The sequence below is a fragment of the Meles meles genome, chromosome 12 (genome assembly GCF_922984935.1).
Source record: "Meles meles chromosome 12, mMelMel3.1 paternal haplotype, whole genome shotgun sequence".
NCBI lineage: Eukaryota > Metazoa > Chordata > Mammalia > Carnivora > Mustelidae > Meles > Meles meles.
In genome coordinates, this window is record NC_060077.1 from 50,613,385 (window position 1) to 50,831,906 (window position 218,522).

The following is a 218,522-nucleotide window of genomic DNA, read 5'->3' on the forward strand; positions in this document are numbered from 1 at the left end:
GGTGGCTCAGTGGGTTAAAGCCTCTGCCTTCAGCTCAGGTCATGATCCCGGGGTTCTGGGATCGAGCCCCGCGTCGGGCTCTCTGCTTTGCGGACAGCCTGCTTCCTCCTCTCTCTCTCTCTGCCTGCCTCTCTACCTACTTGTGATCTCTGTCTGTCAAATAAATAAAATCTTAAAAAAAAAAAAAAATCTTGATTTCAAGGGGCGCTTGAGTGGCTCAGTGGGTTAAAGCCTCTGCCTTCAGCTCAGGTCATGATCCCAGGGTCCTGGGATTGAGCCCCGCGTCGGGCTCTCTGCTCAGCGGAGAGCCTGCTTCTTCCTCTCTCTCTGCCTGCCTCTCTGCCTACCTGTGATATCTCTCTGTCAAAGAAATAAATAAATCTTAAAAAAAAAAAAGATCTTGATTTCAAAAGGCATATATCAGAAACAGCATGAAGAAATAAAAGCGTGTAATAATTTCCTTGAAAGGACTTTTATATTATTACTTTGAATAAATAATACATTCACATAGTACATAATTTTTTAAATTGTTATCATCAAATATTCCATCTCATTTTTGCCCACCAGTGACTAAGTTCTTCTTGGAAGCAACCATGTTATCAGTATGTTTCCACTAAGGTTTTCAATATACTCCTATGGATATATTATACTCATAGAAAAATACATCTTTTTTTAAAAGATTTTATTTATTTGACAGATAGAGATCACAAGTAGGCAGAGAGGCAGAGGGAGAGAGAGGAGGAAGCAGGCTCCCTGCTGAGCAGAGAGCCCGATGCGGGACTCGATCCCAGGATCCTGAGATCATGACCTGAGCCAAAGGCAGAGGCTTTAACCCACTGAGCCACCCAGGTGCCCCAGAAAAAATACATCTTTTCATGCAAATGGTACCATACTATATATTGTTCTGTATCTTGCTTTTTTCACTTTATGTTTGAGGATTTTCTCCAGTGAGGATCATTCTTTCCAATGTAGAGATGTCATAATAAATTATGAACCAACCAGTCCTCCATTGATGAACATGTTCATCAATGAACATGATGTTCATAGCAATAGTGTTGCTACTGCAGATGCTGCAATGAATATACTTCTGTTTGTCATTTCCCATATGTGGATATGTATTTACAGGATAAATCACTAGAACTGGAACTGCAGGGTCAAAGATATGCTACACAATTTTACAGTTTTATCTTTCTCTTAACAGGGAGAATCTCTCCTTTTCTACCCCTTCCCACTGTAGTTGTGCTGGATTTACATGGCGTCAACTCAGCTAACCTGGAATTGTTTCCCAGAATTCTCTTTCCTTTCTGGTTCCCAGCTTGAGTTGGCCACAAAAGAAATTTGTACAAGATCTGAAAGGCAGAAGGGAAGCAGCTCAGTGTAGGGCACCAGGCACTGCAGCCTCTCACAAAGAATGCTGGTTTACTGGCTCACTTTGTTAGTGTGGGAAGGCATCCAGGACCATAGCTACTCAAGTTCCTCCAAATCCTGCTGGTTCTTTTCCTTCCAACTTTTTGGGAACTGAGCAAGGCATGCATGCAGCTTCATGGCAAAGGTCACCAGCTTTTCCTGCAGGTCACAAGCATCCAAAGGTGCAGGCAGTGAAAGATACCCGTGGGTACTATTTGTCTTCATGGTTACAGTTTATTCTCACCCTCCCTTCTTCACATCTCATTTTCCTGACTACCAGGCTGAGCAGATCAGAGTGCCTTCAGCCCCAAAGACAACAACAGCCTTCCTTGCGCAGACTTCTCCTTCAACTCCCACAATTGCATGGGATCTAATTTATACAGAAAACTGCCAATTACACAGGATCTAATTTATACAGAAAATTGCCAATTCTGTTCATAGTGGTTCTGCTTCCTTAACTGAACCTAAACTGATATAATAGTGCTTCAAACATTTTTTGCCAATAAATAGGTGAAACTGCAACACTTTTTGCATTTTCATTTTTAAAAAAAAATCCCAATATTCTATTTGCGTTTTTCTTATTATGATGTCAAACATCTTCATGTTTATTTAAAGGCCTTTGAATTTTCCTTCCGCTGATTGTTCATTCCTTCCACTGATTGTTCATATCCGTTGCCTAATTTTTTCCCATGGATTTTGGGGGTTTTTTTCTCACAGTTTTAGTACCAGCTTTCTATATATTTGGGAAATTAGCCATTTGCTCATGTGTTAGAGCAGTGCTGGCTGCTATAATGGAGGAACCCACACAGTAGAAGTTTATTCCTTAATGATGAATCCCATTGCTTGGGCGCCTGCTGGCTCAGCTGGCAGAACATGCAACTCTTGATCTCAAGGTTTTAAGTCTGAGCCCCATGCTGGGGGTAGAGATTATTCAAAAATAAAATCTCAAAAAAAAAAAAAAAATCCCAGGTTTCTGGGTGGCTCAGTTGGTTAAGTGACTGCCTTTGGCTCAGGTCATGACCCTGGAGTCCTGGGATTGAGTCCAACATTGGGCTCCCTGCTCAGCGGGGAGTCTGCTTCTCCCTCTACCCCTCCCCATGTTCATTCTCTCCCTCTCCCTCTCTCTCTCAAAAATAAATAAAATCTTTAAAACCAAAAAAAGGTTTTTTTTTTTGTTTATTCATTTATGTAACCTCTAAGCCCAACATAGGGCTCGAACTCATGACCCTGAGATCAAGAGTCATATATTCTTCCAACTAAGTTAGCCAAGTGCCCCAACATGCCATTTTCAAACATTCCTGAGATTTCTGTGTGTCCATCTGCATTAAACTACCAAATAGGTAAAGTCTGAGGAATCATCTCTGATTAAAAACAAAACATGCGGGGCGTCTGGGTGGCTCAGTGGATTAAGCCGCTGCCTTTGGCTCAGGTCATGATCTCAGGGTCCTGGGATCGAGCCCCGCATCGGGCTCTCTGCTCCGCAGGGAGCCTGCTTCTCTCTCTCTCTCTCTCTGCCTACCTCTCTACTTGTGATCGCTCTCTCTGTCAAATGAATAAATAAAATTTAAAAAAAAAAAAGATAAAATAAAATAAAAAAACATGCAAAAATTAATAAAAAAAAAACCAACACTCAGTACACTAGAAATAGAAGGGAACTTCCTCAACACAATGAAGGGCATTTTTTTTTTTAAAGATTTTATTTGTTATTTGACAGAGAGATCACAAGTAGGCAGAGAAGCAGGCAGAGAGAGGAGGAAGCCAGCTCCCTGCTGAGCAGACAGCCCAATGTGAGGCTCAATCCCAGGACTTTGAGATCACAACCTGAGCCGAAGGCAGAGGCTTTAACCCACTGAGCCACCCAGGCGCCTGAAGAAGGGCATTTTTGAATAATCCAAAGCTAACATCATAGTCAGTGGCAAAAACCTGGAAGCTTTCCCCTGAGATGAGGAAAAAGACAAGGATGCCACTTTTACCACTTGGATTTAGCATAGTATTGAGTACTGGAGTCTTAGCCAAAGCAATTAGGCAAAAGAAAAAACAGATATAAAAGGCATCCAAATTGGAAAGAAAGAAGTAAAATTATCTCTGTTTGCACATATTTCTTTCTTCTAACAGTTTTGGTCTTTTCTTATGGAATCTTTAGAGTACCAAAGTTGTAGGATAAAAAAATCAACACACAAATTTAGTTGAGCTTTATATACAAAAACTAAATAATCCAGAAGGAAAATTAAGAAATTCCATTTACAATAGCATCAAAAAGAATAAAATTCTTAGGAATAAATTTAACCAAGGAGGCAAAAGGCTTACACACTGAGAACTATAAAACATTGCTGAAAAAAATTAAAGAAGACACAAATGGAAAGTCACCAGTGTTCATAGACTGGAAGACTTAATATTGATAAGATGTCAATACTACCCAAAGATAGCTACAGATTCAATGTGATCTCTATCAAAATCCCAATGATATTTTTTGCAGTAATAAAAAAATTTATCCTTATCTGAAAATTATAAAGAAGTGCTAATTGTGGTTTCTTATTTCTTCTTATGTAGGACAGTTAACTTTCGTAAACTGAACAAGTGTTTCTCATACTTTAACATTTATATGTATGTTATATGTATATGCACTATTGTGTGTTATATATACACACGTGTATGTATATATACATATGTGATACATTCATGTTGTGTGTCGCATGTATGTTATGCACACACACAGGCTCTGATTCAATAGGCCTGGGGTGGAGCCCAAGAGACTTTTCTGTCATACTCCTAGGTGATGCCTTGGATACACATCATCTAGGAACTCGTTAGGTCTTGCCAGCTAAATATTTAGGAAAAACATTTAGGAAAAAATCTACATGTAGCCTATGATCTCCCTCCTAATAGCCCCCCCGCCCACACACACACCTCTCTGCTTCATCTCTTGCCGTTTGGGCCACTGCTGCCTCCCTCCTTCAGCGATAGTCATACCGGTCCCACTGCTATTCCTCATATGCTCTAAGCAGGCTTCTGACTCAGGGCCTTGGCACTCACTGGGTCCCCCATGTGGATCACTCTACCCCCCCCCACCATATGGACATGACCCGCTCTGTACTTCCTTCCACTTGTTCAGCAAATGTTACCTTTTCAGAGAGGCATTTTCTGACCACCACACATAAAATAGAACACCCATGCTCCAACACCCAACACATGAAATATGTGTTTGTGTATGTTTACTGACAGCCCCTCCCCATTAAAATTGTAAGCTCCACATCTGCTTTATTATTGGTAAATAGGGCCTAGAACAGTGCTGGCCATATCGTTAGTACTTAATAAATACTTAGTGAATAGTACAGAGCCATTCATTTAAATTAAAACTTAAAAATCCCAAGTCAAATGGGATGCCTGGATGGCACAGTGAGTTGAGCAATCGACTCTTGGTTTTGGCTCAGGTCGAGATCTCAGGGTCATGGGATCAAGCCCTGCATCAGGCTCTGAGCTCAGCAGTAGAGTCTGTTTGGGTTTCTCTCTCCCTCTCCTTTTGCCCCTCCCATCTCCCGCATGCATACACTTGTGCACACTGTCTCTCTAAAATAAATTTAAAAGTCTTTAAAAAAAATCCCAAGTCAAATACTAGTTGTCTCCATGCTTTTTACTTAAAAGGTATATGAAACTACTGGCTAAGATGGTATATTTTAAAAATTATCTTCTTCTAGCATAAAGTTATATTTATTGATAATGGAGAAAACAACAGGAATGAGATTTTGGAAAAGTTCTCCAAATGATGTGTTTGTTTTTAAATTACAATTCTGTCTTTGAAATGCATATAACACGTGAGTATCATTTCTTTCAGGCTGGCCTGGCTGCACTGAAATTCAGGGACAATTCAAGGACACTTTATTCAAACATGATACTTGGATTTTGCCAGTTGTGCCATGATTTGTCTATGCCCATTTTAGCTGAGATCTTTTGGTTAAAAGAAACAAAGATTCACTCCAGAAGGATACAAGGAAATAAGGGCTTTCAGCGGGAAGTACCAAACTCAGAACAATAGCATCACTTTGCTTCCTAGGAATGGCAGCATTAAAAATGTCCACATCAAGAACATTTGGGTCTTAACTCTAATGTTGAAGTAGTAAGGTTCAGTTCCTTTCTGCACAACTGTTCTGTTCTTCTCCCTCTACTGTCTGTCAGCCTCATTTTATTTCTTTAGCTCATTACTTATGTTAACTCATGGCTCCTTTTCCCTTATAAGCTTCTAGCTTATACATGTGCATTATGGCTGCTCTAGCATCTGCTTCAATTATGATCTCTTCTAGCTTTAACTTCCATAGTTAATTTCCCTTCCTTTTCCAAGGTTCCCAATTTCAGTTCTGCAAAGAGTAAATGTGTACAGACCACTGGCCACCATAATAGTCAAGACTGGCTTAGGTAGCGCACACATGCTTTGCTCACTGAAAAGACTTTTGTCCTCCTCCTTTTCACTGATTGAGCTGACACTGGAAATTTCTTCCTCCAAGAAACCTTTCCTAAGGTTTGATCAGAGACCTGACCTCTGTGTTTCCATAGCTTTTTATTGCAACCTGTCTCATACTGTCCAGTAATTGTTTCATACTTGTATCTCCTACTAGAGTGTGAGTATCTCTGGCTTAAGAATTGTAACTTTACAGTTTGGGGCCTCAATTTAATAATCACTAAATAAAGTCTCTAAAAAGATTTTAACCTGATGGAAGTAGTAGGCAAAATCTATTATTCAATCCCCGAAAAAGAAGAGGGAGTAGAAGATATTCTCTTTGATGGAAAAGTTAAGCCCATCATTGGTTAGAGGAGTTACTCTCCTTAAACACTGGCTCTGGTGGGAGCATATGTTGTATTCGGCAGAGGAACCTCAGCACAGTTTCCCAAAACTTATTCCACATAAGCTTCCTTTGTGCCATGTTAATGGGAGTCAGGTGATCAAAGCGTCCCTGCTTGGGGAAACTTGTGAAATGATGGCTTAACAGAATAGAACAGTCTTCTTTACTGTAATAATTATCGAAATTTGTTCTGTCTACCTCTGGGTATCTGAAACCATTTCAGAAGGCACATGGGGATCTTAATTATTTTCATATAATACTAAAATGATTGCTTTTTTCACAGTGTGGACATTTCTGCTGATAGTGGAAAAGCAGTGGTGGGTAAACCCGCTAGAGCATTTACAAATCAGGGCAGTGAACCAAAACTGCACCTTGTCATCGTATTCTTTACTGCTATACACTTATACTTTGTTTTTTTTCCCAAGGAGTTTCCCTTAAGAATGTTCTCGATGAGGGGTGGCTGGGTGGCTCAGTCAGTTACGCGTCTGCCTTCAGCTCAGGTCATGATCCCACAGTTCTGGGATGGAGTCCTGCATGGGGCTCCATGCTCAGCCCCAAGTCCGCTTCTCCCTCTTCTCTCCTGCTGGCTTGTGTGCGCGCTCTCTCTCTCTAATAAATAAATAAATAATATTTTCTTGAAATAATAATATGTTCTTGAAGAAGCAATAAAAATTTCATGTTTTTATCTATAAAGAACTTAGCAAACTTAACACCCAAAGAACAAATAATCCAATCAAGAAATGGGCAGAGGACATGAACAGACATTTCTGCAAAGAAGACATCCAGATGGCCAACAGACACATGAAAAAGTGCTCCACATCACTTGGCATCAGGGAAATACAAATCAAAACCACAATGAGATATTACCTCACACCAGTCAGAATGGCTAAAATTAACAAGTCAGGAAATGACAAATGCTGGCAAGGATGCGGAGAAAGGGGAACCCTCCTACACTGTTGGTGGGAATGCAAGCTGGTGCAACCACTCTGGAAAACAGCATGGAGGTTCCTCAAAAAGTTGAAAATAGAACTACCCTATGAACCAGCAATTGCACTACTGGGTATTTACCCTAAAGATACAAATGTAGTGATCCGAAGGGGCACGTGCACCCAAATGTTTATAGCAACAATGTCTATAATAGCCAAACTATGGAAAGAACCTAGATGTCCATCAACAGATGAATGGATAAAGAAGATGTGGTATATATACACAATGGAATACAATGCAGCCATCAAAAGAAATGAAATCTTGCCATTTTCAATGACGTGGATGGAACTAGAGGGTATCATGCTTAGTGAAATAATTCAATTGGAGAAAGCCAACTATCATATGATCTCCCTGATATGAGGAAGTGGATATGCAACATGGGGGGTTTGGGGGGCAGGAAAAGAATAAATGAAACAAGATCGGATTGGGAGGGAGACAAACCATAAGTGACTCTTAATCTCACAAAACAAACTGAGGGTTGCTGGGCAGAGGAGGGCCGGGAGAGGTGGGTGGGATTATGGACATTGGGGAGGATATGTGCTATGGTGAGTGCTGTGAAGTGTGTAAACCTGGCGATTCACAGACCTGTACCCTGGGGATAAAAATACATTATATGTTTATTAAAAAATTAAAAAGAAATAAAAATTAAAAAATACATTATATGTTTATTTAAAAATTAAAAATAAATAAAAATTTAAAAAATACATTATATGTTTATAAAAAATAAAAATAATTTTTTAAAATTGCATGTTTTAAAAATATTCTGTGTAATAAAGTAAGAATTACACATAAAGTACCTCTGCTATTTACCAAAGTAAGATGACTAATTTGAGAAAAAGCACTTGTGCAATTGTTTGAATTGCCAGCTGAACTAACCACTTTTTTTTTTCATGGACTGTCATTTCTTCTGAGGAAGAAACTATGTTTTACAAACAAATGGTGTTTTGTCTGAAATGTACTGACAAACTATTTTGTTTCCAGACTTGGGTATTTAGCAAATATTTTCTCAAAAATGAAAATAGTAAATCCGCCACTTCAAGACAAACAACTGACAGTGTTTATTGCCAAGGACAAAATTCAACTTTCAAGAAAAAATTAGAATTGAAAGAACTGTATAGGGGCGCCTGAGTGGCTCAGGGGGTTAAAACCTCTGCCTTCAACTTGGGTCATTGTCCTAGGGTCTTGGGATCAAGTCCCACATTGGGCTCTCTGCTCAGCAGGGAGCCTGCTTCCTCCTCCTCCTCTCTTTCTCTACCTGCTTGTGATTTCTATCTGTCAAATAAATAAATAAAATCTTAAAAAAAAAGAACTGTATACAATACTATGAGATTGACAGCTTCCCAATACATAAAGCTGAAAAGATTGGTGGTGTTATCGAGAAATAAAAGACTTTCTGATATTGTATAATGAAATATGTCAACATTCAAAAGATCTGAGTAACTCAATGAACCAATATTCCCCAAAGACAGGCACAATATAGCAACATGGTACACAGGTAAAAGATCCATTCAAAGAGGCCCAATGCAACCAAGGGAATTGAATGTAAGAGAGAATGAAAGGTTAATTGATATGATTTTGATTTCCACATTGCAACTGAACTTTAAAAACTGCTACTTGTAAAGTTTGGTGCAGCATCAAAAAAGAATGTCCCCAACAATCTGAAAAGGCTATTAAAATACTCTTCCCTTTTCCAACTCCGTATCTATATGAGACCAGATTTTCTTCATAGATTTGAACCAAAATAACATATTGCTGCAAACTAAATGCAAAGTAGATATAAAATCCAGCTGTTTTCTCTTAAGCCAGACCTTAAAGATATTTGCAAACATATAAAAGAATGTTATACATTCAGTATGTTTTTAATAGTTTTTTTTTCATTTAAAGTATTTATATTAATACATGTGTTAGTCTTCTATCTTTCAGCTACAGATCCACCTTTCTTTGCCCTCTTTTGTGATAACAGAATTGGACTCTGAAAACATTTCTTCTTTTCCAGCTGGTGACATTATACACGTCGTCAATAGTGGGCACTGAAGAGATACTGCTGAGCCATAGAAGAGCAATGGCAGCCTGACCTAGGGCTGGATCCCAGAGTCCTGAGATCATGACCTGAGTTGAAGTCAGGCACTTAACAGACTATGCCACTTAGGCACTCCAGAGACTCTTAATCATAGGAAACAAACTAAGGGCTGTTGGAGAGATGGGGGTGGGAGGAGGGGGGAACCGGGTGATGGGCATTAAGGGCACATGAGGTAATGAACATTGGCTGTTATATAAGACTTATGAATCACTGACCTCTACCTTTGAAGGTAAAAATACATTATATGTTAATTGACATTAAATAAATATAAACAAAACAAAACTGGAAATCCTTTTTTTCTCATATAGAAGTTCCTTTAAAAATAAAAAGAAGAGGAGATCACACCTTATTGACTAACAATGAAATGAAATATAGAGGCTCCTGGGTGGTTCATTCAGTTGAGTGTCCAACTCTTGGTTTCAGCTCACGTCATGATCTCAGGGTCATGAGATCAAGCCGAACACTAGGCACCATGCTCCACAACTCCGTGCTTAGCAAAAAGTCTGAGTGAGATTGTGTCCTTCTCTCTCTGCCCCTACCCCTAACTCATACGCTCACTCTCTCTCTCAAAATAAATAAATCTTAAAAAAAAAAAGATGAAATGTATGAACTGGTATTTCTTGACAGTACAGTGAAGATACATGGCAAAACTTGGTGAAACAGAAGATAGAGAAGTGTCTCTGGAAGGAATATGTGGAAACAAACAGAGGTGATAGTAGGTGGGAGGTTTCAGCTCAGTTTTGCCTGGAACCTTGACCTTCTACCTTCCTACCATTAAACCTCATAATACTGTTCCCCCACACTGCAGCTTAAACAGCAAAATAACACAGGCCCTTCTTTTTTTTTTTTTTAAAGACTTTATTTTTAAGTAATCTCTTCACCTAATGTGGGGCTCAAACCTACAACCCCAAGATCAAAAGTCTCATGCTCCACTGACTGAGCCAGCCAGGTGCCCCCACAGGCCCTTCTGAAAGGAACCCAGAGTCTACTGGGACTTAGGAAAGTAAGGAATATACCAAGAGGATCTACCAGGAGGAAAGGAGAAACACATTGGAGGGTATTTGATTGGGAGAGGGTTGAAGAAGACTTCCTTGGGAAAAGCTCTTCTATCTCTTTGCCTGACAAGAGGAGCACAGAATCATAAGAAGGCAAGTTTGAGAAAAGGGAGATCACCAGAAGTGATGTCAACCAGGGATCACAACACGATAGGATTTCTATTCTGCCTTTGGGTTTTATTCTGGAGGCACTGCTGGAAGGAAGGGCAGTGATAGCGAGAGAGGCCATGCAAAGTTTTTAAGTATGGAAGAAACCTCAAATTTTTGCCTTAGAGAGGCAAACATCAAACAACTAAACCACCTGAGGAAATATTATATTAAGAGGAAGACTAGGAAGCATACCATTGTAATTATTCCATATTTTTCTGGAGATTGTATCTAATCAATGCAACAATATTATGAAAATACATGATCTACAAATTTATTCAGTCAGTCAACAAATATTTATGAAACACCCATTATGGGCCAGCCACTGTTCTAGGCTACAGGGCCATAGCAGCAAACAACAGTAAAAGATCCCTGCCTTCATTAAGCATCACTCCAAAAGAGACAGACTGAAGTCTCGCTACCTCTCACCATTTCATCTAGTGAAACACCTTTATCTTGGCTTCTTGACTTAACTATTTTGGGTTGTCTTCCCTAACTCTCCAGTCTTTCTTCTTCCCTCCTTCTCTCTTCTTCTATTGACTCCACTGACTTCAGAGGTTTAAAGGCGGTTCTTCTCTCTTTACTGTCCCTTCTCTCCCTCAGTGATAACATTCAGTCCCATTACTTCACGTACAATCTATACTGTGTCAGGAAGTACAAGCAGACAGGTAATTTAACATCTACCTTGTGTGTCCCTTTCAAATTCCATTGGATCTTTCTTGAACTTGAACTCTCAATTTTTTCCATCAGAGCTGCTCCATCTCCAATCTTCCCCATCACTGTGAATGAAATCACCAACCAATCAGTTTCTCAAGCTAGAAATGTGAGAGTGCTTCTTAACACTTTTCAGTCCTGGGGTGCCTGGGTGGCTCAGTTGGTTAGTGTCTGTCTCTTGATCTCAGCTCGGGTCTTAATCTCAGGGTCAAGAGTTCAAGCCCCACATGGAGGCTACTTTAAAAAAAAAAAAAGGCAACATAACGTTTCTCAGTCCTTAGGCTACCTTGTCCAATTTACCACAAAAATCCATAATTTTTTACCTTCAAATATGTCCACTGCTAACACCCTATTTCTATATCCACTACCATCATCCCATTTCAAACCACCCTCATCTCTCATGTGGCCTACTGCAAAAGCTATCTAACTAGTTTGTTTTTCTTATGCCCTCCCCAAGTCCACTCTCTGTATAATAACTAGAATGATCTTTTAAGAATATAAGTTACTCAGAAATTGATGGGAATTCATGAAAAGGATACAGGAGATAATTTAAGAGGAGATCCTACTGTCCAAATCTGGGATAATATAAGAATCAAAATAATCATGGTAATAACTGGTCATAACACACTGGCTAAAAAAGAACACATAAATCCGTACTGATATATACATAAGAGAAATGCGAAAACTACTTCTTCCAATAAAATCTCAAACGACAATGTACAAGAAATGAAAATTTGTTTTAAAATATCACCACTGTGCATCCATCCTAGTAATAACTGACTCAGCCAAGAGTCAGTAAAGAATGCTAAATAGGGCGCCTGGGTGGCTCAGTGGTTTAAGCCGCTGCCTTCGGCTCGGGTCATGATCTCAGGGTCCTGGGATCGAGTCCCGCATCGGGCTCTTTGCTCAGCAGGGAGCCTGCTTCCCTCTCACTCTCTCTGCCTGCCTCTCTGCCTACTTGTGATCTCTGTCTGTCAAATAAATAAATAAAATCTAAAAAAAAAAAAAAGAATGCTAAATAGGTCAAAGTTTGATGAAGAACAAGATATTTATATAGTCTCAAAGTATGTTCCAAAAACTTACTAATCACAAAGAGGAAAAACAGTAACTTTACAGTGAGAAAACCCAAACATACCAACATAAACAAACGGTCAAATTTAAGGTAAATAGTAAAACTTACAAACTTGTACCATGTGTCTCCTACTGTGATATAAAGAATATAGCCTTACTCATGTACTATTTCTGCCAAAACGTTAAACTGAATATGATCGGAGAAAACAAAAAAGAGACAAGCCTAAACTGAGGACATTCTACAAAACAAATGGCCTATTCTTTTCAAAATTGGCAGTATCACCAAAAATAAAGAAAGGCAGAGGAACTGTTCTAGATTAAAGGAGACTAAAGATAAAACTATATGCAATGAATGATTTTGGATTGGATCCTGGACTAGGAAAAAAAAATCAAGGACATTATTGGGACAGTTGCCAAAAGTGAAAAGACCTGTTGATTAAAGGTCTGTTAACTAAATAATTGTATCAATGTTAAGTCCTAATGTTGTTCATTGTACTTTGGTGACGTAAGTGCATGTCCTGTTTTTAGGAAATATACAATGAAGTATTTGAAAGAAGAGGGCAGGTCTGCAAATTCCTTTGAGGTAGTTCAGAAAAAAAGTATATATAGAGTCAATTCTCATGATTTATGGTAGTTATGTTCTATTAAAGTTACAAAACACGAAATTAGCTAATAGTCAACCAAGACTCCTACGTGAAGTACAGGGTTAGGTTCCTGTAAGCCTTTGGTCTTAATATTTTCCTCTACCCATCAATACATAACCTTGTTTTATGTGTGTTTTTGTTTAAAGACACCTTATTTAAAGTATGTTGTTGATTCAGTAACACTGAACTCACAACCACGAGACTATAACTTAAGCCAGAACTACACTTATCTAACGTATATATTTTCCTCCGTCCAGCAGGTCACCGCCTTTCTGTGCTTAGGGAAAGCAGGCAGCACTTCAACACTACGTCAGCACTATGTCTGTCACTAAGCAGTGACATCACCAACAGAAAACACAAAAATAAGAAAACCATGGCACTAAGTAGGCAGCAAAAGGACAACTGGTTACAGTAGGGGAGCTGAAATAAGAAAGCAGAGCACCTCCTTTTTTGACCTCACCTGGGAACATGCACATTTGGCAACTCCAATTTTCTGTTGTTCTCCACATGCCTATAAAAGGCTTCGAAAGTCCTAGTAAGTATTGATTCAGAGAGCATCACTGATGTAAGTTTTATGAAGTAGGTGAATTTGCAAACATGGAATCTGTGGGTATAAGGATGAGTGTGTGTGTGTGTGTGTGTGTGTGTGTGTGTGTGTATGCATACACACACACACAGCGAATGATAAAAGAAATCAAAATGCTAAAATTGGTAAATTTGGATGAAGGGGATATCGGAGTTATAAATGCTCTTTCTTGCAACTCTTCTCTAAGTTTGAAATTATTTCCAAATGAAAAGTTTAAAACAATAAATTCATTTTTCTCCTCTGCTTAAAATATTTGTTTCTTTCATTTGTACATCATATGACCGCTCTCTGGCTCTCCAACCTCATTCAGGCAACTGTTCCTCTGGTTCACTCTCTGCCAGTCTCACGGGCTTCTTTTAATTCCTGGAACATTTTCCTAACTCCCTAGCTAAATTAGACACTGTCCATTATCCTCTTTCAAAGTACCTTCTTTTCTTTTGTAGTATTTATCATAATTCATAATTATAAATGCAAACACTTATGTGTTCTTGTTTAATAAATATTATGTATAAAATGATCATTATAAAGACATTTTAGAAGCATGAAATTATGCACATGACCTGATTTAAATGTTTAGTTTAGGCATGGAAAATTATTTAGATACAATTGGCTCTAAATTATAGGGAAAACCATATGTATACTTCACGTAATAGCAAGCATATAATAGACAAGGAATAGAAAGTAATATACAAAAATGAGAACGCAACTGAAATGATAAAATTGTAAATATTTAAGAATAGGAATTGTTTTCTTTTTTTAGGTTCCTTTCAGTAAGAAAGAAAAATAGTCCTAAATCAATGAATGATGATAATAATTATAATGTTAATCTTTAAAGGAACATTTTGGAAGGCAGCTATGCTCACCACCATACCACCAATGCAGACTAAAGGAACATTTTTTTTTTTAAGATTTTATTTATTTATTTGAGAGATGGAGATCACAAGTAGGCAGAGAGACAGGCAGAGAGAGGGGAGGAAGCAGGCTCCCTGCAGAGCAGAGAGTCCCACGTGGGACTTGATCCCAGGACCCTGGGATCATGACCTGAGCCGAAGGCAGAGGCTTTAACCCACTAGCCACCCAGGCGCCCCTAAAGGAACATTTTTAAATAAAAATCTGACTGCATACCACAGATTAGAACAAAGCAGGAGGGTCTGGAGTTATACAGAGAGTGCAGTCAGCATAATTAAAGTGAGCGTAGGTGGGCTTGAACTAAAAGCGACAGTGGGAATGAGAGGAGTCAATGGATTCCAGAGATATATTATTATAGATATGATGTCAGGATTGCCAGGATCTAATGAAACAGGTGAAAAGAGAGGGGAAACAGGTGAAAGGAAGGGAAAAGTCAAGGTCAATTCCTAATTTTACATCCTAGGCAACTGGAAGGAGATTATCTCACTGAGCTAGGGATTACAGGAGAAAAAGCAGGCTTGAAGGTAGGATTGTAAATTTAGTTTTATTTTCTTTGTGTGTGTGTGTGTGTGTGTGTGTGTGTAAGTTTAGTTGGAGTCTGTGAGACATCCAGGTGGATATCGTAGGTGGCTCTCTATGTAAGACTGGAGGACAGAAGAGAAATCTGGGCCAAAGATAGATAAATCCAAAAGTCATAAATATATAGATGGAAATTAAGCCATGGAAGTAAAGTTATCACCCAAGGCAAATACAGACTGAAAACAAAAAGCTGAAATATGAACTTCCTATTACTGTATGGAGAATTGTATTACATACAGTACAATGTGCACCAGCAATGTACAAATGAGACAAAATCCTGTCCCTACATGCCAGTCTAGAAGTTGGGAGTGGGATAGGAGTCAGAAAAGTACTCTCTTTGTCAAGTATCTGCTTATGTATTAGGTTCTCTCTTCTGGTTCTGAGATGAACATGACCTCAACTATGAAGAAAATACGCAATATAGTGAGACAGGATAGGCAAGAAAAACAACTGAAATGACCATAATATAATAAATATCATGGGAAAGGAGAGGCAATGAATTCATCCAGTGTAGGTTATAGCCTTTTGAAGGCCAAGTAAGAATTGGCAAGGTAGAACATGAGTTTCAAGTGTGTAAAGTCTTTGAAGGGAGGTAAAGCAATGTATGAAAAGGCATGACACTAGCAGAGAGTTTGGGACATTTAGGATATTTCTGTAGTCATCTATGGTGCCATTGGAAGGTGTCCACAGGAACACAGCAGAGGTCACTTGGGAAGTTCAGCAAGTGCCAGGTTGTAATGAATTTTGTATGCCATCCTAGCTATTTGACACTCTAGCCTGTAATGGGAGGATGTGAAAAGTTGTTAAGTGGGAGCTACGTAAGTAGATTTGCATTTTAGGAAGATTGTTCTAGAAGCAATAAAGGGGACATGGATGGGGATGGAGGAAGGGAGAAAGATTAGAAGAGAATTTCCACAAGTTCCCACCATCACAAGTATCTATCTACCAGCGTCTGTGGCCAAGAATTCTAACGTTGGCTTCTGTTGCCACAGATGAATGGTCCACTGCTTACAAAAGCTAAAGCTCTCCACTTGTGCACTAGATTCCATCTCTTTTGACTTTCAAGGACATGGCTCTAGCAAGTCTCCCCTCTTTACTCTTATCAGTAATTTCCCTCCCTCCTGGATCATGGCCATCAACATATACGTATGATGTTATCATAAAGAAAACCTTTCTTCACCTCATCCCCTCCATCTACAGCCCCATTTTCCTGTGCACTCTGCATCAAAACTTCACAGTCTTCAAACCCTTTCCATTCTTTCTTGAAAATACTCCAGTCAGGTTTTTACCTCCACCTTCCACAGAGACTTGTCTCTTAGCAAGGCTACCAATGACCCTGCATTGTGTTGCTGTATCTACTGGGCAATCATCAGTCCTCATTTTACTCAACCCATCAGTGGCATTTGACACAGTTGATTCTTCTCTTCATCTGAAACTTGGCCATTTCTTGGCTTTCAGGACTCCTTACCCTCCTACTCTTCCTCTTATCAATAGAGATTCATTCTCCACCACTGGTTGCTGGGTCCTCTTCATCATCCCAACCTTTAACATTAGAGTACCCAGGACTCTGACCTCGCCTCTTCTTCTCTATACTCTCTCCCTCCTTGGTCATACTGAGTCCAGTGGTATGAAAAATACCATTTGTACACTGGTGAATATATATTTATTCAGCTTGGACCTCTTCCTTGAACTCTAGGTTTGTAAATCAGCTGCCTACCCCAAACCCTCTTTGGATATATAATAAGCATTTCAAATTAAAATATCCCAGGGGCACCTGGGTGGCTCATTTGGTTAAGCATCCAAGTCTTGATTTTAGCTTGGGTTATGATCTCAGAGTAGTAAGACTGAACCCTGCATAATACTCTCTCTCTCCCTCTGCCTCATTCCCTCTCTGCCCTCTTTTCCCCCTCTCAAAATAAAATAAAATAAAATATCCTTCATTGGGCACCTAATTTCCCAACTACCATTGCAGTCATCCCTATTCCAGTCAATAGCTTCCAGTTTGCCTTGACTAGAAACCTTTAAACCATCCTGAACTCCTTTCTCATACTTCACACTCAATGCATCAGGAAAACCTGTTGGACCTAACATCAAAATATTGCCAGAATTTGACCACTTTTTACCACTTACCCCAGTATCACCTTAGTCTAAGCCACCATCATCTCTCGCTTGGGTTTTCCAGTAGCCTCCTTAAATAGTCTCTCTAAAATTATCTCTATATTATTATCCTGGTATATCATCCTATTATTATCCTACCCATTTAGCCCTCTGGGACTATACATAGAGCAGTCAGAGTGAAGTTTTGAAATATAAGTCAGATAATGTTCCTTTGCTGCTCAAAATCTCCCCATGCCTTTCCATCTCTCAGGGTAAAAAGCAAAATCCTACTCAGGCCTACACAAGGCCTGGTGTGATTTGGCTGCCTTCTCTTTCTTTCTTCTTCTTCCATGTACCAACAATACTTCTCATTCACTTGTTTGACTTCCTTTTGCAGGACATGCATCACCATCTAAAATACCATATAATTTACCTTTTCATTTTTTATTTACATTTTTATAATTTACTTTTTTTTTCATTTTGTCTGTTTCCACTGGAATGTATTGTTCATAGGACAGGGATTTCTGTCTTTTCTTTTTTTTAACTGATATATTCTCCACTGCCAAGCACACAGTAAGCATACAATGAACACTGGTTATATGAATGAATGATTATATTCATTATATATGAATTATATGAATATGGTTATATGAAAGAATGACTGAAGGGATGGGGGAGGAAGATCTTCTAAGAAGACATAATTCCAGAAAATGAGAGCAAAAACAGACAATACAAGTAAAGTTCTGTGAGTGCAAAATCTTCTAGAAAAATAAGATTATTTCTGAGATTATGGCTTCTTAAGTAGTCATTGCTTTTTCTACACTTACTATGAATGAAAAGGAGGGAGTACTCCCACTTTTAGAACACACCCACCTTGCTGGGTTAAGGCAGTGATTGTAATTAGCTTAAGCAGGTTAACATAGTTGCTCAGCTTCATGACGTTCAGTGGTTTCCTGAGTGCTACGGGAAGGAGACCAGGGAGTACTTAGCTGTACTTAAAAGATTACAGTTGTCACTAAGATTATATATCTTAAGAAAAAGCTTGTATTAATTTTTGATTATGCAAGTAAATTAGAATATACACAAATATAAACAGGAAATGATCACTTAGAATGTTTCCAAACAGATGTTCTCTTAAGAGTTTGGTGTATGATCCAGATTTTCTTCTGAGCATATATCTACCTGCTTTTTGGTTTATTTATTTATATTTTAGCTTACAAAAAAAAAATGGAATCATTCTGTCTAACCTCCTTTTTACATTTAACAATATACCATGATCATTTTTCCAATAATGTACCTCTACAAGTATAAATCTGAGTGGCTGATTACTAGTCCCTAGTGCAATGCATCTCTTATGCTAGGATCTTTCTGTCATATCCACTTTTTGTAGGAGCATGAAAAGTGTCTCAGACTTCATTAAACCTTTAGTGAAGGCATAAAAAATGGAAGTCACTAATGAAGTCAAACTTCGTAAGACTTTAAGCTGCATTCCTTTAAGAGGACAGAAATGACAGACTGGTGTTGTAGGAATGTGTTGTACTGCAGAAAAGTATTTAACTGTTCTGGGGTAAAAGCCCAGATACTGGCCTAGGTCGAGGTATAGAGCTTGAGGCTATTTGTTTCTGACTCAATTTGAAGCTGAGGCCATAACCATCTTAGCCAAATAGTTAGGTTTTCTCAGGCAGATTTTCAGCTGATTTCATTTCACGGATTAAGAAAGCTTCCTGTTTAAATTCTACAGTTAGTAAACTTTTATTCATTTTCTGAGGAGACCATAGACTTATGGAAAATCAAAAGGATAGTAATGATAATTTGCATTATCCACTGAGTAATCGTATCCTTAGCCTTTGGTTTTGCCCAAATTAAAGTGTGTTCATGTATGTGTGTAAAATACTGAAATTTGGAAATATAAATTGTGTTTGTTCACAGTTTTATTTCATTACCTGAGTTGATGAGCAGAGTCTGTGGTAATTAATGACTTAATGAATTAATGTCCCTCATTTAGAAGGTCCTGTCTGGTCTGAATGTTTGTTTCTCCCCAAAATTCATTATGTTGAAATCCCAACTCCCAAATGTGATGGTATTTAGTAGGTGGGGCCTTTGGGAAGTGGTTAAATCATGAGGTGGGACCCTCATGAATGGGATTTGTACCTTTTGAAAGATCCCCAGAGATATTCTTTATTCCTTCTGCCATTTGAAGACAGGGGAAGTCTGTGATCCAGAAGAGAGCCCTCACCTGACCTTCCGGGCACCATGATCTCAGATTTCCAATTTCCAGAACCGTGAGCAGTTTATAAGCTGTTATAAGCTACCTCTCACCTAATCCCCAGAGGTATAAACATCCAGTTACAAAATAAATCATAAGTCATGAGGATGTAATATACAGCAGCATAGGGAATAGTCAGTAATATAATGACTTTTTGTGGCAGTAGCTAGTTCTATCAAGATGACCATTTCCTTATGTATAAAAATACTGAATCGCTGTCATACACCTGAAACTAATATTGTATATCAGTTATAATTCAATTAAAACAGTCTGTGGCATTTTGTTACAGCAGCCTGGATAGACTAAGACAGAAGATAAATGAGTAAGTATTTCTCAACATCTTTAATTTTACAAATATTTTAACAGATAAACATAATAAAAATCAAGGTATAATCCTCTCCTGCATTTTTTTTCTCACATGGAGAGATAAAATGCATTTTGTTTACTGTTTTAGCGTAAGTTTCTGTAGAAGGAAAATGTAGCAAACATGATTATTACTAAACTCCAAATTCAGGAGAGTAGTTACTTGTGCCAGGTAAGACTTATATTCTTTACAACTAGAAAACTAAAGTTTCCATCAATGAGACAAATAACAGAGCAAATTATAACAAAATGTTCAAGGTCATTTTAAAGAGAAAGTGTATTTCCTCAGCCAAGCCTCTTTGTAATTTGATTGAGGTTATTTGCATATCTAAACAAAGTATGTGAGTTGGGGGTGGGGTTTAATTAAAGTTCAGAGAGGGAGAGTCCTCAGAGCAAACTCTGAGCCTTCTTTCTACAAGGGTTTATTGGCTTACATTCCGTGGAGAAAAAAAAAAAAACAAGGCTAAACAATTGGCCCAGCTACTAAAAAGCAGATCTAAGATTCCAAGCCTCTAGACCATATAAGCTTCACTGAAAATGTTGCATAGATCTATTTAATTCATTTAGCAAATATTTATTAGACACCTTTTATGTGCAAGGCATTTTGTCAGGGACATAATGGGATAGATGATGAATTAGGCATTTGTGGAGATATGGAAAGAGATGCACTTTGGTTTCATACAGACTGTTTTGGATCCCAGTTCCTTGGAAAATTACTCTTTTAACCGCAGTTTTTAAGTCAATACAATGAAATGGCTGTTAAAAACAAAATAAAACAAGAAAATGTTCCTCTTAGTGACCAGCACACAAGGGGCCCTCAATAAATTTGTCCTTTCCCCAGCTCCACGGTATTTTCTAGAGGCCACGTGATCAGTAAGCCTTCATGAGTGGGGAAGGTTGTAAATGACTGGAATCATAGATGGGCTGATTTGGACTGGTTGAGATGGGAAAGACAGCAAATATAGTGAAGCGTGAGGGCTGTGAAGATTCTATCCACTGGCGTTTACAGGAAGGGAGAAAACCAGCCGCTGTAAAGATCGCCTTGCCTGCCTACTTGCAAAATCTCCTTCAGTTATAGTGTCGGTTCCTATAAACATAATCTTCCGAGAAAAGCCTGAAATCAAGGCATCCTCTCTAACTAGATCCCTAAGGAACAAGTTTTTCCGCTTATTACTGATTCCTTTAACAAACACTTTCCACTTTTTCAAATAATATTTAGGACTGCAGTTGAAATCTAATTGCTGGAATCTGAAGAGGCAGGAATCAAAAGACACTGTCCCAGTTTTCAAGGAGACAAAACGTAAACAATTTACGTTTAGAGGTGATAAGAGATACCTATAGCCGCCCAAAGGAAGAAAACGATATTCCCTTGGGGCAGCTCTAAAGTCATATGAAAACAGACATATTTTGCCGACTATAAAAATATACGCCATTCTTAAACATTCAAAAGGAAGAAACTGACAATTTTTTTTCCAGTGTCAATTTTAACGCTCATTTTGCGACGCTTTAAGGCAAAGCTCGCAGAAAAACAGAGGAAGCGTGGTTTAGTCTTGAGTTGCCGTTCTCTGAAGCCAGTCCCCATTTTTTCCTCAAAGTAGAAGCGTGTGGCAAACACACTCCTGGATTTTAAAGGAACATACCATTGGGGATACAAGGAGAGGAACCCGAATGTCGCAGTTTTCCAAGTGCAGTCGGCCCCTCCCACATGGTAGGTTTTTGGCAACTTGACCCTCCTTCCTCCTGATGCGGGGGAAGATTCTAACGCCCTCTGGAGCCGTCCCTAGTGACGTCACGAGCGCGATTCCAGTCTGTGGCCAATCACAGAGCCGGATTCCGGGGGAAGCCCGGGGTGGCGGCGGCGGCCTGTGCGCGTGCGCGAGGTCTCCGCGTGGCTATATAAACATGGCTGGCGTGGTCGCGCGGTGGGGCCACGCCGAGTGTGTGTAGGGGGCTTTGGGGCGCTCGGGTTTGTAGTTTTGAAGTTTCTGGCGGGGGAACTGGGGCGCAGAGCTTTGCTGGATGGTGGGAGCCGAAGTGACGCCCTCGGGGCTCCGCTGCTGCAGGACCCGATGCTGAGGCGCCGGGCTGAGCCGGCGCACGTGTGAGCGCTGCTGAGGAAGCGGCGAGCGGCCAAGCAGGTGTCGCTGCGGCCGGGGCCGCACGGACCAGAGTGAGGTGCGGGACGCGTGGGTCTCGGTGTCCAGCCGGCGCCCGTCACCGACTTCTGTGTCGCGGCCCCTGCGCCTCTCCTAGCGATGCTGTGGAGCCGGAACTGCTCTGGAGTCGGCTGCCGCTTGTCAAGCCTACCCTAGCCTCTGTTCCCGGAACGGCAGCGTCGTAGCTGCCGCTGATCCACCTGGGGATGCCCGCGGGCCTCACGGAACCGGCCGGCGCAGCTCCCCCGGCTGGTGTGAGCGCCTCCGGGACCGTGACGATGGCCCCCTCTGGGACTCTGCCTGTCCGGGTGGAGAGCACCCCGGTGGCCTTGGGCGCCGTGACTAAGGCTCCTGTTAGTGTCTGCGTTGAGTCCACGGTGTCCCAGCCCCTGCGGTCCCCCGTGGGTACCCTGGTGACCAAAGTGGCTCCTGTCAGTGCTCTTCCTAAACTCAGCAGCGGCCCCCCGCTGCCTGCTCCTCAGATAGTCGCTGTGAAAGCCCCCAACACCACAACAATCCAGTTGCCTGCTAATTTGCAGCTTCCTCCAGGTATGTCGATCACCTTTTCCAGCTTACCTATAGGTCCAGCCAGCGGCGACACGGGAAACGTCGCAGCTCTGGATTGTGCCTTCTTGCTGGTAGCTCTAAAATAAAACAAAATAAACAAACAAACAAAAAAAACAAAATAACTCAGCTAAGAAAACCTTTCATAATCGACTTTGCAGGGCAGTGGTTTGGCTTTACAATTAATATAGCCTCTTTGAATCATTACTGCATAGGTCTTTCTATATTTAAGGAAAGAATTTCTTCACCCAAGTGACACAGTAAACGCTGGAGCAGTATATTCAGGAGGGCCTTTGAGGCTAGACTAGCTCGTAGGTGCGAGAAGGTAGAATATAGCTAAAGTTTTTATTTTTACGTGGAGAAGAGACCAGTTTATATAACCACACACTTGGATAGCCATATTTTTCAAAAAAGTTTAAGAAGTTCTTGTGTGTTAAGGCCGAAGGAGGATTTTTAATTTAAGCAAGCTAAAATAATTTCACTGCTTTTCTAGTACCAGAAATGAATAATGCTGCTTTCTGCACAGTCTTTAGATGTGTGATGATTGTAATTTTCAGTTAGAAGAATACCTGTCTTAAGGGAGCAGTGCCAAAGTTGATAGATCAGAGGCATGGGGTTATATTTGAAGTGGGTGTGTGATGCTACAGTTAATGAGTCTGTGACTACGTTTTATCCGAGGGTTTACATGTTTGGGCTGTTTTTCATGATTTATGCAAAGATTTTGCTTTGTGATTATTCAGAATTTGTAAATTTGAGTGTTCTACCTTCTTTCTTAACTCAGCTGAAAGTGCCTTGGAATTTCAGTGGGGAAAAAAGGCACAAATCACATTCTTTGGAGTGAACTCTACTCTTGATTATATCATCTCCTATTTATTTTGCTTAGCTGTAATTGGAACTCAGACCCGCAAAGATGGTAAAGAAGTGAAACATTGGATTCAAGATTTTAGTATCCCCCAGCAAAATGATAGGGGCTTTTTTGTAGCTAATGTTCTGATTGATCATGAACATTGTGGAAAGATTATGTTCCTTACTTTTGATGAAATTCTGTTTCAGTTTTTTTTTTGGTACAGGAGGTACACACACTTGAGTCTGTGATGTATATGCCACTAAATACATTTTCTGGCAGTTCTGAATTGTCAGCCTGCCTATACTTATAAAGTAGTTATGAATGTGTTTGAATGAAATCATCTTCTAATTTGGTAAAAATTAAATTCCTGTCTAGTCACTGAAGATTGTTTAGAAACAATCAAAAAAGCATTAAAATAGAAAAATTACCAAGAGTAAAAACTTGGGGGGCGCCTGGGTGGCTCAGTGGGTTAAAACCTCTGCTTTCGGTTCAGGTCATGATCTCAGGGTCCTGGGATTGAACCCCCTCATCAGGCTCTCTGCTCAGTGGGGAACCTGCTTCCCTTCCTCTCTCTCTGCCTGCCTCTCTGCCTACTTGTGATCTCTGTGTCAAATAAATAAATAAAATCTTAACAACAAAAAAAAAGACTAAAAACTTGGTAAGTGGGAACTGATCACTAATCGAAGGCATACTGTGCTATACACTTTTTATATATTATTTATATCCTTTTGTTGGTTATAATAGGTAACAAATTGAGAAAGGTCTTTCAGGGTAAATAACTTGCCCAGTGCTAGACACCTCATAGGTGACAGAGGTAATTTGAATCCAGGTCTGTATATTCTTTATACAATGCTGTGCTTACCACTTGGTGTGTGAGTGGTATCAGGGCTAAATGGCGACATAGAATTTTAAAGCCTAATCTTTTGTATGCAAAGAAACCAAAACTGAAACTTGCCAGAGCTATACAGCTGCAAACCAGGACCACAATCTAGGTGTGCACTACACTAAAACATTTTAGATAATTGACCATGGAAAAATTTATAGGAGCAAGGAGATAAATTGCTTTTAGGAATTGTTACAGAGGAGGTGGGGAGGTGTTTTGAAGAGCAGCTTTTGGGAATATTTCAACTGACGTATGGGAGAAGACCATACTAACTTTTGTGCTTTCATTGGTGCACAATAAAATAACGAGTAGTTGAAGAATAAAATGGAAACACTGATTAACTTTTTAAAAAATTGTAAGTCTTGTACTGTCTATTTTATATCCTGAGGATTAGTAATTGATTACTCAGGGATGCTTAAATCACGTAGAAGTCAGCTTTGCTTTTTCAAGATAATGAATACTTAAAAGTATTTGATTTCTATTTACTTCAGAATTTCCTCAATGAAAAAAAAAGTGGTTTTCAAAAATATAGATATGCAGCACAAGTTTTTTCTAGGGAGCAGGGACTGGAAATAAAAAGGGGCGTCATTGTGAAGAAATGAAAGAAGCTATGGCAAAGCTCTGAAAATTATTACTCTGTCGAATGTTTTTGGTAATCTCTTTCATCTTCTCTGTCTTCTCTTTTATGAACATGTGGGATTTGGGGCAAGACTGCGGTTCTTTCTGTTTGTGGTATTCTGTGTTTCTTCTATCAGTTGTTTGAGAAAGATGATCAAAGTTGGGTTGCTTCTGCTAAATCATAAACTGGTAGCTTCTGCTTGATGGTCATACTGTACAGAAGTCTGTGAAAGTTACTTGTAAAATGGTTCAGGTCTTTTTTGTCAACTCTTTCATGCTGAGGCATGGCATAGGATTTGGATCTTTCTCAAATTCCTGAACCAGTTCCTGGATAAGTTAGCAGTTCTTGTTTTCACCCTGGCTTTATCAAAAGGATATTGTGTGAGGATAGGGACTCTGTCGCTGACTTTATTACCCAGGGTTTAATAAGTTCCTTGCTCAGAGAGGGCACCTGAGTATTTGAATGCACACATTAGTGTATGTGGAGAAAGAAGAGGACAATAGGGCTGCAGCCCCCAAGGAATTCCAAGGGCTGTTACACATATCAGTGCATTTTATTTTTAATTTCTTCGCTCATTCTGCTTACAAAAGCAGCATATGTTCATGTAAAAGAAAAAAAGCATTACTGAAATATAATATAACCCTTCATCAAATTATTACTATTAACAATATTGTCCTTTTCATATTAGTACTATAAATCTTCCTCATTTTTTTTTTTAAAGATTTTATTTATTTATTTGACACAGAGAGAGAGCACAAGTAGGCAGAGAGGCAGGCAGAGAGAGAGGGGTAAGCAGGCTCCCTGCTGAGCAGAGAGCCTGATGTGGGGCTTGATCCCAGGACCCTGAGACCATGACCTGAGCCGAAGGCAGAGGCTTAACCCACTGAGCCACCGAGGCGCCCCTTCCTCATTTTTTAAGTCGCTTAGTTGTCCACTGTATCAATGTACCATCATGTTTTGACTGCCTTGCTATTCTTAGATATTGATACTATTTGTACTACTTTCTGTTATATGCTATAATAAACATCTTTATGTATTTTTGTGCTGTTTTATAAATGTATTTTCTATAGGATGAATTGCTGGAAGTGGTATTACTGTTTCAAAAGGTAATCTTTTCATAGGATTACCAAATTCTGTTCCCAAATGATCATTTAAATGCATAATCAACGATGTTCATGCTTGATTTTAATAAGCTACCTGTGGGGTTGCCTGGGTGGCTCAGTTAGGTCATGATCCCAGGATCCTTTCTGCTCAGTGTGGAGCCTCCTTCTTCTCCCTTTGCCTGTTGCTCCTCCTGCTTGTGCTCTCTCTCTGTCAAATATATAAATGAAATCTTTTAAAAAAAAAGATTAAGAAGATAAAAAGCTATCTGTAGAATCTAATGTGTGATTTTCCAGACTTGACATTCATTAACAGTAAGAGGAGAGGAGTCCTATAATCGAGTGGAGAGAGAGAGACTTCAAATGTAGAGAAATGTGGGTGGATGATAATGTTATACAGATTTGTTACTTACTGAATAATTATGCCTAAGAGGGCTCTTGTTAGTTTGTGAAGTAAAGTAAGTATGTAATATACAGTAGCTGGGAAGGTTTAGTTCAGGGCAGGTGTAATTCAGAGTGGGGACTAGGTGTGCTAATCAAAGGGACTTGGGGGGTTAGCCTTTTGTGGAAAGTAGTGAAGTATAGCAATAAAGGGCAGAATATTGGCCAACAGACCTGGAGATGAATCCAAGCTCTACCACTTAATAAGTTTGTGATTTGGGTCAAGTTTATTAAACTCATCCTCAATGTCAGTTTTATTATGTCTAAAATGGGATCACACCTTCTTCATAAAAGTATCATATGGGTTAACTAAGAATATAAGTCTGCATGTCATAGAACTCTAAAGAACACCATTTGTGTGGAATACAGAGTTGGGTAGCAGGCATGTCTGAATATTTAAGGTACCTGTATAACATTGGCTAGCTATAGGTACTCTGGTTGCTATTTATCCAATGTGTATTGGCATCCACCAAATTCACTATAATTTATTTTTTAAAAGATTTTATTATAATTTAAAAGGATGTATTTTGAAATAACCTCAATGTCTATATGCCTCCACTTTTTTATGTCTATTATACAAAATTTGGAAAGTATAGAAAAATTGCCCCAAATATTTGGAGTATATCTTTTAGTTTCCTTTTTTATATAAACTTTATGGAGCTATAATTTTTTACTAGTATACTTATTTTAAAAAAGAAACCATTTACAGTAAGTTTCGAAAACTGACAAAGGTATAGCCACCACTCCAAGATAAGGAGAACATTTCACTACCCCAAAGTTTAGTTTCTTTGGGAAAAAAAAAAAATGTATGGATGCTTCCTTTATTTATTTATTTATTTTTACATAACTGGGATTCTATTATTTAATTTCTGTATCCTTGTTTTTCACTTGCCATTATACAGTGACAGTTTTGTGTGTTCTAACCTCAAAAGCTTAATTTTAAGGGGTACATAATCCATTATTGAATATTTTCTCTATTCATTTAGGTTGCTTATGCCTTTTTGTTTAAAAAATACTTATGGGGCGCCTGGGTGGCTCAGTGGATTGGGCCGCTGCCTTTGGCTCGGGTCATGGTCTCGGGGTCCTGGGATCGAGCCCCGCGTCGGGCTCTCTGCTCCGCAGGGAGCCTGCTTCCTCCTCTCTCTCTGCCTGCCTCTCTGCCTACTTGTAATCTCTCTCTCTCTGTCAAATAAATAAAATAAAATCTTTAAAAAAAAATACTTATAAATATAAGCAGACGTTTTTGTATTTAGATTGTGGTGTGTATCTTGATTATTTTCTTGGGACAGATAACAAATTCCAAGAATTTTGGAATTTCTGTATCAAGGAAATATTGAGTGTTTTAAAGTTATATATTTTTTAAACTAATACATTTCAGTGCTAACTGTATACTAGGTTCTACGTTCAGTTCCATGGATACGGTGGAAAATAAGGTAGACACAGTACCTCCTGGAAATTAGAGATTTTGAGAATTTCCTTAGGTTGTTCTGGGCTTAATTTTTCTCCAACAACATTATTTTTGTAAACTGAGGCATACATATGTAAAAACAAATTTGGAAAGTTAAAAAGAAGGTAAAAATCACCTGAAAACATGTGATTGATCCTACTTTTAAAAGATGAAATTTAATAAAGTTAATAGAAGTTCTGTTTTGACAAATCCACTGTGTAAATGGAGAATAGAGAAGATGTGCCATAAGGGATAGTAGAATCTGGGATAAAAACTTTCTGATTGATTTTAAGTTTTTCTTTTTTTTAAAAAATAAGGATTTTATTTATTTATTTGACAGGGAGAGAGAGATAGCAAGAGAGAGCAAAAGCGGAGGGAGCGGCAGGCGGACAGAGAGGAAGAAGCAGGCTCCCCGCTGAGCAGAGAGCACAATTTGGGGCTCCATCCCAGGATTCTGGGATCATGACCGTGCAGACTGCAGACGCTTAACCAACTGAGCCTCTTAAGTTTTTCTTTTATTCACTCAAAGAATTATTGGAATGAGAGAAAAAGAAATTTAAGTGACTTTAAGCTCAGTAAGGGGAACTATGATATAAAAAATTAAAGGAATCGGGGCCTAGGTGCCTGATCAAGAAAACAACTTTGAGTATGTTTGTCTGCCTTTAAGTGTTTGAAGGACTGCCTGTGGAGATGAAAGTAGGCTTATTTTGTGTGCTTGCACAAGGGACCTATCTGTGAATATTATGGGAAGAATATTTTTGGTTCTGTATTAAGTAATAACTTTGTATTTCTGCTCTACTTGTGAGGGGGTGACATTTGTACATCTCCACCGACTTAACCGTAGACTTCAGTAGAGACTAGAAGGTTACCATTCAGGCAATTGTGTGTAGGTATTAAATTATAATAGGTGAATTCTGAAAGTTTTTTTGGCTCTTAGATTTGTGTGATCCTTTCAGGGTCAGTATTTACCAATGCTAGGAAGTTGGACAAATCAGAACCACCATCCAGATCAACTTGTAGCCAAGACAAAATAGGAAAGTCATCTTGGGACGACGTAGCAGTTCACTGGGCAGATGAGTAGAGTAGTATGTTAAATTATGTACCAAATAGAGAGTGAGCACTGGACCACTTTACACTTTAACATCTTAATATTTTTGAGGAAACATGCTCTGTAACCTAATGTATGATTACTTTCTTTCAACATGTCTGTAGGATAAGTAGGCAAACTGATTTTTCTTTTATGATTGGAAAATGAGTCAAATTTATCAGGATTTGAGGGGTGCCTGGGTGGCTCATTGGATTAAGCCGCTGCCTTCGGCTCAGGTCATGATCTCAGGGTCCTGGGATCGAGTCCCGCATCGGGCTCTCTGCTCTGCAGGGAGCCTGCTTCCTCCTCTCTCTCTGCCTGCCTCTCTGCCTACTTATGATCTCTCTCTGTCAAATAAATAAATAAAATCTTTTAAAAAAAATTTATCAGGATTTGATTCAGAGAGATGTAGTAGCTTGTTTTCAGAAGAGAGACTACTGTTCAGTTTCCTTTATATGTTTATGAGTGCTTTTCACTAAGTTGCTCTTTAGAACTGGGCCTTTGGGATAGATGATAAACACTTAAGTTAAAACAGCATTGACTAGGGCGCCTGGGTGGCTCAGTGGATTAAGCCGCTGCCTTCGGCTCAGGTCATGATCTCAGGGTCCTGGGATTGAGCCCCACATCGGGCTCCCTGCTCCGCGGGGAGCCTGCTTCCTCCTCTCTCTTTGCCTGCCTCTCTGCCTACTTGTGATCTCTCTCTCTGTCAAATAAATAAATAAAATCTTAAAAAAAAAAAAAAGAGCATTGACTAGATGAGCTCTTGTTATTTTATTCTCAGTATTGTCTTCAACTATTCTAGTATTACTTCCTACTGAAGTTCTGAGTATTTAGTTGAAGAAAAGGTTGGATTGTGGACCTTTTGGTATTAATAACAGTTATTACTACTATTGATAACTTTAAAATTCAAAAGCCTGCTTGGAAGTATTGTATCATTTAATCCTGTTAATGATCTTGGAAGGTAGGAAGTTTCTCCATCCACTACTATGGGGTGTCTTTTTTTTTTTTTTAAAGATTTTATTTATTTGACAGAGATCATAAGTAGGCAGAGAAGCAGGCAGAGAGAGAGGAGGAAGCGGGCTCCCCGCTGAGCAGAGAGCCTGATGCGGGGCTCTATCCCAGGACCCTGAGATCTGACCTGAGCTGAAGGCAGAGGCTTTAACCCACTGAGCCACCCAGGCGTCCCTAATATGGAGTGTCTTAACATTTATTTAGATCTTCTTTAATTTCTTTCAGCAGCATTTTGTAGTTGCCAGAGTATTGGTATAGTACTTGTTTTGTTAAATTTATCAGTGTATTATTTTTTTGGGTGCTATTGTAAATGAAATTGTTTTCTTTGTTCCATTTAGTCATTCATTGCAAATGTATAAAAATACAGCAGATTTTTTACATTGATTCTGTATCTTGTCACCTAACTGAACTTAATAGTTTTAATAGTTTTTTTGTGGGTTTGTTAGGATTTCAACATAGAAGATCATATAATATTTGAATAGGTAGTTTTTCTTCTCTCTTTGGATGCCTTTTATTTCATTTTCTTCCTGAATTGCCCTGGTTAGAACTCTCAGAACAATGTTGAATAGAAGTAGTGATTGCAGGCATTCTTGTCTCATTTCTCATCACAGGTATCTTGTCTTATTCCTCATCTTAAGGAGAAAGCATTTATTCACCATTACATGCAATGTTAAATGTGAGTTTTTTTCAAATCTCTTTTACCAAATTGAGGAAGTTTGCTTTTATTCCTATTTTGTTGAGTGTTTTCATCATGAAAAAAAGGGGTGTTAGATTTTGTCAAATGCTTTTTCTGCATCTGTTGAGATGATAAAGGGTTTTTGTCCTATATTGATATGCTGTTTTACAGTAATGTTTGTATGTTAGACCAGTCTTCCACACTGAGATAAATATTACTTGATGAAGTATAACACTTTTTTTGTGCTGCTGTATTCACTTTGCTAATACTTTGTTGAGACTTTCTGCACCTATAATTATAAGGCATATTGGTCTGTAGTTTTTTTGTGATGTCTTAGGTGGTTTTGGTGTCAGGTTACTACTGATCTTACAAAATGAGTTGATACATGTTTCCTTCTCTTCTATTTTGGAAGAGTTTATGAATGATTAGTATTAATTTTTCTTTGGATGTTTGGTAGAATTCACCAGTGAAGTCATCTGGACCTGGGCTTACCTTGTGGATACTTTTTTGATTAGTAATTCAAAACATTGGTTAGAGACCTCTTCAGGTTGCCTATTTTCTTTTCTTTTTTTAAAAGATTTTATTTATTAGAGAGCAAGAGAGCACAAGTGGTGGGGAGGGACAGAGGGAGTAGGAGAAGCGGGCTCCCTGCTTAGCAGGGAGCCTGATGCGGGGCTCCATCCCAGAATTCTGGGATCATGACTTGAGCCGAGGCAGATGCTTAACCGACTGAGCCATCCAGGCATGCCTAGACTGCCTATTTTCTTGAGTCAGTTATAGTAGTTTTTCGTTTTTAGGAATTTGTCCATTTCATGTAAGTCATCTAATTTATTGGTTTATAATTATTCATAGTATTATTCCCTATTAGAGTAATGTCCCTTCTTTCATTCCTGGTTTTTGTAGTTTGAGCCTTTTTTTTTCTTAGTCAGTCTGGAAAAGGTTTTTAAGTTTTGTTGGTCTTTTCCCAGAACCAGTTTTTGTTTTTATTTTTCTCAATTGTTTTTTATACTATTTACCTCTGCTCTAATCTTTATTAATTTCTTCATCTGCTTCCTTTAGTTTTTATTTTGCTCTTTCCTCCAGTATCTTAAGATGGAAGTTTAAGTTATTGATTTGAAGCTTCCTTTTTTTTTTTTTTTTTTAAGTAGGCTCCACACCTAGTGGAGCTTAAACTCATGACACTGAGATCAAGACTTGAGCTAAGATCAAAAGTAAGATGCCTAACTGATTGAGCTACTTAGGTGCCCCTTGAATGTTCCTTTTTAAGAGAGGGAGGGAGAAGTGTGGGGGGAGGGGCATAGGGAGTGGGGGAGAGAGAGAACCTTAAGCAGGATCCATGCCCAGCACAGAGCCCAGTGCAGGGCTTGATTGATCTTGTGACTCTGAGATCATGACCTAAGCCAAAATCAAGTGTTGGGATGCTTAACTTACTGAGTCACCTAGCACCCCCCTTTTAAATTCTGCCATTTGTAACTGTAAATGGCCCTCTAATCTCTGCTTTATCTGCATTCCATAAATTTTTATTATGTCTTCATTTTCACTCATTTCAAGGTATTTTCCAATTTCCCTTGTGATTTCTTCACTGACAAATGACTACTTAGGGAGTAATTAATTTCTAAGTATTAGTGAGTTCCCCTAATTTTTTTTTTAAAGATTTTATTTATTTATTTGACAGAGATCACAAGTAGGCAGAGAGGTAGACAGACAGAGAGGAGGAAGCAGGCTCCCTGCTGAGCAGAGAGCCCGATGCGGGGCTCCATCCCAGGACTCTGGGATCATGACCTGAGCTGAAGGCAGAGGCTTTAACCCACTGAGCCACCCAGGCACCCTGACCCCTAATTTCTTTTTGTTGCTGTTTTCAAATTTCATTCCCGTATAGTTGGAGACTATACATTGTATAATTTCAGTCTTTTAGAATTTACTGGGGCTTGTTTTATGTCCTAGCATGTGATCTATCCTGAGAATGTTCCATGTGCAGTTAAGGAGAATGTTGTTATTGGGTGGAGTATTCTATAGATGTGTTTTAGGTTTGTTTGGTTTATGTGTTATTCAAGTATTTGATTTCCTTGTTAATCTTTTGTATAGTTGTCTATCCTTTGTTGAAATGGGGCATTTAAGTATCTCAGTTATTATCATTGAATTTCTGTTTTTCCCTTCCTTTATGTCAGCTTTTGCTTCCTATATTTTGGGCTGTTTTTTGTTGCATATATGTTTATAATTGTTAATATTCCTGATCTATTGGGTGTTTTATCAATTATAAAATGCCAACTCTTTATCTCTAGTAACGCTTTTAGACTATTTTGTTTGATATTAGTATAGACATACTAGCTTTCTTATGGTTGCTGTTCTATGATAACGTCATTTACTTTCAACTTTGTTTTATATTTGAGTCTAAAGTGTGTATTCTGTAGGTAGCATATAGTTGGATCTTACTTTTTTTTGGTCTGGTTTGACACTTTTGCCTTTTTTTTTTTTTGACACTTTTGCCTTTTATTGGATTATTTAATCCATTAACATGTAATGTTACTTAATATAGTTAGGATTAGGTCCGCCATTTATTTTTGTTTCTAACATGTCCTCTCCTTTTTGTTCCTCTATTCCTTTTTTCCTGCTTTCCTTTGTATTAAGTGAATATTTTCTAGAGTGATGCTTTGTTTTCTTTATCATTTTTTGATATATATATTTTGTGGTTCTAGAGGTTACAAAATATATCTAATATACTGTATATATCTCTAATAAATTTATAATAACTTATTTGAGTGAAATATAGAAACATTTCTATTTAGCTTATTTTCCTCCCACTTTTTATTTATTTTTATTTATTTTAAGATTTTTATTATTTGACAGGAAGAGACTGTGAGAGAGGGAATACAAGCAGGGGAAATGGGAGAGAGAGAGAGAAGCGGGCTTCCCGTTGAGCAGGGACCCAGATGCTGGGCTTGATCCCAGGACCCTAAGATCATCACCTGAGCTGAAGGCAGATGCCTAAGAACTGAGCCACCCAGGCGCCCCCTTTCCACTTTTTAATTTTTGTGCTATTACTGCTCTATATATTGTTAGAAACCCAATACCTTGTTATAATTATTACCTTATGTAGCTTCATGTTTTTTAAAGAAACTGACAGAAGAAAGGAGCACAAAGACATATTTGTAGCATTTGTCGTATTACTTTCTTAGTTACCATTTCTGGTTTTCTTAATTTGTTTTCAACCAAAGTTATTTCCTTAGTGTGATACAACTTTAGTCCCTACTTCCTTTCTACTTTTATTCACAAATATATTACGTTTTGATGTTATGGGTCCAAATCCATAATTATATACATAGTTTTCTATATAATTTTTAAAAAGATTTTACTTATTCATCTGACAGAGAAAGAGAGAGAGACAGTGAGAGAGGGAAAATGAGCAGGAGGAGTGGAAAAGGGAGAAGCAGGCTTCCCACTGAGTAGGGAGCCCCATGTGGGGCTTGATCGCAGGACCCCGGGATCATGACTTTAGCCAAAGGCAGATGCCCAACGACTGAGCCACCCAGGTGCCCCTACAATTTTTTAAAAGAAATTAAGAGAAGAAAACAGAATAGGCATATATATATTGTCAAATTATATAATTACCTTTACCAGTGCCCTTCTCATTTTCATGTGAATTTGAATTACTTCCTAGGATCACTTCTTTTAAGCCTGGACAACTTTATTTAGTATTTCTTGTATAGTGTGTCTGCTGGCTAACCAATCCACTCAGTTTTTATCTGGGAATGTCTTCTTTTTGTTTTGTTTTGTTAAGATTTTACTTATTTATTTGACAGAGAAAGAAAAGGGGGGAGCGAGAGGGAGAAGGAGAAGCAGGCTCCCCGCTGAGCTGAGAGCCCAACGTAGAGGTTGATCCCAGGACCCTGGGATCATGACCCTAGCCAAAGGCAGACACTTAACTGACCGAGTCACCCAAATGCCCCTATCTGGGAATGTCCTTATTTTGCCTTCAATTTTGAGAGATATTTTTAATGAATATCTGATTGTTGGTTGATTTTTTTCTTATTTTTTACTTTTCAGCAAGTGGAATATGTGATTTCACTGCTTTCTGGCCTCCATTGTTTCTGATGAGAGGTCAGCTGTTAATCCTATTGGGGTTCTCTTGTAAATAGCAAGTCATTTTTGTCTTGCTCTTCTCAAGGTTTTCTTTTATTAGTCAAACATTTTTATTATGAAGTGTCTTGGTGTAGATCTCTTTGAATGTGTTAGAATTTGTTGAGCTATTTGGACATCTAGATTATTCTTTGTCAGATTTGGTGAGTTGTCAGCCATTAATTCTTTGAATATTTTTTTGTTTCTTTATCTTTCCCTTTCTGTTTCTCTTGTCCTCCCTATCTGGTACTCACATTATGCCTGTGTTGCTTTGCCTTTCAGTGGTACGCATTTTTCCGAGGCTGTGTTCATTTTGCTTTCTTTCTTTCTTTTTTTTAAAAGATTTTATTTATTTGATAGAGATCACAAATAGGCAGAGAGGCAGGCGGGGGGGGGGGGGAGCAGGCTCCCTGCTGAGCAGAGAGCCCAATGCGGGGCTCAGTCCTAGAACCCTGAGATCCTGACCTGAGCTGAAGGCAGTGGCTTAACCCACTGAGCCATTCAGGCACCCAATAATATCTATCTTTCTAGCAATACTCTCTGTTTGATGATATCATACCTTCCTTCACTTGTTTAAGCATAGTCTCCTTTAGTCTTTTAAACACATTTATAATGTTTACTTTGAAGTTTTGTTGTTAGATCAGACAGCCAGTCCTTCTCATAGGTCGTTTTTGTTGCCTGCCTATCCCCCTATGTGTCATACTTTTCTTTTTCTTTGCATGTTGTGTAACTTGTTTTTCAAAACTAATATATTGGGGCACCTGGGTGGCCCAGTTGGCTAAGTGTCTGCTGTGGCTCAGGTCATGATCTCAGGGTCCTGGGGTGGAGCATTGGACTCCCTGCTCAGTGGGGAGTCTGCTTCTCTTTCTCCTTCTGTCCACCTTCAAAAATGAACAGATAAAATCTTCTAAAACTTTAATATATTGCAGCAACTCTGGATACTGCCCCGTGTTCCCATGAGTGTATTATTGTTGTTTGCTTTTTTTTTTTTTAATGTCTCGCTGTTTTATTCTGGTGAAGTCTGTTTTTCCCCACAGTTTTTCCCTTTGATGTTGCTCCTCAGAGGGCACAACCTTGGGCATAAGCTCAACCACCCTGGGATAATAGGGCTCTCTTTTGACTTTCTCTGATTTCTCTGTTCAAAGTTGTGTGTCTCGCTTGGTATCACAGCCATGTGTTAGGCTCTACTTTTGCAATCCAATTACCCTATTGTTTTCAGCAGCCATAGGGCCCAACTTGCTCCATAGTCTGATCCAATTAAATTTAGGCTCCTTTACAGGGATAATTTTTGAGGTTATTGTTTGAGGTTTGCTCTGACATCAAGAGGGTCTTTCTTGTTCTTCTGGTTTTCTCTAATAAACTAGCATTGGGCCTCTGGCTTAGCTTGTATCTGTCATGAAGCTACCATCCTTATTTTAATTGTTTTGTTGTATTTGAGAGTTCTCTTACCTTTTGAGCTTCCCCACTGTGTTGAAATACAGTCAGCTTCCTTACAGAGATATTTGGAGCGGGCATCAGGACTGTGGAATGCTTCTTTATGGGCAATATCCTGCTTTAAGAGTGGGGTACTGGGCTACCACCTTCTTGTCTTTATCTACTTACTTCTTCCAACATGGAACCTCCATCCTACAAAAAAACTGAGGTGAGGGAGAGTGGGGTCCAGAAACTTTTAGTGTGCCATTTGTGAGGTAGAGCCTTCCCTTTATGAGTGGAGATGAGTAAAAGAAGCCTAGAAATCTTTGGATGCACTTGTCTCAAATTTGTCCTCTGCTGTATGTAGCTCAGTGTGGGGGAGATCAGAAATGCTGGTGGCCTGTTCCTCCCAGAGAGATACCATAGCCCTCAACTGGGAGCTTGGAGGAGAGGCTCTTTGCTTGCCACACTGTCTGAGCTGAGAAGGGAAAGGGAGTGAGTCATGGTTCAGATGCCACTGTCTCTGGCTGTGCTTACTTAGTTTTAGTAAATCCTCTTTAATAATGGCAGTCATTTTCTATATGCCTTCAGGCAATTTCCAATGACTTTAAATGGTTGTTTTTAAAAATAATTTTCAGCAGTTCTGCTTCCTTTGCTGGGGAGCAGGTTTGTTGAGCTCTTCATGCTCCCATTCTGGAAATGGAACTTCAGCTGTGGATATTCTTATTTGCGCCTCCTACTGACATGGACAAGAATTTCTTTAGATTAGAAATCACTGGGTTAAAGAGTGTGCAAATGGGAATCAGTTTGGCACCATCATGTAAAGTCAAACAAAGCAATTGTACCAAATTATATTACCATCATCAAGATGGTAGAGTTCCTGTTGCTTCACATCTAACACTTCATATTGTCATTGGACTAACTAATTTGTCTGTCCAGGTAGACACAAAGTGCTACCTCACTGTGGTCTTAATTTACTTTTCCTTGTCATTGCCATCTGTGTTTTGTTGGCCTTTTGGATGTTTGTCCTTTGAACATGAGTGAACTAAAATTTTCTCGCATTTTGTCTTCTGTTTTTTTTTTAACCTGATAATGTCTTTTGCTAAACAAAAATATTTTTTTAATATACTCGAATGCAACAGACTTATTTAAGAAATTCTTCCCTATCCCAAGTTCAGAAAGATAATTTTCTACCTATCTAAGAGTTTAAAAGGTTTTACTTTTTACCTTTGTATTCTTAATGCCCTTGGGGTTTTGTGTGTGGTTTGAAACTTTTAACCTTTTCCATATAGATAACTTACTGACACAGCGTTATATATCGAATAGTTGCTTTTTTTCTCACTAATCTGCAGTGCCTTCTAGGAGAAATTGATATGACATATCTGCATGAGTCTGTTTTGGAATTCTCCAGTTTATTCCATTGGTTACTTTGTGTAGTCTGGTTCTGTTACCATACCATCTTACTGTTTTATAGTTTGATATCATGAAGGAAAAGCGTTTGGCTTTTTTTAAGTAGCTTTGAGTGAAAACATTTTTTCCATATTACATAATAATTAGTATACATGGAGTTCAGTATGTATTAATCAGTTTTTCAGAGCATTTTACAGTGTTGAAAGAAATGATCAGAACACAAAATATATGACGATTGTTTCATTTATTAGCTTAGAAGTCCTGTTTTGTTTTCTTTTAACTCTAGGAACAGTTTTGATCAAAAGTAACAGTGGCCAGTTGATGTTGGTATCTCCTCAACAAGCTGTGACAAGAGCAGAGACCACTACTAACGTGACTTCCAGGCCAGCTGTACCAGTGAATACTCATACAGTCAAAATCTGTACAATGCCGGTAATATTCCTTAGGTTTTTTTATTCTCCTTAATTTTCCAGCTATTTTCTTCATATAAATGTGTATGTATTTGTCAAAAATAATAGAAGATTCTGCTCAACTTTTTGAATTAAGCCACTTTCTTTTTTTTTTTTTTTAAAGATTTTATTTATTTGTTTGACAGAGATCACAAGTAGGCAGAGAGGCAGCCTGGGTGGGCGGGGTGGGGAGGCAGGCTCCCTGCTGAGTAGAGAGCCCGATGTGGGGCTCCATCCCAGAAACCTGGGATCATGACCTGAGCCGAAGGCAGAGGCTTTAACCCACTGAGCCACCTAGGCACCCCGATTAAGCCACTTTCTTTTAAACATGTTAATTAAGGTATTTATTTTTGTCATTTGGTAATTGCTAAAATAATAATGATTCAGTCTTCATATTCAAAGATTTTATCAAGGGAATAATGAAGGGAATGTTCAATGGGCTATTTGTATCTCTAAATGGAAAGAAAATAATCATTCTGTTTCAATTTTAGTTCGGGGGTAAAATATTAACACTACAGTTTATGGTATTCATTTTTATACATATCTTACAGGACTGATTTTTTTAAGAAATTCAGAAATCTGTAATATTTCATTAGTTGGTGTTGTTAGTACATACATGATAATTTTTCCAGATAACTGAAATTTATCTTGTGTGTCAAAGGTTAAAAAAATATTTTTACACAAAAAAGGGAAAGAAAAAGAAAAAATACAATAAAAACAAAAAATACAATAAAAAATTTTTAATGGTCATCTTTCTCAGTAAAATAAAAAATGCTGAATGTAGTATAACATTTTCTTGATGAGTCAAGCTCATCCTAATGAAGGATTGCATAGTATTCTGTGGTAATATTCTTTGGTAGTCCTGTCCACTTCCCCTGCTAGCCCTCATTTTATGGTTTCCTAGTATTTGGTTCTAGGTTCCTGACTATTTTCTCTGTTACTGTTATCTTTCAGTGACAGCTGCTCCTTTCCTTTCTAATTTGCTTTATCAGCTGCTGTGAGTTGAGAATATAGGTAGCAGATTTTTGTTTATAATTAGATGTTAAATAAGAATACATTGATCTTCTCTATAAGCCAAAGAATAAAGTTCAAGATTTTTTTTTTTTTTTAAAGATTTTATTTATTTATTTGACAGAGAGAGATCACAAGTAGGCAGAGAGGCAGGCAGGGGCGGGGGGGGGGGGGGAGCAGGCTCCCTGCTGAGCAGAGAGCCCGATTCGGGGCTCGATCCCAGGACCATGACCTGAGCCGAAGGCAGAGGTTTAACCGACTGAGCCACCCAGGTGCCCCTAAAGTTCAAGATTTTAATGCTAAAATACTGTAATATTTATTTGTTAAATCCGTTGCCTCCTTAGGAATACGAAATGGGTGTCAGTTGGCCAGTTGACCAGTTAGGTTCATAGTGGTGAATGTGCTTAAAATCTATAAGGTTGTAAAGCCAATTATAACAAAGAAGTTTGCTATGGTGAGGGGTTTCAAGGTTTAATGTTTACTGCAGCATTGATTGATTTAAAATTATTAATGCTGATGACTATTATCTCTCCTCTCTCCCCCCTCCAGAATTCTAGTTCACAGTTAATTAAGAAAGTGGCAGTGGCACCTGTTAAAAAATTGGCACAAATAGGAACTACTGTGGTAACCACTGTTCCAAAGCCTTCCTCAGTACAAGTAAGTTGTGACTGACTTGTGTCCATGCATGCACTGGTTTTTCGTCTCACCTTCTTTCTCACTTAGCTGTTAACTTCCAGATGTATAAGTTGCCACAATGACCATGTGACCTTGAAGAAAGCAAGTCAGTGATATTTGGTGACACTTATCAAAGTGGGAACTGTTGGAGGTGTGGAAAACACAAGATAAAGATGGTGTATATTCTTAAAATATCAGTTTTATTTGAATGTATTAAATTAATACAAATGCATCTAATAACCATATGTCAGTGTGTCTAGAAGCAGTTGCTGGGATAGAATTTTGGCATAGGAGGTATTTATTAGTTATTAATACCTGTGGAAGGGAAGGAGAGTAAAACTTTGAATTAGATGCAGGCCCAGTAAAGCCTCTGCCAACTGGGTGGAGAACATTGGAGGAAATACGGCCTGTCAGAGTTGTTACACTGTGTACCAGCATTGGTCAGCTGGGCCTTAATTCACCCTCTGTGATAAGTCACTGGTTGTCAACTCCACAGGGAGATTTGTGCTGTTGGGCAAGGTAATTCTCTGTAGGTGAAACAAACTCTGAAAGAATTGGCATCTGACATAATAGCGTTCCCAACAGCTGAGACAACACAGATTTCCTTTTAATGGCATATCATGGTTTACTTCTTGTGTCCCTGGGATCTACTTCCTGAAACATGTTAGAGGCTGGATCTTTTGGGATTCCACTGGGTTTCTTCCTTGGGGAAACAAAGAAGAGGAGGTACTAGGATAAACTACAGTCCCCACCACTGTGGCTGATAGTCATCATGTCCTTCCTTCACTACCCTATTCTATTCATTCTAGATTCCCTTCAATCTCAATTAATAACTCTGCTGGTCTTGGTAACTTAACTGGTAGTGTGATCAGACCTTCATCCCTGAGAGATCTCAGGTCCTAATCCCCATGCTTTCTTGAAGCAAGAGTTACTGGACTTGTCCACTAGTCATACAATTGGGCAAGGAAATGCCAGCAGGTGCTTAACTGAATCACCTAGTTTCACCACACGTATTCTCAGTCTCCATTGTGTAATAGCAACCCTACCTATTCTAGATGTCAGGTCACTTACCCACAATAATGATTCTTTACTCTTGTTCCCTGGATGCTAGGAACCAGAAGTACCCAGGTGTCTAGTTATGGGAACTCTTGCTGTGTCCTCTTGTGAAAGTGTGTCCCATGTGGGCAGACATGGGAAGCACAGGGTCCCCCATTGTGTCTTTGGGAGTGATGATAAGTGATTCCATTCATCTCTCTGCTCCTCTATTGCTTGGATTTTGTCTCTTATTGGAGACAGTACCATAAAGAGTTTCTTGATACAGTTTACACTGAGTCTTGGAAGATGGAATTCCATCTTCCTTTAATACTGCCTCTGAGTTTGCACCTCACCTGTGCCCTCTACAGGCTGTTCTGATACTTTAGTAGGCTGCCAGCTTCTAGGTCACACCCCCCAGACATACATAATCAGTGCCAGTGTGGTCTTGCAAAGCATGGAAATAGAATGGGCTGGGCTATAATATCTAGAGTTATGTTTGAGTTTAAGATGGTCCACCCATTACTGCAGTGGGGTTATGTAGGTAGAGTAGACTGGGGTTGTGTGCCTCCCTGTGCCTCTTAAGAGGAAGAGTTGGCATGGAAGGTGCAGGTATCTGGTAAGGTACAGCTAATAGCTGTATTAGAAAGAGTTATGAAGGGGGCGCCTGGGTGGCTCAGTGGGTTAAGCCTCTGCCTTCAACTCAGGTCATGATCTCGGGGTCCTGGGTTCGAGCCTTGCATCAGGCTCTCTGCTTGGTGGGGAGCCTGCTTCCCCCTCTGTCTCTGCCTGCCTCTCTTCCTACTTGTGACCTCTCTCTCTGTCAAATAAAGAAAATCTTAAAAAAAAAGTTATGAAGGACAGATTTTGTACTAGAGACAGTAAAATATTAACAAGGAAAGTAGAAATGCCATAAATGCTTCCTCTCTTCACAAAAAATAGGATGCTTTTTCTGAGCTCACATTTCATTAACCCTTATTTTGCTTCATAAGGGAGAGGAACCTTGAGGTTCCCTGAGGAACGCTTCCCATTGGTCCAGAAAGGTAATCATAATCACTAGCTAAAGCTTTAGATTATGCTTTCTTTAATAGTAGTTTAAGGGGTTAATGGCAGAGAATAAATATAGACTCACTGAAGAAAGAGTATTTAATTACTGTAAAATTTATTTGACAGTCTCTAAAAGGATTCAGAGAAACTGCAGAGTAGTTGTCCTTGGAGAGCAAGACTAAGGCTAGGAATAGGAAGGTGACTCATTTTCATTGTTGCCTTGAGACCTACTTTAATAATAGTTTACTAATTTAGGTACAATTTTTAATTTTACCTTTATTGCTTAACATTTCATCATTCTAGTTTTTATTATTAATCAGTTTTTTTTTCTTCCCATTTTTACCCTTAAAGCATGCTTCGTCTAATATAGGCTCCAGTCTTTCTAAAGTGGGAAATTTTGGTGTACATTTGCACTTATTTTGGTATTAGCAAAGGAAATATTCTCAAAGGTGATCACAACCTGACCTTTTTGTGTTGTAGGCCTCTAATATACAAATATTTAAAATCATGGTGCAATTTCAGTTTTCTGGGTCAGTTGTAAATACCGTTGTCTCCCCCATTATCTTCAAACTTTACTCATGTTCTGTAATTTTCAGTGTTTGTTTTAAAATAAGAGTTTTGCTTTAACTGATAGAGTTGTCTAAATTATTGCCTGACTTGTGATTTCTTGTATTAAACTTTTTATCCTGCAGGTGGTGCTATAATCACACCTCATTTCAATAGAAGGTGGAAGACCTAACCAAAATTCTTGTCAGTGTGAATATAAGATATCAAAGTTTGTAATATTCATTACGCTTACTTTGATAGTCTACATAAAAGCAGCTTATCTGAATATAAGATGATCAGTAGATCTCTCTGCTTTATACTTAAGAAAAAGCAGAAAATTGTGGAATAGAATATTCTATATTTTCATATAAAGACTTATTATTTCAAATTCTTTTTAGAGAATTATTAATAATGTGTTTTGAGGACCATGCTCTTGGTACTGTTTTTCAGAAACAGCCCTAGGAGAATAGGGAGGTACCATTTCTATCCTTGTTTTTTTACAGATAGGAATCAGAGGATTAGCAAGATTAAGTAACTTGCTTGAGGTCAGCACTCAGTAGGTGTCAGGGAAAAGTAGGTAGGTAGATATGCTGGCTAATTGAACATAAAAGAAAAAGATAAAGTAGGTAGGTAGATGAGAATGAAACCCAGATCTACTGAAGTCCAGAGTTCTTACAACAGTATTCCGATGCCTTAGACTAGTAGGGTGTAACATGAAAGCGAAGATGTCAAGATCCATTTGTAGCCTGGTAAGTGTGAAGTGAGGCACCCGCTGTGGTACAGTTTGTAGTAATACATATCTAAATGTGCACTACTTTTAATTTCAGTCTGTAGCTGTGCCAACGAATGTTGTCACAGTTACTCCTGTAAAGCCGTTGAATTCTGTAACTACCCTGAAGCCTTCAACTTTGGGAGCATCAGCTGCCCCCTCAAATGAGCCCAGTCTCAAAGCAGAGAACTCAGCAGCTGCTCAGACAAGTCTTTCTCCGGTAAGCTCTCCCCTCCATCTTCCATGAATATGGCTCTTTACAAATTTTCTTGAATTCTGTTTTCCAGCTAATATTTGTGTTTTTATTTCTCTATTTAGGCGATGCTAGAAAATGTGAAGAAATGTAAGAACTTCCTTGCAATGTTAATAAAACTAGCATGTAGTGGGTCACAGTCCCCAGAAATGGGGCAGAATGTGAAGAAACTGGTGGAACAACTCTTGGTAAGTTAGTATTATGAAAGCTTAAATTCTGTAAGAATTTATAGAACATGTTTTAAATCGGACTTATCTTTAAATGAGGTTTATTATAAATGGATTTTTTTGGGGTAAGCTTTTGCTTTTTAATATGTAATGATAATAAGTCTGAAACAAGTAAATCTATTATATTACTTTTATATGCTGTAGCTTAAAAAGGGCCTTGGGGAAGGGTGCTTGGTTGGCTCAGTTGATTTGAGTGTCTGACTCTTGAATTTGGCTCAGATCATAATCTCGGGGCTCTGGGATCAAGCCCCATGTCAGGCTTCATGCTCATCAGGGAGTCTGCTTGAGGATTCTCTCTCTTTCTCTGCCACTCCACATTGTACTCTTTCTCTCTGAAACAAATTAAAAAAGCCTTGGACAGAAAGTTGACTCTTTGGTCACATAAAAAATTGTTAATAGAATTGCGAATGCCAGAAAGCCAGGCTATCAACAAATAATGAAATTCAGTTCTCTAAGTCCAAACAACATACTTTATAACCTGTGGAAGTAAGTTAACTTTCTTACATTTTTTAGTTTCCTTTTCTATAAGATGAGCGGAGTAATAAATATAATGATCTTTGTGTTCCCAAGTTCCAAGATGCTATGTTTCTTAGCTATTAAATTATACATCATTCACTTTTTATATCCTCTTTCAGGTAAATTGTTTAGGTACATTAAAGCAGATGAAGGTGGAAATTAACAAGTGTTGCATATTCTATGCTTAAGAAATATGCTGAGGATGTAATCGACAAACACACTTTTGGGTTTTTTTAAGTACTAAAATCTACACATTTCTCTGACCATATTATGAGAATTTTGTGTATTTTTTTGTATAAAAATGGTCACTTTTCCGAGCAGAAAATGTGTATATTTCAAATATTGCACTGGAAAACAAATATAATTTATAAATATTAAAACATCTTTACTACTGTTTTTCATACTACTTATAATTTGTTAGAAATAGAGCACATTTGAAATGGTTAGTTTTCCACTTGGGAAAACTATTTTAGATATTATAAATTATAAGTCCTATAAGTAAGTTTTTAACTTCCAAGCATTTTTTAAAATTTCAATTAACTTAAATTTTAAATTTTTGATTGAAGTATAGTTAACATAAATATTATATTACTTTCAGGTGTAGAACATGGTGATTTGGTAATTATAAACATTACAAAATATGGCATAAGCATAGTTACCATCTGTCACTGTAAAAAGTTAATACAATATTGTTGGCTATATTTCCTAAGCTGCCCTCTGATTTTCTTATTTTATAACTGGAATTTTGCCCTTCTTTAACCACTCACCTATTTTGCCAATCTCCCTACTCCCCTGCCCAGTTTGTTCTCTGTGTTGTATCTGTTTTTGTTTGTTTGTATTATTTTTTTAAAGTTCACATATATTTTTTAAAGTTCACATATATTTGAAATCTTACACTATTTATCTATGTCTAACTTATTTCACTTAGTGTAATACCCTCAAAGTCCATCCATGTTGTGAATGGCAAGATCTCATTCTATTTTATGGCTGAGTAATATTTCATTGTATGCATATACCAAATCTTCTTTGTCTAGTCATCTATTAATGGACACTTAGGTTGCTTTCATGTCTTGACTATTGTAAACAGTGCTGCTGTAAACATAGGAATGCATATATCTTTACAAATCAGTGTTTTTGTTTTCTTTGGGTAAATAACCCAGAAGTAGAATTACTGGATTGTGTGTTATTTCAATTTAAAAATTTTTGAGAAACCTTCATACTGTTTTCCATGGTGACTACACCAATTTATATTCCTACCAACAGTTTCTTTTCTTCGCAATCCTTGCCAACACTTGTTATTTCTTATCCTTTTGATATTAGCCATTTTGACTGGTGTGAGGTAATATAGCATTGTGGTTTTTATTTTCATTTCCCTGATGATTAGTGATGTTGAGCATCTTTTCATGTGTCTTTTGGCCATCCTACGTCTTCTTCGGAAATATGTCTGTTCGGGTCCTCAGTCTATTTTTAATCAGATTATTTTTGGTAATTGAGTTCTATGAATTTGTATATTTTGGATCTTAACCCTTTATCAGATATGTCATTTGCGAATATCTTCTCCCTATTCAGGAAGTTGCCTTTTTGTTTTGTTGATCATTTCCTTTTTCTGCAAAAGCTTTTCAGTTTGATGTAGTCTCAATGGTTTATTTTTGCTTTTATTTCCTTTGCCTAAGAAGGCATATCCAGAAAAATACTGCTAAGGCTAATGTCCAGGGGTTACCACCTGTGTTTTCTTCTAGAACGTTTATAGTTTCAGGCCTCACATTTAGGTCCTTACTCCATTTTGAGTTGATTTTTGGGTATGGTTTAAGGAAGTGGTCCGGTTTCATTCTTTTGCATACAGCTGTCCAATTTTCGTAACACCCTTTATTGAAGAGACTATCTTTTCCCCATTGTATATTCTCACCTTCTTTATTGTAGATTAATTGACCATATAATTGTGGGTTTATTTCTTAGCTCTCTATTCTGTTCCATTGATCTCTGTGTCTGTTTTGATTACTATAGCTTTGTCATAGAATTTGAAATCTGGAATTGTGATACCTCCAGCTTTGTTCAAGATTGCTTTGGCTATTCAGTCTTTTGTGGTTCCACACAAATTTTGGGATTATTTGTTCTAGCTCTGTGAAAAATGCTATTGGTATTTTGATAGGGATTGCATTGAAACTGTAGATTTCTTTGGGTAGTATGGACATCTTAATAGTATTAATTCTTTCAGTGCATGAACACAGTGTATGGTTCCATTTATTTGTGGTCTCTTCAGTTTCTTTCATTAGTGTCTTACAGTTTTCACAGTACAGGTAGTTCTTTTACCTGCTTACATCAATCATGAGATAATAAACATACTTTCCTCTGTTAAAATATTTGTAAACCTAAAAATATTTTTCTTTCTCCTGTTCCTCAGGATGCAAAAATTGAAGCAGAAGAATTTACTAGACAGCTGTATGTTGAACTCAAGTCTTCACCTCAGCCTCATCTAGTTCCTTTTCTTAAGGTAAAGTTATGTGTCACTTTGAAGAAATTATTTGAGTTAGATTTCCTTAAAATAAATTTTAAAAATAATTGGAATCCTTAATATTTCAATATGATAGCTATGTGAAAATAACAGTGTAGGAGAAAGCTCTCAAATGTTGCAGTCTGTTAAGAATGTTCGTAGTTCATATTCTTTGGATTGGAACACTTTGGGAAAACAAAACTAGCTTCTTATGAACATAATATAATGATTATATTGGTAAAGCTTACATCTTCAAAGGCTTGACTTTTCCTTTAAAATAGGGCTTCTCCTTTGTCCTAATCACTCATATTCTCCTAGAAATAATAAATCAAATAGTGCCAAATTTGGTGGAAAAGCTGTTATTCTTAAAAAATTGATTTATGGGGCGTCTGGGTGGCTCAGCGGGTTAGGCCTCTGCCTTTAGCTCGGGTCGTGGTCTCGGGGTCCTGGGATTGAGCCCTGCATCGGGCTCTCTGCTCGGTGGGGAGCCTGGTTCCCCCTCTCTTTCTGCGTGCCTCTCTACCTACTTGTGATCTCTGTCAAATAAATAAAATCTTTTAAAAAATTGACTTATATTGTTAGTAAGCATACTCTTTTCTGAGATTTGTTGAATTAAATAGAATTTTGACGTGGAACAGTAATTTGATAACAAGAGACTATAAAAAATATATATTTTTTGGATACTCATAAGCTGAAGAGAAATCAAGTTGAAATTTTAAAAGTCATTAAAGAACTGGGATTACAATGAACCACAGAATTGTCCCATAAATTTTGAAATAATGGAATGAGGAGTGACCATTAGAAATATTTGGTTTAGGGGCGCTTTGGTGGAGCTGTTGGTTAAACATCAGACTCTTGGTTTTGGCTCAGGTCATGATCTCCAGGGTTGTAAGATTGAGCCCTCGGTCGGGCTCAGTGTGGATTGCACTCAAGATTCTCTCTCCCTCTCCCTCTGCTGCTCCTGCTCATACTTGCTCTCTCGATCTCTCTCTGTCCCTCAAATAAATAAATATATCTTAAAAAAATTAAAGAGAACTATTTGGGTTGATTGTCTAGAGGAGATGAAAGAGGAGCTGTAGTGGAAGACTCCTTTTGGTTGCCTCATTAAAAAAAAAAAAGTGGGAAGGGAAATGGAGCACATTTTCAGAAGGATCTTAAAATAATGGAAATGTCAATAGGAGGGTGAGCACATTGATTAGGAGGGTGCCAATTATGTGATATAAAATGTGGCTAAAGAAACTGAGAATGTTTTAGCTAGAGGAGACTTGGTCTGGGGAAAGGGAGGTTGAAGGTTCAGCATAATATTTAATATCAAATGACTAGTACCCTGTTTTTGGATGATCCTCTTGATTGAGAAATTAGAGGCAGTTCTTCCTTGGGTTTCTTTCAGTGCAAAAGTTCTTTGGGTAATAGGTTGTCTACATTAACACTGACAACTCTTCCATTTATCTGTATTTCATACTCATTGGAGACACTGTGGAGGAGAAGGAAGGAGATCATGTATGTTCTTATTATGCATCCAATGCTATGCTAGATACTTTACTTTTAATTTGGGTTGTCTGCACTTATTTTTCATATCTGTCTTTTGAGTAGTAGATATTATTTTCCATTTTAGAGATTAAAACACTGTTTATATCGACTAATTTTTTGTCAAACTTAGAGGTCCAGAATTTATCCTATCTGACTCTACTTGCTAGGTAAAAATACCTTTAAGTTACCAAATAAAACTGAATTTTTTTGGTTTGTATGTATTTTCTAAGGACCTATTAAGCCTTGTGATTTGTTTCCTTAGGACCCCCCCCCCCCGGCATTTGGGGCATTGAATGTTGCATAGAGATGAGGGATTTAGCATTTAATCTCTGACCAGCTGATCAAGAGATAATTTAATATGCATTTTTTATAAAAATTTCTCCGAGTCTGATTATTTTAACATTTGTTCCAATTGTGTTTTCTCAGGACCCCTTCATATTAGATTTCTAGCTTAAATTTAATAGATCACTTCATTTTTTAATATATTTCCAAAGCAGCTTGTTTTCCACCATTTTTTAAGTTTGGAAAAAGATTATGAGACTCTCTGCTTCTTACTTTGTTACCATTTATATACATATTTGAAAACCTTCAGAGAAGAACTTCTCAATCCTTTTTAATAAAAAAGTAAAAGATGTAACTAAAGGGAAGGAAAAGGAATAACAGTGGTTCTCATATGCTTCTTAAATTCAGTCAGACTGCCTTTGTTTAAGTACCAGAACGGGAAAACTTCCACATAGCCCTTGAATTCACCAAAAGATAATCTGCTGTCTACCTCCTTTACCATTTTTTCCCCCTTACTCAAAAACAAAAGAAACAAAACCCCCAGGGATGAAAAGGCAGTGTTCTACTTTATAGTTCAAATTGCCTTTACTCTTTCAGAAAGATACCAGGAGAGATACCAACTTAAAATCTAGTCAGAAAATATTCTAGCTCCATTAAGGAAATTGCCCGTGTTTGTATTTGTTTTATTTTGTTTTTTTAAAAGCTTTTATTTTTTTATCACAGAGAGAACACAAGCAGGGGGAGCAGCAGGGCAGAGGGAGAAGCAGGTTCCTCACTGAGGAAGGAACCTGATGCACCGAGCTGAAGGCAGACAGTTAACTGACTGAGCCACCCAGGCATCCCGTGTATTCGTTTTATTTTGATTTAGAGACTGTTTTTATCCACAGTTTGAAAGTTACTTAACAAAAACTTTTTTTTTTTTTAGATTCTATTGTCATGTAAAGAAACTTACTGATAGAAAAATTATTAGTGATCTATTATGGGGTATAAGTAAATACAAACAAGTATGACACGGTGTTTTATTTTACCAAATTGATCTTGAGGGATATAAAATAAATTTAATACTGAGCAGTAATAATTTTGTATTGAAAAATAAAGCACTTGTGGGCTTTAAATTGGTTGTATCCTGGATATTGTTAGGATATGACTGCCAAGTGATATCAGGCTTCCTCAACTGAAATACCTGACATACTTTTGATTTATCTTAAGTTGCAAAGCTCTGAAATACTTTACTAGCAGCTAATTTGTTTAGTTATCAGGTTCTTTTTTCTCTCCTATTTCTAGAAAAGTGTGATTGCCTTACGACAACTCATGCCCAACCCCCAGAGCTTTATTCAGCAGTGTGTTCAGCAGACCTCTAACGAGGTAGTCATTGCTACCTGTACCACAACAGCAACAACTTCTCCTGTGGTGACAACAACAGTTTGCTCAATCCAGTCTGAAAAACCCATCATTGTTTCTGGAGCAGCAACACCCAGTACTATGTCAGTGTCGACTCTGAATCCACTTGCTGGTCCAGGGGGAACAAAAACTGGAGTTGTGACACTTCATTCTGTGGGTCCAGCTGCTGTACCAGGAGGAACAACAACTGGAACTGTTTTGCTTCAGACTCCAAAACCACTTGTGACATCTATTCAGAACACAGTTACAGCAGTCTCGCTTCAACCTGAGAAGCCAGTTGTCTCCGGGGCAGCAGTCACGTTGGCCCTTCCATCAGTAACTTTGGGAGAAACTTCAGCAGCAGCTATCTGTCTTCCGTCTGTGAAACCTATTGTTACTTCTGCTGGGACCACATCTGACAAGGCCGTCATTGCTCCAGTACAGATCAAACTTGCGCAGCCAGGCCCCATCCTTTCACAGCCAGCTGGGATTCCACAGGCAGTTAAAGTCAAACAACTAGTGAGTAACATTTCATATCTTCCTCAGTTTCTTCTTTTGAAAATTTCAAACATTCAGAAAACTGGCAATACTAGTAAAACGAGCCCCTGAGTATCCTCAAAGGAGTTTGAATAGTTGTTAACATTTTATCACATTTGCTGAGTCTCTCCCTCTCTCTATTCACGCACATAAGCACACACACACAACTTTTTCCTGAAACATTTTAGAGTTAATTGCAGAAGTTGTGACATTGTGCCTCTAAGTACTGTGTATCTCTTAAGGAAAATGATTTTTTTTTTTTAACATAACGGCCTTGCACTTATCACACTTGGAAATTTAATATTGGTATAATTTTTTTCCCAGCTGTCCCAACAGTGTCCTTTATAGCTAATAATGTCCTTTTTTTCTGATGTTTGTGATAGAGAACTGCGTATTGTATTTACCTGTCATTTCTCTTTAGGCTCCTTTAATCTAAAACAGCTCCCCAGCCCTTTTGTATTTGCTCATTCTGTTGTAACAGTTTTAAGTACCTAGACTAGTTTGCAGAATGTCCTTTGTTTTGTCTGATTGTTTCCTCAAGATTAGATTCAGACTAAATCTTTGGGGCAAGGTTATTATAGAGGTAGTGCTATGGTAACATTTCCCAAGAAAAATGTGCTAAGGGGAAAGGGAAACGGCAAATGAGTATGAAGTTGTGTTTTTTTTCCCTAAACTTGGTAGGTTGAGAGGTTCTTAGGTGAAAGAAAGAAATCTTAGCTATTTATCAATTAGTGTTGTTAACCTTAGAAATAAAACTTTCTGTTATTTTGCCAGCAAAAATGGGTTTATTTGGGAATAGCAAAGAATTAGAATTCAGGACAAGCAAGATATGGTAAAACCATAGGCAGATCTAGAGAACAAAGAATGGCCTTGTTTAAAAAAAAAAAAAAGAATGGCCTCGTACAGAGGTAAGGCAGAAGTTGGTAAAGGCTATTACAAACAGAAGTCCACTGGAGTAAACAGAAGTGCAGTGGCTTCTCATTGGCTGAGTTGTGACAGTCTCTCATTGGCTGGGCTGTTGCTGGGCAAGGTGAAAATCTTTCTTCCTCCTGCAGATGTAGTTAAGGATGGGCTTCTTCCTGTTGGGGATGCAAGGTACTGCTCTTTCTGTTGGGGTCTGCAGTTGGCGACTGGTTATAGGGTGTGAGAGGTTCCCCTTCTGGGGACTCCTGACTCATTTTAGTGAGGTTTCCCTTTATTTTCATAGTATTTATTTATTTATTTATTTATTTTAATTTTTTTTTTTATTTTCATAGTATTTAAAACATTCTAGTTTATTCAAGACAGACTGTGAGATTATTATTAACCTGTGGGAGATAGTACATAGTGAATTAATTAAAAATTACATTTCTTAATAAACTTGCTTACCTTATACCATAATAGCTAGCTGTTCTTTTAATTTTTGGTAATTGCCTTGTTTGCTTTTATAAATCTTTATGTTAAAGACTGTGTGTTGAATCTCTTTGTTTTAGTTTATTCTGCTTCTGGGGATAATAAAATCTAAGTAAACTTCCCAACCTTGTTGTCTGATCAGGAGAAGAGAAATATCTGTGGATGATTGTCTTTGAGGCAGAGGTCAGCTATGAGCATAAGATGAAAGGGGAAGGGGTACCTGGGTGGCTCAGTGGGTTAAGCCTCTGCCTTCGGCCCAGGTCATGATCTCAGGGTCCTGGGATTGAGCCCTGTATCAGGCTCTCTGTTCAGCAGGGAGCCTGCTTCTGCCTTTCTTTCTGCCTGCCTCTCTGCCTACTTGTGATCTCTCTCTCTTTCTCTGTCAAATAAATAAATAAAATCTTTAAAAAAAAAAAGATGAAAGGGAAAGATGAGTTTGGACAGCAGTCAGACTCTTGGGTAGATAGGAAGTAATGTCATTTCCTGGGTGCTTACCATTTTTTATCCCTTCCTACCCTGAGTCTGATTTTCAAATCAAGAAGTGTGTATGCCTTGCAGTTTCTCTTGGGTTGTCTGAATTTAATCTCAGAGATGTAACCTTTTTAGAAGCAGTGACTCTAAACATCAGTCTGAGCAGCCAGCTTTGGGAACCACTGAAAACAGAGTCATTGCCTCAAGGAAAGGCCTCTTTTTGGTAGCACTGAACAGAATTGAAATCCTTTTTATGGGTCATAAGCGATTCTTGAATCACTGCTAATCTTTATTGAACATCTGTACCGTATTAGTTCCTGAAGTGAAATAACACTTTATAGCTATGTAGAGTTTTTTTTTAAATTTTTTATTTATTTCTTATTTTTTTATAAGCTATGTAGAGTTTTAAAAGCATATATGTCATGTATTAACTGTAGGTTTTTAAATAATTTTATAATGAAGAAAAGGCAGGGAGAAAACCAAGAATCCGGAAACATTAAGTGACCCATCCACTGGCACTCAGAAAGTATTGAATCTTAGACTAAAACTCAGGGTCTTTCCCACTAGGATATGGTACTAATGCAAGAACATCTAGGTTTCTAGAGTGTCCTGAAACAGGAAAACTTTGGTAATACTTTGGTAATAGTATTTTGACAGCATTTATATTTTGTATGTTTGACTTGTTATACATTAGAAACAATTTCAATCAAGAAAAAATATAACAGATTTTTCAGTGGGGGAACCTGGTTGGCTGATTCCAGGGAGGATGGGACTTTTGATCTCAGGATTGTGAGTTTGAGTCCCGTGTTGGGTGTAGAGATTACTTAAAATTGAAAGAAAGAAAGAAAAGGAAAGGAAGGAAGGAAGAATGGACGGGAAAGAAAGGGAGGGAGGGACAGAAAGGAAGGAAGAAAAGAAAGAAAATCTAATGGTAAATTTTAGGGATTTTTTTACTTCCTACTTTCATTCTTAAAAAAATGTGGAATAATTTAATTTTTCTGGTGAATTTCTCCTTTCTTGTTTGGCTTTTAATTTTACTCAACAAATTTGATGTCAGTATTCATACCTTCCTATTTAAAATGTAAAATACCAGAGCACCTAGATACTGAAGATTCATTGTAATCCGTTTTATAACACATTTTTACCTAGGGCACAAAACAAGCCATTCTGTGTGGTAATGCCACAGAGAGGATTGAATTAGAACATTCTTTCAAATGAGCTAATTGAGGAAATTAATATTACTAAAGTTTAGTATTACTCAAGTGATTTAAGAATATCATCTGTGAGCCCATCATAAACCATAGTCCAATTTAATCCCAGATGAATGCGGAGGAAAATATTCAGGGTGCTAGAAACATAAGAAAGCATTTAATGCACTTATAAGAGATGTGGCAAATAATAATTTAAAATATGAAAATTGCCATACTGGTTCAAATCTGTGGTTTGGGCAACTCAGGATGTAGTCTCCAAAAATGAGCTGAAGAATATAAGTATGATTGTTCAATATTAAATTAATATTAAATTAAAATTTGTTTATTTCTGGGGTGCCTGGGTGGCTTAGTTGGTTAAGCGACCTTCTCTTGATTTTGGCTTGGGTCATGATCTCAGGGTCATGAGATTGAGACCCCCCACCCCCACCCCTTGGGTCAGGCTGTGTGCTGGATGTGGAGCCTGTTTGAGGTTCTTTCTCTCTCTCTCCCTTTGCCCCTCCCCCCATCCTGCTTGCTCACATCTACACACTCTCTAAAAAATTTTTTTGTTTGTTTATTTCCTTTAATGATTGCTCATGAGTTTTAAAACCTCTTCCAGGGGCACCTGGGTGGCTCAGTTGGTTAAGCAACTGCCTTCGGCTCAGGTCATGATTCCAGAGTCCCAGGATCTAGTCCCACATTGGGCTCCCTGCTTGGCAGGAGGTCTGCTTCTCCCTCTGACCTCTCCCCTCTCATGCCCTCTCCTCTCATTCTATCTCTCAAATAAATAAAATCTTAAAAAAAAAAAAATCCTCTTCCTAATGTTTTATTTATTTCTAGCATGTACTAGTTTTTATGGATAATTGTTGAGGTTTTTGCCTTCTAGATGTTTTAAATATCACACTTTCAGTTTATAAGGATCCTCTTAATCTCCCATTTCAGGGTTTAGATTTTATAGAATTAATATTTTATGAAATAATACATTTTTTTCCAGATTAAGAGGCACCACCCCATTTTTAAATTTGAATTTGTTACTATAATCTTTTCTACCTCAATGATTATTATATGTTATCCTCTGGGGATCTGCTAGAATTCTTATCAAATGAAATAACTAGAATTGGTCAGAGTTTCTTTAGATAAAAGTTTTTCATTTTGTGCCGGTAGTTCATTGCTTTGTATATTTTGGTCCTCAAATGCTTGAATTTTTGAAATATGGACCTAATCAGTAGTTCCTGTGATTTCATCTGACAATCTAGTTCTTATAAATGGTTAGTGTTACTGGTTACCTATCAGTTCTGGTATGGTAGGTGTTATGTGACATTACACACTCCAACTAAATGTTAAGCTTAATGTTTTTACCTTTCTTTAAAAGTTAATGAAAGAAAGTAGATGAATTGTACTATAGTCTGCTGATGATGGGAAGATAGTAAGTAGAAGCTTTCTGTTTTGATGCTTAAAAGTTTTTCTTAGGATATTTGTGAAAAACTGTTTTATTCATAGTTGAGCAAAAGCTAAATTTAATTTAAACTGAATATTATAATTTAAATTAAATTTAAACTCAATTAGCAAAAACTAATTTAATAGAGAAAAACTAAATTTTAATTTCAGTCTGATCATTTTTAGAATTAAATTGGATACATTTTAGTAACAAATTCTACCACATAAAAATTAAACAATAAGCCTCTCAAATCCACAATATGTATGAATAAAATTCATGAATGAGAAAGTTAATTCAAGATTCCTGGTCTGTATTTTTAGAAAAAAAAAGCTGAGAGGAAAAAAATTTAGAGAGTAAACTGAATGTTGTTACTCTTGCTAGTAATCTTTTTTTTTCTTTTCTTTTTTTTATTTTTGTTTTGTTTTGTTTTGTTTATTTGTTTATTTACAGCATAACAGTGTTCATTGTTTTGGCATCACACCCAGTGCTCCATGCAGTACGTGCCCTCCCTATTACCCACCACCTGGTTCCTCAACCTCCTCGCCCCCCGCCCCCCGCGGCCCCTTCAAAACCCTCTGGTTGTTTTTCAGAGTCCATAGTCTCTCATGGTTCATCTCCCCTTCCAGTTTCCCTCAACTCCCTCTCCTCTCCATTTCCCCATGTCCTCCATGTTATTTGTTATGCTCCACAAATAAGTGAGACCATATGATACTTGACTCTCTCTGCTTGACTTATTTCACTCTTGCTAGTAATCTTCTATTTATATATCACTTGAATATCTTTTAAAATATTTTATACCTATTTTTTTTTTAAAGATTTTATTTACTTATCTGAGAGGGAGAGAGGGAGAGATCACAGTTGACGAGGAGGGGTAGAGGGAGAAGCAGTCTCCCCTCTGAGCAGGGAGCCTGACTTAAGGCTCAATCCCAGGACCCTGGGATCATGACCTGAGCAAAGGCAGAGGCTTAACTGACTGAGCCACCCAGGCGCCCAGAAATACTTTATACTTAGAGATAGGGCAGAAAGTTTTAATATTATCATAGATATATTCCCTATTTCAGATATGTATTTCCCTGAGTGACTCTTTTACTTGCATTTCTTCCTTAACAGAATTGTTGACATTTGATAAATAAATGGTCAAGTATGTTCAACATTACTCTTTTGTAGATATAAGACAAAAAAAATTAGTGTATTATTAAATGTGGTCATTTTCCATTTCATTATATTGAAGTAAAGGTGATCTCCTAAAACAAACTAATCCAGAATATTAGGAAAAAATGTGTTTTTGTGCATCAAATTTTCTTCTACCTAATTATTTTAAAGTAAGGGAGAACATTAAAGAATTTTCAACAAATACATTTTTATACGAAATAGCCTATGAGACATAATTCTGACGGACTCTGACTTCAGTTTTCACTGAACAAGAAGTATTCTCAAGGTATAAATTTTAGTTTCTGAGTATACTGGTGGCCAGTATTTTTATTAGAGAACTTGAAGTAAAAATTGATCCTTGTGGGCGCCTGGGTGGCTCAGTGGGTTAAGCCGTTGCCTTCGGCTCAGGTCATGATCTCAGGGTCCTGGGATCGAGTCCCGCATCGGGCTCTCTGCTCAGTGGCGAGCCTGCTTCCCTCTCTCTCTCTCTGCCTGCCTCTCTGTCTACTTGTGATCTCTCTCTGTCAAATAAATAAATAAAATCTTTAAAAAAAAAATTGATCCTTGTTTCTTTTCTCCCTACTCATTAATTACTTCATTGGCTCAAATAGTTCACTCTCATTTTCATATTGAACTGACCTAAGGATCTAGATTTAAGCACTTTTTCTTTACTTTTTTTTTTTTTTTTGCATTCTCTTAAGAGAGGAAAGGTAGATAATTTTCTCCCACAGATTATTTTTGCTTGTTCTAGAATTTCATATAAATCAAATCACACAATAAGCACATTTAAATTTTTTTTAAAGATTTTATTTATTGATTTGACAGATATCACAAGTAGGCAGAGAGAGGCAGGCAGAGAGAGAGGAAGGGAAGCAGGCTCCCTGCTGAGCAGAGAGCCAGATGTGGGACTCGATCCCAGGACCCTGGGATCATGACCTGAGCTGAAGGCAGAGGCTTTAACCCACTGAACCACCCAGGCGCCCTGCACATTTAAATTTTTAACAGAAATTGATAGGTTCTCAATTTTAAGCAGCATTTATAAATTCCTATAAAAGCTGGTAATATAATTAAGAATTCATTTGAGCACATTTTTAAGTGTTTAGAGGCCCTTTAAATGAAAGAAACAGTGTATTCTGAAGTTTATCATGACTGAGTTTTAATATAGATTGTGTATGGCAAAGCAAGTTTTAACTTTCTTTTCTTTCTTTTTTTTTTTTTTTTTTAAGATTTCATTTATTTATTTGAGAGAGAGAGAGCAGAAGGTCAGAGGGAGAAACAGACTCACCATGGAGCTGGGAGCCCGATGCGGGACTTAATCCTGGGACTCCAGGATCATGACCTGAGCTGAAGGCAATAGCCTAACCAACTGAGCCACTCAGGCACCCAAGTTTCAGCTTTCTTTGTAGTATTTAACTGGAGCTCTATGTTAAGATTCTGAGACTGGATAAGGTATATAGAAGTGATGGCATTTAGTGATGTATGCCATTGTCCCAGAAGATAAGGAAATAGTGGTACAAGAACCACGTATTGGCTGTTCCTCAGAAATAGTTGGCAACTAACACGTATTTTCTGACTATAAAGCTGCAGCTTTTGTATAGTTAGGGTCCTCAGTTTTCTAGAACTCAGCCTACCAAGTGCATGCCAGTAATCACATATTGAATATTATGTAGAAATTAGAGGAGATAATATCTTGATTCCAATCACTGTGTATGTATGTACTACTTGATTAGAGGTAAGAATTTGATTGTTGTGTGTTTATGAACAGGGGAGTAGGTGAGGGTTGAAATACAGGGAAAGGAAAGGGTAAGGGATGGGATCACCTGGGTGGCTCAGTTGGTTAGGTGCTGGACTCTTAATTTTGGCTCGGGTCATAATCTCAGGGTTATGAGATCAATCTCTATCAGGCACCTCGTTTAATGAGGAGTCTGCTTGAGATTCTTTCCCTCTCCCCCTCCCCCGCTCACATGTGCTCTCTCTCTCTCTCAAATAAAATCTTAAAAAAAAAAAAAGTAAGGCATCCTTACCTATTTGTTTCATCCATACTTGTGTTTCTTTGCAACCTTTCCCTCTGAAATTTATGAATAGTTCCTTGTCTGATATCCCAGAGCATAATGTAAAAATCACAATTAATGTAAAAATCCTTAAGTAATGGGCACCTGGGTAGGTCAGTTGGTTGAGCAACTACCTTTGGCTCAGGTCATGATCATGGAGTCCCAAGATCAAGTCCTGCATCAGGCTCCCTGCTGAGTGGGGAGTCTGCTTCTCCCTCTGACCCTTTTCCCTCTGTCATTCTCTCTCTCCTTCTCTTACTCCCTCAATCTCTCTCTCTCAAATAAATAAGTACATAAATAAAATCTTTAAAAAAAAAAACCAAGTAATATTGTGAAGCACTGGACCTGTATTTCTGTAAATTACTAGAACATTATTTTATGTTAACATCCAAATAAAACATCAGAATTTGACGTGTCAAAAGAAAAGGCTAAGGTATGTACTATTTATTGATTTTCCTGTCTAGCGGCCTTTTGGAAGGAAATTAAGTAATGGACTTAAGTTTTTAAAAATATGATAGCTCTTTCTTTTGCTTGCCAAGTAGGAGTAAATACCTCTTTGGGGGAATTTAACTCTATGATAATTTCAGTCTCCATAAATGCTATTCTAACACTGTTGTTTTAAATGGTACTTCCTTGAAAGAATAATAATGAATTCACTTATACTTTCTCATTCATTGTATTTTATTTCGTTCAGCAAGTGTGCAGGAGTATTCTACACATATGCTGCTCCAAGTGTTATAGTCATTAAGATATGGAATGAGACGGATCCAGGATTGTTAAATCCCAGCTCAGAACTTCATGATATATATAAATATCACATATAATATATATTTCTATATTTAATATATATGTAATATATATAAATATAATTTGTAAAGTTAGGGTTATATATATATATGTGCATTTTTTTGAGGTTTTATTTAATCACTACACCAAGGTGGGGCTTGAGCTCACAACCCCAAGATCAAGAGTCGCTTGCTCCACCACTTAGCCATCCATGTGCCTCTATATTTTTAACTAGCATATTTGTCTTCCTCTGCATGTATGATCTTGACCCCAGTTGGGCTGTAGGCAGAGTGAGGCACACCCGGGATCCTACAGTGGGCACTGAGGCACTGAGGCTTGCTTTGCCCAGCTTGTTCTTGCCAGGACTGCACACTGGTGCTGAGGTCTCCGGCCCACCCCTTTTTGCCCCATCCCCCACTCTTTATAGCTGAGGGTGCACACAGCCAGGCTGTATCCACTTCCGGGGCAGACCTTTGGGCTATTATTTGAGTACCTATCAAAATGGTATGAAGATTAACTCATAAACACTTCACTAATATTTTATTACTGTTTTTCACAATTAAAATACTGGAAAAGAATACTTAATAAAGGATAGTAAGGAAGAAAATGTGAATAGGAAGATAAGCCGAATTGTTAGAGTGTTTCTGTTGAGTTTCAGTCTGAATGGATAAATGTGACTCTGAATGTATATTATTTTGTAGAATTTATTTTTTTCTAATAATATTCTCATCTTTAGTTATTTGAAAATTCAACCTTATTATTTTTCTAATTATAAATGTAGTTTATGTAATCATAAAAAAGCAAGTAATGTAGATACCTATAAAGTATGTAATAAATACATAAAGTAGAAAGCAAAATTACCCTGCAGTAGAATCCTAGAAAATAATCAGTTTGTTTAACTTACAGAACTTTCTTTATGCATACACATATAAAAAAATGTTTTTTGAAGTACAGTTGATACACAGTATTAGTTTTTTTTTTTTTTAAGATTTTATGTATTTATTTGACAGAGATCACAAGTAGGCAGAGAGGCGGCAGAGAGAGAGGAGGAAGCAGGCTTCTGCTGCAGAGAGCCCAATGTGGGGCTCGATCCCAGGACCCTGGGATCATGACCCGAGTCGAAGGCAGAGGCTTTAACCCACTGAACCACCCAGGTGCCCCCACAGTATTAGTTTCAACATACAACATAGTAATGTTCAACATTTAAATACATTAGGAAGTGATTACTACACTAAACATAGGTATCATCTGTCATCATACAAAGTTATTAAAATATTATTAACTGTATTCTATATACTATATATTATATTCATGTGTCTTATTTTATAACTGGAAGTTTGTGACTTTTTTCAGTTAGTGTATAATACTGTCTTAGGTCCATCCATGTTGTTGCAAATGGCAAGATTTTATTCTTTTTGTAGCTGAGTACTATTCGATTGTATGTATAGCATATCTTCTTTTAAGTGTCCATTATCAAAATGTTACTTAGTAGAGCATAAATCTGACCCCTAATACTTTACAATGCAACTCAATTTATAATCTCAATTTACTGAAATACATCATTGTTTTCAAGAGTTCTTTCTGTCCTTCAAGAGTTTCTTTTTATAGAATGATGGCAGTTAAATTATTCCGACTTGTATTTCTTCTATATGGGCTTTTGTTCCCATGGGATTCTTTACTGGGGCATTTTGAGTTTCTTGTGAGTTAGTTTTGTTTACTAATATACACTAAATTTTGTATTTTACTTACAAAAAATTAGAGAACAGAATAAATCCTATCCCCAAAATTCTGTTCAGAAATCGTTCTCCTGAATTACTTATATTAGCCATATCTGAGTTTAAGGACTTTTAAGTAGTTCACTATCAATAGTGGACTTTTTCTTTTTTGAAGTGAAAAAATGAAGCTCTGCTATTTTGACTTGACTTCTTTGTAGCTAAAAATAAGGCCCTACTATTATTTTAATTTCTCTTATTTTATCCCCACCCCTTGCCCTCTGGATTTCTTGAACTGTTCTCTTGGAGACTGCCCTAAAATTGTTTTTTTCCAGAGACTTGTAAGAAGCAACTCATTAAAAGTTCTTATCTTTTAGAAATATATTTTGAAATATTTAGGGATAAAAAGATACACTGGGGATTTTTAAAAAAATAATTGAAGGTAGTGAGAAAATGAGTGGGAATGGATAAAACAGGATTGGTAAGGAAATAAGCATTGTTGAAGCTGATTAATAATGGAATAGGTGGTTTCATTTTATTTTTCTCTCTACTTTTGTATATATTTGAAAATTTCCGTAAGTTAAAAAATGAAAATAGGACCCAAGTGGAGGTTTAAGTTGGGCAGTGTATAATGCAAACTTGAATTCCACTCTAAAAATAGAATATATTGTGTGATATTGAACAAGATAATTTTGTGACGTACAAATAAAAATTTTAAGTAGACTTTCATTATGCTGATGTAAAGGTATATTTACAGTTAAATGAGCACAGTCACTTCTACTGTTACAGCTGAAAGCTTGTTCTTTTCTAAAGCAGGTTTAGTTGAATGACTGTATTAATAGTTCTCATTGTTTCAGGTAGTCCAGCAGCCTTCAGGAAGTGTTGCAAAACAAGTGACCACATTTTCCCATTCCTCAGCATTGACGATTCAGAAATCTGGACCGAAGAAGATGCCAGTGAGCACTGCAATACCTACCTTACCTACCAGCCAGTTTCCTCCAGGTAGACCCCAATCCATCCCTGCCTCATCACACTGGGTTTGGAATATGATGGGATTTTGTATTCTCTTTTTTTATTGTTATATTAAGAGAAGATAGTCTTTTAAATAAGACCTAGGAAGGAGGGCTGAAAGATAAACATTTAGTACATTCTTTGTACATACATAGCCTACTTTTTAGGGATATGTGTTGCTTTAGAATAAAAGAAGCAGCTGCTCATGGTATTTTGGAATAAGAATAACCTGTTTGTAAGTAAAGCACTTTTTAACATAAAAATTGCTATAACTTTCTTTTTAGACTGTACGTTTTCTAAGTTTGAAATCATTCTTACACGTGAAAGAGATTTCATGTATTTTTTAAATCTACAAATATAAATGATATATTATTAACATTTATCACCTGTCACTTTTTCTGCATGTTTTTATAATACTAGTAATTCTGTAGACTGTTTGAAGACTATATAAAAAGAAATGGAGAGGTCTTGATTTTATAAGATGATTGCTTGTTCAGGGAAAAAATTCATTGTCATTTTTGAACTTAAACATAGTTCTAGAACAGCTTGTGTATAGTAAAATCTGTTATTCTGCATTTTTCCTAATATGGCATGATTTTTTTTTTTAATTCATTTTTCTTTCTTCCTTTGTTTGTGTAGCTTCCATTGTAAAGCAAATTACCCTGCCAGGAAATAAGATTCTGTCACTCCAAGCATCTCCTGCTCAGAACAATAAAGTAAAAGAAAATGGAACAACATCCTTCAGGTAAAGAAAATGAATAGTTAAAATTTGGTCTGGTTAAAGGAAATAGTTAAAATTTAATCTGGTTAAAAAAAGATGAAAGAATAATATGCAGTAAATATATTGATGCCTTAAAAAGCTGACAATACTTTATTGAGTATAATTTATAAACAAGTGCACAAATTTTAAGTATATATTTCAATGAATTTTGATAGGCATATATCCCTATATAATCAAGATACTGAATATATCCTTCACCTTCATGCTCCTTTCAAATCATTTACCTCTGACCCCTCCCTCCAGTAGCTGCTATTCTTACATCCATCACTAATAATCAATTTTGTCTATTCTTAAACTTCACATAAATGAAAAATTACATTAACCTTTTGCATCTTTTTCCCCTCTGCATGTTTTTGAGATTCATTCATATCATTTCGAATATTAGAAGAGTGTTCTTTTATATTGGTGAGAAGTAATCTTTGATTAAATGTAAATCTCTTTATCCTTTTTCCTGTTGATTGACATGGGTCGTTTCTGCTTTTTGATGATAATATGTAAAGCTGCTATAAACATTTATATACAGATTTTTATGTGAACATAGTTTTTCATTTCTCTGTAGTAAATATCTAGGAATATGACTGTTGGATCACTAGGAATGTGTTTAACTATTTAAGAAACTACCAAACTGTTTACCAAAGGAACTATAATTTTGCATTTCTACCAGTGATAAGAGTTCATTTGCTCTTCAACTTTGTCAGCTCTTGGTATTATCAGTTCTTTTGACTTTTAGCATTCTAATAAGTACATTGCAGTTATTTTTGTGATTTTAATTTGCATTTTCCTAATGATTAAAGACGTTGAGCATCTGTTCTTGTATTTATTTGCTATCCATATACCTTCTTCGATGAAGTGTGTGTTCAAATTTTTTGCCCAGTTTTTCTTACTGAGTTATTTGTTTTCATATGGTTGAGTTTTTAGCATTTTTATGTATCCAAGATCCATGTCTTTTGCCATGGAGTGATTTGGGAAAAATTTCTTTGTAGTGTGTTATATCATTGTCTCACGAGTGTCTTTCACAGAGCAAACATTTAATTTTGCTAAAGTTCAGTTCATTGTTTTTCTTTGTAAATTATGCTTTTCATGTTTTATCCAAGAAATGTTTGTGCAACATTAGCTTATAAAGATTATCTCCTATGCTTTATTCTAGAAGTATTACAGTTTTAAGTTTGTCCTTCTTGTATTGATAGTCTTTAATTTTTGTCTATTACCTTTACAAAAATCCACTTCCTTCTTCCTCAACCTTTTCCCAGTTTTAGTTGTGTCATTTCTTTGTCACAATATAAAAACATTTGTACTTTAGTCTTTATTCCTCATCTCCACTGGTTTTTAGTTGTTGGTCTACTTTTTATTTTTTTTTAAAGATTTTATTTATTTTTTTTGACACAGAGAGAGATCATGAGTAGGCAGAGAGGCAGGCAGAGAGAGAGAGAGAGGGAGGAAGGGAGGGAGAAGCAGGCTCCCTGCTGAGCAGAGAGCCAGATGTGGGGCTGGACCCTAGGACCCTGAGATCTTGACCTGAGCGGAAGGCAGAGACTTTAACCAACTGAGCCACCCAGGTGCCCCTGTAGGTCTACTTTTATATTAAAATGATCATCTTCAGTCCTTTCTCTGATTTTTTCTTAGTTATCTCTTGGTTGGATGAAGTTCATCTACTCAAGAAAGGCTCTTTTGGTATAGAATATTCTAAATTCTTGTATGTTAAAAACTGTTTCAGTGTCCTCCATACTTGAAGGACAGCTGGCTGGATTTGAAATTAACATTTTGTATTACATTTTTAAAAATGCTTCTCTACTATTGTCTTGATATTTATGTTTTATTTATTTATTTAGGCCTTGAGAATTTATTTCTTGATCTTTGAAATCTAATATTTTTGTATTAGGATGTACAGTGAGACATTGACCTTTCTGACTTTACTTTCCCAAGTTACCAGTTGGCCCTTTTAATATGTGGATTCTGGTCTCTTAAAATGTCTGTGAAGTTTGAAATATTAGTTCTAGTCCATTGTTTTCTGTTTTACTCTCCATGGAATGCAGTAGTATGGACTTTATTCTTTTTACCTTCCTTACTTCCTATTATTTTGCTTCTGATCTTGTTTTATTTATTTTATCTCCTTTTCATTTTCTTCATTGTTTTTACACCTTTCTTCAATGTGTCTTAATAGGGTTTTGGTTGCATCTATTGGCCTATGAAAAACCTCTTTGATTCTCTTGTCTGCAGCACTATATCAGTTTTTCCTTTCCCCATTTTTGTTCCTTACCCCTAACGTTACACATGTAAGTCTGTGAGGTTTAATTAAATATAGCTCATACTATGATCTACTAGGATATCTTTTTATTATTTTCTGATTTGGGATGTACTTAGTCTATCTTCTGATAGAATGTTTCATCCTTATGCCTGCCACTGCCACCAATTCTCTGGCCTCTTTATAGCAGTTTTTCTTAGTCTGATTTTTCCAGGCCTTAAGTCAGATGACATAGGTGGGTCAGGGAGTGAGTGGGTGGGGAGCTGATTGCCAGAGGACAAGAGAGCCTTCAGTGGAATTTGTTTTACTTTTTTTTTTTTTTTCCCATTTATACTTATTTTGAAGTTTGGATATTCTTTGAGTTATGCTGACATTGTGGTTTTCTTTATTTTGTGTTGTTTTGGGAGGAAATGTTAGAAGATGGACATCTAGGCAGACATCATTGTTTTCTAATGCATTGTGTTTAGTCTGTGGCAGTCAAGATACATAGACTATTTTCAACACCCCAAAAGCTTCCTGGTGCTCTTTCCTAACCAGTCCCCTTGTTACACTCCAGCCAGCCACTGACTAGTTTCCTGTCATTGTAGTTTAGATTTGTATTTTTTATTTTTTAAAGACATTTATTTTAAAGAAAGAGAGGGAGGAAGAGTGAGCTTGAGGGTAGTGGCAGAGAGAAAGAATCTCAAGCAGGCTCCCTGCTGAGTGGGGAGCCCAACACGGGGTTCAGTCCTGGGACCCCAAGATCATGATCTGAGCCAAAACCAAGAGATGGATGCTTAACTGACTGAGTCACCCAGGGGCTCATAGATTTATCTTTTTTATTTTTATTATTTTTTTAAAAATATTGTTATTTTAGAGAAGGAGAGGAGAATATTGTTATTTTAGAGAGGGAGAGTGTACTCACAAGCAGGGGGAGGGGCAGAGAGAGGGGGAGAAGAAGACCCCCTGCTGAGCAAGGAGCCCGATGCAGCCTTGATCCCAGGACACTGGGATCATGACCTGAGCAGAAAGCAGAAGCTTAATTGACTCAGCCACCTAGGCGCCCCAGATTTGTCTTTTTTAAATGGTTGCCTTTTAAAAGTTGCATGTTGATTTTGTAATTATTAATCAAGTTAACTCTGCCATTACCAGAAATCATAAGTTCCATTTCTTTTTTAAAATATTATTGCTATCTGATGGAAGTATCTTTTTTTCTGGGCAGGGAGTGAGGTAGCAGCAGCGGGGAGAGAGAGAAAATCTTTAGCAGGCTCCACACCCAGCACAGAGCCAAGGCAAGGGAGGGCTTGATCTCACAACCTTGAGATCATAATATGAGCCAAAATCCAGAGTCTCAGGAGTGGATGCTTAACCAACTGAGCTGGTAGAAGTATTTTATCTTCTGTGTTCTTACAATTAATCATACTTATTTTAAAGTCCATGCCTAATATTGCTAATATCCATGTTAACTGTAAGTCTCTCTTTTACCTGGCTTTTTTGTCCTGTTTCTTGGTCTCCACCTTGTAATTTTTTTTGAGTCAGTGTCAGATATGTTTAAAAAATAATTATAGGAGTTTTGGATTAGTTACCTCCAGAAAGAGAATTTACCCAATTTTCCATTTGGCAATAGAGGAGCAGATTGCCTCCATATAGTCAGTAATCGAGCTGGTTCAAAGCTAGGTTATAATCTTTCCAAGATTCTGTGTCCCTTTGGTTCTCCTAGCTCCAGGATGTAGTTCCTTAGGAGTTTTAACTAAGAGTTAGAGTGCTTTTCTCTTTGTTGGACTCTGAACCCCAATTTTTATTTCCTCCGTACTTCAAGAACACTTAAAATTCACCATGCTTTTGTTGTTGTTGTTGTGAACTGTCTTAATTCTTAATTTTTCCATTTTAAAAAAAAATTTTGGAAGGGCACCTGGGTGGTTCAGTGGGTTAAAGCCTCTGCCTTCAGCTCAGGTCATGATCCCAGGGTCCTGGGATCGAGCCCCGCATCGGGCTCTCTGCTCAGAGGGAAGCCTGCTTCCCTTCCTCTCTCTCTGCCTGCCTATCTGCCTACTTGTGATCTCTGTCTGTCAAATAAATAAATAATCTTTAAAAAAAATTTTTTTTTGGAAAATATACATAACAGAAAATTTACCATCTTAACCATTTTTAAGTGACAGTAAGTACATTCATGTTGTTATACAATCATCATCACTGTCTATCTCCAGAACTCTTTTCTTCTTATAAAATGAAACCACCTTTTAAATAATTAGTCCTCATTCTTCCCTTCCCCTCATCAGCCCCTGGCAACCAACATTCTACTTTTCTGTCTTTGTGATTTTTGACTACAACAGTCTCATGTAAATGGAATTACACAGTATTTGTCTTTTTGTGACTGGCTTATTCCACTTAGAATAATGTCCTCAAGGATTCATCCATGTTTAGCATAAGTCAGAATTTCCTTTGAATTACATTCTGTTGTTTATCCACTCATCTGTCAGTGGACAGTTGAGTGTCTTTCACATTTTTAATTATTGTGAATGATGCTACTGTGAACACGGACATACAAATATCTTGAAGTCTGTTTTCAATTCTTTTGGTTATATATCCAGAAATGGAGTTATGGGATCATATGGTATTTATTTTTAATTTTTTGAGGATCTCTTATACTGTTTTCCACAGCAGTTGTACCATTTTACATTCCCATCAACAGTGCACAGGAGTTCAGATTTCTCCACATTCTTGCCAACACTTGTTATTTTCTGGTTTTGTTTTCTTTGGTAATAGTCTTCATAATATATGTAAGGTGGTATTTCTTTGTGGTTTTGATTTGCATTTCCCTAATGATTAGTGATGTTGAGCATCTTGTGCTTATTGGCCATTTGTATATCTTCTCTGGATAACTTTCTAGTACTTTGCCCATTTTAAATCAGATTTTTTTTGTTATTGAGTTTTATATTCTGTATATTTCTCCCTTATTGGATGTATGGTTTGCTAATATTTTCCTCTGTGGATTGCCTTTTTACTCTAAAGTTAATGTCTTTTGAAGCACAAAATTTGTGAAATCCAGTTTGTCTAATATTCTTTTGTTGCTTGTGCCTTTGGTGTTATATCCAAGAAATTATTGCCAAATCCGATGTTGTAAAGCTTTTGTCCTGTTTTCTTCTAGGAGTTTTATAGTTTTAGGTCCTATATTTTTTTATCCTTTCTGGCTATTGATCCTTTTTCAGTTAATTTTTGTATATGGAATTAGGTAAAGGTCCAGCATCACCCATTTTAATGTAGATACCCAGTTTCTTCATCTCTATAGTATTGCTAAAAATAGTATCCTTACCCACTGAAAAGTCTTGGCACCCTTGTCAAAAATCATTTGACCATATATGTAAGGGTTTATTTATGTATTCTCTGTTCCATTTCATTTGGTTATTTTGTCAGTTTTTATGTTAGTACCACACTATCTTGATTTCTATAGCATAGTAGTAAATTTTGATATCAGGAAGTGGGTCTTCCATCTTTGTTCCTTTTCAAGATTGTTTGTCTATTCAGGGTCCGTTGAGTTCCATATGAATTCTAAGTTGGGTTTTTCTATTTCTGCAAAAAAAAGTCACTGGGATTTGATAGAGAATTGCATTACATCTGTAGATTGTTCTGGGTAACATGACATCTTAGTCATATTAAGCCTTGCAGTCCATGAATATGGGGCGTTTCTATTCATTTATGTCTTTAATTTCTTTCAACGTTTTATAGTTTTCATTGTGCAAGTCTTTTGGCTTCTTGGTTAAATTTATTACTATTTATTTTTGTTGATTCTATTGTAAATGTAATTTCTTTTTTTTTAATTAATTATTTATTTTTCAGCATTACAGTATTCATTGTTTTTGCACAACACCCAGTGCTCCATGCAATATGTGCCCTCCCTATTACCTACCACCTGGTTCCCCCAACCTCCCACCCCCACCCCTTCAAAACCCTCAGGTTGTTTTTCAGAGTCCATAGTCTCTTATGGTTTGCCTCCCCTTCCAATTTCCCTCAACTTCCTTCTCCTCTGCATCTCCCAATGTCCTCCATGGCATTTGTTATGTAATTTCTTATTTCCTTCACAAATTGTCCATTATTAATGTATAGAAATGTAACTGATTTTTAAAAAAATTTAAAAAAGATTTTATTTATTCGACAGAGAGAGACACAGCAAGAGAGGCAACACAAGCAGGGGGAGTTGGCAGGCAGAAGGAGAGGGAGAAGAGGCTTCCTGGTTGAGCAGGGATCCTGATGTGGGGCTTGATCCTAGAACCCTGGGATCATGACCTGAGCCGAAGGCAGATGCTTAATGACTGAGCCACCCAGGTGCTCCATGTAGCTGATTTTTTAGTGTGTTGACTTTGTATCCTGCTACTTTGTTCAGTGCATTTATTAATTCTAACTTTTTGTGGAATCTTTAGGGTTTTCTAATACATGGGATCATGCTGTCTATGGGAATGGAGGTAATTTTACTTCTTCCTTTCCAATTTGGATTCTCTTACTTCTTTTCTTGTATAATTGCTCTGACTAGATCTTCCACTACCAGGTTGAATAGAAGAGGCCAAAGTTAACATCTTTATCTTGTTCTTGATCTTAGAGGAAAGGTTTTCAGTCTTTCATCATTGAATATGGTTTTCACTGTGTGTTTTTCATACATTTTTTTAAAAAGAATTTATGTGTTTATTTGACAGAGATCACAGGTAGGCAGAGAGGCAGGCAGAGAGAGAGTGGGGGAAGCAGGCTTTCCGCTAAGCAGAGAGCCTGATGCGGGGCTCGATTCCAGGAGCCTGAGACCATGACCTGAGCCAAAGGCAGAGGCCCAACCCACTAAGCCACCCAGGTGCCCCAGTTTTTCACATATTGTTTTATTATGTTGAGATACTTTGCTTCCATTCCTTGTTTTTTAAATGTTTTTATCACGAAAAGGTGTTGAATTTTGTAAAACTATTTCTCAACATCACTTGAGATAATCAGTGGCCTTTCCCCGTCCTTTTTGTTAATCTGTATTAAATTGATCAGATTTGTATATTGAACCATCTTTGTACTCCAGGAATAAATCCCACTTAGTCTTGGTGTATGATCCTTTAATATGCTGTCGAATTCAGTTTGTTAGTACTTTGTTGAGGAATTTTGCATCATTGTTCATAAGGGATATTGGTCAATAGTTTTCTTTCAAATGGTTTTAATTTTTAAAAAAAATATTCATTTGAGAGACACAGAGAGAGCATGGGCAGGTGAAGGGCAGAGAGAGAAGAGATAGTTTTAAGCAGAGTCTATGCTGAGCACAGAGCCCAAGGCAGGGCTTGATCTCACTACTCTGACTTGAGCTGAAACCAAGAGTTGCACACTTAACTGACTGTGTCACCCAGGTCCCCCCCTTTTTTTTCTTTTATTAAACTAAGTCCTACGCCTAATGTGGAACTTGAACTCACAACTCTAAGATCAAGAGTCACATGCTGTACCAACAGAGTCTGACAGGCAAACCAATTTGTAGTTTCCTTATGGTATTTTTGTCTGGCTTTGGTATCATGGTAATGCTGGCCTCATAGAATAGGTTAGGAAGTATCTTCTCTTCAGTTTTTGGAAAAGTTTTAGAGGTTTTGATATTAGTTCTCCTTTAAATGTTTGGTATAATTCGCAGTGGAGCCAAAGCTTTTATTTGTCGGGAGATTTTTTGATTCCTAATTCAGTCTCCTTAGTAGTTATTGATCTATTTAGATTTTCTTTGTGATTAAGTTTTGGTAGGTTTTGTGTTTCTAGGAATTTGTCCATTTGATCTAGTTTATTCTTTTTTTGCATATAGTTTCCTTAGTATTCTCTAATTATTTTTATTTCTTCAGAATCAGTAGTGATGTCTCTATTTGCATTACAGTTTTTAGTTAATTTGAGTCTTTTTATTTATTAGTCTAGCTAAAGTTTTGTTCCTTTTTCTATCTTTTCAAATACCTTCTCTGGGGTTAATTTTCCTTATTGTTTTTCTATTCTCTTTTATTTCTGTTCTAATTTTTATTTTTCTTCCTTATGCTACTTTGGGTTTAGATTGTCCTTTATTTTTCTAATTCCTGAAATTGTAAAATTATTTTGTTGATAAGAGATCATTCTTGTGTTTTGTTTGTTTGTTTGTTTTAATTTGAGAGAGAGAGAGAGAGGAAGCACAGGCGGGGGGTGAGGGGCAGAGGGAGAGGGAGAAGCAGACTCCCAGCTGAGCAGGGAGCCCAATGCATGGTTCCACCCCAGGACCCTGAGATCTTCACCTGAACCAAGTCAGTGCTTAACCGTCTGAGACATGCAGGTGTCCCTTAGGTTTTCGCTTTATTGTTACTCCCATTTTTTTCATACATAATTTTCTTGACTCTCCTCATATCTTCCATTTGTTTTTTTTAACATCTTTATTTTTTTTTAAGATTTTATTTATTTATTTGACAGATAGATCACAAGTAGGCAGGCAGAGAGAGGGGGGGATGCAGGCTCCCTGCTAAGCCAAGAGCCTGATTCGGGGCTTGATCCCAAGACCCTGAGATCATGACCTGAGCCGAAGGCAAAGGCTTAACCCACTGAGCCACCCAGGTGCCCTGTTTTTTGAGCATCTTTAAAACAATTTTTTTGAAGTCTTTGTCTAGTATGTCCATCTTGGGGTCTTTTTCAGGGATAGTTTCTATGGATTATTTTTTCCTTTTAATTGGTCATACTTTCCTATTTCTTTGTATGTCTCACAATTTTCTGTTGAAATTGGACATTTGAATCTAATAATGTAGTAGATGTAGTAGAACTACATTCAAATGTAGACATTTGAATCTAATAATGTTTCTCCCTGGAAATTACCTTCTTCCCATTCCCTAGGGCTTGTTGCCTTTTGTCCTGTGTGTGTGTGTGTGTGTGTGTGTGTGTTTTGTTTTTGTTGTAGGATCAACTTGTAGTATAAACTTTAGATTTTACGTTGTTTTAGCTTTTGACTTTTCCCTGGGCATGTCTGGTGAATTTCTCATTTCCCCTATGTATGCAGTTGCCTTTGAATGTCCTAATCTTTCATATCTGGCTTTCAAAAGAAGAAAATGAGGGTATGGAGGAAAATGGGACTGGCCCTTTAAATGCCTTAGAAGTCACTTTGACTAGAGGATGAGGGCTTTGCAAACAGAGGGAGGAGTAGCAGCAACAATGGCCACCCACTTCATAGTCTGTTTCTTCTGATCTCAGAGATGCAATCTGTGATCTGAGTACACATTCCTGATATTTGGAGGACAGTTTATCCTCCCTGCCTCCGCCCTACCCTAGTTGCCACGAGCTGTGTGCAGACTGCTCTAATACATGGGCATTGCTGTTTGCACCAGGACTGGAGCCTGGGGGATGGGTAGCCCTTGCCAAGTAACAGCTGAAATTGACCAAAACCCCAATTTCTTACAAACCTTCCCCTGGAAGTTGGAAGCCTTCAAAAGATTCAAAAGTTCCAAAGTAGTTATACCAGACAGATTCCTGATGCTCTTCTGCCATCTCCCAGAATCCTTCTCAGAGTACTCTTCATAAGCTTTTTGCAGAGCCTCAGTGTTAAGTGCTTTGAATGAAAAAACATCACACAATGTCAAGTCTGCTTTTTTGTGCCTCAGTTCTTTTATAGGATCATGGCCTTCACCCTGAATATTGGCAGACTCAGAAACCTTGAACTCGAACTTTCTGTCTCTCCATCATCATGATATTGCCTAATGGTCTTTTGGCTTTTCTACTTCTTAGTGGCTACCCTCTCCGTGGCTTTTTTTTTTTCCTTTTTTTGTTTTTTAAGATTTTATTTACTTATTTATTTTCCAGAGAGAGAGAGAGAGAGAGAGCACAAGAAGGAGCACACACAAGCAGGGGGAGCAGCAGGCAGAGGGGGAAGCAGGCTCCCTGCTGAGCAAGGAGCCCAGTGTGGGACTTGATCCCAGGATTCTGGGATCATGACCTGAGCCAAAGGCCGACCCTTAACCAACTGAGCCACCCAGGTGTCCCCTCTTCATGGCTTCTTAGTGTCTTCTTCCACAGGAATTTGCACATACCCAAAGGAAAAACAACATAGAGAACATTGGGTTTCTGTTGGTGAGTTTCTCTTATCTTGGGACTGTGGCTCCTCAAGACCTGGTTTCCTTGACATGTCTCTGCCTTCAAACAGACTTAAAAAAAAAAATGTTCCGGCTTTGTTAGTTTTTGTTAATCAACAATTGTCTGATATAAGTGACAGTGTATCACTAAGTAGAAATCCTAGTGTAATTCTTTATACTTTTCTGTAATGCCAGTATTTATTGGAGTTAGTGTTTTCAGTACATTTTATGGTGTATTTTGTTGAACAGAAGTTCTTCATTTTAAAGTAGTTGTATTTTTTAAAAAAGTAGTTGAATTTAGCAATTTCTTTTATGGATTGCTTATATGAATATGCTCCTTGGTATCATAAAGAGAGCCTCCTTTACAGTGTTCTAAAAGTTTTGAAATTTTACTTCTTATATTTAAATCTTGGTCAACAGGGTTCAATTTTGGTTTTGTTTTTTCTTATAATGTATGATAGAGATCCTAATTCATTCTTTCCTATACGAATAATCATTTGTTCCAGCAGCATTAATGAAGACTCTGTCTTTCCTCAGTGATCTATAGCATCTCCTACGTCACATCTAAAGTCTTTTCTAGGCTGTTTATTATTTTTAGTTAATCTTTTCCATCCCTATTTTGTCTTATTGGTTAATTTGTTCATTTCCAGTAGCATGCTTCTCAGTTTACTATAGCTTCTTAATAAATTTTGAATCTGTTAAGGCATCTCCTTTACCTACTCCTTTATTTCTTCTCGTTTTTTAACTTACATACGCCACCCTTCCACTGTTGTTGGCTTTTCTTGAGTTTTTGCTGTTACATATAAATTTAAGTATTTAAATTCCATCAAAAATGTCTGCTGGAATTTGAATTGGCATGACATTGAGTCCATTTTCCTTAAGCTAATTTCTTTATAATTTTGAGCCTTCTATCTATAAATATAATTTATATCTTCATTTATGCATGCCTTCTTTAACATCTTTCAGTAAAGTGAAATAATTTTATCTACACAGGTTGTACAGAATTTGTTGTATTTACATGTTGGATTTATTTATTCTTAGGTACCTTTTTATTGCTATTATAAATATTTTTGGTAATTACCTATTCTGTTACTATGATACAGAAATGCACATTGCTTTTTTCTTTAATCCTATGCTAATTGGCTTATTAGGATCATATTTCTGATAATTTAAATTACCTTAGGTTATTTATATAGATGATGTTAGGAGTGATAGAATTATGGTAGAATTATGGGTTGACTTTTTTTTTTTTTGGCTTTCAGCACTTTAAAAATGTCATTCCATGGTTTTCTGGTATCCATGTATGTGTTCATCTTCAAAAGTGAAACATATAAGGAAAAGGCACCCTGAGAGTTAAACTACAATGAAACAGCAGCACATTTGAAACCTCAGTGACTTCAAACATTGGATGATCAAATATTCAATGTGAATTATTATAAAATGGTTAGAAATAAAATGTGGAATCACAAAACTGAGCAGGGAACAATTTTCTGTTTAAAAATGAATACAGTGATTTGAAAAAAGGACATTTAGAAGTGAAAAATGTAGGGCACCTGAGTGAGTTGAGCATCAGGCTCTTGATTTTGGTTCAGGTCATGATGTCAGGGTCTTGAGATCAAGCAAGCCCTGCATCAAGGTTCCATGCTGGGCATGGACCCTGCTTGGGATTCTCTCTTTCCCTCTCCTTTCGCCACCCCTACACCCACCTTGTGCACACCTGCTCTCTCAAAAAAAAAAAAAAAAAAAAAATTCTGAGTTTAAAACCTCATTGTATGGATAGATCAGATTAAACCTAAGGACCTAAACTGAGTTTGCTTTACTCTAGAGAGGATTTGTGACTTACTTTCTCATGGGAACCAGGGGTGATTATTGACTTGGGATCACTTTAGTACCTGTTATAGGGAACCTGACTTAACCCAGCAGTCTCAGATGCAATTTCTTTACTTCAACAGAGGTCCAGGCACTAGTGCCAGCCACAGGCATTTTGCCCCTAAGGCAGCTAGCTCTGCCTTTAGAGTGTGGTTATTGCTTATTTTTACTGACAACTTTTTTGACAACTTCTGTGCACCCAACACTGGAATGAAAATGTCTTAGGCTGATCTAGTTAGAATGTCATGTAATTTTTCCTCAGTAAATCTAGTCCACTTACTGCCTGAAGCAAAAATGCCACCACTAGTATTTTCCCTGCGAAATTTCTAGCATATTACTTTTGCTCATTTATCTGTTGAATGCTTATTGCTTCCTAGACATATATAGGAGAGTAATTATTTGTTGTATATGTTATAAATATCTTTTTCCCAATCTTTTAACTAATAACTTTGTTTTTAGAGTCTTTGTTTTAGAAGACTTTAAATCAGTATTAGATTTGTCGCTCTCATGCTTAGTGACTTTTGAATTTCACTGTATTCTAAAAAATCCTTCCTCATCCTGAGTCCATAATGATGTGCTTCCATATTTTCTTCCAAGATATCTATACACATACCTCTCACATATGTACATATACCTTTACATCTTCAGTAATTCTTTATTTTATTTTTGTAAATGTCTGTAGCAGAAATTACCTTTTTCCCAGTTTCCCAGTTGGAATGCTGGTCTCAACAGTAGTTACTGAAGAATTCATTATCCTTTTTCTGATATGCCACCTTTATCTTATAGTAAATTATTATTTATACAAGGGTACATTTCTAGAATTTCATTTTAGTGCTGTGTTTTTATTTCTGTGTTAATATTTTTGCACTTTCAATTATCATACCTTCATTATTTATTTTTATATCTGACAGAGCAAATCCTCTCTCTAATCCTTTTTTATCTAAAAGTGTCTCCACTTTACCTTTGTTGTTCTACTGAACATGAATTTTAAGAATGAGCAAGGCAGTTCTATGAAAATTTGGTCTTGAGGTTATGTGATTAGGTTAATTTGGGGGAGAATTAACTTTTTTTTTTTTTTTAAAGATTTTATTTATTTATTTTGACAGAGATCACAAGTAGGCAGAGAGGCAGTCAGAGAGAGAGGGAGGGAAGCAGGCTCCCTGCCGAGCAGAGAGCCCGATGTGGGACTCGATCCCAGGACCCTGAGATCATGACCTGAGCCGAAGGCAGCGGCTTAAACCACTGAGCCACCCAGGCGCCCGAGAATTAACTTTTTTATGATGTCAACCATCTTGAACCATAGTGTCTTTGTTAGAATTCAGTAAGGTTGTAGATAATAGAAATACTAAAAAAAACAATGGCATACACAAGACAGAAGATTCTTTTCACATTCAGGAAAATTAGAAGAGTAAGCAGATCCTTGCAGTAATAACATTCTGTGGTGTAAGGGACCCAGCCTCTTGCTTTCTTTTTGTTCCTCAGACACATACTCATGTTCTCACTGTACAGTTTTTACTCACTGGACTTTCTGTGCTCCAGTATCATCTTGCTTGGTCCTTCTTATTTTAGTTTAAAAGTGATCTCCCTAATTAGAGAGTCTCTGCTTAGGCAGTCAGTGTAAAGTAGCTTCTTCAGCCACACCTGCTGTCTTGAGGCACTCATATAAAAGTATCCTGACCATTCCTTGTATTTCCCACTCCTTTTAAAATCTCCGTGAGGGGCTCCTGGGTGGCTCAGTGGGTTAGGCCTCTGCCTTCAGCTCAGGTCATGATCTCAGCGTCCTGGGATCGAGCCCTGCATTGGGCTCTCTGCTCAGCAGGGAACCGCTTCCCCCTCTCCATCTGTCTACCTCTCTGCCTACTTGTGATATTTCTCTGTCAAATAAATAAATAAAATCTGTAAAATATATAAATAAATAAAATCTCCATGAGAGTTCACAATAACTTTTGTTTACCATGGTATGCCTAATGTTTAAACAAGGCCAGGTTCATAATAAACATTCAAATATTTGCTGAAATAATGAATTTTTAAAAAGAGAAATATCTAGGGACACCTGGGTGGCTCAGTGGGTTAAAGCCTCTGCCTTCAGCTCAGGTCATGATCCCAGGGTCCTGGGATCGAGCCCCGCATTGGGCTCTCTGCTCAGCAGGGAGCCTACTTCCTCCTCTCTCTCTCTGCCTGCCTCTCTGCCTACTTGTAATCGCTGTCTGTCAAATAAATAAAATATTAAAAAAAGAAATATCTATAATCATAGCTATTTTTAAAGATTTCTTTTTGCACTAAGTTACATTTTTCATTTTGTGTGCTATATAGTAATTTTGGTCATATGTTGTTTATGCATATCTTTTTTGAAGTGATGGCTTTTTAGCTTAAGTCTAGTTTTTTTTAGATACTTAATAAAAATCAATGTCACTTCAGTTGTCGTTAAGATGAACCTTAAAATAGACCCTTAATGTTGACTCTTTTGTTATAAATAAGAGGTAATAGTATATGCCATTAGATCTTAACTGGATGAGGTTTAATAACATAGAGTGATATTTGCCTATTTTTTTCAAAACTACTTAACTGAAAAAAAAATTTTTTGTTCATGACTTTTTCAACTAAGAGAATTATATTTTCTATTTGGCTTGTCAGTACTGGGATGAATAAGGGAAGCTATATAGTACTTAAACACCAGAGGGTGCCAGAGATTCATGTGTTATTCTTCATACGTCAGAATCAGAAATGACAAATATTACGGTACTTTTTCATGTTTGTATAGTTAACCTCATTTAAACTGACTGGCTATTTAATGATAATAAGGAATTGTTGATTTTTTGAAGATATGATAATGCTTAAAGATTAAGGTTTTTTTAAAGCATTCTTATAGTTTCGAGAAAAATAAAATATGGATGTATAATGCATATATATTACTTCTATTAGTGACAGTATTTTAACAGCTAGGGTTTAGGGTGGTATTTTTAACATTTTTCTTTAAAACACTCTCTTTGGGGCTCCTCGTGGCCCAGTTGTTTAAGCACCTGTCTTTGACTCAGGTCTTGTGAGCCCCACATCCCCTGCTTCTCCTGCTGCCTCTCCCCCTGCTCTCTCTCTCTTAAATAAATACATAAAATCTTTTTAAAAATTAAAAAAATAAAACATACTCTTAGAAGATAATATAGGACAAGATTACATGCTATTGTCATAGATGGTATTCTCCATAACTTTAATATCCTTTATTTTATATTGCAGGAATCACCTTGCTTCATATGTAATTGTTTCATCATGTACTTTTTATTAAAGAGTTTGCTTTTCCTTATATGTACAAGTATATCTATAATATATATTGTTATGTAATATATGACATAATATGTATGGTTAATTTTTCCAGAGCAGGAACTTAGAAAATAGCCTCTAGTAACAAAACAAAACAAAACAAAACAAAAAACCCAAACAAAAAAACCCTCTCATCTTGGAAAGATAAAGGAGACAGAGAAAAAGAAGCATCAGTGTAAGCTTTGCCTGGATTAGCTCTAAATCTAGGGTAAAAATTCAACAAAACAGTCTTCTTGGAGGAGTTGCCTTATGCTAGATCTTGAATTAAGTTCTTAAACATTCTTCATAGGGAAATTATATAAATGAACACTTGAGAGATGCGATTGTGAAGTCTTTCAAAGTTTTTAGCGAGATTTTGTTATAGTAAAATGCTGTTTAGGAAAAATTATGTTTGTACTTAGATGCAGAATGAACTGGAAAGAAAAGATACTAGATACTAGAGGTAGAGACACCATGAAGCAAAGGTTGAAATTACATGGGAGGAGATAGGGCATATGAGATTATTTATATGTCATAGGCATCTTCAAGAGGGATCAAAGCCAAGAGACAGTGATAATAGTAGAGGATCATAAAAATTTCTTAACAGTGTTAATGATTCAATTGAAAATATATAAATATAGGAAGGGGTGGTAGATACTTTGAAAATAATTTATAAGTAAATAATTGCTAATATAGTATAGATCAACAATTTGAAAACTACCCAAGGAACTTACTGAAATTGATTTGGTGGCTCATCAAGAGTGAAATCTCTGGAGACTGAACCTTGGCAGAAATCTCTATCTTTAAAATCCTCATAGTATTTCTGATGTTCATTATAAGCTTGGGACTATAAATATATGCCAGCAGGTCCCAAAATGTGATTTACAGAAAACAGTTTTGAAACTAAGACTTTTTCAGGGAGTCTGTGAGATTAAAACTGTTTTAGTAATGATGATGATGTTGATATTGTTATTTGCCCTTTTTGTTATATTTATTTGATTGATGGTTCAAAAGTCACAGTGGCAAAACTGCTGGCACCATAACATTAATCAAGGCAGGGGCACCAAACTGTGCTAGTAGTAGCCATTTATTCTTTACCCTCAGACACTCACAGTAAATGAAAAAAGAAGTCAGGTGTTTTTTTTTAATGTTTTTAATGAGGCAGCAAGCATTATTATTTTTATTGTCCCTCCCTTAAGTACATACCTTTTTAATATACTGTGTGACAGGGGCGCCTGGGTAGCTCAGTGGGTTAAAGCCTCTGCCTTCAGCTCGGGTCGTGATTCCAGGGTCCTGGGATCGAGCCCCACATCGGGCTCAACAGGGATCCTGCTTCCTCCTCTCTCTCTCTACCTGCCTCTCTGCCTACTTGTGATCTCTCTCTGTCAAATAAATAAAATCTTTAAAATATATATATATACTGTGTGACAAAATGGGAAGTTTTCATAAAGCTCGTCTGCATTCCAGAGTCTCATGGTTGTTTCAAGTAAGGACAAGTGCTTGTGCTTATATATTTTTTTAAGACTATTTATTTTGTGAGAGAGAGTCCGCACATGTGCGCTTATGGGGGGGCGGGGCGGAGCAGAGGAAGAGGGAGAGAAGCAGACTTCCCGTGAAGCACAGTGGGTGGAGAAGTTTCGATCCTGCCAACCCCTCTCCCGTCATGACCTGAGCTGAAATCAGGAGTTGGACACTTATCAAGAGTAGGGCACTTAACCAACTGACTGAGCCACCTACGCACTCTACTTATGTTTTAATTGTGAGCTAAACCACTTTTTTCTTGGAGCACCATTTTTATTTGGAAGAACAAAGAACAACTGAAAAGCAACTGTGATTATTTAGACTTGAGAATTTGACAGACATTTTTATGAAAATGAAAAAAGTGAGCCTGTCACTTCAGGGAAAACAACTGACAGTATTCTTTTGCCAGTGATAAAGTTTGAGCTTTTGAAGTAGAAATTAAAAATTTGGAAAACTTGTACCCACTGCCATGAACTTAACATCTTCCCGATACTTAGATTTTCTGATTAGATCGGTGCAGATATTAACATGTGATTTTGGATTATGTATAATGAGCCTAAGTTTGAAAGACCTGTATAGCTCAGTGAACCAGTATTTTTCAGATCACCAACATGTAATGTTATAAAATCATGCATCATTAAAAGATCCATTCAAAGTGGAAAGGATCAATGGATTTTAAAGAGGTTAGAAAAATAGAAAACAATGCCACCCTTTTAACTAATTTTTTATTTTTGGTATTGTTGGTTTTTGTTAGAATGTTTTCTGTTAATATGTAATGGTTTTATTAATTTTTAATGAATATTGATTTTTAAAGTGTTTATTTTTAAATTTTTATTTAAATTCAATTAATTGACATATGGTGTATTCTTAGTTTCAGAGGGAGAGTTCAGTGATTGACCAGTTGCATGTAACATGCTGTGCTCGTTACATCACATGCCTTCCTTAATGTCCATCAGCCAGTTACCTCACCTCCCTAAACACCCTCCCCTACAGCAATCCTCAGTTTGTTTCCTATAGTTAAGAGTCTCTTATGGTTTGTCTCCCTCTCAGATTTCATCTTATTTATTTTTCCCTTCCTTCCCCTATGATTCTCTGTTTTGTTTCTTAAATTCTGTATGTGAGTGAAGTCTTAAGATAATTGTCTCCGATTGACTTATTTTGCTCAGTATAATAACCTCTAGTTCCATCCACGTTGTTGCAGAAGGTAAGATTTTGGGTTTTATTGATGGCTGAGTAATATTCTACTGTATTAAAAAGATTTTATTTTTAAGTAATCTCTACACCCAACATGGGGTTTGAACTCTGACCCTAAGACCAAGAATCACACACTCCAGTCACATACTGAGCCAGCCAGGCTCATTTTATTTTATTTATTTGTTTGGTTTTTTAAAAAGATTTTATTTATTTACTTGAGAGAGAAGGAGAGAGAGAGCGCAAGCAGAGGGAGTGGCAGAGGGAGCAGGAGCCAGATGCAGGGCTCGATCCCAGGACCCCAGGACCATGACCTGAGCCAAAGGCAGACCGATTAAGCCACCCAGGCACCCCTCATTTTTTATTTCTAATACAGTTCTGGCTTCTAATACAGTTTTCATTCAAAATCATGTAACAGGTATAGGTTTTAACCCCATAGATAAGGGAATTGATAAGTAGAGATGTGAAGAAATTTGTTCAAGGTCATCCTTTTAATAATTGTCAGAGCTGGGGCTAACCTTCATCTCTAACTAGAGAATTGGTGCTTTTAATTTTTACAACTCAGTGTATTTCCAGGTGTGGTCCACAGAGTGTTTGCTTCGCAGTCACCTAAGTATGTTTGTTAAAAAAAAAAAAAAAAAAATTTCAGGTTTTATGTCTCCAGGCTAGACCTAGTGAATGCAAACCATGGGTGCTGTGCAGGTTTGTATTTGGTTGTGAGACATGTATTTTAAATATACTCCCAGGTGGTTCTTAAAATCATTAAGTTGAGTGCCTGGGTGGCGCAGTCTGTTGGGCATCTGCCTTTGGCTCTGGTCATGATCCTGGGATCCTGGGATCAAGCCCCATGTCAGCTCTCTGCTTGGCAGGGAGCCTGCTTCTCTCTCTCTCTCATGAATAAATAAATAAAAGCTTTAAAACAATCAAATCACTTAAGTTTGGGAAATCATGCATATGTTACTGCTACATTTGGGTTAAAAGAGGAAAGACAAAGAGGATTTCCCATGAGAAAAATAACAAAGGTATGGAAGGAGGAATAAACAGGGTGTTATGTGAGTTTATGTTCTGGCTGTAGTAAAGTTATATCTAAGGGTTTACCAAAAGAGTATTGAAGGCAAAGTTATTTTACCAGGGATTAATAATCTAAGGGAAGCACTTACTCTTCTTAAAATAAAATTTTTTGTGGAAAAATAAGGTTCTCCCTTGCTTCTTTTTCTCTCTGCTACCCAGGTTCCCATTCTCAAGCCAACCACTGTTAGCAATTTCTTGTGTGTCTTTCTAGATATAATCTTCTCAACACAAATGGTAGTATACAATACATAATGTTTTACATTTCATTTTTTTACAACTTAGTAGTGATAAATCTTAGCGATTTTTCTGTATCAATGTGTAATCATTGTGATTTAGATTTTTAACAAAGTTACATAATGGTGGATATTTAGGATATTTTCAATGTTTTTTTTACTAGAAAGCAAAGCCACAGTGGCTTTCATTTCACATAATATCTAGAAAGAAGAGCCTATTTTACTTATTATTTTTGAAAGAAGTCTTACATTTATTTATTTTTAAAAATATTTTATTTATTTATTTGACAGAGAGAGATCACAAGTAGGCAGAGAGACAGGTAGAGGGAGAAGGGGAAGCAGGCTCCCTGCTGAGCAGAGAGCCTGATGGGGGTCTCAATCCTAGAACCCTGAGACCATGAACTGAGCCCAAGGCAGAGGCTTAACCCACTGAGCCACCAGGTGTCCCTAGTTGTTTATTTTTAAGATTTAATTTATTGAGAGAGAGAGAAGGAGAAGAAAAAGCAGACTGACCACTGAGCAGGGAGACCAATGTGGAGCTCCATCCCAGACCCTGGGATCATGACCTGAGCCGAAGACAGACACTTAACCAACTGAGTTACCCAGGTACCCCAAGCTTATTTATTTTAAATTGTCAGATAATATCAAATGACTCTCCACGGAGATTAAATTTACAAATTACATTGAGCAGCAAAGCTTATGGTAGCACATTTTTACATGTTCTGGTGAACTTTAATAGTTTTTGCTAGTCTACTGGGTGAAAAATTGTATCTTATAGTTCTATTATGAGTAGAATAGAAGAATATTTTCTATTTTAGTAATTGAAAATTTTTTCTTAATGAAAATTCATGTGCTTTGTCCAATTTTCGATTGAATCATGAGTTTTTTTCCTTAATTATTTGTAGGAACTCTTTCTGTACTAAACTAATTCCTTTTCTCATGATCTGAATTACTTCCTTCAGTCTTCAGTCTAATATATAAGGACTTATTGCCTCCATTTTTACTGACAGTGCAGGCCTAGAAAGATTAATTTGCTTTACTTCACATAGATAATAACTAGCAGTCAGAATTGTGCTATAGTTTGACTTACCATTTTTACCCACTGTTCTACTTCTCAGTACATTGTAACATAAATAGCACCTGTTCTGAACACAGGGACATTCTTCAACTATTTACCATTTCTGCTGGGAATAATAGGCAATGAAGATAATATAATCTTTATTATATTTAATATATTTATTGAGCATAATCAATAAAATAAGTCTAATTGGCATTTAAGAGAAACACACTGATGTTTAGAATGGAAGACCACGTAAAACCTACCATAACAGATGCAGTGTGCTCTCAGAAGTTGAAAAGTTGTAGCAATTGGACAAATGCTTTAAAAATATAAAAACAAAGTTTAAAAAATGCACAAAGACAAAAGTATAAAAGCAAATTAAACCAGCATTTCTTTTTTTTTTAAATTAATTTATTTTTTCAGCGTAACAGTATTCATTGTTTTTGCACAACACCCAGTGCTCCATGCAATACGTGCCCTCCCTATTACCCACCACCTGGTTCCCCCAACCTCCCACCCCCGCCCCTTCAAAACCCTCAGGTTAAACCAGCATTTCTAAACTAGGCAATTGAAATAGGACTGGGGAATAGCTAAAGCTTTAACAGCTAAAAGATGCTAAAAGCAGGAGTTTGAAGATATGAACCATAAGTGGGGAATGGCCTGAACAAAGGCCAGAATCAGTAGGAGCTTTATGATAGTGAGTAATAGGAGGGAAGAGTGCTAAGTTAGGGGTTATTACCTGGAAGACGTTGAATATCAAGTTAAGTTCTTGGGAACATGAGAGGTTTTTGAACAGAAAAATAATATGATACTTTAGAAGAATCAGTCTGGGGCTATTCAGATCTTAAGATGATAGAACAGATTTAAGAAGTCAGGCTTAAGCAGTGAACAACTGTATCAAAAGCTAAAGAATTAGGTCATTTTTAGAAGCCAAAATGTAAGACATTAACGATAATTGGGTAGTCCTTTAATTTTTACACAGTAACTTATTACACCTCACAGAATCTTGAATTGGAAAGGTTTTTATACTAACATACTATTAAATCTCCTTTTTGTGGGCGCCTGAGTAGCTCAGTTGGTTAAGCGTCTTTCAGCTCAAGTCAGATCCCAGCCTCTGGGATCAAGTCCTGCATGGGGCTCCCTGCTCAGCAGTGAAGCTGCTTCTCCCTCTCATGCTGACCTTGCTTATGCACTCATTCTGTCTCTGTCAAATAAATAAATAAAATCTTTTGAAAAAATGAATGACCTTATTGTATATCTTTTGAAACAAAACAAATTGTTTTGCATAGTATCTTCATCAAAAGACACTGCATTAGACCAGAAGACTTGAAGATACAGTTTGGGGACTCTCATTTTCTTCTCCTTTGGAATTAAAACCAAACTAGAATCACAACTATGCTTCAACGTCAATGCCTTTAATACTGTCTGACCTATCTTAGCCTTATTGGTAATGATGCTACTACACTGTGATGACTTTTCTTTCCTTCAGTCTGCCTCCTTTCTTAGAGGAAGTTTTAAATGGCTTGGGTGCTATTTATTGTGGCACCTTTTCCTCTTCCCTCAGTGGGGATCTTCCTCTATTCCTGCTGCCCACTGTAACCATAGCAACTGACAGCTGTACTAGAGGGAGCTGTGTTCATCTTGGGGCCAAGTGGGAGGAAAGGCAGGCAAGAACAAATCTTACTGAGCAGTTAGCTACTTACTCATTTCAGAGAGGAGGTGCAAGGAGATTCTTAAAAATATGGGACTGTCTCCTCATTGGTGAATTCTGTTCAATTCTGGTACTGTGCTAAGTGCTGGTAGTACATGTGCTTGGTACTGGTCTCTCCAGCCTGTGTGTGAGATCTCAACAGGAGTTATGCAGGAACTCTCCTATGGAAACAATTCGCAGTTTATAGGGCCCATGACATTTGAGATTCTAAACATTCAGTGTTGTATGCATGTGTGTAAAGGCCATGTTTTGATCTCTTCAACAATTCTGATTTTTTCCTTTTTTTTAAAAAGATTTTATTTACTTGACAGACAGATCACAAGTAGGCAGAGAGGCAGGCAGAGAGAGAGAGGAGGAAGCAGGCTCCCTGCTGAGCAGAGAGCCCCATGCAGGGCTCGATCCCAGGACCCTGAGATCATGACCTGAGCCGAAGGCAGAGGCTTAACCCACTGAGCCACCCAGGTGCTCCCTGATTTTCTTTTCAAGGGTATATTGGGGTTATATGTCTAAATTTCATCATATTTTCTATTTCCAGTTTTCCTAAATATTTATTTACTATTTTTAAAATATCACTAATCATTTTGATTGGGTAATCATGTATATAGTACAACATAAAGGGGTAGAAAAGAGTATATATTCTGTGGTCTAAAATAAGTCTTTCTTATCCCCACTTCCCTTTTTCTCATGTATCTTTCCAGAGATATGTTATGCTCATATGTATTTGTATATATATCTTCTTTTTTCCCCCAAGGGGCAGTCCTTTTACCTCATTTTTTTTTCTCCACTTCATAGTACACCTTGGCAGTTGTTTTGTATCAGGTCAAAGAGAGCTGCCTCATTCTTTTAAGTGGCTAAGAGGGACTTTAGAAAGTACCAGTCTAAGTTACTCATTTTTTAAAGGAAAAATTTGAATCCTAAAGAGTTAAGTAACTGCTTGGGTTTCTGTTTTGTAATGAACTAGCTCTTCATTGATACCATTAATGTGTAGTAAACCTTTTTTTCTTTTTGATGGCTTTTGTTTATTAAAGCAGATTAAGTTTACAGCAACATTGATTGGAAGATCGAGAATTCCCCCTAATCCCACATATGCATAGCCTCCCTCATTATCAGCATTACCTACCATAGTTATCCATTTGTTATAGTTGACAAACCTGCACTGACAAGTCATTAACTCCCAAAGCCTATAGTTTACAGTTTTCTATGGGTGCAGTACGTTTTATGGGTTTTAACAAATGTATAGTGAGGGACACCTATGTGGCTCAGTCAGTTAAGCATCTAATTCTTGGTTTCAACTAAGGTCATGATCTCAGGGTCTTGAGATTGAGTCCTACTTTGGGCTCCACACTCAGCGGGGAACCTGCTTGCCCTCTCCCTCTCCCTCTCTGCCCCTCCCCCTTATTCCTCTCTCTCAAATAAATAAATTAGTCTTCAAAAAGCCCAAATGTATAATGATGTGTATGCAACATCATAGTATCATACTGAGTAGTTCCACTGCTATAAAAATTCTCTGTGTTCTGCCTCCATAGTTTGCCTTTTCAGAAACGTCATGTAGTTGGAAACATACAGTATGTAGCCTTTTCAAATTGCTTCTTTCACTTAATAATTTGCATTTAAGTTCCCCTCTGTGTCTTTTCATATTGTGACATCTCATTTCTTTTTAGTCCTTAATAATGCTCCATTGTCTGGATGTACCACAGTATATTTATACACTCAGCTACTGCGAAACATCTTGGCTATTTCCAAATTTTGTCAGTTATCTCTGAAACTACTCTAAATATCCATGTATAAGTTTTTGTGTGGATATAAATTTCTAACTCCTTTGAGTAAGTACCAAGGAATGTGATTGCTGGACTGTACAGTAAAAGTATGTTTAGTTCTATAATAAACTGCCAGATTGTCTTCCAAGGTGGCTGTACCATTTTGCATTACTATCAGCAGTGAATGAGAGTTCCTGTTGCTCCACATCTTCGTCAGCATTTGATGTTGTCATTGTTTAGGATTTTGGCCTTTCTAATAGATGTATAGTGGTATCTAATTTTAATTTGCATTTCTCTGATGACAGGGATGTGGAGCATCTTTTCATATGCTTATTTGCCATCTGTATATTTTCTTTGGTGAGGCCTCTATTAGGTATTTGGCCCATTTTTTTAATTGGTTTATTTGTTTTCTTTCAAGTTTTAAGAGTTCTTTATATATTTTGGGTAACAGTCCTTTATCTGACATCTTTTGCAAGTATTTTCTCCTTGTCTGTGGCTTTTCTTTTCATTCTGTTGACACATGGTGGGGGTTGTTTTTTGTTTTTTGTTTTTGTTTTTTAAAGTAATCTCTGCCCCCAACATGGGGCTCCAGCTCACAACCCCAAGATCAAGAGTCACATGCTCTACCAGCTCAGCTCACCAGGAGCCCATGAGATAAGTTTTATTAAAAATATTTTTTACTAGGGCACCTGGGTGGCTCAGTGGGTTAAAGACTCTGCCTTCGGCTCAGGTCATGATCCCAGGGTCCTGAGATTGAACCTCACATCAGGCTCTCTGCTCAGCAGGGAGTCTGCTTCCCACCCCCTCTCTCTGCCTGCCTCTCTGCCTACTTGTGATCTCTGTCTGTCAAATTTAAAAAAAAAATCTGTAAAAAAATTTTTTTGTAGGACCTTTTTTTTTTAAAATTTGGATCTTGGTCCATCTCTGGGTTTACGGTTTTTACCATTCTTACGCTCTAGATGTTTACATGGGTTTGTTTGTTCGTTTGTTTATTTTTAAAGATTTTATTTATTCATTTGAGAGAGAGAGAGAATGAGAGAGAGAGAGCACAAGATGGAGGGAGGGTCAGAGGGAGAAACAGACTCCCCAGGGAGCCTGATGCAGAACTCGATCCCAAGACTCCAGCATCATGTCCTGAGCTGAAGGCAGTTTGCTAATCAACTGAGCCACCCAGGTGCCCCAGATATTTACATCGTTTAGATGTTTCTGGAAATACTTTATTTACATAGGTGGCAGAATGATTCTTATAGCCATTTTCAGCATCCATTCTTCTGACAGTACCTCTGTGACATTTGATATGGTGGAGTCCAACCATTTTGGTATACTTTCTTTGTATTGCATGTTTTATTTGGTAGTTTGAGATACTAAATTTAAAAATTTTTCCCCTTCATAAAGACATACCTTTTAAACGTAGACATTTAAATCCATTCTTCAGATTATAACACCATTGTTCTATCTCTTCACTTCCTAACTGCTGTGTCTAGCTCTTTCTTTTACTTGGGTTTTTTTTTTTTTAAATCTCTTATATATGTTTGAGTGTGGACTCTTTCTCTTTCACCCCTAATGTGTTGCTTTTTAAAGTGGAACACCAGAGACCTTAATTTTTTGAGTGCTTGACAATTACAATTTATTTCCCTTTCTCATGCACAAATGCATTACCACAGGGAGTTTCATAATTTAAATCTATTGATGTGAGACCACATGATATACCATTTGGCTCATGCAATAAAGAGAAACAACATCTTTTTTTTTATATAATCATGTTTGTGTAAATCATGTTATGCATTGGTAGGTAAGTTATTATCAGTAACATACTTGTTATTACATATGGTGATAAGGATGCTATGAGGGAATTTTTGTATTTTCTTTCTTCCCTATCCTTAAACATATATACTGATCTTATCACTATAGCCATTAGCAGTCCTGTTAGATAAAAACAACTAATTTTGCTGGTGCAATGCAAGGAGCTCAAACATATTCTGTGATATATATATGTATATTTATGTATGTCATGTTAGTGTGTGTGCATGTGCATGTATGTTTGTGTGGTAATTTTATATGTAGATCCTTTGCAGGCGTTTGCTTGAGAGTGAGTTTAATGAATGCAATTGGTATAGGTGGAACACACCAAAAGTCTGAAGCAGAAAATCAAAACTAGTTTTAACTATTTGGTTTCAGAATAACTAGTCAAAAAAGCTTCTTCTCAAGGGTCTTCATGTGAGTACGGATCTTTCAGAACCAGTGGATTTTTCCTGATCTTTGATGGAACAGTAGAGTGCACTGGGGAAATCTGATGGGCTTTTAATCATCTTGGCTGAAAATAAAGAAGTCTGTTTTTGTTTCTTTGTCTTTCATTGCAGGGCATTTGTGGGTAACTTAGTTTAACCCCCACGTCCCTGTTGGTGTATCCATTTACTAAACTGAAAGATGGGGAGATGGGCACTAGAAGACAAAGTTGCTTCTGATTCATCTCTCTGATATTAAATGTACACTAGTGGTTAGACACACCAATTAATTTTTAAAGGCATCCAGGGAAAGATAGCTGTTCTTCAGTTCTCTTGATTGGATGAATTGAGTAAAATAATGTCTTTAGTTATAAGGAGAGATCTGTAATTCTTTGCTCTCCTAAATCATTCATATATACACATCACCAACCATCACCACCACCACCAAGAAGCTGTCTTTTTTTTCTCTTAGAGATGAAGATGACATCAATGATGTGACTTCCATGGCAGGGGTCAACCTAAGTGAAGAAAATGCCTGCATCTTAGCAACAAACTCTGAACTGGTTGGCACACTTGTGCAGTCATGTAAAGATGAACCATTTCTTTTCATCGGAGCTCTGCAAAAGAAAATTTTAGACATTGGTAAGTACAGACTTAAGATTATTATTATTATTTTTTAAGATTTTATTTATTTAACTGACAGAGATCACAAGTATGCAGAGAGACTGGCAGAGAGGGGGAACAGAGAGGGAAGCAGGCTCCTTGCCAAGCAGAGAGCATGATGCTGGGCTTGATCCCAGGACCCTGGAATCATGACCTGAGCCGAAGGCAGTCTTTAACCCACTAAGCCACCCAGGCGCCCTGGACTTAAGATTATTGACTTAAGAGGATTGTCTATTCTAGGGAAAGTGTTATCAAAAGAGATAACCTGGGTTGGTTTTCCTGGAACTTGGGCTTAAATAAGGCTCTGGAAAAAATCAATGTTTCATGAGTGTTACAGAAAGAAGTATTTTGTTTTAAAAACTATTAACATAAATTAAATCATATCCTGTAGTTTCTGGTTTAGATAATAGAAGTTAACATTTACTTACATTTCTTAGTAGGAGAAAGATACATACTTTTTAAGTGAATTTGTACTTAGGGGCCCACCACGCTTCCACTGAGCCACTCTGCTCCTTTGAATTTGTACATATGATGTACTGTTTTTTTTTCTGTCCTGTGCCTTTCTTGGTTGGACTTGGCACGTATGCATACCAATACATACATACACTCCAAGTTCATGTTTATGAAATCTAGAAACTGCCAAGTATTGTGAAACATAGAAATACAGAGTAAGTCCCTTTTTTCTTCTCTCAACCCTGAAATTCAAACTCATCCTTGCCGTAAAAGAACTAAATTAAAATACTGGGTTTCTCCCTAGGTCCACAAGTAGTTCCTAAGTGGCTGCAGTGTATAGAAGGAAATGGGAGAGAATGTTCCAGTTTTGTTCTGGAGCCACACAGCTTTTTTGTTGTTGTTTAATACCAAACCTTGCAGGAACATGAAATAATTCATTCTCCCCACATTGACTGAAAACCAAGACAGTTTGGAGAGAGATTATTGCATGTGAATTATCTCATTTCATGTGTCCTAACCCTGGGACTTCTTGGAGTACCTTCTTCATCACCTATATCAAATTGGGAGGTCAATACTAGTGACTTTTGAATATACTTCAGTAAGGATTTTTATATTTTATATTGAAGCCCTACCACAAAAATGTGAAGGTTTCTGATTTCTGATTTACACTCATAATATTTTAAAGACCTACAAAATACATTACTATTACATATTTTAAATCTATTTCACAGAATAATAAAGAAATGTTAGAGCTCTTGCTATGTACTATACAAATTACCATTTTTTAAATTTCTAACTTAACTTGGGTATCTGTTATCTTTCCTTTTTTTTTTTTTTAAGATTTATTTACTAGCGTGAGAAAGAGAGTATGTATGTGTGAGTGGGGTAAGGGGTAGAGAGGGAGAGAGAATCTCAAGCAGACTCTGCCCTGAGCCCAGCAGTGGGGCTCAAGATCATGACCTGAGCCAAAGTCAGTTGTCAGACACTCAACTGACTGAGCCACCCAGGAGCCCCTTTGTTATCTTTCTTTTATGACAAAAAGAGAATTTATAAGCAGTCCAAAAGGATAGGAATTCAGAAGAGCTGATAGTGAAATGTTTGCTGGTGTCTTGTTTGACTTTTCTCCCCACCCCCCTCCTCATTCCTTTTCCTTTGTCCTTCCCTCCCTTTCTTACTCCCTCTTTCTTTCTTTCTTTTTTTTTTTTTTAAAGATTTTATTTATTTATTTGACAGAGAGATCACAAGTAGGCAGAGAGGCAGGCAGAGAGAGAGGAGGAAGCAGGCTCCCCGCGGAGCAGAGAGCCCGATGCGGGGCTCGATCCCAGGACCCTGAGATCATAACCTGAGCCGAAGGCAGTGGCTTAATCCACTGAGCTACCCAGGTGCCCCTCTTACTCCCTCTTTCAATCTTTTCTTTGAATATGTATTGTGTACTGTACAGGAGCCAGTTCCATAATTTTGGAACAAGCATGATACTTTCCTGTGATACTAGCTTCCTTGGGAAGCTTATTGGTATTGACTCCGTGTAACCATATCGTGTAACCATATAATGATCTAGCACTTTCATAGAGTGGAAGTAAATACTTGGCTTTATCAGTTCCCACCACCACCCCTCCCCCGAGAACTTTTATTTCTAGCTTGACTTATACTTTGATTATATGATACAAAAGTTTTTAGCATTGAAAGAACAATTTAGGCATTAAGGACAGGGGTGGGCAATTTTTTTCTGCGAAAGGCCAGAGAGTAAATATTTGCCATTTTGTGAGTCATGTGGTTTGTGTCACTACTGATCAACTCTATTACATTGGAAGAGCAGCCATAGAGAATACTTAAACAAATAGGCCAGACTGTATTCCCATCAAACTTTATATACAAAAAGATATCAAATTTAGTTTGCCAACCTCTGCTTTCAAGGAGAATTCTGGGAGTAACTATTTGGTATTTTCAGTCCTTAATAATTGAGCACAAACTTGTTGTTTAATAAAATGGAAAATTGCAAAATTTTTTACTTCTGAAATACCTAAGCTTTTTAAAAAACAAAACTATAGAGTGAGTGTAGTTATGTATTTCTAGGAATGTTTTCATTTGTAGTAAAATTCCATCTTTAAACAATAGCTCAGAACCAGGACTGTTCTTTAATCACAGAAATTATAAATTAACCCAAAGAATTTTGGAGGGAAGATTTTTCTACTTGAATAATGCTGGGAGAGTAAACATGCCAATATTCTTCCTTTTTTGCTAATCACCTAAATTAAATTACACAGACATTCTATAAAATCACGTAACAAGCTTAAAAGTAGCAACTAGACTTTTTTCATCAGTTATGTTGACTTGGAGTGTTTTTATTTAGAAGTGGGGATTTTGGGGGCACCTGGGTGGCACAGTCAGTTAAGCATCTGACCCTTGATTTAATCTCAAGTCATGTTTTCAGGGTCGTGGAATCAAGCCCCGGTTGAGCTCCACACTCAGCAAGGTGTCTGCTTCAGATTCTCTCTCTCTCTCTCTCTCTCTCTCTCTCCTTCTCCCTCTGCCACTCCCCACGTCAAATAAATAAATAAAATCTTATTTTTTAAAAAAAGTGGGAATTTTTATTACAGTATTTTAACTTAGTAACTTTGTCATGCTTTATTAGCAGTGTAGTGAAGATATTAGAACATTTGATTGTTCACTAAACCCTGGAATTGTTTGCAAATCCTTACCCTTGTTTATTTCTAATATTTTTAAAAATACAAATTTTTCTTCTATATAGGATAAACTATTTTATAAATACATATGAAATTATTTTCAAAGTTTCCCTCCAAAACACTACATATTTTTAAATGTTCATTTTCTTTTCTTTAAGCATGAACTGACAGGTGAACTACCCTATGTTTAGTTGTGATTTTAATCATTGGATGGTATTGAAATTGCGTCCCTTATGTAGCAGGCCTTCACTATTTATGTATGCTAATAGTTGTAGTAGGGTAGATTTGACTTTGTAGTGTCTTTTCCCTGCTTGAATCTAAAATTGGTGATGAATTCAGTCTTGCTAGACATTAACAAATTGTATTTTGAAGGTTTGACTTAGAAGAAACTAAATAATTTTGTATTTTCATCCTGTCTGGTTTACCATAAGCTGCATTTTGGACCTTGAGAGCTGCTTTGGAGGTTCTAATAGGGGAACACTTACATACCCTTGACCAAAGAATGGCCTTCCTCTACCTAGGAAGGTCGTTCTTTTCAAGGGAGCACGCAGCATTGGAAGGGAGGCACAAGGAACAATGAGAGAAGAAGGGGACTGCGCCTTGGCAGCCAGATCAGTCAGATCCACCCTGGTGATCAGTGGTGTGACAGATGTCACAGCCAGATAGCCCTCATATCCTATAGTCTACACTTTGAGGTTTAACACTTATTATGGAATGAGGTCAAAGAATGTATTTAAGATTTGTTGGCTTTTAATTAAAACTTATTTTTGCTTACTGAGTCATAATTTGATGAGTATATGAGTATGTTTCAGACGAAAGTGCAGAAGCAAACTGTTGTATTTGTTAAAAGTAAACACAGTAACACTCTTAAAAGCTCATTTAAATTAAACTACACAATTGGCTATATCTTTAGGTTTAGGTCTCTGTTGATACAGGTTGGTTTCACTGAACTGAGGAATTACTATATAAATACTGATAAGGTTGCTTTATAAATGAGCTTCTGCCTTTGGGTATGTGATGCAAGTTGTTTTCCTGAATCTTCCTAGTTAGCCAAAAGAAGAATAGAAGTTTGGTTATTAATGGAAGGAAGTACATTAAAAGAGAAGTCATTCAAATGGATGGATGAAATGATGAGGCTTTGAACCCATTTCAATTTTAGAATTAATTACCAGGTCAATTTATCAGAACATGAGTTAGTACAAAATAAGCATGATTGGTAAAGGACAAAAGGAGTGTAGGTATGTATTGTAGACAAGGCAGTAAGAGAGACCCACAATCTGAATTCATTGAAATAAATGTCACAAATCGTTAACAGTGTCAAACAGGGCAAAATGTAATTTTCTATTTTTTTAATTACTAAAATTAACAGAATACAGCACTAATTTCTGCAGTTACCATTTTCCTCCCTGAACACTAGACTTGATTTGTGTTCTTATTAACTTTGTCCTATAAATGACCTTGCAAGGAGAATGATTCTAGAGGCTAAGTGAAACAATGTCTATATTTTCTGAGGCTTCAGGCTAGGTTTTATTAATGTAATGTCTAAGATCTTTGAAGTTGTGACTTCACCAGGAAAATCATAATCTCCAAACCTTTATTCATAATGGGTATGACTTCCAGGGGGAACAGAATACCTGCTGTGCTAATTATTTCAATTATCAGCCACTACTAAAACACGTAATGGATTTTCTCTGCTTCTACAGGTAAAAAGCATGACATTACAGAACTTAACTCTGATGCTGTGAACTTGATCTCCCATGCAACACAGGAGCGATTACGAGGCCTTCTAGAAAAACTGACTACAATTGCTCAGCATCGAATGACAACTTACAAGGTAAAGGAAATCGTTAAAGAAGTACAAACTCTTCTCTTTTCTCTTGGTCATGTTAAAGATAGTATTTTGGTATAGATTCATATTTTAAGTATATGTTTAAAGGAAATGGTCGAGACATAGTTCATATTGGTGGACTAAAGTTTCATTCCTAATTTGCCTGATTTAGATAGGCTTACATGACAAAATTAACACAGAATTTAATATTGTATCCGAGGCTTCTGTGTCAGTGTAGATTGAGATATGCATCTGTTCTGCCTGAGACATTTCCTACAGCTTTTGATTGGCAGGGAGAATATATTAGAATGGAATATTGGATAGCTGTGTTCTGTTCAGTGCTCTGTACTCTGTTAACACTGTTGTTCCTTTTAATAAGTTAAATAATTGTATTGAGTGCTAATGCTGGTGCTGCTCATTATGGTCATTGCCTGCTTTTTTAAACAAATTAAATGGAAGGATAGCCTGTCTTGTCTCTAGTGGTATGAACCAAATCACTTGCCATCATCATGATGAAGGGACTTGATTTATCTGTATATGGTTTTGGTGGAGAGCGAATTTATTGGGTAATGAGAGATGAGAAAGGAAGAAGATAACCTTTCCCTCCCATACCAAGAAATGTTGATAGCTGGATTTTGTGCAATGTGGTATGTGGGTAACCTTATGAGGTTTTGAGTTTCTGAGAATGGTCATTGTCACAATGTCCTACCCAAAGGAACTCAGGGAAATAACAGCTACCACATCACTGATAAGTTCCCTGGAAGAATCATTCTATTTTCTCTACTTTCTGCTTTATTTAGAACTTTGGAAGAACTATTTATAGTTGCTAAGGTCCTCACTTATATAAATCTTTGTGAGAATTTGCAGGACCGGCTTAAAAATAAGTGGTCATCAAGAGAAAAGGCTGTAGGGAAAAAAACAGTATCATTTATTTCTTTTTGTCTGTTTTCAGAATTAGTCCATTTCATCTAGGTCCTATTTTGTTAGTATACAATTGTTTATAGTATTTTCTTACAAACCTTTTTATTTCTCTAAGGTCAGTAGTAATGATCCCACTTATATTTTTTATTTTAGTTCTCTTGAGTATAAAGTAGGTTACTGATTTGAGATCTTACTTTTTTAATGTAGGCGTTTACTGCTATCAATTTCCCTCTGTGCACTGCTTTCGCTGCATTCTATAAGTTTAGGTACATTGTGTTTTTGTTTTCATTTACTTCTAAGTATTTTCTAATTTCCTTTGAGATATCCTTCATCCATTATTTTTGAAAGTATGTTGTTTAGTTTCCACATATTTGTGAAATTTCCAGTTTCTCTTTTATTGTTGATTTCTAGCTTCATTCCATATGGGCAGAGGAGATTCTTTATGTGATTCAATCAATTTACATTTCTGTAGGTTTGTTTTGTGGCTTAACGTATGATGTCTCTCAGAGAATGTTTGATGTGCACTTGAGCAGAACATGTATTCTGCTATGTTGGGTGGAATGTTAATAAAAGTCTGGTGGATCTAGTTGGGTTATAATGTTAAGTCCTTGGGGCATCTGGGTGGTTCAGTCAGTAAAGCATCTGCCTTCAGCTCAGGTCATGATCCCAGGGTCCTGGAATTGAGTCCCACATCAGGCTCCCCGCTCAGTGAGAAGCATGCTTCTCCCTCTTCCACTCCCCCTGCTTGTGTTCCCTCTCTCGCTGCCTCTGTCAAATAAATAAATAAATAAATATATTTTTTAAAAAGTCCTCTATTTTCTTCTTGATATTCTGTGTAGGTATTCTTATTGAAAAGGAGGTATTGAAGACTTCAGCTGTTATGGTAGAACTATATTTTTCTTTTTAGTTCTGTCAATGTTTGCTTCATATATTTGGGGGCTGTGTTGTCTGTTACGTATATCTTCTTGATGAATTGACTCTTTTGTCAATCCTTGTTTATCCCTTTTTTAAAAAAGATTTATTTATTTGTTAGAGAGAAAGAGAGGGTCACAGTGGGGTGGGGCAAGGCAGAGGGAGGAAGAGAAACAATCTCAAGCAGACTCCCCATTTAGCGCAGAGCCCACCACAGAGTCCTATCCCATGACCCTGAGCTAATGACCTGAGTGGAGATCAAGAGTCGGACACTCAACTGACTGAGCCACCCAGGCACCCCTTGTTTATCTCTATCTCTTTTAACAATTTTTGACTTAAAGTTTATTTTACCTGATATTAGTATAGCCACCTCTGCTTTTTTTGGTTATTATTTACATGAATTTTTTTTCCCCACCCTTTCACTTCTAGTCTGTTCATGTGCTTTCATCCAAAGTGAATCTTTTATAGACAGCTTGTAATTGATCATGTTTTTTATGCATTCTGTTAGTCTCTACCTTTTGATTGGGAAGTTTAGTCCATTTACATGTAAAATGATTATTGGTAAGGAAGAACTTACTTGTGCTATTTCACTATTTTTCTGTATGCTTAGTAGGGTTTTTTTTTTTTTTTTTTTTGGTCCCTCATTTCCATTATTACTGCCTTTTTGGTTTAATTTTTGTTGTTATGTACTATTTTGATCCCCTTCTTCCTCTTATGTATACTTTTCTAGATATTTTATTGGTGGTTACCTTGGGGATTACAGTTAGCATCCTGAATTTATAATAATCATCTAGTTTGACTCGATAATTAGTTTTCCTTCAGTATTGGGGTGTGGGGAAAATTTTGTTCCTTTTTAGCTTTTTACTGTAACTTTTTAAAAGTCTTAGAAATTTTTCAAACCTGGTTCTCCCCTATTGCCACTTCAGTTGTGTATTTTAAGAGATATGTGAGGGCACTTTTATTTATAATGGGCAGTTTCTATATAAAATGTAACTTTACAATTTAGTATGGAATAGAACTTTTCCAAGTAGGGTTTACTGTTCTAAGTGTCATCCAAATCTCTATCACCTGGTCCAGCTTTCAGATGGAATCCTCCTATTGTACATCAATAGCATATGTTCTAAAGATTTAGTTGTCCTAGGCAAAATGGATAATATCTTCCCCACCTGGAACCTCAGTCACCTAGCTTAAAGCTAACACTTCCTTAACCTTTTGTCTTATACACTGCCTATCCTGATTGATTTTCCCCAGCCTGCCTTTCCCCACATTCATTCCTTAATACAGTTAATGCCACTGTCTGAATTTGTAGCTACATTCTTCTTCTTTTTTTTTTTAAGATTTTATTTTATTTTATTTTTATTTATTTATTTGACAGAGAGAGAGATCACAAGTAGGCAGAGAGGCAGGCAGAGAGAGAGGAGGAAGCAGGCTCCCCGCGGAGCAGAGAGCCCGATGCGGGGCTCGATCCCAGGACCCTGAGATCATGACCTGAGCCGAAGGCAGCGGCTTAATCCACTGAGCCACCCAGGAGCCCCTATTATTCTTCTTTTAACAGAAGTAACAATCATTTAGTTGTAGTTGGATCTAGTTCAAAATTATACTTATTTTGTAGACTTTGATATTATAATAATCATTGTGTCACAGATTTAGCCCTGTCCTTACATTTCAGTTCATCCCTGATAGGATTTATTTTTATCTGTACAGTGTGGGAAATTTTAGCTCACGAATTTCACAAAAGCGAGCTTACTTTTATCAAAAGCAAAATTCCACCATCTCTTTGCATTTGACATCTATCTACTTTTGATAATCTTTCACATGTGTATGTGTATAATTATCTAATTAATCATAGTACATAAACAGACTTAAGAAATAGAAAGTGGCACATGCGATACAAAGCTTTTGATCTTGTTGCCAAGTGTTTTCCCATTAAAAGCATAGTATAGTCTTCTGCACACCAGTGGCTATGGAGGAGCTTCAGCATTTCTTTTTCTTTTTCTTTTCTTTTCTTTAAATTTATTTATTTTTGAGAGAGAGAGAGAACGCATGCAGAAGCTGTGGGGTGCAGGGATAAAGAGAGAGAGAATTCCTAAAGGAGACTTCCCACTGAGCACGGAACCTGTTGTGGGGCTCCATCCCAGGACCCTAAGATCATGACCTGACCTGAAATCAAGAGTTGAATGCTCAACCGACTAAGCCACCCAGGTGCCCCTTCAGTGTTTTCTAGTTGAAAGGGGCTGTAGTGCTTTCTTTAGATGGGATTTGCTTGATTTGCTCTGTTATCATTTTGTCTGAGTCCTTATATTTTTTTTTTTTTTTTTTTTTTTTTTTAAAGATTTTATTTATTTATTTGACAGAGAGAGATCATAAGTAGGCAGAGAGGCAGACAGAGAGAGAGTGAGAGGGAAGCAGGCTCTCCGCTGAGCAGAGAGCCCGATGTGGGACTTGATCCCAGGACCCTGAGATCATGACCTGAGCCGAAGGCAGCAGCTTAACCCACTGAGCCACCCAGGCGCCCCTGAGTCCTTATATTTTTAATGTTAAACCACCCTATTTAGGGGTATATAAAGACTTCAGTTAGACAGTTTGGTAGATGGGAAGCAGTGTTTTAAGATTGGGGTTACTGTTTAAATAAGGTTGGGGAATCAGTAGGACTAGGAGAGGCACTCATTTGTTTAGCATCCGTAAGAATAAAGGAAGGATGCATTAAGCCAGAGACAGTTGTATTCAAGTTGGGAGAAGGAGAAAGGGTCTTAGCACCGGGATGATATTGGGTTAAATTTTACAAAGTCTGTGCCCCTTTTTAATTTAGTGTTTGTTGTCCCTTTAAAATTAAATTCTGTCAATAAAATATCTCCAGAGTATCTGAGCACAAACATGGTAAAGATGAAGTATTTAAGAAACCACTGGTTAGGGGTGCCTGGGTGGCTCAGTGGGTTAAGCCGCTGCCTTCGGCTCAGGTCATGATCTCAGGGTCCTGGGATCGAGTCCCGTATCGGGCTCTCTGCTCAGCAGGGAGCCTGCTTCCCTTCCTCTCTCTGCCTGCCTCTCTGCCTACTTGTGATCTCTCTCTCTCTGTCAAATAAATGAATAAAATCTTAAAAAAAAACAAACAAACAAACCACTGGTTATTATGTTTATGCCTCATGGTTGGCCTATAATGTATTCCATATTCTATCTTGTATTATTTAACTTGGAAAACATTTGAGAATTCGTTTTGTATTAAACATGATCTAAAATAAGTAGCACTATACATCCTTGTTTGTTATACTACATAATACTCTTTTGATCTAGTTAAATACCAATAATAAAAATTTAATTTAGAAGGAATCTTGGGCATATGAAATCTTGTGGTCCCAGTTAATTGAATCAACCATAAGCATGGGATAAAACAAAGATAGAATTGGTGCTATACCTATGATTTCTAAGCCAGGCACTGACTGTTGGACTAGATGTTTAAAAACATTCAGCTTTCCTATTATACAGTCTCCCCCAGTCTCCATCCCATAGCTTAAATGTCTGAATTACTGAGGTGACTAGATGGCAGGATGTCTTAAATGCTGATTGGGAAGATTGCCCACCACTGCACCCACCCCCCACTGTCTTATGTGTATTAGAGAGGAGAGATAGGTGGTTTTATCAGATGAAGAAAATTACAAAATATTTAGATTGGAAAATAGTGTCTTATACTCTAGAATATCAGAATAAATGAAACTATAAATTTTATCATTTTATGGTGCAAATTAAGAAAAATTATATTTCTCTGTTATGGCTCTCATTTATAAATTATATACTTACTTTCTTTGACTATAATTTCTGCCCAAGTTCATAGCTTAAAAGAATCCTCAAAACAAGATTTAGGATTTTAAATGTTTGCCATTTTATCTCATGTTACATTTTGATTGAAGATGTACTCACTTGTCAAGGTTAGACCAATCCAACAATGGAAACAAGAGTGATAACTTTCATCTTTGGTGTATTTTTTTAGTGAAGTGATTGATTTTTTGTTTTTTGTTTTGTCTTTCACAAGCGCAAGATTTAATTAATTATACTAAGGTCTGCAGAGATGGACAATAATTAATTTAACTAAAAAGATTTAGATTATAAGTACATGTTACACTCTCTTGCTTTCTCCTTCCTATTTTTAGGATCTGCATGGCTTCCCTTTTTTCCCCTCTGAATGAGGCCTGCTAGGAAAGCTCTGAAATTTAAATGATTACTTACCTCTCAACTTTTAAGGTTGACTAAGGTTCTTTTTTGTTGTTTGTATTATCAGAAACATAAATATTACATTCTGAGAATTTAGCTTCCTATGTATGTTGGTATTGTCATTAGCTGATTCAGAAGATCTAATGTAGAATGTGTTGGCTAGGACAATCATAAGACTTTCTTTTTTCTTTTTTCCAGGCAAGTGAAAATTACATCCTGTCTAGTGATACCAGATCACAGCTCAAATTTCTCGAAAAGCTAGATCAATTGGAGAAGCAGAGAAAGGATTTAGAGGAAAGAGAAATGTTACTTAGGGTAGCCAAGGTAAGAGCCTACCTGATTTATGATTGAATATGACCTTGCAAGGTTAGAATTGGCTTTATTGTTGGGCAACTGTCTTGTTTTTATTAGGCTTTTAGATTCCTCTGAAGGATGTCTTTAAATGAAATTACTAATAAAATCTCTCATAGCCAGGATGGTGTGGTATAGTGACTTTCAGTTAATTAATGACATAAAATCTGTTTTGTCTCCTCATTCTAAATTCCTGTGTGCCTAGGATCATACCTATCAACTCCAAGTAAAAATTGTTTATTAGTTTAAAGAGTTAAAGGCGGGGGCGGTGAGGGAGCAGAGAAAGAAAGAGAGAGAGAATCTCAAGCAGACTCCCACTGAGCATGGATGCCCCCTCCCCTGCCCCAGGCGAGGCTTGATCCCAAGACCCTGAGATCTGATCTGAGCTGAAATCAAGAGTCCCGTCACTTAATCGACTAAGCCACCCAGGTACCCCCCACCCAAGGTAAAAATGTTTTTTAAAATATCCAAGGTCTTTTTAGGGATACAGTTTGATGTGTGCCAAGTTAAATTGGAGAGAGGAAAGTTTGGAAATTGATGGGTAAAATTAGGATTATATGGAATGAAATATAGGATGGTTAGAAAGGGTTAGAGAATAAAAGAACAGGTAAGAAGAAAAATATTTATCTTATAAATATGTATAAGTATATTTATTTTCTTTCTTCTTTATTGAAACATTGTCCTGGACTGTTAGTATCAGATGGAGTGAAAGCTGGTTTCACTGTAGTTTGCCTTTTGTTGCTTCACATTTTACCATAGGCATACGGCCTTTGCTAGGAGTCATGAAGGTTGGGCATTAGACTGATTTTTTTGTTTTAAACAAAAACACCTGTTTTAAACACCTTAGTTTTAATTTGTGCTGTTTTTGGCAGCCTCCCCTTTTAGAGTATTTCATATACTAATAACTCTTAAAAAACTCAATTTAATTTGAAGTACTTAGTATAGGAATGTTGTCAGAACGATATAAAGAATCATCTCCTTTTTCTCAGACGCCCCCATTTTTAACATGTTACTGCATTTTTTCCATCTCTACATTTACACACACACACACACACACATATACACACACACCCCTTATCATTATTATTCTCTTTCATCCCTTTGTTCTCCTTGTTTTTTTTCAATTCAGAGGGTTTTTTGTATATTTATAAGTTGTACAGCCATCATCTCTAATTAGCCTTTTTCTGAACCTTTTGAAAGTAAGCTTCAGCCCTGATGTCCCACCACTTCTAAACATCGTAGCATGTATTTGTGAAAACAGGACTTTCTGCTATATAATCCTACCAAGTCAGGGTGTGAACAATATAATATTGCCATGTAATCCACCGGCCCCATTCAGATTTTACCAACTGTCTCAGCCCAGTCTCCTTTTCCTTCTTGGTCTATTTTCCTATTCAGCAATGTGTGTTTCATTCAGTTTTCATCTCTTTTCAGACTCCTTTTGTCAGATTTTTTACTTCCACTTTCATGTCTTTGACACCTTTTAAGAGTACAGGCCTTACTATCTGTAGGGTGACTGATAATTCCTGGGTTCATCTGATATTTCCCCATGACTTAGGTAAGGAATTCATGGCAGGAATATATATTCTTCTCAACTTATCCTCTCAAAGGTCAGCCTTGATCACCCTGCTGTGTGGGTGTCTTCCAGTTCTCTCCATTTCAAATTTACCATTTTCCCTTTTGTAATCAATCCGTTTTTCACAGGAAGATATTTCAAGATTATACCAATATCCCTTCCTCACCAAACCTCCATGTATCAACTTTAGTGCCCATAGATGATAGCTACCTGAATCAGCCACCTCTATGATGGGTAAATATAAATGGTAATTTTTAAATTCTTATCATCTTCTGCATTTACTTGCATTGTATGTGGAAGAGCTATCCTTTCTCCTTCATTCATTCATTCATGTATTCATTGATGTCAAAATGGGCTTTGGATTTCTATTTGATTCAATAGGTTGTAATCCATTACTATCATTATTTGTTTTGATGCTCAAATTCCTCCTGAGTGGGAGACCCTTCCAGCTGGCACATCTGCCTGTTACTCATGTTTCCATCACTCACTGAGCTTATTCATCCTTCCTCCCTCCCTCCCTTCCTTTTAAGTTTTTATTTATTTGCTTATTTTATTTTATTTATTTGAGAGAGAGAGTACAAGCTGGGGAGAGAGGGAGAAGCAGACTCCCCATTAAGCAGGGAGCCCAAAGTGGGGCTCGATCCCAGGGCCCTGGGATCATGACCTGAGCCAAAGGCAGCCGCTTAACCAACTGAGCCACCCAGGCACCTTTACCCTTACTTTCTGGCACAATTTATGCCAGACCCAGCTTTTGCTTGTCCTTCCTCAGCCCTAGAATCAGCCATTTCCCCCCAAGGAATCCTGCATCTTTTTAGTTGAGGATGTTATTCAGAAACAGAAACCAAGAGTAGACCATACAGTGTGCTCATTGCTAATGGGGTTTCATTACATGTAGGCCTTCTCAAATGGATAGATCTACAAAATGTATGTATGGTATATGTGTATGTACGTGTATATACACATACATATATATTTGTAACTATTTCTCTGTGTATATATATTCTTAAACCATAGTTTATATGGATACCTCCAACTCTAGTATCTTAGGGCTTTTCTAGCCTAAACCTTTTCCTGTTTATAAATACTTTTTCCATAGTCTGAAACTTGACTGTCATTATCCTCGATATATTTACTTATGTCCTCAATTTACTTAATTGAGTAATTACTTAAAATTTACACTTTTTCTCAGTGTAACTAATCTCCAAAAGAGCCATGCTGGCTGCCTCCTCTGTCTGCTACCACTGTTTCCCCTGCCCTCATTTCATTGCCTATGTAATTAGAAGCCATGCCCACTGGCCCATGTCTTGGTCAGTCTTTCCAGCCCTTCATCACCCTCATTCTTGGCCACTGGTCTATACCTTCATGTGCCCCAAGCCCCAACAAGAATGTGGTGCACCACACCCTTGTCACTGTGCTGCTTCTCACTGGCCCACAGTCTCAGTCCCCATCCTGACCCCTCTTGTACTGGCAGGGACAGCTGGGATAGGAAGATGCTCTTAGCTTGAGCTGTCAAGTATTATAAACAAGTACATAGCCTATGTAATGAGGTGGTTTATTGGTATTTTATTTCCAATTACTAAGCTCTAAACAAGATCATAAACTATTAAATACTTGTTTAGTTATTATTGGATATATTGTACTCTTACTCTCTTGGCTTTTCTTCCTTTACCAGACTTCTAAATATTGGAGTGTCCGGGTTCAGTCCTAGGGCTTCTTCTCTGTCTCCCTCTTAAATTTGTATTTCCAAGTCTGTCTACCTTGTGGAACTCTGGAGTCATAGCTAACTGCCTACTTGAAGTCTCCATGCGGTTGGCCATTAGGCATTTCAGTTATCATATGTCCAAAACAATTTCTGATTTTCATCCACCCACAAAATATGTTTTAATAGGTTTTCCTAACTTAGTAAATGATACTATTTGCCCAGATGTTCAAGCCAGAAAACGTAGGAGTCTTCTGTCCTTACATGCAGTTCACTTGCTGTTATGTTTCCCAAATGTAGTCATCATCTTCTCTTCATCACCATTGTCACCACTTTGGTCTAAATCATCTTTCAGTGGACTTTTACCATGTCTCTTAACTGATCTCCTGTTCCTTCTACAATCCATTTTTTCATACTCTTGTCAGAATAATGTTTTCATTAACAAATCATGAGTGTCTCTCTTACTTGAAAACCTTCGGTAACATCCTCTTGCACTTAAAATAAAATCCAAACTTCCTACAAGATTTTTCTTTTAAGATTTTATTTATCCATTCGACAGAGAGAGAGAGATCACAAGTAGGCAGAGAAAGAGGAGAAAGCAGGCTCCCCGCCAAGCAGAGAGCCCGATGCGGGGCTCGATCCCAAGACCCCAAGACCATGACCCGAGCCGAAGACAGAGGCCCAACCCGCTGCACCACCCAGGCGGCCCCCCTACCAGATTTTAAAAGGTTATTGCCTACCTGTCATATCCCTCCCTTCTTTACTAGCTCTGCTCCAGTCACACTGACCTTCTTTAAGGGTGCCAGGTATGCATCACGGACTGCTAATTAGGCGTCTCAACCTGAAAGTTAAGGTCCTATGTCTTACACCTGCTTTGCTCTTCACTGTCTTAGAAAGTTGGCATTCTCATCTTTCCAGTTGCTTAGGCAAGAAACCTAGTATATGTGCTGCCGAAGTAAGCACTAGGCAAGAATCCTAGGAAGTCATCTTTGATTCTCCTCTTTACTTCATACCCTACATCCAGTCTATCAATAAATCCAGTTGGCTCTGCCTCCAAAATATATATTTCAACCTAATCTTACCTGCTATGACATTAGTCCAAGTTTCCCTTCTCTTTTCCTAAAACATAGTTGTTTTAGAGCAGTCTCCTGAGTTGTGCAGTAAGCCTGTACCTCTGATATCAGATCCCTATAGTGCTACATTCACTACATAGGAGCCAGAGTGATCTTTCTAAAGTGTCGGAGCAGTGCATCTCACTCCTGTTCTCCAAGCCCTTTAGTGGCTTTTTAAAAAAAATTAAAACTAGAATTAAACTTCAGCTCTGTATCTTGGCCTACATGGTCTCTAACCTTACCTCTTACAACTTTTCTCCATGGTCCAGCCACACGGGCCTTCCTCCTTTCCTCAGTTTTACCAAGCTTGTTCCCATTTTAAGCCTTTTGCAATGACTGTGCCTTTAGGTTAGAGTATTCTTCTCCCAGAATTTTGCATGGGTGCCTCCTTCTTGTCATTCAGAGCTCTACTTGAATGTCGCTTCTCAGATGTCTTCTGTCCTCACTAAAGTAGTACCCCCACACACACACGCTCCTTCTATCACAATGTCCAGTTTTCTTTATAGCACGTATCACTATCAGTAATTGTTTTTTATTTTTCCCCATAAATGTTTTATAGATCATAAATATTTAATTTTTATAAAATTTTTTGTTTTATTATTTTCTCTTCTTAAAATGTAAGTCACTCAAAAGCAGAGACTTTGTCTTGCTATTTCATTACTGTATTTCCAGACGCAGAGGCACATAGTATAGAATTTATCTATGAATAATCAATAAATATTGGTTAAGTAATAAAGATATTCAAATGTGTCCATTTCATAGTGGGGCAAAAATCATACAAATATATATACATACATACATATGTATACATACGTATACATACATACACCTTTTTAAAATAAGTACATATATATATGCTTATTGTCTCCTGATATTATAGGCGGAATAATAAAGGAGTTTATCTTAGTTTGGGTTAAGTTGTTTTAGTAGATAGGGGAAAAAATGAAGAAAAAAGTTACTAGCTTTTGGTAGCCTTATGTAGATAAACACTTCATGTGTTTAAAATTACAAGGCACTCTTGGGGCTCCTGGGTAGCTCAGTTGGTTAAGTGGCTCCCTTCGGCATAGGTCATGATCCCAGGGTTCTGAGATTGAGCCCTGTGTTATGCTCCCTGCTCAGTGGGGAGTCTGCTTGTACCTCTCCCACTCCTCCCCACCCCCATTTGTGCTCTCTCTCTCTCAAATAAATAGAATTGTAAAAAAATTACAAGGCACTCTTAAATCTAAACTGTTTCTTTCTTGAACTTCCCTTTAACAAAATCACTGATACATCAGTAAAACATAAGTAGAGCACCTGGGTGGCTCAGGGGGTTAGAACCTCTGCCTTTGGCTCAGGTCATGATCCCAGGATCCTAGGATCGAGCCCCACATTGGGCTTTCTACTCAGCATGGAGCTTGCTTCCTCTTCTCTCTCTGCCTGCCTCTCTGCCTACTTGTGATCTCTGTCTGTCAAATAAATAAATAAAATCTTAAAAAAAAAATATCAAGTAAACTTAGTAATAAGAAAGTACTTTTAGCTTTTATTTTACTAGCTGTATTTAGCTGATGTTGCCTTTTATAGAACAAATATTCAGACTTATAAGGAGTTAGATAACTTTGTGCTAGAATGAGAAAAAAGAATACTTCTGAGCATATTTTTTAGTGAATAAAAGTTCATAGTGTCAGAAATGAAGTTTCTTACCACTTATTTCATTATAGCATTGCATATAGAAGATAGCTCTCTCCTTATAGCAGTCCTGTAAGATTGTTCATTATTGAATGTTGAACTGAATCAGTATGGAAAACAGCATTGAATCAACAGTAATTGGACTTTTACTTGTGCACAGCATTCAATTAAATGCAATGGAGGACCCAAAGATGACGAGATACTCTAATGAAAACATTGGGATGTATTTCCTACTTAGTTTTTAAAGATTATACTTTTAAAGAGATTGATTTGGTTCAAAGTCAGGCTCCTGATTTTATTTTATTTATTTTTATTTTAATTCCAGTTAACATATGGTGTTAATAGTAGTTTCAAGTATACAATATAGTTTTTCAACAATTTCATACATCACTCTGTGAGGTTCTTGATTTTAATAGTCCTTGAAATACCATGTTTTTCCAAAATGGCTTTATCTGAAGATTAGCCAGTGTTGATTGCTTTCTTTCTTTGAGCCAACAATTATCCTTCTTTTCTTTTCCTTCATCTGTACCATCCGTTTTTTTTAGTTTTTAGTGTTCTAACAAGAACAACGTCATGCCTCAACTGGACCTGACTGACATTGTTAGCATCATTTTCAGTATAAGCTTCCTCCAGGCTAGAACTGCAACAGCAGGCCCAGATGATGAGAGGGAGGGGGCGTCAAGGAGGGAGTGCACCAGACTGGATTGAGGCATTTTCCCCTGGAGCTAAGGTTTTCAATCACAAGAGAAAATTGTCATTTATTAAATATTTAACGACAACTATGGTGTTTAGATGCTAGTAATTTCTATTAAAATTTTCTTTTCCTTTGATAGAGTCGTTCCAACAAAGAAGATCCAGAACAGCTGAGATTAAAGCAGAAAGCCAAAGAGGTAGGACTTTCAAGTTACCATGCTTGTCTTTGTGTTGGAGGGAAGGTTGGCAGCTCTCTCCTGGCAATTAGGTCAGGGTTTATTTTGCTGTTGCATACCATTTGCAGAAGCCTTGGGGAAGGACAGGAACTGCTGAAGGCAAGGGCAGTACTTCAAATGAGGTCAATGAGTTATGTGCTCTCTTTTTAAAATTTATTTTCAAAGCTTAGGCCTGTCTAGAAATGGCTCTTTGTAAACTACAGCAGTGTACTTGGAGGAATATAATGTGGGATTAAAAAAAAAAAGAAAGAAAAGAAACTTCTGAGATTTAGCATCTGGGACTGTACAATAGGCTACATTTTTCCGGGGTAATTGTTCGTTTTGTAAATCTGATACTGCTTATAATTCTTTGGCTGGGAGGTGGTACTGGGATTTAGTTTTAAATGGAAAACGCCTCTGGCTTTTAATTTTCTGGGCCCAGCAGTTTTCTGTTCTGGAATGGAGCCCTTGTTTCACACAGTTCATGTTTAGCTGCAGGGGTTTTAGTTTATAGCTTAGACTGGTTAAGCTTTTACTCCCAGAGGCCTCTGCATAGCAACTGTAGAAATCAACAAATAAGTTCATTTATGTCTGCAGCCTCCTCTCAGTAGCTGACTTTTTACATTTCCCAATATCCATTTCCTGACTTTTCTAGCCCCAGAGAAAAAAGCTCCACTAATTGGAGCTTATTTTAATTGAGCCTTAATATTGGATCTCACTGGAGTTGCCCCCAGAGCTGCTGAGAACAGAAGGAAATGAAAGTACCTAAGGTTGAAGATGTGATGTGTGTTTGGGTGTGTGTGTGAAATTTTTCACTTGACCTACAGATTCTTTTCCCTGCTGAATAAATCATCAAGCCTGTTCACATTTCTGATTAAGGATCTGACAGCAGACGATAATAAAGACAATTGAGGTGTGAGACGTGTGATATGGAGCTGAAGAAATTGGTTTCTATAGTTACTTGACTGATTTCATGCAATTTTTAAGGATCTTTGTGCTAAATAAGAGTGATTTCCTGAGCAACCTTTTTCCTTAACTGTGCCTCTTGAACTATGAAATTTGTTGTTGCTTAACACTGCAGCACTCGGCTCTTAGGTGCCAGCAGCAGCAGGTTATTTATGAATGTTTTAAAGGCCCTTATTGTTTGGATTAATGTAGGAGCTGAGGCAAAACAAATGGAAATCTAGTAAGATTCTTACAATCAATGTGGTATGTTTACACTAAAATAGAGAAGGAAAATGCATGAACTCTGGATGGAGAGGTTTCTGGATTGAGATGAGGAGAACTGGAAAGGGAGAACATTAGAAAGAATTGAAGCCAGAAACATTTCATTTCAACAACAGAACACTTCTCATACTCATTTCTTTTTCAGTGGAAAATGTATCTAAAGATATTATCTAAAAAATTAGTATGAGAACCTTACCAATTACCCTCTTTAAGCAAGCCTGGTTTCATAAGTTACTTGGGAATGGGCAACCTGTTATTGCTCTGAATCATGGGCATTCCTCTTTGTTTTAATTAAGGACTGAATAGATGCTTATCTTCTAATTCTGCCCACTTTTGGGAAAAGATATATCAGAAAGCCTGCTCTTTTATCTTTAAAAATTTTATCCCATCTGTTTCTCTTTCATAAATCTTCATAAACATCTGGATCAATTAATATTTCCTTGAGGTTTGTATAGGATGGTTTGTTTGTTTTCTTTTAATATTGTGCTCATTTATTCTCTAAGGGATGAATAGGTGGACAGTATTTTTCAAAGAAAATTGCAAAAGTAAATGTGGAGAAAATAATAACCTCAGTGAGAGCAGATGGTAGCAAACTTGGTTTGTCCCCCTTGTTGCACCTCCATTTATTTCTTTTTCCTAGCAAGATTCAAAGGATTGTGTAATTTCTTTCTAAAATATTTTAAAAGTTTGCTAGTTGGTTATTATCCTAAATCTTTGTTAAAAAAAAAAAAATCAAATACACTGACTTCATTCCAAGAATAGAGCCACTGTGTATTAGTTGCAAATGTTTGATGAAACTACAATATTGTCATTTGTATCATTCCTCTGTCCCCTAGAGCTTTTAATAACTTTAGTATTCTAAGGGGCTCTAATTTAGAATCAAACATACAGGGATATGGTTTTTTTTGTCTGGTTGCAAAAATCAATGACCTTATCTTAATATAAACTTGAACTGTTCTCTTATATGGTAATTTGTAAGTTTATCATTTGGGATATGCTAATTGTTATCACACTGGTGTAAACCATAAAGCTTTTGTTAGTGATTTTTGGGTATTTTTCTCTCTGGGAAGTTTTCTTTGTTAGTTGTGAAAATTAGCACAGATTCCTTTCAGTTGCTTGATTTGAAATTGGCTTGCTTTCCTTTTCCAGGTGACCACCTTCCTACCAAGCTGGTCATAGGAAATAGAGTAAAGACAGTACCTTAAATAAGTGCAGAACTCTGAGGAACTGTACAGAAGTCGTAGGCTTTATTGATTTGGGAAATGTTTTAACAATGATGTTTGTCATATAAATATTAAATCATAACTTGAACCCCCTAATACATAATTTTATAATCCATGGTGGTTTCAGTTGTTAGTGACTAGAGTTTTGATCTTGATCATTGCTCCTGTGCATTTTCTTCTCTCTAATACTATTTTAGAGTCTATTCATTTCTTCTTTGCATTCTAGGTATAATGACATACTGTGTTAAATCAAGCAGGTTTTTATAAAGGTGTCTAATAATTTATTTTCATCCTTCCTATATACATCTTACAATTTTGTCATTCTTATTTGGCACTTAAAAAAAGGCTGCCTGTGGGATTTGCCTCCAGTCTAGTCTCAGTCCACTGAAGTGGCTCCTGCTGCATACTGTTCTTATTGACCTGACAGGTTATCTGTCTATTTGAAAACCTTATTGTTGTCTGGCTAAAATGTCTATGGATATCTCTATAATTCAGACATTTTAGTTTCAACTTTGGGGCTGTTCCCCCCGCCCCTTTTTCTGTTTTTGCCCGGGGGAAAAAACCCCACAATATTATAAGCCTTTTCTCTCTGTTGTTAACTTTTATGTTTTAAATATTGCTATCTTTAAATTCTTTTTTTTTTTTAAAGATTTTATTTATTTATTTGACAGACAGAGATCACAAGTAGGCAGAGAGGCAAGGCAGAGAGAGAGGAGGAAGCAGGCTGTCCACAGAGCAGAGAACCCGATGCGGGGCTCAATCCCAGAACCCTGGGATCATGATCTGAGCCGAAGGCAGAGGCTTTAACCTACTGAGCCACCCAGGCGCCCCAATATCTTTAAATTCTTATTTTAAAAAATGTTCCTAGATACTTTTCCTAAAATGTAAGTACTGGCTTTCTTTCATTTTTACCACCTATTTTTGAAAGGTTTGTTAAAACCTTTTGTTTTGTTAATTTGTTAATTAATTTAATTTGTTAATTGTTAATTGCCAAATTCTAACTTCAAACAAGTAAGCACATCTTTGTTTAATGCAGCTGTAGACTTGTCGAAATATGTACTGTGTGTCCTAGATTATCATCTAGCCTTCAACGTTTTCCTTTCTTACCATATCATCCAGAATTCTGAGGAGCAAGCCACCTGACCTTATAGTTCATATATCCTGATTCCTTAAACATTTGTTATATATACTGTGACCCTTATTTCCTTTTGAATATCTTCTTTCTCCTTTGGGAAATGTGAATTCAGCACATCTGTGCAGAGTGAGACAAAGAATTCATTTACTTCCTTTTAACAATTCCTAGCATTCCCACTTACATTTGTTGTCAGACAGTAGAAGAAGGAAAAAGAAATGCAAGACCCGTACCTTTTGGCACATTAGCTCCACAGTGCAACCTGCAGAAACTGGGCAAAAGAATAAGTATTAAATGATTAAAATGCATGACAGATTAGAAAACTTGTACCCTCAAGTATTTAGGATTTTTGCTTATGGAAAACATGGGACATAAAAAATAGAATAATTCTCCACATACAAAGTATTATTGTATAAGAAATAAAATACTGTATTATAAGGCTTGTTACAAATCAGAAAATATTTCATTATGAGAAAGACAAGATTATTAAATGGAATTTTTATAGGTATGGAGTCAATGAAATGTGAGGCTAACTATTAAATTATAGCAGTTTATATTTAAAGGTTTATGCTTGTTGTGCATGAGCCAGAGTCATGGAACACTGGACAGGATGAAGTGAAACTTGTCATTAAAAATATATTCTAGCAGTTCAATTAATTTAGTACGGAGAAGCATTCTTAAAATGATGAATTGCGGAAAGCTTGTGTACATAGAGAAACAGAGGCAAATATTTCAAAGTGTTGACAGTCCAGGACCATGGTTTTCAAACTCTGGTATACATGAGAATTATCTGGAGGGTCTGTTAAAACACAGATTGCTGGGCTCCATTCCTAGAGTTTATGATACAGTAGGTCTTGGTGAGGCCTGAGAGTTTGCATTTTTAACAGATGTCCAGGTGCTTTGTTGTTGCTGCTGCTGTTCTGGAGATCATACTTGAAACCATTGGTCTAGGAGGCGAAGGAAGAGGACCTTTAAAATCCATCACTTTTTTTTTCCCTTTTGACTAAATGGTCATAAAAAGTCAAACAAAATACTGTGGTTTGAGAATCTGAGAGTTGGCATCTTGAGCTGGCATAGTCCTATTACCATTCAATAAGTTCTCTCTTGGAGCCAGAGAAGCTACACTCGTTTTTTCAGTGGATACTTTTCACAAGAGACATTTATTGGTTGTATCTCTTGATTGGTATACCTTGCATAGGAAAGATAATATTTTGGTTAGAGCTTCATCAGGAGGTTACATGCATTAATTTTGAAGTATTGGATTTGTATAGCTTGAGAGAAGTTCTGTCCTTTTGGTAGAAGAGGTATGTATTATAAATGAAATAGCGCTGGACTAGAAGTTAGGAGTCTTCTCTTCTACATTTAACCTGCAATTGTCTGCATCTCACTTTGGGAAAGTTACTTTACTCCTTCAGACTTACTACCATTTCCTTCTACAGTCAGTCCTTGAACAACACATGGGTTAGGGTCACTGACCCCCTGTGCAGTCAAAAATCCGCATAAAATTTTTTTTAAGGTTTTAAGATTTTTTTTAAAGATTTTATTTATTTGAGAAAGAGAGTGCACATGAGCAGGGGGAGGGGCAGAGGGACAAGCAGAGCTCATTCAGCAGGAGCCCAATGTGGGGCTCAGTCCCAGACCCCTGAGATCATGACCTGAGCAAAGTCAAACACTTAACCGACTGAGCCACCCAGGTGCCCCACACACAACTTTTGATTTTCCCCAAATGAATCTACTCACAATCCTCTGTTGATGGGAAACCTTACTGGTAACATAAATAGTTGATTAAAACATAGTTGTATAATCTGTATATTATGTACTGTATTTTCAGTCTAAAGTAAGCTAGAGAAAAGGGAAAGTTAAGAAAATCATAAGGAAGAAAAAATAGATTTACAGTAGTACATTGTGTTGACAAAAGTTACCTATAAGTGGACCCACACTGTTCAGCCCCATGTTGTTCAAGGAACAACTATATGAATATAACAGTCCATGTTCTGCTTATGTTACAGAGCTATCATAATTTAGGGAAAGGTCAGGTATAAAAGTAAAAAATAGTAGCTTAAGAACATAAACTATAGAAACATTTAAGATAGATACCATCTTACTCTTAAATAAGTAAGCTTGAGATTGATCCAGAAACATGTTAGTTGTGTGTGTGTGTGTTTTATTTCAAGAAGACTGGAAAAAAGGTTGAAAAGAAAAAAATATGTAAGGGGAAGATGTAGGGGGAAGGAAGTTCTGTAATCTAATACAAATTACATTTGTATTAAACAGTACGTAAATCAATTATAGTGTTTAAGTCTAAGGAAGAAAGTATCTAATTGAGATTATGTGGAACTTGCTATTTTCCTGAAAGGGATGGATTAGAAGGGCTGATTAGCAAGGCATTGGACTCTACATTCTAGATTCCAAGTATTTCAGGTGTTCTGGACAGTTTCTTGACATCATAAGAACTAGTGGTAGTTATTGGGAGAAAAAAAATAATCAGACCATGTATTGTTAGATTTGGTGGAATGCCTGCCTAATAATTTTCTTTGAAAGTTTGAAAGGGATCCTGTGTTTCTCTTGTGGTATCACTGAATTATAGATGAGGTGGGGGTAGTTATTTTTTTGTAACTTGCTTTGTTGGTTCCTTTGGTCTAGGATTCACCCAGTAATACTATTTAGTATGATATTATTTACTTCTTTTGTGGTATAATATTTTAGGAATTAGCCTTGTTTTCCCCCCAGTAACTTGCAGTAATTTAGAAGTGATTATAAGCATTTTTGAGAATTTTAGAGTTTGGTCAATTAATCTTTACAAAGCATATCTAAAAATTCTGTTTAAATTTTTACTATTTAAGCATTTTTTGTTTGGTGGTAAGGTTTTATTGTTATTTTTATATACACTTAAATTAATTGTGAATTCTAAGCAGGACATTATTATTAATTCTTTGCTGAACTCTAAACCAGGTAATGTACTTTATTTCTCTTATTTTTTTTTAGATTCTTTCACATATTACTATAGCATTAACTATTTTCATTGCTACTAATGTAGGTGTTGCTGGACAGCACACATAAGCTTTAGGAGACATTAACTTACCTCTAAATTTCCCCCTTGCCTTATACCTTACTATCACTTTCCAAAAGCTCATAGCAAGATCAGACTGAAGATGACAGCACTTCTTATTTTTGGATCATTTGTTACAAAGGACAGCTCTGCTTTTGTCTTTTGTGCTTGCAGTTCCTGCATTTTTTTTTTTTTAATGCCTTGCCTTCCTTAAGCACAAAAAAGAAACACATTTTTGAATTTCCCATAGTATCAGTATCACAATTATCTAAATAATTTAGTTCTTTCTGTTAATATGTCCCTGTATTTGTGGAGGGACTTGGCTGTAGAATACTTGATTTATTATTCATTCTTCAGCCCCTGCAATCCTGCCTAACGTTTTGGATTCTGTTTTAATTAATTTTTATTTTTCCTTATCTTTTGTCCTTCAAAATTATGTACTTAGCATCAAGAAGTACCTCTGTTGAACTTTACTCCGAGAGGTTGTATGATCTTTAAGGTAATCTATTAAGGTGTTTTGGACTTGATTAAAGTGACTATTATCATAGCTATACTTAAAAATGAACAGAGACAAGTACTAAATATCAGGAATAAAATAACCTTCAACTGTTAATTGTTCTATTGCTCTCTAAGACACTGACTTGAGTTTTAGGGGACCTCTGCTTGATATCAGAGAGACTGTGATAAGGGAAATGAAGGTTTCTGCCTTTTTCATTAGCCATAAGGAAGGAGTGAGGATACTCTTAAAAGAGAACCTGCCAAGCCTCTTAGGTCTTTTTGGACCAAAGTGTGTGCTGCTGGTGTAAGTGAACAAGCAGGCTTAAGTTTATGAAACAAAATGTAGTAGGAATATAGCTTAACTGAAACCTATTGTCAGAATTCTGGTTAAACCAGCTTTTAAAGGTTCCAGTTGATGGAGTAAAAACACTCCACACTGTCTCTCCCACTGAATACAGCTATAAAGTCTGAACAGAATGCACAGAGAAGCTATTTGAAGACTTTGAAAAGTGAATAGTTAAATAAATTGGGGAAGAAGATGAGAATCCAAAATACCACTAAACCAGTGTGGTTGCCATTTCTCTTTCACCTCCCCATTCCTATTCTTTCTGCTTACTGTAGACATGGATACAGTCACAGAAATGTGTGGCAAAGCAGAGTAACTAAAGTCCCAGCTTTCTGGCCAGAGGACAAAAAGAGGAGTGTAGGGAATAAAAAATTACTAGGAAGATTGTGGAATAGGGAGAGCTCAGGAAAGCAGCCATGTATTATATTTTAAACTTCTGGGCTCACTCTTGAGCTGCATATTTGTCATATGTGAATCTGATTCTAGTCAGCATACATAACAGCTTTAAGAATGGAACAAACAGAGCCCTGCTAGGTCCTAGACTGACCACTGAGTAGTACATATTTGGGGCAGATTCAAAGAGCACAACAGAGTTTTTGAAAATTGAACTGATGTTGGAGCCTAAGCCCACAGAAGACACACTGGGATTTGTGGCCTAAATCTGGTGGCCTGTTTTGCATGCTAAAACAAAAATATCGTACTCCAAAAGATTTAAAGAAGACCCAGAGGTTTTTATAACATAATATTTAAAATATTTAGGCTACTGTTTAAAATTATTTGGCTTGAAAACCCAGCCATAAAGTTCTAAAATGGAAATTTTAGAACTAAAGATGACAGTAATCAAAATAAAACACTTGTTGGGTGGGCTAGATACAGAAAAGAGGTGAAAGAGGAAAGAGTCAATGAACTTGAAGATGGATGAATAACATCTAATCTAAACTAACGGGAAATGGATCAAAAACAAAAATCAGAAAAACAGAGCCTCAGAGACCTGTGGGACAATGACGAAAGATCTGACATTAATGTTACCGAAGTTCTCAGAAGAGAAAGAGTAAAATGCTAAAAATTTATTTGAAAAAATGATGGCTAACAATCCTCCAAATTTAGGGAGGGACAAACCTAAAGATTCTAGAAGTTCAGTGAACTCCCAAACAGGATAATCACAGAAAAACTCAGGTTCGGTTACATCTAGTCTTAGAAAACAAAAGATATAGAAAAAATTCTTGAAACTAGCCAGAGAAATGTACACTTTTTCAATAAGGGAACAGCAATTCAAATGATAGTACATTTCTTATCAGAAACCATGGAGACCAAAAAGAAAGTAGCAACATATTTTTAAAGTGCAGTAAGAAAAGAACTGTCAACCAACCCAGAACGCTATATCCTGTGAAAATACCCTGTAGGAAGGAAAGTGAAATAAAGACATTGTCAGATGAAGGAACAAGAATAGAATCTGTTGCCAGCAGACCTGCTCTAAAAGAATTGTTTAAAGAGGTTGAAGTTCTTCAGAATGAAATGAAATGATACCAAGGGGTAACTTTGAACATCAGGAATGAAGAAAGAGCAATAGAAATGGTATAATAGACTCATTTTCTGCTTTTGAGCTTTTTAAAATATTGAAAGCAAAAATTATTACATTTTCAGTGTGTGTATATATCTATAAAGCAACTATCTATAACAAAGTATGTAGAGTAAGAGGACATCATAAGATGCCTGTATGTCACTTGACGTGGTAAAATATTGATTCTGAGTAGACTGAAAATTTAAGTAAGTGTATTGTAATCTCTAGAGCCACCACTAAAATAAAATTTTAAAAACTAGAGATATAATAAAAAAAGATAAATTGAAATATTTAAAATGTTTGAATAATGCAAAAGAAGTAGGGAAAGAGAAAAAAATGGAAAATGGAACAAACAGAAAACAAATAATAAAATGGTAGACCTAAATCGAAACATGGCTGAGTCATTATATTAAGTGTAAATGGTCAAAATATACCAATTAAAAGAGAGAGATTGTCAGAATGGATTTGAAAACTCTGACTGACCTGTATCTCTCTACAAGAAACTCACTTCAAATGTAATGATGTAGATAGGTTAAAGTAAAATGATAGAAAAAAAATGCTTATGTTAGAGAAGAAAGATCTCAAATCAATAATCCAAGCTTTTACCTTAAACTGGTTAAAGAATAGCAATATACAACCAAATCCAGCAGAAGAAAAGAAATAATAAAAATAAAAGCAAAAATCAATGACTTCAACCAGCAGAAGAAAAAAATAGAGAAAACCAATAGAACCAAAAGCTGATTCTTTGATCAACAAAACTGTTAAATTTCTAAAAAGACTGACAAAAAAAGAAGATGTAAGTCATCAATATCAGGAAAAAAGATGGATAATCATTGCAGACCCTGCAGATGTCGAAAGGATAAGTGAATACAATAAACAACTATGCAAGTAATTTGACAACTTAGATGAAATAACCAGTTTCAGGGTACATAGGTGGCTCAGTTGTTAAGCACCTGCCTTTGGCTCAGGTCATGATCCCAGGACCCTGGGATTGAGCCCCACATTGGGCTTCCTCCTCAGCCGGAAGCCTGCTTCTCTCTCTCCCACTCTCCTGCTTGTGTTCCCTCTCTCACTATCCCTCTCTGTCAAATAAATAAATAAAATCTTAAAAAAAAAAAAAAAAAAGAACCAGTTTCTTGAAAAGCACAAGCTATCAAAATTTAGCCAGTGAAGTAGCTAACTGCAGTAGTTCTATGATTATTAAATTAATTGAATTTATAGTTAAAACTTTTCACTAAAGAAATCTCCAGGCACAGATGATTTTACTTAGTGAATTCTCCCAAACATATACAGATGAATTAATACCACATCTACACAATTTCTCAGAACACAGAAGAGTTAAAAATTCTACCAGTTCATTTTATGAGACCAGCATTACCCTAATAACAAACCAGAAAAACATTACAAAATAAGAAAACTACATTTCTGTATCCTTTGTGAACATAGATGTGAACATGTTCAAAAAATATTAGTAAATCAAATCTAGTAATATATAAAAACAATATATCATGACCAAGTAGAGTTTACCCCAGGATTGCAAAGCTGGATTAATAATATTAAAAAATCAGTGGATATAATCTACCATATTGATAGTCTAAGAAAGATCATGTCAATTGATGCAGAAATACATTAGATTTCAACATTATTAATAAGAATAACTCTGAAGAATCAAGAAATAGAAGAGACCTCCTCAGTTTGATAAAGGACAGCTATTTAAAACCTACAATTAGTAGTATTCTTAATGGTGAAATGATCAAATGTTTTCTTCCAAAGACTAGGAAAAAGGTAAAGATGTATGCTTTCATCTCTGTTACTCTGTGTTATATTGCCTGTACAATAAAGAAAGAAAAAGAAAAGGCATATAGAGTTTGGAGACAGAGAAATAGTGTGGGGTTTCTGTTCTCTTAGCTGTGTCTTTTATAGTGCAGACTTTTCTAAAATTTTTAAAAAGATTTTATTTATTTATTTGACAGACGGAGATCACAAGTAGGCAAAGAAACAGGCAGAGAGAGGAAGAAGCAGGCTCCCCACTGAGCACAGAGCCCAATGAGGGGCTCGATCCCAGGACTCTGGGATCATGACCCAAGCCGAAGGCAGAGGCTTTATCCCACTGAGCCACCCAGGTGCCCCAAACTTTTCTAATTTATATGAAGTCTAATTTGTCAGGGTTTTTGGTTTTTTGTTTTTTAATGGACCTGCTTTGGGAGCCACGTCTTAACTCTTTGCTAGGTCCTAAGCCACAAAGATTTTTTTTTCTCTTATATTTTGAGTTAATTCTTGTATAAAGTGTGAGGTTTAATGCCAAAATTATTTTTTCACATGTGATGTCCTGTTGCTTCAACATTTGTTGAAAACACTATGCCTTATGCTTTCTGGATTGAGTTGTTTTCCACCCTGGTCAAAAATCAATTAGTCAAAAGACAGTCTCTTCAATAAATGGTGCTGGGAAAACTGGACAGCGATATGTAGAAGAATGAAACTCGACCATTCTCTTACACCGTACACAAAGATAAACTCGAAATGGATAAAAGACCTCAACGTGAGACAGGAATCCATCAGAATACAAGAGGAGAACATAGGCAGTAACCTCTTCGATATCAGCCACAGCAACTTCTTTCAAGATATGTCTCCAAAGGCAAAGGAAGCAAAAGCAAAAGTGGACTTTTGGGACTTCATCAAGATCAAAAGCTTCTGCACAGCAAAGGAAACAGTCAACAAAACAAAGAGGCAACCCACGGAATGGGAGAAGATATTTGCAAATGACAGTACAGACAAAAGGTTGATATCCAGGGTCTATAAAGAACTCCTCAAACTCAACACACACAAAACAGATAATCATATCAAAAAATGGGCAGAAGATATGAACAGACACTTCTCCAATGAAGACATACAAATGGCTATCAGACACATGAAAAAGTGTTCATCATCACTAGCCATCAGGGAGATTCAAATTAAAACTACATTGAGATACCACCTGACACCAGTTAGAATGGCCAAAATTAGCAAGACAGGAAACAACACGTGTTGGAGAGAATGTGGAGAAAGGGGAACCCTCCTACACTGTTGGTGGGAATGCAAGTTAGTGCAGCCACTTTGGAGAACAGTGTGGAGATTCCTCAAGAAATTAAGAATAGAGCTTCCCTATGACCCTGCAATTGCACTGCTGGGTATTTACCCCAAAGGTACAGATGTAGTGAAAAGAAGAGCCATCTGTACCCCAATGTTTATTGCAGCAATGGCCACGGTCGCCAAACTGTGGAAAGAACCAAGATGCCCTTCAACGGACGAATGGACAAGGAAGATGTGGTCCATATACACAATGGAGTATTATGCCTCCATCAGAAAGGATGAATACCCAACTTTTGTAGCAACATGGACAGGACTGGAAGAGATTATGCTGAGTGAAATAAGTCAAGCAGAGAGAGTCAAGTATCATATGGTCTCACTTATTTGTGGAGCATAACAAAGAACACGGTGGACATGGGGAGATGGAGAGGAGAGGAAGTTGAGGGAAACTGGAAGGGGAGATGAACCATGAGAGACTATGGACTCTGAAGAACAACCAGAGGGTTTTGGAGGGGCGGGGGGGGTGGGAGGTTGAGGAACCAGGTGGTGGGTAATAGGGAGGGCACGTACTGCATGGAGCACTGGGTGTGGTGCAAAAACAATGAACACTGTTACGCTGAAAATAAACGAATAAAAAAATAATTTTTAAAAAATCAATTAGTCATATATTGTGGATTTGTTTCTTGATTCTTTATTCTGTCTCATTATTTTGTGTGTCTGTTCCTTTATCAGTACCACATTATTTTGATAACTGTTGCCCTCTAGAAGTAATTCCTAAAATCACATGGTATAATTCTTTCAATTTTGTTCCTATTTTTTCAAAATTGATTTAGCTTTTCTGGTTCCTTTGCCTTTCTGTATAAATTTGACTTCATTCATTCAGGTTTACTTATTTATTTATTTAATTGAGAGAGAGTGAGAGAGAGCACAAGCAGGGTAGAGGGGTACAGGGAAAGGGAGAAGCAGGCTCCCCGCTGAGCAGGGAGCCCAAGGCAGGGCTTGATTCCAGGACCCCAGGATCATGACCTGAGCCAAAGGCAGATGCTTAACTGAGCCACCCAGTTGCCCCTTATTTATTTTTTGGTAAGTGGTCTCCACTCCAAAATGGGGCTTGAACTCAAAACCCTGAGATCAAGACCAGAGCTGAGATCAGAAGTGAGCTACTTATCCAATCAAGCCACCCAGGTGTCCCTCCATATAAATTTTAGAATCAGCTTGTGCCTATCTGTAAAAAAAAAAAAAAAAATATTGGAATTGTATTACATCTGCAAAAATTTTGGGGCACCTGGGTGGCTCAGTCAGTTACGCATCTGCCTTTGGCTCAGGTCATGACCTCAGGGTCCTGGGATCAAGCCCTGCATCGGGCTCCCTGCTCACCGGGGAGCCTACTTCTCCCCCTCCCACTACCCCGATTGTGTTCCCTCTCTCACCGTATCTCTCTCTGTCAAATAAATAAATAAAATGTTTTTTAAAAATCTATTAAAATCTTGAGAAAATTGAAATGTTTACAGTGTTGAGTCTTGTTGCAGTCCATGAACACATACATGTCTTTCGGTTTGTGTTTTCTTTCATATACCTTTTGTGATTTATCACATACAAATATCCATCAATTTTAGGTTTATACTCAAGTTTATAATTGTACCTTAATAGTATTTAAAAAAAATGATTATTGGGTGCATTCACCTTGCATCTTGCAACCTTGCTAAATACATTTATTAGTCCTGGGAGAAGTTTTGTTTTTTATTTTTGTAGCTGACTTGAGGTTTTCTGTGTAGATAATCATGTCACTTTCAATCCTGTTTCTACCCACAAGCCTCTAACTTGGTGCCTGGCTGTCTTTACCGAACTCGGCTTACATATCATCTTCCCCACTTGTGTATGCCAAATCTGCATTAATGCCTAGAATGTTCTTCTGGTTAAAAATGCCTAGGGGGGGGGCGCCTGGGTGGCTCAGTGGGTTAAGCCGCTGCCTTCGGCTCAGGTCATGATCTCAGGATTCTGGGATCGAGTCCCACATCGGGCTCTCTGCTCAGCGGAGAGCCTGCTTCCCTTCCTCTCTCTGCCTGCCTCTCTCGTGATTTCTGTCAAATAAATGGATAAAATCTTTTAAAAAAAAAATGCCTAGTTTTTCTCTGATGTACTGACCAAGATACTTTTTTTTTTTTAAAGATTCATTTATTTGACAGAGATCACAAGTAGGCAGAGAGGTAGGCAGAGAGAGAGAGAGGAGGAAGCAGGCTCCCCGCTAAGCAGAGAGCCCGATTTGGGGCTCGATCCCAGGACCCTGGGATCATGACCTGAGCTGAAGGCAGAGGCTTTAACCCGCTGAGCCACCCAGGTGCCCCCAAGATACATTATTTTTATGAAAGTTTGTTGGAACATAAGGCAAACCAAAACTATGGTCAGTTTTAATTTTTGTTAAAGCTTTGCAAAATTTTAAAATATTGTCTGTGAGATTTCAGAAAAACAAAGTATAATTTGCAGAGTGGGAGAAAGTGTTTTACTACATAGGTATGGAAAATTGATGACAGAGGTCAATTTAAAAACTTTCTATTTGTTGTAACTATCTTGCAGATGCCATTTTTCTCCAGGGAAAGATTTTAAAATATAGCTTGTTGTTTGATTTGTGCTGCTGGGTAGATTAACTAAAATTGTATTTTGTCATCTAGAAGTTCCAGACTGTGACAGCATCAGATTCTAACACTATATATTCTGTTTAAAAGGCCAGCATCAACAAAAGACGATTTTTAACTCCTGAGAAGTTTTCTAGCAGTTTATATATGAGTCCACAGTTTAAAGAGGAATTTCTGCCCTGTAATTTGTGAAGCAAGTGGAGAATTTTCTTTTTCTTTTTTTTTTTTTAAGTTGTGTTTTCTTCCTTACTAAAGACCTAGTTACATACGGCTTATTTTTTATCTTTCCTCTAATATTATAAGTAATCTGAAAGTGATGTTTATTTTATGTCCTTGAGACTGCCTATTTCACCACAAATTATTTCCTATTTTTATCCCGTTCTTGTTTTAATAGGTTCAAAATTTTGTCAGTGCTCTTTTTAAAAGAATATTTTCAGTATGTGTCTATGTGTGTGTGTCAAGTTCCTCAACAGGTTACTTTCAGTTGGCTATCTTGGAACCTGATCTTGTTTGAATATTTGTCTAGCAGCCAGTGCCAGGTTCTTCTCTAGCAATAAGATTTTGAAGGTAATTGAACTTTCTTCCTCTTCTGGAGAAGCTTAAGGATTCATGTAGTGATATTTCATTTCAACTTGGTTATTATTATTATTTTTTTAATGAATACCATTTGACACTCACCTGCCTTCATGAAATGATACTCTGTTTCATGCATTTATTTTCCAGTTTTAATGTCTTATCTGCCTTTCAATGGGGGATCTTTCATGTGTCTCACTATGTAGTTTAGTATCCACATATTAAATAATTATGCTTTGTAGATTTGGGTATTCTGGGTGAATTATGATAAAAACTACAGCAAAATAATTCTTTCAATTTTTAAATTTTCATTTGAAAACCTGAAGAGAGCAAATGCTGACCCTCTCCTTTTTTTTTTCTTCTGAATTTCAAGTTTTTGTTTAAATTCAGGTTAACATATATAGTAAAATTGGTTTCAGGTATAGAATTTAGTGATTCATCACTTACATATAACACCCAGTACTCATCAAAACAAACTCCTTAATAGCCATCATCCATTTAGCCTTTCCTCCCCATCCACCTCCCCTCCATCACCTCTCAGTTTGTTCTCTAGTTAAGAGTCTTTTATGGTTTGTTTCGTCTCTTTTTTTCTCTTCCCCTATATCCATCTGTTTTGTTTCTTAAATTCCACATATGAGTGAAATTATATTGTATTTGACTATCTCTGACTGATGTATTTTTCTTAGCATAATACATTCTAGCTCCACCCATGTCACTGCAAATGGCAAGATTTCATTCTTTTTTATGGCTGAGTAATACTCCATTACACACACACACACACACACACACACACATACACACTACACACATCCCTCCCATAGCGTCTTTATTCATCATCAATGAATGGACATTAGGGCTCTTTCCATAGGTTACCTGTTGTTGATAATGCTGCTATAAACATTGGGATCCATGCGCCCCTTTGAATCTATATTTTTGTATCCTTTGGGGAAATATGTAGCAGTGCAACTGCTAGATTGTAGGGTAGTCCTATTTTTAACATTTTTTAAAAAGAGATTTTATTATTTGAAAGAGAAAGAGAGAGAGCAAGTATGAGCAAGGGGGAGTGGGGAAAGAAAGAAGAAAACACCCTGCTAAGCAGGGAGCCCAATGCAGGACTCGATGCCAGGACCTTAAGATCATGACCTGAGCCAAAGGCAGACGTTTAACTGACTGAACCACCCAGGCAAGCCTCTGTTTTTAAGTTTTTAAAATAACCTCTATACTGTTTTCCAGAGTGGCTGTACCAGCTTATATTTGCACCAACAATGTAAGAGTGTTCCCCTTTTTCTGCATTCTCGCCAACATCTGTTGTTTCCTGTATTGTTAATTTTAGCCATTCTGACAGATACAAGGTAGTATTTCCTTGTGGTTTTGATTTGTATTTCCCTGATGATGGCTTATGCTGAACATCTTTTCATGTGTCTGTTAGCCATCTCTGTATCTTCTTAGGAAAAATGTCTGTTCATGTCTTCTGCCCATTTCTTAACTGGATTATTTATTTTTTTGGGTGTTGAATTTAAGTTCTTTATAGATTTTGGATACTAACCCTTTATCAGATATGTCATTTGCAAATATCTTCTCCCATTCTATCAGTTGCCTTTTAGTTTTATCGATTGTTTCCTTCATCGTACAGAAGCTTTTTTATCTTAATGAAGTCCTTATAGTTCATTTTTGCTTTTGTTTTCCTTGCTTCCAGAGGCATATCTAGTAAGAGGTTATTACAGCCAAGGTCAAAAAGGTTGCTACCTGTTTTCTCCTCTAGAATTTTGATGGCTTCCTTTAGATTCCCTTAGGAACCTTTAGGTTTTTCATCCATTTTTAATTTATTTTTGTGTATGGTGTAAGAAAGTGGTTCGCTTTCATTCTTCTGCATGTGGCTGTCCAGTTTCCCCAATACCAGTTGTTGAAGGGACCATCTTTTTTCCATTGGATGATGTTTCCTGCTTTGTTAAAGGTTAACTGACCATATGGTTGTGGGTCCATTTCTGGGTTCTCTATTCTGTTCCATTGATCTGTGTGTCTGTTTTTGTGCCAGTACCATACCGTCTTAGTGATTACAGCTTTGCAATAGAGCTTGACATCCAGAATTGTGATGCTACCAGCTTTCGTTTTCTTTTTCGAAGTTCCCTTGGCTATTCGGGCTCTTTTCTGGTTCCATACAAATTTTAGGATTGTTGTCCTCTGTGAGAAAAGTTGATGGTATTGATAGGGAGTGCATTGAATGTATAGATTGCTCTAGGTAACAGAGACATTTTAACAATATTTGCTCTTCCGATCCATGAGCATGGAATGTTTCTCCATTTCTTTGTGTCTTCCTCTGTTTCTTTCATGAGTGTTTTCTGAGTATAGATTCTTTGCCTCTTTGGTTAGGTTTATTCCTAGGTATCTTACAGTTTTTGGTGCAATTGTAGATGTGATTGACTCCTTAAGTTCTGTTTCTTCTGTCTCAGTGTATAGAAATAAAACTGATTTCTGTGCATTGATTCTATATTCTGCCACTTTGCTGAATTCCTGTATGAGTTGTAGCAATTTTGGGGCAGAGTCTTTTGGGTTTTTTACGTAGATTGTCATGTCATCTGTGAATAGTGAAAGTTTTACTTCTTTCTTGCCAATTTGGATGCATTTTATTTCTTTTTATTGATTGCTGAGGCTAGGACTTCCAGTGCTATGTTAAATAACAATGGTGACAGTAGACATCCCTGTCTTGTTCCTGACTCTAGAGGAAAAGCTCTCAGTTTTTCCCCATTGAGAATGATATTAGCTGTGAGTCTTTCTCGTATATGGCTTTTTGATATTGAGATATGTTCCCTTTATCCCTACTTTGCTGAGGAGTACTTTCAATTTTTGGCATGAAGATAAATATAGAATAAATCCATGTGAAAGTGTGATATGTAGAAAGGGTTTGTAACAAGAACACTTGGCTCTGAGTTCTGTTTCCACTACTTATTATTTATGTGACGTTATGAAGTTTTCCTAAGCTCTTAGAGCATGTCTTCCTTAGTTTAAAAAGGATGAATACATGTGTAATTTTCATATCCTATTATAGTAATTAATATATCCTTTTCAATGTGGTTGTGAGAGTTAAATGAGTTAATTTTTAACAAGGTGATTTGTAAATCATATAGCATAGAATTGTTGCCTATAACACACAAAAACTCTTTATTTTCAAGTAATTTTCTTTTAATCTGGAAAAGTTGACTATGGTTTGGTTAATATCAATTTGCTGTTCAATTTATTCTTCAGGCATTTCTTACCTGTGATTAAAGTAAGAAAAGATTAAGCTCTAGATGCCTTTCTTTTCTTGTTTTTCTCTAATTCTATACTTCTTTTTTACCTAAATTCTATCTCTTCTATTTATAGATTGAGGACTAAAGATTATGTTGGAGTAAAGGCATCAGGAAATGATGCGCTCTTGTTTATTAGGGGAATCTGATATTTATTTTGTACTATAACTTATTTGGTGAAGAACACAGAATTAGGCTTAGTGATCAGTTTCTTCCCTCCTCTTAGCATGACTGTGTGTAAACATTGTTTTTTTTCTTTTATTCCATCTTCTAGTTACAACAGTTGGAGCTTGCGCAGATACAGCATAGAGATGCTAACCTCACAGCTCTTGCAGCTATTGGACCAAGAAAGAAGAGACCACTAGAATCTGGGTCTGGAAGTGAGGTATGAAGTAATGTTTGTTATTTTATTTTTCATGTCAAGAAAGCAAGCCAAAAGGAAGCAAAGACATGTAGATAGTTTACCCTCTAGCATGCTCGTGCTGCCAAATGCTTGTTAAAACTCTCCTTTGCCTGTTTAACAAAATCTTAATTTTTCCTGGTTTTTAGGATATATATCACCTTGAACTTTACTCCTGCTGATCACTTATTTTATACTTCCTCCTGTCTCCCATCTCTAGTCCTACTGAGTTTTCACTGTCTCAATTTTTAATTTCTGTACATTCTTTCCAGTGACTTATGTAATCCTCTTTCTGCTATAAATCTAAATCTAGCTCACCTCTTAAGATCAGATCTGCTCTCTTTATTTCCTGCATGAACCACTATTCATTTCCTCATTGACTTCTTCTTGTCTTAGTGCATAATGTGTTTGCATGGCAAATTAGTCTCTGTTCCACATAGGATGCATATTTTTTCTTTGTAAGATTTTAAACATTTTGAGCAAGACTGTAATCCTATTCATTTTTATTCCCCCACAGAACCAGGCACTTATATACTCAATAAAAATTGTTAATTGTTTGACTCGCACCAAGGAAGGATCTTACTTACGTCTTTAGAACAAATATTTGATGTAATGGTACATTTATCGATCAATCATCAGGGTGAGATAGAGGTACAGTAAGGGCCCCGAGATAGGATCAGCAATAAGAGTGTCACGGCTCATCTGTTTTGCTTGAGACAAGCTCCTCCCTAGCATTGACCCTGAACACAGACAGTTCCTAAATGAATGACAATCATCTCGGTAGAAGAAGGATTTAAAAAATCAGTTATTTTTCATTATAAATGTAGTGAATGTAATGTGTTCACATGCCCCCCACCAAAAATCGCAGTATAAAAAAATGTTTGAAAATAAATGTTTCCTTCTCACAGATTTCTGGTCCTCCATCTCCTGCCCAACCAGACATACACATTATTAAGATTTTGAAATAGCCATCCAGAAATTTGTCATGAATATGGACATGTATCTCATGGGTTTTCATAAATCCACGTTTGATTTTGTTTACTTAAACATGTTTAAACTAGAGTTCTTGTTCTGCCCTTGAGGTTTTTCTTTTTTCCCGGATCTTTTTCCATAATCTCCCTCATTCACCTCCATAATTTTTAAAGATATAGGACATTACTATGTTTAGATAAAGACAGTTTATCAACCTATCCTTTAATGGAAATTTAGGCTTTTTTGCAGAACGTTCTTATACTGACGTTGTTATGTTTATCCAATGTAACTATACGCTAAATTCTAAAAATGGAATTCCTGGTTTAAAGGCTGTGCATGGTAGGAATAACTTTTTGGAAAAATCGAAACGCCCAATGATAGAGTAGTATAATGAATCTCCATATACCTACCACCCTGTTATACCTACTATCAATTTATTCCCAGTCTTTATTTATATCTGCACCACCTCCCTCAGGTAAGTTTTTTTTGTCTTTCAGGTTATTTTATTTTATCTTACTTTCTTTTATTTTTAAAGATTTTTTTTTTTAATTTATTTGAGAGAGAGAGCAAGCAAGAGAGAACACAAGCAGGGTGAAAGGCAGAGGGAGAAGCAGACTTCCTGCTGAGCAGGGAGCCTGATGGGGGACTCGATCCCAGGACTCCCCAGTCATCAGAGATTTTTAAGTTTCTTTTTCTTTCACTTTATGTTTGAATCTGAGAAAGGTCATACATAGGTTAAGGGTCAGGGGAAAATGTACTTTTGGTGTTCAAACAGATAAAACCAGTTTATATGATTTATTTATTGGCATTAAAATGTAAAATTATTAACTTTTAAATCTCAGATATATCCTAACTTAGATATAGATATATTGAATAATCTGTTTGCTTGGTGCTTGTTTAGTTTTGAGAATTTGAGTATGTATATTTTCCCCTGTATTTCTTGGACTTCAAGTTTAGATAGTTGTCAGATTTTACTGTAATATATAACAGCCAGTACTTAAAGTAATGCTAACCTAAATTGAAAATATCCATTTTAACGAGTTGATGATGTTTTAGTATTTATTTAGATCCTTATTTTGAAATTAGCTAAAGACTACTTTCTTTTTTGTTGATTTTTATTTGTAGTGTTTTTAACTTTAAAAGCAATTTTCTTTTAAAAATGTGAAACTGGAGAAGATCATATTGTATGTTTTTTTGATATTTATTGCTGATGTATTTGCCCTTCCAGTAACTTAAATAGCATTAATTGGGATTGTTTGTTTATTTGTTTGTTTTGAAGATTTTATTTGAGAAAGAGCATGGGGGAGAGCATGGGCAAGAGAGAGAGCACAAGCAAGGGAGAGAGGGAGAGGGAAAAGTGGACTCCTTGCAGTGCAGGAGCCAGACATAGGGCCCAATCCCAGGACCCTTGGAATATGACCCAAGCTGAAGGCAGATGCTTAACTGACTGAGCCACCAGGCTCCCTAATAGGGGTTATTTAAAACCCTTTATTCATTTGTTTTACTCCCTCACAAATAACACAAAAATGACACATTTTATTTATATAAATATAAATAAAACATTAAATATGATATTAAATTAATAAATATAATATATTTATATAAAATATTTAATATATATAAATATATAATATAAAAATATAAATGAAACATTTATATTTTTAATATTCCATACCTTGGAAGCTGAGGCTTTCCTTTTTGTCTTTCTTTATATATGGGAACCTGAAATCTTACCTGTTAGTTTTAAATTAATAAATAAAATAAATAAATCTTATTCTAATAAGAATAAGCATATAATTCCAGAGGGGAGTGAGATAGAGTCTGGTTCTTTGAAGAGCAACTTTAGTTCAAATGCGATTTTTTTGTCTACTAAAAATTCAGAAAATTAAGCTTACTACCTTTGTACTTATAGATTACCATTTTTTTCATAATAAATCAACAATAATAATAAATTTGGAGAAATTAGTTTTAGACTTTTGTCCTTTAGTATTTTTTCTTATGTAAAATAAAGGAAAAATGCCTCTTACCCTAAAAAGGTCTTTCTATTTATGCAACTTATATATTAAACTGGCCTTCAATAGATTTATATTTGATACTCTCAGAAGTCTTGAAAAAGTTGAATAGCATCAGCTGCTGTCTCCTTATATTACCATAGCAAAAAGCAACAAGTACCAAATACATTTTGGATCAAATATTTGTACCATAAACCTGTTCACATTAAGAAGAAAAGAAAATAGTTAAAATTTACTACTTGGGAGTATTTGAATTTGTCCTTAATTTACAACTCTGATTTGATTTACATATATATTAACTTTTAAATTAATATCAGGCTGTACAGATACTTATACAGTAAATTAGGACCTACTTTAAGATATAGAGTGTTTGCATATTTGTATTGTTTATGTACATTGTTTAGGTGATGTGTTTGTGGTCTTTGGGAATATTAAAACATTAATAACTTTATTTCCTGTGTTAATTTTAGGTACTTGGGCTAGAAAGGATCTTTTTTCCTACTAGCAATATTTTCAGATAGTTCATGTAGCTTATTAATGATCCAACATTCATAACCATATTTCTTAATTTTTAATATAAAGATAGGCGTTATTTTGACTTCATAACATATCTAAAAAATCGCATCTTTATACATAAAAGCAACTTTGGAGCTAGGAAAGTAACACCTAGTACTCATTACATCATGTGCCCTCCTCAATGTCCATCACCCATGCTGATACTTTTTTCAAATTAAGTGGTTACAGTACCAGGTCAGCTACCTGGTGCTTACAGTATTGATGTGTCTGGTATATGTTGCTTAAAATAGAGTTCATTTGCTAACCAGAATGAAAAAAATGATCAAGTGAATTACATATGCTCTTTCTGTCTAGAAGCAGGCTAGAGTCCTGCCCTATAAGATTTTAACTCTTGGGGTAAGAGGAGAAAGGACTTTTATGAAAATTTGGTTAGCAATAAATTAGAAAATTTGATTGAAATAAAAATTAAGGTTATTGAGGTGAAAGGGCACAGCTTTAATCTTTATGTTCTTGAGGGGCACAGATAGTGCTATTCTTTACCTCCTTTCTTTTTTGCAGGCTACAGGGGAACCATAACTTTCTGAAGTATGCTTTGTTACCTATTATAGCTGACTTTGTAGAGATTAATTGATTGATCGGTTTTAAAGATTTTATTTCTTCATTTGCTAGAGAGAGAGAGCGTGTGAGAGAGAGTGCAGGCATGGGGAGCAGCAGGCAGGGAGAGAGGAAGAAGCAGGGAGCCTGATGGCAGGGCTTGATACCAGGACCTGGGATCATGACCTGAGCTGAAGGCAGATGCTTACCTGACTGAGCCACCCTGGTGTCCCAGAGATTTAAACATACTTATTGTCATCTAACATTTCCTATAAATATCATGTAGATTCACTGGAATTTAGAGTATGTTATTACTTAAGATAAAGAAGCAACTCCTTATATTCTGAGATCTTTAGTTCACACTTCTATAAATAGATCCGACACTTTTTCATAAATAATTTAAACATAAATCTAAATTGTAGTCAAATCTTTTTTTTTTTTTTTATAGTCAAATCTTTTAAATTTTCCAGGGATTTAAAGTTTGACTCTTTGTCAGCTATGTTCAGGAACTTCCTATGAAATATGTTGAATTACACATTATGGTTTATCTTTCCTTCTTCCCAAATTCCCCTTAAATGTTAATAAAAGAGCGCAAACATCATAAATACACAAGACTATAGATGAGAGGAGAAAACAGCAGTAAGAGTATTTAGTAGTTGAAATTGACTACAGACTAGAGGCATTCTTTCTGAAAAAAAGTAACTAACCAAAAGAAGAGGCCTTAAATATTCATAGTTAAGTGCCTTTTAAATACGAACATGTTGGTAAGGATAACCAGATATGTAAGGGAAACCTCTTACATAAAAGATTAAAAGGAGAATGTGGAAGAAAAGGCACGAAGCAGTAGGATACTGGAAAAGAAAGGAACAAGAATAGAAAGCTGTTTTTAACAATCACTGGAAAAAAATAAGACCTTTGGAAATTGAAAATATGAGAGCAGAAATAAACAATGATAGAAGGGTTAGAATTTTAGAAAGACAAAGATGGTGTGGTGAATTTGTGTTATGTCAGATTTGCTAAGCTGAGCTACATTTCCCAGAATTCCTTTTCTTGCATAGCTCCCAGTTACCGTGAGCAATGAGGTGTTTTTATTTTGCAAGGTGGAAAGGAAACTGCAGCCATATTCTTATTCTCAGAAGGTCGGTGTGGGGACACTGGGAGCTACTGCAGCTCACAAATGTTCTTGGCATGGGAGAGCCTCAGGGCTCCCCATCTTCCCCCGTATCCTCTCTGTTGGCTTCTCTACACCCTGGGCCAGGCCTAGCACCAAAGTCAACACCTGGACATAAACTGATCAGGTTCATAATTACTTAGGGCCAGTTCTCCGTTATAAATGCCATATTCTGTATCATTCCTAGTGTTCTCTGTTCAAATGCTGACTGATACGGACATCTGTATCATATGTAGTTGTAGAGGAACAGTAATATAATGATGGGTTCCTAAATTTGCTCTAGGTTTTCCAGAATGGATTCTCCGGTCTAATTAGATTTAAAAGCATTAATGGCCCTGTTTCAAGTGACAAAGGAGACACCAGTGATCCATGCAAGCTGTAGCAAAACAGTTACTTTATCAGCTGTTTACACTAGTAATCAAGTGCCCATAGAAGGTAAGGCTTTGGGAGACCAAGTATTTACTGCCACAGAAAGTTTTAACATGAAAATAAGAATAATGGTCCCTTCAAAGTACACTGGGGAACTTAAGGGAAGGAAAAGGCTTTGGATTCTGAGCTCAAAATCCACATAAGGGAGTGAAAGCCTCTGTGATGGCTCTAAAAGAAACCCTTATCTCTTGTAGCCAAAGGCAGCGATTTCTGAAAACTAAACCCAAAGTCTAATCCTGCAGGTGGCTGAGTTACAATACAAATTGAGTTTCTAGTTTTGTGGTCTCTTGTGTTAATGTTACGTTGGGAAAGAATGGAAAACTGAAAAATGGGGTGGGGAATATGGACAGATTCCAGTGAAGCTGAGTACTTGGATTCCTTAATCTGCCTATCCACCTTTACCAGTCCTATCCCTGTTTGAGGGAGGTTGGTTTCCTGGGGAATCTGTAATGCCTTCTCTTAAGGTTGTTGCCTTTTATTATTTTTTTTTAATATTTTATTTATTTGACAGAGAGAAATCACAACCAGGCAGAGAGGCAGGCAGAGAGGCAGGCAGAGAGAGAGGAGGAAGCAGGCCCCCTGCGGAGCAGAGAGCCCGATGCGATGCGGGGCTCGATCCCAGGACCCTGGGATCATGACCTGAGCTGAAGGCAGAGGTTTTAACCCACTGAGCCACCCAGGCGCCCCAAAGTTGTTGCCTTTTAAAAGACTGCTGATCTTTAGGACCTAACTCTCACCACTTCTAATTGCTTTTATACCTCTGTAACCCCACTTAAATTCCAACAGCCCCCAGAGTATGAGGTACCTACCTACTAGGTGTTGCCCATTAGAAGTTTGAATGATTTTGCCTGCAATTACCTGGAGAATGGGAATGGAATAGAGGGAAAGGAATATAAAATTGTATCGGGCTGAATTTATTGATAAGGGCTCACTAAGCAAAGACTCCAGACTGCAAGTATTAAATCAGAGGGCTGTGAGTGGTTCTAACAGTTCGCTTGGTTGGTTGACTGAAAACTACACTAAAAGGTGGCCTAAACTAAGTAAAGTTGAGATAGATCCTAAAACTTTATTTATATACTGTAGAGGAAGTTATCTGAAGGTTTATGGAGATGAGAATGCTAGAGTGGATTTTTCTTTTCTTTTTAAGATTTTATTTATTTACTTATTTGAGAGAGAGAAAGGGTGAGAGTACAAGCAACAGGGAGGAGCAGAGGAAGAGGGAGAAGCAGACTCCCAGCTGACAGGGAGCCCAAAGTGGGGCTCAGTCCCAGGCCCTGGGATCATGACCTGAGTTGAAGGCAGACGCTTAACCTACTGAACCACCCAGGTGCCCCCATGGGTTTTGTTTTGTTTTGTTTTTCAGAAGAAGAGTTGCAAGGTCAAATGAGAAATTTATTATTCAAATTCCTTGTAAATATTTACTGTTACTTGCTGTCTGCCAAAATTGAACTAGTATATATTTCTACCAGCAGTATATGAAAGTGTGTATTTATTAGTATTTCAGTACTGGATATTGTTATTTTAAAACCTTTTTAAAAAAAGATTTTATTTATTTGAGAGAGAAGGGGCAGGGGAGGAATAGAGGGAAAACAGACTCCCCACTGAGCAGGGAGCCTAACGTGGGGTTTGATCCCAGCACTCGGGATCACAACCTGATTCGAAGGAAGCTGCTTAACCAACTGAGCTACCTAGGCAGCCCTGGTATTTTCAAAGCTTAATGCCATTTGTTATCTCCTTGCTTTTGGTTAATCAAAGGCCTTTCTATTCTCTCTTTGGAAGAAATGGCATTTGTATTCACTTACTCATTTATTCAGTCACCCAACTGTGCTAGGTACAGTGGTGAGAAGAATAGAACTAGGTCTCATCCTACTTGAAATTTATAGTCTGAAAAAGTTAGTTTTCTTTACGGCAGCTGTGCTGTATATATGCTGGTCTAGCCTATTCTGCCTTTTAACTGAGCACGGCAGGACACCAATGATGAACCTTGCTAACATGGTGGGCCTTTTAGCAGTTGGCCATGGATACTTGTGGTTAAACTGGAAATTAGTATAATGTATATAAAATAACAAGTTATCTGTGAAGAGTTGTTGGTGAACCTTTAAGATTCCCATGTCTTTTCCTCAAGTGTTTTTATTATTACATTCCTCTGTTCCATTAAGTATTTTGCTCACCATTCCTCCCCGGGGGCAAAAACAGTGTTTTCGTGATGTTTTATATGTGATATTTGAGGCTTTTAAGTGTTTTTTTTTTTTCCCTTCAAAGCACTTTAATTATAGTTAGCATAATAATGGGTTTATGCTAAGAAAGATTATTTTTTTAACTTATCAAGCCTTAAGATGATTCCTGTAAGTTGTCAGGCTTCTAAGAAGTTTTTGAAAGTGTGTCTATATGCATGCCACTTCTGTAATTTAGCCTAGTGGTTGTTCTCCTCAGATTTCTTAAATCGTAGTATTCTCACATGACCAGTTATACCGTTATGCTTATTCCCTAATGTACTAGTAGCTCTTTGTCTTAGCCTTGTATCAGCTGTTTGGCTCCAGTTTTAGTGACTGTGAAGAGCAAGAATCGCCTCTGTGATGGGCTGCCTGTAGTAAATACCAGGCCTTAGAGAGTTTTCCAAAGTGATAGATGAGTGCTAATTAACAACAAACTAATGTTTGTGGGAAAAGTGGTTGGTAATTCCTTTGCTAAGCTTATCTTTTCATAGTTTAAATGACAGTTAATTTCTCTGTGAAATTTTCCCAAAGTAGATGTTTAGATTGTCAATAAATGTCACAGTGAAAACCCAGGTTTACGTGGAAAGCAATATATCTGCCTTAGACACTGCAGCAGTACTTTCTGATAACATTTAGAGTACATTGTTGAATTCCTGTTTGTGCATTTTCTGTAAGAATTCCACAGAGTATTGAAAACAGTAAGTATAAAGTTGCTTTCAAAATGTTTATTCGAACTTGTTTGTTTGACTTATCAGACTTTGCCAGTCTTTCAGATATAATTCACATACCATAAAATTCAACATTTTAAAGTATACAGTTCAGCAATTTTTAGTTATTCCCATGGCTATGCAACTATCTCCATTATTTAATCCCAGAACATTTTCATCACTTCAAAAAGTATCTCCATAGCCAACAGCAGGCACTCCCTCCCAGCCCCTTGTAACCACTGATCTGCTTTCTGTCTTTATGGATTTACCTATTCTGGTCATTCATATAAATGGAATTATATAATATGTGGCCTTTTGTGTTTAACTTCTTTGACTTCACATGATTTGTGCAAGGTCCATCCAAGTTGTAGCATGTTATCAGTGCTTCATTCCTATATATGGCCGAGTAATATTCCATTATCCACAAATTGTGTGGATACGCCACATTTTATTTATCCACTCATCAGCTGATTGATTGTTTATATACTTGGTTATTATAAATAATGCTGTTATGAACATTCATATTCAAGTTTTATTTCTAGGAATGGAATTGCTGGGTCATATGGTAACTCTCTGACTTTTTGAGGAACTGTCAAACCACCTTGCATAGTGGCGGTACCATTTTACATTCCTACTTGCAATGCATAAAGGTTCCAATTTCTCCACATAATGGTCAACAGTTATTGTCTGGTTTTGGGGTTTTTTTAGTAGTCATTCCAGTGGGTGTGAAGTATCTCATTATGGTTTTATTTTGTATTTCTCTAATGACTAATAATGTTGTACATCTTTTCATGTCCCTGTTGGTCATTTGTATGTTTACTTTGTAGAAATGAAGTCCAGTCAGTCTTTTTCTTTTCTTGATTTTGCTTTAGGTGCCATATCCAAGAAAGCATCCAGTGCTACAAGATTTGTATCTAAGAGTGTCATAGTTTTAGCGCTTAGATTTATTTACATCTTTGATCCTTTCTGAGTTCATTTTTGTACATGGTATGAGATGGATTCAAATTCATTCTTTTGCATTAGATAGCCAGTTGTCCCTGGCATGGGTTTTTTGAAAAGACTAAAACTAGTCTTAGTACCCTTGTTGAAAATAAATTAATCATAGATGTACAGGCTTATTTCTGGACTCTATTCTGTTGGTCTGTGTGTCTGTTCTGTCCTTATACAAATACCACAGTGTCTTGATTACTATAGTTCTGCAGTAAGTTTTGAAATCAGAAGTGATTTTTCCAACTTGATTCTTTGTTTTCAAGATGTTCGGCTATTCTGGGTCCCTTACATTTACATGTGTATTTTAGGATCATTTTTTCAATGCTTGCAAAAAAGGTAGCTGGAATTTTGATACAGATAACATTAAATTTATAGATCATTTTGAGTAGTACTTCCATGGCGGAGGGGAGGAGCAGAGAGGGAAGGAGAGAGCGAATCTTAAGCAGGCTCCACATTTCAGTGCAGAGCCCATCATAGACCTTGATCTCACAAAACAGATTATGATCTGAGCCGAAATCAAGAGTTAGGCACTTAACTGACTGAGCCACCAGAGAGAATTTTAATCACTATTTCAGTCTCTTGTTATAGGACCATGTGGCATTTAATTCATCTTTCTCTTCTTAGTACTGGGCATGTAGGTGGCCTTATATCTGTTTTCTAGGTTTAGTCTTGTTCTCAGCATCCATTCTTGAATTCACATATGTCAGTAAAATGCTAGTATCCTAACAAACCTTTCTTGTCATTAAATGATTATGTTGTGTTTTGATTGCAACGTGAAAAGCAGGTTTGAATATTGAAACCATAAAGCAAATTAGTTAATATCTGCCTGACTTAGCTTAGAATGTTTGATAATTTTCTGCCACAAAGAATACCTTGGGAGTATCCTTATTTTTTTTTTCTAAGCCTGATGTTGCATATTCATGGGCCATTTGTAGGGTTCTGACCATGCCGAATCATCTTCTGGATTTATCAATCCATTTAGTAGTTTGGTTTCTAATGTTATTTCTTTGTCTTACAGTTTGTTACTATTGACAGTGTTGTCAGTGGTTGTGTTTGGTTTCCCTAATTAGAGATTTCAACAAAATCAGTTATTTTTTGTCCTCCCAAGTTGGTCTTATACATAGCACATAAAAGCATGAACTTTTTTTCTTTTGGAGATTAAGTAAAGGTAGTCATTAGTTAAACTATCAGCTTTGGAATTAAAATGGTATTGTAGATTAAGTCTATTAACTGGATGATTTTTTCATACTGCTTGCATATGCTTTTGGCCATTAGCTTGTAGACTAGTGATTCTCAGCTGAGGGCAGTACCTACTCCTTTGGAGTGCTTAGAGATGTGTGGAGTATTATTGTTCTGATAGTCACTCAAGAGTTAGAACTGTGCTACTAGCATTTGGTGGCAGGGTGCCAGTGATACTAAACATTATCCAATGTGAGAGGCAGATCTGCCCAGTCAGACTTACTCAGAATTCTGATAACACCCTCATTGAGAAATGCTGACACTTAAATTTTTCAAGCACTTCAATAATACTTAAAATTTCTTGAGGTGAATATATTCTATAGTCTTACAGGATCTTCTGGGTAATTTTCTTTTTTTTATTTACATACAAATTCCCACATAATGTTAGAATAAACATTTCTTTGTCTACATTCTCTGTACCTGTCTTGATATTTGTGAGCATAGAATTCTAACATCACAGTAGCTCTCAAACTTTTATTCCAAAGCACACCAGACAGTGGGGAAGAGTAACCCTATTCCTTTGGGGGAAGTCTGAAGGAGGGAATGACTTTTTAAACTTCCAAGGAACTTTGCACTTGGTTTAAGATCAAGGTGTAATTTACTTACAGTAAGATGTGCTGGCTTTAATTACAACCACCATCCCAAATCAAGATACAAAATATTTCTATGACTGCAGAAAGTTCTGTCAGACCTTTTCAGTCATTCCCACTGTCATCCAACCTTTTATTCACAGTTACTGCTCCAATTTCTGTTACCATAACTTAGTCTTGCCTGTTTTAGAATTTCGTGTAATTGGGAATCATATGGCAGTGTACTTTTTTGTTTTTGAGATTTATTCACATTGCACATGTCAACAGTACATTCCTTTTTAGTGTTGAGTAGTATTCATTGGATACTTGGGCTCTTTCTAATTTTTTGGCAAGTACAAATAAAGCAGCTATCAACATACCTGTAAAAGTCATTTTGTGGACATATGGTTTTATTTCTCTTAGATGAATACTTAGGAGTGCAACGGCTGAATCCTAAGATAGATGTAGGTTTAATTTTATAAGGAACTTTAAAGTTTTCAAGTGGTTGTGCCATTTCGCACTCCCTCTAGCAGTGTACTTTCATTTTCATGATGGTGTCTTTTGGAAGAACAGGAGGTTTTAACTTTGATGAAGTGTAATTTATCATTTTTTTCTTTTATAATTACTGCTTTGTATATCCTAAAAAATTTTGTGTACCCATGATTTTGAAGATTTTTTTCTTAGAATCTTTATATTTTACATTTTAAGTGTTTGATCTTCTAATTTTTATGTCTGATCTGAAGTTAGGGATTCAGGCCAATTAATTTTTATATACAGGTATCTTGTTACTCCATCCCATTTATTAAAAAGACTTACTCCATTTATCATGACTTCTATTTAAAATCAATTAACTGTGTATGTAGAAGTACATATTCATACTTTATTCTGTTGATCTGTTTTTCTATACTAATTTTGAAATCCGTTAGTCGAAATCCCCCAACTCTGTCCTTTTTCAAGAGTGTTTTTGACAATTTTAATTATACTCCTCTTTTATTTTTTTAATGGTTGCTGTATGTATCCATTAACAGGCATAGCAGATATCCTTAACTGACTACACTCAGCCTTGAATTAATACATCATATAAGATGTGAAAACCTTTTAACCTTATAATTCTGTTACATAAGTCCCTCCCATCCTTTGTGCTATTGTATCGCCTTTTTACTTCTACATTTTTTTTTTTTTTAAAGATTTTATTTATTTATTTATTTGACAGACAGAGGTCACAAGTAGGCAGAAACGCGGGCGGGGGTGGGGGAGCAGGCTTCCTGCTGAGCAGAGACCCGATTCGGGGCTCAATCCCAGGACTCTGGGATCATGACCTGAGCTGAAGGCAGAGGCTTGAACCCACTGAGGCACCCAGGTGCCCCTCTACATATGTTTTTAACTCTAGTACACTGTTGTTACTTGGTTATAGTCTTTTAAAGAGTTTATGAAAATAAAAATAGTTTTTATATTTACCACTTGTGCTTTTTTATTTTTCCTATAAATTCAGTTTCTTTGTAATATCATTTTCCATCAATCCTATGCAATTTACCAACTCTAGAATTACCAGGGTTTGTTTTATTGTTTTATTTATTTATTCATTTATAAAAGATTTTACTTATTTGTCAGAGAGAGGGGAAGAGAGCACAAGCAGGGAGAGTGGCGGGCAGAGGGAGAAGCAGGCTCCTGCTGAACAAGGATCCCAATGCAAGACTCGATCCCTGCACCCTGGGATCATGACCTGAGCCAAAGGCAGATGCTTAACCGACTGGGCCACCCAGGTGTCGCTAGAATTACCAGAGTTTTAAATAGAGCTACTATTCGTACTAAAATATATTGGTAAATTTACCTTAAGTTAATGAGGCACAACAACTTTTACTGATATTATTGTAGCTTTTCTTAACATTAAGGTTCTCCAAGGATAAAATCAAAGCTAGTTCTGAAAGAAGAAAAAAAAGCTAACTGGCAGTCCTTTGAAGTTTTCATAAAGTAATAGGTAAAATTTATCTTTGGACATGGTTTGAGTTTTCAGAGGACTTTGTAAATGTCTTAACTAAAGGTTAAAGAAAATAACTGTAGTGTTAAAAGGAGAGTTGCTACATTTTAGAGTTTAACTATTTATTTGGTAATCTTCTGTTCTTGTGTATTATATTATTTGGTGGACTGAAGCATTTTCTTTTTGGAAAGAGTGGCAAAAAACAGCTTTTTGAGCAAATTCATCTGGTGGCAGCTTTGTGGGGATGTGTGGGTGAGATAGGTTGTTAGAGGGCTGGATAATGTTTAGGAACAGGCCATCAAAGGACTTCACATTTTTTTCCCAGATTTATTTGGCTTAAAGCTAAGATTGACCACAGGATCTTGATTATAAAGGCATAATATGGCTCATTTTTATTGTTAATTCACATAAGTGATGTTATTGAGTGACACTAGACACATAATCATACTACAGCATTGAATGCATGCCAGCTAAGTGCTAAATGCTGTATTAAATATTCACAGCTCCAAAATCCTTCCCTTCTAGCAAGTGAGAAAATAGGTAGCTGCATTGTGCTGAATGCATGTGACAGTAAAATGAGATTCAGCGTACTACTGAAGTACACAGGACTTGCACCTGATCCTGACCCGGCGTAAGTTTGGATTTGTAGCACTGTGGAAACAGGTACCTGAACTGAGTTTTAAAGAACTTGGTAAGGTGATATGATACAAGGATGGGATAGAGAGACTGAGTTCAGGAGGAGAGTTACCTGTATTGGAGCAGAGGAAAAAAGTACTCTGTGGCATGCTCAGTAGTTTGGGACAGGAAGAAAGAAAAGAGAGATGACACTGGGGAGAGGCTTTGGTATGCTCGTGGATGACTGCATATGTCATGCTTGGATACTTGGACAGGGTCCTGTAGATTTTTAGCTATTGGAGCATCTTGAGCAGGAAAACAGTGTTATCTGATATTATTTTAGGAAGATCATTCCCACTTCAGTGTGAGCAATATTAATACTGGAGCTAAGGAAGTTGCTTAAGAAGGTTGTTGAGGTAACCTAGGCAAAAGATGATGACAGTGAAAATATAGAAAATACAGAAAGAAGCGATGATTTGGAAATTGTTAAGAGGTAGAACTGATAAGTGACAGATGGAATGTAGAGGAAAAGAGGGTTGAGGATGATATCCAATTTTCAGGCTTGGGCATTGGAGGTGAATGGTATTACCATTCTTTAAATAAGAAAGAAGAGGGGGCGCCTGGGTGGCTCAGTGGGTTAAGCCGCTGCCTTCGGCTCAGGTCATGATCTCAGGGTCCTGGGATCGAGCCCCGCATTGGGCTCTCTGCTCAGCGGGGAGCCTGCTTCCCTTCCTCTGCCTCTCTGCCTACTTGTGATCTCTGTCTGTCAAATAAATAAATAAAATCTTAAAAAAAAAAAAAAAGAAAGAAGAGGAGAAAAGAGGACTAACGGTTTGAAACATGAGGAATTTCAGATACATTAAGTTGGAGACTTTATTAGGAAATTAAACAGTGAGGTGTTGATTTTAAGAAAGGATTCTTTTGGAGAATACTTTCAGAGATAAAGGAGGGGGATTGTCATATTAGCACAGAAGAACCAGACTTATCTTTATATATTTCTTCTAATGACAGAGCTATTTTTTCTATAAAAGACTGTTGAAACGTAGATACATAGAAGTAACAAAATTCTAGGGCAGAAGAAAACATGTAGAGTTGTCAATATTCTGAAGTAAAAGGAGTAAAAACGAAGGTGATAAAAGCAGCTCTGTTGCTTCAAAAGTTCTTCTCATTGACCAGCAGAGGGCGCTCAATCCTGAAGCTCAGTATTTTTTGCTTTCTGCTGCCCTTAAGGCCTAGAAGCTCAGGTTCTTCGAATACAGATTTTTAGAGTTCTTCTTACACAAGACCACGCATCCAGGATCCTTTTATTTATCCTTGCTTCCAGGGCTTAGAAGATACTTGATTTTTTTCTTGGAGCCAGTTTTCATTGTACCCCTGTTGCCATGTATATTCCTTGTTTCCTCCCTGAAGTTTAAGACTTGAGTCCTCACGTTACAAGCTGCCATGGTACATGGCGTTAAGATAAAATCGGGTGCAGAGCCTGAAAGTGTAATGAATCTTTGTCTCTATTAAAAAGTTTTTTTGCTTCTTGTTAATTATTAAGATTCAGGGACACATTTGTGTTTTATTAGTCTTCTGATCCAGGGAATAGAATGGACGAAGTTGATGTTAGCTTCTAGAAACAATATTGATAAACTTGGTTGGGTCTGTAGAGCATCAGGCTCCTCCAGTATTTGATTGGAGGAGCCAATGAAAAGCTTCCTGTCCTGGGATATATCCTTTGTCCACCTGCCACACACCTGAAATGCCCATTAGTCTACTTTTTAGCTTTTGGCATTCATAGGTCCACTAAAACTCAAGGATTTCACAGGAAGGAACAAAGTAAATGTGGCAGGAGAAATTATTTAAGTTAGGACTTAAAAGAATAGGACATGGGCAGGAAGTTTATTAAAATTGGTTTTAACTAGGGGATGTCAGAAAAGTTCTGGAGCTAGAATTACACTATTTCCTGTTTATAAACCTTCAAACCTCCCAACTGACTAATAAATTAATTTATTATAAGAAGTGTTAACACTTACAGAATGTATAATTGTGTGCCAAGCATTGTTCTCATTTAATCCTCAAGACAACACTACAAGATAATTACTGTTACTGTCCCTGTTTTGCAGATTAGAAAACTGAGGCACAGAAAACTTAAGTAATTTGTGTGAGGTTGCTTATGGAGGAGACAACAGGTGCTCACCACTGTTCAGTCCTCCTGTATATCTTACGCTGCCTAGCACAGTTCCTTGCCCATAACAGATGGCCAGGAACCCAGGTAACTTTTAAATTGAACTAGCATGAAGTTAAGTTGCCATGAATGGCAGCTTTTAGAACCAGAAGCCCATACGGAGTCACTGAGAACTTTAGCAGGATTCATGAAGCCCCTGGGCTCATAAAGATGTTATATTTGCTTTTCAGTTAGTATAGCAGTAATAGAATTTAAGGAAATGTGGAAAAAGAAGTAGACAAACTTTTAAAGGCACAGCACCCACTCCATTAACTTGAGGGAATAAAAGTTTAGATAATGGGTTATTTTTAATTAGTGTTATTCTTAAAATGGTGTTATTTTTCTGAAATTGGTAACTTTATTATGTTCAGTTTTTTTTATTAGAAGAATTCCTCAAAATGCAGTTGAACAGTAGTGAAGGCCAACTTAATTGACCTAGCATTAGTAGAGTATATGAACATTTAGGTCTTATTATGATTTTTAAGAACATTTGTTGTATACTTGGTAAGTGATTTATTTCTTTCATCTTCTTTGACCTTTCTCTTCCTTTTTACCTGCTTTTCATCCACGTGAAGAATCCAAGTTAAAGAATATCCTCATGTAGAAAGATGATTGGGGAAACACCCTATTTCAGAAATAATACGTTGTCACAGGCTCTGGGTTTTTGGTTTTTTTTTTTGTTTTGTTTTGTTTTGTTTTAATGGCTTTAAGTAGGCATGCATTAGCCACTCTCTTAACCATGGATAATTGAGAGGTAGCTGATTATTCTGGCCAGGTCATTGTGAAACTGACAAGTCAGACTGTAGTCATCCCCAAACCATAATCATAGGAATTAAAAGGCTATATATATGTATCCATGTTCAAGAAAGATTGACTTTCTTAAGTGTGTCTCTGTTTGGGAGAAGAGGATGCTATCACCTTTGTAAAGTTGTGAATTATGAAAGACATTTCTGTTGGGTTACTGAATGTCCCTTGAGGTTTGTTTCATTTATAACATTGCCTCAGGCCTTCTGCTACATCCTGTTGGAATGACCTTCTTTTCAACTCCGTGCTGGCAGCTGTAATATGGCTCTTTCTCCTGAATCCTTTAGGCTTGTCACATGACAAACATGAACTGTGACCCTTTTGTTCTTTACCCAGATGATTTGGTTTCTTTAATTTTTTTCTGTTTAACATTTTTGCCTTATTTCCTTTCCTCTTTTTCCCTCTTTGCTCCCTTTTTTATTTCCTACGTAGACAAGGGTTATTGGGGTGTTTAGGGAGCATTTTAGCTTTTTTATTAAAGTATAATACTGATGCAGGAAAGCACACAAATCAGAGCTCACTGAATTTTCATGGCACAAGCACACTCACATAGACAATACTGCTGTCTAGACAGAGAACATCACCAGAACCTTAGATAACCCTCTCCTATCTCCTTCTGGGCACGGCTTCTCTCCCCCCAAGGGGAATCATTGTCCCAACTTCTATAGCTCTGAACTTTATAGAAACGGAATCAAACTGTATGTATTCCTTTACGTCTGGAACCTTTCATTTCAATTTTTGAGTTATTCATCCATGTTACTTGTTACATGTTACTGCTGTGTAGTATTCCATTTGAATAAGTAGTCCACAACTTACCTGTGCTAAATGGGCATCTGGATTGTGTCTTGTTTAGCTGTTATGAATAATAGTGCTAAATGTTCTCATATGTGTTTTTTGGTGAACATATGGTATAGTTCTGGGTACTTACATAGAAATGGAATTGCAAAGACATAGTGTATCCAGCTAGCCATTTAATTTCAAAATTCACATAAAACACTAAATGACTGATTTTAGGTAAACTCTTAGTACTTGAACATTTATAAACAACTGTCGATTCAGCTTTAGCATATTACATCTAATTTTTGGCTAAGAAAAGTGCCTCTACTTAAATGTACTATAGTTTAAAAATAAAATAAATGTACTATAGTTTTAAACAGATAATTCCTGTGTACAACAAAATTGCCACTCACTGCCCATGATGTGTTTTATTAACGCTCTTCCTAATATGTGTTTTTTAATCCAGTTTTCCAAAGCTGAATTATTGGTCCATTCCTGCAAAAATCTTTTTTTTTTTTTTTTTTTTTTAGATTTTATTTATTTGACAGAGATCACAAGTAGGCAGAGAAGCAGGCAGAGAGAGAGAGGAGGAAGCAGGCTCCCTGCTGAGCAGAGAGCCCGATGTGGGCTCGATCCCAGGACCCTGGGATCATGACCTGAGCCGAAGGCAGAGGTCTTAACCCACTGTGCCACCCAGGTGCCCCCAACAAAAATCTTTTTTTACTAAAGATTTTTGTTTATTTATTTGTGAGAAAGAGCGCATATAAGCAGGAGGGGTGTCAGGCAGAGGGAGAAGGAGGCTCCCTACTGAGGAAGGACCCTGATGCGGGACTTGATCCCAGGATCCCAGGTTCATTACCTGTGCTGAGGCATCCCCATTCTTAAAAATTTTATGAAAATATTGTGATATTTTTAGTTTACAGTAGTTAAGGTTACATCTATGTTATACCACCCCTAAGTGGTAACGTTAACAGGGAAGAGGAATGTGCTAGTGCTTGACTGCCATTCTTAGCTGAAGTTACAGAGGCTGATACTTATATTTCTACAAACTGCATTCATTACTAAGAACCTTGCAGAAGTGGTGAGAGACTGGCTCTATACTGTATGGACTCCTGGATAAGTAGCCAGGCAGAGTAGTGCAGCCGAGAGTAATGCTTTAGTCCTTTCTAAAAATGTGGACTTTCCAAAATTTGTTCCATGGACCCTTTTGAGCCAGTTTAACCTAATGAGTATAGAAATTTGATTGGGATATCATATTCCCCCCAAATTGCAAGGGATCTTTCAAGGAAATTTTATATGACCACAGATAAAGTGCCCCTCAATCATTTGTGGAACATGCATGGAATTAAGTTGACTTGGTTTGACCATGTTTCTCCTTTATCAAAACAAAGCAAAGCAAAACAGAAATGTAGAGGGAATAATTAAAATTTGATAGTTATAAAAGGATAGTTATGAAACCAGATTTGCTTCCTGTGTTAGGTAAATATCTCTTCTTATATATGTCTTTTGGAGGGTGAAAGGAGGGTTACCAACCCTATCAAGATGTTTTTGGAAACAAAGTATGGTTTTTAAAAAGTAGGAAAATAAAGGATTTCACCTTTATAAAATTATCCTTTGGGGGGCCTGGGTGGCTCAGTAGGTTAGGCTGCCTTCTGCTCAGGTCATGATCCTAGGGTCCTGGAACCAACCCCAGGTAGGGCCCCTTGCTCAGCAGGAAGCCTGCTTCTCTCTTTCCCTCTGCCTGCTGCTCCTCCTGCTTGTGCGCTCTCTCTCTCACTCACTCTCTGCCAAATAAATAAAATCTTTAAAAATTATCCTTTGTTTGAAAATTCTGTATTTTTCATTTCTCTTTCCAGTCTTTTTTCTTTGTTTGTTTTAATACTGTTGCGTAGACACTAATATTTAGAAAACTGTCTTAGTATAGGCGAATTGGGTTTCATTAATTTTTAAATGCCATTTAGAGCCCACATTGGTTAATAGTCCCTATCTTCAAAAAGCTTACGATCTAGTGGGTATGTAGCAGTGATGGTAGCATATACAAATTACTGTAATACTATATAAGGTAATTGCTACAGTGAGAATTCCTTTGGTGGGGGGAGGCAAGTAGACCCATTTGAAATGGGTCTTAAAAGATGAGTAGATTGGTCTGGAATGGCCTTTTGCTGATCTTTATCTATTGGCCAGAGTTAAGATGCTTTGTAAAGGAGCAGTGGGAAGTGAGCTGTAGGGATGCCAGGTGATGAGTTTGTACCTGATTTGGTAGATAATATAGTCCAGTGACTAAGAGCGCTCACTTCAGATCCAATTAGAAATTGAGTCACAGTTCAGTTCTGCTGTGTGACTTTAAACAGGTTGCGTGACCTATCTCAGCAGTTTTCTCATTTGATAAATGGAGACAGCACCCATGCAACGTGCTACAATGTTAAATGAAAGCAAAGGGATCGTGCGTAGGAGGTGAGTCTCGTAGTTGCCAGTATAACAAGTGCTCAGGTAACTGCTCTGGGTAGCGGTGAGCCGTCAGAGATTTCTGAACCACGGAATGGTGGGATGTGAGCCGCGTAGGGTGCTTTTGTTTTTATAATTGATACACAAGAGACTGCACACGGTCTGATAGGTTTCTTGACATACACCTATGAAATCATCACTGTAACTGAAATAATGACCACATCCATCACTCCCAAAAGTTTTGTCTAAGACCTTTAAAGAGGAAGGTCTGGCCTTCAGTACACAGCAAAGAATGGGGTGAAGTTAAGCCTAGAAGGGGAGAAATTAGTTAAGAGCCTGTTGCAATGGTCCAGGTGAGAGAGAGAGAATGAATGAGGTCATGAACTGGTGTGGTGGCAGTTGGCCCTCCCCCATGAGGTGGGGCTGCTGGGGGACAGGGTGGAGACTGCTGCATCACTGTATTCTCTCCAGCACCTAATGCAGTGGCCAGAAGCTAGTCAGCTCTTCATTCTGAAGACAGTTTTTCCCTTTATGAGAGATCGCTTACTTTAAACTTTTGTTTCTCTTTATTCTGTTTAGGGCTTGAAAGACAATCTTTTTGCTTCTGGGACATCCAGCCTGACAGCCACCAAACAGTTGCTTCGTCCAAGAATCACAAGAATCTGTCTCAGGGACTTGATATTCTGTATGGAACAGGAAAGAGAGATGAGGTATTCTCGAGCTCTATACCTTGCCCTTCTGAAGTGACCACTGCACTCTCCAACCAGATCCTTGCTGTTTACTGCCAAAGAAGACATAAAGAGCACTGTTGCAGTCTCCTAAAATTTCAGTTTCCAGAAAATAATCACCAATAGGGAAGACCATTGTTTACAGCTATAAACTTTTATTAAATCTTATTTATACATCCCATGGGGTTCTTAATGATTAGAATTCAACTTTGTCTTCTGGAAATTGGTTAATGAAACACAGTTTATACAGACGTAGGCTTCTGCCTACCTGTGCATTTAATTACAGCAAGTCAAGGCCCTGTTTGGTACCACCTGCTTCATTTGCCAAACTGTTAACAGGTGAGATGATTTCCCTAATACAGCCAGCATTAAGATGCAAGGGAAAGAAAGGAAGAGTAACTACTTACCAATAAACTGAATTCCATCCTCTACTAAACCTGTCTCAAGGTGTTAGGCTTTCTGGGCTGGGATCAGAAGTTGCATAGCTGATTGTGACAGTCACCTACTGTAGTTGCAGGTGACAAGCCACAGAATAGGGTCTATGGTGACTTTGATCAGCTGCATCCCAGTGTTGTCAAAACTGAGGCAAATGGGGATAGTTTGTGCCTGAGGTTGCGGTTCTCTGGCTCATCACCATATGCTGCTTCTGATACCAAGTGAGGGGACATCCTTGTCTGGGAAACTGTAAAACAGGAACTGCTGATATACCTCACTGGAAGCTGGGAAAGGTGGGAAGTATTGGAAGGAATGAAGGGGCATTGCATTTCGCCTGAGGAGGTTTCAGAAAGTGAAAATGGAATCCCAGAGTGGGAAGTGTGCCGCGGTGCCCCCTCCGTTCTGGGGGTGAGATTGGCACTCCCAACACAGCTGGTATAGGTTTTGTTGACAGGACAAAACCACAGTCCAACCAAAAAGGAAAATGTATCAAACATTTTCAAATTTGTAGTATTTCAAAAGGAAGAAGTTATTTTTTTGATTTGTGTATTGTTTTAAATCTCACAAAGGATTTTTTTGTAAAATCTTTTTCATTACTGCAAGTTTTAAGCATCTTGTTGCATTTAAAAAACGCTAATTGATGATTAGAAATTTTTAACAATAGGACTCAATTTTGGATTCAGTACTCAAAAGGTAATGTCAGGATTGCATTGTTGGAGCTCTTGTCTCTAAATGTATTAAGAGAAGCATGTTTTATATATATATATATGTAATATATATATATATTCATCTGAGAAGGAAGCTGATGTTTTGTAAAGCAAACCCTCTGTTTTTTTTTTTTTTTTTAATTCCACCTTTGTGGCATGTAGCTGTGAAAAGTAATAGCTATATTTAGAATCACGTAAGAAAGAACCAGTAAATCCTCCAGGAAGGTTTTAAAACAAAACAAAACAAAACAAGATAGCTGCTTTTTAGGAAAAGAATTCAGGGGAAAAAATACACCTCTAGTATGTTACTCCTCATCCTGTTCTTCCCATCGGGACTGTTACGGCCATGTTCTATACAGTAGTAAATGCTAAATTGGCCACATCTTTTTGTTTCAGCAAGTTATTGTGTAAAATGCTATAAATTATGTATATGTTAAAAGAATACTTTCAGAAGAGATCTATACCCAAAGTTGTTTTTGTATATTTAAATGCTTAGCTTTATTTTTTTGTAAAGTGCAGCATATTCCCTTATTTGTGTATAATCTTATTGATCAGATGTTTAAAATTATTTCAAATACTTCATTAAAATAATTATTTTATTATAAGAATAACTTTGCTCAGTCCCTGACTTTGAAAACCAGTATCTTTAGTAGTAAGCCCCCACAGCTGGGGGCCGGGCAATGGCTCTTCCTTGGCTCTGATTGTTACTTACTTTGGAGTATCAGCATTAGAAGCGGACTTCAAATCCAAGTTACTGTATCACTTTCTTTGGAATAGTTGTGGATTTGCATGCTATTTGAGTCACAAAGAAAGCTAAGCATAGTCATTATAAAAGCTTTTCTTGGCCCACCGGGGTTTTCTTATTAAAGTATTCTTTTTCAAAATTTATTTTTAATATATATTATTTAAACTTTGTGTTATGAAGTGTATCTTACCCACAAAAGAACAAATACGGTGTATCCAAAGTATTCTTCTGCTCAGTTTGCAAAATGGTGGCCTTGGGGTAGATTCGATCTATACATGCATTCTCTGTGACTTATACAGTGTTACCCATGTTTTAATTTACGAAAACCTATATTTCCACTTCTTTTGAAAACTCAGAAGGTTTGGAATCATTAGGTATATCCTTGTGTATGGTAATCCTCTGGAACCATCTAGTACCTACTAACTTTAGACATGGGGGCATAAGTTTACCTTCCCTTGTCTGAACTCTTTAAGTATTAAAGTTTGTGACCCTCTGCCTTCAATATTTATCTTGGGTGATGATCAGTAAGAGTAAAGTACTGGTAATTCTCTTACCTTTTTTTTTTTTAAACAACTTTATGGAGATATACTTTATATATAAATAGAAAATTCAGCTATATTCCATCCATTTACGTTTAATGTGACTGACCTTTTAAATTGTTTCCTCTTGAGTATCTTTAAGATCCAAGATCCTTCTAAAAGAGAGCAACGTTTAACATTCTTTTAAAGCCTGTATTTCTTAAAACCTGCATTTGAGGTAAATTTTGTTTTGTTAGAATTTTAGCAAAGTTTATTTAGAATTAATGCCATTTATACTAATTATGTCATAGTCACAGCAAAGAACACAAGTAATAATATTAGGGCATATTTAGAAAAATAGGAAATCAAGATCTCAGGCTGATTAAGTTGGACTTTATCTCTATACTTAGTTGTATAATGAACCAACTTGTGTTTTTAAAAGTCTGACCTCAACAGTACTCGGTGATTCTGCATGAAATAAAAGTACAATATGTCATATGTTTATATACAACCTGGTAGCTAGTTTTTATTTTATTGTTGTTAGCACTGTTATCTTTTCAGGTACTTTCATACTCCTCCCTGAACAGAGGACCTTCCCCCCACCCCACCCCACCCCCCGTCAACGTGGGCATGATTTACATATAATACGGTATCTTTTTCTCTTTTTAACCACTTCTGTGTATTTTCATAGGCGTTTCAGTTATATTGCACTGACGCATTTGCTTTCTTACTGAAGTTGTTTCACCAGTTGAAAATTGGTCCACAGTAGAATTTCTTTGCCATATTTTTCTTTTGGGAAACATTAAGACATTGCCGTACAGGCAAGGAACCTACAGTACACCACTGTATACTTGAACACTGACTGGTAGGTGAGAGGAACAGACCTGTAACAGTAAAAGGTTCAGAGTTCATGTAGACCTAGCACTTTGAATATTTGTGGGAAGAAAATACTCCCTAGGAACTCATTTTAAGATTTTGACTTTGTGGGTAGATTATGAGAGCAGTTTTAATGGCAGCTCTTATCCTTTAAAGTTACAATGCCAGGTTGACTCTTTTCTAAGTTTTCTTGTTGTCGGTGGTATTGAAGCAACACTGCCTTGGCTGCCTATCTCAGTCTTGCCTCTTACCAGTTGTGTGACCTTGGGCAAAATATTTAGCTTTTCTGTGCCTTCGTGTCCTCATCTGGAAAATAAAAGATCATAAGGAAAATGAAAAAACTGTTAATATTATTGGTGCATTTCTTCCTATTTAAAAAAAAACAAGAAGCACACACATGAGCGGGAGAAGGGACGGAGGGAGAGAATCCCTCAGCAGACTCCCCACTGAGCATGGAGCCCTACACCTCAGAAGGCTCTACCCAGGCCCTCAGGATCATGCCCTGAGCCAAAACCAAAAGCCAAGTTCCCGACCAACTGAGTTACCCAGGTGCCCCACTTCCTTTTTTTTTTTTAATACGGTATGCTTTTTTTTTTTTTTTTCCCCCTGTGTTAAATCTGTAGAAGTTTTAAGTAATACTATTGATCCAGCTTGGTATCCTTTCCTACATACCATTGGAGATCCTGGGAGAAAATGAGAAGAAAAACACAAGTAGGAGAATAAAACTTTGCTTTCAAAATCTGCCCTTCAAATCATTATCAAGGCCATGTTTCTCACTTCCTCATATAGCATTTGGATTTGTTTAAAATGATTTCAATTTGTTGTCCTTAGGGGTGAAGTGAAGTACCTTTTAATCTTACCACTGCTTGCTTTTACCCTCTGCACGATAAGGTAATGAGGAAGGAGAACTGCCATAATTCTACCTAAGCTGTTTATTAGCACATTGAAAACTAGTATGGAAACGTTACCCATGAGGTTTAGGCTATTGGACTGATAACTTCTGTTTGTAATTTTAGTGGAGGCTTTTGTCTGAAGATGAGGGAAAGGTTGGCTTCTTGATGAAATCTTCTATCTTAGGCCTTCACTTTCCTGAAGAAAAACATGCATTGTACTTAATTGTATTGAGTGGTCTCCGAAGAACCTTTAAACCTGCAGATGGCAGTATGAATATCTCACTGGGTACTCCTGAGCAATGTTAATTCCTATAGAAGTAGACAGTGGTCACCCCTAACGTGGAGGAGAGCAAGACAGTTGGATAAATGGTACGTTGTGTCATTTCCAGGGCTTCTGCCTTTATCAAAAAGTGGGTGGTGCTGGGCTAGACCCCAGTCAAAGAACAATTCAAGCATCGTTACTCATCTGTATTGAGCTGTAGAAGTTTCTTAACAAATTTCCACAAATGGGGTGGCTTCGAACAACAGAAACGTACTTTTTTTCACAGTTCTGGAGGCCAGAAGTCTGAAGTCCAGGTGTTGGAAGGGCCAGGTTCCCTCCATGGGCTCTAGGAGAGAGCTTTCCTTGCCTGTCCAACTACTGGTGGCTTTTGATGTTCCTTGGCCATGGTAGCAGAATGCCAATGTCTGCTTCCATCTTCACATTGCTTCTGTGTCTTCTGTGTCCTTTTTTTCTTATAAAGACACCTAGTCATTGGATTTAGGGCCTACTCTAATTCAGTATGATCTCATCGCCCTTAACCAACATCTGCAAAGACTATTTCCAAATAGGGTCCATTGTGAGATATCAAGTGGACATGAATTTGGGGTGAGGTTGGGTGGGGGAGAATGACACTATTCAGCCCACTGCAGGAGGATCCTGTATGTGATTAAGTATTCCCGATACTTCTGTTTTCAGCCTTTGACTTCAATAACAGTGAAAAGTTAATGGTTGTTAAAATGGAAAGGGCTGATTTTGTAACTCTTTACAGTGGAGACTTAGAATTTTGACTTCTGTCAAGATGTCTGTCCTTCTCCCCTCTTTTCTTCCCCTCAGGCAAAGCCTTTGGTGGCTTTGTTCTGAGAAATGTGTCTTTGATGTATTTTGATGTACTGTCCTACTGTTTAGAGTAGTGTATTCAAGTGAATCTGCCTCCTATGTTTTGGGGGGAAGGAAAGGAAAGAGCAAAGTCCAGAATTCCTGGGGAGAGACCCATCACCAAGGAGGGATTGGAAATTGGAGAAACATCAAGAATAGCTTCATTGACTAATCACAGACAGGGCATTAGCCTCTGGAACTGGGCGTTAGTACTGAGTTCTAAATCTTGGGTCATGGGGTGCCTGGGTGGCTCAGAGGGTCAAGCCTCTGCCTTCGGCTCAGGTCAAGATCTCAGGGTCCTGGGATCGAGCCCCACATCGGGCTCTCTGCTTGGCAGGGAGCCTGCTGCCTCTGCCTAGTTGTGATGTCTGTCTGTCAATAAATAAAAAATCTTTACATCATGAGTCACTATAAGCAGTTCAGGTTTTTATCAGATTTCTTCTGAGATAGAATATTTAAAAGATCCTAACTAATTTTTTTTTTTAATTTATTTGACAGAGAGAAATCACAACTAGGCAGAGAGGCAGGCAGAGAGAGAGGAGAAAGCAGGCTCCCTGCGGAGCAGAGAGCCCGATGTGGGGCTCGATCCCAGGACCCTGGGATCATGACCTGAGCCGAAGGCAGAGGCTTATAACCCACTGAGCCACCCAGGCGCCCCAAGATCCTAACCAATTTTAAAAGAATGTGTATTTTGCCTATTACAGCTTTAAGAAGCCATCCTCTCTTTTTTCTTACAGATTTACTAAATAACTAGTCAGACGGTTGGAGTGCTTTTGGGGAAAGGCCTTTAGAAGTCTGCATATACTCCAGGGAGAGCCCCACAGGAAAGTCTATTGAATGCAGTCTGTAAAGGTCAGAAAACAGCAGCCTTTGCCTAAAATATTAGCATAGGAGCAATCATTGAGCAGATTCTCAAAACTTGTTTTCATGGCACGGTGTCTTCAGTTATCTCAAGGGAAGACTTAAATTTCAGGTTTCTAAGATCGAGTTTTAATCCATCTTTTTGAAAGATGCAGAGGCAGGCATGGGGAGTAGGAGAGAAAGATACAAAATCAAGCAAGACAATAAGATGTTGCATCCTCTATCCAGTTAAAGCTATTGCAAGATTACCGAGTGACAGTTGCTAAGGCACAGACTAGGTTGCCAAGATGAACTTGTTTGTTGAACAAGATGTTTATGTGGTCTAGTCCACCACATTTAAGTATAAATCCACTTAAAATCAGACCATGTATTTGCAGCCCAAAGTTCTGGATATTTCTGAGGCTATTAAAGGTTATCTAATCCCATCTAATAAAAGAACTCCCTTCAGCATCCCTGAAACAGGTCCTCTACTTGAATAGTGCCCTTGGTGATGACCTCAGTATCTTACACAGCCATACTTGAATTATCCTGTTATTTCTATATTCTGCCTTGGTTTAATTTGAAATCTGCCTCCCTGTAATTTAGCATTTGGGGCCCACTTCTATACTGTTAAATTATGTAACAGTAGCAATTTCTCAAGTACTGATTTTGAGGTACGGAGCCATACTAAGCATTCCATCTGCGCTATCTAAACCCTGCTCCTCTGTCCCCCCCGACACACACAGCCTCATGAGAGAGTGGCAGGGACCCATTTCCTCCTGCACGCACAGCTAGACCATGAGCCTCCTTTAGTTAAATGTGGCCATGTGTCTGAAGTCTGACCAAAGACACATAGGGAGAAGTGATGTGCAACATTTCCAGTCTGGCTCAAGACAACCCGCCTGAAGAGAGCAGAGCCACCAGATACAAAGAACCTTGGCTCACTGAATTGTGGCTTGGAGCAAAACTGCCTATTGACCAAGAGCACCATTTTGGCCTACATGCAAGCGGGAAATAAACGGAAATAAAGCTCTCATGTGTAAACAACTAACAGTGTATCTATTTTCGCAGTTCATACAGCTGAATTAACACTGCAGATACCTGCTGCTTGTAGGATTTCTGCTTCACAGATAAGGACACTGGTGAGGCAAGAGAAGAAACGATTTAGCAGAAGTCACAGAGAAAAGAGTTGAGTTGGGATTTGAACCTAGGTCTATCCAACCCCAGAAACTCCACTCTTGATTCCTACACTCAGCCAGGGCAGGGTGCGGGGTGGGGTGGGGGCGTGGATTTGTTGTTGTTTTATTTGTTTATTAATGCTTCAGAGCTAATCTCTGATCCATGTGATAGAACTTCAACTCTGTGAGGATAATGCGCTTTCCTACATTTCATGTCTGCAACTGAAGGGATCCAGTCCAATTCTCACAACGGTCACCTAGATTTCTCAGTATTTTAATTGTTTCCTTGGCTGTATTCCACCACACGAAAGGCCACATTAAAATGCGGTTGCCACGCTACACGCAACACAGCCCATAGGGCTTGGAGAGTTGGGAGGGTGGCGAGCCCCTTCGCTATTTAGGGCAGAAGTCCATAGTGCTATTGGTGCAAAGTCAGATTGTGGAAGTATGAAGGTTGTGGCTAACGACTCACCCCAGAGCTTTTTCATGCTCATGATTCTGAGAGGAGCCAGGGGCCAGCAGCTTCTCCTTACCTAGGAATTAGTTAGAAACATGGGATGTCAAGGCCCATCCTGACCTACTGAATCAGAACCTGTATTTTAGCAAGATCCCCAGATGATTCCTGTGCTCCCTAAAGCTGGAGAAGCACTGCTCTGATTGATTGCCTTTATCAACCCGAAGAGAAAACCTTGTATGTTCTGCCATGCTTCCTTCTGTTTTGGCCTGTTGGTTCTAGCCGTCACAGTCATTTAAATTTTGATTCTGTGATGTATGGAGGACATTCGAGTTCAAGTTAATAAATCAACGATATCATTATCCCTCTCAGCCTGTGTCACCCACACGCTTCCTAAGCACACCTGTGTTCATTCAAGTTGCCTACAATGTGCTGACCAGGATAGGACCCACTATAAAACTGAAGCATGTTGCTTGCCTCCAACATCAGCCTATTAGCCGGCTCTGATAGCACTCCATGGCCAGCTGTGCCTGTATCGGACCGATCGCGCCACTGCAGAGTGCGCAACGTTTCCATGAGCAACTCCGGAGAATGCGCTCGGTGTTACTCACCACCTAGCCTGTGCTTAGCCAGCCCAGCCGCCTTCTCGGAAGAAAAGCATGATAATGGTTTGGCAGATCCACACAATGGGAGGCAAAAACAACAGAAATCTATTTTGGGGGTGTTCTCCCACCTAAAGTACTTCAGAATGTGGCTGTATTTGAATATAGGGTCTTTAAAGATGTAGTTAAACTAAAATGAAGTCTTTGGAGTGGCCCTAATCCAATATGACTGCTGTCCTTAGAGGAGGAGAGTAGGACCCTGTATGAGTACAGAAAGAAAACCATGTGAGGACACAGCAAGAAGGCGCCATCTACATCATCTACAAGCTAAGGAGAGGGCCTCAGAAGAACTCAGCCCTGCTGCCATCTTGATCTTGGACTCGGTCCCAGGATCATGAAAAAATACATTTCTGTTGCTTCAGCCCCCCCTTTTGTGGTACTTTGTTATGGCAGTCAGGGTAACTAGTACACCCTTCCCTTCCCTCTTCTGCCATTACTTTTTGGCAGAGTTGGTCATCTGGCTCTAGCAGGATGAGCTGAGGTGGAACCTTAACTGTCTGTATGAGAAATGTGGGCATACACGATACATTCATAATGCCTCGGGATGTTTGCTGCAGTAAAGTCCTAGGTGAAGTAAAGGATGGCTTTGAATGGAAGAATCAGTCGCCTGGGTGGCTCAATTAAGCATCTGCCTTCGGCTCCAGTCATGATCCTGGGGTCCTGAGATCGAGCCCCACATCAGGCTCCCTGCTCAGAGGAGAGCCTGCTTCTCCCTCTGCCTTGCCTGTTGCTCCTGCTGCTAGAGCCCTCTCTGTCTCTCTCTGTCAAATAAATAGATAAAAATCTTAAAAGAAGAATCACCGTGAGGGTCACAAGCTACAGAGGAGTGTTCAAGGTGTGTGCATTCATGAGATTTAATCCAAACTGACAAAAGTCAGTATACAGCACCTCTGAGCCAGGCTGCTAGGAGAACTGAAAAAATGATTCACCATTCAGCACAAACTCTGGCATCCCGGTCATCTTGTCTTCTTGATGTCAGAATCCCCTTCTCTCAACTCCAATGCTTCTGATGGGGCCGTGCCCCAGCCACGCCACCCCTGCTTCTCCTACTAATGTTTCTGCTACTGCTTTTGTTCTCTCTTTATAGTGCCTTCTTGGACATGTTTGCATCTGGGTACAATTCTCTGTGCATCACATTCAAACCTGAGAGAGGAAGTGGTTAGATCTATTAAATGTTCCTCCTCTTGGATATACATCCTTATTGGATGTGAATTTTGTGCTGAACTGCCTCAGAGGTTCTGGCCAGCCTGTAGGTGGCTGCTCCACTGTCAGGGGCTAACGCAGACAGCTGTGGCCGGCATGGCCAGTGTCACAGGTAGAAAATAAGACAAATCTCGTGCAAGGGAGTGCCCTTGGTGGTCTTGTTAGAGGGAGGCTTCGGCACTGCAGGTATGCTACACCCTTGCCACTCAGAGTGTGGTGGTGAACCAGCAGCAGCCTGGGCATCACCAGGAACTTGTTGGATGCAAAACCTTGGCTCCTCCCCCAGAGCTGCTGGGTCAGAATCTGCACTTTACCAGATGCCCGGGGGACTTGGGAGCGTACAATACATCACATCGCACGACACTACCAAACCTCTCATTGATTTTTTTAGTAAATCTGGTCTTTTTTGTCTATTAGGTTTGCTTAAAACTTCATACCCCTGTGGGTCAGAACAGATCCAGGCTTAGGAATTTTAAGGCTATACTGAACCTTAGCCATACAGTCAGATTTCAGAACGAGACAGGGAAGCCCAGAGAGATGGGGTGATTTGCCTGGAAACCATGACACTTGAATGCAATTAATTATGCAGCATTTTCTAGGGACACTGGTAATATAAAAATATATTTTCTTATGCCACCTGGTAGTGCTGTGTCAGTTTCTGAGCCAAATACCGGGTCTAAAGTTAAAGTAACGGGTGACTTAGCTAGCTACATCTATTAACTGTATTCAAAGGGGGTTGAACCCTCCATTCAAATGGAGGGTTGGAGAAAAGTTACAAGGATTGTCCGCCAAAGAGAAACACCACCACTCTTCTAGTGAGGGGGCCAACACTTGGCAGTTTTCTCTATCCGGCCTTCCTCTCTTAGGAGAGGGTAGTAAAGCTTGTTGCATTTCTAAGAAAATTCTCCCCCATCCTTGACATTTCAAATTTCCATTTTGACTTGCATCAGAATGCCTTGGGCCCCCCAAGTGTTTCACCCACGATGATCAAAGTAATTGTAGCACTGACAGCAATAACATGACTGCAGCACTCGAGGCTGACTACGCAGATGAGCTGTGTATGTGACATTGAGACTGTGGTTCTGAAAAAAGTGTACCATTACAATCTTGGGGGCTGACGCCCATGAATTTCCCATTTGATTCATAAATCCATCTTATATTTTAAAATATTTTTCTTGGGCTCTGTAAGGGTCGTCATTCATTCGAGCTTTACCTACAAAATATCCCCTTTACAGAGTTTTGAGGGGGTGGCATTAGACACGTGAATACTTGAAAGAACCTCAGAGAGCTTGAAATAAGCACATCATTTTACAGATGAGAAAAGTAATGCCCGTGAAAGGTCGGTGGCAAAGCAGGAACTGGAGCCTGGTGATGGGGGACAGTCCAAAGGCCAGTCGAGTGTCACCCTGCAGCTGTGAGTCTGCAGGAGGGAGTGGCCCGACAGTCTGACATCTGGGCGTTTGCTTGGGCACCCTGGCCAAATATTTGCACCCGTTCACCAGGGACAGGTCTTTCTTACCTTTGGCTCTTCCGTCCTGATAGGAAGGTTTCTGCTTTGTAGGTTGGATACACTTCAGTTCACTCTCCCATTGTCCCTCCGTGTGCGGTAGTGCAGCTCTGGTCTCTAAATTTCTTGTGTTCATTGGTTTTGCCATGCGCCCAACAGACATTTATTTGGTGCCTGCTGTTTACCAAGCAGTACATCTCCTACAGGGGTGTTCCCGGGTAGAGAGCGCGTGTGCCCTACCTCTAGCAGCTCCCTTGCGTAGCAGGTGAGACGTACGGGAAGCAGGTGATTGGAATACAGTGTGCCAAGGGTGAAGGGTGAACTGAGTGCGGTGGGAGGGTGTCAGTTGCTGTTAGCTTCCACCTGTTTTTCTCCCCTGCATTCAGTTTCCTTTTCTTTTTGAAAAAGGATAAATACCAGATAGCTTAAGGATAGAACTTTTATTTTATCACATGTCCATTATACTCCAAACACTGTGACAGGTAGACAGAAATGAGCCACGTGGGGGAGACAGACCTGTCACCAAATAACTGTGTGGTGTGTGCTGAGTGCTGGGACGGAAGACATGCGAGGCCCCGTGGGGTACACAGGAGGGCCTGCTCTGGACCAGATGGGGCCTGGGGACCCTTTTTGCTTCAAGGATAAAGGTTGTGCAGGCAGAAGGCAAAGGCACTGTGACGCGTCTTACTTGGGGGATACTTTGGTCACTAAGGCCGGAGCATGTCAAGTGCAAAGGACAGAATGACAGTGTTCATAAGCCACGCTGAAGGGGTCCGGGAGTTTGCTGGACTCTCTTGTCAGATTCCACTGGTGGTGGCATAGGGCGTGTATCCAGACTCAAAGCCCTGTAATTACAGTATGCTGATGGTACGCACACGGCACGCGAGAGGTAAGAGCCGCTTGAACGTAGGTGCTAGAGGTCCTCCGCTTTCACAGTCTCCGCTTTGGCCCGCAGGTCGCACACACCAGCCCACCTCCATTTGTTGGCGTTGGTCTTTCCTGTGTGGCAGGATTAATGACAGGACATCTCACCATGGCCCTACCTGCCTGCCAGGCACCATCACCGAGAGAATAGCCAGTGGCTGGGTCACTGTCCTGCTGCCTGAGCCAGCATTTGAAGGGGACCCCTGCTGAGCCCCTGCTCTGCAGGACCCTGAGGCCTCTTGTGGGACTGATGGGGGTGGGTTAAGGCTAAGGACACAGCTCCAGGTTGGGGTGGGTCCACTAAGGCCCCATTTGACTTGCCTTGTGCTAACAAGAGAAGTTCCCCATTCGCTGCAACCTTGCTTCAGGTAAAGCCCACATTAGGTTAGAGGTCTGAAGGTTGAGGGGGTGTTTGTGGACCCTGCTGGGAGTGGGGGCGATGCTCAGTGCCAGCAGGGGTCCCCTCCCCAGGCACTTGGCACCTGGGAAGCTTCTCAGCTGCGTGCCAGGTAGCTTGAGCCTGGGGGAGGAAGTGCCCACAGAAGCCGTAATTAGGGCTTTTATCATCTTTTTTAAGCTCCTCTGGAATGGAAATTCTGGAAGTCAGCAGGAGCCAAACCGGCTGGGCAGGGCCTGGTGGTTGTTCTCCTGACTGTTGGTGGCAGCACAGGCTGCCTCCCGGTCCCAGGCATGGTCCCGGGCTCTTCCCAGAGGGCTTACTTAGGTGGATCCTCCAAGTACAGAGCCCTTTGAAGGAGCCGGAGCCAGCAGCTCTGCTCATGCCATGTGAACCATGAGCTTGGCAAAGCCTTTTCAAACATGTTCTATAATAAAGACTCCTGTGGCTTCCTAGGCACCCGTGCATGGGTTCCGGAGCCTCACCAAAGCCATTCTTTCCCACGTGCAGCTCTGACCTGGAAAGCCACCTGTATGTACCTCCTGCCATAGCCCCCTCTCCTTCTAGCCTTGGGCTCCAGTGGGATCCAACCATTTCTCTGCCACAGGACTGGATGCTGTCTCACCACATCAACCAGAAAGCTGAAGGGAGAAGCTTGGCGATTGCCTTTCCCAATACCCTATTGTTCTGGGAGTGAAGCCCTGGGACCCACAAAGAGAGACCCTTCTACCCCTGACTGGAGCCCCGCCTCTTCCACTGCAGCACCATCCAAAGGCCTGTTAACCAATGGGCTTCCTAGTCATTTGGCTAGGGGAACTAGTTTACTGACTAGTAGCCTAGCCTGTCCATTATGGGAAGGGGTTTAAGAGAAGAAAGCCCTTCCAAGCTAACACCATAGGTCAGCCCCAAGGGGTTGTGCCTGGATTTATGGCTGCGAGGGAGATCAGACGGACAGTCCCACCCGTGTGGCTGTCCCCACCCAGGCTCAAAGGGAAGCCCCAAGTTACAACAGGGCCAGGGGATATTACTTGAGATTTGGGTAGAGGCTCCCCACCGCCCCCAGCTCACAAACCACATTGTCAGAGGCCTTATCACTGCACAGCGCAGAAATGTGGGGCTGGAGTTCGGGACGATCAAGACATTTGTTTTGCACCTCAGTGTGGGACAGGAGACCAACAGTGCCCCTGGGGCACTGAGGGATGCACCCTCAGGAAGAACTTCAAGGAGAGGGTATAGCTAAGGGCAGAGGGAGGGTCACCGTGGCCCTATAGTCAGGGCCAAGGCTTCCAACTCAAAATCCGAATGCGTGCTTTGACATCGAGGACCTCCAGCTGCTGTCTCTATACTACAGCTCTTGTCACACAGTCTGCCTCCAAGGCTGGGTTCATGGGGCATTTCAGGCTGCCCATGTTTCTCACGACTCACCCATCTGGATGGTGGAGGGAAGCCACGGGAGGAGAGCAGAAAGGGGGATGGTAGGAAAGAGTAAGCAGGGCACAGCGGGCAGCTCTGCCCCCCACGTGACCAAGGAGCCTGCCCTCCTGTGCACCTTCCTCTCTTCTCCCGCCTCTGTGAGTCATCTGTGCCAGGGGAGGGATGCCTGCCTTGTAGGATCATTGCATGACTCAGTATGCAAATGCCCAGGGCCCTGGCTGGGGCAGATGCGTTGCTTAGCAAACAAAAAGGTAAGCGAACAAACAGCCTTCCTACTAAATCCGACACTCTGTAGATATTGCCTTCCAACCCAGGACAACCTCTGCTTCAAGAATGGCAGATTTAATTTGACAAAGTATAATATCCATTTATGACAAAAATCCCCAACCAAGTAGGTTGAGAGGGAACACACTTCTACATAATAAAGGTCATATGTGAAAAACCCACAGCTAACATCCTCAATGGGGAAAAACTGAGAACTTTTCCTCTCTGGTCAGGAAAAAGACAGGGATGTCCACTTCATCAGTCTTATTCAACATAGTCCTGGGAGTCCTAGCCTTAGCAATCAGACAAGAAGAAATAAAAGGCATCCAAAACAGTAAGGAAAAAGTAAAACTTCCACTCTTTGCAGATGACATATTATGTCATAAGACCACCAAACAACTGCTAGAACTGATAAACGAATTCAGTAAAGTCACAGAATATAAAATCAATGTACAGAAATCTGTTACATTTCTGTACACCAATAAGGAAGTGGCAGAAAAGAGAACTTCAGGAATCAATCCATTTGTAATTGCACCAAAACCAGTAAGACTCCTAGGAGTAAACCCAACCATAGGTGAAAGACCTGTATTCTGAAAACCAAAAAGGCTCATGAAAGGAATTGAAGATGAGACAAAGAAATGGAAGGACAGTCCATGCTCATGGATTAGAAGAATAAATATTATTAAAATGTCTATTCTCTCTAAAGCGATCTTCACATTTAATGTAATCCCTATCAAAATACCATCAGCATTTTTCACAGAGCTAGAGCAAACAATCCTAAAATTTGGATGGAACCACAAAAGGCCCCGAATAGCCAAAGAACCTTGAAAAAGAAAAGCAAAGCTGGAGGCATCACATTTCTGGACTTCAAGCTCTATTACAAAGCTGTAGTCATCAAGACAGTACGGTACTGGCACTGAAACAGACACATAGGTCATTGGAACAGAATAGAAAATCCAGAAATGAACCTTCAGCTATATGGCCAATTATTCTTGATGAAACAGGAAAGAATATCAATAGGAAACAGACAGGCTCTTCAACAAATGGTGTTGGGAAATCTGGACAGCCACAGGCAGAAGAATGAAAGTGGACCACTTTCTTACACCACACACAAAAACAAATTCAAAATGGATTAAAGACCTAAAGGTGAGACCTAAAACCATACAAATCCCAGAGGAGAACACAGGCAGTAACTTCTCTGACATTGGCCAAAGCAATTTCTTTCTAGATATGTCTCCTGAGGCGAGGGAAACAAAAGCAAAAATAAACTATGGGGAGCGCCTGGCTGGCTCAGTCGGTACCGCATGAAACTCTTGATCTCAGGACCCTGAGTTCATGACCCAGGCTGGGTATGAAGCCTACTTTAAAAAAATAATAAGGGGCGCCTGGGTGGCTTAGTCATTAAACGTCTGTCTTCAACTCAGGTCATGATCCCAGAGTCCTGGGGTTGAGCCCTGCATCCGGCTCCCTGCTCAGTGGGAAGCCTGCTTGTCCCTCTCCCACTCCCCCTGCTTGTGTTGCCTCTCTCACTATCTCATTCTGTGTCCAATAAATAAAATCTTAAAATAATAATAATAAACTATTGGGACTACATCAAAGTAAAAAGCTTTGCACCATGAAGGAAACAATCCCACAAAACAAAAAGGCAACTTACCGAATGGGAGAAGATATTTGCAAATGACATATCTGATAAAAGGTTAGTATTCAAAATATATAAAGAACTTATGAAACTCAACATCCCCAAAATGAATAATCCGATTTAAAAATGGGCAGAAGACATGCATAGACATTTTTCCAAAGAGGACATCCAGATGGCCAACAGACATATGAAAAGATGCTCAACATCACTCATCATCAGGGAAATGCAAATCAAAACCACAATGAGCGATCACCTCACACCTGTCAGAATGGTTAAGATCAACAACGCAAGAAACAACAGGTGTTGGCGAGGATGTGGAGAAAGGGGAAGCCTCTTACACTGTCGGTGGGAATGCAAGCTGGTGCAGCCACTCTGGAAAACTGTATGGAGGTTCCTCAACAAGGTAAAAATAAAACTACCCTAGAGTCCAGCAATTGTACTACTAGGTATTGACCCCAATAATACAAATACACTAATTCAAAAGGCACACATGCACCCTGATATTTACAGCAACATTATCCACAATAGCCGAATTATGGATAATAGCCCAAGTGTCCATCGATTGATGAGTGGATAAAGAAGAGTGATATATATGCAATGGAATATTACTGAGTCATAAAAAGAATGAAATCTTGCCATTGCAATAACATGGATGGAGCTAGAGAGTATTATGCTAAAGGAAATAAGTCAGACAATAAGTCAGAGAAGGACAAACACTATATGATTCCACTCATGTGTGGAATTTAAGAAACCAAACACAGGGGAAAAAAGAGAGAGAGCCAAACCAAGAAACAGACTCTGAACTATAGAAGAAGGGAGGCGGGTAGAGGGATGCATTAGATAGGAGACGGGGATCAAGGAGAGTACTTGTACCCAGCACCGGGGGTCCTATGAAAGTGTCCAATCACTATAGTGAGTCCCCCTAAACTAACAGAACACTGTATGGTAACTAACTGAAATTTAAATTAAAAAAAAAAAAAAAAAAAAAAAAAGACTTGCAGCTTTAGGGAAGTTTGGTGGGAGAGGATTGTGAAATCCTCCCTGGCAGGGAGTCTGGAGTTTGGAAATTTGTCCTGAGAGGCCAGTCTGTGAGTCTGCGCAGGAAAGAGCAGAACGCGGGGGTTCGCTGCCTCCGCGCGGCCCCTCTGCAAGCTCCCGGTGCCTCCGGCCAAAACTCTTCAGGGTCTAAATAAACAAGAACGAATGCAATCTATGAAACAGAACCAGGGGAGTGTCTTTTCATCCTGGATTTAACAATTTCAAACTTTCATCTGATGTTTTTTTTCAAGGGAGTGGAAGGGGGAAAGTCTTAGCTCTTAATAAAAAAAAAAACAGACCTCGGCGTCTTCTATAGAGCCGAGGCCTCTGGTGCTGGACCTGGAGCCTTTGAGCTCTGAGAGTTTATTGTAAACATCAGTATCGCCAAAACCCACAACTGAGCGCTGTTATTGGGAAGTGGGTGGATGGGTGAAAAAAAAATTTTTTTTTTAAATTCAGCAAATAATGTGGCTTGTCTCTGTCTCTTGACTTCTCCTGGGTTCTGAATTTGCCAAGCTGGTCAATCTCTTTTATGGGTAAATATGTGCCCATTTTATTAAAACAAAAGTCTCTTAAAATGCAGATGGTATGCTTCCTGCTTGCGAACCCTCGCAAGATTCCTTGTTGCAACCGAAGCGGGCGTGTTACTTTGATAGTGGTATGAAATAACCTTAACTTTGCCTGGGGATATTTATAACAAAACATGCAGAATTATTGCACCATAAAGCCTGCTTCACTGATTCTTGCTGATTAAAAACTTTTTTTTAAGGCTAATGTAATAAAAACCAAAAAGACCCAACAGCTGGAGATCTGAAGACAGTCCAACTGGAGCCACGGAGACTCCCGGCCCTCCCCCGCACCGCCCCCCCCCCCACCTTTGATTCAAACCCTGAGCCTGGAGAAGCCAGACCAGCTCCACGGGTCCCCTTCCCAGTTAGCTTCCTGCATCACCTACCTTCCCGCCCCCAGCCGAGGCAAAGAATGAATGGCCTGGGAGGGATGGGCTTGTCTTTCTGCCATGCCGGAGGTCAGTGCCAAGTTCTGCTCCAGGAAAAACTAAGGCAGAGCAATCCCGGTATTAGGCGAGGCCAACCTATTCCACCCTGTCCCCTGAAAGACAGGCCAAACAGGACGGAGGCACTTTTAGTGGATGGGAGAACCGTACAAGGATAAGAAGTTGGCAGGGGCTGACCTAAGTCCTTCCCAGCTGCCCATTTACCAGGCACATCCTCAAGGGCACTGTGAAATCCGGCCCTGGTTTTTCCCGTTGGCTATTGGCCAGAATCAAACTGGTTTCATCAGGCCGTGAGAGTAGACGCAGTATTTATGAACCGGTGTTTTCAGTGTTAATCCTCATTTTCTTTGGGTGCTATGATGAGCGTTCCCATTAGCCTCTCCCACTTGGAGCCCTCCTTGTCTTTGGGGCCCTAAACCCTCCCACACACCCTGTTCCCTTTTCTCGCCTCCCCTGGCGCGCGCGGGCGTGCACGCACGCACACACACGCACCTTCACACATTCACAATCTTCAGTCCACCAGGGTCAGAGGTGTCCCTGCCTCTAGCTCAGCTGGAAAATCTGTTTTACAAATAAAAATAAAAACAAAAACATTTGCTTATTCCTGAGGGGTGACCAAAGAACATTGCTGTATGTTCTTTCCAAGGCCGGTGGGACTTAAGGCTTGGGCTTCGCTGTCCTGGGTATTGCTATCCTGGGTAACTCGCACTGACTTTTTAACAAGACTGAGCAGACTAAAAAGACTAATGATTCAGCACCTACTTTAAACACAAGATCATAGCTCTTAACCTCTGGGGTCCCCTGGGTGCCCTTCGTGTCCCACCTCCTCTCTCCTTTCAGATGTGATTAATCATCTTGGGTCGTGTGTTCACCATTCCCTTGCTTTTCTGAATATGTTCACGCATCCTGGTATCTCTAACGAGAAGATGCCGTTTGTATGTTTCAGGACCTTACATGATGTTCTTCTGCGACCCACTTCTTCCTGCCAACGTCAAGCCCCTGGTTTCCCAGACTTCTCTGCTCTGCTACATACATCCTAGACATGTCTCCTTAGTCAAGACTTTCTCTAGAAGTGAAACTACTGAGTTCCAGGCTATGTATATCTTCAATTTTCTAAAGTGGCTTGGTCAGTCCCCAGTCTGCCCTGAAGTGTACAGAGTAAAGAGTACTATTTGTTTCCTTACCAGCACTTGATACTGTTTTTAATGTCTGCCAATCTGGTGGGCAGGAAGTGATTGCTCACTGTGGTTTTGATTTGAATTCTCCTGTTGGCTAATGAAGATGGGTACCTTTTAATATGCAAATTAGCCTTGTGCCACACATCTGCAAATATTTTGCCCATTTTTTCTTAATGGGTTGATAGGTGTTCTTTATATATTTTAGAGATCAATCTTTAAGCAACTATGTATGTTGTAAATATATACTCTCATTTTTGGCTTATTATTTCACTCTATGGTGTGTTTTGATGAACAGAAGTTGTTAATTTTTAGAATGCAATTCTTAAATCTTGCCCTTTAGAAATTGTAAGATTGTGGGGAGCCTGGGTGGCTTGGTTGGTTAAGTGGCAGACTCTTGGTTTTGGCTCAGGTCATGATCTCAGGGTCTGGAGATGGAGCCCTGACTTGGGCTCTGTGCTCAGTGGGGAATCTGAGATTCTCTCTCTCCCTCTGCTCTCCCCACCCTGCTGGCATGTGTGATTTCAGAATCCTCCTTCTCTACTACATACAAGTTCATAAAGATAGTCTTCTATTTTGTCTTCTGAAAGTTTTATCATTTTATCTTTGCATTCAACTGCTTAGCCCACCTGAAATTGATTTTTTAAAGACATTATTTCTTTATTTGGGACAGAGAGAGAGAGCATGAGCAAGCGGGACTGGCAGAGAGAGAGAGAGAGAGAGAGGAGGAAGCAGGCTCCCTGCTGAGTAGAGAGCCCCATGCGGGCCTCCATCCCAGGACCCTGGGAACATGACCTGAGCTGAAGGCAGATGCTTAACCCACTGAGCCACCCAGGTGCCCATGAAATTGATTTTTTTAAAAATGGTGTGAGTTTATGGTCCAATTTTAATTTTTCCTCCATATGGATAAACTATTATTCTACCAATTTATTGAATAATTTGTCCTTTCCCATGATTGGTAATGCTACCAAGTTCAGATATGTATTGGTTTCTTAGAGGCTCTCAATTCTCGAGGTCTCTTTACCTGCTCTAGTACTGCACTGTTTCATTTACTATCGCTTAATTAAGATAGATAATTTTATTTATTTATTTATTTATTTGACAGGTAGAGATCACAAGTAGGCAGAGAGGCAGGCGGTGGGGGGGGGGGGGAAGCAGGCTCCCCGTTGAGCAGAGAGCCTGATGTGGGGCTCGATCCCAGTACCCTGAGATCGTGACCTGAACCGAAGGCAGAGGCTTTAACCCACTGAGCCACCCAGGCACCCCAAGATAGATAATTTTTAATGCAAGTTCTGCACCCCTCCTCACTGGTCTTCTGCACGAGTGTCTTGACCATTGGGGTACCTTGGTGGCTCAGTCAGTTAGGCATCTGCCTTTGGCTCAGGTCATGATCCCGGGGTCCTGGGATCAAGTCCTGAGTAGGATTCTCTGCTCGTAGGGAGTCTGCTTCTCCTCTCTCTGCCTGCTGCTCCCCTGCTTATGCTCTCTCTCTCAAATAAATAAATAAGACCTTAAAAAAAAGGAGTGTCTTGGCAATTAAGCTGTTCTTGTCCCTTTGTACTTCCATATAAACTTTAGAACCAGCTCATTAAGTTCCACAAAAACTCTGTCAGTATTTTGATTGGAATTGAATGGAATCTGTAGATGAATTTAGGAGAAATTGGTATCTTCACTGATTAAAATTTTTTGACACTACTTTAAATTATATTTTTAATTTTTTTAAAAGATTTTTATTTTATTTATTTGACACAGAGATCACAAGTAGGCAGAGAGGCAAGCGGGGGTGGGGGGGGGTGGGAGCAGGCTCCCTGCTGAGCAGAGAGCCTGATGGGGGGCCTGATCCCAGGACTCTGGGATCATGACCCAAGCCTAAGGCAGAGGCTTTAATCCACTGAGCCACCCAGGCGCCCCATTTAATTGTTGTTTTTTAAAAAGAATTTATTTATTTATTTGACAGAGAGAGATCACAAGTAGGCAGAGAGGCAGGCAGAGAGAGGGAGGAAGCAGGATCCCCACTGAGCAGAGAGCCCAATGCAGGACTCGATCCCAGGACCCTGAGATCATGACCTGAGCCAAAGGCAGAGGCTGTAACCCATGGAGCCACTCAGGTGCCCCATTTAATTGTATTTTTGAAATGAATTTTCTAGCATTTGTTTTTGACAGATGAAAATACAACTGAGCTTTATTTTATATGAACACCCTACTAGAATCCCATCAATACTAATACTACTTTCTGTAGGTTTTTTAGGATCGGGTTTGAAAACAATTGTATCATCTGCAAATAACAACAGCTTTATTTTTTTCTCTTGCAATCTTTGCACTTTTTCTTTCCTTCTTTTTTTTTCCCCTCTCCACTAGTGGTGTGAATCCTCAAAATGGATTGAAATAGTGAGAGTGGATGCTTTCACCCTATACCTGGTATTAAAGGGAATACATACTATGTTTCACCATTAATGATGATGTCTGTAGAATGGTGTCGAAGAAATTCCTTTATACCCTTAGGTTGTTGTGAGTTGTTTTGTTTGTTTTTATTTATTTATGCATTTTTAAAAATTTTATTTTATTTATTTTAGAGAGAGAGCAAATAAGTGAGCAGTGGGGGGAGTGGAGAGAGGGAGAGAGAAACCTAAGCAGATTCTGTGCTGAGCTGGGAGCCTGATGTGGGACTCGATCTCATGACCCTCAGGTCACTGCCTGAGCCTAAACCAAGAGTCAGATGCTTAACCAACTATGCCATCCAGTTGCCCCTATGTATTTATTTTCAAAAGACTTTTTAATTTATTTGAGAGAGAGACAGAGAGAGCATGAGTGAGGGGAGGGACAGAGGGAGAGAGACAAGCAGCCTCCTCCCTAAGTGGGGAGCTGAATGGAGCTCAATTCCAGGACCCTGAGATCATGACCTGAGCCAGAGTGAGACCAACTGACTGGGCCACCCAGGCACCCCTGTTTTGTTTGGTTTTAAATCATGAATGGAGGTAGTATTTTAACAGCTACTGTTTTTTGCTTTAATTGAGAGGATAATATGACTTTTCTCTATTACTCTCTTAATGGAGTAAATTGCATGAATTGATTTTCTCATGTTTATAACCAAGTAGTTCATAATGATTTTAAACAATGCTCGAGTTTGTTGGTGTTCTTGTTATCTCTCTTTTCAAAATTATTCATTCATTCATTCATTTAAGAGAGAGGGAGAGAAAGAGCACCTGGGTGCGCTTGGGGGGTACAGAGGCAGAGAGAGTCTCAAGCAGACTCTGCACTCAGCAGGAAGCCCAGTGTGGGGTTTGATCTCACCACCCTGTGATCATGGCCTGAACCAAAGCCAAGAGTCAGACACGTACAGTACCACCCAGGTGCCCCTTCTCTCTTAGTGCATAACCAGCTACACTCACAACTTGATTAAAACAACATCTATTTTATTTACCTATAATTTTTCAAATCAGGAATCTGGACAGAACTCAGCTCAGGGCTTTTCCTGCTCCTGAAGGGACTTTCCTTCCTCAAGGGACTTCTTGAAGTCATCTGGTGGAGCTAAGCTGGCTTGTGAGTTGGTCTTGCTGGTCTAACACAGACTCATACATATGCCCGTCACCTTGGTACAGATGGGTGAAAAAGTGGATTCTCCTGAGACTGTCCACTGCATTGCCTTCTTGTTGCCTCCACCCCGTCCCCCCCTGCCCAGGGTAGTCTTCCTTCTTACTTAGCAGCTGGGGCTCCTAGAGTGCTCTCAGAGTTTATGGAGGAAACTAGAAGCTTCTTCTCATTACCCTGGGAAGTCACGCTGTGACACCTCTACCACATTCTATTCTATTCTTTTTTTTTTTTTTAAAGATTTTATTTATTTATTTGACAGAGAGAAATCACAACAAGGCAGAGAGGCAGGCAGAGAGAGAGAGAGAGAGGGAAGCAGGCTCCCTGCTGAGCAGAGAGCCCGATGCGGGACTCGATCCCAGGACCCCGAGACCATGACCTGAGCCGAAGGCAGTGGCTTAACCCACTGAGCCACCCAGGCGCCCCTCTATTCTATTCTAAGAAGCACTTTGCTAGAGCCAACCTGGATTTGGGGGGAAGTGATTAGACTCTACCTGTCCGTGGGAGGAGTAGCAAAGAATGTGCAGTCAGTTTTCATCTGCCATTTGTTAGCCAGTAGTTTATGATTTCTGTATCTATATTTCCTAAACGAGACTGAGACTTTCCTTTCTGTCCTGATCTGGTCTTGATACCAAAGAGATGCTAGCCTCATTAAATAAGTTACTGCATCTTACCTATTTTTCTCTATTTTAAAATAATTTAAGTCTAGTTTTATTACTTGAATTTGGTAGAACTTGCTGGTAAAATCACCAATTCTAGTATATCCATGGTAGAATGATTTTAAACTATTATTTCAGTTGAATGGTAAAGACTATTCAAATTTTCTATTTTTTCTTGAGCTAGTAATAGAAAATTATATTTATCTATATTTCATCTACATTTTCAAACTTATTAGCAAAAGTTTGCTTATAATATGCTCTTACATCTTTGTAGTGTCAATAACATCTGTAATTATGTCTCTTTTTTCATTTCTGATATTGTTATTGGTGTCTTTTCTTTTCCTTAATTGATCTTTCCAGAAATTTATCAATTTCATTGATTTTGCCAAAGAAGTAACTTTTGGCTATATTGGTTGTATTTTATTTTTGTCCCGTATTTCATTAATTTCTCCTCTTTCTTTTTTCTTCCTTTGCATTTATTCTATTTTTTTCGATCTTGTGTTGTATGCTAAGCTCATTATTTCTAGTATAAGTTACATGCTTTCGTTTCCTGGCCCTTATGGTTATTAGCACATTTTAAAATTTCCAGTCTTTGGGAAATTATCCTTTTGTTACCGATTTCTTATTTAACTGTAGTGTAGCCAGATAATATAATCTGTCTCATACTGATACTTTAAAACTGTTCTGACTTTTTCTTTTTTTTTTCTTTTTTTTTGGCCCAGTGTGTTGTTGCTAAAAACAATTTATATTCTATAGTTGTTTGGTACAGTTTTCTCTAAAGATATATTAGATCAGTCTTATGCTGTTAAATCTACATTCATACTTTTTTGTATTTTGGTCTTTTTTTTTTATAAATTTATTTATTTTTTCAGTGTAACAGTATTCATTGTTTGCACAACACCCAGTGCTCCATGCAAAACGTGCCCTCCCTATTACTCACCACCTGTTCCCCCAACCTCCCACCCTTCCAATTTTTTTTTTATAAACATATAATGTATTTTTATCCCCAAGGGTACAGGTCTGTGAATCGCCAGGTTTACACACTCCACAGCACTCACGATAGCACATACCCTCCCCAATGTCCATAACCCCCTCCGCCTCTCCCAACCCCACCTCCCCCCAGCAACCCCCAGTTTGTTTTGTGAGATTAAGAGTCATTTATGGTTTGTCTCCCTCCCAATCCCATCTTGTTTCATTTATTCTTCTCCTATCCCCCTAACCCCCCATGTTGCTTCTCCATGTCCTCATATCAGGGAGATCATATGATAGTTGTCTTTCTCCGATTGACTTATTTCACTAAGCATGATACCCTCTAGTTCCATCCACGTCGTCGCAAATGGCAAGATTTCATTTCTTTTGATGGCTGCATAGTATTCCATTGTGTATATATACCACTTCTTCTTTATCCATTCATCTGTTGATGGACATCTAGGTTCTTTCCATAGTTTGGCTATTGTAGACATTGCTGCTATAAACATTCGTTATATATTCGTGCTATAAACACGTGCCCCTTCGGATCACTATGTTTGTATCTTTAGGGTAAATACCCAGTAGTGCAATTGCTGGGTCATAGGGTAGTTCTATTTTCAACATTTTGAGGAACCTCCATGCTGTTTTCCAGAGTGGATGCACCAGCTTGCATTCCCACCAACAGTGTAGGAGGGTTCCCCTTTCTCCACATCCTCTCCAACATCTGTCATTTCCTGACTTGTTAATTTTAGCCATTCTGACTGGTGTGAGGTGATATCTCATTGTGGTTTTGATTTGTATTTCCCTGATGCCGAGTGACGTGGAGCACTTTTTCATGTGTCTGTTGGCCATCTGGATGTCTTCTTTGCAGAAATGTCTGTTCATGTCCTCTGCCCATTTCTTGATTGGATTGTTTGTTCTTTGGGTGTTGAGTTTGCTAAGTTCCTTGTAGATTTGGGATACTAGCCCTTTATCTGATGTGTCGTTTGCAAATATCTTCTCCCATTCTGTCAGTTGTCTTTTGGTTTTGTTAACTGTTTCCTTTGCTGTGCAAAAGCTTTTGATCTTGATGAAATCCCAATAGTTCATTTTTGCCCTTGCTTCCCTTGCCTTTGCCATTGTTCCTAGGAAGATGTTGTTGCGGCTGAGGTCGAAGAGGTTGCTGCCTGCGTTCTCCTCAAGGATTTTGATGGATTCCTTTCTCACATTGAGGTCCTTCATCCATTTGGAGTCTATTTTCGTGTGTGGTGTAAGGAAGTGGTCCAATTTCATTTTTCTGCATGTGGCTGTCCAATTTTCCCAGCACCATTTATTGAAGAGGCTGTCTTTTTTCCATTGGACATTCTTTCCTGCTTTGTCGAAGATGAGTTGACCATAGAGTTGAGGGTCGATTTCTGGGCTCTCTATTCTGTTCCACTGATCTATGTGTCTGTTTTTGTGCCAGTACCATGCTGTCTTGATGACGACAGCTTTGTAATAGAGCTTGAAGTCCGGAATTGTGATGCCACCAACTTTGGCTTTCTTTTTCAATAGTCCTTTGGCTATTCGAGGTCTTTTCTGGTTCCATATAAATTTTAGGATTATTTGTTCCATTTCTTTGAAAAAAATGGATGGTATTTTGATAGGGATTGCATTAAATGTGTAGATTGCTTTAGGTAGCATAGACATTTTCACAATATTTATTCTTCCAATCCAGGAGCATGGAACATTTTTCCATTTCTTTGTGTCTTCCTCAATTTCTTTCATGAGTACTGTATAATTTTCTGCGTATAGATTCTTAGCCTCTTTGGTTAGGTTTATTCCTAGGTATCTTATAGTTTTGGGTGCAATTGTAAATGGGATTGACTCCTGAATTTCTCTTTCTTCTGTCTTGTTGTTGGTGTACAGAAATGCAACTGATTTCTGTGCATTGATTTTATATCCTGACACTTTACTGAATTCCTGTACAAGTTCTAGCAGTTTTGGAGTGGAGTCTTTTGGGTTTTCCACATATAGTATCATATCATCTGCGAAGAGTGATAGTTTGACTTCTTCTTTACCAATTTGGATGCCTTTAATTTCTTTTTGTTGTCTGATTGCTGAGGCTAGGACTTCTAGTACTATGTTGAATAGCAGTGGTGATAATGGACATCCCTGCCGTGTTCCTGACCTTAACGGAAAAGCTTTCAGTTTTTCTCCATTGAGAATGATATTTGCGGTGGGTTTTTCATAGATGGCTTTGATAATATTGAGGTATGTGCCCTCTATCCCTACACTTTGAAGAGTTTTGATCAGGAAGGGATGCTGTACTTTGTCAAATGCTTTTTCAGCATCTATGGAGAGTATCATATGGTTCTTGTTCTTTCTTTTATTAATGTGTTGTATCACATTGATTGATTTGCGGATGTTGAACCAACCCTGCAGCCCTGGAATAAATCCCACTTGATCGTGGTGAATAATCCTTTTAATGTACTGTTGAATCCTACTGGCTAGTATTTTGGCGAGAATTTTTGCGTCTGTGTTCATCAAGGATATTGGTCTATAGTTCTCTTTTTTGGTGGGATCCTTGTCTGGTTTTGGGATCAAGGTGATGCTGGCCTCATAAAATGAGTTTGGAAGTTTTCCTTGCATTTCTATTTTTTGGAACACTTTCAGGAGAATAGGAATTAGTTCTTCTTTAAATGTTTGGTAGAATTCCCCTGGGAAGCCGTCTGGCCCCGGGCTTTTGTTTGTTTGGAGATTTTTGATGACTCTTTCAATCTCCTTACTGGTTATGGGCCTGTTCAGGTTTTCTATTTCTTCCTGGTTCAGTTGTGGTAGTTTATATGTCTCTAGGAATGCATCCATTTCTTCCAGATTGTCAAATTTGTTGGCGTAGAGTTGCTCATAGTATGTTTTTATAATTGTCTGTATTTCTTTGGTGTTAGTTGTGATCTCTCCTCTTTCATTCATGATTTTATTTATTTGGGTCCTTTCTCTTTTCTTTTTCATGAGTCTGGCCAGGGGTTTTTCAATCTTATTGATTCTTTCAAAGAACCAACTCCTAGTTTCATTGATTTTTTCTATTGTTTTTTTTGGTTTCTATTTCATTGATTTCTGCTCTGATCTTTATGATTTCTCTTCTCCTGCTGGGTTTAGGGTTTCTTTCTTGTTCTTTCTCCAGCTCCTTTAGGTGTAGGGTTAGGTTGTGTACTTGAGACCTTTCTTGTTTCTTGAGAAAGGCTTGTACCGCTATATATTTTCCTCTCAGGACTGCCTTTGCTGTGTCCCACAGATTTTGAACCGTTGTGTTTTCATTATCATTTGTTTCCATGAATTTTTTCAATTCTTCTTTAATTTCCTGGTTGACCCATTCATTCTTTAGGAGGATGCTGTTTAGTCTCCATGTATTTGGGTTCTTTCCAGCTTTCCTCTTGTGATTGAGTTCTAGCTTCAGAGCATTATGGTCTGAAAATATGCAGGGAATGATCCTAATCTTTTGATACCGGTTGAGACCTGATTTGTGACCCAGGATGTGATCTATTCTGGAGAAGGTTCCATGTGCACTAGAGAAGAATATGTATTCTGTTGCTTTGGGATGAAATGTTCTGAAGATGTCTGTGATGTCCATCTGGTCCAGTGTGTCATTTAAGGCCTTTATTTCCTTGTTGATCTTTTGCTTGGATGATCTGTCCATTTCAGTGAGGGGAGTGTTCAAGTCCCCTACTATTATTGTATTATTATTGATGTGTTTCTTTGATTTTGTTATTAATTGGTTGATATAGTTGGCTGCTCCCACGTTAGGGGCATAGATATTTAAAATGGTTAGATCTTCTTGTTGGACAGACCCTTTGAGTAGGATATAGTGTCCTTCCTCATCTCTTATTATAGTCTTTGGCTTAAAATCTAATTGATCTGATATAAGGATTGCCACCCCAGCTTTCTTTTGATGCCCATTAGCATAGTAAATTGTTTTCCACCCCCTCACTTTAAATCTGGAGGTGTCTTCGCATCTAAAATGAGTTTCTTATAGGCAACATACTGATGGGTTTTGTTTTTTTATCCATTCTGATACCCTGTGTCTTTTGATTGGGGCATTTAGCCCATTAACATTCAGGGTAACTATTGAGAGATATGAATTTAGTGCCATTATTAGCCTATAAGATGACTGTTACTGTATATTGTCTCTGTACTTTTCTGATCTACTACTTTTAGGCTCTCTCTTTGCTTAGAGGACCCCTTTCAATATTTCCTGTAGAGCTGGTTTGGTGTTTGCAAATTCTTTCAGTTTTTGTTTGTCCTGGAAGCTTTTGATCTCTCCTTCTATTTTCAATGATAGCCTAGCTGGATAGAGTATTCTTGGCTGCATGTTTTTCTCGTTGAGTGCTCTGAATATATCATGCCAGCTCTTTCTGGCCTGCCAGGTCTCTGTGGATAAGTCTGCTGCCAATCTAATATTTTTACCATTGTATGTTATAGACTTCTTTACCGGGCTGCTTTCAGGATTTTCTCTTTGTCACTAAGACTTGTCAATTTTACTATTAGGTGACGGGGTGTGGACCTATTCTTGTTGACTTTGAGGGGGGTTCTCTGCATCTCCTGGATTTTGATGCTTGTTCCCTTTGCCATATTAGGGAAATTCTCTCCAATAATTCTCTCCAATAGACCTTCTGCTCCCCTCTCTGTTTCTTCTTCTTCTGGAATCCCAATTATTCTAATGTTGTTTCATCTTATGGTGTCACTTATCTCTCGAATTCTCCCCTCGTGGTCCAATAGCTGTTTGTCCCTCTTTTGCTCGGCTTCTTTATTCTCTGTCATTTGGTCTTCTATATCACTAATTCTTTCTTCTGCCTCATTGATCCTAGCAGTGAGAGCCTCCATTTTTTATTGCACCTCATTAATAGCTTTTTTGATTTCTACTTGGTTAGATTTTAGTTCTTTAATTTCTCCAGAAAGGGATTTTATATCTCCAGAGAGGGTTTCTCTAATATCTTCCATGCCTTTTTTGAGCCTGGCTAGAATGTTCAGAATCGTCATTCTGAAGTCTTGATCTGACATATTACCAATGTCAGTGTTGATTAAGTCCCTAGCCTTTGGTACTGTCTCTTGTTCTTTTGTTTGTGGTGATTTTTTCTGCCTTGTCATTTTGTCCAGGTAAGAGGATATGAAGGAGCAAATAAAATACTAAAAGGGTGGCAAAGACCCCCAGAAAAATGCGCTGTAACCAAATCAGAAGAGACCCCAAATTGTGGGGGGGGGGGAGAAAGGGGATTAAAAAGAGGTTCAGAAAAAAAAAAAGAAAAAAATTAAAAAAAAAACAAATAAAGAAAAAATATAAAAAAGAAAGAAAAAATATATATATTTCGATAAACTAGTCAAAAAACGTTAAAAAAGAAAAGGGTAAAAGTTTTAAAAAATTTAGCAGAAGAAGAAAAAAGGAAAAAAAAAGAAAAAAAATTGAAAAAAGAAAAAAAAATTGAATTAGCCGCAAGACTAAAGAATCATGGGGAGAAAGCCATGAGTTCTGTGCTTTGCTTTCTCCTCCTCTGGAATTGCTCTGCTGTCTTAGGAATTGAACCTGCTTTCCCTGATAGATGAACTTCGTCCTGGCTGGATATTTTGTTGATCTTCTGGGGGAGGGGCCTGTTGTAGTGACTCTCAAGTGTCTTTGCCCGAGGCGGGATTGCACCGCCCTTACCGGCGGCCGGACTAAGTAATCGGCTCGGGTTCGCTTTTGGGAGCTTCTGTTCCCTGAACGCTTTCCGTAGAGTTCCGGAGGACGGGAATGAAAATGGCGGCCTCCTAGTCTCTGGCCCGGAGGAGCCGAGAGCCCGGGGCCCCACTCCTCAGTGCGCCCCCAGAGGACAGCACCCAATCCCGTATCCCCAGTCTCCAGCCGGCTCCGAGCTCACCCAGCAGCGACCAGTTCAAGGTAACCCCGAGCTGAGAGTTCAGTCCTCGGCTCTGTCTCTGTAGCTGGCTTCTCTGTTCTAATACCTGCGAGCTCTGCGACACTCAGACACCCCCGATCCTTCTGTGACCCTGCGGGACCTGGGGCCACGCTGACCCTGCGTGGGCTTCACCCCGGTTTAGCCTCTGGAGCAATGTCCCTCAGTGGAACAGACTTTTAAAAGTCCTGATTTTGTGCTCCGTTCCTCCGCCGCTTGCCGGGAGCCGGCCCCTCCGCCCGCGGTCTATCTTCCCGTCGTTTTAGATTCATTTCTCCGCCAGTCCTACCTTTCAGAAAGTGGTTGATTTTCTGTTTCTAGAATTGCTGTTCTTCTTCTCTTCGATCTCCCATTGGATTTGTAGGTGTTTGCAATGTTTAGATAAGCTATCGAGCTGATCTCCTGCTACCTGATGTAGTCTCAGCCTGCTACTTCTCCGCCATCTTGACTCCTCTGTATTTTGGTCTTCTTGATATTTCATTTACTGGGACAGGTAGATACCGTAAGTGTATAAGAGTATATTTATTTATTTACCTTTGTAATTGTGTATATTTTTGCTCTATATATTTAGAGGCTAGACTATTGTTACACATGTTAAAACTAATATATTTTCCCAATGAACTCAAACTCTAAGTATTGTATAGTAGAGTATTTTTATTTATTTCTAATAGTACTTCTTGCCTCACAGTCTGTTTTGTCTGCTATTAATTTAGGGACATCAGCTTTTTTTTTCTTTTTTTAAATTAACATATAATGTATTATTAGCCCCAGGGGTATAGGTCTGTGAATCGTCAGGCTTACACACTTCACAGCACTCACTATAGCACATACCCTCCCCAGTGTCCATAACCCAATCACCCTCTCCCTACCCCCCTTCCCCCGGCAACTCTCAGTTTGTTTTGTGAGATTAAGAGTCTCTTATAGTTTGTCTCCCTCCAATCCCATCTTGTTTCATTTTTTCCTTCCCTGCCCCCCAAATCCCCCACTTTGCCTCTCAAATTTCTCATATCAGGGAGATCATACGATAATTGTCTTTCTCTGATTGACTTATTTCATTCAGCATAATACCCTGTAATTCCATCCACATCCTTGCAAATGGCAAGATTTCATTTTTGATGGCTGCATAGTATTCCATTGTATATATATGCCACATCTTCTTTATCCATTCCTCTGTTGATGGACATTCTTTCCAGAGTTTGGCTATTGTGGACATTGCTGCTATAAACATTTGGGTGCATGTGCCTCTTCGGATCACTACATTTTTATCTTTAGGGTAAATACCCAGTAGTGCAATTGCTGGGTCGTAGTGTAGCTCTATTTTCAACTTTTTGAGGAACCTCAATGGTGTTTTCCAGAGTGGTTGTACCAGCTTGCATTCCCACCATTGTAGGAGGGTTCCCCTTTCTCCACATCCTCTCCAACATCTGTCGTTTCCTGACTTGTTAATTTTAGCCATTGTGACAGGTGTGAGGTGGTATCTCATTGTGGTTTTGATGTGTATTTCCCTGATGCCGAGTGATGTGGAGCACTTTTTCATGTGTCTGTTGGCCATCTGGATGTCTTCTTTGCAGAAATGTCTGTTCATGTCCTCTGCCCATTTCTTGATTGGATTATTTGTTCTTTAGATGTTGAGTTTGTTAAGTTCTTTATTGATTTTGGATACTAGCCCTTTATCTCATATGTCGTTTGCAAATATCTTCTCCCATTCTGTCGGTAGTCTTTTGGTTTTGTTAACTATTTCCTTTGCTGTGCAAAAGCTTTTGATCTTGATGAAGTCCCAATAGTTCATTTTTACCCTTGCTTCCCTTGCCTTTGGCAGGGACATAAGCTTCTTTGACTAGCATCTGCCTGAAATATCATTTTCAGTTCTTTTTATATTCAACATTTTAAGTTCCTATGTTTTAAACTTGTTACCTATAAGTAGCATATAGATGGATTATTAATTTTTTCGAGATTTTTTATTTATTCATTTGAGACAGACACACAGAGAGAGAGGGAGCATAAGCAGGGGAGAGAGGCAGAGGGAGAGGGAGAGGCAGGCTCCTGCTGATCCAGGAGCCAGGCTCAGGACTCAATCCCAGGACCCTGGGATCATGCCCTGAGCAAAAGGCAGATGCTTAACTGGCTGAGCCACCCAGGCATACTCGAATGGACTTTTTAAACTGAAACATTCTCAATTTATATTGATGGTAATTACTGATATATTTGTCATTTTATTAAAAGCTTTCTATTTATCTTAGCTTCTCTGTTTCTTTTCCTTCCTTTCTTGTCTTTTATTTAACACTTATTTTCTTATTTTAATTTTCCATCACAGGAAATTTTAAACACATAAAAGTAAAGAAATCATTTCTCAGCTTCACCAAAAATCAAAAAAATTTATCTGCTCTTTACCGCAACTTATCTACTCTCTACCACAATTTATCTATCACAACCCAACACTCGATTGTTTTAAGGCAAAAACCAAGCCATCATCTAACTTCACTCATAAATTCTTCAGTGTGTATCTACAATTTTAAGAGGTCTTTTACAAAACAAATCAACATTATCATGATTACATCTTTAAAGAAAAAAAGTAAATGTTTCATATCATTAAATATCCAGTTAGTGTTCAAATTTTCTAATTGTCTCACATGCAAAAAATTCATTTTTACTGTTGATTTGTTTGAATTGTATCCAGCAAGGTGCACCTATTTCTTTCTTCTTTTAGAATAAACACTTTTTTTCTTATCTCATTTGTCCTTAACTAGCTTGGAAATTATGCCCTTTTTTGCTATTTTTCTCATTATTCTAGAAATTCTAACTTACCAAGTCTGAAGCTAATCAGTATTTTTTCCCCTCTTTTTGAACAACATATGACCTTTGGGACACTTTAATTCCTACCAACAAACCCCTCCTCTAATCTCAAATGTGGACTACTGTTGTCTTGTGTTTTGGTTCTAACTTTGAATACTATAAGGCATTATTACTATCTCATGCCATCAACATTTGTTCAGATTTACTCACATACTTATCATTCTTTTTGCTCACCATTCCTTGTTGCATCTTAGATCTTCCATATGAAATCACTTTTCTCCAGCCTAAAGTATAACCTTTAGATGTGTGTGTGTGTGTGTGTGTGTGCGCGCGCGCGCGTGTGTGTGTGTGTGTCTTTTGAAGGACAGTCACTCAATTTTTCTTTATCTGAAAATGTCTTAGTTTGCTCTCAACCTAGAAACATTTTTCAGTGGATATGCATTGTTAGGGAGATGATTATTTTCTCTCAGGATGTTAAAGGTATCATTCCAGTTTCCTGGGTTGCTGTCAGCTACGAGTCTAACTAGTCTAAATACTGTTCCTTTAGGGAATTTGTCTTTCCTCTTTTGCTGCTTTTAAGATCATTCCCCCACTTTTTTTGTCGGGGGAGGGGGTGTTAAAATAGTTTCATTGTGATGTATCTGGGTGGTGATGACAATAATGATGATGATGATGTTGATGATTTTAACTTTTATTTATACTGGTTGGGATTATTTTGGCTTCCTGAATCTATGAATTGGTGTCTTATATTAGTTCTGGGAATTTTTCATCTCTTCAAATATTACATTTTTTTCTTTCTCTTTCTGGAATGCCAACTAGAAATATATTAAACTTTCTCATACTCTCTTTCATGTCATTTAAACATTCCTTCATATTTGGTATTTCTTTGACTCTCTGTGATACATTATATCTAATTTCTTTAGAACTGTCTTCTAGGGGTGCCTAAGGTGGCTCAGTTGGTTGAGTGTCTGACCTTAGTTTTGGTTCATGTCCTAGTGATGGGATCAAGCCCCGAGTTGGGCTCTGCACTCAGCATGGAGTCTGCTTCAGATTTTCCTTCTCTTTCTCAAATAAATAAATATTTTTTTTTTTAAAAAGAGCTATCTTCTAGTTCACTAATTCTCTCTTCAACTATATCTCTAATCTGCTATTAAACTCAACTACTGAGTTTCAATATTATCATTTAACTTCATGACATTTTATTTGGTTCTTCTAAAAAAATATGTTCATGTATGTTCTCTTACTCATATTTAAAATTCCTTATTTTATCTTTTAAAATATATTATGCATTTGTTTTATATTTTGTATCTGATAATTCTATGAGTCTAATTCTTCTGTATGTGTTTTTCCTCCTGCTTTTTCTTACTCATGCATTGTTTCCTTGTGATTTCCTTTATGATTTCTTTACTGTGATCTTATATCTGTGGAAATTATTTGAGACTTTGTTGTTGAGTTTCTCTTGAGATTTATATTTGCCTCTTTCAGGCATCTGGAAGAACCCTCAGTTCTGGGCATTTTTGAACTAGATAATCAATTTGAAGGTTTTCCTTCCTCCTCAGTTCAAGGCTCAAGGAAGCAAATTCTTTGCACCACTTTCCCCCCGTCCTCAGAGGAGGGAATAGGCAGGTCTCTTTCTCAGTTCACTCTTACTTGGAAGATATAACCCATTGGGGTTCTAGCTTTATGTAAAGGACTCTTCTATTAGACTCCCCACCTTGACTAGGCCCTATTTCCTTCATCCAACAAGGCTATGAAAATAAAAATCCAAATTCACTGTTTCAGTGAATGTTATCAAGGTGTAAACCTGGCTTTGGAAGTCTGCTTATCTCTGGTTTTTTACTTTGACTTAGTTTTCAATCTCTTGCCATTTTTCTGGTCAAACTCAGCAATGCTTTTTATGTATATGTGTCCATATATATTTGTGTGTGTGTATAATTTTTAAAAATATTTGTTATATGTATTATAATAAATTATAATACAATTAAATAAAATTTAAAATATATTATATATGAATCTATATATATATAAAAAAATATATCCCACATATATATGTATCTCTCTCTCTATATCCCATCCTCCATAAAAGGATCGGCCAGGGCATCTTTCTCATCATACTTCCAGACAGAAAAGTCCTCCCAACAGTTCCAATTCCTATTTCCAGAGTGCTAATTTTTGTTATACAAAATTTTAGAAGTTTCTAACATCAATAAAGCAATCCCATCTGCCTGTTTTGCAGTTTCTGTCTCCATCTTTTTCAGAGTCACATTTTCCTCTCGTCCTTGAACCCTAACCCCTGCTTTCAGAGGCTCCTCTGCTTGTCTATATTACATACTACCATGAGACCATCAGGTATGAGTTCTCTCATACTCTGTTCTCTCTGCTGTACAGTACCTCTTTATCCTATTTACTCTTCCCTTAAGTACCACTTGCAGAACTGTCCCTTCCTTTCAAGCCCGACTCTACCCTTGCAGCTGGAATTCCTCCTTTTTCACACTCTTCCACTGTATCTTTTGCCAATCAATCTTCCAAGGCTGAGTTTAGTACTTCTCTTCTGTGATATATTTTTTAAGGATTTTATTTATTTATTTGTGAGAGAGAGAGAGACAAATCACAAGCAGGGGGGAAGGGTAGAGGGAGAACAGACTTCCTGCTGAGCAGGCAGTCTGATGTGGGGCTCCGTCCCAGGGCCCTGGGATCATGACCTGAGCAGATGCTTAATTGACTGAGCCACCCAGGTGCCCTGCAATATTTATTTAGATGTCCATTCCCCCTTAATCACAAAATTCCTCTCTAACTCCAATAGCACTTTATTGTTGACATGAACACAGGGCTTACACTGCTGTGCAACATTACTATTCACAAAACTCAATTCTCCTGCTAAGTTGTAAGCTACTTAGAGAAGGCACTGGTTTTTGTTTTCTCCTCCTATTTCTTATTGTGCTGAGCATGCTCTTTTGCATATAGTGGCTCACTGTAAATGCTGTTGAATTAACAACTGAATCCCTTCTTACCTTCTGTTGAAATCACTTTTTCAGTGATCTCTTTTCCATACTCAACCTTCATCTTCACTATCTTCACTAGATCTTTCCCTTCTATGGTCAGACACACTCGAGTATTTGACATGGAAAGGAAAGAAAAATATCTTTACTTGGTCCTGCTGTTCCCTTTTTTATCTTTTCTCTTCTAAATATCTTAAACATATGGCATATGACTTCTGTCTTCTCCCTTTGCCCTGAGTCTTTCTTTCGCCATCTGTAGTGTGACCTCCACACTTACAATCTGTTGAGATTACACTCTTAAAAATGAAAGCTTTCCTTCTATTAACAAGACCTCTCCTCTGCTTTTTGTACATGAATCTGAACATTCCTGCTGGGAAAGTGTTCTCTGCTCCAGGTTACTCTGCAGGGCCTATTCCCCCTGCCCTTTGACTATCTTTCCTGCCCAGCCCTCCATCCAAGCCTGTTCTCATGTCACAGCTTTCCTCTTTGTATGGGGTAAGCCCACTGCGTTTATGACTTCAGGTCTTGTTAACGTGGCTGCTTGTCACATCTTGATTTTCTGTTCTTTTTTTTTTAAAGATTTTATTTATTTGTTTGACAGAGAGAGATCACAAGTAGGCAGAGAGGCAGGCAGAGGGAGAGGGGGATGCAGGCTCCCCACCGAGTAGAGAGCTCGACGTGGGGCTTGATCCCAGGACCCTGAGACCATGACCTGAGCTGAAGGCAGAGGCTTAACCCACTGAGCCACCCAGGTGCCCCTGATTTTCTGTTCTTAATCTCTTTCCAATCTAAAATCCCACGTCCCTGTATTCCTCCCAGACATTTTCACTTAAGTATCCTGATGCTCAAAATGGCTCTCTTTCCTAAATTATTTTGCATCCACCTCTTCCAACACCTCTTGGGCCGTGTAGGTTCTAAAATCTGTTTAGTTTGGTCCCTCCTACTTTCTTATTCCTCTGTCTCTCAACGCCCATCAAGTGGGTTTTTTAGCCTTCACAGTATCTCTTTCCCTTCTGGTTGCCTTTTCTCTGGATGAGGACCCGATCCTCTGGATGGTTGTGCAGCTCCCAGCTAATGCCTCTGCTGTCAATCTCTTTCCTTCCTCAACCACTGTGCACATCATTGCCTAGTATTCCAAAAATTACCCTCTTCCCCCAGGTTATGGTGGAGGTCTATAGAAAAAGAGTAGTATGCATTTGTTTTGGTTTTCTTTTTTTAAGATTTTATTTTTAAGTAATCCCTACAGCCAACATGGGGCTCGAACTTGCAACCCTGAGATCAAGAGTCACATTCTCCACTGACTGAGTCAGTCACGTGCTCCAAAAAGAGTAATACAGGTTTTAGAATCAGACAAACTCAGGATTGGAATCCTAAGTCTACTCTCTACTGGCTGGGGAGTGTCAGTTCCTCAATTTCTGTGGGGGTAATATCACTCATTGCACAGGATTTTTGTGAGCATTGAGTGAGATGATACAACTAAGTTACATTTCCATATTTAAAAAAATTTTTTTTAAAGATTTTATTTATTTATTTGAGAGAGAGAGAGAGCACGAGAGGGGAGAAGATCAGAGGGAGAAGAGACTCTCCACAGAGCTGGGAGCCCGATGTGGGACTCAATCCTGGAACTCCGGGATCATGACCTGAGCCGAAGGCAGTGGCTTAGCCAACTGAGCCACCCAGGTGTCCTATTTTAAAAATTTTTAACAGAGAAATAAACAGTTTCAGAGCAATTAAGTACTCCACGTGCTCCAAAAAGAGCAATACAGGTTTTAGAATCAGACAAACTCAGGATTGGAATCCCAAGTCTACTCTCTACTGGTCATAGTCTATGAGGCAGGATGCAGTTTATAAAGAGATTTTTCACACATCTCACAGGTCAAGGTGAATATAAGCTTTTAATTGGTCTCTATGAATCAATGAGTTCATATTCCTAATGTCTGGAAACAAATTCTGGATTCACCGGGTTCTTCAGAATCTAAGAAGACACTGGCTCTGACAGGGCTGGAGCAGGTCCAGGTTGACATCGGAGGTTGAGGCCAGGGATGGAAGACTAGGCTAGGAGGGGTTAGCGTGGAGGCCAATGCATGTGGATGCTGGGAAGTAGACACGGTGAGGTGAGAGAAGGTCATGTCCGGAGAAGCCCTGCCCAGCGTGACTGTTGCTGGAAAATGAGAAAGGTCGTTGTGTATTTTTATGGTGCTGTATTTTTATGATGTAAATTCAATCCTTTTCTGCCTAGGGCAGTTCATTCTTCATAGGGGTCTTGGGGATTTGGCCAATTGTGAGAATGTCTGTGGTAATATTAAAGCTCATTTTATGAGGCTGGTGGCCATTTTATGAGGTTGGTGGCCATTACTTTCAAACCATACATTTCATCCTTTAAAACAATGAGAATGACTGCTTTGAAAATGCCATTTGATGATGGAAAGTACAGTCATAGAAAATACCAAAACAAGATGCAGAACTTCACTTCTGCCTCAGTCCTGGTTGTGGGCTGGGGTCAGGCATCTAACGCCATGTGAGGGCCTGGAGCCTCCTCCATGGGAGCTTCTCTGATGATACTGTGGTGGAGGAACAAAAGAAGGGAGGGGGAAAGGTAAAAGTAAGGGGAACGCACCTCAGTCCATGACAACTCACCCTTTACTTGTACTTTGGGTTGTGTCTCTTGTCTCTTCAATATGGCAGGAGCATGGCTTTGACTTGCTTGCCCTCTCCTTGTGCCTGGATGCTGTGTCTTCTCCCTTTGCCTCATTCCCCTAAATCAATGGCTTGAGGGAACTACTCATTCAGAACTCCTCCAATAAAAGTGTTTTGTGGTGAATTCTGTTTGAGAAATGCTTCATGTTATTTTCCTCTTCTGGAGAGCCACAGTGAACATCATCAGTAATAATTAAGACTGTTTTTTAGCTAATGGCCCTCAAAGCCAGGGTTATAGGTCTTGGGTTGTTCCCAGGGCCCGAGTCATGCCCTGTAAGAATGAAGCTTAAGGTATTACAGGAACTCATACCTCCAGAAATTTCCACTGCTTTCCTTATTTTTCGGCAGTGACTCACTAGCCCGCTGGTCAGAACACACTGTAGAAGGGCAAATGGAGTCTCACTTTCCAGCCTGTGCAAGACCAGGAGTTCCTTAAATAATAATTTAAGTCATTTTCTTCCCCATTCATTCCTCTCTCCAGTAGAAAGGGGGGAAATCCTCTTTTCTGTGCTAATAGGTATTCTGTTGCTAGTTTAAACATATACAAAGTATGATTTCGGGATGTGAAAACTTGAAGCAGTGTTTTTGAAGGGGAGTTTGCATTGTTATGGAACAAAAGCCATTTGCTGGTGTGCAGCGGTCTTGGAGTAGCGGGGGATGGTAGATAAACTCAGAGTGACCAAGAGTCACGTCCACGGCCATAACTAGAGGCCGAAGCCCATGGATAAAACCCAGGGCAGTGGGTTCGTAAGGGAAAACAAATGCTACTGGGCAGGCATTCCAGAGAGGTGATGGCGAGGGGGTGGAGGTTAGGTAAAGATAGTAATTTTATGAAAAATCAGCCTATCACCCAGTATTTCGAACCACCTGACTACTATGAACCTTCCAGATTGAGGTTATTTGCTTTAGGGAACTGGGCAGAAATCATAACCCCTAGACAACATTTATTAGACTCTCACTGTGTGCCAGACATAGGTTTCAAAACTGTTTCATGTCCATCTTCCCATTTCATGCTTATGGCATTGCTGTGATTCGTGGCAAAAGACTTTGATTGATTACACCCATTTTATAGATGAGGGAAGTGAGGTGTAGTGGGGCTAAGTGGCCCTCTGTGAAGATGGGTGGGCAGCCCAGGCTCCCCTCTCTGCACGTTTTTGCTTCAGGATAGTTTGGAGTCTGCTGTGGACACTGCCTCACATTCCAGGAAGGAATTTAAGCCCCAGAGAAATAAGAGCTTAAGAAGTTGCATCTAGGGGCATCTGGGTGGCTCAGCTGATCAAGTGACTGCCTTCAGCTCTGGTCAGGATCCTGGAGACCCAAGACTGAGTCCTGCATTGGGCTCCCAGTTCTGTGGGGAGTCTGCTTCTCCTTCTGACCCTCTCCCTTCTCACGCTCTCTCTCTCTCTCTCAAATAAATAAATAAAATCTTTTTAAAAAAGGAAAGAAATCTCATCTTCTAAATGCCGCCTCACACATTGCCCACCTGGAGAGGGCTGGGCTCAGGTCTTGTGGTGGGGCAGCAAGCAGAGCCTTCTCTCTGCAGCGTTCTCTGGGTGAGGAAGGGGAGACTGTCATGGCCTTGGCCCTCCTGTGGCTATGGAGTCTGACCTTGAATCCTGATGGAATTCTGCCAATCGCATGGGGCCCGCACAGAGCTAGACAGGCCCATGGCTCAGCGGGAAGGCGAGGAGTGAGTGCTTCCAAGAGGAGGCCTCACCTACTCTTTAAAATGCACTTTCTGTCTTTCTCTCCAATCTGCCTTCTCTTAGGGATGTAGGGAGAGAAATTCTTAGGGAATTTCAGGATGAATCTGGCTGGCTTATCTGTAAAATATGTAGAGGGCAGGTTTCAAAATTCCGCTGTGGCCTGAAGTTAAACCTCAGTTGTCACTACAGTTAATAAGGCTGCATTGGCTCTTGACCCTAGCAGGGACTTAGGGGCACACCAGTCGTAGGAGTGGGGGTGGGGGAGCACGTAATAATTGTCTTGGGCCTCCACAGTAGGTCTTACTGTTGGAGAAGAGATATTCTGGAAAAGTTGTCTCTGAAATAAGTTTCTACGATTAGAAGAATTTAAATATTTAATGGTATATAATAAAAACATCATCAACATCCCATGAAGGATTAAAATAATAGGTTTTTAAATCCTGTATTTGAAAGGAAAAGTGAAATAGCAACCATACAAAGAGAAAACAAGTAGAAAGCCTTTCCTGGCAGAGACTGGAAATCTCCTGGGGCTGGATTCCTCCCCCAAACCACACCCAGGGCCTGGTTCCCAGGTGTGTGGCCTGAGCGGTCACACAGCCACTCTCCCACCTCCCCTCTCCAAGACCAGACCCTGGTTTAATGCTCTCTTGCCCCTGTCTTGAAATTCTGAAGCCTCTTTGAACAGGAGGGGGGCCCACGTTTTCCTTTTGCACTAGGCCCCATGAACTATGCAGCCAGTCCTGCCTCACTGGTTCCCCATCCCTGCAGAATGAAGTTGGGGCCTGTTAGAGCCCTCTGGGCCCAGCCCTGGCAGGCAGCCCCTCCCTCCTCTCCTCAAGGGTCTGAAGCAGCAGGGCTCCAGGACTCTCCCCTGTGCAGCGCTTCAGCGCATTCTGGCCTCTGGCTTTGCTGCTGCTGTCCCTGGCCTAGGAGCTGCTCTCCTTCTCCTCTTCCTCCTCCTCCTTCCTGGCAGCCTCCTCCCTACCACTGGCCGGGCTTCAGCACTCACATCCTTGGGCAACCTCACAGCTCACGGATGGTGCTGCACCAACATTCTCGTGTCTGCTCCGCCACCACTCGGGAAGCCCCTCCAGGCCAGAGCTGCTGCTGGGACCGGCCGTCGGTCCCCAGCCCAGGGTCAGACACTGGGCCTGGTACATAGCGGGAGTCCGCCAGCATGGACAGGACAGACTAAGGAAGCTTCGTTCTGTGGGGAGCACTCTTAGGAGACACCACAGAGGGGCTAGCTCTCAGGACAAGAGGGAAGCTCTTTCTATCTGCCCCAAATATCCCTTTTTCAAACCAAACTCATTTGCTAGCTGAAAACCAATGTCAAACACTGGGGGCTCACCCATTAGAGGGGTGTGTGTGTGCGTGGTGTGTGTGCGCGCGTGCGCGTGTGTAATAAGGCTACCAATAGATTTTAAACACTTCATTTAAACCTACTTTCTTCTTTCATTTCTTTGGGTATTATTCATACAGTGCAGTTTCTGTTTTTGTTAAAAGGAGCCTGTCTCTAGTTTCTTATTTTAGCACATGTCGTCTTTTACACGGAGGGTTCTTTTATGCAACTCACTTAACCCCGGGGGTGGTTGGCTCAGTGTCAGGAGGACGGCATCGGGCTGCAGCCCGGGGAGGCCAGGCTCCTCTGTTGTCCCTTTCAGGGTCAGGAACCCCCAGGGTAGTGCACTCAGAGCCTGGGGCCCACAAAAATGTCCTCATTCTTTTAAAATCAGAAGAAATAATAATGATAATAGTAATAATAATAAATACGTAATGCGTAACCCATAAATCCGGTCTGGACTATATTTGTCTTCGCACCAGTGCAGTCATAAAATTTAATTTTTAAATTTTTTTTTTTATGAGGAAGGGGCCCACAGAGGCTGAAGGTGCTTTGGGCCTGCACGTGTTCCATTCCCTGGGTTGCTGGCCAACTCGCAACTTCTGCCTTTGGGTTCTATGAGCAGCAAGCAGGTGAGCCAGGCCCTCCTGAAAGTTTGGTAAGGGAAGGTGGGACAAGCGTCCTGCAGCCCCCCACGGTCCCAGCGCAGCCCTAAGAGAACACGGCCTGTGATCACGGCTTTCTGGCTGCCAGGCCTGTCTTTCCTGTCAAGGGCACCCAGCTGACTCAGTGCCGAAGCCAGGGCTGGCCACCACTTCCTCAGGGTAAACACCCTCCCGGTGAGGTGTGGAGCAGGGCACACACTGCCAGCTCTCCTTCCGTGGCTGAGTGCCCTTTGGGCTCCTGGGGACCTCGGCGGCCCCCAGGAATCGTCACTGGAGTAGATGCCCATTATGAAAGCCTCGTTTGTACATTTTTTTTTTTTTTAAGGAACATTCCTTTTAACTCCTGGATCTGTGTAGTGAAAAGCATGCGAAGAACAGTGAAGGTTCTCCATTAACTCTGCTGTCCTTGGGCAGCAGGAGCCTTGGGGACAGGTGCTCACAGGGTAAGTCAGGAAGCTCCCCCAAGGTCAGGTGCACAGAGCCGAGCGTGTAGGCAATCTAGATCCAGGTGCCAGCTCCAGGGCTGCCCGCTGTGGGCAGGGCAGTGCCCTTTTGATGCACTTGCGGTATGCCCAGGCTCTGGGCAAAAGACCACAGTCCTCTCTGGGAGGTGCTATTGTACCCATTTTACAGATGAGGAAACCAAGAGCGAGAGAGGATGCAGAGAGACTGGATGAATGTTTCAATGGCTCACCCTCCAGTTGCCTGGCAACAGGGTCTTTGGCACTGAGGTGGAAGGGGCTGTGCACAGTCTTATCTTGCTCACGGTCTCCAGATGCTGGGCACCGGCCTTCCTAGCACCTCTTTGAACAGCCCCTGTTTGCACTCAGACTTCCTTGTACCCCAGCATGATTTGTCCCTTACCCTCCCAAACTCCCTTCATGCCGGGTAGAAAGGGAGAGCTTTCCTCCACCCGTCCACTGTGCTCAGAGAATGCAGCTCCCCTCCTCAGGGACCAGCTGATGCTTCTCCCTGGGAGCTCCAGCCTGCCCCCACCCCACTCCACAGCACTGTGCGGTTGTCTATGTTCATTAGCATAACTAAGGTCAGGCAATGTTCCCAAGGTCACATAGGGACAGAGCCATGACTTAGGTTAGCTGATTCTAGAATGTGTGTTCTAAACCACAGCATTCTATGTAAGTGCTTTTTCTTCATCAAAAACAGCCTAAAACAAACAAAAACAAAAAATAGCCTAATTAATCTGTGCCCTGGCTTTCCTGCTGGGTTTCTGGGAAGGCCAAATGAGACACCGAATGCAAAAGGCCTTCACAAGTTCCGAATTCTGTGCTTCTTAGTTTAATGCCCACCCACTCCCTCCAACCCACTCATCCCTTAGTCAGCAGTTGATTTTGTTCTTGATTTGGGGCCCTAAGAATTTCTGAAAGGCAAAATTATTGATAAGCATGAGGTCATAGCCCTTTAGGTGACTGCATTTCAGCATCGTGTAGTGATCAGAACATAGAAGGCTGACATCAGGACATCTGACTTCTAGTCCTGGCGATGTCACTGCTCTTATTTCTAACTGGTAAATGTAGGCACCGTCCAGTATCACCAGATTCTTGCTAGGCAGTGGCATGCAGGAAAAACGTCTCAATTCTTGCCTTCAACAAGTATAGCCTTGTCTTTCTGGCAGTATTAGGGAAAATGTGGTAGCCCATACTCTGTTTGCAACTAGTTGCTGCTTTTTCTGTGAGAAGATTGCTTTTCTCTCCCTCATTGACACTGACTTGGGCCATGATTTAACACTGGCCAATGAGTGCACGTCAAAGCGATCTACGCCGCTTCTGGCCCGGGCGCGTCTCTCCCGGCTCTCTTGCTTTTCCTTCCCTGCAACAAGACCAGCTTGCCCCAGAGACGGGCTATGCCCCCACCCTCGGTTCTAGAATGAAAGAAAAGCTACAGTTGACCCACAGAAGATGTGAAACGTGACCAAGAAATAAACCTTTTATTGTTGCGGTTGTAAGATTCAGATTTAGTGGATGCCTGGGGGTCCCCTAGTTGGTGAAGGGTCTGCCTTTGGCTCAGGTCATGATCCCAGGGTCCTGGAATCCAGTCCCACATCTGGCTCCCTGTTCAGCAGGGAGCCTGCTTCTCCCTCTGCCTGCTGCTCCCCCTGCTTGTGCTCTCTCTCTCTGACAAATAAAGAAATAAACTCTTTTTTATAAAAAAGACTCAGATTTGGAGGGACATTGGTTTTGCAGCCGAACCTAGCAAAAGCTGAGTGCCACAGAAGGGAAAAAGTGGGCTTTGTTTTTCTATTCCTTTGCCTCAGTTTGGAGATGAGAATGGTAATCCTCATGTCAAATTAATAGATTTCATGTGGCTTAAAAATTCATTTCACTCATTTGTTGTGTTCAGAGCATTTGGTTCTAGGGAGTCAGGACAGCGCCAAATCCACAAAACAAGTTGGCTGCACCCTTGCCTCTGGCCTTGGTGGCCCTTGGGTCGCAGGCTTGAATCTTTCTTTGCCACTGTTTCTGGAAAGGGGCTGGTTCATTGTGTTGAAATTGCCCTGAGCTGCTTTTTTACACACCTTTGTAAGGTAGGGTCCTGGGGATGTTTGTCACTCCGGTCAGGTGTAGACTTTACATTGGAAAGAAAATTTTTCTATTACACAATCCTCAATTGGGTGTGTCTGAGCCTTCTGCTTGTCAACTTTCCCCCCAAATCACCTAGCCAAGTTCTTCTCTGCAGGATACCCCTGAGTCCCTTCGGTCTCCCAATTTTTTTTTTTCTTTATCCATGGTTACTTTTTCTCTTCCTATTTGAGGAAACGGAAGGGGCAGAGTCAATTCCTTCACAGTGTAAAATCTGGAAGACAAACAAGCCTACTTTGTGCTAATAGTGAATGCTTCTTATGGCCTAACTTCCACCTATGATTTTACTAACGGAGGATTAGACTGACTGAGGCCCACTTTCCTTCTCTCCTTGCTTCCCTCCCTCCCTCCTTTTTTCTTCTTTCTTTCCATCCCTTCTCTTTTTTCCCTTCAGACTTTCTTTCATTTCTTTCTTCCAGCAAATATTTATTGGGCCCCCATGACACTCCGTGTCACTGTGCTGAGCACTGGAGGGGCGGTAGGGAATAAAACAGATCAAGAAGCTCCTCCCAAAAGCTAGGGGAATGGTATGAGTGGGTAGGGTGGACCTTCCAACTTATTACTCTTATAGAGAAAGCTGAAATATCAGGGCATCTGGCTGGCACACTCGGTTCAGCATCAGATTCTTGATTTCAGCTCAGGTCAGGATCTCAGGATCGTGAGACGAAGCCCCACGTGGGCTCCACGCTCAGCACGGAGTCTGCCTAAGATTCGCTCGCTCTCTCTCTCTTTCACCCTCTGCCCCTCCCCCCCCCGACACACACACTCCATCTAATAAATAAATAAATCTTTAAAAAAACAAACAAACAAAGGGAAGCTGAAATATTGATGTAATCTTGTGATTTTTTTTTTCAGTTATTCTGAATGTAAACCTGTGGTGGAGATGAAGGGAAAAAATGGTGACAGAAGGTCACTAACAGTTTCTCCTGGGAAGTTTCTCTGTAGCTTTATCACGCTGAGCCTTGGCATCTTCTAAAGGTTGGAGTTGCGGTGGGGACAAGAGATCATTAAGTGCAGGGTCCCCCAGACTTGTCACAAGTGGCCGTAGGAGCAGGGCAGCATGAATCACTGTCCCTGAAAGAGACTTGGACTCAGCATGGAGCCACCAGACATGCAGGAAATGTCTTTGAAATGTCCTGTGTGATTTAAAAATTAATGTATTTCTTGCATGCTTCTCATAACATAGCTGTTTGTTTTAATATAAAAATTATCCTCCCAAGACCACATACTACATGACTCCTTTATATGAAATGCCCAGAACAGGCAGATCCATAGAGACGGACAGAAGATTAGCAGTCTCCCAGGGCTGGGAGGGCTGGGGGCCGGGAGAGTGATGGCTCAGGTGCGCAGGGTTTGTTTTGGGGGTGACGGGAAGATCTCAAATTGATTGTGTGATTGTTGTACAATCTTCAAATATACTAAAAAACATTGAATTGTATGGGATGTGAATTTTCTCTCATGAAGCTATTAAAAAAAAAAAAGAAAATTGTCCCTCCCAGTCTTCCAGTGAAACTGGCTTCCTGGGAAGATGAGTGTGACGTGTGGCTTTTCACCCCCGAGTAAATTGGGGTTAAATGCACCCAGCTGAGAGTGGAGACGCTAGTCCAACCCCATTAATAGAATAGTTTTTTAGAAACCTGGGATAAGATGTGATTTGCCCCAGGCCACCCCAAGTCAGCAGCGGAGCCAGATTTCCTGTGTCCCAGTTTAGGATGACAGGGTCAGCCTCCAAATGTGCTTTGCACTGAACTAGCATTTGCCTTATTTTGCCTCCTAAATCATTTGCTTACCAAGTTGGCTTAGTCACCCATGTTCCCTGCTCCGCATCATTGTCCCCTTTCCCTTGGCTCTCTCTGGCTTTCCCCACCCTGGATGTCTCCAAAGCAAGGGGCTACGTCCGCGGATACCTCATCCCCACTTTCCACAGGGGCCAGGTGGGAGTGGCAGGAGGGGGAGGGGTTCCACCCCTTCTTGCCTTGAGCCCCACTGAGCTAAAGGCCAGCTCTGCCTTCAAGAGGCTGTGGGAGTAGGAGCCGCTATCTGTTTAATCACGGAGGAGCCAGTGGTATCTGGATGGAATCGCAGCCAGCACACTTTCATCCTCCCCTGCCCAGTGTTGGGCAAGCCGTGAAAGTGAACTGCCAGGATCCGATGTGAGGACAGATCCTGTAGGAACCTGCAGGCCCCGTGACCTCGCTTTCTCCAGATGACCTCATGCCGGGAAATCCGGGAGCGAACGTGGCTCCTCCCTGCCAAGCTGGACCTTTTCAGCCAGGCACAGGCTTAGAGGATCCCTGGTAACCTCGGGGCCTCCCTTCTGTCTGGTTCTAAATGGCTCTTGCCTCTGTTCTTTCATGAGATCCGGACAAAGTCCTGTGAAGTGGACAAGCAGAGCATTAGTTACCTTCGTTCTGCAGATGTGGAAAGCAAGGCTTCTGAACGCAGGTTACTTGCCCAGGGCTTTTAAGCCAGCCAATGAAGGAGGGGGCTCTGCTCCACACTTCCATCCCAGGCTATCTCCGCCAGGTTCCGAGCTCAGACTGGCAGCGGTCATAGAGAGCAGTGGAAAGGTTGCCCATGGCCTCCAAGGACATTGTGAGCACAAGAAGTATCATCTGTTGCACCTGAAGACCACCTACAGGATAGCTGTGTTTTAAATCCATGCCCACGTCTGAAATGACACTGAAAAGCCGTGAGAGATGGCAGTCTGTGTGTATTCAGAAGTCTATCCTTTAAAAAAAGAAAAAAAAAAAAGATTTTATTTATTTACTTAAGAGAGAGCAAGAGAAAAAGCACGAGTAGGAGTAGGAGAGGCAGAGGGAGCCCATCTTGGAGCTCAATCCCAGGACCCCAAAATCATGACCCGAGCCAAACTCAGATGCTTAACTGACTGAGCCACCCAGGTGCCCCATCAGAAGTATTTCCTGATAACAAATTTTTTCTCCCCTCCTCCTTTCCTTAAATGTGAGAAATTAGGGAATGAGTGGTCGAGGGAAGTCTGAGTGGCTCAGGTTAAGTGTCTGCCTTCCACTCAGGTCAAGATGCCAGGGTCCTGGGATTGAGTCCCACATTGGGTTCCTTGCTCAGCAGGGAGCCTGATTCTCCCTCTGCCCCTCGCCCCGCTCATGCTTTCTCCCTCTCGCTCTCCCTCTTAAATAAATATATCAAATCTTAAAAAAAAGAAAAAAAAGATATGAGAAATCATAGGCAGAGATGTGTCATGGAGGAGGCATTCAATGGCCCATTCTAGGAGATGCACAATTCGTCCTAGAGGTTGCTCTAACAGAGAACTCGCCCTTATACAGCCTGGTGAAGGACACTGGGGAGTCTGGGGTCTGGAATTCTGGGTCAAGCTATCCTACTTTTGCTGTCAGGAGAAATCCCCTGCCCCACTCATTGGGGTTCGTAGTCTTACTGTCTTTCAGTTAGAGTCATAAGATTAAAAATTGTCTGATGCTCTAGTCTGGTATTTTTTTAAAGCACTTTTAAAATATCTACAGGCTCCTTTGTTCACATGAAATAAAATCCTTAAATTGGAGAAAAGCAGAGCTAGAAAAAGGAGGCATCTTGGAGCCTGAGCTACTGAGGGTCCTTGCCGTCATAGCTCTGGCAGCTGTTGGAAATTCTGGAATTCTAACTTAGTCTCCTTCTTTACCTAAGGGGACACTGGACAGAATGGCAATGATTATGACTATATTTTACTATAGTCCTATGTTATACCTGTCTTTTTATTCTCCCAGCAGCCCCACAAGAAAGGTGTGTTCATTTCTTGGATTATCAGAACAGAAACTTGAGACTCAGGATGATTAAGCCACTTGCCCGAAGTCACTTAAGAAATATGTGGAGGGACGAGGGACTAGCGTCCAGGACTGTCTGGTGGCAAAGCCAGCACTGGGCTAAGTCCCCAAAACACAGATTTCCCACCAGACACATACTCTGTAGGAATAAGACCTTATTGGAAACTCGGTGTAGATTTGCTTTTCTATCCCTCGAAGGGCCACCTTTCTCGATGCCTACTTTGAATGGTGGAAGGACCCCCACTGGCTCGTGGCTTTTGGTGTCCTAGAGGAGGAGTCGGCGGTTTGTCTGCGACAGAGAAAAAAGTGAGGTCACGTCTCCAAAGTCGCCCTGAAGCTGAGCCAGTGGAGCTGAAGGGCCTCCAACCCCGACACAGAGTTGCGTGGTCTCTTAGAACAACTTCTACATGGTATTTGGCACTTGGACAGGGAACTTGGCTTTTTTTTTTTCAGTAAGATATAATATTTATTAATTGTAAAACATACGTCCAACAGCAAGCACCCCCCCCCCGGGACATACACATATTTCCTATTCTGTTTAGTCATGTCCTTGTAAGGAGAACAGAGGGAACTTGGCATTATAGAAGGCTGAGCACCTTGGAAGTGTTGGATCTGAAGTCCTCATTTGACAGATGAGAAAATGGGAGGATGGAGTGACCAAAAGGGAGGAAGGACAAGGCAGCGGGCATTTGGGGCTGAGCTGGTAAATGCAGCCACGCCTCCCCGCCTCCCCACCCCCGCCTCACCCAGGGTCTATAAATGAGAACTTACCACATGCCAGGCACTCTCCAGGGGTGCGTGATACATGCGTGAACCAAACACAAAGACTGCGTCTGTCTTGGAACTCACTTAGCGGGGTGAACCAGAGAATACAAAATAAGTCTAACTGTGTCTTCAAAGTTTGTTGACCATGCAGCCTGGGAGGACAAAATTTTTGATAATATGCCTTCGGTAGAAGTCTATTTATTTATAACTTATAGACCTGGCTTTCAGTACTATTCCATATTATATTGTATGTATGTATGATATTTAAATCTATTCCCAAATTTTAAAAAAATTAAAGAATGAAAATATATACAGAGAAATTTTAATATTTCTTTCCTTCCCCAGCTGGATCGTGTTAGGAATAGATTTAGAGAATTCACTTTGGAGAACTCTGGGCCAGCCACCCCATGAGCTGGGAAACTTAGGAATTCTGAGGTCAGATGTTCAGTTACTATAGCCCCCCCCCCCAATAATACCATTACCTCATTTAATTTCTTTTTAATTTTTTTAAGATTTTATTCATTTATTTGAGAGAGAGAGAGAACATGAGAGGAAACGGATCGAGGGGGAGAAGGAGACTCCCTGCTGAGCAGAGAGCCCGATGTGGGACTCGATCCTGGGACTCCAGGATCATGACCTGAGCCGAAGGCAGTCACGTGGCTCACCAACTGAGCCACCCAGGTGCCCCCAGTTAATTTTTTTATTATGGTAAAATATACCTAACATAAAACTTACCATCTTAACCATCTTTAAGGGCACACTTTAGTGGTATTAAGAACACTCACCTTGTTGTAGACCATTACCAGTATTCATCTTTAGATCTTTTTTGTCACCCCCCCACTGAAACTCTGTCCCCATTCAACAATAATTCCTATTCCCCAGGCCCTAGACCTAGTACTTGCCATTTTCCGTTCTACCTTTATGAATTTGACTACTCCAAGTCATTTTTAAGCTCCTATACTAACTCAGGGGGTTGTCTGGCATATGGGGCTCAGTGTAAGTGAGGCAAATGAAGTTCCCAGCCTCCAATCTCTTGGAAAGTCTGCTTTCCTTAACTGAACGAATCTAAGCTAGCCCCCCTTCAGGTTAGCATCTTTGGAGGGATGGGCTTGGGTTGGGGGTTGGGGTGGGCTATGTCCAAGCCGGTGGCCTGGTGTGGAAGACCCAGCAGGTGAGATAAGCAGGGACTGGGTGGGGTGGTGAGGTGAGGTGGTGAAGTTGAGTGACGCGTGATGACTGGTGACTATTACTGGCTAGAAGAGGAAACACCTTTCCGCAGAATTCCTAAAGAACTGGGCGAGAGGTGAGACTTCCTGCATTGTGGAGTTGAAGTTGTATTTATTCTAACCAAATGCTCTAAGAAGGAGTCACCCCAAAGGGCTGGTGGACAGACAGACATCAGGGTAGCCTCGTTAGCAGTAACCGTCCCATGACCCAGGCTTCGGAGCTTGGGAGGAACAGGTTTCAGGTGCAGAGAGAAGTGATCAGGGTAGAGGCTCCAGGTCCCAGGGCAACACTCGGCCATGCAGCTGGAAGCCTGCCCACATCTGACTAGACGCCAGGCTCTGCCCCTCCGCCTGCCTTTGCCTTCGGATAAAATTATACATTTCCAATTACAGGGCTGGCCAAAAATCAATACAAAAGTGGGAGAGAACAGATCATTTTTCTTACAGAAGTAACCATTTCCATTAATTTTTCATGAGTGCTGCCTTTGTCCTGCCATCCATCACCGGGGGAGCCGCAGCCTGCGTCCATGAGCGCTCGCCCTTCTCGGATGCAGGAACTACCCAGGACTCCTGCCCGTGCCACCGGTTTGGGGGGCTGTTTTATCACCATCCTGTTGCTTAAAATGTGCTTAAAACCATCCTGCTTCCTCTCAAACTTGGTCCTAACTCTGCTGTGGAAGTTGCATGTGTCGCACGAGCCCGGGCTGACCTTTGTTGCGTTTCTTCTCAGGGGTGTGTCTGAGTCGGTTTCTTCTCGGATGCTCGGTGTGGATTGATCGGACGGGTCCGTCTGGCTGGTGCACGTGGCTGGAGGTGGCCGGCTTCACGTCTGTAGGACCTCGGGTCTCCGCCTGAGGGACAGCAGCTTCCTGTGTCTTGACATGTCCGTCTCTGTGCCTGTCATGAAGTTGTTTTAGCCTCAGACTCCCTTCCTCGGTTCCCTCCCTTCAGCCTTCCCCGTCTCTCCAGGATGCCTTCTCAGCTCCCCATCGCAGCGAAATTGCTTGCGGGGTCCACCTGCCCCCCCACCCCCCGCCGTGATGCTCTTCACAGACGCGCGTTGTCTGCTCACATGCGTCTCCCCTCACCCGGCTTTAGCTCTCTGAGGACAGGGGAAGTGGCTTTTATGTTTGAGTTTTCAGCACCTAAGAGCACCGGGCCAGTGGTAGGTGATTAATGAAGGTCATTAAAAAACAAAACAAAAAAACAAAACCCAGCAGCCGGCTGGAAGTCGTTCCTCACCAAGGGCAAGAGCCCTCATTAGCTGTGGGAGGGGACGTGGGCCTGACACTCCGCCCATTGACTTATCCTGTTGATGTCGAAGAACTAAGTGCTCATCCCAGCTCTGCTGCTAATTAGCTGTGTCACCACGAAGAAGTCACCAACACTGAGTCCTTCTCTATAAAGGGGGCTTCTCCTCCAACCCTCATGTCCTCAACCCCAAGAACCTCTGCCCCGGGAAGAGAACCCTTAGAACCTTCCCCTGGACTCTCTGGTCCCACCAAGTGACACACAAGCTTTCTGGAGCTGACTCCCTCTGCACCTTCCCTGCCCACCCAGATGGCGGGGCTGACTCGTCCTCCTCACACCTCAGAGGCTTGTCTGCAGCTCAGACCGCTCCTCAGCCTTGCTCCAACAATTATCTCTGGATCCTTTACTGGTTTCTTAAGTATTTAGATAGGACTACTCTTTGGAAAACATTCTCATACCCCCCCAAAATTCCCTTGATCCCCTTTCCAGCCACTGGCCTCCACTCCCTCACCTCTGCCCTAGAGGTAACCCCTGCTCGAGTCCCACGGGCTCTGGAAGGTCATATAAATGGAACTATGTAGCAATTATTCCTTTGGTTGCTTGATACCTCATTCCACATAACTTTCTTGGGATTCATTCATGTGTGGAAGGGTCAGTGGTTCATTTTTTTTTTTATCTTTTAAAGATTTTATTTATTAGACAGAGAGAGAGAGAATGAGAGAGCACCAAGCAGGGGTAGCGGCAGGCAGAGGGAGAAGCAGGCTCCCAGCTGAGCAGGGAGCCCCATGTGGGACTCCAGCCCAGGACACTGGGCACATGACCTGAGCCCCCCAGGCTCCCAGCAGTTCATTCTTTTTAATCACTGCATAATATTTTCTTGTTTGAATAAACCACAATTTGTTTACCAATTCTGTCTTGTTGGAGGATATTTGGATCATTTCTGGTTTTAGTCCTTTTGTGTTTTTAACTTATTTTATATTTGACCATTTCCGTTTAATTTCTAGATATGGTAAAATCATTTTAAAAAATTCACCTCCCCACTTACCAGTTAGGTGACCTGGAGTGGGTTACTTAGATGCTCTGAGCTAATTTTCTTATCTGTGAGAAGGGATAATAATAGTATATTTTTCATAAAATTGTTTTGGGTTTTTTTTTTCCTTTCAAGAGTAAAAATTTTATATTTGAAGAACTTCACACTGCGCGTTTTCAAAGACAGTCATGTAAGAAAGCAAAAATGTATCCTTCCTTAGTCCTAGAAATAAAGAAGGGCATAACAATTTTTTTTTTAAAATCATGGTACTTGGAAGTTTAGCACCAGTATCCAAAATGAACAAAAAAGGGAAGAAAAAAAGCATTTACTACATATTTCAGATTTCTTTGGTTGGGTTTCTCTGCATGTGGTATTAATATTTCTTCTTTCAATTTCTATTACCAAAACAGTAAGAAAAACAAGAAAAAAATATATTCGATATATTCATAGAAATATATAGCCAAATTACAATGGTTAGGTTCATCTCTTGAAGTACTTTGGATATCTCTTGGAATAGGGTAAACACTACATAAATGTTTGCTATTATTTGTCATATTATTGAGCTGTCATGAGGATAAATGGGTCCCCCCCCCAAACCCTTGGCAATATATCTGTGATGCCAGCATTATGTGAGGAGTATGGATTTTGAACCCCATTTTTGTCACTTGCATCCCTCCTTACAAACATCGTGTAAGCTCACTTGTAATCCTGGTATTAATTTTTTTTTTTTACTACAAAAATATTAGATGACATGACAGAGATATGGTTCTCAAATATTCAAACTGAAAAAATACTATCACCCTAACTTGCTGAGCCTGTACCCTTCACAAATTACATTATTAGGAATTGTTGGAGTAGAAAATATTTCAAATTATTCTTGGTTTATAGGATATAGAAGACAATAACTCTATCCAATAATTCAAGTTAAGGCATGCCATTTTGATAAAGTAAAAAGTTTTTTTTTTTGAAGAGGAATTGTGTATTTCTCTCTGCTGTTTCTTTCTAGCTGCTGGCTGGCTCTCTTTTCCTCCACAAGTACTTAAAATTACTTCCTCGTCTCTGACTCCCTTCCGAGCCTACTGTGGTCTAGCTCTGGACCTGAGCTCTTCACAATGGCTTCCCCTCGGTCAGTGATGGCCTTGTAATTGCCATACCTGATGAACAGGTTTCGGTCCTGTCCTGGTTTGACCTGTTGTCTCAGGCATCAGTCACTTTCATTCTCTCTCTGAAACACTCCCTCCATCCCAGTTTCCCACCCCATTTTACTCCTCCCCCAGGGCTGTACATTCTGGGTCTCCAGTCACACCTGAGAGTTTGTTGCGTTTCCAGGTGCACATTCCCTCCCCCAAATACACTCCCTGGGCTTCAGGGCAATTTCCTGTCAGTCATCATTCCAAAGCCACATGTGTAAGCTCAGCATCCCTGCCACTGTCCACTCTGACTGACCCCTGTCTCTGGACATCTGGTTGCCCACAGCTGCCTCCCCTGCCACAGGCTCAAAACCAAACTTTCTTGAGAGTCCTCTTCTGGCGCCCCACTGAGGCAAGCTCCTTCCCGGCCCCCATTCCCTCTTTCTCTTAAGGGCTCCCCAACCATCTCGGAGCTTGAGGTAGGAAGTTTAGAATCATTCTTGGTTCTTGTCTCTCCTTTGCCACCCACATCCAACGACTCATCAAGTTCTGTTGTTTCTACCTTGGAAATATCTCATGAATTCACCCCCTCTTCTCCCTCCCAATTGCTTTCATTTATCATAAGAGCTCTGTGAGACAGCTGGAATAATCTCCTGACTTATCTCTTCAGTCTCTGTCTGCTCTGCTTCCTTCTCCATCTTGCTGCAAAAATTCGTAAAAACAAATCTAGTTACATCACCCTTCTGCTTAAAAATATAACGATGGCTTGTTGGCTATGGCTGGTTCCTCGCACTGGGCCTGCCTGGCCTCAGGTCAACTCTGACGTAGATTCCTGGGGCCCCACCTCAAGGATTCCCAATGAGTTAGGGGGGCTCGATTTCTGCAATAGAAAGAGTTCCCTTCACTGCCTCTGTGCTTTGTGGCCTCTGGCTTTGCCTGGGCTGCTGTTCCTGTGCGGAACCCTCCCTGCTTCTCATTCCCTTCCTTTGTCTTCCTGGTGGAGTCATCCTACCAGATTCTCCCCCACCCCCCAGCCCCCCAGCCCTGTGAGGCCTTCTCTGGCTTCCCTAAGATGAGATGAATTTCTTGTTCCTTCCTCCACATTCCCAGGGCTGTTGGCACAGCCCCGTCAGGGCGTTGCTTGACCCTGCTCACCTAGGACAAGGTGGCCTGCCTCGCCTGGTTGGGACCTCCCTCCCAGGCAAGAAGCCATTTCCTCCTGGCCGCATCCTTGGTGGCTAGCATGCCTGGCACTCCAGCCCCACCCAGTGCTTGGCCCATGAGTAAATGGATGAGCCTCTCTTCTTCCTTCCTTTTCTTAATCCAAGCGCTGCTTGTCAGATGGTGCCATTGGCAATGCTAGTCGCTGACAGAAACTGAGTGTGGTTTTGTAGATGTTGCCTCAGTTAGGACTCTGAGTCAGCTTGGGTACATTTATTTCACTGATTCCTTTTGTATCAGAAGAGGGGACAATAGGAAGGATAACTCGGAGCCTCCCACCTGAGTCTTCTCAACTCTGATGTCTAACAGATTTTGGTATAATAAGAGACTCCCCTATTTCATTATAAAGAATTTTGAGCTGTAGAGCCCCACTGGGGTGGGTTTCCTGCTTCCTGGGAGGTAACATCCATTTCTTAAAGCAGCAGAGCACTGCCTTCTTTTTCTTTCTTTCTCTCTTTCTTCCTATCGTTCTTTCAAGATTTTCTTTATTTATTTGATAGAGAGAGAACACACGTAAGCGGTGGGGACAGGCAGACGGAGAGGGAGAAGCAGACTCCCCACTGGCAGTACCCTGAGATCACGACCTGAACTGAGGGCAGACACTGAGCCACCCAGGTGCCCCAGGGGCACTGCCTTCTTGCCTAACTTTTGCAGCAGGGGGAAGCCTCAGAGACAAGGAAAGGGGCAGTGGCTGGGTCTGAGGCTGGTGAGGGTGACATCTGGCAAAGAAGAGCCCCCCACAGAGACATGTAGGGCCGAGCACTCACTGAGAAGGTGCATGGGCACGTTCCAGAAGTGAATTTTTCCTATTGGTAGACTGGGCCCCTTCAGTTAGTAGTCAGCCTTGATTTTCTTTTCTTTTTTTTTATTTTCACAAGGAAACAAGAAAATCCCAAGGAAAAATAAGATCCATGAAAAACAGGAGTAAAACTGAAGCTTATATGTAGGGAATTTGAATGTACATATAAAAGAAAGGTCTTTGAGCTTTAGTCACAATAAAAAGAGAAAAGAAGAGTGGTGAACATGTATTGAGCACTGTTATAGTCCTCTGTCTATTCATTTATTCAAATTCTAAAAAATGTCCTATACATAAGCCACTGCCATTACCCTAGTTCTTAGATGAGAACTCTGAAACAGAGAGGTTGCCTAATTTTCCCAGGGTCACGCAGCCAGTGAGCAGGATCTGAAGCCATATGGGTATCCATCATGCCACAGCATTGCTCAAGGCAGAAAGGAGAGAGAACCTGGTGCCCACTGCGGTCGAGAGAAGGCAGAGCTGCTTTGCCGCTGTTTTATTTCTGCCTTCCTGATCTCCGAGAATGGACTTTAAATTGCAAGGAGGAAAACAGACCCAATAAGGAAGGAACTAGTCTTCAGGATGCGTGCAGAGTGTGAGCTGGCAGGAACTGAAGTCCCTTGATGAACTACAATCCCAGATAAGGAAAAGACTGGTACATTTCCTAGAGAGAGTGGAGAACGGACAAAAACTGAAGGTACGTGTTGCCATTATCAAAAAGGCTCCCAAAACAGACTATTAAGGGCATCTTTTCTTTATTCTGTATTATGATTTTAAAATTGCCACCAACAGGGCTCCTGGCTGGCTCAGTCCATAGATCATGTACCTCTTGATCTTGGGGTTGTGAGTTCGAGCCTTGCGTTGGGTATAGAGATTACTTAAAAGTCTTAAAAAAAAATTTTTTTTTAATATTAAAAAATTTTTTTTTAAAAACAAAGTTGGAAATAACATAAGCCAATGTAAACAGCTTAAATAAAGTAGAGCTTATTGTAAGGACACAGAGCTGTGTTGTAGAAGCCAGGGCGGGGGACTGCCAGGCCTCAGCACTGAACCAAAATAGAATCAGATACTTCCACTGTACATTTGCCTCTGAATTTTCCCGTGGCTGTGAACTTGGTGGTCCATGGAGTCTAGGTTGATGTGATTCTTGTTCTGAAGAGCCAGCCAGCCTGAGACAGAGTCTCTGGGACCCCGTGATATATTCCTAGGCAAAGGATTCTGGACTGATGGGTGGTGGGGAGGGGGCCTGGGTAAAGAGAGCTGCTCTTTTTTTTTTTTTTTCAAAGATTTTATTTATGTATTTGACAGAGAGAGAGATCACAAGTACACAGAGAGGCAGGTAGAGACGGGGTGGGGGGAAGCAGACTCCCCACTGAGCAAAGAGCCTGATATGGGGCTCGATCCCAGGACCCTGAGATTATGACCTGAGCCGAAGGCAGAGGCTTTAACCCACTGAGCTACCCAGGTGCCCAAGAGCTGCTCTTCTTACAACAATGGCAGAGGGGTTGTGTACAGTGGCCAGTTCACAAAGAGGGGCAGGGAACTGTGTTTAGATAGGAGGGGGTGTCTAAGCTCATACCGAAATTTCTTGCCAAATTCTGGGACGAGGTTTTATACGTTTTCCAAAGAAGCAGACTCCTCTGAACCCCTTAAAAGATGCCATTCTCCTTTTGATAGACTTAATAGACATAATAATCACGGTGATCTTGTGAAAGCTGTAAGGGCACCACCGTCATCTTCTTTGGCTTTGAGTGGCTGGTGCATGAAGCAGTGCTGGCACACAGTAGGAGCTCAATAGCTGAAAAAATGAATGAAGGAAGGAACGAATGAACTGTGTTTCATGACAGTACAGTTCTATGCGGTCATGGCTGTTGAGAACACCTGCACCCACAGAACACTGATCAGTGGACCAGGGTCATCCTGGAGAGAGAGAACTTTGAAGGTGAGCTCCAGTGGGACAATTACGTCAGTGATCTGGGGGAAGAGGGACGGGCGGGGCTCACAGAGCTCTCAGGTGACTTGAAGTCAGGAGAGTGAAATAGCATCCTGAGGGCAGACGCAACAGTCCCGAAGCACCAAAGATGCAGGAATGAAAGAAAAATCAATTCTCTGACATTTTGCCAGGACTGAGGGCAAGTTCTTCATGTGATTAAAAATGATAGTTCCTCAAGAGAGACAGGATACTTGGCTTTGATCGAGGTCAAACTCAGGGTGGTATCTGCTTCTTGGGCTGCACTGAGCTGGGTATAATACCAAGACCAGGGCATTTTGGTTGAAGAGAATGGGGCTGCTTAATCTGGTGAAGAAAGGTTGGAGGAGAGATGCAATGTCTTTCTTCCAAGGAGGAAGGTGGACCTTCCCTGGAGGCCAGTGGACCAAGGGGAAGACAGAGGGTAACAAAGTCCTCTTGCCGCTGAAGGCAGTAGGCTCCCCGTCATGGTAGTAATGGACTACATCTGTGCAGGGCTTTGCCATTCCCCATTCTTTCTTATCGGTTCCCCACACAGCCTTCAGCAGACGATGACCTGATCTCGTTATAGCTGGAGAAACTGTATGGCTAAAAAAGGAATGTTTAAGTGACCACCCCAAGGTTCCCAAATGCCAAGCTAAGGCTGGCCCCCTGATGTTTTCTGGCTTTCAGCGTGGTGGACTCTTCAAGCTTCCAGTGGCCAGAGTGTTGAAGCAGAAGCCAGACGACCACAGCAGGGAAGCCGCAGAGGTGAATCCTTCCAGAGGAGGGCGAAGGGCTGCCTTTACAACCCCAGTTCGGAGTGTCAGTGATGGCGAGGTTGCCCCGTGAAGGATGTCAGACTCTGCGACATAGTGACTGTGTTTGTCACCGCAGATGAGAGGTTGCAAGCGATCAGCATTCTGGGGCCTCCCTATCAGCCGTCAGGCAAACACCAGCATGGATCGTGGGGGGACCGCTCAGCGTAAGGGCTGAGGCAGTGCTCTGCCTGACTTGTGTGCCCTCCACCATTTTAAAATGAGTGATGTCGTCTGTGCAAAAGGGTGATTGCAGGAAACAGGTGCTTCTGCCTTTTGGAACCGTGTGTCTAGTACTCAGGGCTTTACTCAAGGGTTATGGCTTCTGAATTAATTGCAAAAAATCAAGCTTTTTATTTATCTGAGACTTCCTAGTTGGTGGGAGCAGCAATCAGACAGACACATTTAGTGTGGGTTAAAAAGCGGTGGGCAACCTGACAATTAAATACGAGTCTTGACTCATACCAGAATCAGCAAACAAAACTAAACAGTTCTAAAAGTTATTGGACCGTTGGGCAAATTTGAATATTGACTCTGTGTGTGTGTGTGTGTGTGTGAGAGAGAGAGAGAGAAAGAGAGAGAGAGAGAAGGAGACAGAGGGCGGGAGGAGGAGGGAGGGGGAGGGAGATTATTGAATCAGTGTTAAATTTCTTGAGAGTCCTGAAGGAGTGCGTTGTTTTCTTCGGGGATTTCATGCCGAAGCCCTTAGGCGTGAACTGCCATGATGGCCACACTTTGTTTTCAGATGGCTCAGCAAAAACAGCACAGAGAGAAGTGCGAGAGCAAATGTGGCCAAAATGTTAACAACTGATGTATCTCTGTGAAGTGTCTCCTGCACTTGTATGAATAGTATTCATACTATTGCTGCAACTTTTCCGAAGGTTTGAATATTTTCAAATGCAATTTGGGCCAAAAGTCGTTAAGCCTGAAATAAAGGCAAATTTCAGGGAATGTTCCTACTGTCCTGTGAGCCTAAAAATGAAAAGCTCCAGTGGGTGGTAAGCAGGCAAGTCGAGGCAAACCAGTTACCTCTTGTCTTTTCTCAGCCGGGTAAAGCCAGTAAGCTACAGAATAAAACAAAGGCTGTTTTGTGTGGTAGATGAACTCATTTATCAGCCGCATTCAGACTGGAGGGGCAGAGGGAAAGATCAGGCTGTTTAAGTTTATTTTCTCCACCCCCAGTCCATGGCTCTGGTTAACTCTGTACTTACTTCCTGATGTTTATAAGAGGAGGAGGCAGCCCTACCTAAAACTCGAATATAGCCGGGATTCTAGCACGTTGCCATGCATAAAGCATCTTTGAAATATAAGCCATAATTACTTTTGCTTTTCTGGCAAATACGCTTAATTTGAAGAAAGTACAGAATTTAAGAATCTATTTTTAAAATTAATTTAACGTTGAAAATCAGATAACTTGCCAAAGGAAAGAAGTGATGTTTCAAATAATTCATTACAAATGAATTTAGATGCTAACAAAATGTATTTTTTACATAAAAGTGTTGCTGGGAAGTGTTTGCGTTGCAAATGTGTCATTTGGAAAGTTATTAAACTTGTTGGAGATGCTTTGATGGACCCAGGAAAATTTTACACAAGGCAGGCCCAACCTGTTTGTCAATCTGGTGTGCTTCTTGGAACCCCAAGGAATCCACGGGGGCATGGGCACAATAGTTGACTAGATCTGACTTAGAATTTGGGTTCCTTCATTGATTTACTCTGGCTCATCCCTAATATTAACTATTTGTGTCTTCTTGCTTTTTCTCCCCCTGATCAGTCTGGCTAGCTTCATCAGTATTATTGATTTTCTCACAGAACCACTTTTGATTTCATTTTTTTCTCTATTGTGTTTTCTGTTTCTGTTTTCTTGTCTTCCATCCTGATCTTTATTGTTTTTGTTCTTCTGCTTCCTTTGGATTTCATTTGCTCTTCTTTTTTCTAGTTTTTTAAGGTGGAAGTTGGGGTAGTTGATTGGAAGACTTCCTTCTTTTCTCATGTAGATGTTTGTGTCGTGATTATCTCCTGAGTACTGTTTTAGCAGAATGCCACACATTTTGATATGCTGTATTTTCATATTAATTCAGTTCAAAATACTTTCTCATTGCCCTTTTGATTTCTTCTTCGGTTCTTGTGATTTGATTTGATTTTTTTTTTTAATTAAAGATTTATTTGTTTATTTATTTGACAGCCGGAGATCACAAGTAGGCAGAGAGGCAGGCAGAGAGAGAGGAAAGGAAGCAGGCTTCCTACTAAGCAGAGAGCCTGATGTGGGGCTCGATCCCAGGACCCTGGGATCATGACCTGAGCCGAAGGCAGAGGCTTTAACCCACTGAGCCATCCAGGCTCCCCAAGTTCTTGTGATTTTAGATATGCATGTTTAGTTTTCAAATATTTGGGGATTTTCTAGAGATCTTTCTTTTGTTGATTTCTAATTTAATTCCATTATGATTAGAGAACATCCTTTGTGTGATCTAACTCATTTCCATTTCATATTATTAAGGTTGTTCAAGTGATCTACACCTTTACTGATTTTCTGTCTACTTTCTCTATCAATTCTTGAGAGAGCTGTGTTGAAATCTCTGACAATAATTGCCATTTGCCTCTCTTTCCTTGCAATGCTATCAGTTCATAATTCCTCTATTCTATTCTACTCCAGTCTATTCTATACTATTCTATTGTTCTGTTATTATGTGCAAAAAAAATGCCTAGAAGTATGTCTTCTTGACCCCTTTATAATTATGAAATCAACTTTTTATCATGGGTAGTATTCTTTGCCTCCAAATCTACTTTGCCCAATATTAATATAGCAACTCTATCTGTGTATTAGCTGGATTGGTATTACTATAGTGTATCTTTTGCCATTCTTTTACTTTTAACCTATTTTTTTTAATAGAAAGTGGGGTTTTTTGTTTTGTTTGTTTTGTCTTGTTTTGTTTTGTGGGCAGCAAAGCAAGATTTATTGAGTGAGAACAAGTGATAGTACAAAGCTCCCAAGGAGGGAGAGGACCTGAAGGGGTTGCCCTTAATTTTTTTTAAAGATTTTATTTGTCTGAGAGAGAGAGAGAGAGAGAGAGAGAGCACAAGCAGAGGGAGCAGTAGGAAGGAGAAGCAGGCTCCCCACTGAGCAAAGAGGCCAACAAGGGACTTGATCCCTGGACCCTGGGATCATGACTTGAACCAAAGACAGACGCTTCACTGACTGAGCTACCCAGGTGTCCCAAAAGTGGGTTTTTTGTAGGCAGTATATGTTATAAAGTGTTACATTTTTATCTGGTCTGACATTTGTCTCTTAATTGAGGTGTTAGGCCATTTACATTAAATGTGATTATTGATAAGGCTTGGTTTATTTCTAGTTGAGTGCTATTTTTTACTTATTTCATCTACTTTGTTTACTTTTCTTCTTTTTCTGCCTTCATTTGGATCAAATGAGGGTTTTTATGATTTCATTTTATCCCTGATGGTTTTTCAGGTGTAACTCCATCACATTATTTTAGTGGCTGCTTGAGTGGATATAGTATCATCTTAACATATCACAGCCTGCCTTCGAGTGACATCGTATCACTTGATGTAGAGTATGAGAACCTTATGCCTTCCTTCCTTGTGCTATTGTTGTCATACATTTTACTTCTACATTTACTATAAATCCACAATGTAGTGTTATTGGTGGCTTTAAACAATTAATTATCCTTTAAAAATATTTAACTAATAAGGGATAAAGCCTTTTATGTTTACTGGTGTAGTTGTCATTTCCAGTGCTCTTCATTCTTTGTACAGACTCATGTTTCCCTCTGGTATCATTTTCTGTCTACCTGAAGGACTTTCTTCAACATTTTCAGAGAGATCTGTGGGTGATGGAATCTTATAGCCTTTATATGTTGGGAAAAGTCTTTGTTTTGCCATTGTTTTTGAGAAGTCTTTGTTTTGCCATTGTTTTTGAAAGACATTTTTATTGGGTATAGAAATGTAAGTTGAGTTTTTGTCTCTCAGTACTTTAAAGTTGTTGCTTCGGTGCCTTCCGGCTTGTACTGTTTCTGACAAGACATTTTCTAGCATCTTTATCTTTCTTCCTCTCCCCCCAAGGCTCTCTCCCCTCAAGGCTACTTTTGAAATGTGTTTTCTCTATCACTGTTTTTAAGCACTTTGATTATGATATGCTTTGGTATGTTTTTCTTCAAGTTTCTTTTGCTCAGAGTTCATTGAGCTCCTTGGATCTGTGGATTGATGGTCATCTTCAAGTTTGGAAAATATTCAACCATTATTTATTCAGATATTTTGCGGTACCTCCCTCCCCCCCGCCCCCGGCAACACACACACACCCTCCTTGAGAGAGACATTACATGAAGTTGTCCACTAGCTCAGTGATGCTCTGTTCACTTTGTTTCAGCCTTTTAAAGAAATCTGTGTTTCATTTTGGGTAGTTTCTATTGCTATATCTTCAGGTTCACTAATTTTTTCTTCTCTAGTGTGTAATCTGCTTTCAATCCTGACAGGAATATTTTTCAGACATTATAATTTTCATTTCTAGAAATTTTATGTTGTCCTTTTTCATATTTTTCATGTTGCAAGATAACATGTTCAGTCTTTAGCTCCTTGAATGTATGGGACATAGACTGATAACTTAAAAAAAAAAAAAACTGTTTTCATGTCTTTGTCAACTAATTCTGTCACCTCTATAATTTCTAGATTGGTTTAGATTGGTTTATTTTTCTTCTTACTATGGGTCGTATTTTCCTGCTTCTTTGCATGCCTAGTAATTTTATATTAGATATCAGATATGGTGGATTTTACCTTGTTGGGTGCTGGTTATATTTGTATTTCTATAAATATTCTTGAACTTTATTTTAGCTTGAGGTTGAATTACTCGGAAATAGTTTGATCCCTTTGGGATTTGCTTTTAAGCTTTGTTAGGTGAGATCAGAGCTATGTTTAGTCTAGGGCTAATATTTCCCTACCACTGAGGCATTCTCAGTATTCTAGCCAATGTTCCTTTAATTATAAAGTTTTCCACTCTGGCTGATGGGAGCAGGAGCTGTTACTGGCTCTGTCTGAGCAACAGTTTTTCTGTCTTTCTCCATAATTCTTTGCCTAGCCTTGGATAACTTCCTCAGACACATGCACTGATCAGTACTGAGATGAAGACTCTAGGAAGACCCTCTTCAACTCATTGCTCTTCTCCTTGCATATGCAGCTCTCTCCTCTCCATGACCCTCCCCTCGCTGCCTTTGCTTCCACAGACTGTCAGCTCTGTCTCTGTAACTAAAGGAAGCCCTGGCTTCTGCCTGGATGACTCTTCCCTGCACCATGTCTGGAAACTTCCTCAAGGAAGTTAGCCAGGGCAACTTTACAGATCACTGTCCTCTCTTGCCTGATGTCCAATCTCTTGAAAGCCATTGTTTCAAATATTTTGTCCAGTTTTTCAATTGTTTCAGGTGGGGAAAGTAAATCCATCATCCCATATTGGTCAAATGTGGAAGTCCACCAGGACTTTTAATGGGGCAAATAAACATTTAATAACCCCTAGTGCTTGAGGGATTTAATATTACTAATATTTAATATTTAATTTAATATTACTAATAATCAATTCCCTATCATATGCCAGTTACTTCACATATATTTTCATTTAATCTAGTGTTTATGAGTATTAATAAGCTCTCCAACTGATGGAGTTAGTAACATAAAACCCATACTCTGCCTTGTTCTAGGAATAATAGATTTCATTTGTTTACTTTATCTGTCATCAGCAAGCATTTCTTTAGCACCTACTAGGGATGACGTAAATATAAATAAGTCAGAGTTCCCCCACCAAAGATCTTAAGTTTGCCCATTTGAAGTAGACATGTAAATAGATTTTTTCTTTTTCTTAAGATTTACTTATTTATTTTAGAGACAGAGTAAGAGCAGGGGGAGAAGCAGAGGGGGAGAGAGAGAGAGAGAGAACTCTCAAGCAGACTGCTGGCTGAGCATGGACCCCAATGTGGGGCTCAATTGCAGGACCCCGGGATCATGACCTGAGCTGAAATCTAGAGACGGCCACTTAACTGACTGAGTCACCCAGGTGCCCTATAAAATAGATTTTTCAATATCATATGGTAAGTGCAATAATAAAGGTAAAAACAGGGCGCTTTGGGACCACAGAGAAGTTTCACCCAGCTAAGGGGTATAAGGGAAAGCAGTGATAGATAAAGGCTGTCTTAAAGGATGAGTGGCAGGTCATTATGAAAATAAGAGGATAAATATATTCCAAAGCAGGGAGACTTAAGACAAGATGACACATAGGGGAGTTGAAAGCATTATGCAGGAGGCTGGAGAAGGCCACAAATGAGGTGGAGAGGCAGGCAGAGTTAGATCAGGGAGGGCCTTGGATGCCACACTTAGGCGGTGAGATGATTCTGAAAGCAATGAGAAATCATGGGGGGGCTTTTAACAGGTACGTGAGCAGGCTGCACCTGGGGAGGGGAAGGGAGGTGCATTGCAGGAATGACACTTCCAGTTCCCGGCAGAAAACCTAACTAAGATCTTATGGAAAGAGTCCACATAGGAGGGAAGAGTTGCTAATATGACATTGAGAAGTGGTAGTAGGGATGGAGAGGAAGAGGCTGGGTTGAGAAACATTTAAAAGATACTTTATGTCGAATTTGGTAACCAACTCAAGTAGGGGATGGAGGTGAGGAGTGGATTCCTTGTTTGGACTGGAGGTAGCATCCTGAACTGAGACAGGAAATTTAAAGAGAGAAAGGGCTAGAGGTCAAAAAAATAATTCTGGATGGTCCAATGGAAATATTTTGCAGACTCAGCATCTATCCTTGCTCATGACCGAATAGACTAAAATAAATCATTTCAGTAAGATTACTTAAAATTAAGATTACATCTTACTCACGTGCTTAACTCCAAGTCAGATGGCAGGATCATGTCTTACTTGTTCCTGTGCCCTCAGAGCTGGCTACCCTGCTTGGGGCTCTGGGAGAGGATGGCCCTGAAGGCGGTGGGAAAGCCATCAGTGGATTAGATCACACAGGGAGACACAGAATACACCGAGAACAGTGACACATAAGAAAAAATGTTTACGCTTTGGGGTGAGAATCTGAGAAATGAGTGAGCTGGTGGCCTACATGGTCATGGGGCTCGTCCACCGGCCCCATGAAATACCATCTTGATGCCACCCTACTATTCTGTCGGTGGTTTGGATTTTTGGTAAGTCACTGCCTTTCTTTACGTGTTTTTCATATTAACACAAATGCTCTCAGTGCATTTGGATCATTTGGATCCATCACGTGACTAACCTCAGTGCATTTGGATCATTTGGATCCATCACGTGACTAACCTCGCTTGGAAGTAAAGTTCCAAGAAGTGGGTGTGGGTGTGGGTAGGGGGTGGAGCATGGTTAACACAGAGGCAGAAAGCCACTGGAAGGGTTTGGGGGTGTGGATATAGTACTACTTTCTAGGGCAATAGGAACTAAGTCAGATTTTGAAATTATAGTGACTGTAGGGAAAAGATTATGTAGGTCAATGTTCTATTGTAGAAATACATCTACTCTGCTTAAAGTAAGAGCTACAACTGAATTATTTTCATGAATATGCAATCCACTTAACAGAATTTCAAATTTTCTGGTATTCATATGTATTAAGAGACCACATATTTGAGAATGACTTTAGGACAATATTTTAAATAATACAATGTCATTTCAAATAAAAATCAATAATGGATGAAATATTTAAGTTTTAGGGCCACCAGCAACGCACACTTCCTCTTGCCAATCCAGTTGCCCATTACTATTAATAAACAAACCAGATGTACCAAATAGATCACTCAAATTGCAGACCTTTACATGATCCTTTAAGGCCTCTTCAGACTGGATTTAATTAACTGTCCTTACTGGTCTTCCTTTTCCATCTAATGTGAGGTGTCTTTGACAAGTATTTGGTCTTTAACTTCCAGAACAGGCTTAGTATTTGGTCTTTAACTTCCAGAACAGGCTTTTTGAGTGAAGTTTCAGAGTTTGAATGGAATGCACAAGCAGTGTTTCTCTGGCTTTTTTCAGTCCTGTTGGTCAACAGGATAATTTAATACCTGTACTGTCTGTTCCTTATTCTGACAAGCACAATCTGATAGGTGGATTGGGAGGAGTGATGAAATACTGGGTTTCACACTCAGAGTGAAGGAGAAAGAGAAACCAGGGGTGGGGAGGGAGAGGGCAGGGGAGAGAGAGAGAGAGGATGAACTTGGAGTCATGTGAACTACAGTGGGATCGAGCCCTCTGAATCTAACATAGGTCAAAGCATGTGCAAAGGAGTTTTGCGGTAAATGGTTGGGGCTGTAGGTTTACATACTTTTCAGATTAAGGGCTAAGATCATCATTTCAATTTTGAAGAAACTCATACTAATTAAAATTTATGGGAAAAAATAAAATTTATGGGAAAAAGTAGATTCCTGCACACCTGTAGAAGGCTATTTTTACAGGTGGTAGACGCTACTCTAATGATTTCCTGTGTTGTAACTTTTCTGTTCCTTCATGCCTCTGAGAGCTTTTTAAGAGGCGGTGGAAGAATCTGTAGCTGGTGGACTATTTCCATAGGATCAGGCAGTTCTCTAACTAATTAGGAAAGGATGAGGGCCCTCAGGTTAAATTTCAGCTGGTATTTCTCCGCCCCCCTCCATTTGAAGTCTTCAACCTGGCTTTCCAAAGAATAGAAGCCAACTATTGTTTAATAAACATCAGTGAAGTAATGAAAAGGCACATCACAAAAGCACCCCCAGAGGGATTCGCCTCTACTAATCTTAGCCTGGATAGAGGGAGCACAGCTAGTGACATTACCGAGTAGTTTCCGAACTTGCCTGACCAAAGTATCACCTGTAGTGGGCACTGTTAAAATACAAACTCCCAGGCTTTTAGAGATTGAGATTCAGGACGTCTGTGGGGACCTGGGGTGAGGTAGGAGGGAGTAGCCTGGAACCTGGGACTTGAACAAATGCCTTAAGAATGGGCAAGTTTGGGGGCGCCTGGGTGGCTCAGTCCGTTAAACCTCTGCCTTAGGCTCAGGTCATGATCCCAGGGTCCCTGCTCAGCGGTGTGTGTTGGGGGTGTCCTGCTTCTCCCTCTCCCTTTGCCCCTCCCCCGCTCATGCTCTCTCTTTCTCTGTCTCAAATAAATAAATAAATAAATAAATAAATAAATAAATAAAATCTTTATTAAAAAATGGGCAGGTTTGGGGAACCCTGATATAGCCAATGTAAACTTTTACCAAGAAGAGCTGCTTGGTGGTTACAAAGTCAGGACTGTTTAGTAATTCCTACTGTATAGGGTTTATCTAGGGTTTAGTAATTCCTAATCGATAACCAGTAAATCACTGCAGCAACATTTTTGTCTAGTGGCTTTATAATGAAGCACACTGAACTTGCCAAGGGCAGAGCAAAATATTTTTTGCCTGAGTTAGAAAACCAGAAAGAGTTGAGCCCAAGGCATTAAACATGGGCGTATGGGTCTGTGTGTGTGTGTGTGTGTGTGTGTGTGTAGGGAACTTTGGCAAAATTTTTTGACATACCAATATTCTCATCTACAAAAGTGGCATAATAATTCCAACTTCATAGGGTTTCTATGAGGATTGAAGGGAAGGGCATTCGTAAAGCCCTAGCACAGAGTAAGCATTTAACGAAAGCTTATTATTGCTACTGTCAGTTATATGCTAGGATTTCAATCTTTATGATCAAATGATAGTATGACGACAAGTTTGCCTTAAACCTTCATATGAATGTTACATCCTCAAACAGCTCAGTTCTGGTGCCATCACATGGTTTTACCCAGATGAAATTTTTCTAGAATGTCTAAAACTGTTTTATTATTTCATAATTCTCAGAGCTACAAACTCTGCAGATGTCTTATCTGTGCACTTGAAGAAAATGAGTCAGTTCTAACATTCACACATCTAGAGACACAAAAATCTAGATTTCAAGGTTTTCTAGGAAAAATGAGACGTTTCAGTATTCAGGACCCTGTTCTCCTGTTGGAGGAGCCTGTTGGCATTGAGGTAGGGGCTGTGCCTTTTGAATGGGGCACACATGCTCCTGCCTGTCTCAATTTATGTGACTCACCTGGCCTTTGTAGGCAGCTGAGCTTTTTTTTATTTTCCCAAAGATTTTACTTATTTATTTGACAGAGATACAGCAAGAGAGGGAACACAAACAGGGAGACTGGGAGAGGGAGAAGGAGGCTTCCCACCAAGGAAGGAACCCGATGTGGGACTCCATCCCAGGACCCTGAGATCATGACCTGAGCTGAAGGCAGACGCTTAATGCCAGAGTCACCCAGGTGACTGCGGCAGCTGAGTCTTTACCCCCACACCCAGGATGATGTCTTACTTCTCATCCATCTGTGGATTGTCGGTTCTTTGCCTGGTTAGTAGGTCATGAATGGATGAGTGGGAAAAACAGCAAATGAACTGCCCCTCACACCAACAGATTGTTTCAGCTTGTCCAGCCTGCGGACTCCCAGCTAAGTATCTACAGAGCCCAGTCTCCAGGATTCCCCAAGAGCTCCTGAACACAGTCCCTCCCCCAGCCTGGCTTCCAGGATCAACCCCTACTCCCGCCCAATTCCACCTTCCTTTTCCAGCCACGTTTCTTCTCCAGCTAACCCAGCGGCTTCCCCCACCATTCTCTGAACATGCCTTATGCTTCCGTAGCTCAGAGCCTCTGCCCTCCTCTATACCCCTTCTTTGCAAAAGCCTCCCCAGCTTCCAAGTGCCACGTTGGTAGTCGTTGTTTTGTAAATATGAAATGACACCATGCCTCCTCGTGAGCTAAGTGTATGTCCTAATTCTGCTGTTCGACGTGCAGACATCTGCCACCCTCCAGGACCCCATGGCAGAAACCATGTCACAGTCATCCTAGTATCACCAGCATGGAGCCCCCAACGTGCTGTAAGGGAGGCTCACAATATCTAAATACAGGAACACATTTCCATTTTAAGAAGAAAATGCTAATTAATCATCTACTTTCTTCCTCATCCTACCACAACACAAAAGCTTATCTTCTCTCAACTGGTTTGTTTCGGCCCTCCTTATAAATCTTAACTGGACATTGACCTTTTCGTATCATTTACTTGATGTCTGAGAGTATTAATTTCTTTAGTGAGAAACGGGGATGATATGGCCTCCAGTGTGGTCTTAAGGATTCAATGAGTTAAATGCAGAAAAAGTGCTTCGCGCAGGGCCTGGCATCAAGCGCACACTGAGGGCATGGCTGTGATTCTTACTCTGTAGAAACTCACCTAATATTTAAGAGCCAGTTTGGAAGTAGCTCACTTCATTCCATTTTTCTCAAATACTTCTTAGAAAAGAGCAGGTCAGAGAATAGAGTCTGTGTGCTTGACTAAAGAAATGTATTTTGGTCAACAAAAATGAAAATGTTATTTAAAATGCCAGCTGATCAGGAAATAGTAGCTTTTTTTTTTTAAGTTCACTTTTATAACCACCAAGATAACGATTGATTTGGGAAAAGATGACCAATGGGTGTTGAACAGGGTATTTACAGTCTCACAATTTCATCCCATTGATTACTTATTAATCCCAAAGGGGGAAAGCTACTTTCACATTGGAGAAATTTGGTGAATGTCACTTCAACGAATGATCAAAATTATCACCACAAAAGAAAAACCATAACCCACATGCATTGAGATTTATAAAAGCCAGAAATAAAAATAAAAACAAGAACTAGAAATTTAAAAAAATTACCGTCATTATGGGCCAAACGGATCCTTGTGAAGTGACATAATAAGGATGTAACATCACCTATACAGTATTCTTGCAAAGAAAAAAAAAATTAACCTGATGCTACCAGTGAGAGACCAGACAAATCCAGAGACATAATAAACAGAGCACATAGGCCTTGATCATAGGCTCTTAGTGGGCTGACGAGTAAAGTTTGAATATGCACTGCATATTGGGTTATAAAAATAGAGCAAAATATCATTGTAACTCAATTATATTTCGAATGACCTGGGGCACCTGGGTGGCTTGGTGGGTTAAGCCTCTGCTCAGGTCATGATCTCAGGGTCTTGGGATGGAGGCCCTCATCAGGCTCTCTGCTCAGTCGGGAGCCTGCTTCCCCCTCTCTCTCTGCCTGTCTCTCTGCCTACTTGTGATTTCTCTCTCTGTGCCAAATAAATAAAATCTTTAAAAAAATTGTG

At 39.1% G+C, this 218,522-nt stretch overlaps 1 protein-coding gene across 3 annotated transcripts; it reads left to right on the forward strand.

Annotated features, from left to right (window-relative positions):
* Positions 1 to 21,669: 21,669 nt before the first annotated feature.
* Positions 21,670 to 149,904, forward strand: TAF4B (TATA-box binding protein associated factor 4b). 3 transcript variants are annotated; one of them, XM_046024072.1, is made up of 15 exons: positions 21,670 to 22,445; positions 37,797 to 37,942; positions 39,520 to 39,627; positions 43,098 to 43,259; positions 43,358 to 43,480; positions 46,437 to 46,526; positions 49,623 to 50,237; positions 61,305 to 61,449; positions 62,098 to 62,203; positions 88,931 to 89,100; positions 93,962 to 94,092; positions 100,324 to 100,449; positions 107,362 to 107,418; positions 126,303 to 126,413; positions 147,251 to 149,904. In XM_046024072.1, the coding sequence occupies exons 1-15, from the start codon at positions 22,103 to 22,105 to the stop codon at positions 147,416 to 147,418; spliced, it is 2,601 nt and encodes an 866-aa protein (XP_045880028.1). In that variant the 5' UTR covers positions 21,670 to 22,102; the 3' UTR covers positions 147,419 to 149,904. The 3 variants fall into 3 exon arrangements, with proteins under 3 accessions (XP_045880028.1, XP_045880030.1, XP_045880029.1); XM_046024074.1 differs by lacking the exon at positions 100,324 to 100,449; XM_046024073.1 differs by lacking the exon at positions 39,520 to 39,627.
* The last annotated feature ends 68,618 nt before the right edge of the window (positions 149,905 to 218,522 follow it).

Bases quoted from the DNA above. Each gene is read 5' to 3' on its own strand.
- TAF4B (XM_046024072.1), top strand. From the start codon at position 22,103: ATGCCCGCGGGCCTCACGGAACCGGCCGGCGCAGCTCCCCCGGCTGGT. The intron at 22,446-37,796 runs GTATGTCGATCA...TTTTAACTCTAG, and splicing joins TAATTTGCAGCTTCCTCCAG to GAACAGTTTTGATCAAAAGT. The intron at 107,419-126,302 runs GTAGGACTTTCA...TCCATCTTCTAG, and splicing joins TAAAGCAGAAAGCCAAAGAG to TTACAACAGTTGGAGCTTGC.